Source organism: Sparus aurata, chromosome 8 (assembly GCF_900880675.1).
Source record: "Sparus aurata chromosome 8, fSpaAur1.1, whole genome shotgun sequence".
Lineage (NCBI taxonomy): Eukaryota > Metazoa > Chordata > Actinopteri > Spariformes > Sparidae > Sparus > Sparus aurata.
The window spans coordinates 31,317,466-31,554,154 of NC_044194.1; the positions used below are offsets into that span (position 1 = coordinate 31,317,466).

A 236,689-nucleotide genomic window follows, 5' to 3' on the forward strand; every position below is an offset into this window, starting at 1 on the left:
ATGGTGTGTGCACAGGGCCAAATATAAAATTAAACTGACACCAGAGCGCCCCCTACTGGCGGATCGGTAAACCCTTTATAGGCTGTCCTCAGGACAGCACTGACAATAAATGTACTAAGTTTCCCGTTAATCCGATGAACCGTTGTGGAGATATAAAATACTTCAATTTAAAGAGAGCCACCTTGTGGTCATCGCATAAAATTTTGCACAGGGCCTCAGGGGCTCGTAGGGAAGTAGTATGCTGAATTTCATGTCATTAGACCACACCAGTGTGCAAATATCCAACACTTCCTGTTTTAAACCAAATCTGCAGGAAGTTGTTATTTAATAACTTTAAAATGATTTGTCTTAATTAAAAAAAAAAAAAAAAATCTTTTGATAACTTTTTGTCAGGAGGGTCCACAGATGCTGTGTGCCAAGTTTTGTGCAAATCGGTGAAATCGCCTGGGAGGAGTTCTAAAAAGTAGGTTTTCAACATTTTGCGACGTAGCGAAAAAAAAAAAACGGTTGGCGGAAATGGGCGTGGCCTATACTACGAGATTCAGCACAATTCACTGAACACGTGGATATAAGGTTTTTGAATGTGCGACAAAGTATATGTAGTGCAGCAGATTAGTAAAAAAATCGTTCACTTTGGTATACAAGCATGAAATTTGGCACAGATTCTCTCTAAGGGCCACTATTTTGGAAAAAGCCGTTGGCCACTCAAAAATTCAATATGGCGGCCATTTTTCAAGATGGCCACCATTGCTATTCAATGCTTATTATTATTCAAACAGTGATCCAAGCATAAAATTTGATACAAATACCCTCATAAGGACATGTTAATGGAAAAAGGTGCTTGTCCCGCAAAAATTCAAGATGGCCGCCATTTTTAAAGATGGCCACCGTTCCTGTCGAATATTAATTATTTCAATTGTTCAAATGGTGATGCAAGCATAAAATTAGGCAGAAATACTCTTCAAGGAACATGTTGCTTGCTTATGTTTATTATATCAATTATTCAAACTGTGATCCAAGCATAAAATTTGATACAAATACTCTCTAAAGGACATGTTAATGGAAAATTATGCTTGTCCCTCAAAAATTCAGGATGGTGACCATTTTTAAGCTGGCCACCATTTCTGTCAAATAGTCATAATATCTGCTTTGTCTGCCTCCCCTCCTTTGACCTGTCCGGCTTAGTTAAACTTGCCAGGGATATAAAATCCCCGCCGGCATAGCTCTCAGGTTCATTGGAGTACACAAGCCTCTCCACCACGGCAAGGTGCAGTCCACAGAGAGGAAGGGTCACTGTTTCCAAATGGTGATACAGAAAATATGCCACAAATACTCTGCTAAGACCACTTTTTGGAAAAATTGGATGGCCAATAAAAAATTCAAGATGGAGACCTTTTCCAAGATGGCTGTCATTTCGGTAGTATGTACTGATGCACACATGCATGTTAGAAAAAATACTCTAACGGCCACACTTTTAGAAAAAGGTAATCGCAAAAATTCAAGATTAATTTTTCAAGGTGGGTGTTGCTTTAATAGTGTACTCTTTTGGGACTGAGTTAAAAGGAAGGATTGAAAAAAAAACAAAAAACATAAGTTCTTTTCACATATTTACCAGCTCAAACGCCTTGTGGTTGGAGTGTCCAACCTGAGAATGAGAGGCTGTGCCCTGCCGAGTCATAATAAAGACTGTTAAAAATGGTAGCCAATGCCTCCCTGCTTGACAGTCAACAAGTGTTGAATTGGGGGCAACATATCCAGGAAGGTGTACATATACATCACGGTCCAGAATCAGGAAATTGGCTCTCAGCCCACCGCAAGGCTACTTACTTTTTTATTCACATTTGCAATTGCAAGTGAAACCCAATCTAAAACATTTGCATCTTCCACGGCACTCTGATTTGCAACCACACGTGGCTGGTTGTTCACAACTTTGTGCAATTGGTGCATTTGTTGTCCAGAAGACCCCCCCATTGTTCACCAAGCTTCCATCCCCAGTCAGCAGGACTATCTGCTTCTGGTTGACACTGGGTTGCTTGACCCCATATGCAGCCTGCCTGATATGCAGCATGTTTAGTGCCCTCTGCTTTCAGGCAAACATGTCAAGTCTAGCCTCATCTACACTAACAGCTGTGCTTGATCGATCATATTGCAGGACCACAAACTTCTCAAGGATCTCCAGGTCACTATCAATCAGAACAGGAGGGTATTGACTTAGTTTGCTGAAGATGAGAGAGGCCTCAGGGAAAATGTCCCAGGTTTGCCAGGGACCTCAATCATAGACAGAGTACACATTCAGGTATGGGATACAACTAGGTTCGGATCACCTACACCTAGCGCGATCATTCATCCAGTATCATTTAAGTCCCACGTGATCTGTACACCTTCCAGGTAAGCATACATGAACAAGTCATGTATTGCCATGCTTACCCTTGGCTCGGCTCTCACGCGCTGGCACAACCTGTCAATTCAGGTGTGGCTATCTAACTACATCTATTACTAGCTAATTAATGAGGGGCTGGTAGACAGCATTTGGGACACTAAACTTAGCTATACTATTACTACTAGACAAGAACTACAGTGTCAGTAAAACTAGATCAGCTGACAACCCCATGCTGAGTTCCACAGCAGTGGATGTGTAATGACGTTCACTCTATTAAACAAAACCTTCCTTAACACACTAAACTGAGCTCTGACAGAAATGGTGGCCATCTTGAAAATGGTCTCCATCTTGAATTTTTGAGTGGCACACACCTTTTTCCCATGAGAATGTTCCTTGATGAATATTTGTACCAAATTTGATGATAGCATCACCATTTGAAAATTTGATGGAAGGATTCAATAAAAATGGCGGCCATCTTGAAAAATGGTTGCCATCATGAATTTTTGAGGGACAAGCACCGTTTTCCAAAAAAACATTCTTAAGAGAGTATTTTCACAAAATGTTATGCCTACATCACTGTTTGAACGATTGACATAATGAGCATTTGACAGAAATAGCGGCCACTTGAAAAAATGGCCGCCATGTTGAATTTTTGGGTGGCCAACACCTTTTTCCCAAAAAGTGACCCTTCGAGAGTATCTGTGCCAAATTTCATTCTTGTATACCAATTTGAGCGATTCTCTTGAAATATGCCATTAATCTGCTCCACTAATGGGAGTTATTAGCCAAAATGCACTTTCCTGAATAAGAGCGCCATCTAGTGGTGGAAATTCAGGACGACAATAGATTATAACATTTTTCGCCAGGTGTGACTTATATTCCAAGTTTGATGAGTTTTGGGGTATGTTCAGGCAGTGAAAAATGTAATCATTTGGGAAAAAGAAAATAATCATATGAAAAACAATAGGGTCCTTGCAGGTTCCCTGCTCGGGCCCTAATAATTGTTCCTCCTGGTTCAGTGTGGAATGGTTTAAGTAAAGTTTGAACAAGCTCTGCTTGTTCTCACAATTCCACTTTTATATTATCATAAACTATATATAATAATAGGCCTACCTCTGAAAGATGTGTACCATTCAATATTAACTGATTATATATAATCAGTCCAGTTAATAAATAAATATATATATATATATATATATATATATATATATATATATATATATATATATATATATATATATATATATATATATATATATATATATATATATATATATATATATATATATATATATATATATATATTATATATATATATATATATATATATATACATATGTATATATATATATATATACCTCCCTCCTGTATGTTTTATGTTATGTCACTATGCATTGTTTATTTTAGGATAATGTGTACTGGTTGTGTTGCAAGCCAAATTGTACTTCTGGGACAATAAAGATTCTCTCATCTATTCTAATCTAGTGTAGTCTAATCTATGGACACCACAAATGTAGGTAGAGTCAAGAAAGTTTGATAAAGGATGATAGAAACTAATTAAATTACCTCTCTGAAGAAAATCTACCAAGCTTCCCTTGCAGAACTGCTCAGTGGTCAGCAGTGGTTGTGGCTTTAGTCGTACTGGAAAGCTTTCAGGAGTGAAGATGTGTGATTGTTCGGATGTAAACAGTGCAGCAACAGAAGTGCTAGAGGCCTGGGTCAACTAACCAGTACATTTAAATTACTAATTCCCCTGTTGTGAATGTGAGAACATACTGCAGCCTTTTTTTCAGTGATATCTCTCAGGTGATGATGATAACATTAATGGCAACATAAAAAGGGCATTGTGCATTATGTGTCTTTTATTTATTGAGCATGTATTAATTACTAGTCTGTAACGGCTATATGTTAACCATACCCACCCCTCTTATAGACATTTAAGAGAAACTTAACATGAGGTTGAAAGGCTGTGTTTCACTGCCCTCTCTGGTTGAAAGTTTGAGATCTGTAGCAAGGAGTACACTTCTGCATCACTGCAGCAAGATGAGTTAAAACAGTGGAGATCTGCAGCAACAAGCTCACCTATTCTTTTCAGACACTTAAATGGGAGCCTGAAGCAGTGATACACCACCCATCCAATGTGTATTTCACATTTATGTGCAGGAATAAATGTGTTTTTTGTGTTTTATCAACCGGAGAACAGGCTACGTGCTTTATGACTGGAGGACAGCACAACTGAGCAAAGAGTTTCCTGTAGCTGGCCACATGAACATGTACGATATAATGATTTGATCCTTATCAACTGTGTGTATTTTATTTCAAATCGCCAGTTTCACAAGCAAGTGGGCTTTTTATTTCCTTGCATTTGTCAGGTGTCTTTGGAGTTCAAATACTGTTTGTATAGATACTGTTGCTCAAAACATTATATAAGTGGCATGTATGCATAATATCATACAGTATAACTAGATGCATGATTCTGGATGTTAGAAATCCACAAGCAAAACTAGAGCTAGAGCTACTGATGCCCTGCATCTACTCCACTATCCAACATGTATAAAATTAATGTTGGGTGTAATTTTCCAGCTCAACACTATACATATTATATTAAATGATCACTAGTGAATTGATAAGGGATCAATTAATCAATTGGATAAAAGCGTTCTTGCCCAATTCAGTTCACACTCTGGGAACAACAAATCACAAAATGTCAAGAGAACAAAGACTGTGCTTTCTATATTTCAAGTTTAAAATAGAAGATAAGAAAATATGGAGTTTACCAAGAACGGCTTTGTAAATAAAATGAATGGATCTAAGTCCCGTGATTCACTATCCAGCATGTTAAGACAGTGGGGAGAAACATTTATATACAACACATCTCCAATAATAAACAACAGGAAAAAAATTACCACCAATTTTCTTTCACAGAGAAAGAAGAGCAAGTCCTACAATCCCAGAGCGTCAGTTTTTAACGATTTGGGTATGAGAATTAAAAATCAACTTTCCTTACAAATAGGGCCTTTTAAACTAGATTCTAACTCAATTTGTTGACCATTCCTGGTAACAGTTTTCCCAGATCTCGCAGATCTTGTTTTTTTTGTTAAGAAGAGATTAAGAACATAAGCTTAGTTTTATCTGCAATAAGGACACGCTGAATTTATTGCTTGAACAAAGTTGTTCTTGTACTCTCTCAAATGCATGCTGAAGGTACACAAAAGCCTTAGCAGGAGTAGGGGCAAAGCAGCAAATGACCGTATCATCAGCATAACAATGAAATGTTTAGTTGGGAATGTTCTGTCCAAGGGAATTAGGGCCCAGGACTGAGCCTTGTGGAGTTGCAGTACCTCAGAGGCAGCACCATCTAACTAGCAGCGTGGGTTCTGTCTGAGGTAGTTTGCAAGCCACACAACTAGCAGTCGGGAGTATCAAAGGCTCTGGAAAAATCAATAAACATTGACAGACAGCACTGCTTATTATCGAGGGCTTTGGTTATATTATTTATGACCTATGTGGTAGTAGTATGGTTTTTGTTAAATCCTGACATTAGACATGAGCATGGTATTGGAAGCAAGATATTCTTTCCCGTGCACACTTACCAGAGATTCAATCACCTTCACCAAAATAGAGAGTTTAGATATTGGTCTATAATTATTTTCCAATGGTTGGATCGCCACCTTTCAATAGCAGAATAACAATGGCGGTTTTCCAGTCCTTGTTTTATTCGTTGACAGGGACAAGATTTAAAGTGTGATGCAATGGTTGAGAAATACATTCTGAAGCCAGCTGGTTTTCTGGCATTAAGTTCATTTAAAGCTCTAATCACCTTTTTTGGTAGAAGAATGTAAATTAAAAACCTGAGAATTACCATTAGCTTTGTTTATAAGTGGAGATACTAACATAAATAATTTAACATTTCAGTCTGATCAGTAAACCATCAATAAAAAATACTGGTGGGTAGTATCAAAAGATTTACTTCCAGCAGTAAGCTACTGCTGGAAGCTAAAGATTTGATGGACTTCTGGATGGTCTACTAGAAATTACAGTTATAGTGGGCATACGGACACCTTACCTGTGAATATGATAACGGCATTAATAGCTCTGTAAATTAATCTGTAAAACACATGCATCTATTGCAACAAGGTCCACTCCATGCTTTCTCTCATCACTTGTCTTAACAAGTGTTTTTAGCAGCTTTGATAATATACTGTACAAGGTCTAAAACTGAATTCTAAACACTAAAAGTCGTTAGGCTACTCAAAGTGTGTCATTAATTATATTATTACTGTAAGGAAATATTTTATCTTTGAATCAAAGGCCAGTTGTGAAAATGCTGCTCTAATCAGTAGATAAGATGACTTTGTTTACAGGGGTAATTTGTAAGATATGGCCAATTTTTAAAATATTATGATAAAAAAAATTATAATATTAACATAGTGAGAGGAAACAACAGTGTTTAGGTTATGTCAAAGACATCTATGGCTTGCATTGCAGACATGTCTACTGAACATAGCATGCTAACCAGCTAGCCATGGCCTGTCCTATCTTGTAATACAACTTTGTACACTAATATGCGATAGCCCGTGTAGTTTCAGCTGGGATGTGTGGTAAGTTGTCTATGTTTCACAAGCTCTCTTTGAATTTAGTATAATGAATGAATGAAACAAACAAACACACTACTTTTCTTAATAAACAGAAAAAATACAACTCACCCTCTGAGTTTCTCTTTTACTGAACTTAGCCAAGCTTAATTCTCTTGGTAACGCTCAACAGAAATGAAATAAAACTCACTAAAACAGCCATAGTTTGTCTTTCCACAAATACCTCTGGTTTGGCTGAAACAAATCAATCAATTCATTCAATTCATAGAGCAAGATATGAAGATATTTCAGCTCTAAATGCTGCTGATGCCAGACCCTTCATGCCTCTCCTCTCCCTGCCTGCAGTGCCACCTTGTCCCCAGAGTCATAGTCCAGATCAGAGCTGCTGTAAATCACCTCTGTACTGTTTTCCCAGTTCTCAAACTAGCATCTCAGAGCAGTGTTCAGTCCCAGAACAGTGGCCAGCTGTGTTTGCTGGAAAACGGCTGAGGCCTGTTGAGCTGGTTGACTACCTCTGTGATCTGAGGTCACAGTTCAGGCAAACGCCTGTCCCTCTTATAAGGCATTTGACCTTTGGTCATATTTTACAAATAACAACTATAATGTAAAGGTTTTGCTCACGGTGACAAACTGCAGTTTACATCAGCCCTACAAAGCTTTTTAGTCTCTTTTAGCTCACTGTTTTGGTTTTGCCAAACTACTCATTCCATTTTTATCATCCCCATTTGCAGCAGCAGCAGCAGCAGTAGCAGGCAGCTGTTTTTAGAATAAAAAGTCAGATAAACAGAGTGTACACTACATTCCCAGTACCAAACGGTACACAGACATTGTGAACATAGTGGAACATTCTGTAGAAAAGAGACAGATTTTTCAGATATTGTAACAAAATATTGGACCTAAATGCATCAAGCATGGACACAAACAAGTCTCAAAAAATCAATGCTTATGATGCTCCTTGTCGACCAGATGTTTCAATAAATAGCCAATACATGGCCATAACAACGTTATAAGCAGTTATAGGATATCAACACTCTGCTTTGTGGATTTTGCTGCCATCAAGTGGCCTAAAATGAGATAGAAAATACATTAATGCTGCTTTAAAAAGTTCTAATTGTGATAATTTAGCTGAAATTTAGGTTGAGATCATCATTCACATTTCTCAGTGGCTTGAACGTTGGAGCTCGCCTTTATACATTATATTTGGTGTAGAACCTTTGTGTCTTTGGAATTATATTTCACTTTCCTTTTGTGAAACCTATTCAATCTATTTTTTTCCTTGCTATGAGATTTTCTCCAATTATACAGCGACTTCCTTTTCTGTATATTTCATTCCATCTGCAAGTAAAGTGAAGCGTAATTTCAATTTTAAGTATGATGTTTACAATTATTTATGACCCACAATCCTTTGTGCATTGAAAAATACATACCCTGAGTCACGTGGTATTGTCACTGAGGCGGAAATGAAAGTTCACTAGCGACAGCAGCGGAGCACAGCTGAAAAAGGTACGGGAAAGACCACATTTAAGCCTAATATGTTAGTGTTTCAAGAGACATATCGTCTTCTGACATGAACCACGTAACTAACAGTCCTGCATGACTTGTTGTCAGGTTATCAGAGCAGATTATATCGGCATGTCCTTTTATAAAATCCCCCTACGAAGCTTGCTTGCTAACAGTTAGCTTCTCATAGGTCAAGTTAGCCAGAATTGGCCACAGCGAACCGGGCATGTCAAGATTTCCCCTTCAAAACAAATGTGAAAAAAAAAAAACCTGGCACAGTGGGGGAGGTATGGGGAGAACTACGTATTGTGAAATTCTACCAGTTCAGAATCGCCTCAGAATTAAGTATGTATTCTCCTATTAACGTCGCATTAGTCATAACAGGTTACAACACAGGTATATTTGGCAGTTGGGATGTGCTTTGGAGAAAAAAAAATGACCGGAAGTAATGTTTTCTTAGCGTCGCTTGACAGTGATGCATAGAAATGCCTTGATTATCTTCCGTGTTTGTGTTTTGTGCGCAGCAGCCAAGGGGATTTAAATACGGGGACAATGAAATTTGTTTAACGGGGACAGTTAGAACTTTAGCTACTATGCGCTGAGTAGCGGATTTAGCTAACTCTGCCCAGCCGGACAGCTCGTTTCACAAGGTTGACGGAAGATGATGTGCGTTTTTGTTGTGATTGCCATGATCAGTTTTTCAGCAGCCCGGAACCAGACTTCAGGTGGCCATTTGGTTAATTCGTGACTTGATAGTTTTTTTATTCAGGCTAGCTACCATATGGTCATGCATCACTGGTATTTGTCCAGTCACAGACTGAGATGCCAGCAGCAGTCACCTTGGTGCTGCAGCAAGTAACGCTACACTGACAACAGGATGAGGATCTACTTCAAAACAAACCAGTTACTGGGTTAGGATCTCTTCTTGATATACAAAGTATAGATAAAAAATAACACTAGCTCCAGACTCAAGTTCAGTTTTACTGCATTGTCCTTGCCTTCCCATTACATTCAGCCCAGCAGGCTACATCTCTGACTTTGCTCAAGGTGATGTTGATAGAGTCTTGGCACTCACTGATGTCCGATGGGGGGTAACAAGTCTGTGTCTTTCTTGAAATGTATATGGTCTGATGAATATATCTGTCATATGCTTATGGACGGGTTGTTTTTGTGTTGCGATGAACTGACATACTGTGTGTTTGCGTGGTTGTGTTTCAGAGCTGTGAGGTCATGGCAACTGCCAGTGTGAGCAGACCTGGTGGTGCCCAGACCACTGAAAAGTCTCAGTTGATCTTGAAAGGTAACACTCAATTTTTGTCAGGGACATTCTAATACTAATAATGGTATTGCATATTTTTCTGCTGCAGTGTTACACGGAAAAAAATGTGCATAGTTCAGCCCAGATATTTTCACAAAACAAGTAAAAGCAGCCTGGGTTTCTAGGTGCCTTTTTGTGTGTGTGTGTGTGTGTGGACGTGTGTGTGTGTGCGCGTGTGCATGTGTGTATGTTATGGCTGGGTGGTGGTTAGGTAGCACGATGATACCTCTTCTGTCCATCCATCATAACATGAATTATTCTCTCAGTATGATGCATCAATTTATGAAACGTCTTTCTCAATTTAACCTACTTCTCTTTTAAGAATAATGGGTCACGCTGACACCTCACTATTATTCTGGTCGGTGTTGCACTTGATGACCAAAAGGACATTTTTGGAACATCTTTCCATCTTTTTTGTACAGTTCACCTGCTGTTCAGACAGGATGTTTGCAGCAGTTACACAGCATTTATAAAATGCTAAAGGCTTTAGGACAAGTCAGATTATGTCAGATAAATAACTGTGTAGTTCTTCCTACCTTAAGATCAGTTTTTTTGATTTTGGTGGACTGTTTATTCTTTTGTGTTTTCATTAATGTGACCCGTCCAAATAAGTCACCATTTTGAGCTGACCTGCATGAGCAAATGAACACTGGCAGAGATGTAACACCCAGGATGCTCACATGGGTTCACAGTGACTTAAGATATCACATATGGTGGCAATGATAAAGCATCAGAGGTAGTTCACCGCTTGGTTTGTCAGATCAAATACATACAATGTAGCTCAGTTGTCATAATATCCTGGCATGGCCACTTTTGTCTTCCCACTCTGCACTTTGCTGGTTAACATAAAACCCATCACTACTGGTGCAAGTCCAACAAAGACATAACAAACCTTGCAATGGATTTTTGATCACATTTCACTGACACAAGTCCGATTAGGGCAAGAAAATTGTTTTTTGATTTCTCTTCTTCTTCTTTCTTCTTCCATCTGTTAATGCAGGTTTGAATAGGATATATGTGTTACCTTAAAACTTGGGTTGGTTGGAGAAACCGGAAACAGCAAGCTAAATTTCCAAAGTATCCAAACCAGCTTGGGGATGTGTTTTTGCAGTTTGCCATATTGCACAAGCTTTTTTTATCTTTTTAAGTCTAATAAATAGATACAAAAAAACAGCCCTGTTAAAAGCCAAAGTCACATAAACACAAACCAAATAGCTGTCAACAAACATACCCTTAGTTCCATAATGCTAATGTTAACCAGAGCAGCAGGAGCTCCTTAATGCTTTTGTGTGTGTGCTTTGTGCTAACGTTAGCTGCTGAGCAAGTTTGTTGCTGCTGTAGCAGCTCTGTTCTTTGGCTCAGGGGCTGTGTGCTTTGTGCTACTAATGGCTCAGAGGCTGTGAACTGTTAACGTTTTTCAAGCTTATTCAACTAGATCATGTCTCATTCAGATATTAACAAAACGCCTAACACTATCATTACAAATATAAACAATGGACATGGCTATTAATAGTACTCACGGCTGTCAAGCTCGTTTATAGTATTAGGACATTTTGTATACAGTTTCTCTGTTATTCTTGTGCGACTATCTCACTAATCTTTAGCAATATATCCACCTAGCTCTGTGGAAGATGCCCGTCATGGGCAATGAGTACAGAGGCAGGTACATAGGTAAACAGACAGGCAGCTGAATCAAAGACAGGATGGGCTTATTAGAGGCCTGCAACAGCTAAATATATTTACCGGTATCATATTTTTCAAATTATTTGATGTATTGATTGCTGTCGTGATGTTAAGACATTTTCTGGCAAAATAACAACATTTCTTTTAGAATAACTTACCAGCCAATCCTTTAAAACATATTGTTCTCATATTTGATTATAATTATCATAATTTATAATCTTAAACTATGGGCAGACTTGTTACACCATTTGCTTTTTTTATACATGTAGCAGTTTTGGATGAAACAACATTATAATTCATGCAGAGCTTTGCTGCATGTTTCTCCTGGTAAATATACAGTGGGGCAAAAAAGTATTTAGTCAGCCACCAATTGTGCAAGTTCTCCCACTTAAAAAGATGAGAGAGGCCTGGAATTGTCATCATAGGTACACTTCAACTATGAGAGACAGAATGGGGGGAAAGAATCCAGGGAATCACATTGTAGGATTTTTTTTTTTTTTTTTTGTAAATATGTTTTATTGATTTTCTGGAAATTTTTACCCCACGAAAATACAGTACATGTACATGTCGTTTCAATTTACAGTCATTTTCAAGACACAGGGTGCGTTGTTCTTCAGTTACATTGGTCCAATGAGTTCACCCTATCCTTCTTCTCCCACCCGATACACCCAACATCCCATTGCTCACCCATAGGGCTATAGGTTATAGAACACACTTAAGGAATTGCACTCAAATGAAAACTAAGAAAATAAGAAAAATAAATAAGTAAGATAATAAATAAATAATTAAATAAAATTTAAGAAAGAAAAAGTAAAAATAAATAAATAAGTGAAAGTAAATACATACAAACATGAAATAATGGGGGAGGGAAAATTCCACCAATGCAAAGAGTCATGTATGTGTTCGAGTCTACTCATTATCAAGGGGTTCTTGTAAGGAGTCATAGTAATCAAGAAAGGGCCTCCATACCTTGAGAAATGATTAGGAAGATCCTTTAAGTGTGAACTTGATTTTTTTAACTTTAAGAAGTACATAACGTCTTTGACCCAGTGAGAAAAGGATGGAGGTGCGTGTTGCTTCCATTTAAAAAGGATCAAGCGTCTCGCAAGGAGTGTAGCGAAAGCTATGACAACATAAGCTTTAGTCGGTAGGACAGTTCGAGATTCCTCGGATGTTAAACCAAAGAGGGCACATATTGGGCTGGGATCTAATCGGGTACTAAACATCTCACTGAAAGCTTTGAAAATACTTGTCCAAAAGGTAGAAAGGTTCGGACATAGCCAGAACATGTGTATTAAGTCTAACCTGTAAGTAACGGAAGAAATGGTTTTTAGGTAAACTGTAGGCTTGGGATAGTTGTGAGAAAGACGCTAATGTGTCTTCTGTGTATAAGTTACAGATTGATTTAATCCCTTTATCAAACCATTGAGTAAATGTAGGATCTGTACAGGAGAGAGTGAACATGTGATTCAGCTTAATAGGGGAAAGGATAGAAGGACCTTGAATTCCAAAATGTTTTCTAAATTGGGCCCAAATTCTTATAGAATGGTTAACTATTGTATTTGAAGTCAAATTATTACGGACAAGGGGCAAGGCTGCACAAATCACTGAACTTAGTGATATCGGCATGATGAAAGTTCCAATTGCACCCATTCTGCCCTTCTTGTGGTTGGTTTATCTTCAAGCCAGTGGATTAATTTTTGAAAGTTGCATGCCCAATAATAAAAGAGGAAATTTGGTAGGGCTAGCCCTCCTGAGTGTTTTGGTTTTTGGAGGTGGATCTTGCTGATACGACTGGGTATATTCCCCCATATGAAAGAGATAATAATTGTATCTAGTGTTTTAGAAAACGATTTTTTAATCAAAATTGGGATGTTTTGGAAGAGATATAGAAATTTAGGTAATACTATCATTTTGATGAGGTTAACCCGTCCAGCTACTGATAGTGGTAGAGAGGCCCACCTATTCATGTCCTGTTTACAACTGTTAAGGAGAGCAGTGAAATTCTTTGTAAAAGTAGTAGACAAAGTGCGGGTAATCTCAATCCCCAAGTATTTAAAACCAGTTTGAGACCTTTTAAAGGGGGGGGGGTTAGAAAGAGGCGCATCCGTTTCATCTTTTAAGGAAAACATTTCACTCTTTTGCAAATTCAACTTATACCCCGAAATTCTCCCGAATTGTTCCAGGGTGTCTAGAATGGAGGGAAGTGATGAGGCTGGTTCAGAGACATATAGAAGTAAGTCATCTGCATATAAAGAGACTTTAAGCTCTAGGCCGCCCCGCTGTATACCTTTGAAATTCTTGCAGAGTCGCAGTGCTATTGCTAAAGGTTCAATTGAAATTGCAAATAGGAGGGGGGACAGAGGACACCCCTGTCTTGTCCCCCTTCCAAGAGGGAAAAAAGCAGACTGTGTATTATTAGAAATTACTGATGCCAGAGGAGAGGAGTAAAGCAATTTAACCCAAACGATGAACTCTTCTTTAAAGCCAAATTTGCGAAGGGTGAAAAATAAGTGGTTCCACTCGACCCGGTCAAGAGCTTTTTCTGCGTCGAGTGAAATTACTACCTCCGGATATTTTGACCGAGCCGAGTGGATTACATTAAATAGCTTTCTCAAATTTGAATAAGAGTGACGGCCGTGGATAAATCCCGTTTGATCGGGCGAGACGATATCAGGGATGACACTCTCCAGGCATTTAGCTAAGACCTTAGATAAAATTTTAAAGTCGACATTTAGCAAAGAGATTGGTCGATATGATGAACATAAAAGCGGATCTTTATCTTTCTTCGCCAGTAGGGAGATTGAGGCTTGTCTCAGCGTCATAGGAAGAGTCCCCAGTGAGAGTGCTTCTTTAAACATAGCTTGGAATGTTGGTGCTAATTGCAGAGCAAACTTTTTATAAAATTCACACATAAACCCATCAGGGCCAGGTGATTTGTTGTTCTGCATAGATTTTATAGCCGTAACGATTTCAGAAATTGAAATGTCTGCGCTCAGTTTGGTATTTTGTTCCTCAGACACAGCAGGGAGAGTCAAATTTTCAAAGAAATTACAAGGGAGATCGGAGTCATTATTGCACCATGGTCTGTCAATATCTCACCCGTATGTGATCGAATCTTTGTAATTGAGCAAGAAGCAGCTGCTTGACGAGCTTGCATGGCTAGTAGTCTACTCGCCTTATCCCCAAACTCATAGGCGTTGTGTCTAGCCTTCATAATGAGACGTGTTGCCTCATCAGTGGTTAACAGGTCAAATTCAGTGTGTAGTCTTAAGCGGTCCTTATACAGACCTGAGGTGGGGCTTTGAGCATATTTTAAGTCAATATCTGATATTTGTTGAGAGATATCTTGTAATCTTGATTTTTTTTCTTTTATAAGTGTGGAGATGTAGGCTATGATATGTCCTCGAATGTATACTTTAAGTTTTGCAGTGTCATAAAAGTCTGTTTCCCATCATTCCTCAGGTGAAAGTTTACATTAGTAATGTGTCCGTGTAAAAGAAAGGGAGAAAAAGAAAGAAAAAATATAACCGGAGAAAAAATACAAATAAAAACGTAAGTGAAAATTTCGGGTGTGAAATGTAATAAAATAAAATAACCCTGGTGTCCTGAGTTGTATAGTCCCAGCAGACAGGCTAGCTAGCATTACTTGTGAGAAAAGGAGAAAGGAAAAGCAGCCGGGTCATTAACAGAGTGATCCCGGCAAGTCCGCCGTAAGCATAAACAACCCCCTGACCAAATTCAACACAGAAAACAGCAACAGTTAAGGATAAATTAAATATTTCACACCCCGCCGTGTGTATAGTGTCCAAAGCACATGGTATAAGTTCGTATATGCCAGATACTGTTTGTTTAAATGCGGGTAAAAAAAAAAGAGAGAAGTGGGGCAGCGTTTTCTTCAGGTACGAATAATTGTTCAGATTTCAGGTGCCGGACATTTTAGATAAATCCGTAGTTGAGTTCACTCACCAAACAATCCAACAAGATCAGGGTAGAAGAGAATAACGTCCCCGGTGTTTTCCCTCATCATCGTGGTTATGGAGGGGGCTCACCCAGCCGATTGTCGCTCCTCCAGAAACGCGGCGGCTTCAGCTGGGGTATTGAACTCATACCGGGATCCCCCGGCGATTACACGGAGCTTTGCGGGGAAGCGTAGGCTGAACTGGTATCCCGCTCTCCTCAGCTCGGCCTTGACTGGAGTGAAGGCGGCTCTCTTCCTGGACACCTCAGCGCTGTAATCTGCATAAATGTGAACCTCCCTGCCTCTGTAGGTCAGAGAGCCTTTCTCTCGGGCAAGCTGCATAATTCATTGCTTCACTTGAAAGTCGTGGATGCAGGCTATGAAGGGTCGGGGCGCGCCGTCTTGCCTCCTTTGGATGGCCAGCCTGTGCGCTCTATCAACGGCTGGAGGGCAAGGGAAGGCGTCGGCGCCAAGGATTTCTCCCAGGAGGGATTCAAGGAAGGAGGTTGGTTTGTTGCCTTCGGTCCCCTCTGGTATGCCTGTTATACGAATGTTGCACCTTCTTGACCTGTTTTCGAGGTCATCTACCTTTATTTGCAGTTGTTCGTTCACTTTAGCAAGTTTGCCTACTGTGGACTCCGTCGTGGCTAGCCTCCCCTGGAAGTCATCCATTGAGGTTTCAATAGCTTGGATGGTCTGGTCATGTCTGGCAATGGCGGCGTGGTTGGCTGAAATTTTTTACCGTCAAGCTTGCAATGATCCGCTCTTCCATGCCTGCGAGTAGTTTCTGTATGTCCCCGAGGGACGCTGCCGGTGGGTTGTCTTCATTTTCATCCTCTGCGGGCTCATTGCTAGCTAGCTGCTCGGAGGCTGAACCGCCATCTTGTCCGCTCTCGTTTTCAGCTTTTTTACCTTTTGTAACCATGACGAATTGAGTGTTAGAGATGACAACTGCCGAAAAAGTCTTTCGAAGTGGGTTCACCACGCTCTAAATGAGTAAATAATAGTGCAAATATCAAATAAATGTCGAATGGTGACAGAGCCCTTCCGACTTGCTGCCTACTCCATCGCTCACCAAACCGGAAGTCACATTGTAGGATTTTTAATGAATTAACTGGTAAATTCCTCGGTAAAATAAGTATTTGGTCACCTACAAACAAGCAAGATTTCTGGCTCTCACAGACCTGTAACTTCTTTAAGAGACTCCTCTGTCCTCCACTCGTTACCTGTATTAATGGCACCTGTTTGAACTCGTTATCAGTATAAAAGACACCTGTCCACAACCTCAAACAGTCACACTCCAAACTCCACTATGGCCAAGACCAAAGAGCTGTCAAAGGACACCAGAAACAAAATTGTAGACCTGCACCAGGCTGGGAAGACTGAATCTGCAATAGGTAAGCAGCTTGGTGTGAAGAAATCAACTGTGGGAGCAATTATTAGAAAATGGAAGACATACAAGACCACTGATAATCTCCTTCGATCTGGGGCTCCACACAAGATCTCACCCTGTGGGGTCAAAATGATCACAAGAACGGTGAGCAAAAATCCCTGAACCACACGGGGGGACCTAGTGAATGACCTGCAGAGAGCTTGGACCAAAGTAACAAAGGCTACCATCAGTAACACACTACGCCGCCAGGGACTCAAATCCTGCAGTGCCAGTTGGTCCCCCTGCTTAAGCCAGTACATGTCCAGGCCCGTCTGAAGTTTGCTAGAGAGCATTTGGATGATCCAGAAGAGGATTGGGAGAATGTCATATGGTCAGATGAAACCAAAATAGAACTTTTTGGTAAAAACTCAACTTGTCGTGTTTGGAGGAGAAAGAATGCTGAGTTGCATCCAAAGAACACCATACCTACTGTGAAGCATGGGGGTGGAAACATCATGCTTTGGGGCTGTTTTTCTGCAAAGGGACCAGGATGACTGATCCGTGTAAAGGAAAGAATGAATGGGGCCATGTATCGTGAGATTTTGAGTGAAAACCTCCTTCCATCAGCAAGGACATTGAAGATGAAACGTGGCTGGGTCTTTCAGCATGACAATAATCCCAAACACACCGCCCGGGCAACGAAGGAGTGGCTTCGTAAGAAGCATTTCAAGGTCCTGGAGTGGCCTAGCCAGTCTCCAGATCTCAACCCCACAGAAAATCTTTGGAGGGAGTTGAAAGTCCGTGTTGCCCAGCGACAGCCCCAAAACATCACTGCTCTAGAGGAGATCTGCATGGAGGAATGGGCCAAAATACCAGCAACAGTGTGTGAAAACCTTGTGAAGACTTACAGAAAACATTTGACCTCTGTCATTGCCAACAAAGGGTATATAACGAAGTATTGAGATGAACTTTTTATTGACCAAATACTTATTTACCACCATAATTTGCAAATAAATTCTTTAAAAATCAGACAATGTGATTTTCTGGATTTTTTTTTTTTCTCATTTTGATTTTTTTTTTTTTTCTCATTTTGTCTCTCATAGTTGAGGTATACCTATGATGAAAATTACAGACCTCTCTCATCTTTTTAAGTGGGAGAACTTGCACAATTGGTGGCTGACTAAATACTTTTTTGCCCCACTGTATCTCTGATATTCTGGTCTCCTCAGGGAGATATCTGTCTCTTTTAGCTGTTAAATGCTCCGCTGTGTTCCCCAGCTAGTCTCAGTGTCTGTCAGCTCTTTGCTGCTTAACAGGTAGTGTACAGTGGGTTGTAGAGCTCTTTTTCTTCTCTTGGGTTTTGTTGGTATTGGTTCTTTGGCTGCTCTCCATGCACGGCCTAAAAGGTAATATACTAAACCTCCGTGCACGCAGTACAAGTAGTAGGTATCCTATACTTTAATGCAGCACTTACTGTATTGTTATTATAACTAGTGCATTGCCCGAAGGAAGCATGTATTCCTATAGAAAAGTGGGAGGTTAAGTAGCTTTTTCATGGATGGCCAAATGAGGCTGTGTTTGAAGGTGGGATGTCAGGGATATAATTGGCTGTTTTTGACTACTTTTGATTATACCATTATATTTCACCTTAAAAACTATTTACCTTGCCTTACTTGGTGTAATTATTTTTAGCACAACCTCACATGTGTGACTGTACAGTTGTTTCTTCATTTTAAGGTACTATATTAACACTATGGACCTAAAATCACAAAATAACATAAAATCAGAGTAGAAAAAGTTAGTTTTTTTACTGTGAAAACAGCAAACATGTTTAATGAACCAACTGCATTAGTTATAATGCAAATATAAATTGTTGTTTACTAAATTGGTGCATAAGTTTTTGAAATTTACAAAGTTAAGTGTAACTATTTACATTTAAATGCAGGCAATGCCTCAGGCTCCTCAGCTCATTCCTGCCTGTTCCACATTCAGCCGTCTCGTCCTTGGTTTGCCTCACAACACGACTCCACTACTCACTAAACACACCACACCAAACACTACATAACACACTAACTATACACTCCAAACACGCTATATGTCACAAATCTCTCAACTCTCAAAACTCGCTATCTCTGTCGCCGTCTCCAACACACAACTGCTGCTGTCAATCATCCACCGATGTCCCTCCCACATCTTCCTGTTCCTCAACAACCAAACTTGCTGCTTGGACACTTTCGTGACAAAAGCACATTTTTACTGTTTCTTCTTGCACCAGACATAAAGCAAACGTAACGGCAATGTTCGCGAAAAAGCGCGTTGGACATTATTTACCCTAAATCCACTTTTGGACGTGCCAGTGCATCCGCTCCGTCAACTCGGGAGGTGGGCCGTGTGGGTCGGTTAGCGGCTAGCAGCTAGCTACACACGAACATCCACAGATTCCGATCCCACTTTGTTGACCGCGCGACTCCGGATCTCCTCAGACCCGAACAGACTCGGTCTGGACTTGTTTAATCTCATTAATCCACAACAGTCAGTTTAGATGCACAGAACAGGACCGAACCGCCGGCAAAATCCCGGTCCAGCTCGCGCCGCTGCAGGTATAAATCCGCTTGTTTTTTAAGGTATGTCGTGAGCTTGAGCTCTGCAGTGATTGGCTCTGGTGCGCACGTGGCCACGGTGTGCAGTGGTTGGCTCTGGTGCGCACGTGACTGTGGTGGCTCCGGTGGACAATGCTTGCAGAATTTGTAAAGCATTTATGAAATAATTTATTCACGGTATCATTGCAGTCCAAGCAAATGCTTAGTTGCACACCACTGAACCACGCAGCAGCCATGTTGAAAGTCTCAGGTCAGTCTGATCCTGATCCGCAGAGATATTTGAGGAACACACACACACACAGACAGACAGACAGAGATGTCTTGCTTTTATAGAGAGATGACTAGATTTTAGAGCCAAATCCAAGAAAAGACTAATTGTCCTGTCGCCTGTAATGATCATTCAAGAAGAGTTACGTGATGGCTGTTATGCGCCTCCTTCCCCTTTTTCCCCTCAGTATCATTCACTGTGCATTGTTTGAGCTCTGACTCACCTCCTCATTTACTTTTCCATTGATCTGTTCTCAACTGCTATCTACCAGTTTCTCACCCCTCCCACCCCCCTCATTATGTCAAAATGTACATCTGATTCTTCCATCTCTGGCCTTATTCCACTCCTCTATGTTAGGTCCTTGCGTGATGTGATGAGTCACATTTTTTTTTTATCAGATGTTTATGAGAGATGTTACAGAGATCGTCAACTTGTGTCAGCTGGCGCAGATCAGCTAATGTCTCGTCTGTGATAGGAATACAGACAGACGCCCTTTTCTCCGTCATCATTTATTAATCCAACCACCCATCCTGATCTGACGCACCCAGAGAAGTACTTCCAAGCTGTGTGATGTGTGTTTGCAATCCAAAAGTGTTGCAGGACGAACATATCGTCTCATATGACTGACAAATGCTGTAACAAGATTCTCAGCAGACCTTCAAGAATTCAAAGCCACTAAGCCTGTCTAAGCCCAGCTGCAGACTTTGACCATAGTCACCGAGCTTCCAATAATGCTAAGATTTAATGACATACCATGAAATGCATGGATGTATATTTAAGGAGTTTCACAGTTCTCTGTAAGAAGCCAGGGATGTCAGGAAGTTTAATTCTACAGTGTCACACAGTGGTTGTCATGCATTCATTTCATGAGGAGGTTACAGCACCGCTGGCCTGGAAACTGAATCACAGCATAAATAAACATAAAATAAAAGCATTTATAGGCTGCAAAAGCTCTCTGACTTAGCTATTGAAAGTCCTTGAAAAATCTTGAAACATTCCACCAGTGGTGCTGTATAAGCACTGCCCTCCAGAGTCCACACGCTGGTTTCTGGTGTTTTTCTAACATTGAAGATCTGTAGCAAACCTTTAAATGTTATACCTCTGTCTTATAAAAATGAATGAAATCAACAGAAGATGTTTGTCTTTGTCCCACTAGAGGGCGATGTTTATATTTGTTTGTTTGCTTGGTCCACCACCAATGCACAAGTTTGGTCCCAAATCCATATAAGATATGTGGGATGGCACACGGGATAAGTGACAAAATGAAGTAAACTGAAAACAAGTCAATATGCATACAAATAACCTCAAACAGAGTGCCACAGCTGGAGAAAATAAAGCTTATCATAAATGGTAGTGAAATGGCTTCGGAAACACAGCAGACAACAAATGCCTACACTTTTTGGAAAAATATTTGTTTTCTCTTTGTTATGTATTTTTTATGTGACAATTGAAGTATATAATTTTCTGTTGATTTCTTGTTCACAAACTGCAAAAGCAATTTCCTATAGTGATTCTGCCAGAACCAAAACTCGCTATCATCAATTTTTCAAAACATCAACCACAAAAAAAACTTTTGGGTGGCGTCCTCATGAACTGTAAAAAAGTTAAGGACTCAGTGAGACTGTTCAATATATTCCATCAGTACCATGTGAATTACAAGCCTGTTGTACGTTGTGCTACTGGCAACTAGTGTTACAATTCATTTTTGAAATAATTAAAACCAATTTTAAAATGTACAGTTAATATAACAATAAATGGGTTAACCCTTGACCTGAAAGTGCTTTCTGTTCTCAGTTTACGACTGGTATATGAGGCTGAGTCAGTTATAATGCAGCACAAAGCCTCCCTTTAGTACCTTACACTTTAGCTCGTCAAGCACTGAAACTGACATGTAATCAGAGGTTGACACAGACATGTCCAGCTTCAATAAATAACAAACGATTTATTTTATGCTTTAGAGATTTCAGCCAATTTTTTTCTCTCCTTAAGTGGGCCTTTGGTATTTTTGAAAATAGTGTGATTGAGGGGTACATAGGACATGATTAATTAAAAACATATGTAAAACCAAAAAAATGTCCTGTAAAACAGAAACAAATGACTTCCCTCCACAACAGAGTTTGTAAAACAAGGTTGCTGTATTAGTCTAGCCCTGTTTCATAAATGTATCAATGAAATGGCAAAACTGTAACATTTAGACATGATCAATTTGTTTATAAAGCACATATCAACAGGTTGACATAAAGGGTAACTCCATCAATTTTACACATTAAAGTGTGTTTATAGAGTACTACCGCATATGTGAATAAAGCCTTTTGTGGCTTGAGAGGAAGCTGCATCTAATCTGATAAATTGCCCCCATTGATGTCACTTGGTGCCTTAATTGCACAGTAGTTAATGTAGGCACCTGGTTTTGAAGATGAAGAAGAATGAGTGGAATCAAAAAATAAATATGGTCCTGGATCTGCTGCATCGATTTGAATATTTGTTTTTTAACTGTCCACAATGAAGAATAACATAGGAATGCAATAGTCGACCAGTGGACTGCTTCTCAAAACCTGACACCCACATTACCCGCTGTGGAATTTAACCACTGAACACACCACTGGAGGCTTTATTCTATTTTCTTTACATACGCAGTAGTACTCCCGAAGACACACAGACCTGTAAACACACTTAATTTAGAATTTTTGAAGTTGCTCTTTACTGTGCATGAAGTCAGCAAGCAGGTAGGACTGGGTGATATGGCCTTAAATCATGTTTTTTTCCGCCTATAATGAGATACACAATATGTATACATTATATATACAATATTTTGAAATCTCCTCAGAAACATTTCAGTAATGCTTGGAATGGGTGACAAAAATCAAGTATGACTGTATTTTGGACCAAATGCCTCTATGTATATTGCAACAATATTTTAGGTATCACAAGTGGTGCTTTTTAAGATATTGAAACAATGAGATTTTTTATTTAAAAAAAATGTCTAATGTGGATATAATGACTAAGTGGGTAAAGACAAGTATTAGAAGAAGTCAAACACTGTGGTGGTTGAGGAAATGACATCACTTTACTGTAATGCAGCCTTTAAAACCAGGAAAAGACCAAAATCTGAGATGATGCATAGTCTCATATCATGATAAAGATATAACATTGATAGATTGCTCAGTGCAATGAGCAGGTCCAAAGTGCTTCAATGATAACATGTACAATTTTAAAACTCAACTTGTATTTCACTGTGAGTAATTTAAGTACTGTAGTAATATGTTTGTCTGAGGATGCTGGCTAGGTTGTGCTTCTTCTGTTAGATACTCAAATTGCAGTGTCTGCTGACGACGTCATTTTAGGGGCCCCGTCTCACAGCTAGACTCGGAGGTGGACAACACATTATTTAAAAGAAATTGTGGATGAGGTGTTGTCAATATGAAAGCAACTTTTGACCTTGAACTTACACATGAATAAATAGTTTCCTTATTGTTGTTGGACTGTTGCCATAGTATCACATTGTGCTTCCCAGTCTGTTTCTGGCCTCTCCAGTAGATGCTGTGTATCAAAACAGACAAACAACTTTTCACTCCCTTCTACTTCTAATGTATTCCTTTTTGTTTTCTTCCATTTCTGTCTGTGTTTCAGTGGTTTCAGCGAAGCCTCAGTCTCCCAAGCTGCCAAACCGCCACTCTCGGCTCAACTCTTTCGTAGAGGTGACTGCCGATGGTCTGACCAGTGAAACCAAAAAAACAGGCAAACGCAGTGGACACCTGGAGCTGCAGTGGAATGAAGACCTCACCCTGTGAGAACACCATTACCCACATAAAGACAAGAACGCTGACTTTTATACATTACTATATTCTATTGTTTGTAACCTTGTTCAAATACTTGTATAGAGTATAAAAAATCAATTGAAAGCAACCCCCTCTGATGTTATGTGTGTGCTGATATACACAATGATGGAATGTTTCAAACATTACACTTTATTAGAAGTACTTTATGTTAACTTACATCATATGAATGTTGGAGACATTTTCTTTTCCTTTTGTTTATTCACACAGTATTTTTGCATTGTTACCTTATGTAACAATGAGCATGTGGATGCACATGTTGGACTTTTTTTAACATGGAGAAGAAAAGTTTTGGTTTGGAAAGAAACACTCAAATTGTGCACATAGAAGAGAAAACAAAAAACATCAGAATTACATAATTAAAAATACAGAGCCTCTGATTACACAAACATTCACTCAACCCATCCCAGCTCATTAAGAATAAAAGGTACAAATACAAATAACAGAATGTTACAAAGCAGCCCTTAGTCCAGCAAGACCTTCAAGTCTGTGAAATATGACTTGTGAAATAACTTATCAGTACATCGTCTTATTTTAGATTTGATTTTCTTAAGTACCAAAACATTGTATCTTAAAGTTACCACGAAAGTTAGCAAACTTTTAAAGTCCAACTTTTTCTGCTGCAACAATTAAGTACAATTTCTAGTGAAACTCAGTCATTCAAGTATTTCTTGAGGTCAAACAAAACACACACAAATACCTTGTTACAGTTGCAGTATGCACATAGGTAAGGATAATACGAATATCAATACAAAAATATATAATGAAAGCATTGTAAAATTGTTGTCAGTTTGTAGTTGGTGTTCTTTTCCGTGCTGGTAAGAATGTAAAACTGATTAGGTTAATGCAATGCTGTGCAGTATTTATTTATTTTTCATGATGTGTGTTAGTGTGGTAACAGGCCCCAGTTTATAAAGTATGTGTTTGTTCGTGTTTCACAGTAATGTGACGCCTCAGAGTCGTCTGGATCTGAAGCTGTGGAGCTGCCACACCCTGAGGAAGGAGCTACTGGGCAGCGCCACCATAGACCTGCTGGACACGCTGCGCACACACGATGGCAAGAGTAAGAGCATCACTGAAAAAATATTAGGATCTATTCCTCCACAGTGTTCAACTAAAATGAAATTTCAAATCCAACTTATAAGCAGTACATTAACAAACAAGAACAATATACTAAAAGAAGTGATTTTACAGATTTTTTGATGGAAGTGTAAAATATTTTCAAGTTAAAGCCAACCCAGTTTCTTTTAGAAAAGCAGCCCAATGTTGCGGTAGCTCAACCATACAGTTTTTGCTGAGCAGCTGGCACCAGTGATTTGCTGGAGATGATTGAGCAATATGATAAATATATAAAGTATATACAGTCTTCACTTGATTGCTCACCTGCTTCTGAAACCACAATGAAGTGAAGCTTGACTGCAGTAGTCATCAAGATAAAATGTTACTCAGCTCTCTTAGCTTGTTGTTGCTCATCTTCTGGCCCCACGTGTCTCAGCAGGGTGGCCCTCCACTGTGTGGAGATAATACACTGTGGGTTCACACTCTTTTCTCACTTTGGAGCAATAACAGAGGATGTCCGATTTCCTCTCTTCCATGCCTCCTCACCCTCACTCTTCCTTCCAACCACACCACATGTGCCCTCTACCCTCCCCCCCTCCACCCCTCCCGCTCCCTGTTGTTCCACCTTCCCCCTCTAGTGGAGAACGTCCAGCTGAGTCTAGTGCTGCAGACAGAGAACAAAGGCTCAGTTGTAGCGGGAGGCGAGCTCAACGTCTGTCTGGACGGCATGGTTGTTGATCTGGGCTCACTGCCCAATGGCAGCACGGCAGCAGACAGTGAGTATCGCTTTCGACACACACACACACACACACACACACACACACACAAACACTGACACATTGACAGAGAAGTGATGCTAATGACACCAAAATCCACAGAGAAGCACTTGCACTGAGGCCATACACATATATATTTGCCATGTGAAAGATTTCCAGCTCCGGTGTATTTATTTTCATGATTTAGGAGACAAATAAAACTCCCTACAAGAAGTAATAAAAGATCAAATTGACCTGATCTCAGTTGAAATTTAGGAAGAGATACAGCACAGAAAATATATAACAAAGTACTGCAAATGTGGGTGTCACATTTCATGTCAGGCGCAATTTTAACACAAAAAGCATGAGAGCCGAAAACAGCCCAGTAACATTCTAAAAGAAAAAGAATAAAAACAAGGACTTTAATTGTGAATGTATTGTATGAAAGTTTAGATAACTTCTGGGAGTAAATACACACTTTATTATAAATGTTATAAACCTCGTGGATAAACAAACAAATGCACTATGAAGCCAACACCAAGAGCAGTTTAAACTGTTTTCTTAACTTTTCTTTTGGAAAGACAAAGAAAAAGATGTGAACATGCGCACACTGTTTTCCAGCAGAACTCCAGACAGCTTATTAGTGCAGAATACACCACAATATTAAACCTTTCTCCTCCTCTCACTCTTTCCCTTCCTGTCTCTCTAAGATATTCCTTAATATTGCCAACAACCACATAAACACACACATGCACATGCGTTGTTTGTACAGTAGGGTTCTTGTGTGTCTCTCCACCCTGGTAATGAGTGTTTTCCCCACTTGGAAAAAAACAGAGGTTTTACATTGTGAAATTGGCCACTTTCCAAAGTCAGTTCTTCCCCACATGGCTCTGAATTAATATTGTGCTCAAATACATTTTGGTCTTTGGAGTCTTGTTTATGTGCTGACAGAATTGTACCATTGTATAGAAGTATATTTGTTTTATTGGATTACTTAAAGTTGATTTTATATTGTTTATAATTGTATATTGAAGTAAAACATTGAGACAGGATTTAATGAATGAATTAGGTTGATATACTTAATGCAAATACATTTGTGCTACAGAACTTTTTATATAAGTATCTTGAGGCTAAAAGTTTCTTGGTGTTTCTTGATATGCTGCAATCAAAAACATTAATGTCCAGTTAATTATATTGTAGAAGATGCATAGTAGGGGTAGGCGATAACACAAAATTTGGTCTCGATCCGATACCAAGTAATGCAAGGTCCAATATCCAATGATGCAATATCACCGATATCTATACCGATGCGTTTCATTATTAAAAAAACAGGACAGTTTTTTAAGGGCAAATAACAAAAGTGTTGATCTCATGGGGAATCACCTTGATGAAATACCAGAATTATTAGGTCTATAGCCTATGATAGACTACATGTAGCCATATAGGAATCCTGCACCTTTCATAGTTACATTAATAGTTAACATTTTCAACCATCTTAATGCTTCATTTTTCATTATTTTTGTCAGTGTCACTTTTGTCAAATAATTTATTTAGACAACAAGTTTTAATGGGCTGGACAAATTATTCCTCCTCCCTTCTTCTCTGCTGCAGCTCTGTCTTCTCTTTTCTTTGTCAGGTTTTTTTTATGTGTTTGAATAAGTTTGTAGTGTTGCCACAGTAGTGAACAGCTTTCCCACACACATCACATTTCGCAACATTTTCATTTACAGCTGTGAGTTAGCTCCAAACGACACTCCTCTTGTGTTCAGCCATCACTGCTGGATGTCAGATTAAACTTATGGTCAGGGTGCGCACTGGGGTGAGCTGCACATGCACAACGCACACGTTGTTCACATGACAGAACAAGAGCACAACATTGAAGAAGCAAACAGAAGGCTTACATGTGTTGATGACAACGGAATGTTTTTAGACAACTGTACTTGTTGAAGAAATGTAAATGTGAGCACAATGTAGAAAACTGAAACTGATCCAGTTGACGCTTGGATCGATCCTCAAAAGGAGTACGTGGTATCAGTAGTATTGATTTTTTCGATCGGCCCATCCCTAATGTGTAGTTGACCAAGTAAACCTAATGACAAGCTGGTCTTGATTTATTGACTTTAAGTATAAAATAGTAAAGAAGATATATAGTTAAAGATAATTTAATGATATCCATTAAATTCAAGCAGTTTGTCTTTAGTTGTTTAGTTGTTAGTTGCTTCTCTGCTGCAATGTGTCTAACCTGACAGCAATGAAAAACCTGTTGACTATATACACTACTACTTTCATTCTCATTCTTTAACACTGACGTTAGAGAGCTCTTAGTCTCTATGTGGATATGTTACAATTCCCCAACCAGAATAAAACCATTTCACAGCCTTAGAGGAAGGATTTCAAACCCTCCACAGACTTATTGACTCTCAGTGCACAGTATTTCCCCACTTCCAGGCACTACGCTAACATTTTACTTTCCTTTATGGCTTGGAAGCAAATACTAGGTGTCTTTTTAACAACACTAAGTTATAAAGCTGCTCTTAGCTAGGTCCATGCACCCATCTCCTCTCTGTGTAACACACACTTATACACACACACACAAGGCTTTTCATAGAGCGCCACACAGAGCGCACAGTGTATTCTGCTGAATGAACACAGGGCCAACAGTAGAGGCCAAGCCCTGCCACAGCACGAGTTGTATAAATGTGTCTCTGTGTGACTGTTAAGATGTGTGGAGAGAAGGTGTGTTATAGGTAGTTTTGTTTTTGGCCATGCTGTTGTACCACATGTCTTCATAAGGATGGTAGCATGAGAAAATGTATATTGAGGGCGCATTTCGCTACTCTTCCCTTATAGAGGAGAAGAGTATAGGGTTTAGATATAGATTGAGGTTTGGCCAAGATCCACCAAGATTGGACAGATCACCAAAATTACTGATGTGTCTATGGTTGATTTCTTTTCGCCCATTGCTTCATATTAGCACTACCAGAACATCAATTCATTTTCAGGAGAAATTACAGTGGAAACGCATGTATCACAAGCTTTTTGGTTGTGACTTTTTTTCTAATCTTTGCCCTCAAGCAAAATGCGAAAGCTGTGCTCCTGTTGATGAAGTTTGGCCCTAAATGTAATCATTTTTCATTGTATGTGAATGTTTAGCCCCAGTAGTTGCTTTTTTTCCTCTGGATTTTTTCCTGAACATCAAAGAAACCCTCACGATAATTTACAACGCATATTCATTTAAAAAGTTTGTTGCGGAATGTTTACTGAAATCAAATTAAAAACAATGAAAAATGATATCTAAATAGCACCTTTTTCATACTTTTAACTGGTTTTGATATTACGTTTAATATTTATTTCATAGGTATATATTTAGGGTATATTGGGTTCAGGAAATTTGCAAGTTACAGCTTGTAATGGTTTAGTTTGTTTGCATACCAGATGCTGTTGAGTACATCTATAGGATTTTGCAAGATCCATTTGATGTAATAGTAATAAAAGTATATACATACATTTTTTGGAAGAAAATCAATAATATCTGGAAAAGTTCAGATTTATGGCAGAGCTGGCATGGAGTGATACCTTTGAGTTTGGTAATAAGACCGATACCACTCTCTTATGCTCTAGCTAGCAGTCAGTTAGCCTACCATTGCAAACCTGTAGCGTTGTGGTATTACTGTGTACCTGTTATCACTGTGTTTGTTCCTAGAACATCATAGTTAACGTTGTTCTCGGACCACCACTGCAAGGACTATCCCTTTGGAACTGTTATCCTACTGTTCACTTGTAATTTTACACCAAGTTCACTTGTAATTTTTACACCAAGTTCACTTGTTCGTTTAACAACAAGTTCACATATTATTTTCAGTTTCTTTTAAGTTTTCTGTCATTGGTTGGTTTAGGCAACATAAATACTTGGCAATGTTTAGGACAATTATTTGGGTTAAAATGTACCCTTTAACTCTTTAAACATGTGTTTGAGAGGATAACTTCTCCAATGTATGTTTTTTTTCAGTACAGTCACTAAGCTATGACATTGCATAAAATGTCATTGGTCTGTTGCAATATTTGTCCTGGAGCAACATTAATTATGATGTTCCAGGAACAACACCCACACGGTGATATCAGACAATGTATGGTGTTACAGGGGTTAATGTTCCAGACTATTCCTGAGGAGCAGTGACTTCCTACCAGTAAAAACACTCAAGTTATACACGCCTGATCAAAATTTTAAGACCAGTTGAAAAATTGCAAGAATTTACATTTTACACTGTTGGATCTTAAAAAAGGTTCTAAGTAGAGTTTCAAAATGCAAAAAGAAGAAATGGGAGTGACACAAAAAAAAAATTGAGTAAGCAATTTATTGAAAACAACAATTAAACTGAAATAGGCTGTTCATCAGCTGATCAAGACCATAGCTCAAAAAAATCCAGAAACCCCCCTAAAATAGAAACAAAAGTTTCAAAAAAGGACTCAGTAATGAGTAGCTCCACCGTTCATGTTGATCACTTCAAAAATTTGTTTTGGCATGCTGGATGCGAGTGTTTCCAGGAGGCTAGTGGGAACGTTGCTCCAAGTGGTGAAGATGGCTTCACGGAGGGCATCCACTGTCTGGAACTGATGTCCATTTTTGTAAACTTCCCTTGCCATCCATCCCCAAATGTTCTCAATTGGATTTAGATCAGGGGAACACGCAGGATGGTCCAAATGAGTGACGTTATTCCTCTGGAAGAAGTCCTTTGTCAGGTGGGCATTGTGAGCTGCAGCGTTGTCCTGTTGAAAAACCCAGTCATTACCACACAGACAAGGGCCCTCAGTCATGAGGGATGCCCTCTGCAACATCTCCACATAGCCAGCTGCCGTTTGAAGCCCCTGCACAACCTGAAGCTCCATTGTTCCATTGAAGGATGGAAGCAAAAAGCACCCCAGATCATGATGGCGCCCCCTCCGCTGTGCCGCGTGGAAAACATCTCAAGTGGGATCTCCTTGTCATGCCAGTAACGTTGGAAGCCATCAGGACCATCAAGGTAAAATTTTTTCTCATCAGAGAATAAAACTTTCTTCCACCTTTCAGTGTCCTATATTTGGTGCTCTCTTGCAAAGTCCAATCGGGCAATTTTGTGGCGTTGAAGGAGACGAGGCCTTTGAAGCCGTTTTTTCTTCTTAAAGCCCTTCTCTCGCAGATGCCGTCGGATGGTTATTGGGCTGCAGTCGGCACCAGTAACAACCTTAATTTGGGACGAGGATCGTCCCGTGTCTTGAAGGACAGTCAATTGGATCCTCCGGCTCAGCGCCGGGGAACTTTTTTTGGGTCTACCACTTGACTTTTTTGTTCCATAACCCTCAGGATCTTTCAAGAAATTCAAAATGACTGTCTTACTGTGTCCAACCTTAGCAGCGATGGCATGTTGCGAGAGGCCTTGCTTATGCAGCTCAACAATCCGACCACGTTCAAAGAGAGAAAGCTTTTTGGCTTTTGCCATCAGGAGGTCATGACAGTGTGAATGCCTGACAGAAAATGACATTGAATCCACATTTTTGCGCAGATTTTGGTTTTTAAAGGCTGTGGTCTTAAACTTTTGATCAGCTGATGAACAGCCTATTTCAGTTTAATTGTTGTTTTCAATAAATTGCTTACTCAAATTTTTTTTTGTGTCACTCCCATTTCTTCTTTTTGCATTTTGAAACTCTACTTAGAACCTTTTTAAGATCCAACAGTGCAAAATGTAAATTCTTGCAATTTTTCAACTGGTCTTAAAATTTTGATCAGGAGTGTATAACCTGTTAGTGAGCCAATTAGAGATATTTAAAGGTGCTAGTTGGCCCAATTTGTTACCTTTTGTCAGAGCAAGACTAGCTGTTTACCCCTGTTTTAAAGCTTTATGCTAAGCCAAGCCAATTTGCTACTGGTTCTAGCTCTACATGTCCATCTTACTGATACAAAAAATGAAAATAATAAAGGGTAGGTCATCACAATGCAGTTAAACAAGCTTTGATATGTAATTTTGACATGTGGGAAGAGCAAAGGTTAACATAGAGGGAATAGAGCCGTGCAGCGCCACCCCCTAGTTTCTTTATGTAGCCTGGTGTTGTACACACACATACACACGCACACACACCACATACACACACACACACACACACACATATAATCACAGACATCAGGAGTGCTTTTGTCTAATTTGTTGCAGAGAATTGCGTAATTGAGCCTCATTGCTTGCAGCTCAATAGTACAATCGCCTCCTGTGATCCTGAAGCAGTGTGCATAGTAGCGGGGGGGTTTCCTCTCCTGGCTTGCCTGGACAGGGATGACAGAGGTCGGGTGTGTGTGTGTGTGTGTGTGTGTGTGTGTGTGTCTGAGTTTGAGTTTGAGTTTGAGGGGGAGGAAAGCTTAGTGAACAGACGGCTGAAGTATGCCCTCTAAAACCAGAGTTTTAGATTGAGGCACTTGTCTTTGTATGTGTGTGTTTTATGGTCTCGTGAGGGGGTGTGCAAGCGTGTGTTTTTGAGCTTGTGTGTGTATGTATTCATAGGTATGCATGTGCATATCGTTTACATTCTCTAGTGTGTGTTTGCTGGCATATGTGGGCTGGCCGAATGTATAAAGTGTATAAAGGTGGGAGTGTGTTGACTTCTGGTGGTGTTAAGGCGCTCTGTGTTCTTGCTCTGAACGCACCTCTGTTAGTTTGGAGGCTTTACTCATTTCCCCTGGCAGCTTTTCTAACAAATACACACACATGCGCACATACGCACGCACGCACACACACACACAGCAAGTTTCATAAGCAAGCCCTTGTATTTAAAGACGGGGAGAAACAGAACCCAGGGCAGAAAGATTTCGACTGTTGGCACACTTTGTAAAGGTTAGAGACTTACACACACACTCCAGGCACACACAACTTCCCACCCTACAGTGACAGAAGCCTCATATGCACCACAGCACAAACACACATTAAAGATGGGTATTTGATGTTATTTACATATTAGAGTACATTAAAATATTATTGAATACTCATGTACTAAAAAAAAATCAAACATAACACTAGATTTTGAAATGAAAACCCAAGCAAAAATGGGGGTTGGGGTCAAGGCGAGGGTTAGAAACACATGTTAAACACCACTGCCAGTAGTAATAGCCAGCATAGCTGGTGGTGGCGAAATGATTGCCAGCAGTACTTTACCCTTTAAACACACCAACATCTTTTACTAACATCTGTGTCTCTGTGCTGAAGAGAATGGACAGTGGCTACAGGGAGGGCTGCCTCTTCAAACAAACCCTGTTTGAATGACTTGGTTTTGGCAAGCCAGCATTTGCCACCAGGCTGGTCATTGAGGGACAGCCTGCCCTTTGGACATTCAGTCTGTTTGCTCTGTGAGACACTGCAACAGTGAAGTAAGGAGGGAGAAATAGCCGTGCAGAGATAATCAGTTGCCTTCCTGTCACTCAGCAGCTGGTGGATGAAGTCGGGCTCAAATCCCCTTTGGCTGGTCCTTGATAGGAACGCAGCTTGCTTATTGTATGCTCACAAGGTGGCAAATCTAACACTTCACTGAGTGGAGAGGCTCAAGAGGCCGTCCACACGAAAACATTTTTTTGCGTTTTCGTTTGAAATGTATTTCCTCGTTTTGGCCGACCGTCCACACGGATCCTGAAAACGCAGCACCTGAAAACGCCCTTTTTTGAAAACGGGTCTCAGCATGGAAAAATCCCAAAACACAGCCCTCCCGTTTTCGTGCAGACGGCGAATCCGCATACTTTCCAAAAAATGATGCCATCGCCCCACCCCTTGACCTCTAGCTTCTGACCTCTGAACCCCGCAGCGTCTCATACCAACAACAACAACAATGGCGGACTACATGCTTGTGTTTGTGCCACAGAAGATATTGAGCCTTTCTTGCAACTTACTTGTCTTGTAGTTGAGTGTGAGTCTCAGCAGCAGTTTTAGGCCTGGAATATGAACTTCAGCATTTGAGTCATTTTCAGTGGATCCGTGTGGACGCAAATATTCTTGAAACGATGCCGAGGAAGACGGAGGATAAAAAGATAATTTTCGTACGTGTGGATGAGCCCCAAATCAGCTTGTGATGAGCACAAAGAAAAGCAAGCTACAAAGAGCGTTTTGCAGTGTACAACTAGCAGCAAAATGGAATGGACTCAGCTGTCCACAACCTTGCAACCATTGTAGCTAAAAAGCATACAATACATGCTAATTTCTAGTATCTGCCTAGACACTAAATAAGCCTCACTTTTGACCACACTGTTGGTGGCTAGAGTGTGTCTGTTACCTCCTTAATGCAGCTTGCTTCTTCAGTGTGGATAAACAGTGTCCTGCAGCTAGCAGGCTGACCATGGCTGTTATTTTTCGCCGGGAGAACCATGAACCATGTGGTGAGCGTCCCAACAAATGTAAACTTACTATTACTATTAATATAGAACAAGATCAAGGCAGTTTGGTCATTTTGCCAACAAGGGGTGTGGCTTCCACTAATTCCCAATTAAATCGCTCAATGTCTCATGGTATAAAAAACAGTCTAATGCAGGTCACTCTTTGCGAGCTCGCTGATTACTATGCAATTATGCTAGAACAATAACTGGAATTATCGATTTGTCAATGGATAGAAAACTCTTCAACAACAATTATTCATGTATTTATCAAAATAATTTATTCTTTTAAAAGGTTAACTATTAATGCTTCTGTCTTCTCAAATATGAGGATTTTCTGCTTAATTATTGTACATTGAATATATTTGGGATTTGGACTGTTGGTCAGATAAAACAAATAATCTGAAGACATCACCTTGCACTGCTGGACATTTTTTCATTAAAGATTTGCCAACATTTAAAGACAAAATGATTAATTGGTTTATCAAAATGGTTATTAACAGATAAACTTTTATAAACTGATAGTAATCATTATTTGCAGTCCTAAGTGACAGTATAAATGTATTCATCAAATGTATTTACATGTCTCATTCATGCTACACAGTGAACTGGGATTACACAAGTAGCCAGAGGTTTCCTCCATAGTGGCTGCTGAACTAGAATAAGCCCACTGTTGTTTTTTGGTGTACTTTGGATGTTGAGATGTTTTTGTGTCCTAGGATGATCAATAACTGAAAATTCTATTCTACACACCTACATACACATTCACTCATGTAGGCCTTCACATGAACAGACACACCAGAACAGTAATTTGACCTGATCTGAGGGAGGGGGTGATGAACTCAGTGAGCAGGCTATGACACAATGGTTTCTCCTCAAGATCACTGTTTATTTTTCTGTATGTCCATCGGGTTCGCTCACAAGAACCCCTTTCATAGCCACAAAGCTGTGTGTGTGTGTGTGTGTGTGTGTGTGTGTGTGTGTGTGTGTGTGTGTGTGTGTGTGTGTGTGTGTGTGTGTGTGTCTTTGAGTGAGTGAGTGAGTATGTGAGTCAGAGATTACCTGTTTGTGTTACTCTAGATAGCAGGATATATATGTGTGTGTAAATATGGTTGCTTTTTGAAGCTGTCATGCTTCTGGCATGAGCATCTTCACATAGGAAGGTGCTGTGTTTGTGTGTGTGTTACAGAGAAGGTGAGTTAATGAAAAGCATGTTATAGACAAGTGGTTTTCAGTCATAGTTGGGACTGAACATATAGTAACACATTCCCTCACACCACCAAGACCGCATACCACTCTACACAGACACAGACACACACAGACACACACCCAGCAGCAAAGGCAACACAGTACATAGGATGAATGGTCTCTTTTAAACCACCAACTGTACTTTCCTTGCCACATGTTTCAAATCTATATGGATTTGATTATTTTCAAGGGTTTTTTTTTTAACCACAAAGTAGCCTAAGCCTCACTCTGAGAACTTTCTCATTTTCTGCACAGCTCTGGAGAGGACCAGTAACCTCTGCAATGTTTAAAGTGTGACAGTAATGTGGGGGTAAGGACTAATGGTGGTGCTGTTCCTAGGTGAGCTTTAGTACAGAGAGCATTTGGAAAAAAAAAAACATTTTGGACCACCTTCAGTAACCATCCATTGTGTGAGTGTTTCTGAGAATAAGTTTGCTAAATGTTTCTGTCAATAGTCTTGTTAAAACAACTTCACCGTCTCGTGGATGCAGTCTAAAGAGGAAGGTGATCTGCTGCTTCCTTTTGTTTAGTGTTTCCTGTGACTCAACACAAACAAAAAAAATCCAAAAGGAAAGTTTGTCTACCTGACCTCTGTATGTCTGCGTATGGTTGTAACTAATGATTACAGAAAATGGTGAAAATGTCAATTGGTGTTTCACAAAGCCCCAAATGTCATCAAATGTCTTTTTTTGATCACGAACCGAAGATATTCAGTTTACTGTCACAGACAAGGAAAAAAACGGAAAACTTTCACATTAGTCAAGTGAACGAATATTCTATATAATAATAATAATAATTATTGCAACAGAGGTCATATTAATATGACAGTCACTAATCACAATGATAATAATAATCAAACTAAAATAAAGGGGGAAATAAAATGAAATAAAGAACTCCTATGTCCCAGCTTACCTTGCCTAGCCCGCCCCGGCCCCTATCATCTGTTGGGAATATGAAGAGTAATGGCAGTTAACCAGGCTGGTGTGAATGCTGTACATGTGAATATGTTGGGGCAGAAATATACAATACATCAATTAATCAATTAATTCATAAATCTCCTTCATAAGGAAAAAGCATTTTTTGTCAGTTTCCTTCATCTGCCTAATAGGCCAGTATTTTGCTTATATTTTCATAATTTTATTAATGATCTGTCAGACTGCCTTTCCCTTGTTTCTCTCCAAAAATATGCAACACTTGCATGAAGACTGCTGTATTTTGTGATCCAGGAAAGCTCTGTCCGCTGACACATTTTTTGCATTACTTTCTGAGTAGTCAAGCATTCTCTCCTATCCATGTCACCACTGAATCTTTATTTTAACATTCAGTTGCATTTCTTTCTAGTCAAGCAGGAAAATGTGCAAAGTGTAGGTTGTTTAAATTGAAATGACACACCAGAGCCTTTTTCTTAATCCATCACTTTCTCTGTTTCCCCCCGATTGACTTACAATATTTGTTGTGATTGACAGCTGGTTATTAGCTGGTTATCTGTGTCCGTACAGTGATGATGTTGTGTGTCTTTGCAGAAATTCTGCAGTCAGACAGACCCAACCTGAGGAGGACACAGAGTGAGGAGACTCCTTGTACAGATGGATCTCACAGCAGGTCAGCACACACACACACACACTCACACACACTCACAGACCCTCTAAGCACTGTTTGATATTCACATGCAGTCATTTTAATGCTGCATGGATAAAACAGAGATTAGATGAAATAGAACATCTCAAAATCTGAACCAGCTGTTTGGAAAGGTTATTTATGGGGAGGAGTGGATGCATTAATGACATTTCAAACCAACTGAATAAAAAGGAAGCAGGCTTCTGACATAAAGGCACTTCATTTCAGGCCAGATTTGTGCAACGTGGTCAACATTTGTTTGTCTTTGAGTTGACATACATAGCATGCTTTTTATATCGGCTAATATCTAATCAGATAATTAACAAACCTTTTAGTATTGGTAGTATCCAGCAGTGACAATTCAGATTCAGTACCCATGCCTACAGTAGTTTTACCCAGGGTTAACATTTGTATTTGTGAATAAAATAAGATCTTTTTATCTGTTTTAGTAAGGCAGAGTTGATTATAGTTTAAGGTGGTCTAAGTAGCTAACTATAGAAAAATGACACATCACATAGATCATGTGAGCATGAAATAATGGCCACTTTGTGTCTCCTAAACAATCGAAGTAGATTGGACCTTTATTGGAACATTAAAAGCAACCATAATAAAGGTTTGTTGAGTCTTTGAAAAAACGTAGAGACAAATGCCTCCATTACTCCCAGTGAGATGGGGATGTGTTGGGAAAAACTCCTGAGGAGCCAAGGGGAGGAGACTAGAGGTTTAGGAAGCATTGGTTTAGAGCAAAAAAAGTTGTAATGCAATATCGGTAAGTGGGTTATCCTGGTAATGTGCAAACTCTGCAGTAGACAGAAAGTTTAGCAGGTTTTGGATTTAAATATTCTGCAAAGAAATGTCAGTTAAATCCACTGTCTTCTGCTTTGGATGTCACTTTTAGGTTTCTGTTGCCACTAGGGGTTGGAAATCGGACCATTTTTTAGACAGTGTTTGATCTTGAAGACGTCCACAATCTAATCCTTTCAGTTAAATCAAAGTTGGATCGCAGTATTTAATGTCCTCTTAAGTCTGTTTGTAAACTTCATAACCTCATTCATCAGGCAGCTCCACACTCCCCGAACAAACCAATTGAGTGATATAGACACCTCGATGGCTTGCTGATTTGACAAATTACTTCATGTGGCTCTTACTCGGTTGATGTGTTGTAAACAGTGTAACTTTATTGTTGTAGCTACCAAATGGCAGATGAGGAGCTTGTGCCAAAAAAGAACTACCTTCAATGCAATATTCTGTTTAAATGGTGCAAATGAAGTTATATATTTTTTTTTTTTATATTTCAAGTCCAAAGAGCATTTCAAATCTGAGAAAAATTACCACAATTAAGGAGATTGCGGATCATGATTGCAGTTAAACAGTGACATAATTTGTAATCAGGAAGTCCCATCGCAGTCTGTCACAAAAATGTATTTCATTTGTGCAAGTAAGTGTATGTTTTTTTTTTCAGAGCCGTACTTGTTTCTTGCCACCAATGCCGATACCAATTTTAGGAAGTAAACGATTCAGATATCAATGTGTTGGCCGATATACACACACATTTTTTGCAGTGTTCCTTCAAATCAGACAAGATGACAGAAGTCTTTTTCTTGATCCCTCACCAAGGAAACTCATGTGCAGCTTACACAGTGAGTGAACAATAAGAAATATAAGACAGAATAAAAGCAAAGCAAAAATACAGTACACAATAGAATTATATAAAATAAAGAAGTACTTTACACATACAATTATGACCAAGTGAACTAAAGGCAACAAATGGGAAATGTGGTTATTAAATCACCTTTTTCTGCATTTTCAAATCTTAAGAAAGGTATTTATATCAACATATATCAGATAACATATAGGCCTATACCAATATATCTGATGGTCAATATCAGCCAAAACTAAATCAACCAAATGATATATCAGTTGGGCTCTTGTGTTTTTTTCTGACAGTCACAAATACACACATACAAATACACACGCAAACAGAAAACCAGCTTTTAGGCATAATTTCAGCACGGTTTCAAATGTCTCCAAAAGTTGTGGTATAATAATAACAATAATAGCTTAATAACAAACTTGCGTAATCTTTTTCTTAAACACAGTTTGCAAAGCGCTTATATGAAAAAGATAAACTGGAGGCATAATTGTAATCAAAATAAATGGAAGAATAAAAAAAGGATAGATTAGAGGCAGCCTGTGCCAGTATGGTCAACTGAAGCACTTATGAAGAGGGCCAGCATGTTATTCCCCCCTGGATGTGGTCTCAAACGCTGCTATCACTGGCTAGAATGGTAGTGGGATAATAAATATTGGAGCAGACGGCATTTATTTCAAAGCTTTGCGGTGGGGGTGTGTGGGGTCAGATGGTATTTCCCTCCAAACATTGCAGGGGGGCATTAAATACAGCTTAGCGAAGAGCCCAAACCACTGCTGTCATGGAGAAGCAGTCAACATCTTCTTACAGTTGTGTAAGAACAGACATATAGAAGAGGAGAGCTTATTATTGTCTTACCATGACAAGGAGCTCAGTTCCCAAACACAAACATTCATATTCATACACAGTGTTAATGTCAAACTGTTTCTTCCTTCCCTCAATGATGCTAGTCAAATTGTGGCGGAGTGCAGCCCTGAATGGGCGGATGGCTGTCCAGGCTCTGCTTCAGCATTCCTCCGTCCTGGGGAGGGAAACATGTTTGTCTTTGTATAAAATGTCTCGTCAGAAAAGCAAAGTTATATTTAGTGATAGGACATTTTGAGGGTGCTCAGGGAGGAAAAGTTGCAGACACCGACACCTCTGTGTGTTTTTTGTGTGCTGGTTTTGCCCGTGTACATGCTCCTGTGCCAGGTCTATTCTCCCAAGTCAGGAAAAACAATAGGTCTAATTATAAGTTGTCAAAACAAAGCTGAACCACAAGAAGAGTGTCAAAGAACAACAGTCCTACACATGTATCACCTGCTATGAATTTTAAACAGATTTCTTTGTCGTCCCTCTCCTCTGTCCTATTGTACCTCCCTCCCACCCTCAATTCCTCCCGCCTTTACCCCTCATCTCCTTTTCTGTCACCTTCTCCCCTCATCTGCTCCACATTCTATTCTCTCTCTGTGTTTTTCTGTTTCTCAGGACTAACAGGCACTCAGTGGGAGGTTCACAGGGCAGCTCCCCAGGGTGCTCCAGAGGGAGCTCACTGACTAACGGTGAGCTGAATGAGGAGCAGATCCCCACATCAGGCCCGTCTGCTCGCCGTCGGTCCTCCAAGAGTCATGGCAGCCCTGGAAGCAGCGCAGGTATACGCATTCTGCTAACCTTAATTGTTGTCTGGCCTTAACAGGACTTCTACATATATAGTATGTATGTACACTGACTAGAATTTGACTGCTGATAGAAATACATCCAGATATTGTGTACCATTCAGGGAGCACTAACGGGGTGCTCTGATTTCCACACAGTAAAACATAAATATATCATTTCACATAAGAGTCTGCAGTTGTCATGAATACATGATTACTTGACAACAGTTTTTCAGTAGAGTCAAGTTAATCTATGCAGATGTTCGTCAGTAGAGCTCTAACAACACCATCTGGTTCTTCAGCTTAAGCTGAGGCATTTGTACCAATGTGTTGGTTTACTGTTTATCCTCAGGTATTATTTCTACAGCTCAATAGTCAAGGTAACAATATTTAGCAGCCAGCTTGGACGTCCTAGATGTCAGACCTCAGTATCACTCTGAATTCAATGGAGTAGTTGTACGTAAGAAAGAAAATTCTGAAATATTGAAAATCCTTGATCCATATCACCACCAAAGTAAAATCTTCTTAAAGTCCTGGTTTTGGTTTGTTACTTTTGAGCTTTTCTGGTAACACTATAAATCGTTCTTTTATCCCTGTGTCTTCTCTCAGACAAGGTAGAGTTGACATCTAATGGGCTGGAGAACAGTCGCTGGGGTGTGGCCCGTCACACACCTCCTCCATCCTCTCCGTCGAACCGATCCCCAGCTGCAAGCAGCAGCAGTGGTAGCCCCTCTCCGGGTCAGGATGCCCTGGGTCTGGCAGCACCATCGGAGCCCAGCCCCAACACCACCTCCACCCCCGAACAAACCAGCAACAGCACCACAGAGTCCACTACAGAAGTGCTTCCGGCAGGGTAAGAGTCATTCAGAGTGATGTATGCTAAATTATGGGTTTTCATGATTCTAACATCAGTCATAAACCCTCCAAACATTCATAACATTTTGTTGTACAGTACATGCTGCAGCTTTGGACCCTTGACAAGCATGCAGGCTGACGAAGACACAAACTGTTATCAATCAATCAATCTTTATTTGTATGGCGCTTTTCATACAGAAAAGTAGCGCAAAGTGCATTACAGAGATTAAAAACAACAACAGGGATTTAAAAGAAAACAGCAAAATAAAATCAAGAGAAGAAAATCCAATGAACCCAACCCTCCCACCCCCATAGACATGTACAGAGACATACACTAATACATCTCATTCATACACACACTCACATACGTGCGCAGACACACTGACCCACACAGTCACACCCACTCATACACTAGCTGTTACTAAAGAGACATGGCTGGGCAGCGAGACCTGAGGAGCGGAGGAAGCTACCTTTGGGGGGCCAACCACACTGAGTGTGATCTTGGTCCAAGGCGCAGGGAGCACTGCCACAGAGACCACCCCAACCTGGGCAGACAGGAGGCCCCGCACCAAGGTGCAGAGCCCTCTAGCCACTCGGGCCGAAACCGACTTTATAAGAAAGTTGGTCCACTGATTTGTTGTCGCTTTCCTCCTGGGTCCTCTCTGTCTTATTTTTTATAAGCTAAGATTAGCTTCATTGCGTAGCATTTTGAATTTTTGCTGAGAATAAGATCTGTTGCTAACACAAGTTTCCGATACTAACAAGTTTTTTTCAGTAAGATAATCTTCACAGATGAACACCACTTTTGTGATTTTCAAAGCATAAATTAATTTGTTAGAAGTGAAAACCTACTGTAAGGCTTTAAAAAGACTACATCACAGTCACATGACTTAAACGTCACCAGCACTAAACTAAACTACACAATTAATATACAAATTTTTTGTAAACTGATCAACCTACACATTGTAAAGACGGTCTTCATGTTCGGTGTAATGACGTTTAATGTCCGTGACAACTTCTGTAGTCTCATTCAGCCACTTGATAGCAACCACCATTTTGTGAGTTAGTTAAGCAAGTGCAATACCTGTCTCTTTCTCTCTCTGTGCAGCTGGGAGCAGAGGGTGTTGCCTCATGGCAGAGTGTACTATGTCGACCACAACACCAAAACCACAACTTGGGAGAGACCACTGCCACCAGGGTATGTCTGTTACTTTTTATGTGTTTTCGTGCTGATGTGTTGATTGTTTGATGCACATGGCAGAGCTAGGTGAACTAATATGTAAGGTTGACTTTGGGCTCAGATATCAGCCTGTCATGTCCTCCAGCTCTTATGTTATGGAAGGTACTGTGTGACCATGAGCACAGAAAACAATGTGATGTGATGTTTGGACCATGTAAATTAAATACACTTGAATGGACTTCAACTTTTATCCCTAGTGGAAGTCTGGCCGTTGAAGAAACACCAGGCAGTTAATACAATGCAAACCTCAACGAAAATGAATAGTAGTCTATTAAACACATAACTGAGAAATAAAAGCAGACATTTCCACACTATTTAAGTCAGTTGTATTCTCTAAACAATAACATGAATGACTAGACCTTTTCAACATTCAGTTTGTAGACATTCCCTTGAGAAACAACAGACTATGAATGTATCGATAACATCAACAAATGGTTCACCTATCTTATTAAAAAGAAAGAATGTACAATATGTTGAATAGAAACTCATTGCAACTAGAATATATTGAGAACTAATGCTGTTCAGGAAACAATAAGTAAAGAGAAACAGCTGCACATTCAGTATGTGCACTGTGAGGCTGGGTTCATTCACACATCTTTGGTTAACATTTTATATTCTTGGTGTGTCTTCTCACAGGGTGCCTTTACAAACACACTAGCGAGTAAGGAACTTAATAGGACTTAGGGTTGGGTGGGAAAAAAAGGTTTCTTAGATGTATCTTGTACGGAGCCCCAGACATGTAAATAAATATTAAATTGTGGCCTCAATATAGCTATAACGTGCACTATATATATATATATATATATATATATATGTATATATATATATGTATATGTATGTTTGTATGTATATATATGTATCCATCCATCCATCCAATCACGTAGGCTATTGTGGTATCTAGAGAAGGTGCGCTCGATTCCATCCATCCAATCACGTAGGCTATTGTGGTATCTAGAGAAGGTGTGCTCGATTTGCTTACCCAGTTGTCCCGGAATTATATTAATATCATTAATTAGTATTTCGTGCGCACATTATACCTACTTCGTGGCCACGAATTAGTATTTCGTGCACACGTTATCCTTATTTAGTGGCCACGAAATACTAAATTGTACCCACAATGTAGTATTTCATGGCCACTAAGTAGTATTTTGTGGCCACAATTAAGTATTATGTGGCTACAAAGTAGTATTTCATGCGCATGCTATAGCTATATTGTGGCCACAATTAAACATTTTTTTGACCATGTCATGTCTGGGGCTCCGTAATCTTGATTATCTCTTGAAAGATTATGTCTTAATGCAGAAAGTTCAATAATCAGAAATGTAAAGCCCAATTCTTCATTCTTCGGACCTCATTTATAAACCTTGTGTACTCACAAAAAGGGCTTGATTTATTTATTTATTTATTTATGTTGTTTGTTTCGGACATGTCAATTCATAAGCATCACATTTCATCATTGTTCAAATAATACAACACACATGGCCGAAAGGGAAAAGCGGGAGAAGCCAAAGCTTATCAAGTCCCGCCCCCATTACCCACAGTATAAAATCTTCATTCTGATCTTTTCTTGTCTTTTGCAAATTACTTTTTTCTTTTCTTCTCTTTTTTTCTTTTGTTATGACCTTTGACAAAACATATTACAGCAGTAGCATATAGAGCTGAATTCAAGCTCTAGACAGTACATACAGATTACATGTGTGTCTGCACATGTGTCCATATTAGTCCATCATGAGTGAACAACAGTCTCATCTTATGGCCTCATCTTATAGCCAGGCTTGCCACAAAGTCAGAATATCCAATTGAGAGAGAGCAAAAGTCCAGTGTATTTATTATTTGTTGAGATGGTGTTGGGATGGTGTAAGAGCCCTTTAATGCATTTTCCTGTTATTCATGTTATTGTTATTGATGTGTGCTTACACAACTTTCTAAGCGTAAATTCTAGTACTACTAATACTATTGTGTCATGTTTGATATTATCGGGGTGGCCATGATGAGTCTGTGAGCATTCAAGAGGCTTAAGACCAGAGCCCATATTCACAAAGAATCTTAAGGCTAAAAGTAGCTCCTAACAGGCGAATTTAGGAGCAACTCCTAAAAATAATGGGCGTGTCAGTCGTAACTTTATGACTCCTAATTTTTGAAAAAAGGGTTATTCACAAAACATTTTAAGCTTAAAAGTAGCACCTAAGTCTGGGAGACCTTAGAAGTAGTCCAGAGGACTCCTAACTCGCTAAGACCTGGTCACAGCCGAATGCTTTGAAGACGCTAAATAACAGGGAATTATTAAAACGATGTTGGATGGACCACGAAGGGATTGAAGTTGTGGTTGAGTTGGTGAGGGACGCAATAATGTCCCCAACCAAATGAAACAATCCAATAACGCCAGAGTTAAAATGTTTTGCAACACTCATTTGTCTACGGGGAAGATGCAGCTCTTCGCACGGGACTAGTATTACCTGGGGACCTCAAGTGATTTAGAAATTATCCCACCACGTCCGTGTTTCGTGCGGCGCATTCGCACAGGATAAGCAATGTCTGTGTTTTAACTCAAATTGACTGACATCCCCCGGGTTGATCACACCAGAGCCCTTCCTGGAGCAGCACAATGGTTAGATATGGATATTTTTAATATAATAACTGGTGAGCCTGTTGAAAGATGGAAAAATGTTCCTTACCGCATGCTGCCATGCATGTAATCCATTTTATCTTCTTTCGAGATTTCGCTCTTCTGATGAGCCTCCTGAATTTGCACCCAAAATGCTGTCAAAACTTTAATTTATAATTCCCAATGCAGCCTCCATAATTCTTGACCAGGAAAAAGGCAGAAAAAAGGTGGAAAACACAAAAAACATTAAGAAAAACAAAAAACGACCCCAAATCACAGAGATGCCGATTCGTTTGTCGAAATATGGTAGGTAATTCACGGTGGAATTTTTACTTTACAAATTACGAACGGGGCAGATTCGCACGGGATTAAGATCACAGACGACCTCCGCAATTATTACAAATTACTGGAGGTCCCCACGTTATACTAGTCCTGTGCTAATAGGGCTTTTGTCAATCGGAAAAAGTTGCATTCCATCAATACACAAATTGTCTTTGACACACGTTACAATATACTGGACATTGTTGCGAAAATGGCCCGGATCGACACACGATTCCCGAATTTTAATGGAGAGTGGTTTGACGCAGCTTTTCGAGCAAATGCCGCTTTTATTGACAATTCACGTTTTTCATCACAATCTTCTAATTTGTCATTTTTGTCCGAAGCGTTTTTCTTTGGGGGGGGGGGCACTTAATTCGCCTCATAAATACATTTCTTTATCCAATATCTTTTCATAGGCTTTGTCATGGGCTTGTAGGCAACTTCCTTATTTTCACTTCATGCATTGCGTAGCCTAAATCAGTGGTTCTCAACCTTTTTGGGTCACGACCCCCAATTTAACATGCACTGCTGTCCGCGACCCTCCCCCCCGCGCGCGCGCTGTCCGCAGTGCTGAAACAATGCCCGTCGCATTTACAAATCAGACAGTACTTATGATCACACTTCAGCTATAACTTTCTTTATCATCTTATTTTGAAACACTTTTGGATTTTTTGAAAAACATCAAACAGCATCAAGAGGCTAAGTTTTCACGTGAGTAACAGACCGACAGTGGTCGCTACATCCCATCATATTGCTGTTTGTTGAGCGGGTTAAAATGTAAACAAATAACGCAAACTTTATTTTTCGTTGTAATGAAATAAAACGATAACCAGCGCTTCCTAATTAGGAAGCCGTAACTAACAAAACATACTGGGGAGAAAAACAGCCTATGTTTCATTTTAAACATCTATGTTGCTGAGAACTTAAACATGAAAAAGAACATCATAACATTTTGTCATAACAACAACTTAAAACTGTCAATCTGCTCATTCGGCCCCTTTCCTTGTCAAAGCAGAGATATTTTGTTAACAAAAACTCCTAACTCTATAAACGTCTTCTTCTTTTTTTTCTTCACAAAGCCAACTAGCTGCAGCCACTATTTAATGTGATGGCTGGGCCTACTTGTTTGAACACAGCAGCTGCATTCTTGGCTTTATGTTAGACACGGCCACGCGAAGATCACTCTCAGCTCGGAGGAGTCGTGATCTGTATTTGTTTTTCATGTAGGTCAGCGCAGAAAAGGTCTTTTCACACAGATATGTGGATGCAAATGGAAACAGTACATCGGTTGCAGCTTTTGACAGTGCTGCATACTCTGTAGCTACTGACAACCAGAACTGACCGCACAACCAGAATGTGCGGTCAGAGGAGAGATCGAGCAAGGTGTCCTGCAGCTCTGATGACAGGTGATGCGCGGTGGAGATGTTGAAAGGCTGGCGTATCCAGTCGTACTTTTCCGGCGTGTCATCATTTGGGAAGTACTTATTGAAACTTTCAAGCAGGCTCCTGAGGTGAGAGGCAATAATTTGTTTCATAGTTCGAATGGTTATGTCGTAACTCTCTATAAAGTCATCAAGCTCAGGGAACATTTCAACACTTCCCCCTTCCACTCGCACAGCACACCACTCTAGCTTTCTCTTAAATGCTGTGACCTTATCAGAGAGAGTTAGGACATTTGTGTTTGGACCTTGAAAGGACAAGTTTAAGCTGTTTAGTTTGTCAAGAATGCTGGCTAAATATGTGAGGCTCGCGACCCACTTTGGGTCAGTCAGATAGTCAGCAAGGGGAGAACTACAGTCTGATAAAAATATGCGGACCTCCTCACGCAGTTCAAAGAGCCTCGTTAAAACTTTGCCATGAGAAAGCCACCTGACCTGTGTGAAAGAGAACTGCTTCGTGGTCTGATCCCATTTCATGACAGAGTGTGGCAAAGAGTCTGCTTTGCAGTGGCCGTGATTTAATGAAATTAACAATCTTAACTGATATTTGGAGAACATCACGAAGCTCTGGCTCCAGACACCTGCCAGCAAGTGCTTACCTGTGGATCATACAGTGCAGAAATTTCACATGGGGGGCTACCTCCAACACGCAGGCCCTCAAACCTTTTCTTGCCCCCTGCATAGCTTCAGCTCCATCTGTGCACACAGATACACAGCTCTCCCATCGCAGTCCCTCTTTTTGTATGTTACTGCTGAGCTTGTTGAAAATGTCCCGTCCAGTGCATGTTCCTTCCATTGATGAGCAAAACAACATATCCTTGTGCATTTTCCCTTCATAGCTGTACCTCACAAAGGCCAGCAGCTGCGCATCTCCTGACACATCTGTGCACTCATCAATTTGCAGGGAAAATCTTCCACTCTTCCTCACTCTGTCAATGAGTTGATCTTTAATGTCATTTGCCATGTCCTGAATACGGAGCCCCACGGTGTCATTTGACAGGGGGATGGATGAGACTCTCCGCGATCGTGTGAGGCTTTTTCGATTGAGCCACCAGATATGCGACCTCATATGAAGCTGCCAGGGCCTTAGCAGGGACTGTAGCATATTCACTCACCACTGTTTTTTGCCTTTTTAGTTCTTGCTCCCTGTGCTGAAAAAAATCAATTGGCTTATCAATTAAGCTGCTGTGTTTGGTCTCTAAATGTCTTTTAAGTTTGACTGGCTTCAAGCTCTCTTGTGCCAGCACCTCAGAGCAAATGACACGCTGTGGGTAGTCGATGCTGTTTTTTGTTGTGCAGGAAAAGCCATATTTTAAAAAGTCGGGCTGATATTTACGGAGCCTCGAACCTTTATCAGCCGCCGGTGTCGGCCCGAGTGCCATACGTTTCTCAGGTGGTGGTTCTGCTGGCTGATCTTGGGACCCCTGCTGCTGCTGCTGACTGTCGTGTGCTGGAACACTTTTTCTTTTAAGCCATCGATCCATTTTTCCTGCTAGCAAACTTGCTGCAGCTGTGGCTAAAACAACATCGCGCCTGTTTTTTTTTCTCTTTTTCTTTGTTTTTTTTCCCCCCCACTGTGCTTCACTGACCAGAATCTCACACGCACAGATCAGAATCATAGAAACGCCGCGTTGATACAATGAATTTCGGACAAACAATAAAGCAGAAAACAACTAAAACAACTCTCTGTTTGAAATTATGTGATTTAATATTAATGTGACGACCCTTCGGCTACTGTTATAATGTTTAAGCAGCCTAATGTTTTAAGTTCTGCGATTTCAGACTGTCTGTGAACGCATATGGCCTTATGTGGTGATGAGGTGAGGGGCGGGGTAGAGAGAGAGCTCTGTCTGCATGTGTGAATGAGAAGGGCAGACATGAGATAAGTAGACAGGTTCGTTGTTGTTTTGGTGTAGTTACGGCCGACAGTAACTGGTTTTGAGTAATAAAATGCCTGTTTGAGCCCAACCGCTCGTCATCCTTCTAACGTCCGGTCGGACGCTACATGAATTTTGATAAAAAATAAATGAAGAAATAAATAAATATATATTTTTCCAAAATGATTTGGCGACCCCCAGAAATCATCTCGCGACCCCAATTGGGGTCGGGACCCCAAGGTTGAGAATGGCTGGCCTAAATGACTTTTCAGTGGGCTGCTCAGTCACTCAACAACCAATCACCGTTGTCACCACTTCTAAGTGCGTCCTTATAAAATGACGTCATCCATAGAAACAGAGAGTTACTTCTAGTTTAGGAGTTCACTGTTTTCATAACTAAAAGTAGGTCTCAGCGGCTTTGTGAATTACTTTTAAGAAACGACTCCTACATAAAAACTTTCAGCCCGATTTAGGAGTACTCCTAATGTTAAGATAAAAGTCTTTGTGAATACGGGCCCTGATCTGTAAACCTCTGACATTATCAGATCATCTGTGCCGAGCAGAATGTTTTGAACGGGCACTGCACCAGTCGGACAAAATACAAGAAAGGTGTGCTGATTCATTTAACCTGTGCACAGGATTCTTCTGATCAATTCCAAAAAAAATTATGTGAATTGGTCTTAAAATGTAGCCAAGTCACCTAGTTCAGTTTTAGTGTTTGTATGCTACATCATCATAATGAGGACACAGTTTCCTCCCCCTCTTACGACAGCAGAGTACCCCTGCCAGAGTCCAGCCTCTTTATGACATTTTTACTTGCACCAATTATTTGTTGATTTTCAGAGTGTTTGACTGGGTGACAGAGAGAAAGAGAGGCTGCTTTTAGGAAATGTTCACCCCCCTTCTCCTCAAACCTACACCCCCACCCCACCCCCAACTCAGTTTTTCCATACAAGGAACGAGAGTGTGGGGGCCTGGAGAACAAAAGTCCTTTCTTAGTGCCACATGTACTTCCATCCACCACTGAGCTGGCTGCTGTCCGCCATGACCCTTCAGAGGATCAATTAACAAACTAATACCGGGCGAATGCTCCAGATGCACACACCAGGAACTGTTTAGAAGTTCGGGGTTGAGTTAAGCAATTGAGGTTTGGAGGCTGAAATAATGATAGCCATCCAAAGCCAGACTGAGGAGAGTTCTGAGTCATACAGCTCTTTATCAAATCTACTATAGAGTCTGTAGCTAGTGGTGCATCTTAAGTTCAACCACTCAGGTTAGTTGCAGGACATCATAACATAAATTTTTTTTTCTTTAAAAGGATAGTTCAACATTTTTGAAAATTGGCCCATTGCCATGATCCCTCTAGTCATAGCAGTAGGTTCGTTACCTTTAATTGTCGGTCCAAGCTGCTTTTAGATCGGCGGAGCCGAGTACCGAGCGGCGCAGCTATGCTACGGAGGCTAATGGAATTTCTTGGTTTCCCTCATCAAACTCAGCAAATACACAACCAAAAACCTCCAAAACGCTGTGGTGGACAAGTTGTGACCTGCACATTCACCACGCTATGAGATAATAACGGAACGTTACGAGATGGAGTTGTTTAGAGGTAAAGTCGCACTTCACACTCCAGACACGGCTGCTCGGCGGAGTGATTTCAAAAGCGCACGTTTACTGCAGATACTTCCGTCAACAACACTTGTGAAGAAGCGAAGTGTGATCATGGCAGACTTTGTGATGGACAATGAGGACGATTTGCTTCACGTCTCGTAACGTTCCGTTATTATCTCATAGCTATTAAGTTAAAATTGATGTGTGTTTACATGAAAGCCATGCTAAACAATAGAAACTAGACAGTTGCGCAACATTTATTTTAATATTCATATTTCCACAATCTCAGCATAGAATGGCAACAGCTATACCAAATCCAGTAACAAAACATTTTCCAGGTCTAAAGCAAAGATTCTAGAGTTTTTTTTCAGGAACCCATGGGAAACCTGATGAGTCTTATACAGATTTCTCAGATTTCTCAACAAATTTGAAGGACATAAGATGGAATGGGATGGAGACATAGGATGGGAGCTCATAGTAATTGACATTAGCCAACGTGATATTGAATAATAGCTGGACTGTTCAAAAGAAACTGTACTGTGTAATCTCAATTTGGACCATTAATGCTGTGAAACTGCATAATAAATATGCACAGTAGATAGTTAATGATATGTCTAATAAGCAGAGTAAAAGCTAGATAGCAGAACTAAGCAGATACTCTCAGACAGGCCAGTGAGGGCTCTGGGACTTTCCCTGGCTCCAGTAAATAACTAGCTAGTGCTAATATCAGAGAGGGAACTGTGTTTTTCCTGCCTTTTAAAGGGAGCTCGGAGGCAAAGTGGTCAGAGACTATCCCTCAACCAAATAAGTTCCTTTGTTTGCAGTCATCCACACTGCTGAAGTGTCCCTAAGCAAGATATTGTAACCTACCAGCTCCTGGGGTGTTGTTCAGAAGACAACAAAGTATCTTTTTATGTATATTTATACTTTAAGGATGATCAAATTCTTACATTAGCTAATCTGGTTACTTGTTGTATCTGAACTGAAACTTCAGGGTGATGATACAGACTCAGTTTTCACTGGAGACACCAGTGCTGAATGTGTCAGCACTATACTAAGAGGTTCTCAGCAAAGAACAGTTTTAGATCCCTTGAAATACCATTTACAGTGCATGTATATAAATACAGTTATCAAGAATATGTCCATGTCTATGCCTTATTAAGTGTTGCTCAACTTATTTTAGGGTCAGCAGAGCTGTTAGTTGGTTAGTTCTGAGACTTTTAAGCTCCCTGCTGAGTAAAATAACTTTCAGCTACCATCTAATTTTAGTACACGTATCAGAATGATATAAACATTAGTAGTATCAGATAAGTCACATAGCATTCGAAGGAGTTTTTAGAGATGTTAGAGTATGGTATTTTTCCTCTGTGAAGTTGAGCTCCATTGATGTCATTTAGCCACCCTGTTGCACTGGCTGATATGTTCCTTCATTTCAATGAACACATACATCATCCTACTGCAGGAAATACTCCCAACAAATACACTGTTTCTGTTCTGGTCATATTTTCTAAAAATCATAGGGTTCAGCTGCTGCAAGCACAACAGACTGTAAGACATACTTTATTCAGTTGTTTACTTTGATGGAGTTGTATATGTCTCACAATCAGCAGAAAGTGTTGGCCATCTGCAGCCATCATATAACTGCTGACTGAGGCTTTTCTGTCCTGCTATATTTAAAACTCAATCACTGACAAAAGGCACTAAAATTGTCGATATCTTGTCTTGTAGTTATTTTAGAGTATAATAGTACCCCTCTCCCTTATTTTATGTTAATGTCCCTTTGGTTTAGTTTGGTTCTGCTTGCACCTTTTGAAGTGCAAGGTTGTCATTATTTTACCATTGTTTAGCTGTTACAGTCAATTTTGTACTTTCTCTATTGTCCTTAAAGAGTCATGTTTTTGGTTGTAACTTGTATTCTTGTTTGAATAAAAACATTTGATCACAAAAATAGTACCCCTCTCCATCTATGGCAAAAAGTCTCTGTTCTCTCTACAAAAATCCAGAATGCAACTTCCAAGATTTTCTACTCGTACCCAAAAAACAAGAGCACATTACACCTATACTTGTATCTTCGCGCTGCCTGTTAGTTTAAGAGTGGATTTTGAAAATTTTCTTTGCAATTTCAAAGCTCAGAATGGTTTGGCACCAAGCTAAATGTGCATTCATGGGCCCTGCCAAAGCATTTGCCAACAGGCCCCCAGACTTTGGAGCAACATTACAGATGAGATAACTATGGCTGTGTCTATCTCCTCATTTACCCAAGTCTCTTCTTAGAATGCATTTTTATCATTTAGTCCCTTGGTGATCCTTCTATCTTACCTTCATACACCATTAATTTTAATTGTTACATTTTATTGTTAGGCTTTATTGCTTATTTTATGTATTTCTTTGATCTGATTCTTTTTATGATTTTCACTTTAATGATTTGTGTTTTTTGTTTTGTTCTCTACGGTATCTTTCAACCATGTACTGGAAAGTTGCTACATAAAAAAAGCTTCATTTATTATTACTGTTAATGCATTACCTGCAAGGACATTTAATTATATCTGGAGACAGCCATGGAGACAGAGCCCTTTTTATTCCTATGAAAGCTGCCCAGTGACACATGAGACTTCTGCTGACCGAACAGCTTAACTTCCGGTTTAGTGCCCGGCTAACTTGAATTGGGATAACATAATCATGCAGCTCTGCTAGACTTTCCAAATGTTATTGGACCTAATGGATCAAATTATAATGGACAAACCAGTCATTTTGGGGGGTTGTGAAATAAAAAAAATTAAAAAATCCACTGGTTGGGGAAAAGTCTTTTTGAACCCCAGTGCATCAGGTGACGATGTAATACACACTTTGTCCACTGCGAAATCTGGCTCAAAACCTTCAGTTCGTCCTGGAGGCCTGGTTACCTGTGACTGCTTCACAATAAAATGTACTCTGTGTATACCCTGTGTTCGCCAATTGGACCCTTTTTAATGGGAACTAGCAGCAGGAAATTTTTGGTCCGCATTAGCTGAAGAAGAGGTATCAGTAAACAGGGAGACTTGACACTTAGAGTTGGGCATATATTTTCCTTTGAATCACTTGTGTGTGAGGACTGCGCCAATAACACTTACATCCAACTGCAACATCGAGGGGCAGTTACTGGATGTAAATGCACTGAATTGTTATTGCTGGACAAATGGTGTCAGAAATGGGATGAGACGGCCTTGCGTCTTCAGGGTTAAACCCTCCACTTTGAACTGCAACGTGCCTGGTTGGAGACTAGCTGTGGATCTACATGTTGTTCCTCATCTTCTTTATTCCTGTGAACTCTCAACTGGCAACTTGATAACGAAGCATAACATTGCCCCTAGAATACTTTTAAAATGGGGTTTGAAAGTCAAGGGATCATAACTTCAAATAAATATGTATTCGTCCGTAGAAAGTTGACTGAGCATGTAAGCACTCGCTTGCTTCACATACTGTGTAAATCTTTCATGCAGCTTTCATCCTGCATTCTGAATACACTCTGTATAAACTCTCTCTGTGTGTGTGTGTGTGTGTGTGTGTGTGTGTGTGTGTGTGTGTGTGTGTGTGTGTGTGTGTCTGAGTTTGCATTAATAGCATCGGTTCAACAAAACTGAGTCTATTCAGAGGTCTTGGACCACAGGGAGGACCCAGGAAATGAAAAGTTGTTGGCTTTACAGTCATCTAGGATGACTATGATTTTGTGTGTTTGTATTTGCACTTTTTTTTTATCGTGTATAATTTTAAATATGTAAGATTTTGAGCAGAATTAATTTTACAGCTCTTCTGACACATTCATTGCAGTGGTTGGTGTTTTGTGTCATGTCTACAGTGGAAGCCACTGTAAGTCTGTAAAACACTGAACAAGGAGGTCACAGAGATATAGTACTGCCGTCAGTTATGAAAGGCTGAATAAACACCTAACTTCAGGGACAAAGTGGAAAGGCCGTCATGGTCCGAATGATTGTTTATTTTGTGTGTGTGTGTGTGTGTGTGTGTGCACATGTACATTTCTCAGGCAAGTTGCTAACTGCGTAGTGTGTTTTTGTTAGCATACGGAAGTCAACGCTGTTTTCTCTTCCAAATTCTGACACACTGAAGTCAGAGATATGAGAATAGCAGCAGAACAACAGTTGGTCCTGCTGAGCCCAGGGTACTGCTCTGTGTGTGTGTGTATCTGTGGTCTGTCTGTATCTTAGTCCATGTGCAGAACCCCCATCTTAAGAGGAGAACAGGATATACATAGATTCTGAGTAATACCACTGGAAGGCATTAACACACAAACACACAGCACAGCTCATGGTTACTATCACCCCGTGACCTGACATCTCCCATTGTTTTCCCTTCATCACCATAATTGAGCACTGGCGTTGTATTTAAAGTGAATAAGCTATCTGATGATGTCTGATGCTGAGCCAAACTACTCAAAACACTGCAAAAATACAAAGAGTATCCACTGACTTTATTCTGTCCTTGGAATGCTGCTTTACAGGAGACATGGAACACATTTACTGTGGGGTATTAATCATGTACAAGTGGTTAGAAGTCATATTTAAAGAGGAAAGAGTGTTAAAATACATTTGTACTTCAGACATCCACAACTTTATTGAAATACTGTATTTTCAATCAGGAATAGTTTAACCGTCATTTCCTTCCCTGTCTTTCATGCTTCATACATAGCTTCATCTATACTCTTCTTCCCTCCCCTCTCTTTCCCTCTTTTCCTCTTCCTCTTTCCCACTCCCACTCCTCTTAGACTGCTTTCTTTCCTTTGTTTCTTTTTCCATGTCCCAATAAATCAGTGATGTTACTATCAGACTCTCTCTTGACTTGCTTAATAAAGATGTTATTGAAAGCTATAGCTCCCTCTCAACCCCCCCTCCTCTTCTCTGTCCTCCCCTACAGCTGGGAGAAGCGAGTGGACCAGCGGGGCAGGTACTACTACGTGGACCACAACACCAGAACCACCACATGGCAGAGGCCCACAGCTGAGTCTGTGCGCAACTACCAGCAGTGGCAGAGCCAGCGCAGCCAGCTGCAGGGCGCCATGCACCAGTTCAGTCAGCGCTTCCTCTACCAGGTACTCCAAGCCTTCAGTGGCCCAGTTAACATACACACTATATGCTAGCAAACTAGAGGTAATGACACCTGGCTTTGGCAAAAGTAAAACAGGATTAGTTATTTGATACCCCAACAGACTGTGATGTATTACAGGAAGGAAAAAAATGTATTTCAGTGAATGGGTAATCAACAAAACCCCAATGCCTACATCAGAATGTTGTAGTTCTTCAGTTAACCATTGCTGCTTGGTCTTTTTCAATCCTGCTCCTGGGTTGCCAAAAGACAGAGATTTTCAGATTTTCTACGCATGGTTACTTGAAAGCTGCAATATTTTAATTATTTTTTTCTTAACATCATGACCAACTCCTGAGAAAAGTATCTGGTGACTTAGTTGCAAGATGCTCCCTCTCTCTCTCCTTTGGTACTGGACTGGCAGTGTATAGCATTACTGCTGTTTTGATGGGACGGTGCGACTGAACCAAAATAAGTTTCAGGCTGTAAAAACCACAACCAAAACAATGAGCTGAGTGGCGGTCCCAGGTTCGAGTTCTGGCCTGGGACCCTTTGCTGCGTGTCACTCCCCTACTCTCTAATCCTGTTCCCTGTCATCTCTTCAACTGTACTTACAATAAAGCCATATAAAGGCCAAAATATATACTTGCAAAAAAAATGAGCTGAAAGATCCCATAACCATCCATAGCACTGATGTGCACTTTAAAAATACAGCTTAACACACAAAACTGACGAGGATGTTTAAATTTCATGTCATTACCACAAATGTCCCAATGAGGCAGAACGCGCTCAATAGATGTTTTGAGTCGGATCTGCGCTGTACGCATCACAGTGTAGGTAACTTGTCTGCTAACAGTCAGAGGATATCGACTTCCATAGAGGGTATTAGAGATGTTGTTTGAAACTTGTTTATAGTATTTTTCCAGTGGAGTCAGTCGAGGTTTGTCCGTGTCTCTGACAGTCGTCCTCTCAGTGAAGCAGCCAAGGTCAGACTGCAGCCAGACAGTAAAGACTTATGGGACTAAAACAACAGAGCTTTCTCAATGGACCGTTATTAAAGCCAGCCTTAAAACTCTTATAGGCTTCTATAAAATCACCCCACCCTGCATTCTGTGTATGCTTGTTTCTGTGCTAGTGTTTCAAATTTGATGAAATGTGTGTGTGCATGTGTCTCAGTCTACCATACCGTTTGTCTTTGTGCATTTCTGTGTGTTTTCATGTGTGCATGTGTTTTCTACCTTTTGAAATAACCTGTTTTCAGCCACTTTGTCTGTCCTTTTATCCACACACCATCAGTCTTCTCCCCACTTTACTTGTTTTCCCACAGATTGACAATTCACACCCAATTATTCCTCATTTTACACTCTCATTCCCATCATTAAACAGTATCTGTGTCTGCCTGTGGCTGTTGTACTCTATGTTGAATTTTTGAAAGGTTTGAAAGTGTTTACTACTCAAATCAACCCATTTTCAAAACTAACATTTGTTTGTCTTATCATACAGTCACATGCTGTTGAAGTCAGAGTAATTGAACTTTGAACATAAACCCTCCACACCTGTGCAGTTAAACTGCAGAGATGCAGAACACCTTTGTGAAACGTTAAACACAAAATGTGAACAAGTGGTGTAGCCGCTGACTTTTGCTGATTTATCATCCACTGGCATTCTTTGATTAGATATTTTTTTATCAATTGTAGCGTTGTTAATTTCAATCTTATTTCAGCAGAGTTTTTGTGTGTTTGCGGATGTTAAGAAAAGATTAAACGCATTAAAGGCATCGTAGAAAATTGTGTTTATATAGTTATTGATAGATATTGGGCGTGAAGTGAATACAGCATTGTTCAGTATCATTTAGCCCAATAACACTGCATGAGCTTAACTTACTATTGTTGTCTGACTCATGGGGTCCGCTCTCTCTCGACCTTTTTTTTACTGTCAACTCTTTAGCTGTCCTATCTGTTATGGCACAGAATGCCCCCAAAATAATTGAAATAAGTAAACAGACAAAGGATGATGATGTGCACAGTGGGCATGATTAAAGCTTGGTGATATTGTGTAGTTGTTGCCACTTTTGCCTTTATAATGGGATATTTTCATTTTCTTTAAATACAGTTGTAATGTAAGAAAGAACCTTGCACCAGAGCTGCACACATTTCCTCAACTTAAGTTCATGAAGAGCCACTGTTGCATAAGAAAAAAAGCCACTAATAACATGTAAAATTACACCCAACCATATTCTTTCTTGCCTTAAAGGCCTCTAAGCCCATCTGGCTTTAGATTTTAAAATGTCCCATACAATACAAAGTGTACTTAAGTAATTACATATGATTTTCTTTCTTTCACATGTTAGTTATGGCCCATAGTAGAGTGATGTATTTCATTTAATAGACAGGTTAGCCTGTATGCAAAAGTTTCCATTGAAATCAGATTTGTTCATGTTGAAATGATTGATCACACTAAAATTCAGTCTAAACAGTATCAAGATTAATTGGTGTTCAAAGGTGACAGGTCAAGTGTGTGTGTGTGTGTGTGTGTGTGTGTGTGTGTGTGTGTGTGTGTGTGTGCGCGTGTGTGCGCGTGTGTGCACGCGTGAAAGAGACTCTGTGTGTGTATCTGTGTGTGTCTGTGAGACAGGTCTGCCCTCCATGTTGATAGTACACTGCTCTGTCTTGGAATGCCCACACTGCTGATAGCAGTGACTATTTATGGCCCCAGTGTGTGTGAAAAAGGAAACACGCACAAAAGAGCTCATAGTTTAAGTTTGAACACAGCCACATGTTCTACTACCCGACTCTCACTGTGTGTGGACCCCCCAAAAAAAATAATGACTTAAAAACTTTTCTGTTGTACCATTAAAAATCAGGACATGCTAGTTTAATTTACTATGACCTTGCAGGACTTTGTATCTGTGCACGCAGCTATATGGATGCTGATGTATGTTTAGGTCCCTTCTGTTAAATTGTGTGTGTGTGTGTGTGTGTAGATGTGTTCACAGGCCTGTAATGTTGAGGTCAGGTGCCACATTTCTTTTCTGTCGCACATGACAACCAAAGAGGGTCAGGGAGCCGGTCGTCCTCTTAAATGGACCATGGCGCTGTAACGGGGGCCTGCATGTACACATACACATTTATACACACAGGTTAAAGTTTAGTCTCTGCACCAATAACACTACTTGAACTTAATGTAACGTGCACAACCCTGGGGTTGTGCGGGCGGGGTGTAATTGCAGCTCGTTAGAAACCCCAGAGAGAGCAGCCTCAGTCATTAAATGCAGTTTCCGGCTCGCCCCTCTCTCTCTCCCCCCTTCTTTTCACTTCTACCAGTCCTCCACTCCTATACCTCTATCCTTTCCTTTAGCCCCACCCAACACACTTCCTCCTACCTCCTAATCTTTCTGTTGCCTAACCAAAAAAAACTCAATCTCAATTTCCCTCTAAAATTCCCCCTTTCCTGCATCACTCTGCAATATTTTAAATCTTTTTTATCTTGGCTAATTTCACATATGTTCTGCCTCTTTCTTTTTCCTGTCTTTTAGCTTTACCTCTCCTCATTCTCCTCAGCCCTCAATCAGTCTTTTTCTCCCCTCACCTTCCCTCAGTTGGCCTCCTTCTTCACCCTCCCTCTCTAACTTTCTGTCCATTCTCGCTGGAACAAGGACCCTTAACAGCAGCACCTGAATCAGCCCTGTGTTTTATCACTTGCACCACTGAACAGAAAACTCACACACATCCACAGGGCTGAATGTCATGTTAACTTATGTTTACATACAAGCCGTCAGTGCTCATGTTTCCATAAAGCACATTTGTAGGTGGTTTGTAGCCTGAACAGACAATGAACAGAAGTCATTCACACTGCACTGATGTTTTGTTAACATGTTGTGAATGAAGGTACGTCCCATGAATGTTATTTACTCAATGTTGCTCTTGTCTCTACAGTCACTCTACTGTCAAGGCAGATCATTTCCCATTTTACATTTTATTCTTGTGTTTTTAAAAACATTTATAATGAAATCTGCTGCTATCAGTTTAGATTTGATGGAGTTAGGGCTCTGTGAATGAGGACAAATTACAAATTACATTTTGGCAGAAGTATCATGAAAGAGCTGTGTGTCACTGCTGCTATTATCGTGATAAGCAGCCAAAAAGTACTCAATTCTGCTTAGTTGTTTTTGGGACACGAACATGCACCCCTCCCTTTTACCTATGCAGTAACTTTTCTTCGGGTCTCTCTTTTCCCATGGATATTCAGATAGATCGTCATTTACAATTTCATTGACACATTTGGATATTCAGGTTGTGTTGCTTTTATTCTCTTTTGTGATGGTGAGTAAATACATTTTGGTTGATTGGACATGATAAGTGATTTGGAGACATCACCTTGGGCCTTTGAGATTGTGATTGGTAAAAAATTCTACCTTTTTGGACATTTTATAAAGCAAACAATAAATCAGCTAATCAAGTATATAATCTGCAGATTAATTGATAATCTTCAGTTGCAGCTCATCCACATTCTACAGTGGCATTATCAGACCCAAGACCATGAATTGCAGTAAATAACTTACAAGTTGATCTATGAATTGAGAAAAATGTATCTTCAAACCAGCTGTGTCTCTAACAAACAATCACATTGTTTAGAATATTAGGAGAATTAGGAGAAAGGTGCAAATATTCACCACCATGCACTGTGATCACTTGGCGAGTGATCATCACTTAATATGAGATAAGAAACAAAATAATACTGTATGTAACATACATCAAACATCAAACATAAACTGTGGTTTAATCTGTGTGAAAATCACAGATGAGCTCCCATGCTTCCAAAGTATTTCACTGGCTGATGAACTCACTGACCTTGAGTTTACTGGAATATTAAACACTTTCTCTCCTGGTGTAAACACCTTTGCTCTCTGCAGATGTGGGAAACTATGTCTTTGCAACATAAATGTGACTATAGTTTTTATAGATTTGTAAATAAAAAGTTTTTACTAATAGTTCTAATGGGTTTGTCTCTTGAAGCCATATTGGTATTCTAACCTTTTAAAAGCAAACAGCTGAAATTGCCTTTTTCACCTGTGGTGCCTGGCCTTAAGACAGGCCTTTCTAGCGTATTCCTTCCAAATCCATAACACCTAGCCATTATTTCACACGTTTCTGTCAGCATGCTGCTTTTCCCTCTCTTCTTCTCCCTCCCTTGTTTTCTCAGCCTCTCTTTCTTCTCTTTATCCAGCCTTGCTCTGTCTGGAAGCTGCTGAGGAGCTGAATGGTCAGAGCCAGGATGAAGTCATCATGTCTTTATATCATTATATTCTCCTTTTACCTTTTTTAGTCACAGAAAACCCATAAGGGTGGGGCGCTTGGGCATAGATTGGCTGTCGATGGGAGCGACACACACACATGCACATACACACACACACACACACACACACACACACACACACACACACACACACACGCACCCTTTAACCCTATTATGTGCCCACTCTCGCTCCTCAAGCAGGCCCCGTCCTTTCCGTCCCAACTCCTTCAGAGTTTCCATGACAGAACTGTTTTAAATGGGCACAGTCACATTTCTTTTTGGGAAATGCTGCGAAAAGTGACGTTGAAGTTTGATGGATAATGCTCTACTTTATGGCTTGTTAGGAAATAATCATCACTTTTGTGGCGCAGCATGTCTGAGTGAAAAAACCCTTTGAAGGTCCACCAGCTTTAATTTGGAAAATGGTGGTTCTGGTCCTTTTCACCTCAGTGTAGCCAGTAAAGGACAAACAGCACTACCTGTACTGCCAAAACTAGCCAGGGAAGCCACCATAACTACATTTTCCCACATTTTTGACAATTTTTGTTAAGCATCTTAAAAGAAACAAATAGTGTACCCACTTTTTTATTTGTAGCACCAACACAAGTGTACAACTAGCATAACATGTTGTTAGCGGGCCCTGTACTCTGCTTGGTGGAACACTTAATGATTTTGAAGCAACACACCTAAACCGCCTGTTTGATAAACATCTTTTAGCATGAAAATCCAGCAGCAGCAGCTAGTTTCTAACAAGCATCTTTTCAGCTACTTTTCCACTCAAGCTAATGTATTCATGCGTGTGTGTGTGTGTGTGTGTTCGGTGTGTGTGTGTGCATGCATGTGTGCTTGTGTGCGTGTGTTCCAACATAAGAACATACACATTGACTGTTTGCCACGGACAAACTTTTCCACACTGTGGCACACACATATATACCCACACACACACACACTGAAAAAAGTGTGGGTGTGTGTATGAGTGCAGGCTGAGTAAACCCCACAGTGGTTTCCAGGCACAGAGTGAATAAAGGTGCCTTTTGTCAGGCCCGAGGTGGATTGGGGCGGCCGGAGAGGAGGCGGGGTGGGTGGGGCGGGGGTGTCCAGTCTGGAACAAGCATGAATGTTCCCTCAGTTCCCTCAGACATCGCACTTCCCTGCCTACTTTCACAGCATTGCTAGAAGAGAGCACGAGAAAAGAGGAGGAGGAGGAGGAGGAGGAGGACCTCGGGGTGGGGTAGGGAGGGGTGCCAGGGTGGAGGTGGAGGAAGAGGTGGGGTGTATTTGAGGAGGTGAGCGGGAAGTCGGGGGGGTGGGGCTTGCATCCAGCCAGTGAGCTCATTGGAACAGCGTTGTTGTTTTATCCTCCTACCGAGCATGTAGTTTTTGGAAGGCATACGAGCTACCAGCCGGCCAGCTCCCTCAGTCGCCCCTTACCGCTGCAGCAGAGAGGAGCCACCCCCACCCGTTTCAGCCCTCATTACTTACACACACCCATACACACACACTCGAGCCTCCAGCACTATCATCGCTGCTTTCCTGAGTTAGCGTGGTCAAGCTAAGACTTGACTGTCCACACTTGGGACAGCTTTACTGAGTGAGTTTTTTTTTTTTTTTTCCCTTTCTCTCATTGGTTTTCCCTCATTTCTGTATTTTTTGGGATGGTTTTTCCCAACCTTTTCCTCCTCCTCATCCTCATGCAGTGTTGAAAAACAGAGTGGATGGACTGAAGAACTTCACGTTGTACCATACGACAAGGACAAACACTGAGAGAGGACTGAACTGAGAGGAGAGAGACAGAAAGGTGTCCTAATCGGATTTGTTTTGTCTCTCTGTTTCTCCCTCAGCCGTCCGGAGCTCCTGTAGAAAATGATCCTCTGGGCCCTCTGCCTCCTGGATGGGGTAAGTTTGCCTAACACACTCCTTTTGCATACACTCCAGGCCAAGATACTCTCAGTGAGGGGTGCTGAACTGGTTTAGAGGTTTGGCTTCCGTCAGCAGACTACATTTTGGTCAAAATTTGTCATCCGTAACTCCAAGTGGTGTCTTGTGCTGAATCAAATCTGATCAGTCGAGACTGGATTCTAAAGTCTGAGCTGTTCTCAATCAAAACCTGAAACCCTCCCCAGTTTAACCAGTAGTGTAGTCAATAGTCGATCCACGCAATTGGTTGATATATAGACATTGGGTTCATGATTTAGTTGAATATGTGCTTCTCATGTCTGCATACTGCAGTGACGGAGCAAGGTTTAGGTGAAATGTTTCAAAGTGTTTGTCGCATGGAGTGTGGTGTCTTCACAGAACTTTGACAACACTTTTGATGATTTCAAACCTTTTTACAACATCAGAACCAACATTAATTCTGTGGCTGCTGAGTCATTTGCGTGTAGTCCCCATTGAAGAGATGAGATGTTCGTTGACCAAATTATGTCTCCGCTCCTGATATTATTATTCTATTGTAACAAATATAAATAAAAAAAATGTTCATTACACTGCTAGTGTTATACCAATTCGTCCAATGTATAACACTGCCCTTACTGTAAAGTCCACAAATTACAGAGGCCGCATTATTGATGGGACTCTTCATCTTCCAACATTTTCCCAAATGAGTAATGTAATCGGATCCACGCAGAATCATGTCACACACATTCATTCATTCATAAGCTGCTGGCAGCTCCTGTCCCACCGACATTCTCACAGACTTCATCACACGGCCATGTTCTCTCCAAAAACCCTCACTCCCTGCCCATGATGCCTTTTCAACATGTTGCGGTACCTCAAGACGAAAAACCTCAATTATATCACTGGCTCAGATTCGCTTCTCTGGCGTGCTCATTTTCATCTGCGGTCAGTTCCCTTGCTTTTTTTTTGCAAGGCTTGGATTCAAAAAGACAAAGATGGGAGAAAAGAGGGAAAGATGGAGGAGAAGAAAAAGAGACAGTGGTGAATTAAAGAAACTAGGAGGGGGGGGTTTTAAACTCGATAGTAAACTGGGGATGGAGTGAGTGTGAGTGAGAGTTGCAATGTGAGCACTACTGTTTCTGGGCCCTCCACACACTCCTGTTAATGAGAAAAAGATGTCAGAGCAAAGGAGGATGGGGCACTCTCATGAAACCAGTGGCCTGCTATACACACACAAACACAGGCAAAATTTAAATAGAACATTTTACGCTATTCCATAAGGTTGTATTCTGTGTTTAAGGTGCTTCCCATTTGGTCATTTATCTATGTTTCACCTTTTTTTTTTTCTTTTTTTTTTTATGAAATCTTGGCTCCATGTATTGTATTCCTAAAGACATGGTCACTTTGACTCTGACCTCAACCACAACATTAATTCCAAACACACTCACACACACAGACTAAGGTTTGCCCTGGTGAGGTATTCGGAACGAGCTACAGTGAAATACCACACAAACTTGCTGGTTTTCTATCATGAGGGTGAGATAGTTTTCTCTTTGGCCCAAAAGAGAGAATGAGCCCAGACACTCAGGTGATCCCTCTGATCCCTGATCATTTATTGTGGAGTTGATTCCAAGCCTTTTCCAAATCCTCCAACTTCAAACATCCCAAATCTCATAAAACTCTCACTTTTGTGTCCACAGAGAAGCGCCAGGACAATGGCAGAATATACTTTGTCAACCACAACACACGAACAACGCAATGGGATGATCCTCGGACCCAAGGGTGAGACTGAGACTATAGAAAAACTACTAACTTGGATGTGTGGTAGTGTGTGCATGTGTTTGCCTGCTTGTTAGACAGCACGTCGCTTTGGGTGTCTGCTCCTACTGAAAAAGATATATTTATCGTACACAGGTTAGTGTGACGACAGAGGGAGTCATCTGCTTTATGATGTGTACATGTTTCCCACTGATCAGGGAATTTAAAGAGGCATGTTCTGGAACATTTGACAGATTTGTTTAGGCCTGTGTATACAGGAACAGGGCAGAATTTATTTTACAAGTTGACTGTTCTTAACTGAAAAAAAGCAGTGGTAAAAAAAAGAAGAATTCTAGTACTTTATTTAATCTCACTGCTTCCCAAGCTCTTAACATCCAGAGATTAATTTGGAAACTATCCCATGATCTATCTCCTCTTTATTTTACCATTTTTCTAGCATCACCCTCTATTTCTTTGACATTTAAACTCTTCCTGAGCTATTTCTCTCACCTCATCATTTTAATCGAACTTCTTGTCAGCCAGTCGGTAAGATGAAGTAAATCTCATTCATCACAGACTTGGAGGGCATCTATATGCCATTATAAGGACTAGCGGGCGATGTGGTTACTTTTGCCTGTAATCTATTTAAAGGAAAAATTCACCTCAAAATTAAAATTCAGTCAATATCTTCTCAGTCCCATGTTGACAGAAAGTCAGTCGTCCACAAAACAATTCTGGAGCTTCACAGCAAAACGGTGTTGCAGCATTTCTCAACAAGTGAAGTAAATTGGGACTTGTTTTAACACATCATAAAAAACACCTGCAAAAGAAGCACAAAATGGCTCCATACAGCTACCAAGCCTCTGGAAGCCTCAATATCACAAACTGATTTGAAAAGATGTTATTTACATACTCGATGTGCAGTCGAGCTTGTGCATTCACTTCAGATCAGGTGCATGCTAACACTTTTAGCTTAGCAGCTACAGTGAAAATTACAGCTTAAAAATGGGTGTAAATGACATCGCATTCTGTACTTTAGGAGACTTGAACTTAGTGCGGATGAGCTATATGGAGCCATATATGTTGTTTGCAGTTATTTCATACATTTTAAAACAAATCCCTGTCTGCTCCAGTTGTGTCAAAGAATGTTGCAACACTGTTTTGCTGTGAAGCTCCAGAAATGTCTTTTAGGATTCTGAAAATACCATGAGAATGTTTTATTTTTCAGAAACACTGACACTCTGTGATCTCGACTGTTAGATAATACATGAGAAGCACAAACTGCAGTAAGAGTCGAGCAACAAATTCTTGGCCACATTCAAAATACTGTCCAGTCACCAATTTTAATGATAAAAAAAATGACATTTTAAAGTCTGGCTTTGGGATCCTCAAAGGAGATAAACTCCACCTGAGCATGGCCAATAATTTTGTACCATGGCAGGGTTTCTATTTAGTGTCCAGCGATTTAGATCCACAGGTTGGCAGGGGAGGTGTGTTAGTTTCATCCCCAGGACGGGGCCCCTACGGCTGGGACCGTGCTCACTGCCCCTCTCCCTGTTGCAGGATGATCAAGGAGCACCCCCTGCCCCCGGGCTGGGAGATGAAGTACACCGCCGAGGGAGTCCGATATTTTGTGGACCACAACTCGCGCACCACCACCTTTAAAGACCCCCGACCTGGGTTTGAGTCAGGGTAAATATTCTCTCAGCCCTTCCTCCCAAACCTGCTTTTATAGAAAATCACAGTATGTCACCGACTGAGGCAAAGACATTCTGAGGAAATGATCTTCACGCCATGGAAAATCCTAATTAATTGAACTAAATCAACTTATTTTTCAATTTTTAAATGATTTGCACAATGAATTTGCCTAAGTCTGACATAACTGCGTTGCAAATATTAATTTAAACAATCCCCTCGTTTTGTGAAAACCTTACAAGATCACGAGAAAGGTCAAAACTGTATTTTAGACTACATCATCTTTTTTTATTTTATTTGCATCTTTGAGGCCATGTTTTATCTGTTGCCTCTCATTTCTTTCCTGAGCATCAATACCAATATTTTAACAAAAAGTCATATCTTATCACAGAAACATGTTGATACTGGCACACACTCAGACACATACACCTCTTACCTCAGCCTGTGGATGTCTGCCTTGCCTTGAAGCAGTCTCAAATCTTACCACAAGTCAGGAGAATGTGCAGATGTGTGACAACAGATTCACAGCAGACTGCACTGGCGTGTGTGTGTGTGTGTGTGTGTGTGTGCGCGTGTGTGTGTGTGTGTGTGTGTGTCTGCACTGGTGTTTGTGCCTTTCTGTATTGGAACTCAACATTCAAGTGTGTATACGCTTATGTTGCATTTGTGTGTGCGCATCTACTAGCTGCTTTTCCTGCTGATATCAGAGCGTATTTTAAGCTGGTGGTCTCCTGAAAGAGTCTGGACTGTTTTTACACAGGATCCTGCAGGACTGTGTGTGTGTGTGTTGTGTGTGTGTGTGTGTGTGTGTGTGTGTGTGTGTGTGTGTGTGTGTGTGTGTGTGTGTGTGTGTGTGTGTGCGCGGCCAGCTCTCTGCCGCTGCGGTCTTAATTTCCTAACCCAAACCAAGATGTGCTTGGCAGCGTGGCGAGCACAAACCCGACACATTAGGGGCCTCCTTCTTCTTCTCTCCCTCCATTTCACCCTCTTTCCTCCCTTCCTCCCATTATCTGTCTAACTCTCTCTCTCTTTGTCTCTGTGTCTCAGCCTCTCCTGTGCTGACAAGGCACATATCCAGCATGTGTGTGCAGTGGGTTGGTGAAGCTTATACTAACACAGCTGCAGGCCCAGACTCACCTCTGTACCAGAGACCCAGACGCACCGAGTCGTTTTTAGAGCAGAATGGCTGCTGTGAATTGAATATTTACTTTGAGTGTCTGGCTTGGAACCTGGAACATCAGGGCTTCTTAAAGGAGACAAAAATGTGTCAGTTGATCAGCTTCACAGTTTAGACCCGAAAACATCAGACACCGAAGTATGCAGTCTAATTGTTTTAGATTATGAATTATCCAGTCGGGATGCCTCATGGATTTTGTTTAAATAGAGTAGATCAATTGATATTGTTTCCTCTTTTCTCTCTCTCTCTCTTGGTGTGTGTGTGTGTGTGTGTGTGTGTGTGTGTGTGTGTCTTTCTCTCTCTACAGGTCACGGCAGGGTGGTTCACCTGGTGCTTATGACCGCAGCTTCAGGTGGAAATACCACCAGTTCCGTTTCCTATGCCATGTAAGTGTTAACTGGAGTTTGAAGCCATAATAAAACTCTTTGTGTCCAGTCACTGTACCTTGTTTGAGTTTGGGTCTGTTTACCCAAATAGTAAAAAAAAAATAAAAGATAAATAAATAAATGTTATACTTCTATATGTAAAAATGCAGTTTTTCAAAACTCTAAATTCCATAAACTCACCTCCATTGTATTTGGGTGTAGGGAGCAAATACTATCTGCCTGGATGGATATCAATATATCAAGTGAGAAAATAAGTGTTTGAGTCAGTAACCTGCTATGTATGTAAACTAAATAAGCTTTTAAATACAGGGTCCTCCAATATCATTGGGAGTTGTTACGCAATGTCCAATATACGCAACGTGATTTTTTTTATGTCCTTATTCATGGTGCAAAAACTCAGAGAAATGTTCCGATTGCATAATTTTCCCGTTCGTTGTGAATTAGCCGTGGCAGAAAAAGTTCTAAAAAATGTATTGATGTGGAAATAAATTGCATTCGAAAAAAATCACCCCCAATGTGTAAAGGCCTTGAAGGTCAACTTGAGTCTCCAACTCATCAAAAGATGCTGGGTGGGTGGCAGATGTGACCTACAAACCTTAAAAGTGTCCGTATTTCATGTTCTTGGAAACCCAAAGTATCTTACAAGTTGGACCTTTTAAGGATCAAAACTGAATAAGGGTTGGAATTAGAGGTGAGAATTAAGAGACTTGTGGTGTCCAGCAGCTGCCAAGGCCCCACAAGGCTTTTCAGGATGTCATACTGACTCAAACTAATGTCTGTGTATACTGTACTCATACTGTACATTCTAACTTTTTTGTTTCTGTCTCTGTGCAGTCCAATGCCTTGCCCAGCCATGTAAAGATCTCTGTGTCCAGACAGACACTGTTTGAGGACTCCTTTCAGCAGGTTAGTGACATTTCTAATCAACACAAAAGCTAATCTTATTGGCTAACCCCAGTATCTAAACTTGATCTACAGTCATTACAATATTTGAATACCAGACTTATCTACAGATTTTATCTGGATACAATTTGTAGCATTTCCAATTATTTCTGTCAGTCTTTGTGATGTAAGTATCTGTAATCTGGGTTCAGATGAGTCCTTTCATACAGCAGAAAACAAATATGCCATACATCGTAGTACATACATAGCAAGAATCTGAAACATGGTGGATAGATATTATTGCCAAATAGTATGTAACAATCACTTGCCACTGAAAATGCATGGCTATTCCACAAATTTTACACATTAAAGTGTGTTTACAGGTCTTGGGGTGTGCTACATTAAATTTATGGAAAAGGGAGCATAAAGCCTTTTGTGGCTCAATGGGGAGCTGCTTGGCACGCAGGTAGTCGAGTGGTTAGAGCGCATGCCACGTACGCAGCGGACCCTGGTTCGAATCCCGGCCAGCGGACCTTTGCTGCATGTCACACCCCCTCTCTCTCCCCTTCCCAAAAAAATGTATCCACTGTCTGAATAACGGTGTCTATGCCTAAAAAAATCTTTAAAACAAAAAAGGAAGCTGCTTGTAATCTGATAAACTGCCTTCAGTGATGTCACTTAGTGGCAAAATTGCATTATGGGTAATGTAGACAACAAGTTTTAGAAAGGGTTAGGGTAGGAATGTGACATTATCCATACATTACCCATAATACAACATAACACACTAATCCTACAATAATACACTAATCTTTGAACGTGAAAACAAATGACCCATTCTCTTCGTGTGTTATTCTTGTATCATTGGTGATAATGTCGTATGTGTGCTGTCATCAGATCATGAATGTGAAGCCATACGACCTTCGCCGCCGACTCTACATCATCATGAGAGGCGAAGAGGGGCTGGACTATGGTGGCATTGCCAGGTGAGAGAAACAACAAAACATACCTTTCTTCTTCATCTCACATTCTATCATTTTGTGAGTGATATTTTTTTTCAGGGACTGTTTTTATGTTATATTAAACTTTGTTTTTAATGTTGGTGACGTTGATGGTGTGTGTCTCCTGTTACTGCCACTTCTCTGTTTCTCCACCAGCCTCCTCCTCCTGTTTACTGCAGTTCCAGGCAAAATGAAAAACTATTTCAAAAGATTGGTGTGTCAGCGAATTGTGTGTGCAGATGAAATTCTCACTGGTTGCCAGTAGAGGTCATACAGTAAATTGCTTAACAACCCTTTTTAATGTTGCTTCCTGAAAACATACAACACCTCCTACCCTCTTGCAACATGTCTGTCCTCCTTCCCTTAGTCCCCATCCCTCATCCACCCATCACATGTATTCATCCTGCCCCCTGCGTCTGCTGTGTTCCAGGTCTTCCTTCCTATATATGTTGTTAATTTTACGTTGGCGGTGTTCTCATTTTTTCTGTTTGATTTTGCATTGTGTCTCTGTCTCCGGTGTCACGTCAGTGGTTTTACCCTATGGTAGGTGACATCATGCTGTTCTACCACAGGGTAGAACCACGGACGGGATGTTGGGAGGTGTCTGCGTCCGTTCGTCCGTCCGTCAGTCCATACCCTCCCATAAACCCCAAGCAGAGAGGCAGGGGCCTTGGGAGCGCTTGGTTCTGGTGCTGCAATTGGTGGTGGTACTGCTGGTGGCCCTCATTCTCTCTAACACGCATCCTTACACAATCTGTTGTGTCTTTTTATTCTGCCCTTTGTATTTATCTTTCACTTTGTATGTCTGTCTTCATATTATTTTTATGTGTCAAGTTTGGTTGTAGGATGTGTATACATTTGTTGATGAACTATTATTCTAAATTATACAACCCCAGATTAGGTTGATACAATTCTTATTTTTTTAGAGCTGAACTACATAAGGCTGCCATAGAAAAATAGCCCAAATTAAGAGAAATTACTGTCTTGTTCTGATTAAATAAATCATTTTACATTCTAGAAAATATCTTTTACAACAGTAAATGTGAAGCTTGAGCCTGATAAGCCAAACATCTACACAGCTCCCCTTCCTCTGTACGACGACCGTAAAATAATGCCTACATACCTCTTTTGGCCTCTGACTTATATATATATATATATATATATATATATATATATATATATATATATATATATATATATATATATATATATATATATATATATATTCGAACAGCCAGTGTGTAGGATTTAGTGGCATCTAGCCATGTGGTTTCAGTTTGCAACCAGCACAATACCCCTCATCTCACCCTCTCATATAGTGGCCACTAAAAACGAAAAAGGCCCTCTGTATAGCCAGTGTTTAGTTTGTCTGTTCTGGGCAACTATATCAATCAATCAATCAATCTTTATTTGTATTGCACCAAATCACAACAAAAATGTATCTCATGACAATTTCCTCACGTCGACAAGACGACCACCTGGGACTCTAGGAAGTTTCTGGCTTGACATGAGAGCAATCTAAACAATTATTTCAAGATTATGATTACTCAGTCTATATGCAAATGTAATTCAGTAATTATTGAATACAGGATTTCAAAACTTTTATGAAATTAGACTTGAACTAATATTAATTTTTATGTAATTTGATAGTATTAAAGGAGTCATCACCCGGAAATCGCAATTTCTCTCGTTAAATCATGCGTATTGGTGTTGGACCTCTGTTGAAACTTGCCTGAAAAGCTGGAGTTTGAAAGTGGCTTATTTTTTTCGCTTTGGCTCTTTTTCTGAACAGGAATAGCGCACAGTAGTGCGCGTTCCTAAAGCACGAGATTTTGACTCTGCTCCTGTGGTGACGTTACCACAGGAGGCTACTTGCATATTAAGCATCGGCTCACAGCCGTCCTCAGCCAGACTTTCTGAGCGAGCACGCAGAATCTGCCTACTTCTCTTTCATTTTCACGCCATACATCGTCACTGCCAGCATTAAAACTCAGGTCTTACATGTAAAACACGAGTGTGAAAAGTAAGAAGGAAAAAAAAATAATTTACCATTCAGAGACGTCCTGCTTTAAACGTGTCTCTTCCACCGTCTCTGCCTCTTCACTCTCCCATTCGGTTTCCGACTCCGGCTCGTACATAAATGCCTGAATTCCGTAAGGTCCGTCATTTAGTGTGTGCGCCATGACAGCTGGCGTTTATGTTGTGGAGTCTGTGTGCATGCAGGCTCGCCCCCCATTCCGTTTCTGTCCTTCCTGCGGCCAATCAACGCGCGCCTCATTACATATTAATACAATGCACATCCGGACCGGTCAAAACCTCGCGCATAATCTCGCGTGAGAAAGTCGCGGTATGAAAAAGGGTCAGAACAAGCTCTATGTTTGATTTTTTTTTTTTTTTTTTTTTTCTAATAAGTTTTAAGAATTGATCCAAAGCAATCCAAGAGGGACTGGATATGTGAAAAACCAGGTGATGACTCCTTTAAACAAATAAAATTAGATTTTGGAGACTTTCCCATCACATGTAGGACATGGATATTTCAAAATACTATAATTAGATACAGAGAAGAAAGAAAACTGACCACCTCTCACATTAAGTGCCAAGTGACACCAAATCATCTTCAGCAGTGTGAAACTTTTTTTTTTTTTAAAGGCATAAACACCTTTATCCTCTGGCTGGATTCGAACCGGGGTCCACTGCATTTATGGCATGAGCTCTAACCACTTGACTACTTGCGGGCCCCAGTGGTGTGAAACTTGCAGGAAATTCAGAAAATTGACAAACTCCAAGCTCACTATACTTAAAGATAGACTTGCCTGAAACTGAGGGACATTGTACAGTCCAGAGTTATGCTGGGAAGAGACAAACTGAGAAGCAGCATCTCCTCACATGTGTCACTCCTCTTAAGCAGAAGAATAACTGTGTTTTATTGTTACTTTTGTTGATTTGTTTTGTATTATTTGCAATTATATGTGTTTGTGGATCATGTTCTGTCTGTGCATAAAATGTACTGCAATAATTGTTTTGTCTGTATTTGTGACAAGGTGTCTTTTTTTTTCTCCATCATTGATTTGTCACCTACCAACCAAACCATGATTAATTGATTTTCTGCTCCTCCACTTCCTCTACTGAACCGGTCTTTAACTAATAAATTATTGTTTCAACATTATGCACAACATTTTTTAAATGGATTTATGATCAAGCATGTGCGCTGACATGATTACCATACTTCATCATATGTTCCTCTGCTGTAATGATGTTTCTGTCCTGTCGCTCTGCAGGGAGTGGTTCTTCCTTCTTTCCCACGAGGTTCTCAACCCCATGTACTGTCTGTTCGAATATGCCGGCAAGAACAACTACTGTCTGCAGATCAACCCAGCTTCCTCCATTAATCCCGACCACCTCACATATTTCCGCTTCATCGGACGCTTCATCGCCATGGTGAGCTTCACTTTGGAGTAGTTTGTGATAAACAGACTTGAAATTTTATTTGTCGTGGACACTGTACTGCAAAAGGCAACGCATGTCTTTGGCTGTTTGATTGTTATTCCTTTGTGGTTGTGCAACAGAAAATTCCGCCTCAAACACATTTAGTGACATTGAAAACAGCCCTCTAACTTACTTTAACACGTGTGATGGGTAAAAACCCAAACAAATATTTTTTTTCCATCTTCAACTTGTTTCATTTTCTTCCTTGGTCATTGTCTGAGCTGTCCACAAACTGCAAAAACTCTCCCACTGTCCCAAACTGCCTGCACAGATTCCTGCTGGTGGTGGAGCCTTTTAATATATCTGAAAGCTGCAGAGTCTCACATTGGGCAGCAGTAGATGATGATTTTCATTAATTATTAATCTGCTAATTATTTGCACTATTTATTAATTATTTAGTCTATAAAATAAAAAAAACAAACAACTGTCATCACAATTTCCCAGAGCCTCTTCAGATTGTATTCACTGTTTCAACAAATAGTCCGTAATGAACCTGCTCTTCATTTACTTTGAAGAAAAGCAGATTTAAGAAGGTGGAACCAGCAAATTCTACTTTTTTTAATAAAATGACTGAAATGATTAAATAACTGTAAACAAAAATAAATAAAAATAGTTGATGATAATTTTTTTTAGAGCAACAAATCAATTTATTGACTAATCGTTGCAACTCTTGTCGACGAGCTGTTGTGTGGCGTATCCAGTTCAATCCCTTTTTGAATTTGTATTCATTAGTTTTAATTAATTTTGATTTCCATCTGTTTAAGAAGAAGTGTTACAGCCATGAAACGAGTTTTCTTTCAACTTTTATTTATATGAGCAGAATTTTTTTTAAGTACAGTTGTACAACAGCTGTATACAGAGATTTTTCCCGTGAATGATCAGCACAGACAGAGCCATTGTGTCCACATGTGTGTGCTGACATATTTAAGAGTTGTTTTTAAATATATATTTTGTGGAGCTTAACTCCTGATGAGTCGCTCCAATGGCATAGTTCTGTCTTTTATGGATATGTTTGGGCATTTTGCAGTAATTTGATAGTGACAGTGGAGATACAGACACTAACCCTAAGCACTACATTGTTTTAAAGATGTGTACAGTTCAACAGTTTGTAACCTTTAATAACATGACTTACTGTATGTACTATAATGTCTACCTCCTTCTGGGATCAACTCCAGAAAGCTGTAAGCCCTAAAATCCGACACCCTCCACCCCTCCTTCTGTCTGCCACCCCACCCCTCACCCACACCATGACCTCACTGCCGCACCCAGCCCACACCCGCCAGCAGCTGGTTATATTTAGTCCTAAAATGCACTATGCTGACTTGCCTTATAAAGATGCTTGTCTCTACCAACCACTCTTAGTGCCTCCTTTTCTTCCTCTCTTCTCTTTTCTTTACCTTTTCTGCTTTCCCTCTTTACAGTTTACTTTCCATCAACACCCTCCCCTATGTCTATAAATCTTCCTGTCTGTCTGTATGTGTGTCTCACTGGGTGTGAGACAGACACATGGTCAGGATACAGCAGGACAGAACAGACTGTCACTGAGTTAGTCAGCGGGTGCCTATGTTGTTCTTGGCTCTTGCAGCTCGGAGCCCACAGTGGTTTTCATAACATTAAACAGCTCTGTCTGGCCGAGTCTACTCACTCTACCTCTCTGGGAACACACACTCAATGAGGGCAGATGATGACTTGATTCACAGCTGTGTGAATGTGTTCAGTTAGTGTAGTGTTTTGTCTCTGAATCATGATCTAATCTCAGTGACTCCTTGTGGTTATCACCATGAAAATATGGAAAGAAGGTACAGAATAAGTCACCAGAATGTAATTTTAAAGTCAGACATACTCGTCTGCAGGTACAATCGAATCAAATACATACAGTATGTCACCTTTTGCTGCTGCAGCTGTAGAAATACTTGGATAGTGGCATAGATATTACATGAATTATGAGTTTTGGTTTGGGCCCAATAATCAATCCTCATTTGTAGCAGGTGTGAAGTTTTCACTTGTGAATGATTGAGGAAAATAATTCTAACAAGCTGCCATGATTACAAAATAAAAGGCCCATTCATGTTTCTTGTAAAGGTGACTGGCTGTTAAAGCATTTCTAACACTTGAATTGGCATGAAACAATCCCTGGAGAATCATCAGCACAAACAATGAGCTATGGAGAAGAACATATGTGTTGTTTGTCAGGAACAAATTTGAACCATATGTCATCAATGGCCATACAATAGCACTATAAGATCACCAAATATCAGCAGAGGAGAAAAAGCTCCCCTCTCCTGTCTACTGTGTTTGATCCAGTGACTCAAACCTGCCATATCACCAGGTTTAGTAAATACCAACTGACATTCCTTATTGTGGTTTCTAATGTAACAAATCCTCCCTGCAGGCTTTGTACCACGGAAAGTTCATCGACACAGGATTCACGCTGCCCTTCTACAAGCGCATGCTGGACAAAAAACCCACGCTCAAAGACCTGGAGTCCATAGACCCTGAGTTTTATAACTCCATCATGTGGGTCAAGTAAGTGCCACAGGACAGGTCATCTCTGAATGTGTGTGTTGTTCTCATTGTATGCTCTCAAGCTAAAAGTACCCAAATGTCTTGAGTGAAAGTGAAGATATCATGTTATAATGTCACTTAAAAATATCAGTAAAAGTGAAAGTCACCCATATCAGTAAGTCCTAAACGGTCTTATATTAAATGTACTGTAGTATCAAAATTCAATTTCACTCAATAAACGAACATGCATATCAAAATAAGTACAGGTAAATTCTACTTATTTACCTAAATAGTATGCATATAATGTATTCTGTGGATCAACTGGTTAGGCTGGACGATTATAGTAATTATTCTCAACCTCTATGATTTGCAACATGCCAGAAAAAAACCCTACCTCTCCCCAGCACTGAGACATTTAACTCACAGTCCTGAAAGTGCCAAAATGAAAAAGAGGTATTTTTTCAGAACTCACACACACTTTGACCCTAGCAATAACACTCAATAACATCTATTTTGAGCCACTGGTACAGGAAATGTGATGTTAAAACTATTCTCAGTCTAGAATATGTATTTATTTTTTCACGTCAGAATTAAAGTCAGAAGAAATTCCTTGGTCTGTCCTTCTATGCAGATCTGCGCCAAAAGTGGATAGGGTCTATTTTGGACTGAGACCCATCCTCTATCCAAGTTTTGTGTAATCCTGCTGACTAACCAGCTAAATAACCAACCAACAATTAAACAAACAAAACACCAGCAAAAACATAACCTCCTTGGTGGAAATAAAAAAATAATGCGCTACTTTGGTTCTGATGCCACATGAAATTCTCTCTATTCCTTTTTTAACTTAAAGAAGGGGACATGTTGTGATTTTCTACTTAATAATCACACGCATAAAAGCACACATGCACTGAAGTGATGAGGTTTAGGTCTATGTTGGAGCCAGATTTTCTCAAAGAAGAGGGGTTAACAGATCTCTAACGCAGTGCCTAAAAATCTGAGTAGCAGGAAATGTGTAACATCAAATAATTATCTTTCTTGCAAGAAATGTAGCAAAGGCTGTTGCCTTAAATAAAGGTGTGTTTCTGTTTGCATGTCCAGAGAGAACAACCTGGAGGAGTGTGGCGTGGAGCTGTATTTTGCACAGGACATGGAGATCCTTGGCAAGGTCTCCACTCATCAGCTGAAAGATGATGGAGAGAACGAGCTGGTCACCGAGGAAAACAAGGAGGAGTACATCAGGTACGTTTACGTAAGCAGTGATAACCACAGAGAAGAATGGTGAAATGTAATTACAAAAGAGAGATGTTGTCAGAGATGCAGACCAAACCATAAAAACCAGCTACTCCTTCTTCCCACAGCCTGCTGACAGACTGGAGGTTCACCCGCGGGGTGGAGGAGCAGACCAAAGCCTTCCTGGACGGCTTCAATGAGGTGGTTCCTCTGGAGTGGCTTCGCTACTTTGACGAAAAGGAGCTGGAGGTGAGGAGGAGTGCGAGGGCCAGGAACACTTTTTAAAGTCAGAAGAAATGTGATAAATTTAGTGCTGTAGAAATTTCAAATTCAAATTTCCTGGCTTCTTAAACCAAGTTTCCACTCATATTTAATAATCAGTATGACGTGCTTCACATAAAGACAGATTCATATATATTAAAAATAAATTAATAAATGCGACAAATAAGTGAGAGATTTTGAAATAAAAGGAAAAGTAAATATGAGCTAGAGAAGGTAAAATGAGCTTGAAGTTTTCAGAGCTTGTTGGCAAGGTACACAGATCTACATGAAAGCTGGGGCTATCACTTCATACTACCTCAATTACTGTCTGTTCCTGTCTGTTTCTGTCGCTTAGGAAACAAAAAAAGGTTCTCTAAGATTTCAATGCTAAGAGGATGAATTGAGATGCAGCTGGAGTGGGTCCTGACTGTGGTTTAGTGTGGAAATAGCTCCAGATCCTGACTGATGAGTAGTTTCTCCTTGACTCCTGCTGCAGCTGAGCTTTCACCTAAATGAGTCCGTATCCCAGCAGACACCCAACAGTCTAACAGAGACAGTGTATTAAATTAGTCTGGAGTCCAGATGGACACTCTCCGACTCACTGTGTTCACGCTGTCTTGTCCCATTTTGTCCTCTGCCTGCTGATGAGTCAATAAAGGACACACAGCTCCACTGACTGGCCTTTAAAATGTTTGTGTGTGTGTTGCAGTTGATGCTGTGTGGGATGCAGGAGATCGATTTGACTGACTGGCAGAAGAACACCATCTACAGACATTACACCAAGAACAGCAAGCAGATCCACTGGTTCTGGCAGGTACGGACACTCTGGTTCATTGAGCATAAAGCTTGTCCTAAAAACACATCTGCAATGATGAAGTACATGTGTTGTGGTGTGTATGAGTGATCATGTGTTTGTGTGTGTTCCTGCAGGTGGTGAAAGAGATGGACAATGAAAAGAGAATCCGTCTGCTTCAGTTTGTAACAGGAACCTGTCGGCTGCCTGTGGGAGGATTCACTGAGCTCATAGGTAAATAACACTAGCCCTTTTCACACAGAGACGCCGCATTATCACCGCAGCGGCGGTTCGCTAAAAACTTCCGCCGACGGTTGTTCACACAGAGCGAAGCATTTCCGCTTTGAAGACGAACTGCTGTGTAATTTACATAGAAAGCTGGCACTGCAGCTCCTAAAGAGTTTCCTCCTGTTAATCTAAACATGTACCCGCTGACGGTTTTTTATCATATGGATGCTGTTATGCTGTGTTGTGATTGAGATCCTTACCCACCATACACCCTGGAAAGTGACAAAGTTTTTTTTTATTTGACATCAGCAATGATGTCTATCATTTTGTTTTGTATATTTGTTGAGATTCATTTTTTCTGAGAATGCTTGAAACTAATTAAATCATCAAAACAAGTGGAGCAGAAAGCAAAGAATGTCATACTGCCTAAACAACCATATAAATCATGTTGGATAATAATTAATTAATTAGTTGATTAATTATTACTGCTGGAATCGGTGCTGTGGAAATGTACATTATAGTGGAGAATTTAATTTGTTGTGTAGGGGTGTCATGACTTCACTTTTAAATCAGTCTAAATGAGCTCTCAAGTTTGATCATCAAAATCAAAAGCAGGATCAGCTTCCCAGTATTTTCTTTCTTTCCAGCCTGCCAACCAAAGAAAAGAAAACAACAGCTAGCTTACTGGTAGCCTGCAGCTGCACTTCAGACACACTGTACAGTATGCCCAAAGACAATCACTGTTACCGGCTGTATTTGTGACAGCATCACAGATATTGGGTATATTTTCTTTTTTAGAAACCTTGATTTGTGGGAGGGGGGTTTACTCGGGACAGATTGGAGAAACCAAACTTTGGCAATACGTGTCAGGGCTGAAAAACAAAATAAATGTAAATCTAAAATTTAATTTAATTTAATCATGACGCGCCTAATGTTACAGTTTGCTGAAATGAAAATTGACCTCTTTTGTTTTTTTCCTTTATTTGTTTTTTTTTACTATTATTTGAAAAACAAATAATAAATAATGAATGGTTACAATTAATTCATGGTCAAAATGATTAAAACACATCTTTAGGTATATACTTAGACAGTTATGATGAAAAACATTTAAACTGATATTTGATTAAATACTGTAACTTCTTGTTTTGTCTTTCGACTCCACAGGAAGTAACGGTCCCCAGAAGTTCTGTATAGACAAGGTGGGGAAGGAGACTTGGCTTCCGAGAAGCCACACATGGTAAGCTGCTGCCTCATCTGTTCATGTGGTCAACATTGACTGAGTGATGTCCTTAGAACAGGGTGTCTCTCCTTTCATATGACGTGTTTGTCACTAAGTTACCGCAACAGTGCATAGAGTGCAGATTCAGGTTACTTAAATGTAAATGATCTGTAAATACAGATAAGATCCCTTGTATTTAAACACAGTATGCATGATTTTAGTAGTTCGTATACCTATAGAAAAGAAAACCATTGGCGCGCAGATAGTCAAGGGGTTAAAGAGCGCATGCCACATGCGCAGCGGACCCTGGATGGAGTCTTGGCCAGAGGACCTTTGCTGCATGTCACACCCCCCTCTTTTTCCAATTTCCTGTCTATCCATTGTCAAATAAAGGTGTCTATGCCTGAAAAAAAAAATATTCAAAAAAAAGAGAAAGAAAACCATTTGATATATTAGAATAAATAATTCTTTGGGATAATTTGGGATGCTGAGATTGTGATTAAAATACTGTGATTGTTGCCATACATTATTGTCAATTTCTTTATTTTTCTATTTCTTATTAACTAACTAAGGTTATTTGAATGTTATAAGTAGGCCCTACATGTGGACAACCCTGTACAGTTGTTTGTCTACAGATTGTACTCAGCTGCGCACACAGTTATTATTACTGTTTTTATCTGTATTTTCACATCTCTACGGTACCTGCTATTCAATAGGAATGATTTAAGCAAAAAAAAAACACCAAATTTGAAGTGTTCTTCAAATTTCAAGGCTCTCCCTCTCGTGCTTTTACATGATGCCGAGCAATAAGGGCACTGAAATCTTGAAACAGTTTACATCATAAGAAATGCTCTATTTAACCGGAGCATTTCCAGAGGGAGGAGAGAAATGTGTTCACTATAGACTGGACTGGATTGTTCACATGTGCCACCTGGTGGTTGCTGGTGCACACTGCAGCTAGTGCTAAATCAGAAGGATAGAATTGAAGTCTTGTCTCCTTTTCTGCCGTGTCGCAGCACCTTTAACACTGCGATAATCGCGTCATCTGAAGGGAGAGTCATCTATAAATTTAAGTGACAATCCACAAATCTACAGGTTAACAACTAAAGCTACTCCAGTAAATGGAGAAACTATTGCAGGATTAACAGGCTCATGTAGAAAATCTTGCTACCATGAATAGTATCAAAAACTAGTGTAAAGAATAGTCTAAATCTTGAGGATTAGAATTTGAAACCCAAGGGGATTCAAAGCGCAAAGATTCATGAATACATTGTTGTGTACAGTCTGATCACAAAGAGGAAGGACCAATATTGATCTGTGTCTCTTCCTCACAGCTTCAATCGTCTGGACTTGCCGCCCTACAGAAGCCTAGAGCAGCTCAGAGAGAAGCTCCTGTTCGCCATCGAGGAGACGGAGGGATTCGGACAGGAGTGATGCAGGAAATGGACACAAGATGAATCAAGGAGAAGACTTAATTCAATGGGATTATTTTTGTTCTTAATATTATTATTTTGCATTTGTTAATCACAGGGCTGAGGAATCACCTTGTCATCTATAGCCCCTCACCTAGGGGAGGATCATGTTTGTGAACTGAATCATGGGATGAATTTGGAGAGTGAGACACAAGAACGTAGAAGGAGAGTGTGTACGCTTATCTGTGTGTACATGTGTGTGGTTGCTCAGATTAATGCCATTGTGTATATGCCTATAGATGGTGTGTATGTCTATGCGGGTCTGACAGAAGGGCACATACAGAGAATTATATTTGACTAGAGTCTCACCCCCCACACAAACACCTCAACTCACTGCTTAGAAACGCACCAAAACCCGACAACAGGATCGTTTTAATGTCAGAAACGACTCACAGCAACAGCACAGCAAAAATGCAGTATAACATATCTACCAGAGAGAAATACATTTTTTAACATTTTAAAGTGGCGAGAGTGAAAGAGAGACGGAGAGTGTGGAACAAAGACAGGCAGTGTATGAGTGCGTGAGTGTGTCTATACGACAGACAGAGAGCTGTTATTCAGAACTAGTGCACCTCTGTTACAGAGGCTAGAGAGATGAGATGTGATTTTATTTTTTATTTTTCTGTTACTTGTGAAATTCAGCATTTTTCTCCTGTACATAACTAAAATAAATGAGATTTCAATCTTGAGCTGTGTTGGTGCTTTTTTGTGAGAAATAAGGGGTTAAACTACAACAGGGCATGTTATAGGGACATGATAGTAAGGATAGTTTTGTTTTGTTTGTCCACCAAAATAGCTGACAACTGTGGGAGCAATTATTAGAAAATGGAAGACATACAAGACCACTGATAATCTCCCTCGATCTGGGGCTCCACACAAGATCTCACCCTGTGGGGTCAAAATGATCACAAGAACGGTGAGCAAAAATCCCTGAACCACACGGGGGGACCTAGTGAATGACCTGCAGAGAGCTTGGACCAAAGTAACAAAGGCTACCATCAGTAACACACTACGCCGCCAGGGACTCAAATCCTGCAGTGCCAGACGTGTCCCCCTGCTTAAGCCAGTACATGTCCAGGCCCGTCTGAAGTTTGCTAGAGAGCGTTTGGATGATCCAGAAGAGGATTGGGAGAATGTCATATGGTCAGATGAAACCAAAATAGAACTTTTTGGTAAAAACTCAACTTGTCGTGTTTGGAGGAGAAAGAATGCTGAGTTGCATCAAAATAACACCATACCTACTGTGAAGCATGGGGGTGGAAACATCATGCTTTGGGGCTGTTTTTCTGCAAAGGGACCAGGATGACTGATCCGTGCAAAGGAAAGAATGAATGGGGCCATGTATCGTGAGATTTTGAGTGAAAACCTCCTTCCATCAGAAAAGGCATTGAAGATGAAATGTGGCTGGGTCTTTCAGCATGACAATGATCCCAAACACACCGCCCGGGCAACGAAGGAGTGGCTTCGTAAGAAGCATTTCAAGGTCCTGGAGTAGCCTAGCCAGTCTCCAGATCTCAACCCCACAGAAAATCTTTGGAGGGAGTTGAAAGTCCGTGTTGCCCAGCGACAGCCCCAAAACATCACTGCTCTAGAGGAGATCTGCATGGAGGAATGGGCCAAAATACCAGCAACAGTGTGTGAAAACCTTGTGAAGACTTACAGAAAACATTTTACCTCTGTCATTGCCAACAAAGGGTATATAACAAAGTATTGAGATGAACATTTGTTATTGACCAAATACTTATTTTCCTCCATAATTTGTAAATAAATTCTTTAAAAATCAGACAATGTGATTTTCTGGATTTTTTTTTTTTTTTTCTCATTTTGTCTCTCATAGTTGAGGTATACCTATGATGAAAATTACAGGCCTCTCATCTTTTTAAGTGGGAGAACTTGCACAATTGGTGGCTGACTAAATACTTTTTTGCCCCACTGTAAGTGATGGAATGTAACTAAGTACATTCACTCAAATATCCCACTTAAGTACATTTTTGGGATATTTGTACTTAACTCATATATTCCCATTTTCTGCTACTTTATACTTCTGCTCCACAACATTTTGGAGGTAAAATTGTACTTTTTACTCTGCTCCTTGTATTTGATAACTTCAGTTAATGGTTATTTTGCATACTGAATGTTGCACCAGAGCCAAAGTAGTGCATCCTAGATTTACATAATTCAAAATTGAACAAAAAAACTGCTTCAGATTATTTGAAAAAAATCCAGAACAGATAATCTGATAATCAGACAGGCTGATTATAAATCGACCCATAGTATACAATGTATCAATACATGTTAGTATATGCATAATTTAGTTTAATTGTACTTTGATACTTTAATATATTAATATCAGATACTTGATAAGTATGATACTTTTTCACACTGGCTGAAAGAATAATTTCCTAATAAACCATTTGCTCAGTTACTTTAGTGTTGATGAAGTGTTATTTCATGTTGTTAACCTCATCACAACTCAACAGATTGGAGCTGTTGTTCTAGTGCTGTGAGGCCTCATTCATTCTCATCATATATTGGAGAGAAGGATGACGAATTAAAAAAGGATCAATCATTCCCCTCAGATGTATCAAAACTAGGGCCTGTTTTGAAAATGTAAGAAGGAGAAAGTACAGATACTTGTGTTAAAATTTAGGGAGGAGAAGTAAAAAGATGTAAAATAAAACAACAATCAAGTAAATTACACATACCGGAAAATCTGCTTAAAGCGAAACTCTCGCCAAAAATCGAGCAGCTAACGTGAGTAGTTCAAAAACCTTCTTTTTCAAAATTAATGTGCCCAAAACCGAAACTACGGTAAATCTTAAAAGTGCCTCTTTAGTCGAAATTATGCTTTCACACGAAGGTTTGACTCATATTCAATCCCAAATAAAGCCTCGGTTGCTTTTTGGCGAGAGGTTCGCTTTAACTATGTAACAGAGTAATTGAACTTCATAACTTCCCAGCTGGACAGAGAATGCAAAAAGTAGTATACTTGAAGTTCATTTTATTAAGTATGCTTGAGTATAAGTATAAGTATAGCAAGTATACTATGGACCATGTACTTGTAGCATACTAGAAAGTATACTAATTTAATACTTCTTCGGACTAAATTGGAACTTTTAAAGTTTATAAAAGTATACTTTAAGTATACTTTATAAGGACATTTTAAGTTTACAGAAGTACACTTTCAAGTATACATAAGTACACTCCTCTATATACTACTAGTGTACTAAGTATATACTTCTAGTCCACATTTTAGTTTATTAACATGTAAGTTCAGGGGTAATACCTCAAAGCAAATGTGTGTAGTGAAAAACTAAAATAATTTTTTTTTTATTCTGCTAAATTAAATATAAGCACAACTCAATGACTCAACCTTTTTCTGTACTTACATCAAGATATTGTAAGTATTAGCACTTGTAATGTATCTTTCGAACAAGAGATTCACCATTTATTATCATACATATGCCCACTGTCTAACGGACGGGAGGTCTCTCCCAGAAAACACCCCTTCACTCACGGTGCCAACATTTTTATCATCTTTGTTAATTCAATACAATTTAACCACAGAACAAGGATGTGAATTAACCCGCAACCATCTTACACATCATCTTATTCACAAACACATTCAGGAACCATAATTACACTAACAATTACAGAATACCCAAGAGTCTTTGCGCCACAGTCCACACTATACTAAAGTATAAGTATAAGCTTTAGTATTAAAGTATAAGTCTAAGTATTAATGTACTTAGTCTTAGACTATTCTTTATACTTTTCAGTATAAGCCAAGTATACTTCACTATACTTTTCTTAAGTATATAAAATGTAGAATATAAAAAGTACACTTCAAGTATACTGCCTCAGTTTTAGTATAAAATAAGTATACTTGTAGTACACTTGAATAAACTACTTTTTGCTAAGGGTGAAGATATGTGGATTGAAGTTTTTGCAGTTTCAAAACAAGTCCCCATCTCCTTCACTTGTTCAGGAGAAAGCTGTTTTGCTGTGAAGCTCCAGAAATATTTTGTGGACTATGGAACTTCACACAACTTGAGGTGAGTGGATAATGACTGAATCTTCATTTGTGGGTGGACTGATCCTTTAAAAGAATGACTTTAATCACTTTAATATTTGTAGAGGTTAATATAACTCAATCAGTGAGTGTCCTTTACGCATATTATACAGATTAAAGGTCATATGTATGAAGAAATATTCTCCTCCACCCTTTGATATGTGCACTTGTGTACAAACAAATGGGCCTCTGCATTTTGGGAAAATAATGAAAAAGCTCATACATGATGAATTCTGCATCTGTTTGGACAATAACCAAACAATTAAATGCGTCTATATTTACCTGATCACAGGGTTAAAAAGAACAACCTTTGAACGAGAGAACCTGTCCTCAGTATGTCTTGAGAGCAGCTCAGAAAAACAGCATATTGTTAAAAGTATAGAAACTGACAGTGGATCCAATACACATTTAGATTTAACAGGTGATAGAGTCTGTGGCTGCTGCTACAGATACTGCTACAACTCAAATGTTAATAACACTCATAACTACTCCACAACACATGTTACTATTGATACACATTGTGTGGAATATAGCATAGTATATTTAAGTATCATACAATAGCAAGAACGAATTACTTTTTACTTTTTACTCCTCACTGCATTCATTAAAGAGTGAAGGTGATGATTTAAAGGTTTAAATAAAACTAATAATAATAATAATAATAATAATAATAATAATAGATTTAGTTTATATAGCGCCTTTCAGGGTACCCAAGGGTACCAACCGCCGTTAACACCGCCACCAGCACCGCAGGGAACAGCACCCGGCCTCCGTCCAGAAGCGAACTTGCGTCTGGAGGTCCCATGCACACAGCGGGGGCGACACAGGAGACCCAGAGATCCAGTCCCAGTAAAAATAAATGACTTTATAAGTTTTCTTGAATGTGTGATTTGCATTTCATGATTGGAAGCACTCATACAGTAAGCGTGTATGTTCTTTGTTTAATGCTTTAATGAAGTGGCAGAAGGGCCAATGACAACTTAACATCTCGATGATATTTAAAAGACCTTTATTGTGAAAGTACAGCCTTCCTTGGTTCGGCCCGGAAGTAACTGCCTCGTCTTCTCGAGGGTCCTCCAAGCAGCTCATCCGGCCGAAGCTTGACAACACAGTGCTTAGAATTAGTTGAGCTAACAGTGTAACTATTTAAAATATATTTACCGTTAACTGAAGTTACATTTGTAATGCCCGTCAGCCTCCACTCACACTCACACGGCCCCGTCCGGTGTAATATGGTCAACGCGGATGAAGTCGCCAGGTTGTGCTACGAGCGTTTCAACCAGCTTCCCCGGAGAGGGAAGCCTGAGCCGGGCAGAGAGTGGACCCTGCTGGCCGCTGTGGTCAAAGTCACCCGGTGTGCTAACTCTGACACAGGTTGGACAGCGGAACGAGCTATAGCTGCAACATCCTTTACTGATTTTGCGATGATGTAATGAAAGGAACACATACTACTTTGTCACTAAAAAAACATTCATGAAGTTTGTATCTGTAATGAAATTATGATAGGTCTTCTTAAATTATGACCACATCTGCTGGATCAAAAACATACAAACAGTAATTCTGATATTAGGTAAAAGGTCAGGACTTCGGGAAGACCATTCCAGCGTGATGTAGCCGTTCCTTTACCACTTCTGATGTGTGTTTGGGATCATTGTCCTGTTGGAGCACCCAGCTGCACCCAAGAGCCAATTTTCTGACTGATTATTTTTGGTTTTCCTGAAGATTTTGGAGATAATCCTCCTTGTTCATGATTCCATTTAATATCTTTATCCAGATGCTTTTAATTCATTGCAGACTTTGTTGTTGGTGTTTTTTGGTTGACTCTGGGCCGCCCTGACCAATTGTTTTTCAGCAGCAGGTGATAGTTTGTGTTTTCTTTCTGATCATGGCAGTGACACATCCACTACTGTAGACACATAACTGAGAATTCAAAGCCCATGAAATATGATATGAAAATGTGTTGAATATGAAGATGTTATCCAATGATAAGAAAATGACATTCTAATGAAATGGGTTTTTTTCCTTTTACAGATAAAATGGAGGTTGTCTCTCTGGGAACTGGGACCAAATGTATTGGACGCACTACAATGAGTCCCAAAGGTGTGTGGTCTTGATCGTGGTCCTCAATTTAGCTGCTGAAGAATCATCTTCCATACAAAGAGTATTTATTGGCTGCCCAACCACATAGATTTTCCATCCAGAAAGTATATTTTTTGTATTTTTGATTTCCATATGGGCACAGTTCAATGTGCTGATCACACATGGATTTAAAAAAATGCTGACAATTGAATGTGTCATAATGGACAAGTATCTTCCCTAGAAAGAACTTATTGGGTATCTTTCAGGACCTCAAATCATAACAAAACACTTCTCAACTTGTGGAGAGCACTGATTATAAAAGTCCATTGTCAAAACCATCATTTAAAATATTGTCTTAATTTCTGAAAACAAACATATCAATGTTTTTATTGTTTTTTTTTTATTATTCTCTCATCCATTTAGGTGACGTGCTGAATGATAGTCACGCAGAAGTCATTGCCAGAAGGGGGTGTATCAGGTGTGTAATGGTATTGGACTTTTGAGTGTCCTTAGTAGCTGCCACTGTAACTCCATACTGTCAGTTGAACGTACAATATGAGCTTAAACTCTAAGCGGCTTGTGTGTGAAACTGCAGGTACCTGATCCAGGAGCTGCACAGAGCTGTGAGTTGCAGGGACAGCTCTGTGTTTTGTCCGGCAGATCAGCAGGGCAAGTGGAAGCTTCAGGCGGGAGTTTCCTTCCTCTTCTTCACCAGTCACACTCCCTGTGAGTCCAGTATGCTCCCAGTGTACCTGACTGGCTGTCTGTGTCACAATATTTGTTTAATGGGGCCACCAGTTATTTAAATCAAGCTCTGTATTTTGTCATGTACAACTGTGTTGCACTTTAGATATGTTTATTTTTTCTGTGGAGTATTGAAAGATTTATCCGTGAACGCTGAGTTTTTTTTGTCTTCTTTTTAATCTTTGTTGCAACCGGGCACATATGACCAGGATCTTTACATCTTTGTTCGCAGTTTCTGTTTATTGCAATTACTAAAAAGAAGAGACTTTAAGTCTGCCATGTTGATGTAGGTTCTGTACCAGGGACTTTTAATTTTAATTAAAAGACAATCTTAGTACCAAAATATCAGTAGAGCTGCAACGATTAGTACGATTAAGATATTAGCCAGTTGGAAGAAAATGACTCGCCAACTGTTTTGATTGTCAGTTGATCCCTTCAGGCATTTCCAAGCATAATTGCCAAACATTTTCTGATCCCAGACTTTTCTTTGTAATTTATGATAGTAGTGAGGAGTCTTTGGGTTTTGAACAGTTGTTTTATGACATTTTATCGATTAAACAACTAATCGATTAATTTTTAAAATAATCTGAAGAATACTCAATATTGAAAATAATCGTCTGTTGCATCCCTAAATATCCATATCTCATCCTTCACAAAGGTATTGCTCAACTCTGTTGCCATGTCAGTCGTTTGACAAGGAATCCAAAATCAGTCTAAAAAGTCCTGTGTGTTACCAGGTGGTGACGCCTCCATCATCCCTATGACTGACAGTCAGTCTCAACCCTGCCCTCCCGTCACATCTGTAAAGGAACATGGAGAAACCGATGGAGGAGGAGACCTGAAGAGGAAAGCAGAGGAACCAGGTGAAGGGAAGAACACTAAACTGCCACGTATTGAGGAACAGGAGATGGAGGGAGAGGACAGAGGAGACCCAAATCAATACTTCTGTTCAAATTCATCCAGAACCAACGCTCTATCACAGAGTCCTGCTGCAGAATCGCCTGCAACTGTCTTACAAGATGCAGCACGTCTTGATATAAGAAGTAGAGGCCCCTCCGACAGTGCTGGACTGCACCCACAGGTCCCAGACATTCACAGAACGGGTGCCAAGTGTGTTCCGGGTGGCCCAGCGGACCCTCTACACCCTGGCGTAGGGTACCACAGTGCAGGGGTGCTCAGGGTGAAGCCTGGTCGGGGAGAGCCAACTTTGTCCCTCTCCTGCAGTGACAAGATGGCCAGCTGGGGGGTGCTGGGCTTCCAGGGCGCACTGCTGTCCCACTACCTACAGGAGGCGCTCTATTTCAGCACTGTGGTGGTTGGCAAGTGTCCATACAGCCAAGAAGTGATGCACAGAGCTTTGGTCACAAGGTGAAGAGAAATGAGCCAACTAATGAATATAATTTTAAATGCGATATCTTTGAGTTTGATAGTGCCGATCAGTGGGCTTTGGGAAATTACTGTTATTGATTATTAGACTCTGTTTGACTCCGGATTAGAAACTTGTGAAAGTTTTCACAAGGCCGGAAAAAGAGCCATATAAGATCGTCGTGATAGTTCTGTGAATACTTTCTCAGGACTCAATTTTTAAAACTGCTGTAATTCGTTTTTGACCACTATGGGGCAGCAGAACAGGCTGTCCACAACATGTTGACCATACAGGGCTGGTGTGGTGAATGTGTTGGCAAACAGCTGCAGATCCAGCAGACACAGGGCAACACTAGTATTCATTTATCTAGTAAGTAAGGGAAAGTCTTTGTGCACTGCCAGGAACAAGCAACTTTGTACTGCAGGAGTCACATGTATAAAATCATGTGTGAGTGTTTTTCAAGGATATATGGTCCACAGAGCAACACAGACCAGCAACACAGACCAGCAACACAGACCAGCAACATAGACCAGCAACATAGACCAGCAACATAGACCAGCAGATGATATGACGGGAAATGTTAGAACTACAAACCAAATAACTATGTATGGATGGTGTAAATACAGTAGAAAAGCTAAATATTTGATATTAGGCCTTGAATACTGGATGACCATAGTACATCATTATGCCAATACACTGGTTTTCTGATGATAATGGCTTTTTGTCATAAATTGGATATTAGAGTTTTCCATCATGTGAAGGAAGATCCAAATGTAGCAGTTAAGAATTTGAGTTTATTTTTATAAAAATGTTCAGATGCCAGTTATCATCACTTTCACCAGCTTCATAAGCCTCAATATGAGTCCTGTGTGAGAAATCCACAATACATCATCAGTCACTGTTACTTTGAATAAAATCCTCTTGTACTTCCCAGGTGCACCCATGTGTCCGGCCTCCCGGCTGGTTTCTCTGTGTTTCCACCTGTGTTGCTCCAGTCCAGCCTGGAGTTCTCCTTCAGCCAGGGCCAGACTGAGCTTCGACATAAGGACGGACAGGGTCGGATCTCCCCCTGTGGGGCAGGTAGGATTGTCTTTCAACATCCATGTTGTAATTATGATAGGAACCTGAAAGATACAACAGATTTTGTGCCTGAATACCAAACAAATTCAGCCCAGTCACATCAGACGAAGTCCTAGCTCAAGGTTATTGAAGTCATTGCAAGGAACTCGTTTTTTGTTGATTCTGGCCCCTGTGGACAAAAGTGGTAGTGTTTCTCACCTTGTTCCTAAAGATCTCAATCTGCTAGCACGTGAATTTGTTTTGAAAGTGAATGAAAGAAAGACGCAGCATATATTCAATACTTGTTCAGTTTTTAAACATAGCTGTTTGAAGAATGCATACCAGTGAGGTTTCTAGTTGTGCCTATGTAAGACTGTAGTGTTCCTGCACTATTAAACATTTATTTAATTTTATGATTTATATACTCGGATAAGTTGGAATCTGACCTGCTGAAGAATAACTATGGTAACCCTACAGAAAAAGCCAATCTTCACTCTTTTGTGTTTATGTAAGTCTTATAGAGGCATCAGTTTTAAATTTAAACTGTATCACACCAGGCTAAAGGCTCCTTTTAGTGTGTTTAAGATGTGATATTATGTTACATAGTCATTGTCAATCTCAAAACTGTGATTTAACCCGTATGACTTTCACTCTGAACTGATTCAACCGTCTGAGGACGTGAACACTCACAAGTAAACCACAGAATCTTGTCCACTGATCCCATGTGGATGGTGGAGATAATCAAAACCAGCATGGCGTGTTTCACAACATGTTTTACAGATGTCAGTTTGCAGAGTTAGCTTTTGAATACTCTCCTCTTTTCTCCTGAAGACCTGGCACTGATATTGTGAGAGCTTATAACTGTTAGTGAACTGAAGTGTATTTTTAAGGATCTGGGAGAATAGAGCTCTTTGTCTGCTTTGGTTTAATTGTTTTTACTGTTGTGAGTTTCTGAAATATTTTTTCTTTTGCACAGTGTGACCGTTGCCTTGTCTCTTAATGCTGTTTGTATTTGTTATTACATAACAATGTCATAATGCTGCCCCCTTGGTGAGGGGCTGGTTCTTCTAAGCAAGTCCAACCAAGTCTGATGCTCTTTGGGTCGCCTGTCTTCACTGACCCAAACATTGGTCATTGTGGATGACTGGTAGCTGGTTATCAACCGACTGTAATGGTATTCAGTAGCTTCATGTATTAACACTGTCAAGAATTAAAGAGTCCCACCACGTATGATGTACGTGATGTGTGAACTTAGTATTTATCACCCACACGGGATCCTCTAGGAATGACGACTGTGTGTCTCCAGTGATCTGATTGGTCGTTAGTTGGTCAGGTATAAGATTTACCGTAATTTCGTTTTCAGGCAAGCTCATTTTCAGTGGTGTGCAGGGGCACTCTGACACTAGCATCAAAATCGCTATTTTTAAAACACTAAGAAGACTCGACACAACATGAAACTTTGCTCGTAGTATCACCAGGGTCTCTACACATGAACACGAGCATTGATAACATTGTTTGTGTACACAGTTTACTAAAAACAAGGTTTTTGGACAACTCACATTAGCAGTAGCACCTCCGGCGCGCCGCCGTCATGGCAGACAAAAAATGTCGTTCCCCGAGTGCGACCTAAAGGCCCCCACGCACCGCCCAGACGTCCAACTGCCTTATCCGACCACTCTCCGACCACTACGTTGCCTCTTGTCTGACCCGTTCGGCAGAAAAGTTGCATTGAACACACCGCTTCCACGTGCTGCCTACGCCACAGTAGCGTGTACGTTCTTAGGTAGGAGGTCCACCGTTACTCTCCTGCCTGTTAGGTCGCACTCGGGGATCGACACTTTTTGTCTGCTATGACAGCGGCGCGCTGGAGATCCAGCTCCATCGGTGAGTAGTTCACAAACCTTCTTTTTAGTAAACTCTGCGTCCACAAACAATGTTCTCATTGCTCGTGTTCATGTGTAGGGACCCTGGTGACAAAGTTTCATGTTGTGTCGAGCCTTCTTAGTGTTTTGAAAATAGCAATTTTGATGCTAGCATCAGAGTGCCCCTGCATCCCAATGAAAATTAGCTTGCCCGAAAACTAAACTACGGTAAATCTTAAAAGTGGCTCTTTCGTCGTAATTATGCTTTTACACGAAGGTTTGACTCGTATTCAATCACAAATAAAGCCTCGGTTGCTTTTTGGCGAGAGTTTCACTTTAAGCCTTTCATTTCCAGGTAAATGTCACGGTATTTCACAGCATACCAGACTTTGTCTATCTGGAGTCTGTGTTGACTTTCCTGTACTGATGCACCAGTAGGGATGCGTTTTAAGTCATCCGGCAGTGATTGGTTGAGTATGGTGGAGGCTTCCATGTCATGAGCATTTGACAGTGTTTGTGTGATGACTTTTACTGCTGAAACGGCGAAATAAGTTCTGCACAGCGTGTTCAAGCTGACAGATACACAGCTAACTGGCAAGGCTCACTTCATGGTACAGGCCCCAGGTCTCTTACCTGGTTTGATGAACAGCTATTTACCTGTATGGGTTGATTGGTGAGGTCACTGGAAAGATGATCCCACCTTATAAAAGTACCCACATAGAGGACATGTATATCAGACACATTGCTGCTATTTCACTTTGAATTAGAAGAAAGTCCCAAAAAGAAAGCTACAGCTGCACTGTTGGCCACATTTGTTTGTTTGGTATCCTGTTCGGTAGCTGAAATTTGTTTCTCACACATATATCTATTTTTTCTTCTCTCTTCTGGGGTTTGCAATTCTAGATTATTCAAGTCCTTCTTAATTGCAGCATACCTCATTTTAGGGGAGACGCATGCATCATAAAGTTGGCTCTATGTAGAAAAACCAAGATCATTAACTGTTGTTCACTTTGTTACTGAGTTCCCAGAAGTCTCCCAGCAGAGTCATCAGGGCTTCTAATTTCTTACATTATGAGTTACGAATTCATAATAAAAAGTAGTGAAGTATTTATATTGTGATTTTTTTTTGGGGGGGGGGGGGTATTTGAGTGTCTTTAGTAAATACAATCCACATGTGTTACAGCTATCAGCTGGTGTAATGTGACTGAGCAGCCAATAGATGTCACTGCCAATGGCTACAAACATGGAGTCACCAAGAAGGCTCTAGGCACAGCTAAAGCCAGGTAGAGCCAACAAACACTCATCATAAATGACAATATAAATGATGCTGTGTGTCATCACTATATATTAATCATGTATTCCAAATGTAAGTGACAGATATGCATGTTTGTTTGTCTTCAGGTCTCTTCTGTGTAAACTGGAGCTTTTCCACGTCTTTCTGTCTCTGGTATCGGCCACTGACCCTTCAGCACTTCCCAGCTCTCTCAGGTAACAGACAATAGGCTCTTTGACGATCTCTCTGTGGTTTTAAACATCTGATCAACATAAAACGCTCACGAAGATCCCCAAACCATGCCTGGCTTTCATCAGTTGTCCTTTTTGGTAACTCTTATCTCATCTGCTCCTGAAGCATTCCGAATTGACGGCAGTGAGGCAAATAATATATCACAGTCACAACATTAGAAAGACTAAGTGTAACTGGTATTAGCATGCATAGGTTTATGTTTTAAGGGTCTGGTGTTTTTCTTCTAGGAGAACTCATTTAAAGGAACTATTCACACACAAAGTAGAAATTCAGTCATAATCTACTCACCTGACAGAAAGTCAGGTGAAGGTTCGTAGTCCATAAAAGGTTTAATGGGCTTAAAACAGAATTGCAGCATTCTCCTAAACAACTGAAGCAGCTGGAGGCTTGTTTTGAAACGTTAAAAGTAACAACCATGAGCAAAAAATGTTTTTTGATTTTTTTGCTATGAAGCTCCAGAAATGTTTCATGGACTACGAATTTTCCATTGGCATTGGGGAGTAGATAATGACTGAATTTTGTATTTTTTGGATGACCTGTTCCTTTAATGAATGCGTTGAAAGCTTCAATCAAGTCACAGAAATATCTGAATAATTGAAAAAACTCAAGAGAACACAGAGTAATGAAGAACTCATGAGTTATGTCTGTTTTTTTTGTACTTGACCACACCATTTCCAAGTTAGTCCTTTCCTAAGAGTATAGGGTGTCACATAGCTTGCTGAGATTACACCAAAAATTGTGTGTGTGTGTGTATACGCGCGCTGTGGTGTTCACTGTGTGTCTTTGTATGTGACATTAGTGCTCACATTTCAATGTTCGTGCGTGTGTGTGTGTGTGCGCACGCGCACGCGCGCGTGTGTGGCTGAGAAACGGAAAACAGTGGTCCCTTTGTTTTATCAGCATTTTAGCAGATAACCTGATCCCAGCCCAGTCCATCCCAGCCAACACACAGGTCCACTGAACACCGAACACACACACACACACACACACACACAGAGTTATTCACCCAACTACACCATTACAACATTATCTGCAATGACAATGGTATGTCTGGTGACAAGAGATAACTGTGGGATCAGGGAGAGGCCACTTGTCTGAGTTCTGTTTCTGACAGGACATCAATCTTTAAGTTGAATCAGTCGGCTACTCGACATCCAAACTGCACCACATAATCTGCATGAGAGTTACTCACTTACTAAACCCACTTACTTGTGGGGATCTTAGATTTATTATTATATTATTTGTTAATGCATTGCAATATATTTTGACTGTAACTATTCTCATAAGCACTTCATAAATGCTAGGACTGGCCAATAAAATGACCAAATACCTTGATATCAACTTTGTATGAGTGACTGTTACATGATACTGATATATTGATATTGACACAGTGAGATTTTTTATTAAAAAACATCAGTAATGTGAATTACAGTGACTTAGCTGGTAAAGAACAGTGTTAGACAAGTCTGGTAAGTTTAGAAAATGAAAACACTTGACTGCAGCCTTTCAAACCAGGAACAGACAACACTTTTGCCATATCACCATATAATGAAATCCAAAATCTAAGAACATACTTAGTCTAATATCAGGACAACAATATACACATCAGTCACAACATTAAAACAACCAAGTTAGTGTTGTGCATGCTCTCCTTGTGCTGCCAGAACAGCTCTGAATTGTCAAGGAATTGTCGTAAGACCTCGGGGGGTGTCCTGTGGTATCTGGGCCTGGGACTTTTGTGGTGGATCCTTTGGGTCCTGTGTGTTGGGGGATGGGGCCTCCATGGATCAGATTTGTTTCAGCGCATCCCACAGAGGCTCATTCAGATTAGGATCTGGGGGCCAATTCGGAGGCCCGGTCAACACAAATTGGTGCAAATGTGGATAAAGGGACGGGTCTGGGAATTTTTTGCTCCCTTTCTTTAACATTGTGAGATAATGTGTTTTGCCTGTTGTGATGGCTGCCTCTCTCTCTTCTCTGCCGCTTCATGCCTCTTCTGTCTCCTCTTGTCTCAGAGTCAAAGTCAGACCTGCTGTAAATCACCTCTGTACTGTATCCACGGTCTTCAAACTGGCTTCCGTCAGTCTTTTAGGCATTGGGCAGTCGCAGCTGTGTTTACTCTCAGGCTGCTAAACCTGGTTGAGCTGAGCCATGTTGCCCATGGTGACTCCCCTGTGATCTGAAGCAAACACTCCAGCCACCGGCTGCATGGCTAAATAACCTTACAAGCTACAGCCAAGGATAGCTAGCAAAGGGTAGCTGATACTCCGGTGATACGCTGCCCCCCATGTTTTTAGAGCTATCTCCAAATTCTATACCTTGCGAGGCAGCTGGATTTGCAGGTATGTAACTTCAGCAATCTGTTTTGCCAGGCTTTAAGCTGTAGACTTGTGGTTGGTCAAAGGTTGATCAGGCCAATAAGCGTCCTTTGAAGAATTGGAGGCAGCAGATGCAGGCAGACTTTAGATGTGATTACAGCGAGAAGTAACTGCTAGCTTGTAAACGATGGCAGCCCCAAGGTTAGCGTGGATGCTGCCATAGTGGCAGGTTTATCAGAACTGGACAACATTTCCTCATTCGAGGAAGAACAGCACTGAAGGCTTTTCTTGATGGAAATTATGTTTTCCAAATGGCTTCAGTTAGAGTTTGACTGAGCAACTGGCACAGCTGTTAGACCTCTTGTATTGTTGATCTGGTTGGTTAAAGTTAGCCTGTGACAGACAGACAGGTTCATGCAGTTACCTTCGAAGTATTTTTTAATGTGCCTGCCCTTTTCCAAACAGTTCCTTGCAGCTCCTTTCCAGATGGATTTGTGAAACTAACCATCTGCCATGTCAGGTTTCCAAGTTCTGGCCATGTCTTACAAATTACACATTTTAAATAATCGTGTAAACATTATGTATACACGTGTAATCATTAACTGGGTTCCCACTCATACTTTTCTGTGTTTATCTCTTCAGGAGAACAGAATTGCAGACCTACTGGGACTACAAGCAGGCATCTGAGTCATACCAGCAGGCCTGGCAGCAGTTCCACAGCCAGGCGTTCCCTCTGTGGCCCCGGAGTGACAGAGCTCTCCTTCTCTTCCACTGAAAGCACACTCTCTCCAGCTGAAATATCATTATCAAGGTTGATGAAGAAGTGGTTTTGTTGAAGCAAGAACCATGAGGTCACAGGTCAAATGAAATGCTGGTCTGTATTGTATTGTTTTTCCTACAGCCTGTGAAACACACATTTCAAACTAAAGATGGCAGTAACATACTGGTGAATAAGAAACACTCTGAGTCATTTTCATGATGTCACATTTTTAATAAAAGGACAAACACTTGACTAAGTTCGAGAGTCTTCATTTCCTAACCTCTGTTGGGTCAGCTGGTCAATCTGGGTAAATATTATTTGACTATATTTGACTCTCCATAGTCCAGGATGTGACTGCTTGCAACAGCAGGACACCCAGCTCTGTCATGCTGTTCAGAGGTCGATGACCCCTCCTCAGTGTCCTCAGATGATGCTTTTATTTTCACAATGTGTGTAACATGCTGTGTTAGATTCCCTGTCCTTGTTTGAACACTCTCCCATAGTGTATTCCTCCCACTAGCATTCTGCACAGTTATGATTGTACATGTACTGATCAGCCAAAACATTAAAACCACTGACAGGTGAACTGAATGTCATTGACCGTATGTCTTTATAGTGCAGTGTTCTGCTGGGAATCCCTGGGTCCTAGTACTGTGGGTGTTCTTTTAACACCTAACAACCATCTTAATTCTGGCTGAGTCCTGTGGGTTTTAAGGGGGAACCTCCATAGATTGGACTTAGGGGTGTGCTTGTTTTGCAGTGGAGTCTAGATGGGTGTAATGTGTCAAACAACATCCCCCTAAATACCTGGACCCAAGGTTTCCCAGCAGAACATCATATTATCATATTAAGTTCTAGTGTCAGTGGTTTTAATGCTTTGGCTGATTGGTGTATGTCTCTATTCACCCTGTGATGACCAGTAAACTTGAGCAGGGTGTTCTTAGTGTGTGTGAGAACAGATTTCAGTCCTCTTGGAAACCTAACTCACTCATACAACAGACAAAGAATACATTGAACCTGCACATTTCTGCACAACAGTCAGGTGGTTTATTGAAGTCCAGACACTGAATCAGTGCAGGGAGTGAGGATCATTGGCATTACTGCTTTAGGTCAGCAGATTGCAGGAACAAGTAACAACCCAATTGCTGCTAATACTGAACAGCATGTTGCTGGTTATGACCATGAAGTCTTACATTGTGTATTTAATACCATTGTCAGTCAAATGCTGTAGAGATTTTTCAAAGTTGGGGGGGGGTCTTGGTTTTAGCTGTGACCAACGCCTCTAAAGATTGCTCTTTTTTTCGATCGCTCCACAAAAAATGCCAACTGGAAAAAGGGGATCTGAAGTGTCCTATAACAAAAAGGCATGTGACTTACAAAACAGAATCACGTTACAGCAGCTCTATATCTCATTCTGTTCGTCCATCAGTTCAGTGGTAAACAAAATTGTCCCAACCTTCAAGTGATTTTCTGTCCATGAGACTAAATAAATTCGATGGTGGTCAAGTATTAGAAAACTAACAATTTTGACTTGATAAGGACACTAGATGAAAAGCTAGTGGATCAACAAAGTGAATACAGTTCATCTTTCAGTTTATATGAAACAAGTTTGATCAAATATTGGTTGAGATGTTGTACTCTGGACCAAAGAAGTGAACCGAGTACAAGTGACAGTTGTGTGCTCGCATGTGTCAAAACTTTTAAGATGTTGCTCAACAGCACTTCCAATGCAGCACACAGTACCTTTAATTTGATGAAGTTAAAGAATATTGACATATAAAAGCTGCTGTGAGAGTTACGTTATTGAAATAAGTGTTAAATAACTCTATATTCCAACAGTAATCCCTATTGTAGAGTGTTTGGTCAGTAACCCATGTCTCTCCTTTTTGCTCGTTCAGTAAAAGAGGACAGACATTTTCTAGTATCCCTGCCCACTTAAACCACTCAGGAAAGAGAACTCCATAAATAGGCTGTCTGCTCATGAACACACAGAGAGCAGGATCCTCCTGTTCTAGTTCCTACACCAGCATTGGCAGAACAGGGAAAGCTACAAATTGTAGTGCTCCTGGCAACGTCTTATACTACCAAACAGGCCAAGTGTTGAAAAACACTTGGGGAAAAAAGGGCAAAGAGAGCTGCCTCGAGAGAAAGAAAGAAAGAAAGAAAGAAAGAAAGAAAGAAAGAAAGAAAGAAAGGGAGTCCTTCCAGTGAGGATACATGGAGAGAAGGGAGGTGATTGCTAACTGCAAAACTGACACAAAGTTAAACTAAAACAAATGCTTACAGTAGCTTTAATTATATTGTGTTTTTTCTAAAACAAAAAAACTCCTACGATTCATTTGACATTCATTTTTATTGGTCAGGTCTTCAAGGTACCTCACCGTTCAAATATCTAAAATTCCTTTATGTCTAATAGATAAAGCTGGACAATCATACAACACTGATGACATAAAACAATGCTGAATATCTTAGCATTCCATCAATGTATTACACATCTACATAAAATGTCTGAACGCCTGAATGAGCTTCATGGTGCACAAATATGGATACTTTAGGTAAGTAAAGGGAGGATATATCTTACTCTGAATCAGCACCAAAGACTACAGCTGAAACCAAAATGTCAGCTTCAGAGTTGTCTGAGTGAATAGAAGAAAGATAACAAGTGGTTCTCATTTTGAAACCTCTGTAGCCAGAGACGTGAGCAACTCTTTACTTGAAGTATCTGAGATGTGAATTACAATTTGGTATATTTGGACCTTGGCCTATGTAAAAACAAGGTTCATTATACGCATGTTAAATATGTGAATGTAATAGGAATAGTAATAACAATGACTTGTAGTTTTATAATGACTTTCAAAGTACCCAAGGTTGCTTAATTATTAACATGTGAAAGCACTCTGCACACTAAAGGTAAACTTTCAGTGATTTTATTAACCAGCATTTCCACTGAGAGCCTTTTGTATGTACATTACTAAAACATGAACAAGATATAATGGTCAGGGACAGGGTCAAACACTTTGTGTCTCTCTAGCATTCTCATTACACACTTATTCCAAGAACATTGTGTGTGTGTGTGTGTGTGTGTGTGTGTGTGTGTGTGTGTGTGTGTGTGTGGCCTGCTTCCTGTTATTGCCGCAGGATGTGATTTCTTGCATTTTCTGGAGTGCTCACAGGATTTTTGCTTATCAGGGTTCTGTTTTGGTCTCCACCTGCTACTCAGAAAAATGTCTCTCATTAGCTGCTAATTTCACCAGCTATTGGCTAACTTTTATTTGTTGAATGTTGCTAAGCAAGTAGTGTAAAGTTGGTTTAGCAGACCTTTTTTACTGAAAATGGCTGCCTGCCACGTCTGGGTTGATAAGATTCAGGATTGTGGACCAGCAAACCAAAACAATGAATTGAAAAAGAGCACCAAGAGCAGTCTGTGTTACATGAAGAGGTAAAACAGCAGTGCTAGGTAAATGTAGCAGCTGTGGACTGACGATGATGGTAAATTAAAGGAAACAATTCACATGGGCAGAGCAGAAGGAGCTGTTTGTGTTGGCTAACTGCTAGCCTGCATTTCTAACTTGCATATGAAGCGCTGCATTTTGAATTGTAGCGCACATAAAAAGGAATGTTTCATCCATTGTCTGACACTTGTTTTTTAATTCAAACAGAAACACATGCTCTATTAGTCTCAGCAGTCATGCTCTTATTTTGTTGTAGAGAATTAGATTGCATTTTTGAATGCACTCGTTGTCATGTAATCAATTACTAAGACAAAAATCTTAGTTCTACGTAAGATTTTCGGTTCATTGTTCCCTTTAATCTGTATTGTAGAACATGGTTGCTAGGTGTCGCAATCTTTAAAAATTAGCTCCAATACAATTGAGCCTGACGTTAGAATTTTCATGTCTAAAACATTGTCAGCCAGGACAGAAAATCTGCCACAGTAGCTTTTATTAACTTTTTTCACAGTACATACTTTGACCTGTCATAGCAGGAAAGCGCATATTAAATAAATAACACAAACAACGACTCCATTCCTTTTAGTAACCAAAAACAAAAGGGAAATATGGTCTTTATTAACATTATTTTTTTGTTTGATTGAAATGTCAATAAATGTTTAACTAATGGCATTCTGGGAAGTGTAAACCACTCACTGGTCTAGAGGGTAGACAGAGCAGGTTAAGGGAGAATGGGTAGTGCAACACTATATCACTGAGTACCTCTTAGACACAATGTCACAGATTGATCATGTACCGGTAAAAAGAAGAAACTGGGTGAGTTTGCTGTAATTTCTGTCTGTTGCCCTGTGATGACAACGTAAAAATATCACAACATTTGACTCAATAAACTTCAAGTGTTGGATATCTTTAGCAGTTCAAAGAGGGTCATGGCTTGTTGTTGGCATCATGTGTCTGAATCGTGGATGATGCTGACATTTGTTCAGACAACGTAATGTGCAAATACATAATATCCAGACTGGCAAGCACTCAGTAACATCCCATGAACTGGTGCAGGTCCCTGGCCCTGAGCACCATCATGCACCATCTAAGTAGCATGATCTGCCTTCTTTCATACGCTTATTTCCGCTCTCATGGCCTCTCATGGTGCTGAGGGGAAATTAAAGTTAAATACTCAAGTTTTTTATACATGATATGAGTCATACAAATACATCCATAATGTGGTTAATGATTCTATTCACATGGTTATAGGGTTTCTCTCTCACTTCATTATAACACAAATATCAGTGACAACAAATCTGGACTGAAAGAAAATGTAGCTTGATTGGGCAATGTGTGATGATTGGCATGTGTTTTTATCAGGAATATTAATTATATCTGATTATAATGTATGGTGATGTTTGTATGTTTGTTTTATGGCAGTGTTAAAGATATTTCTCTCCACAACTGACCTTTAAAGCAGTAAAAAGACCAACCATTAAGTCAAGTATTTCTTGACACTTATAGTCATCTGAGACTGTCAAAAAGAAATTAGAGGTTCTTTACTGTTTGATTGTGGTGTAGTTAATTTTCCACCCTAAATAAATGTCTGTGCCAAGTGTGTAGGTGCATTACTTGTGTAACATTGTACACCAGGAAATGTAAGGCCCTACTGTGTGTGTGTGTGTGTGTGTGTGTGTGTGTGTGTGTGTGTGTGTGTGTGTCACTAGTATTAAGTGAACCATTAACCCCGTGCTGTATAAAAGGCCTTGTAACCAAAGGTGTTCTCTCCGCTGTAAGCCACGTAGAGAAAGCCATCCTCGTCCTTCTCCTTGTCGTACAGCTGGCCCATAGTCAGACTGCAACACACAGCAGAAACCAGATTCTGATTAGATCAAACACAATGTCAATTAGAATTGATTATATTTACATATGGGTTTGTGAAGATGCAAGCCTCCAATAGTGGTTATTTTTTGCTGATCAATGGAATTTCTCAGTGTTCTGTTCTTAAACCTGCAATGGATCCTCAGAACAAAACACATGCAACAGCGAAAACATAAATATTTAGGAAAATGCTATCCAATTCGAGAAATGCTGGTGGTACAAAGATGTTTACATTTTCCTTGTTATTGAAGGACATAACACGTACATACACATATATATTTAGTTAAGAATTCATAGATCATGTTATTTCTATTTCCAAAGTCTCTCAAGGAATCATCCAAACTGCTAACTGAGCTGAACTCAACCAATTACTAAGCATGGCAGATATTATTGGAGGGTTTTATATTATCTAAGTTATACAGTACAGTCAGTAAATGACTGCTCCTGTTGCTCACCTTCTGCTGGCCAACAATGTAAATGTCAGCAGATAAGTTCTAGCAATTACCATGAGTATATGTATTGGATCAGAAATGCCAAATAATATACAGTATGTTTGATCTAATTTTGAAACAGTGTTTCCATTACATAGGCTGTCTAACAGAGAGCAAACATTGTTATTTCTGTTGTCAATTTCAGCTGTAGCTATAACATTTAAAGGTGTAAATTGTAGGGATTGGCCAGAATTCAAAGGTAGCTCCAAAACTATAGGGCGAAGCATAACCAGATACAGCTACTAACTATACTTAACTTGCTACTCTTTGCTCTAGCTATCTTTGGCTGTAAGAACTTCCTGCCATCAGCAACTAGCTCTGTTAGCAGTGGAGTTTTCGCTTTTAGCTGACAGAAAGTCTGTCTGCACAGCAACCTCAGATGACAGAGGGAATGACCAGGGTCACCCAGGCTCAGTCAACCGGCCTCCCAGTGAAGGTGGCTGGATGGCAAACTGGGACTGAACACAGCCTCTGAGTCTGACAGATGTCAGTCTGAAGACAAAACATACATTACAGAGGTGATATACAGTGAGTCTAATCAGGACTGTTGACCCAAAGAAGAGAAGACACAGCAGGCGGGAGATGGATAGAGACAAAGAGAAAGCAAGAGAGTCAGTCATCAGCAGTGGGCCAAAAGCATTGTATATAGCCAGAATGATTTCACATCTTAGTCTGCAAATATTTTAACCAAACTAGAGCTGACTGTGGAAAGACAAGTTTTATTTTGTTGCTGTGGTATGTGTTTTATGGTGATTTAATAAAGCAATTAAGTTTGTCTTAGCTCAGTGAAAAAGAGAAAGTTGCAAGTGTTCTTTTTGTTACGGAAAATAGCTGTAAAAATATTTCCTTCTATTTTGTGAGTTTATTTTGCTTACTTAGACTAGACTAAGGCCACTTTTACATCTACCAGCTGAAGCTTCAGAGGCTATCCGACTATCACCTCTTGAGGTTCAAAGTGGTATTAGGAGGCAGGACAGGTCTCTCTGCTGTAATCACTGAACTAATGTGTTAAAAGGTTAATACTCTTCAAAATTATCAACAGAGCATATTGGACATCCTCTCGATTGTACAAGGCTAAGCATAAAAGTGAGTTACAAAGTGGTATTATGATACAGAACAGGCCAGGGCTAGCTGATTAGCATGCTATATCTTCACCACACAATACATATTGTAGATGTCTTTGAAATAATGTCAACACTATTGTTTCTTCACACTCTGTTGACAATGTAGTTCATTTTTGTGAATGTTTTAAACAAAAACTCTGACCATGTCTTACAAATGACCCTTTTAAAGATATATGGTTAAACATGGTGGTCTGATGTTTGTGCTGTGCTTCTTTTAGTTACTGTATTTGATAAAGCAATCTACCAAACAGTGACATTTCACCACCAGTCAAACTAACCGCTAGTTTAAAGTAAACTTATACTGTCATTTCCTTTGACCCCAACGGTAAATTCAGCCAACATAAGTGGAAGTGTTGTTATCAAAGCATCAAACATGCATGTTTAATGAGAGGTAAAATAAGAACATGAAATTGTATGTAAGCTACCTGACACAGGGGGTTTTCTATTTTAAACTCCTATATACCAGCATTGGCCTCAAAAATCCAGTATCAGTATCAGTATCAGCAAATACTATCAAGTTTGCTAAAACCCTCCTTCAAACAGTCATAGTTAAATCACAGAGCTATCTGAGCCAAAAACTGGTCCTCATTCTTAAAGTTATTGTAGCATTACAGATTAAACATACTATTTGAAAATATGACTAATGAAGTATAAATCTTAATACCCTGGGGCTAGTGAGAAGGACACATGGGCACCAAGTAGGGAAAAGCAACAACTGAGAAGAAGGTTTGAGAAAATAAAAGATATAATCTATGAATTTTTGGAAAAACTGACAGAAAGAAAAAGATGTACTGCAGTTTTTTAAAAGATCTGTATGATTTTGTCACGGCATTGTTTAGTAAGGAGAACTGAAATACAAAACACACCTCTTTCACCGATAACATTTTGACTTTCTAAATAAGAAAAAGTAATGGCTGAATTCTCCATCCTTGTCTCTACTGGGACACATGAATGGAGCAAAGCCATAGTTAATGTTATTAGTGACACCTGAGCCTTTTCTAATAGTCAAGATGTCTGCTGTGGAAAAGGGCTATTCCCAAGTCTTCTTTTATATTAGTCTATGTCCCAGATTTAAGGATGTCTTATATTATATATATATATATATATATATATATATTATATTATGTTAGGTTTTAAGGTTGCTCCCTGAACTTGCTTTTTGGATCTTCATACTGCAGGGGATTTAGATGAGCTGTTTAAAGCCATTTGTTAGTTGTTGTTTTTTTTTATGTTTTGTTTTTTAAGTCCCCATCTACTTCAGTTGTCTCGGCAAATGCTGCAACGCTCTCTTGCTGTGAAGCTCCAGAAATGTTTTGTAGACCGCAAAACTTTACCCGACTTTTCATTGTCATGGAGGTGAGTAGATAATGACTGAATTTTATATTTTTGGGCAAACTTATCCTTTAACATTTGTGCTTTCAGTCAGAGGGGGGATCACATTCAATAGATCCATTCACATGTTCAAATAGGGCACAGTATTTGGGAATTTCTTTCCAGAGTCCCATAAAACTTGGAAAATAGTGTGAGACATGTTACCAGGTAAGGAGATAAAGCATTAGAATAAGGAAGTGGTGACGGTAGTATTGTTAGGCCAAACAAAGTCTTTGTTTTAATAAAGAAGCCTGTCAAACATTGTTGCAACTGTTATGTGATTTAATGCAGTGGATGATTTTACAGTCATTTGCACATTTCTTTTTATTCTTTTTACAATCTTTATGATTTATAGGAAATTACCGTTGCACAATCTGTTTTGATGAGAACAGTGTTTGATTTCGTTTCAAAATGCAACAATGATTAAAATCTAATGTTAAATATGTACCATGTTAAGATGCTTTGTGTGTGCTGGTAAATCATTTTGTGTTTGAAAGTACATTTCTTAAATAAAAAATATTTAAAAAATCATTATTAAGTCATATACAATAAGACTGTGTTGGACAACCTATACGCATTGTTTCCTGTGATTCCCTCATGATTAGATAGGGACATGAATGGAAGATTCTGCCATTACCAATAAAAAATGACTATCTACATACTACTATTTAGGTACATGCAAAAGTGCTGATGAAAAATAGAGAAAGTAAAGAGTATAACTTTTAGGGGATACTAATATTTCAAGGACTCCAGGCTAGGTTTTGGAATGAAGAAATACAAAGCTGCAGTGTTTTCTATAGGTTAAAAGGTCGAAGTTCGACATATCGTCACATCACACATCCCAGCTGGATGTGGTCAGGTTTCGTTCATTAGCGTGGTACCATAGTACCATGCTAGGAATATATGTACGCCAGTTTTACATTTTAAATACTATCAACACAATCGCTGTGAGAAGCAGGTCAGATTCCTCAGATATACTACATGTTTTTGGAACACATCAGCATTTCAATAGATGTGAGTGTGACATGAATCAGATTAGTGTAAATTGAGAGCACAGGTGTGGCTTCATGATCCTCAGAGGGAGATTGATTACTCACACATGAAGAGGTCACATGTTCCTGCTTTTCAGTAACACAGATGGACAGATAAACACAAACACTACACACAAATAGGAAGGTCAGACTTGAGCTTTAACTGCATATTCATTTAAGGAGGCCAGGCCCTTAAAGTACAAGATTCATAAAAAACAAGTAAATGTGGCTTAGAGCCAGTTGATAGATATTTGAGGACCATATAGATATCAATATTTTGGAGGTGAAAAAATGTTGATGACATGACATGATACTATTATAAGCAGCTTGTCATTGCTCTGTTGTAGACAAACTATGAGATGGTGACATGGTTTTCTAAATTATCTTAAACCTATTCAGTCAAGCAGTAAATCTTTCCTTCATGGAGGTTAATATGATAATATATTTAATTTAGAGATGGTTATTAACTGTACTATGATTTCAGAGGACGTAGCAGGTGGTGCTGTTGAATTACTGTGTTACAGATGTGTTTCTAATATTTTGTCTATCATCATTGATTTAAATGGGTTGGACAAAATTTTATAAATTTTGGGCTTCTCCAACTGGGGTGATGGCAAGTAGTCATCAGTAGTCATAAGGAGAGATGTGCTCAATTTATGTAGCTTCATATAATTTGATGAGAGCATTTTCATTACTCAGAAGCTGAATGCAGAAGTACAGCAGTGACTTGCTACCATCCAATAAAAGAAAAACAGATCACTATCAGTGTTATCCTGTGAAGAGGTTAACTTTCTAGACTTTTATTTTTTTTATGTTATGACAATTTTCACATTATTGCTACATACAAACTTGTCACATTATAAAAAACGTTTTTTTAATATACTATTTATCTTCTTATAACGTGAAACACTTGATGTTATAATGTGATAACATATTGTGATAACATAAAACTGGTCATTTTATGATGTTAAAATATAATGTGAATCTTGTAATAACGTGAAACCTTTCTTGTTGTAACAAGATAAAAAGCATTTTGTTCTAACAAAACAAATTGATAATATTATGTTGCCATCCATTTTTCTTTTCCTGGCAGCAATATGCTTCCACAGACCGATGTTTACACCATTCTCATTGATACTTGTTAAGTATCAATACAAAGAAAGATGTCACTAGTACTATCTCAAACTATCATTAAATGATTTCAACATTAACTCTGAGAACTGACCTGATTTACCATAAAGAAATGAGCAGAAAGCTCCACAGTCTCCAGTGGCCTCTACACTGCGAACCACAGGCACTTAAGGGGAGAAATTTGCTTCAGTGCTACGTACCACTAATGATGTAGTTTGATGATTGAAACCACGAAACAATTTTGATTTTAGATTAAAGATTTCCCTCCCTCACTGCACCTTACTTCAGAATCAGAATTCCTTTATTTGTCCTGCAAACGGGGGCATTTCTGTGTCACAGCAGCAAAAGGACAGTTATATTACAATAAACAATAATAATAGTAAAAATAAACAATATACTAAGAAGGTAAGAAATAAAATAGACTTGTATATACATAATATTGTACAAAATGACAGTGTAATTGTTAACAGTGTGGCAGTGTATTGTTACTGACAAATAATGAATATGGGCATGAAAATGAGAAATGGGGTTATGTGTAGAGTTTTTATTGCACAGTGCACATGAGGTCTGCTGGGAGCAGTGCTGGTTGTAGAGTCGGACAGCAGCAGTCCACTATCTGACAGAGTCTTCCACTATCACAGCTGAATGAAGTGTTGCTCTCACCTGGATTGGGGAACAGTTTTGTCAACGAAGAGGAAGATGGCTTTCTCTGAAGGCAGTTGGATACGTTTCCTGATGATCCACATAAACTGGGCCACTGTGATGTCAGAGGGCACCAGGTACTTCCTCTTATCAATGTCCACTATCTGAGAGCCAGACACCTTCTCCACAATCACCTGGAGAAAACACATCAACAGAAAATTAGGCTTTTAACACTATATGATATGACATTGGATTAAGTTCTCAGTACGCTAATATCCACAGCTGTTAATGTTAGTTGCTCTTTGCAGTTCACTCCTGTAAAATAACTTTTATGGCTGTTATTCAACAAAAATATCAGTTTGTCTGATCCTGACGAAGTACAGCCAGACCTTGTTGGACTTGGTCCTTCTGGAACCTGTCTGATATTGGCTGCTCTAGCCGACAACATTTTGCGAGAGAAATGTAATCGGCTAGAGCAGCCAATATCAGTGTTATTGCTGAGTCTGACAAGCTGGGTCTTGCACGTCCTATAATAGCCACTTCAGGAACCTTGTTGAAGTTCAGTCTTCATGTACTCTCATATTTAATATAATACCAAATGCCGTAATACCAAACATGCCAGGATGTCCTACTGCATCTGGTAACCTTTTGTAGTAATCAAGCCAGAATGCTTTACTGGCTATTCTGACCTCGTCAGTGTGGAGAATACATGACACTGACTGAGCCACTGAGAAACAGAGACTGATGACAGCTCATTGGCTGCATTCCAGATTGCATACTTCTTCTTTTAACTTTTTTTGCTACAGGCTGCAAGGGATGTATGAGCCAGAGGGTTAGTCTGAGTCCAAGGCACAGTGTTATAATAAAGTAGTAAGTCTCAATTGTACACACACTGCATGCAACAGTACATACTTTGTAAGGGTAGCTACAGTACGTAATAAAACTCCAAATAATAAGAGTGGCACTTGGAGAGTTTTTGCCCACCACCAAATACAAAAGTTGATTCTTTTTGTTCTACAATGTGCAACCACTATACATCTCTGGATACAGAGTATCTCCAAAACTGTTAGCATTATGACAAAATGTGGTTGTGCCTCGCTGAAGTTCAATTTAGTTTTAGGTAAGATAGTGATTGGTTGCATGTTATGTGTATATTCCTGCTTCCACAGCCACACCTTAGTTTGAGAAAAACAATTGTGGCAATGCCAGCCATTATTGGTCATTTGGAGTCATCTCTCTGGCCACTGAACACATGTAAGTGCATTCACTCTCCTTTTAGGTCTGTTTTTTTTCCATTTCGAACAAGACCTGGGGGAAATATTATCAGCATAATGCTCCATTATATTCACCAGCTAGATACTAACTCCATCTATCTGCCATTTGGTGCTGGGCAGGTAGTCTATCGATGGGTTTTCCAGAGCATTTTTTTTACTGAAATCAGATGTCTGCTGTGTCAGAAACATGGATATGATGAAAGCACTGGGACTAAATAAACATGGTAAAGTTGCCGTAAATTCAAAACATTGAGATGAAACAAGCTACAACACTTCACTAAAGTGAAGGAAACAGCAGGGTGATAATTTTCAGTGGATTAATCCCAAGTGACCCCTTTCACGCGACACATTTATTTGATCCATTGTTGTCTGATTCTGTGTTCTTCCTGTTCCTCCCAGCAGTTATTTAACAGGTGCAGAATGGAAGAACTAGTTAAAGAGATTAAGTTTAACAGGCATTATCATCCACACAAAAGGTTCTTCGTATAGATTTCCTCAGATCAGCTAGTTTAACACCTTGTGTTGTCCAAAACATCACTTTGTATGCAACAATGATCTGAGGTGTCAGTCTTCAGCACTGCTATATCCCCTTACTGCCAGTGTTGCAGAAGTTACCTCAATGTCTTTTTCAGAGGTGTTCAGAGCCTGGGTGAGAAAAATATCAAAAAAACAGGGTCGGACAAGGTTTAGAACCACAAATCAATTCTTACAAATTCAATAAAAAATGTTTGATATAATCAAACAGATCACATGAAAGGAGCAGATATTAGGTTTTCTTGTTAGAAGGTAGTGACTGACTGGAAGTTAGCATTGCCCTGGTTACCTCTACAAGAAGCCTATGGGATTTTTAAAAGCATTTTGGATTATTGCAGAAAATAAGAACTTTTTTTTGCTCTAAGCAAACACAAGTTTGTGATATTTACCAGCAAGGTAATCATCACAAATTAACTGCTTTTAACCACTTTAATGATTGTTGAATTGTAGATGGAATCGCCAAAAGTAAAAAGCTAACATTAGGCTATAAAGACACCTTTGGTGTGGCTGTTCTTGAGTTGTTTGTACTTTTTGTACTGGCTGGAGCAGCCTCCTCTCTCACACCTTGGTTCTCCTCAGCCTCTCCAGTGTTGGTTTACCTCCAAGACGTAGCTCCATAAGCCACCCCGCCACCCAGCCTTCTATGCCTCATTCCACCAGCTTGTGCTCTCAAGCTTACGTTGTGGTGAGTCCAGCAACCACTTCAGCTGACACACAGCCTGAGCCTACACCTGTTCCCCTGTCTTCCACCTGCGTTACACCTGTGTCTCCTGCTCCTGTGTCCCCACTGAGCCGCTGCCAACTCCCCTGTCAGCCCCACAACTCCACCTGCTACCACAACCTGAACCAGCAACTAATACCTCTGCACTTCACTTCAGTTCGCTCAATAAATTCCTATATACCTATCCTAGTCTGGTTGCCCGGCCCAATTAAAGGGAATGAAGGGAATTGTGAGCCGTAGTTTCCCCACCAGTAAACACAGTGCCTGGCTGTCTCTTGAAGCGAAAGCCTTGCTGGAGAATGAGTAAAGAGGTCGGTTGTTTCTGTGTGTTTGAGTCAATCATTGAGAACGAAGCCAACAAAGTCACGCGATCAGAGGCAGTAGAAGGGCAGGTCTTTTGAGAGGTTTTCAAATGGAACAATACAATGATGAAAGATAGTATAATGCATCTGTACTGATTTCCCTTGTTAGATCCACAAGCTCTACAAGGAAAATAACCACATGATAGGTTGGCAGATATCATCACAGTCCCGGAACGGTACTTCCGCATTTTATTATCAGGATACTTGAAGTGACATTGTAAAAACAACACTGTTTAAGTGGTAAGAAAAGGTTTACAATTAGTCCAATATATCAGTAAAAAGAAGGGGAGCAGATCTAAAGTGACCACTACCTGCTGAGTCCTAACGCAGTGGCGTTGCTAACACGGGGTGGTTCAAAGTCATAGAATATCATGTTCAATTTACTAATAGGTTACTTTTCAGGACATAAAAAGTTATCCTTTGGCATGCTCCACTGACAAAGCAGACATGGGCAACTCACTAAGTCATGAAGGCACTTATGGAAAGTCATAGAAAAGTTGGATTTTACACAGAGGTCAAAGTTAAAACTCAGATTCTCTGAGTTGTATCTAAATCCTAATCCATCTATCAAGTCATTACTACTCTCTCATTCTCTTCTTTCCAATCCAAAACTGCCATTCACTCTCCCAGCCACTACTCCTTATCTCTTGAATTTCTGACACTCGCTCCATGTGTAGCCTTAACCCCCATCCCACTGCTGAAAAACAACACCTCCCCCTCACTCACCGGTACTCTGTCAGGATATTTGTTGCGTATTTTGGCTGACTCCACACATCGGTGCTCTGAAGGAGAGACAGGAAACAAACAGGAAGTCAGAGATTAAAGGGATGAGTAAGGCCTCTTGGGAATCCCCTCTCGTGCCTTACTGCAAAATACGGCCAAGCCTAGTCACATGTAGTGATCCATATGCAAGACCAAGGACAGCATAAACACTGGCAGTAGCCTGAACAGAGAGAGGAGTGGATGTACAGGATGCAGTGTGATTATCATGGATCACACCAGGCCTTTATTAAGTTATACTAAACATGTTAGTACTTATCATTATCAAAGAGCAAGCGATAGTGCATCTATTTCTACTGCACTTTGTGGGCAGGACCAGATGTAGCAGGCAGACATTAACCAGAGACATGGGTGATGAGATGCGGTGGATCCACTTAGGCTCAACACGCTGCACGCCTTCATTAGCCCAGATAGGAGGCCTACTTTTGGAAACATCTCTATCAATCTGGCAGCAGTGCCCAGAGGAAAATTTTACTGCTCAAAGCTTGCTCCTTTATGGCTATGGAGCCGTAAAGGAGCTCAATGAGAGTTCTCATTTCAGTCTCGTTGTAGACTTTTTTGGTCTCAAACTTTTCTCATTTGTTTCTCCTAAAATTCCTTAGGAGCAATAGGTGAGGCTTGAGACTTTACCGCTTAGACCTTGCTCCTTTCCAGCACTGGGGAGACATTCTGAAACTTCACTGAGAGCTTGATGAGATCTCCTTTGAAACTTACAGGGAGCCCAAGTTGAGATTTTCTGCACCTGTTTCTCAGGAGAAACAATTGAGAAACAGAAGAAATCAGCCACAGCCTCACTTTGGTCTCACATAGATCTCATAGTTGTCTAGGAGAAATGAATGAGACACTACTGAGATCTCTTTTCCAATTTTCGTTTCCTCTGGGTGTTTCTTTAAAAAGGAGACTTGTGGGACAATATCTACTCAGAAGGTCAAAGACGCTGAGGAGGTTAACAACAGCAAAATTATTTACCCCGACAACCTGAGTACAGAGAGAACTTTGCACCAAACTCAATTTATAATCTGGAAATTGAATGTTTCCCTAAGAATCTCAAAATATTCATACCAGTGTCACATGTTTAAAGCCCTGGACCAAATACCAAGTAAACACTGTTTAATTTGGCATTCATCTAACACACTACTTATTTCAATAAGAAATAGTGCATTCTATACATTTTTTTTTTTCACTTGAAATGTTTGCTGTCTTTTGCCAGCAAACTACACACTGGTAGATGGTAAACACTGAGCAGTCTGAAGAAGTGCATAAAGTTCATGTGCTTCTTGGTGGAGTAGGCTATTTTAACCACCACACTTGAACAACGCGTTACCAAGGGTTTTACTGTACGCAAGGATTTTACTGTACGCAAGGCAACATTACATTGTTAGAGTCTCAAATGGAATTTGGTGATGAACATGTCTCCATGCAAAATACAGACGCGTTTCAAGGATAATATGAATCAATAATGTGAGGTGAACCCGATTTTGACAGCGGTCATCTTGCAGGGAGAACATGTTAGCATGCGCTGCAAGTCACGCAACGTTCATTCATTATGGATTAACATCAGTCTCTTGCAGGCTGCTGTGACGAGCATGCACCTCTGAGCCTATGTGGAATGATATGGCAAAATCGACGCTGAGAGAGCAAAACTGAAAGGAGGGTGCATGACATGACAAGATCATCTCTTGTTTCATAACAACCCAAACCCCTTTTACCGAGGGAATGGTCCTCTTTAAACATCCATTTCATCTTTGCTGGATCCCCGCACTGAGGCGTGATGGTAGAGTCGAAAGGCGGGCTTCTAAATGTACCGATAATGTCGGCGTGATGTCCAAAAATCCAGACAAAAGCGGTCAAAACAAAACGTCAACAATGTCTCTCTGCCCGAAGCCTCCAACTGTCCGTCTAGCTGGAAGGTGACGTCACCGTCTGCCAGAGGGGTGGTGGTAACGATGCTGCCTTCAAGTGCTCTGGGAAAGAATCAGTCTAACCAGGAGTTTATCCATCACGCTCAGTGCAGAGCGGCCCACATGCAGGGTACTGTCGAGTAACTTAATTTTCTTGCCAAGACAAGAGTTGTGGATGCAGAAATAAACCATTTATAAAATGATTAAGTACAATGAGCTTGTAAAGACATTAAATACACCAATTATCTAGACATGTTACATTATTCTCATGATATCCGCTTTTTTAGGAGAATTGTTTGATCTGAGTTGAAGAATTTTAGACATATCAGCTGGAGAAATTCATCTCCCTTGAACTATTTAGTTTCCATATCACTGAATGAAAGAAAGAAGCTCACATTGGCTACTTGTGGAGAATAGGCCAGCAAACTAAGCTAGCTAGCTTTTAGCAGCTCAGTCAATAAGAATCGTGGACCTGTAACTAAAAAAGAAGAATGTTTCAATGTTTACATCCTGTGTTGTCCATTGGTGGATGCACACTTCCCTCTGTGCGGTGACACAGTTTGCTGGTGTCGTCCGGTAGAAAGGAAACAGTTATATAGTAACCGTGTCATGATTTCTCAAAAGAGAAATTGCTGTTGAGTTTTTTTCAAATGTATTTTACAGGAGCTCCAGGCACCACAAGCTGCCATCTTGTCTTATTGGAGAGATGGCAGACATCACTACATCGGTTGTCAGATGTCTGATGTAGTTCACACACAGTAAGCAGATGGTGTAAACTGCGTATGAAGAGCGGGAGTTGTGAAAGTTGGGGAGCTTGTGACTTGTTACTTGACAGTGTGATTACTGAAGGAAGCATATTTCTTCCTTTATCATAAAGAAGAGTTAACATACTTTAGCGCATATATGCAGACAATTCTTTGATCACATTTCATATTCAATAAATATTTCCAAGCAAAGAGTAGCATTATGTGAAAACTGGCAATCTATGCAATTTGGCACCCATCACAGCCCATCAAGTGCAACACCACTTTTGTACATACAAATCCCAGGTCTGTAACAAATTGTCACATCACAATAGTGTTGTTACTTGAAAACTTCTGTCTTGAAGTAAACATGTATGTAACACTGTCATCCGACACTCTCACATAAGTTACAAAGTGCAGAAACAAATGATAGGGGGCAGAGTGGCTGAGACAGAGACACCATTTTCCCTATTACAAGACGCTGTGCCATCAAAATACTTTAATTCAGTCAATTTCATTTCAAGATTTTGATTAATGTGATTCTGAATAGCACATATTGTTGAACATTAAGACAAATCTATTCCTGTATTACAGGTAAACAATTAGGCACTGTTGCTTAAATAACATCAGAATTACATCTCTCAGGTGCCCTTCCTGCTCTGAATGGTAGTTTAGTAGTAGTTTAATATTATATATATAATATGCTTATAGGTGAAGTAGCATTGCATTCAGTTCGACGAGCAGCCACATAAAGTGGATCAGCTCCAGGTCTATCATCACCGTCTTTTCATGTTGCTGAAGATGTCAGTGATTAAGCTCAAGAAGTGGATAGGCTACTAAATGTTACTTCAAACAGACATTTGCAGCCGTTTGCACTGAAAGGATATATATGCAACACTGACATCTATTTAATTGTATAAGAATTACTTGATAAAAACAATTTTAAGATAGTAGTGTTTCTGAAGTAGTAATTGTTTTAATATGTTCACTTCACTACAGCATTTGGATCAGTTTCAAAATGAATAAACATGATTGATGCAAATAACTCTTCACCAGCATTTCTGCAGTAGAAACATTTCTGTCACTTCTAGCTAGCAAATAAAATTATTCCAGTCATGTTTTATTTGGCGCAGTCTCTAATGATAAGCCAGTAGTAATGTTGTAGTGAACTTAGGCAGGACAGTGGATGTATATAGGGGAGGGGGCCCAGCTGAGGCTTCATATATAGGTTAGGGGCCCAGATTGTTGGTGCCACAACACTGCTTCCACTTGGTGAAAAAAAGTGTTTAAGTGTCAACAAATGTTAACAAAATGGCTTCAAAGCGACCAGTGCTGTGTGTTATGATAATAACATCTACAATAACACTCATATTCGATTTAGCTCATTAAAAGCGTTTAATGAGCTATGCTTAGTTTGTTTGTGTCTGCTGTTTATTTGTTCATGAATCACTCCAAACATTTAACACCGCAGAATGCAGTCAGGTGAATTACAAAGAAGTGGGCCAGCAGTGGGGACAGCGTTACTGCCGACATCACAGCGGGCTTTCCTGTCGTTGTCGGTGCTCTGTCCTCGGATTGCACCGGTCTGTTGTTCTGAATGGAGCGTGAACGCGGTCCCTGGCAGCCATGGCAACCGTGAGACGCTAAGCTTTAGCCCCGACATGGCGCGGTGCATGCTACTAGACTAGCTTGGGGCTAATGTAAATAGCACGTTAATACGCTACGTTTCGCAACAACAACAACAAAAAACAGCTCTGTAAAATGCGATATCGTGTCGGATGCTGTTAGATGGATATTACTTAACCTGGGTTAATCCATGTTTGCTGAGCTTTTCGTTAGCTGTGAGCGCTGGTCCAAGTAGCAGTGTGATCTACTTATTTAGCATTTATGCTAGATTGAACATTAGCTAGCCGGTTGACTTGATACACAACACTGGCGGTGACGAGCGCAGTTTATATCTCTCCCTATGGCTTTCTATGAGGTGTACTCTCATCCGGCTTTGATTCGGTACAAAACGAGTGTTTGCACGAAAGCCACGTTGTTTCTGGCCATTGTTCTGTGCCTTACCTACATCCCACCTCTGCTGGTTGCTTACAGGAGCCAAGGTAACTTACACTACAGTCATGTAACTCTTGTGGTTGCTGCTTCTGTCGTTATTGCTACATGATGACTTTACATAGGAGTTATACTATGAAGTTTAAATACGCCCCAATGTAAATGGTTTTATTAAACAAGTAGCTAGTCTTGCTCGCTGGTAAAAGTCATGTCATTTTAGGTTTCTGGATAAAAAGAAGCACTTATGAGGAACAGCCGGTTGTGAGGTTCCAGTACCAGACTTTGCTGGTGGCAGCGACTAGCACTCGGGGAGACTACGTCGCTTGGAGTACCTTTCCTCATCTGAACAACATGCTTGGGAACAATCTGCGGATCCCTGCTGTCTCTGTAAGACATTCACCACTGTCCCCTCACATGAACACCACTTATGCCTCTGTGGGTTTGCCTGTATTTACATGATTTTGACCTTAGATATTGCTAATTTTGACTGTGTTAAAACACAGTCAAAATTACAATCCCCGTTTGTAGTGGTGATTTGTCATTTTGATGAATGGTACCGTGGATTTGAAAACCACTCCACAGGTGAGAGAAGAGGACCAGAACCAGGACGGGAAGTTGGACCTCCTGCTCTTTAACCTACAGCTACCTCTCAAACCTGAGGAGCAAGTGTACAGTATCCAGCTGCTGATCACCTTCAGCTACCAGCTCTTCGTATGTATTCCACTGCATTACCTATCATCCACCCACACTGTATACATGTGGATGATGTGAATGTCAGTCTTAACTCACCCCAAGTTAAAACTCATCATGCCATAACTTATATTCTTTGTTAATATTCATTAAATGTAAATGAATATGTTTTTTCATTCTTTTTTTATGTTCTGCCAGCGGATGTCCACAGTGGTGATGCAGAGTCTAGCCTTCGTGCAGCACTCTTCTTCTGTCCCTGGAGCTAGGCTTTTCATCAGTGGAGACCTGAGGCTGCAGCAGAGGACACCCCTGCCTCACCGGGGACTGTACAACATTTACAATGTGAGAGTTCTTTGACTTTATCCATTTCTCTCTGTACTCCTGCTCTGTTTCTCCCTTTGCACAAACACAAAGAACAGTAGAATGGTGCAGCTGGGGTGGTGGTGGCCAGTTAACAATACATTTTGCTTATGTAGGTCATACAGAGGCATCAGGATTAAATTAAGATTTTTTCACAGGCAGTTAAAAGTTCCTTATATTTAGTTTAAACTTTAACATATCTGGCCTTCATTACATGCATATCATTTTCACGTGTTTGTTTACTAAGTTGTATGTACCATGTATATAGTCTGTGTATTTAAAATACCGGCCGATATTGTTATATACACAGGTACTTCCCAACATCAGCATGAAAATTCGATTGTTGTTCAGGCTTGAATTTTTGTTAGTTTTAGTCTCTCCACTGTAGAGCATAGGAATCATGGAGAACCTTCACTTCATTCACTTGCCTATTCAATAAAACGGAGATGGAACATTTCTGAATGCAAAACACTTCCTATTAGAGGTAGTGAATAAATTAGCTTCTCAAGAAGATATATGTCAAGATACTGTAGCTTGGCTACAGTTAGTGATTCTGCAGGTGTCTGCGGGTTATTGATTAAGACTTTGAATTTGTAGTGCATAATAGTATTGATAATAATTCAATAGAAAATATTATTTATCTTACATGTACTAATACACTCATAATAATTATGTAAGCTATGTCTCTTCTCAGTGCCATGGTTAGGGCATGTACCTTCATGTTAGTTACAGATGCCATAAAAAAAAAAATCACTGTACAAATATTTGACTGCAGTAGACTACTACATGCTGACTAATGTGCTGACACTAGCAGAAGATCTTCATTTGTTAAGGTATTGTTCTGTTTGTCTTTTTTCTCTATTAATACCAAGGTGTCGGTGATCGATGGCTCCAGCCCCTTTGCGAGTGCGTATGACCTTGACAGCATAATTAGGAGCTACCAGGAGAGAAACTGTAAGTTCACAAAGGCTGTGTAATATACTTTGTAACCAATGCCAGAACCAGCTCGAGCTGAACCAAAAACCCTTCCTCCCACAGTGACCACAGTATTGTCCTGTCCCATGCCAGTCTGGACTGTGGGACGAGCTGCTGGGTCTCCCTTTCAGCTCAACGCTGAGATCCGCTATCCGATGGAAATCATTAGATATCCTTTAATAAATGCAGGAAACTCTGTGTGTGTGTGTGTGTGTGTGTGTGTGTGTGTGTGTGTGTGTGTGTGTGTGTGTGTGTGTGGTTCTACTTGAACCCCAAATTTACTTTTTAAATGTAGAAATGTATAAGCATTTATAAGCACTATATGAACATTTGATGAATTTCTTCTAACACACTTTAATGTAGTTGTATAAGTTATGGAAACATTTAGAGTGTTTATTAATGTGCAGCCTTTCTCATTAACTATGAAGTGTGCATGAAATGAGTGTGGGTTATTGTCATCAGTGAGACGGCAAGTTTAACTAGAAAAGACTTTATATATCGTGTGCATGCTTCTGCTGTAAATTGACAGCGAATTGAAATCAAGCATTAAAAGTAATTGAAACACTTTTTCATTGCAATAGTGTTTGAAAATAAATAAACCTGATAGCGTTTTGAATTCTTGCCTTACTGAACATGAGCTTGTTACATGTGTTGATGATTAACATCATATTTAAATCTCTGAGTCTGGTCGTTTTGATATTATGCAGCACCTAGCTTCCTATCTTCAGACATTTGTTAATTTATGAAAAAAATGCAGATGCAGTGTAGAGTGGTCAAGATTTTCTAAATATATACAATTTGTTTTCCAGATAATATAGAGTATCCATATTTTTTACACTGTCCTCAGTATATTTTTAATTTGATATTTTAACAAATTTGACTACATCCAAATACAGTTGTGAAAAAAAAAAAAGTTGTATGTTTTTATTAAGTTTTTGTCATAATTTCTACCTTAACCATCTCCATCCACCTATCGTCCTGGCTTCTGGGAAACAATCAAATTTGCCTGGATTCAATATGTCAGTGTCCTCCTCATCTTCCTCTGGGTCTTTGAGCGCATACAGAGATTTGTTTTCCAGAACCAGGTTCTAACCACCGTACCCATACCAGTGGGAAAACCTCACCTCTCATGATACGATGGTAGTGCTTTGACCTTCAGGTATGCAAGACCCTCCAGGTTTCCTTCTTTCAGAGACAATATTTTACCTCTCATAATGACTCACCAACACTGATAGTCTTGACTGAAATCTAATTAAAGCAGCATTGTATAGAAATTGGCATGTTGTGCGATTTGGCACCCCCCACAGTCTTTGAGTGCGGCACCAGCCATACGTAATGTAGGTGCTAACTACAAACAAAACTCATTACATTACAACAACATGATGTCTTGTAAGGTTGTATCTTGAAGTAAACATGTATGTAATGCTGTGAGAGGGTAGGATCACTGAGTTTACACAGTCAGAAACAAGTGATAAAGAGCAGAGTGGCTGTGACAGAGACACCATTCACCCTGTCAGAAGACACTACCATCAAAAGGATTTTGAATGTTATCTTGAAATAAAAAAGTAACATAATGTTGGTTTAAAATGTAATCAAACGAACAGATCTGTGGCAGCTTTAAGACTAAATGTAGAGTAACTAAGTGGTTATGGCTGTTTTATGCTTCTATTATAAATACGAAGACGTAGCAGTGACTTGTTACACTGTTTCCATCTGAAGCGAATGTCATTAGTGAAGTTATCAAGCCCCATTAATGGTTTTGGCTGTGGTATTTCATTTTGATAACTGACTGTTATTGCTTGAATATTGTCTGGTTTTTCGTCATCAATTAATAGCAAATTGACCGATGAGCCTCCCATAACTTGCTGTATTCCATGAACAATTTGCCTTTAATTTATACAAACATGCTGAGACACACACTAATTTGTTAAAAATTGTAGTGCTTTCCTGGACAACTTTCCATGCAGACCCTCCTCTACAGCAGCGACGTTCTCTCTTGCCCTGGGAAATACATTCCTTCTCCTACTGCAGTTTAAAGCAACTGAAATGTATAGAAATTACAAATAGGTTTCTATATTTTTACTGTGTATTTTTATGACGGTTTATAACAGAAATTAAAGAAATGTGTTGATGTGCTTGTACATTTTTGTTTTGTACAACTTTAGATGATGATAATAAAAAATTCGTGCATTTTGTCATCTTTGACCATAATGCTTTCATTTCCTTTAAAAGACTTTTTTAAATAACAGCAGTGAAACTTATCTGACTACTCTTATGTAATAATTCTGCTATTATAACATGTCAGCTGCAAGACGGTTGGGAGGACAGACCTTGAAATTGACTGACGTCAATTACATTTCACTGTTCTCAGTCATTTCTTAAAATATATATATATATATGTATATATATGTATATATATATACTACATATTAAAGACATTAAACAAGTAACATGAATTAATGAATAATTCAAGACAAGATGATTCTGATTTCATGATCAATATACCTGCCTACAACTGCTGTGTCTGCCAGCATTTGAGTCATGCGCATAAAATAGACACCTTGTGTGCTTAGACAAAGCAAGGATGGATTTTGGATGGAGTTCCTCTGATGAACCTGAATGACCCAAGAGGTGAAGGGGCCCTGAAGCCCAAATCGTGGCATGATGTCACTACCTCAACAAGTCAAAAAGCAAAAGGCTATGAATCTGAATGAATCTCCAGCTGGCCATCCCAAAAAGGCACCAGAATACAGGAAATCACAACTACCAACTTCAACATTCAACATTAAATGTCAAGCACAGGTGACTCCGCGGTGGTGGGAGTGGGGCCCCAAATCAAATTCTACTTAGGGCCCCCAAAAGGCTTGGGCCGGCACTGCTTTCAGTGTATGCCATTACTACACAAACAGGTTTAGTGATGGCACATGCTTTGCCTCCTAGCGTCTGCTTAACGAGCTAAGACATAAGTACCAACACACCTGATTTTTGGCTGAGTGACACCACTTTGACACTTACTCTTATATCCAGCATATTGAAACTAATTTTCTTGTCTTCATAATTTGGGATAGTTAAAAGCCCTGCACATACAGGTGATACTGATTCTGATTCTGAGGGTAACGCGTTAGCATACAGTGTCACAAAACAATGCTGTAATTAAGTCATCCCCTAAGTCCTTCCTCCATGTATTAACCTAGGCTGCTCCTCTGTCTCACCTGTTGGAAAAGGGGGGAGGAGTCACGTGAGTGTGAAATTCAGCACCATATGGCACCTTCAGCACACACACACGCACACACACACGCACACACACTACAATTCCATAAGTAAAAAGGTCTCCCTTATATACAGCTATGTTGCTGTTCTCTGTAGAAGGGTGTGCAGTCTTTTAGAGGCGAGAGTCATGATTTTAATTTCTCCTCTGACTCAGTGTCCCAGGAGGTGTTAGTAAATGTGCATGTCCACACCAGTTTGTCTGTGTGTGTGTGTGGATCTTGACTGCATTAGATCATTTAAACCACTCAGTCTGGCAGTTTGTGTTGTTCCAGACAGTTTACTGAGAGTCACACCCTGTTCGCTCAATAAGGCTACAGTACCAAAAAATATGCCCTTAAAATGTTGCATTTTAGCCGTTGTGTAGCAGTCCACATTTTGATTACTACAGTGCCGCCACAACTTGAGGCTATATTATTGAGTGTTGAAAATAAGGACAAGCAAAATGAAAATAAGGAAACAAGTTTTTGTTTGTTGTTATATATGGCATTTCCACTGATGCTTTGTAATAACAGAACATATGAAAGTGCTTTCTATGTTGCACAAAGGCTGTATTCATTTTCTCATTTATAGCTTTAACTTCTGTTATACAGTATATGTCAACATTATTGTGTTCTTAAAACTGGGGTTAAATTGTTTTAGAGGCATTTTTTTTTTAGATAGCCATAAACGTTTAAGCTACCTGACTGTCTGTGGGATCATCCCTGTGTTCCCCGGGTCCTATGTTCCCCGGGTCCTATGTTCCCCGCTTTGTATGGAACCGGGGAACATAGGCCCCGGGGAACATTTTTTAAAAAAGGGTCCTATGTTCCCCGCTGTTCACCCAAAGGGTCCTATGTTCCCTGCTTTGTATGTGGCCGGGGAACATAGGACCCTTTTTTAGAAAAAGGGTCCTATGTTCCCCGCTGTTCACCCAAAGGGTTAGGGTTAGGGTTAGGGTTTATTAGTCTTAAAACATGAAAAATGCGATCGGGGAACATAGGACCCGGGGAACATAGGTACGCTCGCATTTGCGGCGTATGACTGGAGTCTTTCACAGGGCTAGTTGAATGTATTGCTAAAACTTCTAGCTAACTACTGACACCAGAATGGCAGAGAATGTACAGCCAAAATTTCCCGATACTAACACATTAGCTCGACATCAGTGAGTACTAACAGGAGCCATGTTCGTTGTTTCCGTTCATTATGATAAAGTTTGGGCTTTTCTTACATGTGAGTGAGACATGAGGTAGGCTAGCGATTACAACAATGTGCTGCGCTCACAGTACACACCTGCAGAACCTGCTGTCCACCAACTTACTACCTCAGTAGCACAAAGCACAGAGCTTCTGAGCCAAACAAGTGATAGGCTGTTGTTCAGCCACTAACTAAACAAAACTAGTTTAACAAAATTAAACTAAACTTGTTTATGCGACTGTGTGTCTGATGTAGTAGTCTGCAGCACGGGAGCTCCACAGGGTACAGTGCTCTCTCCTTTTCATCTTCACACTCTACACATCAGACTTCAGCTACAACACGGGCAGCTGCCACCTCCAGAAGTTCTCCGACGACACAGCCATTGTTGCACGTGTGACAGAGGGGAACGATCTGGAGTACAGGAAGGTCATCACCAACTTCGTCGCCTGGTGTGAACTGAACCACATGCTCATCAACGCCAACAAGACAAAGGAGGTGGTGATCGATTTCAGGAGGAAGGCTCCTCAAACTGCACCATCGAACATCCAGGGTTTGGACATTGAGATCGTGGAGGAGTACAAATATCTGGGTGTTCACATAAACAACAAACTGGACTGGACACACAACACAGATGTCCTGTACAAGAAGGGCCAAAGTCGTCTCCATCTGCTGAGGAGACTGAGGTCCTTTGGAGTGTGCAGGACACTGTTAAAAACTTTTTATGACTTTGTGGTTGCATCAGCGATCCTCTATGCTGTGGTCTGCTGGGGATGTGGAAGCTCAGAGAGGGACAGGAAGAGACTGAACAAGCTGGTGAAAAGGGCTGGCTCAGTCTTGGACTGTCCTCTAGACTCCATCGAGGAGGTGGGTGAGAGGAGGATGTTAGCCAAGCTGGCATCTATCATGGACAACCCCTCTCAACCCCTACATGAGACTGTGGGGGCTTTAAGCAGCTCCTTCAGTAACAGACTGCTTCACCCACGGTGAAAAAGGAACGCTACCGCAGGTCGTTCATTCCAACTGGTGTCAGACTGTTTAACACCAGTAACTCTTAATGTAGCACAATAAGCACCTGCTTCTCTTGCACTATTTTACATTTCTACCTCTGCCATCTTGTGCAATTATCCTGTGCAATAATACTATAATAATAATCTGTTTTTTGTATATATTCATATTTATACAAATACACTGAGTCTGTTTATACTGTATTTAATTTTGACATTTTATCTATATGTATATAATGCATATTTCACTTCCTGTATATACAATGCACATAAGGTATTGTCCGTTCTATATTTTATTTCTATTTTAATTTATTTACTTTATTTTTTCTCTCTTATTCACATCTTTTTTAATATTTCTTTAGTATTGTACTTATTGTATGTCTGTCCACCTTGCTATTGTGACAAGTACATTTCCCCGATGTGGGATAAAATAAAAGTCTAAAGTCTAACTAGGTAGCATAAAGCACACATGCAGCAGTAAGGACTAACTGTTGTGCCTTGGGCATTTGTTAAGTCATGCACTTGTTAGACTAAGTCTTGTGCTTGCCATGTTGCGACTATACTAAACCACAGCCGTGCTTTGAACTAAATGTTATCATCAGCGAACTAACATCCTCACAGTGACAATGCTAACATGCTAAACCTGAGCCGGCACAGTGCTTGTCATGTTCAGCTTAGTTAAGTAATGTTAAGGCTAGCTAGTGAATCTAGATTGGTTCTGCCAGATTGTTTCTAACTCTGAACCATCTTGAGCCACGTTCCAGACAACTAGAAACTTTGAACATCTGACCTCAAAGAGGTCCAGGTGCACGACAGCTCTCAGGTGAGCGTGCACAGAATTGAACCCTTAGGAGTTCAGTCTCCTTGCACGATAAGCAAATAAGAAATAAAATAAAATATGGCACATAAGGTACCCGTCGCCATTATAAATGGGATATTAAGGCACTTTTGTAGGCTAGTTGGAAATTAATATTTCATTCATTAACCTAGAACAAATGCTGATGGGGTGCTGCCATCATTGGATTATGTCATACAACTGCTCCATCGTGAACTCAGAGAAGTTCGATTTGCCCCGATTTTACAAGTAGGAGTTTTGACTTTAAGTGGTGTTCCTTGTACATTTTCTAGTAGGAAGTCAGTTATCTGGAATGCAGCATTAGAAACTGTCTTGAAAAGGGCCAGCCCTATCAGAAAGTACTTTGTTAAGGACTCAGTCTCTCTGTCTCCAAATCATATCAATGAACCATATGAGGAAGTATGAGAGCACTATAAGTGGAGCCAGTTGGTAAATGAAGCTCTTGCTGCAGCAAGCAGGGGGAAGAGCAAAAACACATTTTCCATTGAGAAAGCCTTCAGTGCCATTCTCTGCTCTTCTTTCAGTAAAATATACTCTCCACTGTTACGCTAACCACTTGAGGATTCGCCATCGCTGTCTTCAAACTGATAGTCCCTTCTCTCACTGGTTGCCCAAAAAAATACATGCCACACATTTAGCTGCCAGCGGTTCCTCACGTGACACTGATTGGTCAAACTACTCTGGTTGTCCCAAAGGAGCATAGCTTGAGGCCTGTCAAGATGGACTTGTGAAATGACATGATCACAAGATCTTGAAAATCCAGCTGCTTCAAGAGACTGGAGTCCGAGTGTGGAAGAGGACAGACTAGAAACAAGAGCAGAGCTGAGTCTTTGTAGTAGGCTTGATTACAGGGTTGGATGCAACTGGTCGGCCTCTGCTCTACTCAGCACACCTGTCTCCACTTACACAGTCACACTCACACACAGACAGCCAGGGAGAGTGTGGGCTCCCTCACCATACATTTTATGCCTGTTCATCTCCTATCTACTCCATCCCCCTGCCTGTGAACCCAAAGCTGATCTCAGAGCACCGGGCTTGATGGAAGAGGTATGACTCACAGTTGGATTCACAGTTGTGTCCTGGGCCGAAACCTTGAGTTCTGAGATACAATCGAAATATGCACCAATTAACTACAACATTAAAGCAGGTTAAGTGATTTACAACGATCATCTTGTTACATTGCAGTGTTCTGCTGGGAAACCTTGACTCCAGTTGTCATACACCACCCAACCATCCACCCCTCCAGACTAAGTACACCACATCATGGCAATGGCACTCCTGGACGGCAGTACCCTCTTCTCTGCCACACTGCAAAAACGGTTACGGAATGGCATGGTGAACATGAAAAAAAGCTCATGGACCACCAACTTCTCGAGATCCCAATGGAGGCCATGAATTGGACTTGCCATGAGGGGTTGTAAACTCCTTTTGGTTTTTGCTCCCATTTTTTCCACAAGATTTAAGACTTTTTACACACAGAGAAGAATTATTTATCTCAGATTTTGAGCACAAATTTGTTAAAACGTGAAAAGTGACCTTTTCTCCCTATGTAAGATAATCCATCCACATGACAGGTGTGGCATATCAGGATGCTGATTAAAAAGCATGATTATTGCACAGTCTGCATTGGACTGATCACAATAAGAGGCCACGTTAAGATGTGGGTTTTATATTGAAAACATTTATTTATTCTGCATTAGTTATTGACTTCACATGACTAGGGTTACAGATATGCATTTTATTGCCATTGCTACTCTTTGTGTAGTACTTATCAAACAAGCTTGGAGTGCTTCCCACCACAATATGTATGGTTCTAATAAAGTAGATGTCCTCCATGTTACTCTCCCTCTTCGAGGTAGCTCTCAGTCTGAAAAAGGTCTGGATTGACCAGTGTTGCCATTAACATGATTGATATCCATACTGGCGGTAATGTCTCATAGATTTGTTTGTTAGCAATGCAAATTACTACATAAGAAACAACCTTTAACCAGTTTGTTAGAATCTAACAAGCCTTTTTTTCACACCTTACAGCAGCTGTTCAAAACTGATTCCAAATCAGTGCCGGGGCAAAGTCACTCTCTAACTCTTACATTCTTCTCTCCTCATCCAACAAGCATTCTCTGGTGACAAGAGAGCTTTGACATTGGCTGGAGAGAGAAGGATGGCAGGATATGAGTCTGGCTCATACAGGAACCAGGTGCATCCTTTCATTTTTGTGTTGTGTTTTTTTTTTTCTTTGGATCAATCTCTGAACAAAAAACTTAACCAAAGCCAGTAGTAAATGATTCTGTGTATTCTTCATACCAGTAAGTGATACTTTACTCCAGTAAGACTGTCCCTTACCCCATAATTTGCACCTTTGCCATGGCAGCTTTGACAGGGTTCAAGAAGGAAATGCTCCTGATTGAAGCTGCATGTGTGAAAAATGAAAAACACAAGCGGTGTCTGAAAGGTTACCCCATGTGTGAGAGAGACCTGACATCTATTGAATTCAGAGTGATCACTCACTACGAGTTGCAGACATAAAGAATAAGCACCGACAGTTGTAACATGGGTTTCAGGTGTATGAATGCCGTTGTTTATAACAGTCCCATCATCAGCATGGGTAGTCTGGCTTGACACCCACTATAACCAAATGTCCCTCCTCTTATCCTCTACCTGGAGTTAATAGTGGAGGTGGCAGATTGCTTTTATTTTTATAGATCGTATTATTACCAATTTTTTCATATTTAGGTAGCATTTAACATTGTAGTTTAAGGTTCTGTTTGTCATTATACGATGCAGTATTGTGCAATAAATACAGCTATAGCCCCCACATGCTACAAAGGTAATAACATAGAACAAACTTTGTGCAGAATTAAAATTAAACTGTATTTACAAGTAGTAAATGCTCATTAAAATAATGAAATATACTAATAATAATCATATTACATGGTAAATTCACTACTTATTAATGATGATCTTTAAGTGTTACCCTTTTTTGTAATCCAACAGACTATATTCTAAATAACAAATGCAATATTAAAACTGCAAGCAGTGATGAACGGGCTCTCGCAGTCCGCGCGTGTCGGGCTGCGGCGTTGTCCAACTGCGCGCTCACCTGTTGTCAGCATGTCATGACGGGAAGAAAACAAGCAGTGAATGTCATGTCAATCGGATGATGTTTGTCTGACTTCCTGTGTCCAGTGGGTGGCGCTATGGATATGACACAGTATTGATGCACAGATCTATTCATGGCGACTCCCTCTACATTCCTGAGAGATTTGGCCGAGATAGGAAATTGTATGAAGAAGTTATTAGGACTTGATGCTTCATGACGAAGGATTTTTATGGCGGGCACCACCACGGCCAGCAGGTATGACGTATGATAAAGATTTCCATAACTTTTCATCTTCAAGGTCAGAGGATGATACTGAGTGACTGTGAAGTCGGTGGTGTTGCATCTGTAGGAGAAGATAATTTAAGTACGACGATTGGCAATTTTTCAAAATGGCGGCCAAAAGCAAAATGGCCGACTTAGTATTGATGCTGAGATTTATTCGGGGAGACAACCCCCTACACTTATGAGCAGTTTGGTGTGGATAGGAAATTGTATGTTAAAGTTATAAAGCATTGATGTTTGACCGTGAGGGGAAAAAATGGTTTCCACCGCCCCGCCCACTAAAGTATGTCGCAGCTGAATGATTTCCATAATTTTGTTCTTCAAGGCATGAAGATGATAATTGAGTTAATGTGAAGACTGTGGTGTTTAAGCTCTAGGACAAGATCATTTTCAAAGAAGGCATGATTTGGACAAAAATGCCGCCACACATCAAAATGGCTGACTTCCTGTTGGAGTGACGGTATCGGTCCAAGAGGGTTTTTGGGGTGTCTGGTCATGAGGAATCTGCGTATTGAATTTCTTTCTTCTACGCACTTGTGGGAGGCGGGGCTGACCAATAGGGTGCGCTACAGAGCCCGCAGGTCACGGCCACGCCCCATGACAACACAGATCTGTTCCGGGCAACTCCCTCTGCATTCCTGAGAGATTTGGCCGAGATAGGAAATTGTATGAAGAATTTACGAGGACATGATGCTTTACGGCGAAGGATTTGAATTGACCGCTCCACTGCGGCCAGCAGGTATGACGTAGGATAAAGATTTCCATAACTTTTTATCTTCAAGGTCAGAGGATGATACTGAGTGACTGTGAAGTGGGTGGTGTTACATCTGTAGGAGGAGATAATTTAAGTACGAAGATGGGCAATATTTCAAAATGGCGGCCAAAAGCAAAATGGCCGACTTAGTATTGATGCTGAGATTTATTCGGGGAGACAGCCTCTACACTTATGAGCAGTTTGGTGTGGATAGGAAATTGTATGTTGAAGTTATAAAGCCTTGATGCTTGACAGCGTGAGGAAAAAAGGGTTTCCACCGCCCCGCCCACTAATGTTTGACGCAGCTGAATGATTTCCATAACTTTTGTTCTTCAAGGCATGAAGAAGATAATTGAGTTCATTTGAAGACTGTGGTGTTTAAGCTCTAGGACAAGATAGTTTTCAAAGTAGGCATGAATTTGGGAAAAATGCCGCCACACATCAAAATGGCTGACTTCCTGTTGGAGTAACAGTATGGGCCCCCCAGACTTTTTTGTGCTTCTGGTCATGATGAATCTGTGTACCGAAATTTCGTTCGTCTACACGCATGTGGAAGGCAGGGAAGAACATTAGGGGGCACTACAGAGCCCGCAGGTCATGACAACGCCCAGTGACAATGCAGGATCGTAATTTTCGCCGGATGTGACGTATTTTCCAAATTTGGTGAGTTTTTGGGTATGTTCAGGCATCCAAACTGCAGTCAAACTTGGAGAAGAAAATTTCTTTCCTTCCAATTACAATAGGGACCTCGCAGGTCTACCTGCTCAGGCCCTAAAAAGTATACAACTATAGTACAGAGACCCTGAGCTCACATCATGCAGTATCATTGTAACATTTTTGGTAAATTAGAAACAGAGACCTGGACTTGGCTCATTGTGACTTGGACTGAAGTTGACTCAAGTCATCGTTTTGATCACAACTTGACAGAAAATAAATGACTTGAGACTCAACTTAAAGTTGGAAGTTAAAGACCTATGAGAAATAAAGTTTTTGTAGAGATACAGTGTTTTTGTTTTTGTTTTATTTCTCAGAATCTCAAGGAACAAATCCAGTTCTTTGTTTTACCTTTTGAAAAAGGTTTGATACTGGTTGATACTGACTGGAAGCCTACTAACACTTCTCTTTTTAGAGGTATTAGATATTGCAGGTAGGACTGAGCTTTCTTGGGCAGGAAAGGGAAAGAAAATATGATTTGGGGCTAATTTGAGACTTGCATCACATGTCTAAATATCCATGTGGCCTAACTTTACTAATCGAATTGACACAGTGATTTTAGAAGAGCAGCCCACTATGTCTATGGCAATATGCTAAATCTTTAGTGGTCCAGACCTGTTGAGGCGTTGTAAACTTAGCCATGCCTCAGCAATAGGGCCGTCAGGGCTTCTCTTGCAGCATGCCGCTTCTCTGCCCCTGCTTGCAGGCACACTGAATGAGTTGGCTACGGTCCCTCCTGCTGCACCACACCCACCCACCCACCACCCTGCTGTATCTCGGACCACCAGCCCCCTACCCCCCTTCCCAGCCCACTGCCAGTCAGCTCGGCACAGCCTCTGGCCACGTCTCAAAACGCCGCTTTGTACACAACCGGACAGTGGAGGTAGTCGAGCAGCTGCTGGCCGGGGTCTGGGGACAGAGGGGAGGGGACGACAGGACCGCAGGGTGCTGGGACTCGGCGCACCGGCTCTGTCGACAGGCAGCACGGCCGAAAACTAAGCTTTAAGGTAAGGTATTTCTGCTAACAGCAGGGAAAATACGATAATAAACGTACTCCTCTTCAGCCAGGACCGTTTTTTCTGTTCAACTTGGTGAGTCGTTTAGCTAGTTTCCGTCGGACCGATGGGAAGAGGCTTGCGGAGGCACTTTTGGGACAACGCATGAATAATTTGGTCTTTCTCGTCCTCGGCATTCAGGCTCATAAAGACACTAGCGGTTTGGTGGTACAAGCAGAGACAAAATTCTTAGATAAACCTATCCAAACTTGAACTAAACTCGGAGTTTATTAAATAGCATGGCTTTGCATCACGGCTAATCCCCATAAAGACACAGGGAGCTCCATGACACTCCATTAAGTTGAGTCATTTTACACGGCAATAGTATTGCCCTTTGTGTGTGTGTGTGTGTGTGTGTGTGTGTGTGAAAAGAAGACCTGGGATAATTTCAGGAATAAAAATGAAAATCCATACGGGGACATTAATAAGTCACCCTCAAGTGGGGTGTCCCACTTTGAGGCTTAACTTATAATAGACCCAGCAGAAAGGGGGGCAGGGTCACGGAGGTAAAGTGAGTACACTCTGTATTTGTATAGTTTTGATTATTTTTCTGATATTGATTTGACAATGTTATAATGCAACATCAGACAAAACAAAATTATACTGTAACTATACTAAAACAAAAAAAGCAAAGTTGATGATAATACATTTTAGTTAAGTTGCTTACATCTGTCACCATACTTTCTTTAAATGCATTCCTTGGCAGGTATACATGTATGTGATACCAACATTTCATTTGATTGGCCAAAAAAGCTTTTTTCTGTATATTCACCAATGGTCTGGAGTGGACAAAGTGAGCAGCTGTGTGAGATTGTCCAGGAAGACTTGCACGACTGAGTAGTTTATTTATCTTTTGCTCACAGGGCTCTTTCCATGAATACTGATGATGCTTTGTATGTGGTTTCAAAGCTCTTGAAAGTCATATTCACAACACTTAAAGGGATTCAGTCAATGGCAGTTACAATTATAGTTCCCTTGCTCCTTCAAATAATGCTCACATAGTTGTTGTTGTTTTTTTTTAAAGAAAATCAGTAGCCATGACAAATGAAAATCTAACACATAAGCTAAAATAGTGCAGACATTAAAATATAGTCAGATATAGTTAACATCTAACGGACGTGTAAGAACAAGATGTTCACTTAACTATGTACACTGTGATGTTCAAACATAAAAACATGTTTATACAGAGAACAGACTAAACAGGTGGTCACAGTGTTAAGAGAAAGTAGTATAAAGATAAGGTGACATCCGTGTATTAGATTGATGCCAGTAAGGTGACGTAGTGATGAGCTCAAGGGTTCAACACACTTTTGACCTGCTGGATGAAGCAGTCCATCAACGTGGTGGTGACCAGGGAAGCTAGGGATGAGCAAGTAGTCATGTGTCGTGTGTGTACAGAAGGCTGAGCATGGAGCCCTGAGGGGCCCCACTTTTATCAGTGCTGATAGGGCCGCACATACTGTAGATGTAGATGTATAATCACACCTACTGTATGAGAGTGATGTGCTTGTTAAGACAATAAAAGCAATTTGGCAGCAGATTATTAGCTCTGTTTAGAGGTTATAGATCCTCGTTGGCCAATAGTCAATCATATGAATTTCCTATGATCAGTCTGATACTTTATCAGCCTTTATTATTATATTCACATTATATTGTGCATCCGTAGTTCCTCCCATACTGTCTTTTGTGTGTGAATAAAAATTAAAATGCAGACATCTGTTGGCTGCATCATGGTCATACATTTTAGGCTGTGATAAGCAAATTGCAGATTTTTAAGCTTGCACATCCAAAATTGATCCTCTCAGTGGGCAAATGACAAAATGTACATTATGCAGATCTTCATGGCAATGAAAATGACAAAAAGTAGGCTTTATACAACTGCTAGTGTATTATTTAGAGGGTTTATAAGCATCAAGTACACAATCACTCTCAAACTTCCCTCTTAACTCTGACAGTACAGCTACATTTAGGAGGGGATTGAATCTGGGTCTTTGCAATGAAAACAAATTGCAGTTTTCATGTCACTGACTCAGTCACACACATGTTTAGGCATACAAATGTGCTTGATATTTTATAAGAATAGACAACGTAGGCACAAAGGCAGAAAAGGCTTGCTGTTTTGTTATTTAACAGCATCTCCATTTGTGAGGATGGTAAGCTCTCTCTTGTCGAGTTACCTTTGGAGCACCTTCAACAGTGTGGCTCTGCGGTGCTGTATCGTGCAACATTAATCCCGGGTTGACAAACTGTTGAACAATTCAACGTGGTCTAGATTTCAAGGATATAAAAAATTGGTTGAAACTGCTGATTAACTGCATCCAGTCCCCATGAATCACATCAGCAACCACTTAGAGGAATTACATTATGAGACAACTCAGGAGGAAGTGTCCTGCTTCCGGGCCAGAGATTCAGCCAGAAGTTTCATACTTCTGATTGGGTTTTTGTGAGTTGTTTGGGAATGCAGCAACATAAGTGAATCAAAAATCAAGATGTGTTTTTATTTGTTTTGACCTGATTGTTAATTTGTTTAAGGCCTAATTCTTATCTGGACATAATGTGAGATTCTGTAAAGTTAACTACTGTAATTAGATTAAATAGACCACTCAGTTGGGCAAATAAAGGATAGAAGAAAATCTGGCCAGAGAATAGAAGGGTCTTATGATTTACTGAATTGTCAAAAAATCACCAATGAAGATATATGACAAAATACAAAATATTTATACACTGCCTGGCCAAAAAAAGTCACCACCTGGATTTAACTGAGTAAATAGGTAAGTAGCTTCCATTGGATAATTACTGCATTGCTAAAATGGGTTGCCACTGGCAACAGGTTAATTAACCCTAACTGATGCATTGAGTAGCTTGATTTCTTAACCAACCATGTGGTCCTGGAAAAGATGTTACTCTGTATCATAAGGGTCAAATAATTGGCCTGCATCAAGCAAAGAAAATATCTAAGGAGATTATTAAAACCTGGAATGATAGTGGTGAACCATCATCTTTCATGAAGAAATGTGGTCAGAAAAAATTCTTGAATGATCATGTTTGGAGATCACTTAAACATTTGACGAAATCAGATCATAAAGAACCTGATAAAGTGATGCAACTACCATGCCTAGTGCCTACTGTACAGGCCTCTGGGTTGATTCAGTTGGTCATGTCTAGTAGGGGTGTGCCATAATATCGATACTACGATACATTGCGATATTTCGTCTTGAGGTACGTTATCGATACACTGGTGCCAAATATCGATATTTAAAAATGTAAAAAAAAAAAAAAAAAAAAAACATTTTTTTTTTTGGCCCACCACCACCACCCCTCTTCGGAGGACAGCTTTATCTTTATTCAAACATAGGTATACAACCAAATAAAATTTAAAAAAATGGTTTAATTAGCTCTGAAACCCACACATATAGATATTTAATGATAGTTGTAGTCAGTGTGTGTGTTAAGAAGAGACACTGTGCAATATACTCTTTGTTTACTTGGCTGTCATTCATGTGAAATTGATTGACAATGTTTTGTAATTCCTGTGAAATGGATTCAGTGCAGTCAATAAATTCTGAATTTCTTCAGTGACACAGATATCGTGATGTATCGTGGATGAAATTCCTTGCAATATATCAATTATCGCAGAATCGCGTATCGCGAGGTTCCTGGTGATACCAAGCCCTAATGTCTAGGTTCAGTGATGTTATGTGCCAAACAAATCAGGTCAGCTGACTACCTGAATATATTGAATGACCAGCTTTTTACATCAATTGATTTTCTTTCCCCTGATGGCACGGGCACATTCCAAGAAGACAATGCCAGGATTCATCGGGCTCAAACTGTGAAAGAGTGGTTCAGGGAGCATGTGATATCCTTTTCACACAGAGTCCAGACCTCAGTCCCATTGCGAATCTTTGGGATATGATGGAGAAGACTTTATGCAGCAGCCTGACTCTCCCATCATCAATAAAATGTACATACAATACAATGTATGCAGCTCTGGACAGAAATAAATAACGTCAGATTGCATATGCTTACCAGAATGATACCGCCGGGAATGCAAGCCTTAATCAAAGCTAAAGGTTGTCTAACGAAATATGAGTGTGTGACTTTTTTTTTCAGCCAGACAGTGTATCAAACGGTAGACGGGATAAGTGGAAATGTCTAGAAATGTCCAGACATTTGTTATATATTTTGTTGACTTGTGTACCTCCGTTATCCTGAATTTTTCCAGCAACGTTCAAACTCAGAGAAATCGACAAGTTTATTCAAGGTAACATTGTGTTTCATTTGGTTGCCTGTCACCGTAACTTCTGGGAGAGGGTCAGAGAGTGAAGAGGCAAGTCAGCAAATGAAAAAATGTAACGTGAATATAACTTTATGATTACCTTGTCTCAGAACATTTGTGCCTGAGTCACATCAGATACATTTTCATCAGCAATGGTTGTTGTTTAATGGTAACCACCTAGTTGCGCTAGTTTGCAGGATAGTCTATGTTTATTAATGTTAACCGCGCAAGTGTTATTTTTCAGACAGAGTACTGTGCAGTATCCATCAAATAGTAAGCAACAGCACACACTGAGTGTGTGAATGTCTGTCTGTTTAAATTCATGTCAACCTCTCACATAACTCAGCATTCATCAGCAACCCCGGTTTTGTCTCCTCTTTTTTCCCTCTCTTCTCTTCATAGTTACAATCATGGAGTAAAGAACATTTCCTGTACAGCTTTAGTCAACAGTCAAAATTATATTACATGAACACCGATAATAGCGGTCACCCCTATAGATTGCTGCTGCAGTCAGGTTCATCAACGGGAGTGAAGATAAATACAATTTGTAATTCTCTGCTCTTTACCCATCAGTAAACCGCTTCAGATCAGGGCAGAATCCGATTGTTTATTTCTTCAGAAAGTCTGGCTCTGCACCGGACTCTCTCCCTCAGGGTTGGCTGGCTCTGATTATCTGAGCAACTGAGCAGCAGCTATGCTACCCTGCTCCTTCTGACTCTCTCCACACAACTCAGCACGTCTCTTGTTTTAAAAGAGAGACCTCTCAAGGCAGACTTAAGATATAGTGCTTTAAAAGATATTTGGTAAAAATATAGCAAGTAGCCTCAATGGGATTTTAATTAAATGACAATACTAGTTCATGCTGATGGGTGTTTTACCTCATTGACTGCATCGTCTTGATTATCAATCATCCCATGTTTTGAGAACCTGGGAAAATAGAAGATGAAGGATCTGTCATGATCTCGGATGTTTACCTTTGTATCCTGAGGGTCTGAAGGTGAGGAGCTCATGTCAGGGCTTGTTCAGTAAGCACAACAGATTATGGTACGCTTGCATGGATCACCTCAGTCAGCGGTGACTTGCACTGGAAACTTTGAAGGACAGTCCACAACACTGTCTGTTTCTCCTTTTTCTCTCTTAACTGTTTCAGGAATACATTTATTTAGTGGCTGTATAGACCACCAAGTAGGTGTGGTGGGTGTTGCTGTTTCTAACTCACTCTAAAAGAATGATCCTCCCATGATGGCTGCAATGCTCCTAAGGAGGCATTCCACTATGAAATGTTTTAGAGAAACACTAGCATTGTTCGCTTATCACTGCATATTGAATATGGCTCAACATCAAGGCATTAGAGCATCAATATCCAATTATTCTGGACCGTGAATGTCCCTCCTTACAAACACACACACACACACACACATACACACACACACGCGCTTCTAGTTCCACATGCGGCACATGTGGAGCTTCAGTACTTTATGTTCCCTTAAGTCTTCTGGTTCTTTTTCTCAGGCCCACATACACTTGTTTTTTACTAGGTGATCAAGCTGAAGTCATTCACATTAAACTGCAGGGGTGATGAACATGTGTCAGCTCGTTAGGTTTTATTTCCTGTACAGCAGCATATATAGCAATAGAGTACATTTTACAGTAGTTGTTTCTACTTTATTAACAAGTTCATGTGACATAAAGGATAATTTTGATAATACAAAAGTATACAAAGAGATTTGTCATGTTAATTCAAGTATTTAATCAAAAAACCCAAACTGCTAGGGTGCCGTTTAGCTCAGTTGGTAGAGCGCGCATCCCTTGTGCCGAGGCTCTGCAGCGGACCTGGGTTCAACTCCCGGCCCGGGTCCCTTTGCTGCGTGTCATTCCCCCTCTCTCTCTCCCTGTTTCCTGTCATATCTTCAGCTGACCTATCAATAAAGCCAGAAAAGGCCCCCCCCCCAAAAAAAACCCCAAACTGCTGTGTATTTACTTAACCCATTAAAGGGGTAAGAAAATCAAATACATTTTTATTTATATAGCCCGAAATCACAATCACGTTGTCTCAGTGGGCTTTACAATCTGTACAGTGAACCACATCCTCTGTTAGACCCTCGATTTTCAGGGGGTCTAAATCGAAAGGGTTATACTTCATGCAGTATACTATTGGAGAACAGAGCATCAAGAAGCCATTTTGGAATTAGTAAGGTTATTTTCTGAAAATAATAAATAAATAAATAAATATGAAACTAATCATTTAGTTATTTCAAAATCCACTTGGTGGTTTTTTCTGTCTCTCTGCCCAGACTACATAAATAGGAGAGTCATCTTGCAGGATTCGTAGTCACCTCAGTCATCACCCTTACATCTCTCTTCCTGCTATTATCGTACCAGTGCCCTCCTGAAAATTGAGCTCTTAATACATTTCACGTTAGAGGTGTAATTTTGATGTGTTCCTTAACTGAACTACTTCCCTAAGCAATGTTTGGTGCCAGGTGTTAAGCATGATGTGCATAGATAGACCAAGCTTTAATTTAGGTATTCTGACAGAAAATTCTTAGGATGAAGTGGCTACATTTTTTAAATTTGTGTATGGTTGAAATATGTATTGTCTGGTCAACATATCAATTTATTTCTCTTTCCCTCTTCGCTCCTTCTCTCTCTCTCTCTCTACTTCCTTCAAACTTTCTCATTTACCCTCAGCGCTGTCTTAGGCAGAGGCAAAACACAGCTCCAAAAAGGACGAGAAAGAGAAAGATCCACATCAAGCTCCTGAGATTAACAGTGATCTGCAGCCATCATGCTTCGCTGCAGAGTGAACCTCAGCACCATGATTTTCCTGGTGATCCTACAAGGGGCAGCAGTGGTGCTGTTTTGTGGCTGGTATGTCCAGCTCAGTCCCTGTGGCTCTGCCCCCTCCAATGGCAAAGTACACGTTCTGCTGCTTTCATCCTGGAGATCAGGCTCATCCTTCCTGGGTCAGGTGTTTAGTCAGCATCCATCAGTCTTCTACCTCATGGAGCCCGCTTGGCATGTGTGGACCAAAATGCAGAAACCCAGTGCAAGGGTGCTCCGAATGGCGGTTAGGGATCTTTTGCGGAGTGTTTACCAGTGTGACTTTTCTGCGATGGAGCCCTACCTTCCAGAGCAACACAATGTGTCTTCATTGTTTATGTGGAGTCACAGCCGGGCACTTTGCTCACCGCCGGCCTGTCCTCTCACGCCTCGCAGTCAGTTCAGCAACCAGACTCTGTGTTACCAGACATGTGATGCAACAGGCCTGCATAGGGTGGAGGAGGCCTGTGGCACTTACAGTCACGTGGTGTTAAAAGAAGTGCGATTTTTTGAGCTTGAATCCCTATACCCACTCTTGCAGGATCCAAACCTAGATCTCCGCATCATCCACCTGGTTCGAGACCCTCGGGCTGTTGTGCGATCTAGAGAGCAGTCAGCCAAAGCCTTCATGAATGATAATGCCATCGTCTTGGAGCAAAAAAGCATTCCAGCAGCCGAGGTGCAGTATCAAGTTATGCAAGAGATCTGCCGTAGTCATGTGCGTATCAATGAGAGGGCCATCCTGAAACCCCCTCCATTTCTCAAAGGCCGCTACAAAATGGTCCGCTATGAGGACGTGGCGCGTAACCCACTTGGGGAGATAAATGGGATGTATGAGTTTGTAGGTCTGGATATGACCACACAGTTGGCAGAATGGATCTACAGGGTGACCCATGGAAAAGGCAAAGGCACCAGGAAAGAGGCCTTTAAAATCACTTCTCGAAATGCTGCTGATGTCTCACAGGCTTGGCGTAGCACACTTCCCCATAACAAGGTCAAACGTATCCAGGAAGTGTGTAAAGGGGCCATGTCATTGCTCGGGTACAGGACTGTTAACAGTGAAAAAGAACAGAAGAGACTTGACATAGATCTACTAGTACCACAGGAACCATATCAGTTTAGCTGGTTGCCAGCTAAAACCAACCAACCAAGTAATGAGTGATAAAGACATTAATACCAAGAGACCACATTGGACTTGGTCAGGGCCTATATTCTTGATAGGCTCTAATAGTTGATTAAGTCTTTTTTTTTTCATTTTATAATTATCTTTAGTTAATTTCATGCTTTCCAGCATGAGGTTTTGCTTTCAATCTCTTACAAACAACATAAGTAATAATAACTTGGTGTATAAGATACTATATACTATCCTAGGATGGTGTGAGGCGAACTTGAACCATGAATACATGAACATACAGAAGTCATTAGTCACAAGATACAGACACACACATGTATTTCACATTTATATCACATACACCTACATCCCAACCCCGACATAACGCACACATCCTAATTTTCATCACTTGTTGGGACAAACAAAGACTTCAGTTAAATTCCTGAAGCCTTACCCTAGCCATAACCACTACTTGTCTAACACAACCACACAAATTCAGAAAAACAAGACCACATACATACACACATTTATTATATGTCTTGTGTTGTCCATTGGAGGCCTCACTTTCCTTCCAAGGTAGTTAGTTTTTGATAATGCTTCCATACCTTATAGAAATGCTTCTTTGTAGTGTTATCTTAAGAGCATGTCTTTTCTCAATCTTTCTAAATCTGTTAAGTGTTTTAAAAATGAAAAATGAACAGCTGTGAATTCAATTTTTGTTTCAAATGATATCTATTCTTAGATTTCATTCTAGAATGTTTACTTTGGTACAAAAAGAAAAAAATATTGTCATGAGAGTCACACTTTACACACAGATAATAGGTGTCTGGATACTTAGGAATGTTATTGTTGTCATCAATTTGTATTAACTGTAGATCTTAATTTGTGGCAATTGATATTTGTGAGATAAGTATTTCTTTTTGAGTTAGCTTTAAAATGGAGACATTGGTTCCATGTATCATACAACTTTTGAAATTAGCAATGTTCCAGTTGTTCCTTTAGCATGTTATATGCTTTGTCAGTTAATGTATTCTTCTGTTTCTTTTTGAAAAGAAAAACCTCATAGGGTCCTGGCTACAAATCATAGTGTAAATTACATTTCAATTTTATATCAAAAATGTTTGATTCCCCTTGTACAATAAGTGCCTTCTATGAGCTACACAGTTGAGGTTTTACTGATCGATTATTCAAAACCTGTGATTCCTTAGGGATACTAAATTGCACTCCTAATATTTTTTTACATGTTATTATGTGATTTAAATGTGCTATTTATAACAAAGTTAGTTACTTTTATATTTTGTTTTGTAATCAGAGGTGTAAATAGGTTGGGAGGGTTTCAATTCTTGCTTTCAATATTTATCCACAGCTCATTAGCTGTGTTATGTATTATATGATCTATATGAAACATCAGTGGGCCATAATAATACAGCTCTAAATTTAGAAATCAGAGATCTACGTCTCTTCTTGCATTTTGCAGAAAAGTTCCGCTAAACTGTGCCTTAATTAGACAAGAGAAGTGACTAAAGCATTATGTTGCATACTGAATGACTTTGGAGGGACTAAAGTTAGAGATTTGTATATAATAAGAAATGTACATATCCTAAACGTATCCTTCCAATTACATTTATGGGCAATTTTGACCATTTGTGTAATTTTAGGTTCACTCACTTACTCAAGAAAGTTATCCTTGTATAATTGCGTCCTTTCAGAGCTAATATCACAACCTAGGTACTTTTAATTTTTTTCAACTGAAAACGTTTAGTCTTCCTTCATTCGTCCTTTATTAAGTTGCATCAATTCACTTTTTGAGAAATCCTTTACAGCCTCTATGGCCTTTGGAAAAGATGTTTTAGTATTAGTAAGCTATAACATCAAATCATCAGCAAATAAACTCAGTTTTTATTTTCTTAATCACATTTATGCTGCTTACTTCCTCTGTCCAATTTTCTGAGCCAAAGGATGGATTGCATACACACATGAGGGAGTTAACTGGCAACTATCTCAGATGAGGGTCCATAAACCAGTACTGTTGGAGACTTATCTATTGTCTGTTTTATGGTCGTTATTTCTTCCAGAATTTCAAACAATTTTAAAGATTCTCTGGTTTTGCTTCATTTGCTTAGCATTAGTATTATTGAGATATTAACAGCTTGTAACATTTGTTTTGAGACTTCTATTTTGTAAAATGTCCGTTTGATGGTAGCAAAATTAATCTGGGAGTATCTTGACTATTCTGTTATTGAGGACTTTGGTAATAGCTTTATTGTCATTACTAATTAAACAGGTCCATACTCTGCTGTCCTGGTTTTCGTATCACACTGATTATTGCCTGGTGCATTGTTTGTGGGAGAATATGGTGCCTATATGCAATATTGATTACTTTTAAAAGTAATTAAATAGTCTGTGTCCTACATATAGAATAAAATTCTTGGTAATCCATCACTGCACAGCGCGTTTTGTTTTTTGAAGAAAGCTATCAATAAGGCTTTTAGAAAGGCCATTGAGTCAAAATTCTGTGTTATTATGTGAAATGTATATACATTTTTATGTGGCAAACCTCTGATAAAATCTACATTATCTGTTATTTGCATGTTGGAAACCTAGTTCCAGTGCTATGGTGTACCTTTCTGCTACTCTTTGCTCTTATTAGTTATTAGTAATTTACCTGTTTTCTGATTGATAAGATTCTTGATTTGAATAATGCCCTTTTTAAGGAGCAGATTTTCATGCGCAAATTAAATTTTTTTACAATCTTTCATCCTGGGTATTAGTAATAACTTTTCTACTCTGTCAATCTCTTTATCTAGGTCGTTCTTCTTTTATCTAAAAATGATATCATAATAGGATACTAAAAGACAAAATCCACCCAGACACAGTGTGTTCACCCTGCTGCCATGGGGCAAAAGATGCAGAAGTATCCACTTCAGTACCACAGGACTACAGAGCAGCTTTTTTATTCAGGCTGTGAGACTCCTGAATTTATTCTCAACACTCCATCATAAAAAATGCTTGTAGAAGTAGAAACTCTGTGCAGATCGGAGAATATGTCTAACATATTATAGAAGTTCTATTTATTTCTTAATTCTCCAGATTTTTTAAGAAATTGTATTTATTAAAAGTGTCATTATACAAATTACTGAAGTGTGATCTGATATGAAATGGTAGTCTATCCAGCAATACATGTTTTGCATGTGAATAATATGTCTAGTTCAGTATTGTGGGGTGAATTACCCTTCATATATATCCTGTTGTTGTAAATGATTGTCAAGATAGTAAAATGCTTAGTCCTTCACTGTAGAAAAGCCCTTTGTATGATTACAAGACAAGATGACATCTACTATATGGGCATCTTTGTTAAAGTTAGACATTCTTTTCATTGCAGACATTGTAATGATGACACAACTTATGAAGTGGTAATAACTCTTCTTTAAACATAATCAAAGTATCTGAAGTGAGGCGTAGCTCAGATGTGTGAAGTACTGACTCGGCTTGTTGCTGCTTGCATCTTTAATTTTTGGTCATATGTTCTTTATGCTTCAGTTCCTTTTAAAGGTCCAAATCACCGCTTTAAGCTATATTTTGGTATGCATTCTTACAGCTTTCTGTATAGTTAATGTTTCACTATGAACTCATTATACATTTGGATCTCAGCTGCAAGTTCTATGGAACTGGGACACAGGCCTGCTTTAGGTTTACGCGTCAGTGCACAGGATGCATGTGGATTAGTGGTGCAGAAAATTCAAAACAGGTACTATCAGGGAACATTGGCTGTTGTTTGGCATCAATGGAAACATTGTGGTACAGGCAATTCTGCACCAGCACTTAAAGTTGCTCAGTGAGTAAGGGTGAAGATGAGGGTCTGACTGTGCTCCACGTGTCTGCCTGAGACATGGAGCATACGGAACAGAGAGTTCCCAGAGTACACAGTGTTCTCTCATTGTGTGTGTGTGTGTGTGAGGGAGGGTGGGTGTGCAGAATTGCTTATGGATTTTCCGGTCAGTGTTATACTGTTAAACATTTTAGGTCCAAAGATTCAAAGGCTCATTTAATCATGATTTTACAACACCGGGTTGCACAAAGAGATGCAAGTTTTTGTCCCTTTATACTATAAAAAAGAATTATGAGGAAGTGTTGATGATAATGATTTCTGAAGCCTCACAAGTCTGAGGAATGCAGCTGCTCTGTAGTCTGGTGGTGTGGCAGTGGATACTTCTGTGTTGTTGGATGGTTAACCCTAACCCCTAACCCTAACCAGAGGGGGTACGGTTTCATGATATTGAGGGTGACAAATCTGACTTCTTCTTTCATATCCTACTATGCCAGTGTCATTTAGAGGTGACCAGCACTCCAACAGTGATAACTTTGTGTTGGCCATGGTGAAATAAAAACACACTGAATTGATTGATTGATTGATTGATTGATTAATTGATTTTGATACCGATTAAACAGTAGTGCAATCAAGGAATGTTTTGGTGAGTGATAAGTGGTGAGGATATATACAGTCTATGAATAGTAGTAAAGTGTTCTTAAGCAGTTGTTCCCTACCAAGTGTTTGGGATAGCAGGATAAATTTGATGATTAATGTGAATAAATATGACTCTCAATATAAATAAACCAATTTAATACAAATGATATGATAAAAATCAACATTCCATTAAATGCAACAGTATTGTAAAAAAATAAATGTAGGGTTACATACATTTATGAAAGAGATAGAAACAGGTGACAGACATTGGACTCTTTCTGAGCCATCGAAACTGATATGTGTGTAAACTCATAATATTTGAATATCCTGTAAGTCTAGAGAACTAAAGAAGGTCAAGACAATTTGTTTTTCATTCTGGAAATCATTTAATGTTTTGGAGAAAGTTGCCACTGATAAGTTAACATGTGTCTCCATGCGAAGTTAAACATAAACACATCACTGTTCATCTTTCCTGTGTTTCTATTATGTTTGTAAAAAGAGTCAGTTGATAATGTTAGTGCCTTACGGTTTTAGCTGCCAGTTTCTTGTATTTATCTGAAGCAGAAACTATTTGGTATTAATGACAGCAATAAATATTTGCTTGTAACCTTTGACTATTTTATGGATCCATGATGTTTTCTCAGTGGGACATCATTTATGTTTGGGCGCCATCTGTTGGCTATTCATTGAGGATGGATCCTGTAAGAAAAGGATTTATATAGTAACTGCTGAATAACATTTTTGAAATGTTGTTATATATCAGAATAATCGCTCATTATTTAAATTACCCACTTTACAGCAAACACCTTTTCATACATAGTTTCAGCAGAATTACATATTTATGACCATAATCCTATTGACATATGTTATACTGCCTGTTATTAGTCAATGTATGGTTTCCCATATATTTCTATCAATTTGTACATATACATTTCAACAAGACTCGCCCTACATGTCTTTGATATGTATTTGAGCCTAATATAATCTCAATGAAATACAAAAATCACACATTTTGTATGAGAAAATACACATAATATGCACAAAATAGACACACAGACGTGGTCGTGGAATATAACTAAGTAGGCTTACACTTCCTCAAGTACTGGGGTAACTCCAACAATTCTACACATTAAAGTGAGTTAACAGGTCTTAGGCATCATGACTGCATACGTGAAAAAGTAGAATAAAGCCTTTTGTGGCTCCAGAGGAAGCTGCATGTAAACTGACAAATTGCATCCAGTGATGTCACTCACTGGTAAGTTGCATTGTGTGTAAAACTAGGTGGCAGGTTTTAAAATGAGGAAGATTGTTTGTTCCTAAACTGTCAGTAAGAGTCTAAAAGTGTTATAGAAGTGCAATGCTAGACATGTGGTAACAAACAGGTAAAAGTAGGAAATTAGGCATTTTTGTCTTCAAAATAAAGGCTTGACAGGTCAATGAAGGATAAACATATTAATGAAAATATATACGAATCAAAATGTGAAAAGTTAAGTATTTTAACTAAGTTGCAGGTGAAAAAGCACTAAATTAACTGTAGATACATAGTTTAAGTTGGTACAAAAGAAAAAGGACGTGCAGTTTGTAAAGCCGATATATGTAACAGTACACACAGCAAGAGAATAGCACAGTGTTCTCAGAATCACGATGCACACAAGAAGAAATTGAATAAGCGATTGAGAGCTTAACATATATTAGATTTGAAATGTAAAGAGCATACTGGAGTCTTAAGATGTTCTGGAGCAGCATTTACCACAGTGGCTCAATTTCCAAGCTGTGATTGTTGCAGCCTGGATCATATGTTGTTTTTACAAAGTTATGTCTTCTGTTGATCTACGTTGATCTGTTATGTACTTTTCACAGCCATAAGCAAAAGGTAGCTCAAATCACCCAACTCTCTCTCACTAAATTGACACTACCAAAACAGTGATATGCCAGTTGGCATCAAATTGATGGAAGAGATTTGGAATTCAGGTAATGAGTTAATACAATGCTTCAGAAATATCCTTATAGCAGACCAAATATAGTTATATTTGTGTCACCCCATATTTCCTATAAAGAACATCATGCACTAGACATTACAATCTTTATATTATAACCAACCACTTCTCAAAGCATACACCATACTCTTCCAGAAACTGCTGCAATTCATTTTGGAATGCAGTGGAAAATCAACTTGCAGAGACTTAAAAACTTGCTTGAGATGAGTGACACAGTTTGTCCAGATGTTTTGGTAGGGAGCACTTTCCTGAATGGTGCTATCCCAGATACACGATTGGACATGTTACTGCTGAAAAACATTTAATGGTTTAATTACCTAAGCAAGGCACTGTCTATTAGTAGTCCTCTGAAATGTTTTAAGCAGTTTGATAGGCTCTGTAATTTGTTTCTTTGAAACACCCTATGATAAATTTGTGCAGGTTGCAGAGTCCGGTGGACCAAGGTGGGCTAGCAATTCCAAGCCTCCTTTATACCAGCTTTTGGACTAAGGCCTCTGGCCCATTGGACTCTCCCCCCTGAGCGTTCTCCACCCTGGTTCTCTATTGAAAACTCCCTCTATGAAGATATCCCCTCTATTCATTGTCTTTGTGTATTTTGCTTAATCCTGAACTTAACATCAATCAGAAACCATTTCTTTGGAGGGTCTGGGTGGAGAGGAGCATCCCTGTTAAGAGGGACATCTTTCAGGGGGACAATATGAAATCATTCAAAGCTCTAAAACAATAGGTTGTACTACCCCAATACCAGTTTTGGAGGTATCTTCAAATAAAGCCTCTTTTAGCTCATACATTTGGCTCAACTTCTTTAAAACCCCTGGACTCAAACACTCCCTATTCTAGCCTTAGTATATTTGGAATAGGATATGAGGCTTCAAAGTACTGCTCCATCCAAGTCAGTGAAACTTAATTCAAGGTTGGAGACGGATCTAAATAGGCCTATGTCATTTTCTGAGAATGCATGGAAGACAATTTTGAAGAATTTAAAGATTTAAAGAAAAATTTCCAGAGAGATTAGAACAAGATCCGTCCAGTTTAAGATTCTAAATAAAATGTACTGGACTCCTTAAAAAATTGTTAAGAGCTAAGCTGAGAGGGAGTGCAGAGTGCTGGAAATGTATCAATTATGATGGTACTCTTGTGCATCCTCTGTGGTCCTGCTCAAAAGCGTAAGATACATGTAGATTTGAGGTGTTTGCTACCTCTGTATGATCTCCCCATGCAGACTGGATACAAGTGGCTTATGTTGGGTAAGAAAACACCCAGTGAATGTGAGGTTTGGTCACCTGACGACTGTAACAGCATATGAGAAGCTGTCTTTAAGTCTCATGACCAGATGGAGAATTATGCTTATAAATGGGGAAAATACCTAGACTTTATGAATGTTAACCTGTGATTACCTTATTATGGGATTATTGGATGTTTGTCTGCTGCCAGTGTTAGGTTATGTATGTCTTTTTTATGTAGATGCTGATTAGAAATTCATATTATTTGAATTATCATTTTTTTAAGTGAAGCTATAAATGTAAAAATATTGCATTGGTAAAAGTAAAAGTGAAAACTCTTAAAGGATCTGATTATAATTAACCTAAGTATCAAAACTAATGTTCTGGTGATAAGCGTATGCAAAGAATGAAAAGTCAAAGGAAAAGGAAATTGTAGATCAGAATTTGGCTGCCAATAAAATTAATTTAATTTTAAAAAAGTAAATTCAGCAAGGTAACAAAAACATACCAAATACATTTAGTGGGGTAAAAAAAAATACAGTGGTCTATTTGCCTCCAGGATGTAATGGAGTGGAAGTAAATAAAAAAAAAAAAACTTAAGTAAAGTACAAGTACCTCAGTTTCAAGCATTTAATAATTGAAATTGTGCAGCATGGTGGTTCAGGAATAACGACTTTATTTTGAAATGTGCTCGGAAGTTCTACGGTATTCTTGTAACTGTATATGGAGAGAAATAAAGCTGCGAGAACAGATGAAGACACCTGCAGTCACATGATCATCTCATACTTCCCTTATACTTAACATATCATACAAAGCTACCACTGTTTCATTTCAAACAGCTCCCCCTCTCCCCCCGGCAAGCAAGCAGCAGGTGGATAATGCGACAGCAGCAGAGGGAGGATGGGTCTGCCTCTCCGGGCTTTGATTGACATTTGAACGCGGATCCAGTCGCCTCTCCCATTTGCTGATGGAGCAACAAGCTGAGTAAAGTCCGCCAGGATTAGTCACAACATTAGAAAAAGACTGGTAACTTTATTTTCAAAATAAAAGCACATATTGTTAACTGAACTATGTCATACAGTATGCATCTTTATGCATGTGTAAATAATAAGAATATGAATATGAATATGAATATGAATAGTGCTACTATTTGGAAATATTAAACCCACATTTTTACATGTGTCTGAAATACATGACACAGATAGTACAGAATTATACAGCATTTTTCAAATTACAGCAAAAACACAGATATACAGAATATTCTATGATCAGCTTATATAAATAGTGTTTCCTAAAACTCAAGATGTCTCAGGTGTCTTGTTTTGCCCACAGTTAAGTGTCATAGTAGAGGGAAGAAACCGGAGAGAAGCCTTTTTATATTTAAGACGCTGGAAGCAGGGATATTTGGAGAGCATTTAAAAAAAAAAAAAAAAACATAATTATCAAAATAGTCCACAGATAATGTCATAGTTGACAACTAATCAATTCATTGCTGCAGCTCTAGTATTTACTTTGATAGTTAGATTGCTCAACAGTGGCGTGCGCAGACTTTTTGAAGGGCAGGGGCGAAAAAAAGGGCACTTTAGCGCGCGTTTTGGCTCCCAAGAGGACATTTAGCATGCGTTTTGGCTCTCCAGAAGGCACTTTAGCGCGTGTTTTGGCTCCCAAGAGGGCAGTTTATCATGTTTTAACCAGCCAAGGGGGCAGTTTAGTGTGTTTTGCCAACCAAGAGGGCACTTTGGCACGCGACTGCCCCCCCCTTGTGCACATCACTGTTGCTCCATAAAGTTGCAAGGTGTTGATGACAGTAGCTTTATTTTTTAAAGCTTAGACCGGAAGTGATACGTTCAGTGTGACGGTGCTGTGATAACGAGGTGCAGCTGCGCTAGTTGGGAGGTGGACGTTACGGAGAGGAAAGGACACAGAGCCGAGCAGGAGACAGCGGACAGCATCCATGGCCTCGGTGCCTGACGAGTGAAGAATGGGCTCCACGGTTTCAGAGCCATGGCCAGATCCACCAACAGAACCGCCGTGGAAGGAGACTCAAGGGTAACCGCCCCTACAGACCGCGCAGATGGACGGGACCTGGCCGAGCCCCGGGAACTGTCTCTGGAGGAAGTGCTGAAGTCCTACGAGCAGCCCATCAACGAGGAGCAGGCATGGGCGGTGTGTTATCAGTGCTGCAGCGCGCTGAGGGTGCCCCGCCCGACTGCTTGGAGTGTCTGCCTTGTGAAGGACCCGTCCTCCATCCTCCTGCACAGGGACGGGACTGTGTCACTACGGCCGGGGCCCCTACGCAACGGTAGGATAACTGTCCGTTGATGCCCAGAACTTCCCTTTGCCCTGTGAAGTACGCTTGTTTGTAATAATGTGACACAAACTGCAGTGTTAAAAAGGAAGACTCTAACAATGTGTCCATGCTGTGCAATTTAAGTAAGCGCTTACAATTTGACAACACATTGTGTTTTTAATATGGAGCCACTTTTAAATTCGGCGCAAAGTTCTGTACAGGAATCCACACTCTGCTTCAATAATCTCGACTTTTCCACCTGGTCCGCCTCATTCCCGCAGTTTTCCTTCAGTCAACTACTCTGCGATAGTAGGCAACTAAACACAGCGAGACCATGTTAGCCTAAAGAAATGTGCTAAATCCTGCTTGGCTGACCTTATCAACGCGGGCTTTAGGAATGTCGAACAGTGTTTCACGAAATAAATTGAGTCATGTTCTATTTGGCAGGAATCTTACAATGCCGCAAGAAATTCTATGAATTCCATACGGAGTTGGTACACAGGAACATTCGACTCACAGGCGATAGCCGGGCGCATCTGTTCTATCCTGTCACGTTTTCAGACAACTTATTGTTTTCTTAATCAACCTCTGGCTCGATTTTTCGATAGTTTTGTCGAACCGCGAGCTGCCTTCACACAAATGGACCCTGTGTTCGGACAGCTAAGTCTAAATCTTTGTCGCATGCCAACGAGGATGACTTGTGATATGCCGGTAAATGATTAATAATTCACAGAGCACAGCTTCACCCTAGCCGCCCCTCTTAAAAAGACTGTTTTGGTGACTTAACAGGGTGACTGGAACCCCAGACGCTGTTCATGCAGTCCTGTAGTTGCCCCGCCTCTACCTGCATGATATCCTACTGGGTGTCCAGTATTTGTGTCCTCAGTGTGGGCTGGGCCCAATCAATCTGCTCCAGAAGTCTGACTTGCACAGAGACAACTTCAGGCTAAAGTTGATTTTAAAAGGTTTTATTTGGACTGTACATTTCCAAGCTCATGGTGAACTTGAGACCTTTAAGAGCCACTTTACATTAAATCCATTAAACCACACAGTACTTGTTTATATAAAGTTTTCACCTCTTATTCCCAAAGTATTGAGCAATAACAATATTTATGTCAATATTTCCAGTACTGCTTAGCCTACTGCGCTGAATTTGCCGAAAGTCTTATTCTGTACTACTTCTGGTGTACCTTCACTCTAAAGCAACATACAACCAATTTAAACAATTTCCCCCCGGGGATTAATAAAGTATTCTGAATCTGAATCTGAATCTGAACCAGAATATTCAAACACCCCTACACTTACTTATGTCAAGAGGCCACATAAGTCCTTATAAATATGGAGAGAAATGGAGAGAAAAGCAGGGAAGTGAGTTATCAAATCTCAGCAAATGGAAAAAGATAGTCGCTTGTTGACCGTGTCAGAAGTAGTCAGAACTGAATCAGCACACACTCTTGTGCTGTTGTTTTGCCTAGCAACAGCTGTGTGGCACCTGGCAGAGTCTAACGGGAAAAACAGGGAAAGTTTACAGGTGATGCTTGATACATACTTGGCAACAGGATGGCATCTATCCTAGACCATTGTTCAGTAATACTAAAGATTAAGATTTAAACATTAGTGTTACTCCCAGGGACCCACTGTACATCCCACAAGAGTCTGGTTGATTTTAATACTCCTTCATACTCTGTTGACATGGTGAGATGGTAACAGTGGTGAGATTCTAATAATAATTCCCTTTTATCCTCAGCTCAATCAGACTATAGTGACTTTGGAGTGTTCCTCATTTAGCTGGAGGCCTATTGAATCCCCCTCATGGACCACAGGAGGACCCTGGAACTGCTTAAGATCCTGACTAAGTTTCCATTTTACAGTTCCTGTGATCAGTAGTTCTCAGCACTTACTGAAGAGATAATTGTTTATCCTTGTTGAGCCTGTGTGGATTTACGCTCTGCTGATCCATAGTTTAACACAATCATTATATAAATGGTGGTGCAAATCCCTTAACCAGCATGAAGTGAGTCTATTATAGTGAGTCTGTTTACATTATTAATGCAGCTAGACAGCTAGAGAACCATTTGCATTCAAGTGGCAGAATTCATGCCAAAATATCATGGCAGTTTTAGACAACTTGGCTTTGGAGGTCACAGTTAATATTGAAGAGTAATCTGGGATCCAAGCTTCACCATAAATGACTATTTTGACTGTCCACTTTAACTGACATTTTGTTGTGTACATAATAACTGTAGGGGGAGAAATTGTCCACACAAAAGGCCTGTCTAGGGATATCCAAGAATGTGCTCAGTCTAGACAAACAGACACACTCCAAGGAGCCCTATCTGAAATCAACATAGTCAGTAAAAGGACTTCCGCTCTTTACAAATTTACAATTAGTTTCAGAGGTACAGTGGCATTGAGGGTCAAAACACATAACATTTCCAAACACGCCAAGTCATGTGATTTAAGAAGACACAACAGCATCTTAATAAAGCACAACAACACTTTGAAAATCACATTTCAGAAAACACACTCGTTTGTAGTTTTCAGAAAACTACAAGTGAAATGTTGTAGTGTTTTCTGAAAAAAACGTGTGTTCAATGAGTCACTTCTTAAAACAAGAAGGGGGAAGTGTATTTCATATTAAAAGCTGCTAGGCTTTTTTTTTTTTTTTTTGATGTACTATTATAATCCCAAATTGGGAAATTCTTTTTTCCACTCACATTACACACAGGTGCGCACACACAGACACACACATGCAGTGTAGAGGAGATGAGCGAAGGGGCAGCCACACATGCTACCTTAATAAGGTACTTAGAGTATATAAACGTATACGGTCAGACTTTTCACTGGCTGTAGTATTCATTGGTTTTATTTCATCAGTAGAGATTTTTACTGTGTTGACTGGAGGTTTTCTATCAGTGTAATACCTATTGAATCTGTTTTTCACTGGGATCTGAAAATTTTCAAATTACAAGTTAAAATGGCTTTGTTTGTCACATATAAGTAATGTCAAAATATTTATCTTACTTCCTTAGTTCAATACAGATATACTTTTTTACAAGGTTAAACTCTCTTTTTTCAAATTTCAAAAACCAAAATAGTTATTTAAAAGCAGCTAAAAATCTCTGTAGAGCTGAAAACTGCTGATCCAGATAATAACTTTTTGTTCATTGCTATAAGTGATTGTTTTTTTACATTACTTCTTTTTCTTTTCTTTTTTTAAAAAAAAGTAAATAATAATACATTAAACAATAAATAATAATAGGATGAAAAACACAAAAAAGACTATTCTTCCTTTGAAAGGTTGGCGACAAGGTAATGATTTAACAACATATTGGTAATAGTAAATAGGCCTGGGTCCTGCATGAACATTTTGTATTTTTCCTGAAGTTTCAGTATGTTTATTGACAAACCAAAAGTTTTCAAATATGAATTTCTATCAAATTGCTAACTGCTTTAAAAAAATGCAGCCTAAAAGAACTTACATTTGATGTTACATCAAAGAATAAGTAAAAAGAGGGTTGGAACTTGATGTTGCATGTGCAGCTTTGGCCTGATGTAAGCCAGGATATCTATAATGGCACTGTACCTTCAGCCTCATTCATAGATTAATGACTAAGTTGGTTTAATCGAAATCATATTGTCCATCGTAAAAACCTGTAATGTCCCACAGTTTGAGTCTGTGTTTCTACTGAATGAGATCCTGAAAGCTCCTGATTTGACATCTGTTAAACTTTGGATATCTTCCTCCTGCATCCTGATCCGAATTCAATAAACAAACGGAGTCACAAAGGAGATTTAGAAGTAATTAATAAGTAGTAATTAAAAGATTAAGATAGAAGAAATGTGATATTCAAACTGTTGTTGTGTTTTATTTGAATTTAGACTGAGCACATTTGAAATGAAGCACCTTTTGGTTTCTGCTTGAAGGTCCCTGAACCACACTGCTTGACAAGACTAAAAGGTGGGGCTCAGTTATTTACTGAGTGCACCTCAGGCCAACAGGAAGTCAAAGTCCAGATACATATCACTCCTGTCAGATAAAAAGCTTGCAACACTCAAATGTCAACTGCTTTTATCAAGATGAGAGAGAAAAGCAAGTTTTTTTTCTGACTGACTGGACATTGTTCCAGCAGGTTGTTCACATGCTGTGTCACTCTAGATCTGAAATACTTTCCTGATTTATTTATGTATTTATTTTACCTCCCCAAACATCATAGAGATTATTACTATATGGATTACTTTTCCCCTTGATTATGACTCTCCTGCAGTAAATGCACTCATAAGGATATGAAAAATGTGCAACGGTCAACTTTGACTTGACATGTAGCTGATGGTGCTCCACTCTCCCTTAGATGATATTAGCCACACGTCACCATGTGTCCAGAACTACCACACCCCCTTTTGTGTGAAAACAAACACTGTGAAAGTGCTGCCACAAGATTTAAAACTGCTAGTAATGACATGTCTAAAAGCCACTGTTTTGCCATTTTCACGTCAAAGGTCATGATTTTATTTCCTTCCACAAAGAATGAAGGGCACTTAAGGAAGAGATCTGTGGCTTCAGGTCGTCCACAAAGACAATGACATCGGTGTCAAAAACTTTATCATAGGTTAGTTAATGATGTTACTGAGTAACTGATGTCCTGATTGTGTATGTAGCTCAAAGTGAATCAAAAAAGCACCATTGTAAAGTTGTAACACAGTTTTTACTGCGAGAAAAGAAGGCCCGACGTTAAAACATCTGATTTTAGAATAGAGTTTGGTTCACTGGGCTGTCCACTTGACAGACCACCAGGAGCAGAGGGTGTTTTTAATGTTAATGATATACATAAGCTGAGCTGCCCTGCCTTCTAATAATGAACATTGTAAACAGCATAAAGTAACGTTGGATGTGGATCTTTACCGACCTGTTTTCCCCTCCTCTCAGTCGAGTTGTTAAACACAAACGGCTGTCAGAACAGAGGAAGCAGTTCTGCTACACCACAGAGATGTGATTAGTTAACAATAAAGTCATATTGAACAGATTATAAAACAGCAACATGAAGAGTCTTAACGACAGAAAAGATGAAAGATGACAGAGAAAGGACCAGGACATTTAATAAGGTAGTTGTGTGTGTCAGGTTTGTGTTACGCTTTGTAATAGGTTTAGTTGTTGGACCCAAAAATGGACACCAAGACGGGGGAAAAATGTAAAGGTATTTACTGAAATGCTGCTGGAGGTTTGTAGTGGAGGAAGGCTGAGGTTCAAATTTGTGGATTGGCAAAAACATTAGAAAAAATGGACGCTTTACTAAAAAGTGTGCTTACTGGTCAGCCAGTTACCACATGTAGCTGAGCTGCTTTTCTTTGTTATCTTTTTTTGTTTTGCCACTCTTTTTGTCTTTCCTATTAATGTTTAACTAGCTTGGCTCTTCTCAGCCCAGTTCTATGTCACTTTGTGGTTTTCTTTGATTTTGGTTTGTCAGACCTTATTACCATGGCAACAGATGGCAAAGTCCTGCTTATCTCTGACGCATTAAAATCCAAAAAGATTAATACTTGATATTGATGCATCCATTTTTTCCCCTTATAGTGCTACAACTTATCCATGTTGAAATAAGTAGAAAAGAAAATTGCTGTGAAAAAAGAAAAAAGGAGAAGAGAAATTAAAAAAACTCCACTGGTCACCAACTCTTGCACACTGTGTGCATAGTTTCTGTTATCAGATTCAGAATTCCTTTCTTGTCCCGCAAGTGGGGACATTTCTTTGCCGAAATTAGCCAAATTACAGTAATATTACAAAAACAATAATAATAGTAAAAAACATACAATATAATAAAAAGGTAAGAAATAGAATAGACAACTCTGCACCACCTCTGTAATCATTAAATGCAAAATAAACTGATGGGATACGGTCAAAAACAATCAACTCTGAATGATTCTGGATTTACTCATGCTCATGAAACCACAGACAGTGTTTCTCCTAGGATGGAGTTGTAGCAGCAGACATGTGATGCCCTCAAATTTAGTTTTTGTAAGTTTGCAAAGTGTGCTCTTAAGTACATATTAAGGTGTGACGAGCCAGTCTAAAAGTCCTTCTTTTTCCTGCAAGTGCACCTTGCTAACTGCCTAGTGTTGGGAGAGTAGCGGAGTGTTTTTCGCTCTACTGCTGCATCCCTAGCCTTAAAGCTGCTGGGTTATTTGGATCTGTAGCTATAATATGGATCCACAGTAGAGTGTGTTAGCTTTGCTGAAAGGAATGTAGTAATCAACTTGGTATATTCGTATAATTGGATTAATAATAATTGTCAAGTCATCAGCACCAAATGATGATGATGGCGAGTAGTAGTAGTAATAATAGTAGTAATAATAATAATAATAATAATAATAATAATAATAGTAGTAATAATAATAATAATAATAATGATAATAATAAAACAGTTTAAATGTAAGTATGATTGGTTGTTAGGAACATCCCGAGCCTAGACATAATTTCTCTGTCCATACAGCTAACTGGGTGAATGTGTTTTCCAACATCCAAGCTTGAAGGCTCTTGAACATGTTTTCATTGCCGATTCCTCTCCTCTTTTGTGTTTACTGACCCATAACCACGGGAAACCGGCAGAGGCATCAGGGTTACATTATGTGACCCCAGCCATTATTATTTAAACCTGTCTGACAGGTTTGCAGCAGCTCATGTTGTCTCACTCCTGTGGGGAGGCCATTATTATAGAGTTTCTTTGCTCTCCTGTTGCTGTGTCTGTTGCTGCCTTTTGTTGCAACTTGAAGCAGCATCTGTGTTCACACGGGGAACAGTGATACTCTGTTGTCTGAGGTTCACTTCCTGCTCTCAGCACTTTATAGTTGACAGAGGAGGATGCTGTGGCAGGCTGACGTGATGATGGGGGCACATCCACACCTACACTCCCCGTTTCTCATCTTATTTCTGCTGATCTTTCTCTCTCTCTCTCTCTCTCTCTCTCTCTCTTCTCTTCTCTTCTCTTCTCTTCTCTCTCTCTCTCTCTCTCTCTCTCTCTCTCTCTCTCTCTTGCTTGCTTTATCTCTCACTCCTTTCATCTCTGTCTCATCCCTGATGGTAACAAGGGTTCTCTCTCACTGTCTCTGTTCCCTGCTCCTCTTGTCCGTCCACTCTCCTGTTTCTCTGCAGTGCGAGCTGCTGATCAAGGAGTTTCCGACCTCTCGGGTGTCATTACTGACATCTGAGCTGGGAGAAGAGCCTTTTTACTCTCTCTGTCTCTGTCTCTGTCTCTCTCTCCCTCTATCTCTCTCTCACCTACGCACGCACACACACACACACACACACACACACACACACACACACACACACACACACCACTCCAAGTGACATGAGGAGTAACACATTTGTTTTAACGATTTGAAGATTTGAAACAGGCTGACTTTGTTTTTATTATTGTTAGAAGGTTCACAGTATGATATTGCCAACTGCAGAAAGTGACAAATCAAATTTGATATAAAGTATTAATCTCTCTTTAACATTACAGCAGAGAGTTTCAGCTTTAGCTTATTTTGAAAAGATACCTACTTTTTCACAGCTCATCTCATTGTGGTTTTCCAAAATGCACTAGTTTAAAAAAAACTGAATTAAACTAAATGGAAAACTCCTTAATATTTCTTCGGGAGCAGATTAAAGTGTTAGGTTCAAAGTATTCAAATCAAATCTTTTCATTGAGAATAGGGATTTAAGTTTGAAAAGTGCCATTGAACAGCAGATTCTGAGCCTAAATTATCACAGAGGAAAAATACAACACAATCCCCAAAAGAAAACATGGATTATGAGTTCTGTGAAAAAAATTATCCAAACCTTGAACACTCAGTTAAATTAGGATAATATCCTCTGACTAGAAAAAATAAACTACTGTATAGAACAATCATAAGACATGCACTATTATTCTGCATTCCTGGGATAAACAAAATGAAGTTCTAGTGATAAACAGATGGAAGCTATTAGATAAGACCTACTAATAGCCCAAAACAAAATCTTTACACAAAAACATGTAAACTAGTTTAGCTTTTTTTCAGCTAGCCCCATATATAATTAAAAACCCTGTACTAAAATATAAAGAAAGACTTTGTGGTAACGATGAATCATTTAAATGAGGACAGAAAATCTTGGTTAACAAAGACTAAATCTGTGCCCAGTTTAACAGAAGTTATAATAAAATCATGCAGCAGAACAGTGAAAAGAATATAGTGCTGCTTGAAATGAAACCAGGGTAATTGTAACGGTTGCAGTAAGGAACAGGTGGACCCAAAAGTGACAGCAAACAGGTAGTGACTTTAAAGGTGAATTTATTGATCACAAAGATGATTTGCTGGTAGGATGAGACTGTGAGCTCGAGCGCAGGCAGGTGGCTCCCAGGGTGAAGCCGGTGGAGACTCGTGGTTTTTGGCTCTGGCAGTAGAGGTTCTTAGAGGTGGTAGAGGTGTGGGTGGCTGGGTGGCGAGTGGTTGAGGAGCTGGTTCACAGGTATGGTCCGGTCACACTGGAAGAGGAAGAAGGCAGGGTTAAAGCACCGGTGAGTGAACACAATAAAGCTTTCTAAATACATAAACACTAAAGATACTAAGAGTGATCAAGAACCACAGGAGCTTGCCACAATAATCTGGCACAGTGCAGAGGGAAGATCTGGGAATAAGAGCAGATGCTGATTATTACAAAGTCCAGTCATTACAACTGTAGGGCATCTTTTTATTGTACTGTAATACATAAACTTTGCCTTCATACTTTTCATATTTCTAAGTATTTTATATTTAACTTTGGTAACTTTTTTTCATTCTCTGTATATCAGTACTTTTTTAAAGTTCACTGTCAGGGAGAGCTGTTCCGTAGAGGGCGATGGGGCGCCACCCTCCTTGTGCCTCATAAAAATGATTAATTTATTGTCATCATCATGTTTTTATTCGGAAATTGTTAAACTATACAAAGGTTCAATAAAGAGTGTCCCTGTCAAAGTTGTCAAAAAAACTTTGCATGATTCATCATCACGCATCATCACACAACCTGGTGCAGTTTTGTCTAAAATGTAAGGGTTATCCAATAGTCTATGTTCTATTATAAACATAGAAAATGTATGTTTTTTGCTGTCAACCCTGTCAATAAAATTTGTTAGAATTAAAATTGGTAGCGGCCAAAATTGACTTTTAAAAAATTGTAATTGGTCAAGGAAATTGCAGTCAGCACTTCCCACATTCATTGTATATATAATGGTGACTTATCACTGTATATGCACATGCATCAGCTACAACAGTAAAAGAAACCAACAGGTGAAGTAAATAATTTTGACGCACTGTTCTGCTGGGAAACCTTGCATACTGGCATTCAGGTGGAAGTTCTTTGAAATGTACCAACCATCGAGACACCACTGCAGACCGAGAACAACCCCTCGTGCTATGGCATTACCTGATAGCAGTGGCCCCTCCAGCCGGACCATGCACCCTGACACACCACAAAAACTTCTCAGGAATGGCCTGAGGAACATGACAAGAAAACTCTAGACCTGCTATCCAAATTCATCAGCTCCCAATTCAGTCAAACATCCATGCGATGCACTGTAACAAGTAAGAACTGTGGAGGCCCCACCTCACAGCTAGACGTTGACAGATTAATCAATTTGGCCGATTAATCGGCATCGGTACCTTTTAACAAACTATTGTTATTGGCTGAACTTGGCTCCGATAGTTGCTGATGACTGCACAGCCTCCACTGACCATGCCTGGGAGTATGTTACCATTTTGCATGGAGGACACACTAAGACAATTATCATTTGAGGGCCACTTCTGCTTAGAATATATAAATCCTTTTAATCTCCCTCTCCATCTTAAGCTAAAGTTAACAAATTGACACAGAAAGGTAACTGCTGTGCGTTCATTTTAGACATGCAGCATGTTTAATTAATGTCACGTTTTTCAGTGTAGAGTAAAAAAGACTGATGTTACATCAGAGATATTTTTTCAGAAAGTTGTTCTCCACTCCAAGTACTTTCGACGCATTACTTTGCCATCAACATAACGTTAAACATTTGAACAGCTGATTTTACTGGAGGCTGACAAATGGCATTCAAGTCTTGCATAGCCAGACTCTCTCATCTGACCCGTCTTAAGTTTATCTAAACAGTTACATTTCTGTTACATTACTTAATACTGTACCAATGTGGCATTGTCTCTTCCAAATAACCCAGCCACGAAACTATCCATCCATTCATGAAATGAAATCACACTCTTTAGGAATATGCACAAACATGCTTTTGTAAGAGCGGCATTTAACAATATAATGAGACAAACAACAGAAGTCATCCTGGCCAGTTCAGCTACAGAACAGCTTACCGTCCATTGTAAATGGAACAGATTCCAACAATGTAGTCCACCAAAGCACACGTTTCCAGATCTTGTGTCTTGATATCAAACCGTCAGCTACTGCTAGCTTTACAACTCAAATTAGAGAGGACATGTCCTGCACATCTTTAACTAACATTACAAAGCCTGAGTTTCACTGTAACGTATCACTGAGAGAGTGGGATAGAGAAAGGGCCTTAATGTTCAGTTCAACAGCTCTAATAAGTTAATAGCAAAGAAAGTGTTACATTTAAAAATAAATAAACAATTTAAAATATGAATAGTGATGACTATGTTATACCTGCCCAGCTGCCCACACGCAGCAAAGGGACCCAGGCCGGGAGTCGAACCCGGGTCCGCTGCAGCAAGGACAAAGCCTCTGCACATGGCTCTACCAACTGAGCTAAACGGCGCCCCTATAGATATTTTTAATATCTGCCAGTTAATCGGCCATCTGCTTTTTCCTTTTCCCTGACTATTGTTAATGTATCGGCCTTTAACAATCCACTAGTGGTCGACCTCGAACTCAAATCCGCCATCATCAAACTTAAAAATGTTGTTATGGCTGCTCCGTCAGTAGCTTTTTGTGGGTGGCTACTGTGGGTTGAGAGTTCGAGCCTCCATATATCTGACTGGTTTTGGCATGTCCCATGGATGTTCCATCAGATTGGGATCGTTAAGGAGTGGCAAGGCACATTGTATTGCTGGGGTAGTCATAGTAATGCCATAGCACTAAGGGGTGTATTGGTCCTCTGCAGTGATGAGGTGGGTAATTTTAGTCAAAGAACATCCTAATGAATGCCAGGGCCCAAGGTTTCCCTGCAGAACGTTGCATTGTAAAGAGTGGATCGATGTTACTGAGTTCATCTTACCGTAGTTTTATTGTTTTGGCAGATCAGTGTATGTGCTCTGGCAGCTTGTTATTGGTATTAAACAAAAAATTTAATTCCATCGATACTTTCAGAAGTTTATGACTTTTGTGTAAGAATTTGCAGATTTGAAAATGGACAAAAGTAAATTAACCCCAAAATTGTAGCAGGAAAACTGCCCCAAATCGTACGTTTTAGTACAGGTCTGTGTGTCTCGGGTCCTAAATGGTTCTTTCCTTTTTTCTTTGTCTCTTTAGATGACACTGATGAGCCTCCTACCTCACCTACAACAGAGCGTCAGGTGAGACACGAATCACTTCATTGTTTAAATAATGATGGTAAAAATGCATTTTTTTGTAGAATTTACCATAGATATTAGCTTTTTAAGTTGACATAAATTAAACATTATGAAGTTAACTCATGTTTCAATATGGACCAGTGTTTTAGAATAAAATCTCCTCCTTGACCTTTCTAAAGACATTTCTGCCATCACCTTCTTCTTGGAATATTGTAAATTTCATGTTATGTTTACTTAGAAGCTTTTGCCTTGGCTACATTTCTCTCATGTAATACTTACAGTTATAGTAAGAGGTGACGGCTTAGAACGCAAATTATTGGGGTGCCGTTTGGCTTGGTTGGTGGAGAGGGCGTCCCATGTGCTGAGGCTCTGCAGCAGACCCGGGTTCGACTCCCGGCATGGGTCCCTTTGCTGCGTGTCACTCCCCCTCTCTCTCACCCTGTTTTCTGTCACCCTCTTCAGCTGTACTGTCAATAAAGCCCAAAAAATATTGACCAAACATGGAAAGTGGAACTTTATGTGAAACTTGGTATGAGAATTGTTATTGGTAAACAACAACCTATTAGCTGTTGCCTCTTCATCTGACCCTCCAGCTGGTCCAGTCGCTGGGTGTGGCCATCTACCGCGCTCTGGACTGGGGACTGGACGAGAGTGAGGAGCGGGAGCTTAGCCCGCAGCTGGAGCGCCTCATCGAACGCATGGCTGGGGGGGAACAAGGTGGAGAGAACCACAGCGCCACTGGGAACGGTACAACAGACGAGGGGTACAGTGGCCAAGAGGAGGAGGAGGAAGAAGAGGAGCAGGAAGGAGTAATCAAGCCAGTGTGTACCTTCTGCCAGGTGATGGCTCTGTGTGCGTCACGGCTGGCAAACCCAAGCTTGGCTCCAGAGCACTACCAGGCCGTCTGCAGGGCTCTGTTTGTTGAGACTCTTGAGCTGCAGACCTTCCTCATCAAGATCAGAGATGCTAAGCAGGTATGTAAGGTTATCATGTCAGGATTAAGGTTATCGTTTAAATGGACACTTGTTTACTTTTATTGCAATTTAGTTGAGAACATAATAAATACGGGGAAATCGATGCATGACCTGCTTTTCATTTACTTCAGCTGAAGTGAATGAATACACTTTCATTGCCCCCAGTTGCCTGCACCGCACTGTGTGCGCTCTCTGAATAACACCCTGCACCATTAATATTCCTGTTTATATGCCACAGAACAGAGACTGATGAATGACTGAAGAAACCGTCTCCACAGTTTCCTCCTGGTGCTCATCCTCAAAACATGACTTCTGTAGTGTCACTGTGAAGGTTTATCCTTATTGAAGTTTTTTTTTTACTTTTAGTGTTTCAATAGATTAGATTTATAAGTAGAACTAGGTACCAAATGCAAAGATCCCACCATTTTACTCCAATGAGAACAGAATGGCATAGGGATGACGTATGTTTGTATGCTAACCAGTTGCTATTCCTGTTTCTCTCGACAAGGGAATTGAATTTAATTTTGGATTATTGCCCAAAGTAAGCTCTGCGGCAAACACAAGCTTATGATACTTACATGTAATGTTCAGCAAAATAATTTTCACAGATGAACACCACTTTTGTGATTTTCGTAAATTAAATCTCTAGAGGTAAAAAGCTACTCTTAGGCTGTAAATAAACTATGTTGTGGTTGAAGCATCCTACTACACAATTACTATACATGTTTTTTGTGAACTGATCAGTCTACAAGCTGTGAAGTTAGAGTTTGGATAGTTTGTAACTAAAGTCTGCAAAGACAGGCAAGTGAGTAGATGAGGCTCATGTTCAGTATGATGAGGTTTAATGTCCGTGACAACTTCTGTAGTCTCATTTAGCCACTTGATAGTGGCTGCTCTTTTTAAGGACACGTTAGAGCTTTATAATATTGTATTGTATGTCATAGGACAAAACGTCTGAATATCTTAAGCCTGTGGTAACCACAGACCTGATATCACGCATTTAATCCAAAACGAATTAAAAAAGACCCATCGACTATTGGACAAGGGTACCTGATGTGCATAAATGCTAGCCTATTTTAGGGTTTTAGTACTCACTACTACTACTGATTTTTTAAAAATGATTTTGCATTTTGTGTGTGGCAGGCAAACCGGTGTTTGACATCTTACCATTCTTTCTTTTAAAGCTCGCAATTATTTAAAAAAACAAAAAGCTAAATTAGTTTTTTCCTATTTGTTGTACAGATGCTGAAGAAGATCACAACAGAGGAAGCTCTGGAAGACAGGTCTACAGCTGAGCTCGATGCACTGAAACACAGAGACTGGGTGAGATAACAGGGAGGACAATACAGCAGTGTGTTTGACTGAAGAAGGCAGTGTTGTCGTGTTGCCGCATGCAGATGTGTGTCTTGTTTCCATCCCAGGCACGTCTGTGGGTGCAACTGATGAAGGAGCTCAGGCAGGGAGTGAAGCTAAAGAAGGTGCAGGAGCAGCCTTTCAACCCGCTGCCCACAGAATTCAGCCTCACACCCTTTGAGATGCTGATGCAGGACATACGAGCTCGCAAGTTCCAACTACGCAAAGTCATGGTGAGAGACTAGACTTAGTCTAAAATGGTGATGAAAATATGTAAGCAGTGGAAAGATCAATATCTATGCCATGAAAGGAGTTGAATTGTAAGTTGATTAGTAAGCAATGAGAGCAATTTAAAATTCAGACAACAAAGATACAGGAAGTATGCACACTGTAAATCATTGCAGAGTCAGTTGACTTGTAAATGCTGAAAGCAATTGACGTCTCAGTTGAAAAGTAAGCCCTTATAGCTGATGAAATGTTAGTCTGGGACATGAGGACTTTGATGGCAGAAAGGAGTAAGCTTGTAACTGTGACCTTGAAGCCACTATCCTCTTTCAGCCAGTCCACTGTAAAACCTGAAGGATGTATCAGTTGGCCAATATTGGCCTAATATAGATCAGCTTTTAGTTCCTAATATTTCTAATATTAGTTCCTAATTTGTTACAGGAAGAAAATAGTAGCAGGCATACATGTGAAAATCACCTTGAGGCCTTATCCATGGGCAGATGCATAATTCAGCCCAGAACACAAATATTAATGAAGTCCTCTTGGCCTTCTCTTGTTCTGGCAGCAGTTGCACAGAAAATAATCCCCCAACTGTGCAGCTCCCCTCAGCTCTGTGGAGCGTTTCGGGTCTTTGTTTTGGTTTCACATCCTTAAACTAACTGTTTCAGTCTCATAGCTCTTATCAAACCTGTGTACATCCACAGCAGGTAGCTGTTTTCAGTGAAAGACTTGAACAGACAAAAGGAACAGTAAATATGGGTCTTAAGTTTTTAAGGTGAACCCTAATGCGACTCTTTGTGCATGCTAATGTTGCTGCAGGATGTGTCATAGGTAAATAGGCTAACATGTTTGCAAGTTTTGGCTTAAAGGTTGCAATGTGTGCCTCAGGTTGTCTGTCTGTCCCGTTCTTGTGAACGTGATATCGCAAGTATGCCATGAGGGAATTTCTTCAAATATGACACAGATGTTCAGTTCTCTCAAACATGAAGTGATTAGATAGAGAATTGATCAAAGGTCACAGTCATTTTGACGCCCTATTCTCATGAACATGATATCTCACAAATATCTTGAGGGAATTTCTACAGATTTGTTACAACTATGATTCAAGGATTAACTGATTAGAATCAATTGATTAGGTCAAGGTCACTGTGGCCTCACAAAACACATTTTTGGCCATAACTCAAGAATACATACAATAATTCCGCCAAAATTTGACATATAAATGTCTGATAGAATACAATAATGATGTTATGACATTTGATATCCAAAAGGTCAGAGTTTAATGCATTGTGACATCATACCATTCTTCAATTCTAGTGTCAACTTATTGTCCCTAATTGACCAAAATGTAACTCATTAATGCAGCTTTTACAGACCATCTGACCATTTTGAATCCATGATTTACTTGTTTCTCTAAAACATTTAAAGAGACAAAAAGTGGCTGCATACTGTATGATATACAGACCTAGTGCTACAATGTTTGATGTTTCTTGTCTTACCCAGGTGGGAGGGGACATTCCTACTAGAGTGAAGAGAAATGCTCATGAGCTGATACTGGATTTCATCAGATCAAGACCTCCACTTAAACCAGTGAGTGTGTTTATCCTTGTAGAAGTGTAAAGATGGGTACATGCAAAAGTGCTGTTGTTCTTGCCATTTACAGTTTACCCTGCAAACTATTGAGTGTGTATCTTACACAAGCGGAAGAGAATGTTGTATATGGGTACAACCAGGCTTATAAACAAATGCCCCATTCACACTGCCCTTTCAGTGTGGGAATCATGCACCATTACTCCGCCTTTGTGTGAAAGTTACAGATGCAGAGAGGGGGGACAGTTTTGTTGCGACTCTGATCCACCTCCAGAGGAAGTATCAGAGCCGCAGCAGATAAGAGATGGCATCTGTGTGAATGGAGAAGCTGGAGGCATGGAACAGGGGTGTATCGGTCTGATGGTGTCCACTGTCCGACAACTAAACAGATCCTTCATTAATCATCAACTAAACAACAGTAATGTGGTAACTGGTATTGTCTTTGGCAACTTAAAAGAGGGAAATAATACAGCATCCATGGAAAAGTGTCTGTCGTCCTGTCTGTCATACCAACTTCTTGTCACATTTATGCCAGAAAGACATGACTGTCCCGGCAGCACAGCCAGGAATCTCCATCAGTGGAGTAGCGATGATTATGTGACGCAATTCAGAGCAAAAAAACTCTGAAAAACTCTAACTCACCATGTCTTTGTCACTCCATTGTCTCTAAAATCTCAGTAGTAGAGTACAAAGTACAGTAGTGCTACTACTATAGCTACTGTGCACATTACTCTGGGTTTCATTGGGGACAATTATTGTCCAGTGATCGTTTTAAAGCAACGGCTATTAAATCCAGTCAAGAAACACTGGAGATTTTTTGGAATGGGAGGTACGATATGTACCTGTGTATGATAGGGTTGAGCAATATATCGTTATCATTATATGGTGATACACCACAAGTGTTGTCTTTTCACTGTTTTAAAGTCTGCATTACAGTCGTTTGATGTCATTTTCCTAACATACCAGATTGTTCGACTTGTTCTTTACCCACTTAGTCATCATATCCACATTACTGATAGAGCCTGGATATACTCCTTCATCAATACAGGGCTATAACAGACATGTATCACTGACAGAATTGACATTGGTCTATATGTTTTCTGATGCCAATATGAAAACTCTTTTTTACAGGACATAATGCTAAGATTCTTTGGGCATTTATGATAATTGATTTTGTCCGCCAGTCGTCACATTTAAGTAGTGCTTTTGAGGACATTTAAAAAAATCAAGCTTTATTTATATATATATATATATATATATATATATATATATATATATATATATATATATATATATATATATATATATATATATATATATATATATATATATATATATATATATATATATATATATATATATATATATATATATATATATAAAATCCCCCAACTGTGCAAGTAAGTACGTATTTTGTTGTATCTCTGACACTTTTTTCAGAAGTATGGATGTGCTCTATTTGTTTTCATTAGGTTTCAGAGCGCAGCCTCCCCCCTCCTCCCCCACAGCAGCCGTGCCTCCATGACCAGGTTCTGGCTGAGATCAAGCAGGAGAGGAAGCTCAGGCCTGTGGTTCTGCCCAGCTCTAGACGTAAGGGGACAATCATTTACTGCTGTTTTTTGTTTTGTTTTTTACCCCACCATCACTAATATAAAGCTTTGGTGGCTTTCACCACCAGGTCAAACTTAAGTAGTAAATGTAAAACATTAGAGGTATGCCTTTTATTTGACACAAAATTGTAACTGAAGGTAATTTTTCCAAAATTACCTAGTGCAGAATCAAAAGCTGTTTCCAACAGGCAGACAGTTGGATGGTGTCCAGGGGAACGCATTGTGATGTAAATGAAAAGATGAGGTCTGGCAGCTGCTATTGACCTCATACATTGTGTCTGTTTGTCTCTAAACTGCCTATTTAAGGTCTTTGTGTGACTCTCAGTGTGACTCATGTTGTGCTTTTGCTGAAAGTAAATGTTGTACTGAAGGTGAATGGACCACCCACACTGCTAAATAATGAGTTCAGCGCTGATGCTGTAGCCTGTACACTGTGTGCTGAAGCCTGTGAGGGTCACATGCAGTTCTTTACTGCATCCAAGTTTATAAGCTGTGGAGTGTCACAAGAGCATTTTTCACTTGAGAGCGCATATATGGAGCACATATGAAGGTGGCATTAGATTTCCTAAATATTGACCACATTCAGTATGTGTGCTATCAATGAATAAGCCTCAGCAGATGAAATGTCCATGAGGACTTCACTGAATATTTAAAACTGTCAGTTCCATGGCAACATTTGGCTTACTGAAATAGATGGGGACTTGTATAAAGTTCTTTCCCCACCAGTTTTTACTTACCTGTCAATTACTGCTTGACATGGTTATTTAAGATGGATTTATTGACGTGGAAATGTAAGTTGTCATATTCAGGTTTTTAGTTTTTCTGCTGAGTGGGCTGCAGTTCCAGAGCTCCGATCTGCTATACTGATTGACTTTAGTTGACTCAAAGCTCCTAGCTAGCTTTTCACAGTCTGGAAAGAACTCTGCTGTAAAGAGTAAAAGAATATAGCTGCAGCAGTGCAACATCAACAGTTTTTATTTATTCTATGTGGCACCAGTTTTCCCTCTCCCCGCCCCTCACAGCAAGTCGACACCACTGCGGTCATCTCATTTACTCTGGTTTAATAGCTCAAGGCAGGCAGTGGTGGAGTGCCAACCCAAGCACCAGACAACTTGCAGTACAGTACATCATCCATCAGAGGGAGTGTTTATTTGTGCGGTGCAGTGCATTCTGGTTTTTGTATGTTCTCTACCTTTTTTTTTTTTTCATACTGATAGTCGGCTAACCGGTTACAATTTTCTTTTGAGCAGTGTTCCCATCCCCCCACCCTTAAAGGGATAGACTTACAAACACACAAACATGAAAGTACAAATATGAGTATAAATGAGTATAAATGAATAAATGAATAGGAAAGAGAAAAAAATAAATAAAATAAAATAAAAAATAAATGTTCTCTACCTTTTGAGCAAAAGCTAACACCACAGCCCTTTTTCCGTTTTCTTTGGTTATGTGGCACCAATTTCAAAAATATTTGCGTCTTTCTGCTAATATTGGAAAATGTACAGTAATGTCTTCTTAGTTTAGAGGAAATGTATATCAAGATAATTATTGTATATTTATATATATATGTATATATTTACTGCAAAACCTAAAAAATATCGAGACAATAATCATAAGCCATATCACCCTGCCCTAGGCTGAACCAAAACAGTCACTTTGAAAGATGCGCAAAAAAAGTGGAGCTGAGTGCTCTGAATGTTGCACAGTCGTTTGTCCCATTATTAATATTAAAATATGGATTGGTGCGTTAAAGGGCGTCTATGGAACTTCTGTCTTATGCTGGAAGCCAGCCGTTTATATTACGGTACTCCATTTCTAACTTAACATTAGCTGCTCTCTGTTGTCATTTATACGAGGCACTCGAAAATAAAGTCACATCCTTTGGATTGTCGCTGAATATGCGATCCAAGTTCTTCACAAACAAATCCACAGTCCAACAGCATGAAACAAATTAAACAAGTCTTCCACAGGCTCGAAAAGGCAACTGACGGGGACAGGGAAGGTCTCATTTTTGATGTTGCATTACAATCTCCTCACATATAACCGATGTATGTGTAGCATGTAAATTGCTAGAAATTGTTGTGTAGGGCCCCTTTGAGTTGACACTGGAAGAAGAGCACTCTCTTTTTTTACTCTGTGCTACAATGCAAAACAGCAACTTTGCTCCAAATGGAACTCATTGACTTACAATAACATTAAATGCAGTGGTTGTGAGGGAACTGCAGTTCCTCTTAAGCTTGAAAATGCAGTCTAGCATGGTTGTTTCACAGGATTTATACTCATCTCTAATTATGAGCGCAGTGATGATGATGGATGCTAAATGCTACACACCATGCATATGAGGGTATTGTCAGAATCTGACTTATTTTTTTCTTGACTGTTGTTGCTTTCTCTTCCCTCAGCATTTGGCTCCCTGCCCTGCCTGGCTCAGACTTGTCCTTGTAATGTCAAATCCACTTCGTGCATTGACCTATCCATGTCAGAGCCTGGGCCAAGAACATCATCTCGTCCTCGAATCCTGCTCAAGGCTCCGACTCTGGCTGAAATGGAGGAGATGAACATATTTGAGGTGAGGCCAAGCAGGAGCACAAACACTGAGATATTGGAATTGGAGGAAGGATTCATTGGAATCACTGTTGCTGTCTCTTAGGGCTGACTGGTGTTTTTCACAGCAGCACATGCTTTGCGTAAGTGGGTTAAGATGCCGCTGTGCATATGCAGGGTAGCGGAAAGTGATATAAAGATTGGGATGAATCCTGTTTTTTTTTTTTCACAAAGACTCAACAACTTGGGAAATCATGTCTTTTTCTCTTTTTTTTTAACAACCATCAGAACTTGACGATTTGTTTCTGTCGTAACACTTCAGCTTTTGGAAAATGTCCCCAGTGGTCCAAAGGAGATCTAGTCTCAGGTCAAAACTCACTTCCATTTCATCTAAGGGGAAAGACATGTTTACTGTTTGAGTTGCACCTCCTGTTTTCTTTTTCCCCTCAGTTTCACATTTGCATTCTTTTTTTCACTTTTGTGCACTGTATGAAACCAAATTTATTTTAGAAAATGTATTGTGTACAGCTTGTCTTCACTCCACTTCTCTGCTACTTGTTATTACATTAAATAAGGACTACATTTTGCTAAGATGACACACGCACACACACACACAGACAAACACATACAGACACACAAGGTGAAGACAATATCTCTTTATCTCACATACTCTTTACTTTATCCTTCATCTTTTCTTAATTGTCCTCCTTCATCCGCCCAGGAGGAGGATTCCCCAGACGGGGAGCTGAGGAGGACTGAGAGCTCTCCCACACCTCTGAAAAGAGATCGCTCCTTCTCAGAGCACGACCTGGCCATGCTCCGTGGCGAGATGCTTCCTTCGCTCTCTGAGACAACCCAGCTTGGCGGGGCTGTCAGGCTGAGGGGGGAGAGGCCTCGGTCTAGGACGCTGACCGGTGCCAGGCCACCTCCTATTTACAGAGGTCAGTAAGTAAATATAAAGAGTTTTTTGACATGACCAGGGCAACCCCTGAAACAGTGCTATTCAGGTGTAAGATGTATTCAGAAAGCGAAACATGCTAAGAAGAAGATGGAGAAATATTCGACAGGGAAGAAAATAAAAACTGGTTATGCACATCAAGCAAACATGTCAGTCATATCAAATCCAAGTTATGAAGAAGCACAACTTGCAGCTGGAGTCACTGTCAATGACTGACATTATTTAGTGTGCCAGAAAAAGATTTAGTATGTCCCAATACAATGTACTTGAAATGCAGTGTTCCAAAAATGCCAGGTTGAATTTTGCAATATAGCATGCTTTTCTGGTTATTCTTACCCACAATCCTCTGCGCCATTGAAGATATGTCACATATGTCATGTTGTATTGCATGAATATAAACAAAGCTGGAAATGCATAAACATCACTGTTTATAGTTCACTGACAGGTGATGGCTCATTTGACAGAATGACAAAACACAGATAACAACGCATTCAGGTCTAAGTACTACAAATGATTTGCGATTCATGTGTCCAGTTATATATTGATATAATATTGCTGCACAAAGCTTAGCAGATAAATGAGTGCAAATGTCAACCTATATTTGAACTAAGTTTTCCTTAGAATGGCTTCGATGGATGTAGGAGCAAGGGTCAAAGTTCAAGGCATATTGTCTAAAATCAGAATCAGAAATAATAATAATCCCAGGGGGAAATTATTTGTGTTACAAACTCCAGATATACAAACAACATAAATTATACAAGCAACATCTATTAAGAACAAAATATGAAAAATATATATATAACTATATATATAAAGAAATTGTATTCATACTGCATGCAACAGTATGTACTTTGTAAAAACAGCTGCAGTACTTACTTAAAGCAAAAAGAAAAGTATTCAGTGGGGAACACACAGTGTTTGTCCGTTCAGGCTCCTGTAGAAACATGGCAGTGCAATATTGGACTCAGTGGAAGAGGACCCGCACGCTTTGTCGATAAAAGCAGCTCATTGTTTGTTTGATTTGTGTTTTCAGGTACTAAAGAAAACATGACTATGAATATTATATTTCCTGTCTGCCAATAGCCCCCCTAAATCCTGCACACTGGACCTTTTTAAATGAAATTCTTGGCAATAAGTATGGGACGCATACTTTTGTTACTAGTTGGGACACAATGTAAAACATAAATAGAACAGACTGTGAGGATTTGTTAGTCCCTTTTGACATAAGCTACAAAGACAAACCTGTTTGGAACACAGGCTAATTGGTAAAAGGTGATAGTATCATGGTTGGTTATGAAGGGGGCATCGTAAGGCTCACTGGTTCACTAGCAAGAGCGGGCGAGGTTTACCATTTTATGAAACACATGATTGTGTAAAGAATATTAGTGCATAGGTTCAGGACTAAAACATTGTCAGCAAACAGTTTGTTTGAAAATGATAGTTTTCTGTTTATTTACATTGACACAGTGTTCCAATTTGTTTTGAATTAGGCTTGTAGTTTCACTGGTAGTGTTGAGTTTGATAAAAAAAAAAATTTAAAAAATTAAAAAATCACCTTATTTGTATGGAGGTTTTATGTTTTTCAGCTTCCAAATTATTTTACTTTAAGTAAATTGTGATCACATGATGGTGCTACTGGCATCAAAACATATTAGTTGATCCAGTTTGCTCATGGCTTAACTTTATATCAAATATTATTGAAATCAGGCTGGCTCACTGTCAGACTGTCATGGTTTAATGTGGGACACTTCAACAAAGCCAATAATAAGAAATCAGAATCAGCCGTGCTTTTATCACTATGATAAGTCAGAATGTCTACTGCAGAAAAAAGTGTGTTTGCTGCAAGCAATGATTTTTGAGGACTGGGGTTACATCTTGGATTACAGAATGTTTTCTTTTATATTTCGTGTGCTGAACATTAAATATAGCTACACCTCTGCAGCTCTATTTCTTTTACAGTTATTGTCAACCAATAGTCTACCGTTAACCTTCAAAGATATAGAAAGCCACTGGCAGCTATGAATAGTTGTTGTTCTAAAATGTTTAAAAACTTTTCAATCACTAATCCTAGAAATAGGATTTAATAACATGTGTACAGCGGAGTTTCTCATCTTTTTATTGGGCTTTTCTTGTTCTGGCATTAGGGGCTCTGTAGTGAACATGATTACACCATCAAATTCTAAGAGAGTCAGAGAAAACTAAAAATTATTTGGAAGTCTAAACATCCAAGAACAACCCTCTAAATAAAATTAAAAAAACGTCCTGAGGTTTGCGGCAAAAAAAGAAAGAAAAAAGAAATGAATTCATTAAAATATATGTAAAATTCTGGTAAATTCTCAGTCAAAGCAAATGTAAACTCAGGACTTTAAATAAGTCAGACTGAAACCTCAGGTTCTCCTGAATCAAATCATTGATGGTATTTGATGCTGACTGCTAAAAAACAAAATAAATAGTGTCGGGCACCCCAAAAATTGTTCTTGGTGTTTGAGTGATAATGAATCGTAACTGAAAACTGCTTCAGCCCCCGTCAAGGATTACATTCTTATTTGGCTGAAAGAAAGATAGTTAATAGGATTAGTCGTTTTAGTGTTTGCTTGCAATGAAAATGTGCAGACCATTGGCCATCTGTGTCTGATGAGTCACACAAACTGCAGTTTGAATTCTTCTCCCACAGAGGGAGCCACAGTGTGAGTTATACTGCAGTATGTGTTTTGTATCCTGATAAATGGCGTAGTGAGGAGGAGATTCTGGTATTTTGTGCATACAATTTATCCTCAAGCTGACATCAAAACCAAGCCTCTCATACAGTAAAAGTGAGTCACAAACACCCTTTTTTTTTCTCTCTCTCTCTTTTTAAAAATTATTTCCTGCTCTCTGCCCTGAGGCCTGGAAGGAAAGTCATGACAAAACACACAACACAAGCTCTTCCTTTTTTAATTAAAAGTTTAATGTTTTTAAGGATTTTCTTTCAACCTTCAAGGCAATAAAATGCTTGTTGTGGAAACTAATGGAGAATAATCTGTCAGTGCATCCTGCATAAGTCCTTACAGAGAGTTGACAGGATCAACATGATGCTATGAAGCTGTTGGGAGTTTTGTGATGAGGTTTCATAATTTATAGAGATGTGCTGATAAAGTCTAACTGAGTCAAGGAAGGCAGAAGCTAATGGGTTTGAATTGTGTGCCGCATGGAAGCCATGGGGAGGATGGATCCGGTCTTGATTCATGCATTAGCAGGCTGGCTGTCCTCTCCCTGAGGTAATTGTTTGAAAAACAATCCCGACTTCAATCTATTCTAGATGGCTGCAAGTCGATCCATGCAGCTGCATGCCACAAGCCTTAGACAAGACCCAATTATAGCTCGATGGAGATTTATCGTAGTACACCACTTTGCCAACAGAGGATTCTGCAGTGAGGATGTAAGCCTGTAAGCCCAGGCGGTCATCTGTATCTGATCCAAATTGTATGTACTGATGATTTTAACAGGCCCGTTCCAGCCTTCCTCTCAGCCCAATTAACACCTTCCATTTGCGGGATCGAAGACTCAGCCAGTGTGCGGTCTGCTTTAACCCCCTCTCGCCATTAGTTAACTGAGTCTCTTCTGAGCTGCTCTTTTAGAGGCAGCCACTGAGCCGACCTCTCACTGAGATCTAAGTTACAGATGTAGCAGCATGGGCTGCATCACTCCACTGAAATCAGATGAATAATACATGACAGTGTTAGAGGCAATCGAAAAGCACTCTGAAGGACTGAGATGTGAGACGGAGCTGAATAAAAAGAGTCTGATGTGTAATTCATGGAGTTGTTCGACTGGGATTTGTGGTTTTCTGTCATTCACTTTCTAAAGCTGTCCACATTTGATTCAGTCATATTCAGTTCCAATGATAAACACTTTATTCCCTCTGTCTCTTTCACTTTTCATCGATTTCCCCACCCAAGCTTCTTTCCCAGTTCACAGCTGGGTGCCACCCTCTCCAGCCCGCCTGTCTCTGAGTTCAGTCGACGAGACCACGGAGGGATCAGAAACAACGTCTGGCTCCAGAGCTGGAGACGAGCACCAGTGGATGGTGAGTTTGAGTCACTGTCCGCATCAGAATTGGTGCTTTGTTTCGTGCCTCAGTGGTCCCACCAGGAATGAAAATGTACTGCAAAAATATTCATCCCATCACGTAATCTTTGTCTATTATTGAAAAGTTCTCCTAAAACAAGTGAAAAACTGTCAGTGTAACAAGACTATTTTCAATCTGTCTCTGATATCAGTTAACCTGTTTCTAATATTCTCATAAAATGAGCATCAGTATCTTTTCATATAACAGAATATAATGCACTAGAAAATTAATAATGATAAACTAGAAAGTTGAGGATGAGTTCAGAAGTCTCACAGCCTAGGGAAGGAATCTATACCATAGTGTGGTGGTATGTCAGTGAATATATCTGTATCTTTTGTGACTGGAGCCATCTCACCTCACTGATGTCATTGATGCTCTATAGATGTGTGCTTATCATGTTCTAGCTTGTTTTAATCACCTGCTGCTGAGCCCTCCTGACCTGCATGAACCATGCCAGTTTGTGATGTTTGTGATGTTTCCAGGAGGAGTTCAGCCACCCTGTGGAGAGTCTTGCGTTAACAGTGGATGAAGTCATAAATGTGCGCCGCGTGCTGGTCAAAGCAGAGATGGAGAAGTTTCTTCAGAGTAAAGAGCTGTACAATAACCTGAAGAAAGGCAAGGTAACTGAAGGACTTTCCTCACTGCTGTTCATGTGTTTCTGTGCTGTGTTTATAGTAAATGGACTCAGTAACTCTGTACTCTGTACTCTGTGTGTGTATATGTGTGTGTGTGTGGGTGTGTGTGTGTGTGTGTGTGTGTGTGTGTGTGTGTGTGTGTGTGTGTGTGTGTGTGTGTGTGTGTGTGTCTGTCTCAGGTTTGCTGCTGCTGCAGAGTAAAGTTCCCTCTCTTCTCATGGCCATCTACCTGCTTACTGTGTAAAAGGTATCTAATACTTTCTGAAATGTTTAAGCCACACGACACATTGATCTTTAAATGCATCATAGAAGGAGAAGATAAGAAGATATTTATATCAGCAGCACCACCACTAGCATTTATGTTTTATTCATTTGGTTAACTGTTGATTAATATATTTTTTTTCACAACATGGAGTTGTGAATGTTTTTTTCAGACCCTCTGTGCTGCCAAAAAGTACAGTATGTACTTGTTGCTGTAAAACATTCTAAAATTGAGATATTTATTTTACGTCTATTGAAATATAAGTATATGAATATGGTTATTTTTTATTTGTAGGATCTAATCAAAAGGTTGCTAGATTCTAATTAGTTAAAATTCACAGAAAAGCGAACAGATCACTCCTGCAAGCTGTCTGCACATGCTTCTCAATGCTTCACAGTGCTTCACAGTGGAGTACATGCACATGCTGTCAATCATGCTATATACATAGTCAGAAACAAGTTTTGTAAATAGTACAGACATTTTGTCATACTTTCAGTTGTTCAGTGTTAAACAGAGCTTAATGTAATAAACAGGTTTCATCTTGCTGTCCCTTATAATTGATGTTAATGAATCCAGCTGTATTGATCCCTGTGTATTTCTCTTACAGATCTGTCTGCAGCTCCTGCAGTGCAAAGGTAAGTTTAGGAACTTATTGTGTTTGTTTTTAGTGATGTTAATTCATCATATGCTTTTTGCTTTATTTTAAAAGTATGCTTATGTGCTTATGGTAACATAAAGCTTAATAAAACAATTTAAGTTGTTGATTTAAATGAGAAAATGTTGTTGCACTTGTTAACATGTTATTCATTTTGTCAAATACATGGTGTAGTAAAGTGGCTGCTACTTGTGTTGATGTCAGTTCTTCTGTTTTTTGTTGGTTTTGAATTGTTGCCTCAGTCCCAGACCGTGTTGGATGTGTGGTTCTGTGCACTATAGGTTTGAGATTAAGCTGTTTGGATTGTGTCTGTTGTATGTGTTTCTAAATGATTGGTGTAGTGCTGTTGTTGGGGTGCTGTGACTCATTTGTATTGCGCAACATTAATGTGGTTTCTCTTTATTGAGAGCTGTGTGTTTAGGTTCTGTGTTCATTTGTGAATGTGTGATTTGTGTGTCAGTTTGTGTTCATGATTATTTTTTGTGAGTGTGGAGTCTGTGTCTGTGCATTTGAATCTGTTGTTGTACATGAGACTTTTTTTGCCATTAAGTCCGCTATGTCCCCTCACAATACAGTTCTCTTCCTCTTCTCTTGTCTCTGCCTCATTGTTCTCTTCTTATTATGCCTCCCCATGTGCTGCAGATGAAGATTCCCTCGAAGAAAATGGCCCATATTCCTGTGTACACTGTAGGCTTCCACAGCACTCCAAAGAGCCATGGACAGAAAAGCCAAGTCTATAAGTGAGTCTGCATTTGTCCTATAGAGCCACTAGAGAGACTAACAGCTGACCTCAAATGAGAGATCTGAACATAAATGCCTGCTTAGCCTAAAAAGTTCCTATGGTATTGTAAAGATTAGGATTTTGAAAGATTTTTGCCTAGCTAGGAATTTGACTTAGAGATATACAGGGCATGAAGACCTCCGGCACGGTGCCGGAAATCCGGCGTAGCAATATTTTGGTCAAGTGTTTTTTTGTTTTTTTTTTTAATTATGTTGCCACAGCAACATGATTTAAAAAAAAAAAAAAAACTGTAACCAGTCGTTTAAAGTGATAGTTCCAACTACCAATGGTACTCAAGGTAAGCAAGGAGTTCTAGCCAATCAGATCAGAGTAGGGCGGGCCTTAAGTTTTCAGGCACCTTGGACAACGTAGCCAGAGCGATTGATGTAACATTAGCCAAGAGGCAGACCTGCACACTTTTCATTCAGACAAACTAATGCGACTGCAACAGTTGTTCGATTTCATCAATGAGACCAACATGATTCTCCTAAAAAGAATTTAACCAGCCAGCGGTAAACCTCTAAAAGCTTGCAGATAAGTTACTTGGCTCGTTTTCTCCCCCGGGATGACGATGGAGGTTGGCCCCGGGCGATCAGATCAGTAGACGGGCGCTGCTGCCGCTGTGACAGCCGTTGCCCTGGTCCCCGGTCGCGGCTCCCACAGACTCTGCACTGGATTAAACTGTGACTTTCTCGCATGAAAAAATATTAAAACTGTGACGTGTTAACATCGCTAAAGCCAGAATTAAAACAGCTTTTAGCAGCTTTACTGCTATCGCTGTCGATTGCCACGAACTGGCGATAGCTATGCTAATTTTTGTTAGACCGTCAATGAGGTTTTACATTATACGTTAGCATTAAGCTAGCGGACTTTATGCTTAATGATACTGGCTGTGTGTGTTTTGAACGTTGTTTCAAACTATAATCTGGGTTTAATTGAACATCTTTGATGCTTAAATTTATATTGCCGCTTAATATAGGCCTATTGCTTTACTCTTTATTTTATGTATGCCATGTTTACAGTAGGGCAAGCTAATCTACAATTTGGAGTGACAAATAAAACCTTGAAGCAAAAAAATTTCCTTTTGTTGGAGAGTTTACATTGATGTACATACAGTAATTCAGTAACAGTTGTAAATATACCTTTGTACGGTTTATTTTTAATATTTTACCGTTCAAAAGCAAGCTCACTACTGTCCGTCCCATAGAAGAACATGACAGCGGCAGCCTCTATACCAGCGATCCTCAATAGGCGGCCCCCGGGCCGCATCCGGCCCGCCGGCCTCCTGTTTGTGGCCCCCAAACTTTTATTCCTTCACCATGGGTTTTGGTTGGGTCAGCACGTGTGCACCGGGACTTGTCTCCATGCCAACGATACAGAGACAGCTGGGTCACTCACCACTGCGAGCGCAACTTTTAACTTTCACTTTCGTTTTCGGAGCAGTTCGCGTATTCACATTTTGCCGGTTGTAAAAGATTGAAAATGACGTGTTTCCAAGTAAACTGCTATCACAAAGTGAACAGTGAAAATCTGCGACTCAGAGAAATAGGGATTTAAAATTTGCATTCATTCTCCGTCTGACCAGGACAAACCCCACGTATCTGACACTGCAGCGATAACAAAGGCCAGACGCAGTTTAACTAGTTCTACCCCGTCTCATCATGTATTTTCAAACACTCAAATATTGTAATGGACGGGGAGTTTCTCCCGGCAAACACCCTTTCACTCACGGTGCCAAAATGTTTATCATCCTTGTTAAAACTCAACACCATTTAATCAAAGAACAAATGACGTGAATTAACCCACAACCATCTTACATATCATCTTATTCACAAACACATTCACGAACCATAATTACACCAACACCAACAGAATACCCAAGAGTCATTGCGCCACAGTCCACAAGGGGCGTTACAATATGCCAGGAGAAGCTGTGATAAAGATTTCCAATTTGAAACGGCATTATGAGACGAAGCATAGGAATTTTGAAGAGACATTTCCTCAAAATTCAGCGATAAGCACAACACCAATAAATGCACTGAAATCGTCATATCAAGCTGCAAGCAGGATGCTTGTCACATCTATGTCACAATGAAATAAAATAATGCATGACTGAAGTGATGGACACAATGTTTGAAGGCAAACAAAAAGAGGAAATATTCAACTATGTATTTTAATTTATGTTAAAATGGAAATTACATTTTATTTTAGTTCGTATTTTGTTGTTTAGAATGAAAAGGACATTTTGTTTTGAATATTACAGTATTATTGCATGTGGCCTGACCGACCTCAATACATGGACCTTTGAGTTATTGAAAAAAATCTTTGTGGCCCTTTAAGATTTGTATTTGAGTACCCCTGCTCTATACTATAGTATAGAGATTATGGCTATAGAGATTATGGCAATGGGCGAATTTGCCAAAATGTTTAACTATCCTTTTAACAAGAGATCAGATCAGCTCCCGATAGTTCCAAACTAGGCTCAGTGTTTCCCATTAATTACTTAGACTGTGGCGGCCCTCCATGGTCTAATTTGTCCCGCCACAGTCTCAACAAATTCTTACACTTCTCATAATAACATAAAGGATCTGTAACTTCTGTTTCGCGCTGCACCTTCAGCAAAGCATCTCTCAGTCGGCCTTAAGGCTGCAACTAATGATGAATTGATGATGTACCCTCCGAATCCATTTAATTTTTTATTACAATTTAGCTTAAAGTTAATTATTTATTAAAAAATAAACTAAAAAATAAACTAATTCAACACAGGTAACCACTTTTGCTTTATTTCTTTGATGGCTCAGATGTATGCTCTAGTTGAATTTGTGTTTTCACCATTCGTATCTATACAACCAATGTGTTTGTGATTAAATTGTGTACAAGAGCACACAGTTCTTCATAGATCTAGCCTCTTAATTTTGCTTTCTAAGTGCACCAGATTGATGCATTTAACTTTAAAATGTTAAAAAAAATCTTGTGGGGGAGCATGCCCCCGGACCCCCCTAGAGGGTCCGACATCCACCCACCACAGTCTCACAAAATCCTGTGGGTGACACTGATAGGGATTATTGCAAAGGGCGAATTTGCCAAAATGTCAATGCAAGAATGTTAGTTTTTCAGATGCTCATATTTCATTATTAAAAACTTTGAAATTGTTATTCCAACTTCTTGATGTGATACGTGATTGATGCTCTCAAAGTGCTCCAGATTAATTCATTAAGATTGCAAATGTTCAGAATTTTCTTCCCCCGGAGCCCAGACACCCAGGCATTTTTTTCAATCTGCTGATATTTTAATATCCAGTGATTACTAAAAAAATTGAGGGAATAATTTTTAGTTTAAACCTAAGTGAGGATACAATAAAAGCAATAAAAACAATGATATCCTTCAACACGGGGGGTTGGGTGCACACTCCCCAATGCATAAAACATTCTCAGGCACGGAATTTTTTCCTGCTTTAAGCCCTGGATATAATACGTATTAATTTTCTCTTAAAAAAATGTTTTCAACAATGTTCAAATCCTTTGTTACTCAAAGGTAACAGTGCATAGGTTGTGTGTTGCTGTCACTTCCAGGAGAGAGTCAGAGAGAGGAAGGAAGCTGGCCAATGAAACAAAACATAACATAAAACTTTAAAACATTGTCTCATCAATGAACTTTGGTGTCTGAGTCACGGCAGAATAATTCTAATCAGCAATGGCGTTTGTTTAATGGTGTGTTCACTGCCAAAGAAGCAAGGTTTCAAGAGGGAGTGTTTATTCTCCCTAAACGGCAAGATTACTTTACTGTACCGTAGCCATTAGCCTCACTAGAGACTCTGAATTTCCCTCTGCTCAGATTCAGACAAACTTTATATAGTACTCACCCCTGACCTCATGAATGCACCAGATGATGAAAAGTCAGTGCTGACATTATGCCAAAGACATCTATATATTGTGTTGCAGAGATATCTACTGAAGTTAGATGGCTAACTAGCGAGACTTGGCCTATCCTGTAATATCATTTTGTACCCCAAGATGTTACAGTACGATAGCCCCCATAGTTTGCAACTTAGTCTAACTTGTTATCAAAATAAACTCACAAAATGTCAATAAAGGAGATATTTTTATACCTGTTTTCCTTACGAAACAGAAAAACACAACCGTATATTATCAGATTTCAAGTTTGTCAGTTTTAACAAATAGGGCCTCTTAGCTCCATGGCTTACTGAGCTACTTGCAAACATCAGCTTTTCGTTACAGCCAGAGAAAGCTTCAGCAAAGAGTTCAGTGAGCAGCACTAAGCGGTTTTGCTGCCCCCACTTGTTTTGTTGCTACACTGTATTACAGCTATTTCATACAAATCACACCATTAATATTTTAACATGTAAGGTTTAATGAACATTGCCGCCTCCATGGTCCACTAACAGGGCTCCATCTCTGTATTCTTGTTCTTCAATATGTTACTATTAACTTATTTGCTGAGGATGCTTTATATAAGCTTCTACCCATCTTTGAACAATGCGAATAATTTGCCTTGGTGTGTTGGTTTAAAGTTCATTCCAGGTAAAGCTGACCTGACACTTGGATGGACTCCCAGCTTGTGACATGACACTCAGGCCCAGTTTCTCCACAGTTCTTTGAGCCAGTCGTGATGCTTGCTTAGTCCAAGGACAAAAGCACACCTCAGGTTAAGAACACAGGTTAAATCTATTTAGGTCTGCCCCTTCCTCACACCACTGACTGCTAACCTTCTCCAGCCTAAGCAGATACAGCCTCTGTGCTTACCTCAACCAATCGCAGATTGCCTACTCAATCCAATCACCAGTGTCTAAACCCCACCCCCCGCCCAATTCCTTTTGTTATATAATCAGTGCACTGCCTCTTCCAGGGCCTCTAAGCAGCCATTATGTAATTATTACCCAGCTGTCATTAATATCCTCACTCATTGTGCCCGTGTGAATACAGACATGGAAGTGAGAGTAAGAGCTGGACAGAAAAAGGAATGGGGAGAGAGAGAGCTAGACAGTTAGTTGGAGAGAGAATCTAGGCGCGATGTTGATCTGCTGTCTAACACTTGTCATCACTGTCAGAGCGAAGACAGAAATAGCAGGTTTTAAAAATGTTAGTGTTATTTTAACCAGAAATATTAACATAATCTTCTCAGTAGTGGCTGCGATGGGCCCACAAATTTGTTGCGCTGTTTATCATGTGTTTATATTAAATAAGCTTAGAAAAGCAAACAAGATCGGTTTACTGTGAGTAATGACATGCAGTACGTGTCTGTTTTGTCTTTTGAACAGTCAATGTTAATCAGTGTTCCATTTTAAAATGCTGCCAAGACAAATTGGCTCAATGAATTCAGTAAATAAGAGAACAGAAAAACAACACAGGAAGAAGAAATTACATAGTGGCTATTTTTACATTATATTATTCATGCTGCTGTTTCTTGTTACCCAGCAGTGTGACTTTATATAACAAGAATAAAGAAAAGAGATTAAACTAGGCTAGCGTCTAAATAATCCACAAGACCTCTCACAGGAAAACATTTTTGCACATAACTTGGAGTACTTTTTCAGCAATGATAATGTGTTGATTTCTACTACTGATATTTTCTATAAAACTACTCCAACTTTATAATATTTGCACTTTAGACATTCCTTTAAGTTTGGAGATTAAGGAGACAGTCAAGGCAGCAAAAAGCAAGATACTTAGACTTTTAGTCCTTAGTATGACCCAAATTTAACAAATGCAACTGAGTTACATTATGGAAACTGTAATACACAGCATCTTTTTATTAAAGCTTAGTCTTACTAGAAGGTATCACTGCAGAGTTTATCTATGAATAAACGTTTGCAGAATATCTGGATTTATTTAACTTTTAGACAGCATGTTAACAAAGCTAATGCAAGAGATGTGCTCACACTGACTCTTGTCTCATGAATGTCTGTTAACAATGCGAATTTTGTGAAGTAGTTTATAATCCAACAGAGACGCATTAAAAACCAAAAATGGCTGGTGTTAGGCTGCTCTACTTTGTACTGTCTGGGATTTGGTTCCATCTAAAGTCAGCACTGTTTTTTGTCAGTATTGCAACCTAACATGTCAACTTTTACCAAAGTTAAACTTGAAAGATTTGCAAAGAATGTGAATATCAAGAGTGTTGCTGGAATGTCAAAGATGTCTATGTATTGTTTTGTAGAGATATCTACTTAAGTTAGCATTCTAACCAGCTGATAGCCCCTGTAGATTAAGCTGGGGGATATATATGCCAAGTGCACAGAATAACCTCACCAAATGTTAAGAAAGGAAATAGTCTTGCATCAGTTTTCCTTACTAAACAGAAAAATACAACCCCTACACTTTGATGAGTTCAAGTTTCTCTCACTTTACTTAACTAAGACAAGTTTAATTCCCTCATTAACTCATCGTAAAACACACTTTGTTCAAACTTGACATAAACAAAATAAAACTCGCCAAAACACTCTTAGTTTTTCTCCCACAATCACCGCTAGTTTAGTCGAAAGAAATCCTCAATTCACAAAGTAAGATCTGAAAATATTCCAGCTCTACACACTATTTTCACCTGTCCTGACACTCTCTCCTCTTCCACTTCATGCCTCTCCTATCCTAAATTCTGTGCCTTGTCTTTCCTGGAGCCATAGGCCCTGTTTACATTTGGCACCATCCATTCTGAGTAATCCCATTACAAGTGGACAGCTCTGGTTTCAGGTGTGAACACAGTAGTAGTATGAACAAATAATAGACTTCCTTACAGATTTCATGATTTTAAATGTTGTTGAGGAGAATCTTAAACTTTTTTGAAATGGCAACAGAAAATGTGATATCATTAAGCCTTCTTGTCAATTCAGCATTAAATGTAATACATTGAGATGTTCCTTTACCTGTAAACTTTGTTGCGGCATCACTGCAGCCGTTTGAACACACTCTTTTGACTAATTCCACCATTTACACCAAATTTCTTAAAGAATATATCATATTGACCATATACTTGTCCAAATTTACAGTAACTAATATAGGCTACTTCTTTGTTGTTTGTGGAGAAAGTCCCCCGACACCTTGCTCAGTATTGAGAGTTGTTGTGTTAGAAGAAACATTGTGAAATGCTGTCTACAACACATTCTTAATTATTTGACTTAACTTGTTAATTTGGCAAACCTTATAAATGAAGATATTTCTTTTGTTGCGTAGCTTGTTTCAGTGATGTGGATGTATTTTGCATATAGAGCGTGAAAGTGAGATTTGATTCAAAGTAGTCCCTCTAGACTCTATATTAAGATGCATTTAATGCCAGGTGTGAACTGATGGGCTTGAAGCTGTCCACTAGCAATCGGATCACTCTGGAAAAATGGTAAAACCAAATGTGAACAGCCTCATAGTCCTGTTCAGATGCTGTAAATCACCTCCTTACTGCATTCCCTGTCTTCAACGTGGCATATGTCTGTCTGCTGTGTGGCCCTTGGTGGAGGCTCTTGCAATCCAAGGTCACTGTCCAGGCAAATTCTAGCTAATTAGCTAACAGTAGCCAGCTACAGCTAAGGATAGCAAGGAGCAGTTTTGTCAGTTACTCTGGTTATATGTCACCTACTATAATTTTGGAGCTATTTCTCAATAGTGGCCTTACTTAACAAATAACACTTTTTGAAACAAAAGCTGCAAATTAGATTTTTTTACATCACTGTTTTCAGAAATGATAGTAAAACTCTATTCCATGAACCTTTTTATTAATATAAACATTAAAACCTTTTCAATCCTCCCTGTCCTTCTGCAGGTCGTTGCGCAGCTTATCCCGCCGCTCAGTGGAGGAGGAGTTCCCCCACCTGTATGCTCATGGCTGCACGCTGCGTGACATCTGCGCTGAATGCACCAAATTCATTGCAGATGTCATTTCCTCCAGTCGCCGGAGCCTGGACATCCTTAACAACACTCCCAAGAGGGAGGCCAAAGCTGCTTCTGCTGCTGCTCAGAGACCACAGCTGCAACGTCAATCCCACCTTGAGACTGGTCCTCAACCAGACCCTGAGTGTCACCCTCACCCCCAGCTCCCTCTCCAGTCCCATCATCAACAGCAGTGGCTTCATGCGTCATCCTCGTCTCCTTCTCCGCGGCTCCCCACCAAGTCCATCAACAATGTGAACCAATGAGTAGACTGACTGACACTTTATCCCTTTTTGCTGACACACACACTCCCTAATAAGCTGTTCTCCTGCACTACACTGTGCACACACACAGGCACAGGAAAAAAGTGGGGTTCTTTAAGGGGTTCTAGTGGTCACATGCAAATCAGTAATGACTCAAAGAGCCATCTGATTGGTTCAAATGAATATAAATAAAAAAAATGATCAGACGTAATCCAGTGAGGATCCTTCTTTTGATACTGCAGGGTTGGAGTATTAAATGCGTTATTATTGATGGTTATGCTATGATATGTAAACCTACAGAAACATTGCCAGGAACTGTGTAGAACCCTTTTAATGAGAATCTAGCAACTCTAAGCCATCAGCACCTCACCCATCATCCAGTTCCTAACAACATTATCTTCCATATCTCACCATCTCTCACAGCAGATGTGCTCACACACACAAGCACAGACCCCCTCATCACTCTAGGTTTGAGGAAAAAGCAATTCTGTCTATCTGCCTTATCTACAGCATACACCATGACTTCTCTCCTCGGTGCTCACAGCTGCTGGAAGGAAAGTATATGGGAGGTGAGGGCAGAGAGGACAGTGCGGGTGATTGGGGTTATTATACACTGTGAGAGAGAGGAGGTGGAGGTGAGGTAGGGTGAGGGTTGTTTGAGGAGGGTAAAGGCTATGCAGCATAGAGTCAACATGTAACCCTAGCATTTTAGCTCTCTGTGGTTGCCTTGTTTTTATCATGAATGTAACTTAGAGACACAGAAATAGAATTGTAAAATTATAAGCTCGTACACAGCATAATAACATTTATTTTTAATCATCCAAAAAGGGATTTGTAACAAGTGGCTGCTGCATAACGAAGCCTCTTTTCTATGTACAGCTTGTAAATTCCCAGGTATGGCTGGATAAGGTATGATAGCGGCGACACAGTGAATGTAAAGGGGTGAAGCTGCAGACTGCACGTTTAGCCGACGCAGCATGATGATGCTGATGTGAAGCAAGCAGATCAAACTCCCGCCTCTCTCACTCCCCATGGATGCTTGCAATCTGCTCTGGTTTTGTAAACACTAAGTAAACCTCAACTGCAATAAAATCTAATGACAAACACGACCAGTGCTGCGTCTGTGAGTTTTACTGATCACTTCTGCATGCTGTGTTCAGCTGATTTTCTCTGCCACATAATGGCTTCAGTGGTCACAGACTGGAATGTATTAAATAATTGGAAACAATGTTGTAGATCACAGGTTTTTTTCTACTGTGCATATTCAGTTACTTATATAACTTTCTTGGCAGATGCACCAAGAGAGCAATTGTCAGTGGACTGAAAAGACTCAATGTTTTTCAGTCAGTAGTTGTATTATTGAATCTATGGGGGAAACAACAGTTAGTGATTGCAACTTTAGACCTATTTGAATAACTCAGTCACAAGATGTGGTTTGTGTACCTGGCTCATGGGATTAAGATTTAAACCTGCAACATTTCATTAACTTGTCTCATGAACAAACAGGTTAGGTTTGCCATTACTTGACTCCTCAAGTTTGTTAACACAACACAGGGCTCTCTTTTTATTTTTGTCCTGCAACAGAGGAATGGGTAATGCTATGCTAAATACACAAGTTATCACTTTATTAGGTTCACCTATCTCAAACAAATGCAGTGTACTATAACAATAAAACTACAGTAAATCCTATCAGATGTTCTGTTTTAGAGGAACTGTTTCAGAGAGATGTTAATTCAAGTGTTTGGGCACTTTGAGAGCTGTAGTTTGTGGTGCTTTTGAATTGTATAAATTTATACTGACAGATGTTTCAAATATTTTGTTTACCCACACTGGCTGAAAATGTCATGAAAGTGCCTCCTCTCTTTATATGTAGGGAAAGCAACTCAAACATGTTGCTTCCAGCAGCTAAGCTCTTGTCATAGAAAATGAATGGAGGTGAATTGACCACTTGGTAAAATGCTCACAGATGTGACTCTCCCACAACTCTGCTGGGGGTGAAGACCAAAGGCTCATGAAGTGAGAACTCCACTGGAGGCCAGAACTATGCGAGTGTTTTCCTGTGTTGCAGCTCTGTGGTATGGTAAAAAAAAATTAAAAATTTGGAAGATATGTAGTTTTACTCAGTGTATCCAAACTCTTACACCAAGGGTCCATTCCAGATAGAGAAATTGAATAAAGTGCAAGTGCACTTTACCAATAATGTATAGACTGGTAAAATGTCATATAACCTGGCCAACTGTCATTTAAACAAGGTTCAAGGTTCAAGAATCTTTATCATCCCCTAGGGGCAATTTAGCAAACATACAACAACCACATCCAAAAAGAAAAGAACATTCAACATATGTCATTTAAAAGCCTGATCACTGCAGGGACAAATGAATCTCTCCATCTATTAGTGTTACATCTCGGAAGCACGTATCCGCGTCTGGAGGGAAGCAACCTGAACTCTCTGTGCGAGGGGTGATCTGGGTATGCCAGGATCAGTCTGGCTTTGGTCACACTCACTGACCTCTCTTTGTGCAGCTTGGAGAGGTCATTTAGGGTTGTGCCCGCAATTTTTCTGCACACCCTGACAATTCCCTAAATTGTATTCTTGTTTTTACATGTTAAAAGACCAAACCAACAGATGAAGTTAAAGGTTAATAAAGACTTGATAAAACAAGCATAAAACATTCTCATAAAAGTAGTATCCACATTAAAATCACAGAGCTTTTGATAAAAGTACATCTGCTGATGAGCCTTCTTACAGAGTGTGTCAAAATGGGCTTCAAAGGTCAGCCTATCATCAAGTATGGTTCCCAAATATTTGTACTGGCTCACAACCTCCACCTTTTCCCCAAAGATCACTGCAGGTGTGGTAACCGTACAGTTTTTTCTTAAATCGATGGACATTTCCTTTGTCTTTGAGACATTTATACTTAAAAAGGAGGACTCACACCAATCAGTGAAGTCCCTGACCACTGGCCCGTGATCAGGGTCATCACTGCTGAGAAGAGACAGGATGACTGAGTCGTCAGCAAACTTTAAAATATGACGCTGTGGATACTGGCTGCGACAGTCATTGGTGTATAAAATAAATAAAAGGGGTGAAAGAACACAGCCCTGAGGAGAGCCAATAGAGGAGAAGAGGACATCAGAAAAAACCCTGTTGACCCTTACCCGCTGAGACCTTTCAGTTAAAAAGTCCATCAACCATCCTATGAAGCCAGAGTCAATGCCATAAAAACGATGCAATCTCTCAGCTAAAATATGGGGTTGAATACAGTTAAAAGCCGATGAGAAGTCGATAAAAAGTAATTTTGCAAATGTTTTCTTTCCCTCAAGGTGCTTTAAGATCATGTTTAAAAGAGTTCCTGTTGCATCCTCCACTCCCCGACCTGACCTATAGGCAAATTGAAGTGGGTCCAGATGATCCTTAACTCTAGATAAGAGGACCTCCTTAACAATTTTTTTCAAATGACTTCATTGCTAGTGAGGTCAGGGCAACAGGCCTGAAGTCGTTCAGTGACTGAGCAGCCTTGTTTTTGGGGACAGGAACAATGACAGATTTTTTCCAAAGCTGAGGGACCCTGTGAGTCTGGAGAGACATATTAAAAAGAAAACAAAAAATGTCTGCCAACTGTAGGGCGCAATATGTCAAAATGCGACCTCCTATGCCATCAGGGCCAGGACTTTTCCTCTCTTTGGTTTTACGAAAAAGATTAAAAACAGTTCCACTGTCAATGTGCACTGTTACATCTGAGGACACATTTTTATAACCAGAGAGCTCCTCCGTAAAATCATGGGTATTAAAATGATTAAAAAAATGGTAAAGGTCTTCAGACAGTTCATAATCAGACAAGGAATTAAAAGCAATTTGAGTCTTTTTGGTCGGCATCCCCATCATGGGACCTAACCCCCTCCCAAGCCGGCCGACAGTTATTGGACCTGAACATGTTCTCCACCTTCTCCTTATAATTCACCCTGAAGTCCCTTGTCAGTGAACTATGGCAGCGTATCGTTACCACACTATACACAGAGTCTAATATTTGAATGTGAAAAATGGATTGTTATAACAACATGTTGGTCACAGTGCATCAAGATATTTTCACATTATTACGTCATAGAATATTAGCACATTATAGTAAGAAACTTTGTTATGACAATATACTATTTATTTTGTTATAGGACAAAGCGTTTCCCTTTATTACATGATAACATATTGTTCAAAAATGAAATGCATAGTGTATTGTTGTTGTAACAAAAAAAGTTTCTTGTTAAAATTTAATTACTTTGTATTACGGAAATATCTTGTGATAACCTGAAAAGATGTTGTTCTGTCAATAATCATTTCCCATAGATCATTTAGATCTAGACCATACTCTTCGATTAATTTGTTTACAGAGACCCACCATTTCCCCCATGATCAAGCACTTAGGGATAGTGGTGAGAAATAACGTAAACTAATGTTTTGTAGAACTTTTTGTTAATTAACCCTGACAATACAGTGACTATACATTTAAGAACAATATTCAGTATGAACGTGACACCTTAGCTGAAAGCAAATGCAAAGACCTTTTATTTTTTGTTGATTCTGGCCATTGTGGACAAATGTGTTTCAGCCCCCTTCAGTCGAGACATGTGTGAGGCTGTGTGCATGTGTGTGTGTGTGTGTGTGTGTGTGTGTGTGTCTTGCTGAAATATTCCATTCACTGAATGTACTACAACAAACATTATAGTAGTAGTTCACCTGTTTCACCAAACTCACTTCTCTGATATCATCTGTTGAGTTGCACCATTCCCGTCACAGCAGGTGCGATACCATGGCAAGGTGGCCTCCAGTTTTACCTAAATTCATTTCTATCTCAATGAAATACTCCATGACTGCATCTTGCAGGATTGTGACGTTATCGTTCAATAGATGTGATGCATAATACATAATTCAGTTATGGTGGAAAGTAAAATGGCCACCATGAGGTGCTTTTGCAATGGCTCCATATCTGAAAAAAGTTCAGGGAATGTACAATTTGAAAGAGTGAATTATTCACCTCGAATATGTAGTCAATCACCTAGACTACATAAAAAAAAAGTGATACTAATCTTTTTCTGGCATGACAGCATCACTCTCCCTGCAGAAGAAATAGGTCAATATTTTTTATTTTTATTTTGTTTCATTGTGAACACAAACAAATGATTAGCTCTATGAGCTCAAGAAAAAACATGAGATCACATCATTGATATTCTGTGAAAATAATCTTGTTGCATATTATCCATCATTATATATCATATATTAAAGTAAAATAAAACATTTGAAGTGATAACACATGGGACCCAAAGCAAGAGCTCTGTGAGTAACCTTCAGTCTAATATTGATGACATGCTTCTCATTAGCTGTAAAGTTCTGTTGTGGGAATATTTACATCCCAACATCGCAGCCTTATTTTTCCCGTGATCTTCGATTTTTTTTTTTCTGTCACAAAGTTAATTAGTTTTGACCGCTTATGAATGGAAATTAAATGTGTCCAACTTGATTAAGATTAGAGGTAATGCAGCATATACATTAGCTAATGCATGTTATAGACTTAGAGAAAATAACAACCATACAGTTGTTAGTGGCTTCAAGGAACATGGACATATTGAACTGCCAAGAGCTCTCCTTCGTGTGAGCCAAACTCCCCAACAGAACACCTCTATTGATTCATTACTGATGAGAGCTGTATTAAAACCAGAATATGAAAACAACAGGTTGTAATAGGCAGCAGTATCCATTAATAGAGCCAACACAGCCAGTGAACTTAAGAAGGCTTTGTCAGTGGATCTATAATGCGTCTGTGGACGCCCCGCCTCCATCATCATGAATAAATAATCTACAGGTCTACATGTCTATTGGCTCTTTCTGGCTGTCATCCGGCTCTGAGTTCACTCTACACACTGACAAGTTGCGCGAATATTGAATGAATACCATAGACTGAAACAGGAACCTGGTGGATTATACTTTCAAAATAAATGCATTGATCTGTGTCAATTTCATAACTGCTCCAACGTGACCTGATCCTGCCATGACTTCAATAAGGATTTCAGAGGTGCACAGATAACTATTCCACCATTTGGAGGCATGTAGAGGTCAACCAAACTCGGTAACTGTAGCGTCATGTAGTGGCCCCTGTTAACGCAGTTTGTTTGGGGCCATTATTATTATCGCCCTGAGAACTTGATATGAAGAGGGCTAACTAGAGTACAGGCGGCTTGTGATAAGTGAAGTTCAAGGACGATTCAGGTACACCTACAAGTAAAAGTCCTGGAACTGCATACTGATGAGTGCCGGGCCATACTGCCATACATCACAACAGAGGGAGGTGGAGCAGGCCACATTTACCTGATAGAAGAAGTCTCTCATTTCTCCCAGGGACAAAGCCATGCCAGTTTTCTTGCAGTTCTTTTAATATTCAACACATTTTTTTTTTAAATGACCTACTTCATTCGTAAATTCACTCATGGCCCCGTGGAGGAATTGTTTCTGAACATTGCAGGGATAGCGCGCATGTATGAACAGGCCTTTAATGAGCCCGCCCATGGCCTAATGCAGGTAAAGACTGCAAATTAATTTGACATTTTCCATTAGTGTCTGCATCCCTTCTGGGGGACACAGTGGCTGCAGATATTTTCATTTTGGTCTCATTTTAGACGCAACAATTCGATCCAAAACAGATTTCGCGGCCATTATTTTATTTTGAAAGATGTCGCCGGATATATCCTTGTTTCGGTCTTGCTAACTCTCCGGTGAAGTCGGACAGCTTTGGAGCCTGAACTCAACAACAAGCCCTCCTCGGCTGGCCCATCACAGCCAGTTGTTCTTTTCGTTCTGCTCTCCGTGTGTTCTGGGAGTCCCTGTGAGCTTCCTCGCCCTCCGCCTGCAGTCACAGAGTGAGTGGGTGTGTCGATGCGGGCCAGTGTAGCCTAGTCGCTGCTTGTGCGCACTCTGAAAAAGAGGAAAAAGTTGATGATGAGTTTAGTGTGAAAGCGGCCCGCCTCAGAGCAGGCTAACCGTCCAAGAATGGCAGTTTGGACCCGAGCAGACAAAAACGGTCAACTGGACCTTCTGCTCCGGGACCGCTGGATCCGAGTGGCAGCCGAACTCACCCGAGAAACTCTGACTTTGACGGCCGAGGCGGAGGCAACCGGACAGGGGGGCAACCACTGGGACTACAGCAATTCTTCGGCGGGCCTGCGAAATGGCATGTCGAACGGAAACGACCCTGGAACGAGTCCGGGGAACCCTGGCCGCGGTCCGTCCTCGGGTCAGGACCAACTCCAGAACCAGAACCACGGGGGGCGGGGGCGCAGTGGCAGCCCGGGGCGCGGGGGCGCCAGTCGGGGTCAATACGACGGCAGCTACGGCATAAACAGCCCCGGGAAGTACCCAAATAACGGCACAAACTCAGACTTTGGGAGCCCAGGCTCCAGCTACGGCAGTCCCGGGTCCAGCTTCGGCTCGAGACAAGGCGACTTTCCCGTCAGTCTGGACGGATCCTCGGAAGCTGTGCGGAAAGTCCGAGTTGTCAAACAGGAGTCTGGCGGGCTGGGGATCAGTATCAAGGGGGGGCGCGAGAACCGGATGCCCATCCTCATCTCCAAGATCTTCCCGGGGCTCGCCGCCGACCAGAGCCGGGCTCTCCGGGTGGGCGACGCGATCCTGTCGGTGAACGGGAACGACCTCCGGGAGGCAACACACGACCTAGCGGTCCAGGCGCTAAAGAAGGCAGGAAAAGAAGTGACGCTGGAGGGTAAGTTGGCTAACGCGAGAACGGGGACTTGCATAGGCCGAGATTAGACTCCTGTGGTCAGGCTGTACACCTCAGTGCACTGCTGCTCCTCACTCATTCAGACGTAAACGGCTGTCAGTTGGGTTTTTAACTTTTTACACACGTACACACATATCCATGTAAGTCGAAACTGGAGTCATTATCACACTAAAATATTTTTTCAAGCATTCTGAAAAGATGGAGCATGTAAATAGTACAAGAGATTACCAGTAGTCACCAGTTGCTTTGCCCCAGAAGTGTGAGTGGAGAAGTAGCCTACATTACATACAAGAAAAGGGGTGTGATTCTGAGTGAGCTGATGCTCCTGCAATACTAACTAGGCTTTATAATTCATTCATCAGCACCTCACCTCCAGCCCCATTCAAGGAAGAGCAATAAGATGCACACTGCCACTAAAGCTTGATGACCTGACTCCACACATGCCCTGTGGGTTTGAACTTTCACCATAAATAAGCATTTCGAAAACTCATTATTATACAAAACAGCAGTCATACTGACAACCAGGCTCACAGCCACCTTGTGCTGTGTCCAGGAGGAGGAGGAGGAGGGCTTAAATGATATCATTGGAACAGAAAGGCCCTGATTAGTGTAAACAGCAAAGTAACCTCAGTTGTGGTCACAGTCACACTTAGATGCATTGTATTTGTATATGTGAATGGCTGTGGTTTGCTGAAGGTTAGAGATTTGTGTCTGTGTAACTACATTCCAGGAGAGAGAGAGCGAGAGAGACACGCAAATGATCTTTGGGGAAATCAGCATGTTCAGCCTCCACAAATAACACATTAACCAATTATATCTCATCATGAGAGAGTTTAAAGCAGAAGCGAGTCAAAGTGGAGACGTTGACGTGTCCAAAGCCTGCGCAAGTGGACACACTGACCAGTGTTATGAATATGTGTCAATTATTGTAAGAATTAAAAGGTGAAGGTACATAGGATCATAAAATGTGTATTCCTTGCACTTGGAGGATGAAATGTACATATGAGACTAGTATGTACCAGTATATAAACATTTAATTAATTTAGGCAAGTATCAATGTAGTAAAGTAATGTCTGCAGCCCAGTATAATATGAATGCTGATGTCGGGTAGAGTGTGGAATCTGAAAAACTGAGGTCATAGAGTGAAACCAGTGTTGGGTTAGACTGTGATTTTTGGTATGAAAGACCGGCTCTAGCGTTGCCCTATTTAAGCTAATTGTTTTGGTGTGGCACATCAACTGTGTGCATCAATAGCAGACAGGAAATGTTAGCAGCTAGCAGGTAAAGAATGTCAAACATCCAGCAGCTTAAGAGCCAGATTTTTTTCTCAGGAGACCAAAACAGAGATGACATTTGTAATGTCACAGAAAACACACCCTTGAATGATATGTCAGCAGCATGTGAGATGAACCAAATGCTTGCTAACCCATTAATATGGTATGGTGGTTGTGTGTGTTTTAATTTATTTCTGCCTTCTAATGACCATTTTTAGGCTCATCCCAATTTTATTTGGGTTATTTATAGAATAGGTTTGCATGCTTTAATGCTCAAATAAGAGATTGGTATCCCCATACTGATCACTTCTGCAGCACTGTATTCCCCCTCTGACTGAACTTTAAGGGCCCTCCTAAATACCCAGTGTTCTCTGACGCTAACAAGAATAAACAAAAAAACACTAAGCTTAAATAATGCAAATGCATGGTAGTGTGATGTCAGGAAGTCCCCAAATTAAAGGCAAGACTACTGATGAGGCGTTTTGGGAGCAGAGTTTTCTGTGGGAGAATAAAGCTTCTGTTGGTGCAGACTTTGACATCTTTAACTTTCAAGCTCTTTTACATAGGTCTCCTTTTAATACACTTAAACAACACTGTGGTATCATTTGATATGGAGGAAGATTGTTTGATTGTCAAGGTTTTTGTCTATGAAACATCACAATTGCAAAGTATTCACTTGAGCAGCTCAGCAGGAGGTCCTACAAGGTCTCCTCAATGTAAGCTGCAAAGAGATGTGATCAACAAAACTGTCCATATATCAAAAAGCCTATTAAACTTCAGATGGAAGACCATAATACACACAAACATAATAAAACACACACAGTAGATGGAAGTGACATGCTGTAGAGAAATGTGTTCATTAGGAAATAGGTGCTGGCTCATTATGAGAATTAAAAGTCCTCCATGGAGATGAGTTCAGATCCCAAACAGTGCCGATTTCGAACTGTTCAATCCATAGAAAAGTGGAAAACGAGTGAATTGGAGTGAGAGACGCCACAGAGCCCCCGCGGTCCGGAAACTTCAGGCCAGGAACAGCTAAATGCAGTGTTTAATGGTTTGGAATGAATGCTGGATGAATGCTGACGAGCACCAATTGTGGTAACTAATCAATGTGACACATTTCCACTCAAGTCCAAATTAGCCCTGTTTTGTACCTCAGGAAAAACCCCCTAGGTAAAATGTCCTGGACTCTTTAAGCCATCCAAGGGGCTGATTATATAAGACCGATGCATATAAATGGTTCAACATTGGATTCCCCTGATCAGATATGATCCAAAATACTGTGTTACATTCCGTTTTTGTTTTTTCAGCTGGTTGATGTAGATCTCTAGATAGGCACGTCCAAACCCAGTAGAAATGCTTTCGTCAAACAGGATAATTTCCAGTCTGCTGGTGGAATTTGCAACTGATATATAAAAAACATTTCCGGCACAGACAGGAGGATGTGCTGCCTCCTGCCACAGCCTCGGCCCAGACGTGGGCCTCTGTTTTGAAGAATGTGTCAGCTGCCTGTCACTGTTTGTCAGTTTGATAGGCAGTGAGCTACGTTGTTTGTGGACTGGCACTTCCTCCCAGTCCACCTCTTTTCCTGGCGGGCTCCCACTGCTCTGAGAAAGAAGCAGTAGTCAGATAGAACAAGGCTTCACTTTCCAGGCCACTGTGCCGTGTAAACAATACATAAACCCCCAGATATTCTCACAATTAGCTTAGGTGGCCCACATTCCTGACCGCTGCTTGCATGTGTGTATTTAGGGCAAAGGTCAGTGCTCCGGCTCCGATGAGTCTTGCTGCTCCACACTTGCAGCACACTTCCACTGACTTTTATGGCTGGTGCTACATGAGGTAAGAGACAGTAGAGGAACACATCTGAGAAGGAGATGGATGTCATAGAGGGCAGTGTCCTGTCTTGTAACAAGGGCCTTCACTAAGCCATTTAATGATAAGTAGCATGATGCCTAAATATGTTGTCCATTTCATTTTGGCCCAAATATTTAATGCACTGCCTTTAACATTCAGCACAGCCTGTGGCCTGAGATCAGTGTCTTTTACATTGGTTCAGCATGTAAGAACTGGCAACCTGGTGAATTCATACTCCAAACAAATAGGGGACAGCATATCACTAAAGTAACCCCTGAACTGCTGCTAACAGTAGCCACTGACCAACAGTTCAAAACCCAAACACTAATCATTTCCTGAAATAATTAACTAGAGCCAGACCGAAGCTGGATTTCTGGGGCCGATGCCACATTTGAGAAGCTGGAACCTACAAATGTTTGACATTTCTTCTTAAAAAATGACTGAAAGGATTAATCAATTATCAAAATAGTCGGCTGCTATTGGCTCTCAATTGATCAATTGATCAGCTTATCGATGCAGCTTTAGTAAATCCCATATAGTCTTTATCTGTGATAGAATGATTCAATCTTTTTTTCATCCAGGAGAGATCCTCCTATCAAGCACCTTTGCACTGTTAAACAAGTTTCAAGATATCCCATACTAACAAGTTGGTTGCTTTGTTGTCACACTGTCAGAAGCATCTATCAAGAGAATGATATCAATGTCTTTGGTTATTATTATTATTTTTTAACTATCTTTTAGATTTTTATTTTGAGACAGCAAAACAGATCCTCTTCAGTGGAACAACATATGACCACAGCTTTCTGCTGTCACAAAATGATAACATATATTACAAGATCATACACACAATCAAAAAATCACAAAACAACTCAGAACAAACAAGCAAAAAGAACACTTAATATAAAGGGGGGGGGGGGGGGGGGATTCATTATATCAGCGAATGTGTATGCTTAGTGTTAATTTACTCCAATACTTATTACTGCTGGCCAGTCACTACCAAAATAAATACCAAGGGGGGACCAGTCTTTAACAAAATCTTCTAGGGTTGCTTGCAGTGCATGAGATAACCGCATGAGTGATCATATTTACTACATACTTCAGGAGTCACATGCAGTTTATTAATTATCTTAAATTGTTTTACATGTGATTTGTGTGATCTAGTAATTCTCTTGGCGTTATACAAAACTTTGCGCCTGGTCCGGTCATCTACATGAATACCCAAGTCTCTTTCCCAGCTATTTGTAATTTTCCTTTTTCGTCTTATTATTCATAAGCAACTGGTCATATATATAAGTCATCACTTTCTTATTAATAGTTGCTGCTTTTGTGATAAGACTATCAAGAGTATTACGCTTTCTGCAACTTTTGTAATATGGAGTAGAGTTTAACTAACTCCTAATTTGTAAGTAACGATAAAAGTGTACTGGAGAGAGATTGAACTTTTCCTGTAGTTGCTGTAAAGACTTTAGTGCATCACCCAGATACATATAATGATTTTTTTTGTGATATCATACCAGCAGCCTTCCAATCTCTAAACACCACAACTACACAAGTATATTCAAAGTCAGGGTTATTAGCAATGCTATTCAAAGACTTGCATATATTTGTAGCTTTAAAATTATCCTCCATCTTGATTTGTAACTTCCTGGAACATACAAAAGGAAGGTCTGACATTGATACAGTATCTAGACTTATACTTTCCAGATCAGTAAAGGAAAACTCACTATCTTTTACGCAGTCTGCAACAAATCTCAGCTGTGAGGCCCAGTGATAACAGATAAGATTAGGTAAGGCTAACCCACCCTTTCTTATGGGAGATTGGAGCTTTTGTAATTTCGTCCTGGGGCACTTATATTTCCAGACATATCTACAAAATGCACTGTGTATTCATTTAAACAACTTTAATGGACTACAGGTAGGTAGCATTTGAATTGGATACAATAAGTGTGGCAAAACATTAATTTTTATAAATGCTTGGTAAATTCATCCCTCTTTGAAGGTCAGAGTTGATTTTTTGTGTGTGCTTATTTTAGGAATTAGACCAATTTTGAAGATGCAGTATTAATAAATGTTGTACTAACAGTGGATTAAATGACTGCAGTGCTTTTTCAGCCTTGGTTTAACTAATAACTAAAACTACAAAGGGAGCAAGTGAGATCTTCTCTCCCATAGTTGCTATAGTATGCAAACACTTATTAAAGTGAAACTCTCGCCAAAAAGCAACCAAGGCTTTATTTGTGATTGAATATGAGTCAAACCTTCATGTAAAAGATCCCTGAGTGCAACCTAACAGGCAGGAGAGTAATAGTGGACCGCTACTCAAGCAGTCCACCATTAGGTCGCACTTTTTGTCTTTTTGACACTTTTTGCCTTCCATGACGGCGGCGCGCCGGAGATACAGCTACTAACATGAGTTGTCCAAAATTCTTCTTTTTAGTAAACTCTGTGTTCACAAACAATGTTCTCATTGCTCATGTTCATGTGTAGAGACCCTGGTGATACTACGAGCAAAGTTTCATGTTGTGTCTTCTTAGTGTTTTAAAAATAGCGATTTTGATGCTAGCGTACGAGTGCCCATAGCTTGCCCTAAAACGAAACTACGGTAAATCTTAAAAAGTGCCTCTTTCGTCGTAATTATGCTTTTACACGAAGGTTTGACTCATATTCAATCACAAATAAAGCCTTGGTAGCTTTTTTGCGAGAGTTTCATTTAATATGTATATTAATATATATATTAAATAGTAATTTAGTCAAATACTTAGGCCAAGTTAAAGTCCTGTTTCCTCAAACCAAGTGAAAACATCTGCCAAACTGTTTTTGATGTGATTTTTTTCTTGATCAAGTGTCACATTCTTGATTGAACTGCAGTCATGTGGCTCATTCTGTTTTGTTCTTAAGACATTGATACTAGAAAATTGCTCAAACATAGGACACACTTAAAACAAATGGAATGCAACAAAATCGCTAGTTATGCCATTTCTTTTGCATCGTTATGCCCCTTGTCAGAGTTAACTCAGTTGATTTAGTGGAGTTGCAATGGTTAGACAATTAATCGATTAGTCGATCAAAAGAAAATTATTAATGTCATTAATCATGTCAGTCCTTTTTCAAGCAAAAATGTAAAACATTTCCTGGTTCCAGCATCTTAAATGTGAACACTTGCTGCCTTTCTTTGTCTTTAATGATATAAAGAGCCTTTGGGCTTTGGACAGTTGCCTTGACAACCAAAAGTGTTAAACTGGGCTCTTGACGTTTTCATGAGCATTTTTCAATGCTGAGTTCTCTCTTTTTTTTTCTTTTTTCTTTTTTTTTACATTTTATTGACAAAACAATTGATTGATTAATCTGCTGATGATTTTCACATTTAATCAATCATGAAAATTATTGTTAGTTGCGCCTATTTATGTTGGTGCGTTCATTCTCCAAGGACACTGAAATGAATGAATGACTGACTGGTGTTTTTTGTCCCGTTAACACATGACATACATATCCCAGACATGACATACTGCTGGTTAATCCCCCTCCTCTCACCAGCTGACTGGTACACATAATATCCCACATGTCCAAATGATTAGTTGAAGCTTGCTGCAGCCCCTTGTGTCTTATTGGGTTAGCCTTAGCTGGTCTGTGGAGGGAGACGCAGGATGAGCCCTTTGTGTGAGTAATTGGAGGGATAAAAACGGCACATACCAGACACAGAGGCTATTGATGAAACGGGGACAGCCCTGACGAGGAACAGTTCCTTTTCTTTTGTTCAGAGGCCAAAACTAGCCAAGCGTCCATTCACTGTGTCGTTCGCTGTCCTCACGGGGACAGATCTGCCACGGAGCATGAGTTTGCAGAGTCTGAAATAGGCCAAGCCAGTTTGTCAGCTCTGTCTCAGTGCGAGCTCCACTGCCTTTGATACCAATGTGCAGATGTGTCTCTGGTATCCAGCTGTCAGGGGGAATTTAAAGGACCTTCTGGATTGTGACAGAAACTGAAATATGAATTACATGTGATTGCATTAGAGGGGATGATGCAGATATAGTTAGTACAAAATACATTCATATAAATAAAAGAGACTGATATAAGTTGTCATTGCTCCCCAAATAATAGCAATTTTAATTCTGTCTTAAGAATGAAACATAATTCCTCCATGAAGTTTGTTTTATCAGAGGAAAAAAATGTCATTGAAAAACATCTTACTTAAAGGTTCAGTTCACATAACTTAACATAGAGACATACAGTATTTCTCTTCCAAGCCATAGTGCTATCTTACCATGTAGAACTTTTTTTTAAAGACACCATTACTTGTAGTATCAGTAAAAAAACAGATTTTTCTCACCAATAATAACAGCCACATTTTAAACAGCAGGCAGTTTCCAGTAAATAAACGCCACGATAAACCGACTGTATGCCACCTGACCAGCAACAACCAACAGACAGACGTTTGTGACTAGCTGGTGTCCATGTCCAACGATAATGCTCAGAAAGTGGTAAAAACCTAGATAAAAGGTAGTAGGATAGTGAACATTGGACTTACAATAATCAGAATGATCTCATTGTCCTCATTTCCAGATATAGCAGCAAGCTGTTTAAGTGAAAAAAGTCTGAGAAAGTCCCTGCACACACTGTTTCCCTGCACCAAATGGTTGGAGTTAGCAGCTAACAGCTAGCATTTGAGACAAAGTTAAAGGTCCTGTAGCTGAGGAGCTACAGGTGATTTATTTGAGCTCTAAAAGGAGAGTGAACATTGGATTTAGATTTCTGTTTTTCTTGAAACACAATGTTAATGCTAATGTTACACTGTATCTGCTTTAGCCTGTGTGCATTGTGTGCTAACATCTTCTGAATACAATGTGTTCATCAAGTGTGTAATTCTGAGCTTGTTGTGTAGTTATACTTGCAAGTATGCAAAAAGGATCAACGCTGCCTGAAAACTGTTTGTTAGTATTTATGTGTTACTGATGTGTTGTCACGTCATCATGCTCTGTGAGCTGCTTCAACAGACTGTCCTGTCATTATCAAAGTCACACTAAAGTCCCGTATCAGCCAACTGGAAACTGTGGAGACTGGCTGTCTCCCTCATATTTGACTTGGGATGTTGAACCTAAATGCTCCAACCATTTAGGTTAATTAATGTAGTAACCAATTGCGCCTAAGAGCTGATAAACACTGGTAAGGTTCGCTTTAACAATTTTACACATTAAATTGTGTTAACAGGCCTTTGGCAGTGATACTGCATGTGAAAAAGTAGTATGAAGTCTTTTGTAGCTCCAGAAGAAGCTGCATGGAATCTGATAAATGGTCTTCAGTGAAGTCACTCAGTGGCTAGGTGGCATTGTGAGTAATGTAGGCACCTCGTGTTGAAAAGCAGTCCACTGGTCTAGCACATTCTTCCTACTGTTGTGGAACTGTTAGATCTGTAAAAACAATCATCTAAATCAGTACAGCAGAAGCAGAGATATCACCTTTTTTTTATTCCACACATTCTTCTTCCTTTTTAAAACCTGCCGCCAACAATACCCACAGTTCAACTTCCACTGAGTGACATCACTGGAGGCTATTTATCAGATCACATTTATCTTCCTCTGGAGCCATAAAAGGCTCTTACTACTTCTTTCACACATACAGTAATCCTCCCTGAGACCTATTAACACACTTTAATGTGTAAAATTAGTTAAAGTTAATGTTTAAGTACAGTGGCTTAACTACTGCTACTTAGCTACTTAGGTAGAGATTAAGTTTTTGGCAACTCAACAAACAAAGCTAGGAACGTTTGACTACTTCAGTGAGTGATACAGTATGAGGCATTATAATAGTTGCATAGTTTATATTAGCGTTGACACCTGCCTTTGTAACGAGTAATTTAAATGCATTCTAAAATAGTGGAGTATTTATAAATGTATTTGCCTAGTGACAAGATTACATATTTTTTTATTAACTATTCTAATAATCAACTAATTAATCAATGATCCAAATAACTTTAATTTCAGCCCGAATTTTGACAACAGCTCCACCACGGCTGAAAACATCAGGTCTTTTCCTGCCTGCTGGGACTGACTGTGGATAAACCAGCATGAATCTGTGCCCTCCAGCCAACATGATGGGAAGACATTTGTAATCTTTAGCAGCACAAAATGATGAATTTGATTATTTCTGTCTATAATCTGCTTTATCCTTTGTAGAAAGTTGGCACACATACTCAAATACACGTTCAGACCATAGACTGACCTTTAGAAAACTGACTTATGTAATTTCATAAATGTAACAGTGCGATGTTTCAGATAAACATACTCATGTGTTAACACTTGAGCAGCATGATTTCCCAAAAGTTTTTTCTCTTAGCAAAATTAGAGCATGACAAAGCGGAAGGTGCAGGTGTGACTCTGTCTGAGTGTGAGTGTTTGAGAGATTGAGTTTAATATACTGCCAGGCTGTCTTGTATCTGTAGGCATTTATATTTGCAAAATGTATCGCTGGAAATTTAGGAGATTTTTGCCTTAAAGGAACAGTTCACCCAAAAAAGAAAAATTCCATCATTATCTACTTATACCTATGTTAATGGAAAGTCGGGTGAAGTTAGTCCACAAAACATTTCCAAGCTTCACAGCAAAACAGTGTTGCAGGATTCTCTTTAACAACTGAAGTAGATGGGGACTTATTTTAAAATGCAAAAGACAACTGAAAGAAATCCTAAAATATCTCCATCCGATTTAAGTTTTTCAGATCCCAGATTGATTTGAAAAGACGTTATATACCGCTTCTTGAAGTCAACATCTTGACTATAGCTACTAAACTAACAGTGTTAGCCAAATCCCATATGAAGTGGGTGCACAAGCTCTGCCGCAGGTTTAGGGTATAAATAACATCTTTTCAAATCAATTTTGGATCTCGGGGCTTCCAGAGATTTGGATTAAATGTGGATACTGAGAGGAATATGAGTAAAGAGGGATAACTCTATGAAATGGCCGAACCAAACCGATACATTGCAATTAAAGGGTACACATTTTAACCACAAGGTCACTAGTAAGACAGTATGAGTAGTTTCTCATGGAAAATAAATTGAAAAGGCATTTATAGGTAGAATAACCAAATGGGATGTCTGTTTTTGGCTAATCCAGTGTATTAAATGCCCAACAAAGCAAGTGAGTTCATCTCATTGATATAAAAATCCAATATTACCATAAAACACACACATGCAACATTGCCTGCCACAGCCTAATGCAACCAGAGTCATTAGATAGAAATGGTTAACCCAAAACTCTAAAGGTACTGCCCAAACCATAGTATCCTGTGACATTTTCTGACAAGAAGGAATTGACAGGATTCTGACAGCCTCCCTTCTTCTCCAGCATGAATATTGAAGCTCAAAATGCAATTTTTAGCAGTGGCAAGGTAACCACTGAATGTTGATGGAAGATCCTAAATTGTTTAAATAAGGCAAGTCCTGAGTTTATGTCAATTTCACTTGAGACATGTTTTCACCCAGAACAAACTAGCTATAATAATTGTGTGCACTGATTTTTTGGGCCAGTCACCGAACTTGTATAGTTGAAATGTACACTCCAATTCTACTTTTACCTACTAACTGTACTCAGCTTAAGTTCTTCAGTGTATTAACTAACTTATTGTGTAATAACTTGTTGTGTTGTCACATTAAACTGCAGTTCACAGTTGAACACTCACTGTTCTAAACGGTTCTGCTGTTTGCAGCACCACTGTAAGCTTTTAGCTTCATCAAAGCAAAAAATGCAGATTTCTATATAATGTTGCTTTAAAGTGCAATAGTGCAATTAATGAATGATAGCTGAATTCTGTTCAGCTGCTTCAGTGTCACAACTCAAAGGTATGCTTGGTCACATCAAAAGTGTGTGTATTAGTTTCAAGCGGCCACACTAAAAGGCAGAGTAAATAGCTGACCGTTATAGAAAGAGGGGGGCGATACAAAACCATTTCGGAAGCCCCGTTCACACTGCCGCTCGAATGCGGGGATCTTGCGCCGATTCTCCACCTCCTCCTCTGTGTGAAAGTCTCAAAGGCGGCAAGGGATGAAATTTCACTCCGGTGCTGATCCGCCTCTGGAGGTAGTATCAGAGGCGCAGCATTGGCGAGCTGAACCAGTGTGAATGGATTATCCTGGCGTCGCGTATCGAGGGCGTGCCGGTCTGACAATTACACAGGTCCCTCACTCTTAATAAAGACAAATGTCCCACAAAGCAATGTTACTTGACCAAACTAAAGTAGTAATATAGTAACTGTAACTGTCTTTGGCAACTTATATGACGAAAACAATCTGCAGCTGTAAGCGGAGAGCTGTCTGTCCTCCAGCCTGTCCTACCAACTCCTCGTCACATTTCTGCCCGAAAAACAGCGTCTGTCACAGGCAAAAAACTTTAACTCACCAACTGTTTGTGTTGACAAAAAATAACACCGACGGTCAGCCCTCCTGACAGAGACTTCAGTGAACTTCCCCCTAGAACCAACACAGAACCCCCAGTCTGACATCAAGAGGTGTGAAGGAACAGGTTTCCAATCCATCTTGAAAGAACTTTTGAAGGACCCAGGCCCTTCATGTTCCTTGTAATGTTTATGCTGGCTCACTCTTACACTGCCATGACTTACTGGGGTACTTGAGTGGAGCAAAGCCAGTGTTAATGCCAGCATTTAATCAATCGTCAAAATAGTTGCAGAGTTAACAGCTAACAGTTTAAGTGCTGTTACTAAGGAGGTAGTAAGTTATTAGTATTAAGCTGTTAAAACCAGAAAAGTGAAGAGCAAAATCCCTGTTGAATGAGACTGCATTTTATAACGCAGGTTAAATCACAGTATCAGCCATCGAATGACAGTGATATATAAAAACTGTACTATATGGCTCCACTATAAGTGACCTTTCTTTAGAAATGGATGAATGTATTATCTGCATGTGTGCTAGAGGAGGGACCCAATAAGGACATCTACACAACACACACACACACACACACACATGCTCTCTCTGTTGGGGCTGCTTTCTAACACATTGTTCTCATTAGTTTTTTGGCAGAAACGGGCTTTGAGGGAAGGGGGAGGAAGAGAGGGAGCAGACAAGATTAACACTGAAAAGACAGAGGTAGAGAGGAAAGTAGAGAGGTGTGGGAACAGAAAAGAGAAGAGTGAAGAAGGGGATGGGGCAAGAGAGAGGTGAGAGATGGAGGGATGTAGATAGAGAAGGAGGGACGGAAGAGAAGAGTGAGAAGGAGGATTAGGAGAGAAAGAGAGGAATGAGGTAGAAAAGCCTGAGGAGTGAGGAGAGAGTTGTAGGCCAAACCACAGGGGAATTTCTGGCCAGTTTTGGGGGGAAAAATACAGAGGCTGGGGTCTGACCGCCTGACTTGCTGCTCTGCAAGCTATTATTTCGGCCATCCCATAAGATGATTACTTTTGTGTGTGTGTGTGTGTGTGTTTGTGTGTGCGTGCGTGCGTGTATGTGTGTGTGTGTGCGTGCGTGTGTGCGTGTGGTGAGAAAGAAGAGAGTAAAGCGGTCTGAAGGCAGATAGTTTTATGAGTAGCTTTTCACCACAACTAGCGCCACAATCAAATATGTGTTGAGTCAGACTGTTCTTCCTCCTGCGTGTAGAAGAGGAGCTACATGCTGTCTTGTTATTTCTTCTCTCCAGCATGGAATGAAGGGAAGCAGATGAACTGGCCTCATGAGATGCTTTTTGGCATCTCTCTGGAAGCTCTCTCCCTGGGGCCAATTCACAATGTTTCTTTTTTCTTTTGAAATGTCATCGTTTTGCGTATTCAAGAACCAGAAATGGCTATACTGTCAGTATCAAACGTGTGGCCTTAACACTATAAACGACTTTCAAAGTTGTCAGATCGCTATCCCTTTCAAAACTCCCAACTAAAAGGCAAAAAGTTGTGTAGAACTCTTTGCCTTGTGTTCGGAGTCTTGCAGTCATTGTGGTTTTCACACTCCACAATACAAGATCCATGACACGGTAATGATACAAACAGTCCAGGCACTTTATGCCTTCATGTACAGCAGGAAAAAAAGGAAATAACACGGGTGAGAGAGTGGATTAGGATGCATGGACGGCCAGGATTATTTTTGCACTGAAAACATGATACTGCCAATTAATTTTGTGGTTCAGCAAGGATGTCTGGTAACAAATACTAAACACTTGTGTGTATGTATTCTGACGTTAACTGTTGGCTATTATTGCGCCCATTCCAATTGCACAGATGCCTGGTTAGACAGTGTTCAGAGAGCTGTTGCAAATGACAGCAGAGGAAGGAGGGAGGGAGGGAGAGAGGAGAGCAAGGTCTGCTATAATTGGCTGTGCTTCATACCTGGCTGCCTGTAGACTGAGCGACTCAGTCAGGTATTTAGCCTCGGCAAGCTGTTCCCAAGCTTGGGAATGGGGTCTTTGAACAGTTCACACATGCCAAGCGTGTGCCAATCTGCCCCTGATTTTGGGCTTTTTGCTGGTGAGCCCCAAAAATCTAAGGGCTAAAATCTTGTAGTTGAATAATCACTTCCATGTGTTTGTGTTTGTTGATATCAGCTAGCTAGCTCTTGTTGCTACCCAACAGTAGCAACTATCATATGCTTCCACCCCATCATCCCACCCATAGGGACTTTTTTGCACATTATACTTCTTCTCCTGACTCTCTCTTTTGGTGCTGTAATAACTACTATAGCCAAAAGAGTCTGCCACCTAACAATAAATGTCAATATATGTTGTGCTACGCTGTTTTCATGGACGACATTTTCTGATGAGAAAAGACTGGAAGCAGCTCAACTGTTGGATCGATTACCATGAAATGTTCTACAAATATTTATGGTGCACAGATCAGGCCAGCTGACAGTCTTGCCTGGGCCCGGGACGAGATAATCTTAGATGGGCCCCCGCGCCCAGATCTCTGCTTTTCTCTTGCTCTTCCTCTCCTCTGCTCTGACTGAAATTGAATGTGTGATCAGTCTCTGATCCATTTAAACTAAATTTAAAACCTACATGAAGTATGAAAAGGTACAGAAAAATGCTGTCCCAGAATTACTTTAAAAAATAACTACATTTATTGCCATTCACAGAGCAAACAATGAAGAATGGAGTGAGTGTGTGTTTGTGTGTGTGTGTGTGTCAGGGTTATTATAGTTTGAACATTTTCATTAGTTTTTATTTTAATTTAGTTTTTCTGTTTAGTTATAATTAGTTTACAAGTGATTTAAGTAGTTTTAGTTTAGTTTTTATCTAGGAATTTAATTTTAGTTTACTATAATAACCCTCGCGCGCGCGCACACACACACACACACGCACGCACGCACGCACACACACACACAGCGTTCAAAATCAGGTCGAGCAGAACTGGATGTACTTGGACCAGGAACTGGTGACAAAGGCGTACATAAGTGTGTGATTACGTGACTTCGCTGGAGACATTTAGAAGCTAACTGGTGTTTGAATGTGTGTTGAATTGAATTTGAACATTTTTTTTTTTTTTCGGCCCTTTTTGGACCAAAACTAACAAACCAAAACATATCAGCACCAGCAAAATGTAAAACAATACCCAACCCTATCATTATGTATCTTAAAGGGATAGTTCAACATTTTTGAAAATTGGCCCATTGCCATGAATCCTCTAGTCATAGCAGTAGGTTCGTTACATTTAATTGTCGGTCCAAGCTGCTTTTGGATCGGTGGAGCCGAGTACAGAGCGGCGCAGCTACGCTACGGAGGCTAATGGAATTTCTTGGTTTCCCTTATCAAACTAAACTTTCAATTTTCAAAAATGTTGAACTATCCCTTTAAGATATAATGCTGTTCATGTGTATCCTAGCAGAGTACATACAGGAAGATACATTGTTGTCAATAGTGCTAATGAGGTTAAAGTGTAGCAGGTAGAAACAACACAATAGATAAAGTTGGTTGTTCTGTTTGCAGCTGCATCTGTTAAAAGAGGCTACATTGCATGACGTTGGATTTGAGATCTTTAGCTACATCAAAGACTGTATCTGCTCCCAGCCCTGTCATCTAGACCCAACAAAAAAAGAGAATGAATAGCAGCAGATATACAATGGTACACAGTGCCAACAACATTACACAACAGAGCATTCATAAGCCTTGCTGCAGCACACAACTTAGATTCAAGAAATTGTGGTTGTGAAGTTATCTGATAACACAAAATGAAAGATGTGATGAGAACCTATTTATACAACTTAAAAAATAAATCATAGCCAGAAAAAGAAATGGAATTTGTCATCCCCAGATTCAACAAATTTTCAGGATACCACTCCACTCCAGTGTCATCCATTCCTCTCTCAGTCTTTACTATGGATGCCTTTTAGCCATTGGCTATTTTGTTATGGTGTCTTCAGTTACAGAACACAAATGATCTAATTGGGTTTTTGTTTACTGTCTCAAGGGCAGTGCTGCCAGTAAGACAGCATTCCATTTTTTTTAATATATAAAAAAATAATTACACTGAAAACAATGTATCATCTTGAAATCCAGCCAACTTCTATTGGGGAGCAGGCTTGTCTGCTTGCCATTAACCAGTCAGTCACAAGAAATGCAGTTAAGTAACCTGTATCAGCCCAAAATAGTTCTAATGTCAGACAATAAAATGATTCTGTGCACAATCAATAGTGTTGGATGCTAGTAGGATAGGCTCTTGATCATTGCAGGGCTGTACACAGCATAAAGTAAACGTTTATAGGTTTTAAATATGGTTCAGCCAGTTTACATTGCCATTGTATAATCACTCCTACTCCTTTCCCATTCCTGGGAGATGTTTGTCTAAAGAATTGATTAGCATCATTTTATCAGTTTTAAATGGTGCTAACAGCTTCCTTGATTGTTGTTGATACTGGGGGTCAGCTGGACGTCAAGGATAACTAACCAACAGAATCTTCAAATCCAGTGACAAGGTTAATATTTAGGAACTCTATAAACATAAATCAGAGCTTGCACTCTTTTCCAGAGAACAGGCATCACTTTACACTTGATTCTTGCTGGATCAACACTTTCCACAACTTCTTCCTTACTATGTAGATGACGCCGATCTTGATGTCTTTATCAACTTTTACACTCAAGTTCATTCAGGTATGCCTGAGTGTCGTCTTGACATCTTAAGTTGGATTTGTGCTCACTACTGAAAGGCCTGCTTAAACACTGATAAACACAGTACAGTAATACCCAGTGAGCTGTTCATCTAATATTTGACGATATAAACATGTACAACGACAGAGAGCTTTGGGTCTGCTTATGGAAAATATCTCAGCTGCACATCTCTACACCAATGATTATCAGGCTGTAAGGTCAGTCCTTTCAGCAGAGAGGTTCTCTTCCATATGACCCTCAGACATAAACATGGGCATTCAGGAATGCTTTCACACTCACTTGCTCCAAACCACTTGCGTTTGCAGAAAAGATCCCAGACCTTGTTGTTATGGGTGCTGTGGTTAGGAGGGCCGGTGAAATGAGGCTCCATTTTTTGGCGAGTTGCCTCAGCATTACTACCATCCCCGCCCTTCACTCTGAGTCATACTGTACATATTACAGTATACACACAAGCATGCACAGACTCATGCACGTAGCAAGTCTCTTTGCATCTATAACTCAGTTATAAACTCTGTGTAGCTCTTGCTGAGCCATACACATTAGAGCCAGACCCAAGAAACATTGCTGTAGACATGATTTTATATTTCTCTTGCTTTCATGCACACACACTCACAAGCCTGACATCTCAGGCTATACTCAAGAATGACCTCACCTCTTAAGAGTCTTGTTTCAGGTTTCATACAGAGCAGACCAACCCAGTTGTCTAACACACACTTACATACACATACCAGGACACTCTTTAATCTCTCGTATTCACACTCACACAGATTGTGTACACAAATAGAATAAGAGATCATGCATTGGAGGAAACACATGAGATAAAATGAGCATGTACGGTGGATGATAAAAGAGTGCAGGAGCAAATGAGAGCCCGGCGGGAGGGTTACAAGGCTGCTAGTCCAAATTTGGAAAGTGAATTCATCACATCGAAGCAAAAGCCATTCTATTACAAACATCCAACCTGCCAAGCTCACAGCTGTATGGCTGACTGAACTTGTTTTTCTAAGATAATTTCACACAGGGGGACTAATATGTCCTTTTAAGACAAGCTTGAAGATGGCAGGAACTGATGACGTTCCAAGCTCTTGACGGAAATACGACCATTGTCCTTTTGTCCATGTGATTAAACTTCAGGTTGGACAAACACATGAAAAAAGTCTCTTTTCCATTCCACATGAATTAGCAAGCTGATTGTTGAGAGAATCAAACCACAGCTTTCTCCAACAATGTCTGACCCTAACTGGGCCCAAAAGTATATTAAAAGCAGAATAAATGCTGACTTTTTTCAGAGAACAGAGTGTTTCCTTACGACCTGGTTTATGGTTGGCTGCTCCATATATTCTCAGTGACTGGATGTTATTGAGTGGAATCCCACAGATGGTCAAACTATCAACACACTATTTTCTCAAGATCTGGAGATATTCAGCAGCTGTCTTACTTTGGTTTGGGCTACAGTTTGCTTTGCTCTAAACTGCAGAAAACTGCTGTGTTTATTCTATGATGATAAGGAGGAGTAGTTATGGAGTTCACATATTTGTGAAAGATTTGACTTAATTTGGTTAGTTAAGAGGAGGATTATTGGAAAGGGAATGATTCTTGTTTCTCTTTACACATGTCCAAATATAGATCACAGAGCTTTCATTCAGGTGTTACTACCACTCAGTCTTTTGCAGGTTTATAAAATTTCAAATGAAAGTTTATTTGGTTGAACATTTGGCTGGATCAATTTTGGAGTTTCCAGATTTTTTCATTAGCAATCATTTTTCTTTATAAAATGGTCTAAGAAGATGGTCTATAAAAAGTGAAAAATGCCCATCATAATTTCCCAGTTTTAGAGGCCCTCTCTAAATTGATTATGTTGTTCAAGCATTCAATATATATTCAATTTACAATGATGTAAAAGATGATAAGAAACAAAAGCAACTTATGTCAGCATTTGAAAATTGAGCCTGTTTTACTTACAAAAATGTCTGTGATTGCTTTCAAAAATTGTTGTGAATTAAGTTTATTTCCGTTGATTAATCCACTCATCGATTTAGGCCACTGCCGTGATACTGCCATGAGCAACACAAATTCTTCTAGAAATATTACACTACAGAAGTAGGAATTAGCACATGGGATTTGGATAGCAAGATTTTTTATAGTTTTACAGTCTTTCAGGTCACTCTTTTGGTTTACGGCCCCTAACTGTTTTCAGCAACAAAGTTGAAAAGGGTATGCAGATGGGCATCTAGGCTTGAGCACTGTAAAGTTGGACGAATAACTTCATGTGGCTCTTCGTTGGTTGACATATTGTCAACAATGCCAAAAACAACTATCTTTGATCTTTACATCTTATATGCACTACTGTGTTTTAATGGTAAATGAAAATAAAGTGATCCAAAGGCTATTTCAACTTTAGCTGTATTATACAGGGAAAAAGAGATCACAATTTAGGAGTGGATTGTGATTGTGTTGAAATAAATTGTGATGTTCATTTTTTGGCCAGATCACCCACCTCTAACTGAGTGCCACTCAAGCCACATTGCAATGGCGATACACATCAATATATATATATGATAAATATCCTATATCTTTTATGTTCCTCCATAGTGAAGTACATCCGTGAGGTTTCCCCGCTCTTCAAGAAACCATCCCTGGTGGCTGACCTGCCATGGGACAGCATTCGCCCACAGTCACCCAGTTACAGCGGTAGTGAAGATTCCGGGTCACCCAAACACAGCAGCTCGTCCTCCTCCAAAGACAGAAAGGTCATAAGCCTAAAGATGTGCTTCATCAGCAGGAACCTCACCATGCCAGATCTGGAGAACAGGTATGATACGAGGCTGCTCAATGTTTGTGTGGATTCTGGAGAGAAATAGCTGAGCATGTGGGAGTTTAGATATGGGTGGATGTGTTTTTGTTTCACTGCTGGGTGTGTAAGAGTTTTTTTTGTCCTGTGTTCAACTTCTGTTCATTAGTTGGGAATGTTTGTTCTGTAAGAGACAATGAGCACACACAAATGCTCTTTGTGCTTGTAGGTACTAAATACATCATCAAAAAAGATCAAGGAAAAAATGTGAGAACTAGTCCGTGAAATACATGAGTGATAGGCCAACGTATGAATGTAATTATCACTGCAACCACTGCTACAATTGACTACTGTTGTAATTACGTAGTAGCATTATCAGGCCACGTTATTGTGCGGTTGTCATACCCTAGTTTCAACTTCCTCTTTGTAAGTACAGTTAGCTTAATGGGTTGTCTCAGGCTACTTTGACACTTTTTACTTATATTTCAATGAAAACAATGTATCTGTTGACAACTGAAACATATTAACACTATTCTCCTTTAAAAAAAACAGTTATTTGCTGCATTTCCAAAGTAATCTAGTGATAGTTGTAACAAGATTTCAGACAGGGAATGATAGTACTTAATGCTGCGTGATGGCTTTAAATTGCACAGATTCACAAAAATGTCAACATACAGGGCTTAGAAAAACACATGGGGTATGCCAACATTGGAAACTATCCCCACAGAAAAACTCACTCACTTAGTTGACATGTGAAAATCAACATCCTTTCATAGACACATAGTCACAGACAAACAGTGGATTAACCTCAAATTCTATATTTGATAGCATGTTTCGAGAACATTTAAAAGAATAAAATGTATTTTAAATGGTAATTACATTTATATCCCAAACACGACTTTGCAACTCGTGTCACATTCATTCACCCATTCTCACACAGATTTATACACTGATGGCACAGGCTGCCAAAGAGCGATAACGCCCTTTTTATCCAAAGTGTCCCATTCACACACACTTACACATTGATGTAACAGCCATCAGGACTATTTTGGAGTTCAAGCACACTTACAAATATCACACATATCAGACACTCTCACAAATAACAAACAACTTGCTTATTGGGCAACCCCAAAGCTTAAAAGTGTTAGCCTTAATAGTCCACCTTTGTGACTGTGATTTTTTTCCCCCACAATTTTGTTTGTTTAGTCTCTGTATGGATCTGTTGGTAAAGACCTTAAGTTTTTCCCCTTTCAGACTGTTGGAGCTTCACTCCCCAGACGGCCAGCACACGGTGGTGCTGCGCTGTAAGGACGCACCCACTGCCAACTCCTGGTTCACCGCCATCCACACCAACATTGCCGCCCTGCTGCCACAGACCCTGGCTCACATCAACGCCTACCTGGGGGCCTCATCCCCAGCCTCCACACACCCCCATCTCAAACACATCGGCTGGTTGGCTGAACAGGTATTTTCAGCTTTGTTGAGTTCAACAGCTGCATGCTATCTTATATAAGTAACAGTCCTTTTCCATTGTTAATGGGTAATTGCTAATTGCTGTTGCTAATCTTTAAATATTAGATTCTGTGCAGCATCACAGAACAGGAGGACGACAAGAATAAAACAAACTGAATTTTAAAACACTCCAACACATGAATGGTAATACAGCAAATAACAACATACAATATACAGTAAACTAGCAATGTCACTAATTATTTTTGTAGTTTTTTTAAGGTAATATCATACATCCTGGGTCATCTGGCAAAGGAAATGACACTGTAGAGTTTTCTGTTATCATCGTTAGGGATTAAAGTGCATTTTAAGTGTAGATATATGTATAGTTTAAACACAAGTTGCTCTCCAAAGGAAATGGTATCAGTGGTTTTCAGCTTAGTTTGCTGTTGCATTACTTCTCCGTCACTGCACATACCCAGACCTCAAACATTGACGCTGGCATTTCTGCTGTAAAATAACTGCAGCACACAGGAAGAGTGTGTTTTCTTGAATTAGCTTTGGTCCTACATTTAAACATGCCCATTGATAGTCACAGGGAATCAGACTCTCACTCTGAATTATAGCTTTTCACTTTGATGAAGTGTTCATTCAAGGTCAGGTTGAATGTATGGATGTCTGCCTTTGTTTATTTGGGTGACGCTCAAATAGGAAACACCAATGGAAGTTTCCGTTGCAATGTTATTTCCTGTAGAGCCCACCTACTCACCAGAGTTGCACTCACAAGCATGCTGTCTGTTTTAATGTTGCTGCTTTTCACTATAATTTCACCAACACCCAGTCACTCAGCCATGACTCAGACAAACACACACCGCCCTATTTTTACCTCAGTGCCACCGAAATCAGGTCAGACTGTCAGGATGAGCTACTTAACCCTTCTGCAGCTGCATTCACTACATAACTACACCTGCACACCGTCAAACTACATAACTACACCTGCATACTGTCAAACTACATCTCTACACCTGTATACTGTCAAACTACATAACTACACCTGCATACTGTCAAACTACATATCTACACCTGCATACTGTCAAACTACATAACGACACCTGCATACTGTCAAACTACATATCTACACCTGCATACTGTCAAACTACATAACTACACCTGCATACTGTCAAACTACATAACTACACCTGCATACTGTCAAACTACATAACTACACCTGCATACTGTCAAACTACATAACTACACATGCATACTGTCAAACTACATAACTACACCTGCATACTGTCAAACTACATAACTGCACCTGCATACTGTCAAACTACATAACTGCACCTGCATACTGTCAAACCCCATCTCTACAACTGTATACTGTCAAACTACATAACTACACCTGCATACTGTCAAACTACATCACTGCGCTTGCACACTGTCAAACTACATCACTACACCTGTACACTGTCAAACTACATCACTACACCTGCACACTGTCAAACTACATCACTACGCCTATACACTGTCAAACTACATCACTACACCTGTACACTGTCAAACTACATCTCTACACCTGTACACTGTCAAACTACATCACTACGCCTGTACACTGTCAAACTACATCACTACGCCTGTACACTGTCAAACTACATCACTACACCTGTACACTGTCAAACTACATCTCTACACCTGTATACTGTCAAACTACATAACTACACATGCATACTGTCAAACTACATAACTACACCTGCATACTGTCAAACTACATCTCTACACCTGTATACTGTCAAACTACATAACTACACCTGCATACTGTCAAACTACATATCTACACCTGCATACTGTCAAACTACATAACTACACCTGCATACTGTCAAACTACATATCTACACCTGCATACTGTCAAACTACATAACTACACCTGCATACTGTCAAACTACATAACTACACCTGCATACTGTCAAACTACATAACTACACCTGCATACTGTCAAACTACATAACTACACATGCATACTGTCAAACTACATAACTACACCTGCATACTGTCAAACTACATAACTGCCCCTGCATACTGTCAAACTACATAACTACACCTGCATACTGTCAAACTACATCTCTACAACTGTATACTGTCAAACTACATAACTACACCTGCATACTGTCAAACTATATCACTACACCTGTATACTGGAAAACTACATCACTATGCTTGTACACTGGAAAACTACATCACTACACCTGTATGATGTCATACTACATCACTACACCAATAAGATTTAAAACTCCATCAGCATAACCTACCCATTCATAAAGTGAGTACATAGGACTATACGATGGTGGAATGGAATACATCAAATAGATATAGGTTTAGAGTTAAGCTCTTTGGTAGAGTGCCCGACCCCTGTAGCCACTCTGAGTTCTTATTGTAGTGGCACAGGTTTGATTCCAGCCTGGGCCCCATTGCTATTTTACTGTTAGTGAGTGCATAATAAAGGGTTTATTAACCTCAATAAGGCATTGTATTGCATTAACCTAATAAATCAACAAAAAATTAAAGGGGGACATTAAAGGGGAAATACTAAATTTCAAACTCATTAAATGTGTTTGTAATGCTATTATGAATAATTATGAGAAAATCAGGGCTTTTACTAACATTTTTTAGCATAACTGTTAACTTGTTTCTAATAAATGCTTATAAATGTCTATAATCTGACAATAATTAATTACGGAGCACCACAAGAGTCACAGAAACAGTAATAAACATTTATAGATACCTAATTGTATAGTAAAAAATTACATATATTAATTTCATTTGCAAATGTATTAGTCTGAAGACTAAATTACAAAATAAGTGTTTCATATTTTACTGGGAAATTAAGAAGAAGAAACAATATAAGAAATTGTAATAACAATTTAAAAATTTAATATTATTCCATCAAATTAAAAATTGGATAGATTAATACATTTTTATTAATGGCCATTTTTCTTGTACAGTTAGTTTTCGATTGATTCAACTGTTATTGCCTGCATACTTATTACCTGTTAACTTGATGCAAAGTGACACGTGCTCTGGGATATAAATTACAGTATTGCTGCCTTTGAGTAGTAGATTTACAGTAAACCCAATGATAGAAATAATTGCAGAATGTTACATTTGTAAACAAAACATGACATACAAAATGTCATTTTGAGATTTTACATTGTTTTGATCAGTTTAACCTATTAGCACTGTAATTTTGTCCTCCTTCAGGTCCAGCTGGAAGGTGGACGGCAGCAGTACAAGCCAGTTGTGATAGCTCTCACGGAAAAGGACATCCTGCTGTTTGAGTCGGTGCCATGGAATAGAGAGTCCTGGTCCATACCTCTGCTCACACACCCATTGCTGGCCACAAGGTAAAGACAACAGACAGCAGCGTGACCCTACTAAGGTCACAGTCAGCCAGAATGATCAAATCATACCTAACTGGTTCATTTAAATGAATTTGCATGGGACATTTAACCAGGTCAGCTGTTGATTCTGTGCAAGGTTTTAAGTTAATATATACTGTCAACATATATTCAACAAACCTTAATTTATGGTAAGTACCTGGAAGTTTACAATTTTGCTCTCGTGAAAATGAAAGTGAAACATATTGCTAGGTTATCACACAGTGGTAACCTGTTCAGTGTGCGAGGAGATGGGTTTCACATGACGCAAATGTGAGTTACGTGATTTTTCTTTCTGGGGAACTTCAGTTGGGAACCCCCGCAACTGAAAAGAAGAACAACACAGTGTTAACAGTATGTCAACACCCACAACATCCTATTGAGGAAATTCCACTTTAGAGACCAGGAGCCAACTTCAGTACACTGGTTAGGAGAAGTGAGCAATTACTTTAGAGCGATTTAGGTCAATTATGACTCCTTCTAGCATGGACTTCTGATCCATGGAAGGTTTATATTCTCCATAGATGAGAGTGAGGTGAGGGGTGTTCAGTTGGTGTCATCCACACAGCTAGATGCCACCAAATCCCACACCGTACTCTTGCAGATGCAGGTTATCTATCCGAGTTGTCTCCGAGAATGTTAAATGTGTCATTAATGTGTTTCCCTCCAGACTGGTTCATTCTGGCAACGCCCGAGGTTCTCCAGCCCAGGGTTCAGAGCTGGTATTCGCCACTCGGACAGGCACAGGGCGGGGAATCGAGTCCCACATCTTCCGAGTGGAGACCCACTGGGATCTGTCTTCATGGACACGAGCCCTCGTTCAGGGGGCGCACGCTGCCGCTGAGCTCATCAAGGAGGTCTCCATTGGTGAGTGTAGATGTGTCTGCAATTGATGGTTAGTCTGTAGTAAGAGCAAGTCATCACCAGAATGTCCTGTACATCATGTACACAAGGTTAAAGGTTCATTTATTCATCATTTTACAACACCAGGGTTGTAGGACAAAACTACTTTTAGCCCCTTTATACAACATAAGAAAACAAAAAATAAAAAAACATTTAAAAAAATGATATTGTGTGGAGGATCAGTATATACAGTATATATACACTACTCACAATAAGTTAGGGATATTGTTATTTACATGAGTGCTTTTCTTATTTGGTCTGAATTTTAATGAAATAAGTAAAAGTTCCCTTTGAGATTACTAATAATTAATGAGAAGAAACACCATTTTCATTAGTTTAATATTTATTACCCCAAAAATTTAGACAATAAAAGGATAGCCCCAAATAACAAAAATTGACAATGTCAGTAGCGGGTGTTTCCACCATTTGCTGCAATGACAGCTTGACAGCGACGTCTCATGCTCCTCACTAGCCTCATGATGTTGTTCTGAGGCAATGCGTTCCACTCCTCCACAAGTGCTACACGCAGTTCTGCCAGGTCACGTGGGGGTGGGGTACGATCATCCAGTCTCTGCTTCAGCTGGTCCCAGACATGCTCTATGGGGTTCAGATCAGGGGACATTGCTGGCCATACCATATGAGGCACTCCGACTTCCTGAAGTCGAGCTGTGACAATTCTGGCACGATGTGGTGGAGCATTATTATCCATGAACAGAAAGTTGGGGGTGTGCCGGCGGAATTGGGGGATGATGATGGGTTCTATGATGTCTCTGAGGTAAGAACGTGCAGTGACTGAGCCATCTACAATAACCAAATCTGTTTTGCGCTGACTGGTGATGCCTGCCCAGACTGTTGCACCTCCTCCACCAAAGGGAACCCTGGGGACCATGTTGACCTCGGCGTATCGCTCACCTCGCCTTCTCCAGCAACGCTGACGACCATCATTTCTGTGCAAGGTGACCCGACACTCATCAGTGAACAGGACGGTAGACCACTGCTGCATTGTCCAGGTCACATGGTCTTGTGCCCACTGCAAACGTTCACGGCTGTGTCTTGGTGTCAGTGGAGTCACCTGCAACGGTCGTCTGGCATTCAAGCCAAAGCGGTGGAGTCGGTTTCGAATGGTTTGTCTGGAAACCCTAGTACCCCTCACATCTCGTAACTGGGCCTGCAGCTGTGTGGCAGTTGCATAACGATGTCTGAGTGCATAGGTCCTGAGGTACTGGTCATCGTTGCGGTCTGTCACTCGTGGGGCTCCACTCCTGGGTCTGTCACGAACTCTGCCAGTAGTTCTGTGTCTTGATGCAAGTCTGCTGATGACACTTTGAGACACACCAAGTTCACGAGCAACATCTGACTGCCTGCCACCGACCCGAAGGCGCGCTATGGTCAGGTGGGGCTGCTCGTCCGTTAAGTGACGTTGTGTGTTCATGGCTGTTTGAATGATGAACTTGGAATGACTTACTGACAATACCAGCTTTTTATACCCACAGAATGTTGGAATTGATGCCACATTGAAAAGGGTTGTCTTTTAGTTTTTTGGTATTGACCCCAATATGTAAGGCACACTGTACACAGTGAGACCATTACCTGGAAAACACAAAATGAGGTGTGTCTATCACCCCAATACAATTGCCTCCCTATCCCAAAACTCTCCCGGAATGAAACAAACACCGTATGTATGAAATCACTGAGTCTCTCACAATATCCCTAACTTATTGTGAGTAGTGTACTATATATAGTATTTTCACAACCTGAGGTTAAGTGTTCCCCCTTACATATCCTATTAGTATCCTATATCAGCTGCAATCAGTATTTATATATTGTATGAAAAGTTTTATCTCATTTCTATATGTAATCCCTCAATGGCTCTCTGAGATGAACCCACAGAGAATTGTTACCAACTCTGCAGGACCCCCAAGTGCTACTGGGCATTTTAGCATCTCTCGGCTGATAGTTTTGGTTTTCACAGTTTAACTGTTTTGGTTCACTTGCTCTGCTCTTGCAGGCAGCTGTTTTCAATAGAAAAAAAAACCTGCACAGGACCACAAATACTGCAGTGATACTAGCTGGTGAACATAGTGGAATAGCCAGGGCGGCTGTGGCTCAGGGGGTAGAGCAAGCTTCTTGTTATCAGAAGGTTCAATTCCCCTGGTCTGCATGTCAAAGTGTCCTTGGGCAAGAAACTGAACCCCAAAACTGCTCCTGATGTTCTGGTCAGCACCTTGCATGGCAGCCACCAGCATCAGTGTATGAATGTATGAATTACTGTAAGTCGCTTAGGACAAAAGCATCTGCTAAATGCTGTAAAAGAAATGAAATGAAATATTTAGCAGCCATGAACCAGGTATTGCCCTTAAGAGTTAATGGACCGAAACAGAGCTAAAAGAAGAGTGAATATTGGAGAGAAACATAACATCCTGGCACTGTTTCTATCTGCTTTTGTGTCTTAGTTATAGACAAAATGAATGAATAAAGTTACGTTTTGTTATGTGTTACTGGTAGCTGCTACTTTGAGGTAAACTGAAAGGATCCAGTTGTCTTTGAAACAGCAACGGCAACAATAATACCACTTTCTATTTCCACTTTAAAATAACATTATGTAACCTTTTTAACTTAAGATATTAGCAACATTCGATGGTACAGTGTATTGTAATAGAGTGAATGGTGTCTCTGTCTCAGTGACTCCGCCCCCCATCACTTGCTTCTGCAATATGTAACTTTAGTGAGAGGGTGGGATCACAGTGTTACATACATGTTCGTTTCAAGACCTAACATAGTTATGATGTAATTTTGTTTGTCGTTAGCACTGTCATTGCATCTGAGAAACTGTTACAGACCTGGGATTTGTATTCACGTCAGTGGTGTTGCACAGACACTATGGGGGTGCAAATGCCAATTTCAACTAAATGTTGCTTCAAGTAAGGAACTTCCTCCACCAATCTTCCAACAACTCAGAATGATCACTGATTACAGTGTCATTCAGCAGGAAAAATGTATAAGACGTGCCAAAATGATAAAGGATATACGTTCATGTTAAATCTGGTCATTCTTGTTCGAGTGTTGATGTTTTTTCGTCACAGGAAACACCTCATTATATAGTGCAACATAGTACAACACCACAGACTACAGCCTCAGATATACCACAGAGTTGATTGAGAGCCTCAGGCGTGTTTGTCTCATGTACACCTGTTTAGATGAATGCGTGTGTGCTTGTTTTATACACCATGTGTGTTTTTTTTCCGTACACACAGATTAGTAGCAGTGTGGTGGAGTTTGGAAGAAGACCTTTGAACAGAGGATGTGGGTTCACCTTTGTGCATGAAATCATCCAACAAGTGCATGTTGAGTGGAAATGAGTTTTTAAGATAAAACTTCACAAACTAAATTTTGTATGACACTTGAGTGTTTTATTTTGAAGATAAGCACAGATCAAATATTTCCATGTGTGTAGGCCTACATACTTGGTCTGGGACAGGAAGCTCCCGACAGCAACTGGCCCGCTAGAAGTGTGCAGCTGCTCAGAAACAGCAGCTCCGAGTAGGAAAAGCAGAAGAAGGAGCCAGCACAGGGGAATGTGCTCACTCTGTGCAGAACAATAGTTGGCCGCCGGAACAGCATTGGAAAGACTTTTTTTTTCTTCTTCTTTGGTCTCCTGCTGCTACACAAACGCAGAGGCACAATTAAGGCAGTCAAGTTATAGTAACACATGGAAATGCTTGAGGATCAAATGACAGTGGAAGCGGCACCAGGCAGGATTTTTCTTTTTTTCAGCAGACCATCCAGTTCCATTCAGATGCTGTACAACCTTTTTGAGAATGATATTATTTAGGAGACATATAGTGTATGTTAACAAGGAAGCTATCAAAAATACAGAGCCCACATTGAAGTCTACAAATTGCTTCTTCAGTCCAAAACCCAAATTCTCACATTTAAGAACTTGGAATAAGTAAATCTGTGATATTTTTGCTTGAAAATGACTGAAACATTTAATTGATTATCAAAAAATCTGCAATGAATTTCCTTAAGGTTGACTTATCTATATTAACCATTTCAGCTCTACTCGCACTCGCTGAGTGGAACATTTCTCACCATGCTCACTCATACACCTGCTATTCTCCATCTCTTATCTGTCTCACCTTCTCTTTCAGGTTGCACATTGAACAGACAGGATGTTCGCCTGACACTGCACTATGAGAAGGGCTTCACTGTGACAAGGGAGCCAGCAGATCCAGCTGGAGGTGCCGTGCTTTATAGATACCCCTACGAGAAGCTCAAAATGTCTGCCGACGATGGAATACGGAACTTGTACCTTGACTTTGGGGGTCCAGAAGGAGAGATGGTAAATAAAGTCAATAATTCCAGTAATTTCTTTAATGCATTGCTTTGCCATCAAATAGCAAGTTAAGTTCTTTGAGCCTCAGATGATGTCATCAGGTTACTTGCAAAACGCCAAGCCGCAAATCAACATAATGAAGGAACTGGAACCAGAAATGTTCTGGTAATTTATCTTTATCAGTGGCCTAGATTATTAACTAAATAACACAATTGTACTTACTTTATATTAATTGATTAACAAATAGTTTGACGATTATAAGTTATTCTGGCAAAGCGTAAGTGAGAAACTGTCAGAGTGACTATGCCACAGCTTATCTCAGTTTTTAAGATACACATGATGTCGTAATCTCAGCTCAATCACAGAAGTGCAACTACAAACACTAAAGAACCTTTTGTTAAAACATAAAGCTGACATCAGCAGAGCATTCAGAACCAATGTTCACCCTAACCTCGTACTTTGAGATCATTTATTACAATGCCCCCACACTAACACTGTTTCATTGGATTGTCCTTGAAATTATGGAGATTTTCTAGCAAAATATTTTTACTAATTATTATTTTTCATAGACAAAATCATTTTTAGATTGATCAACAATCAGCAGAATAATTACTTTCTGTAAATGATAATTAATAGGGTAAGGGGTTGCAGACAATCGATGAATGGATTGTAGTTTTTTTTTTATGTCACCCTTGATAGTTCCACTAGGGGGCACCAAAGTCACCAGTTTCGAATGTTAAAGGTGAACTCCACTGATTTTACCTGTTAAAGTGTGCTAACTGTTCTTGGGGAGTTAAACTGCATATGCGGAAAAAAAAGCCTTATACAAAACATTTCATGGCTTCAGAGGAAGCTTTGGGTCTCTGAGACTTACATCTGCAATGCGTGTGTGCCTGACAGGAACTTCATGCTGCATTCAGGTGCACCTCAGAAAACTATACATCAATGGCCATGATGGTTGTTAAAAATAGGAAAGTTTCATATTTTTTAAAACTTTTTTATTTTTAGTAATCAGAAGTTAAAATCTTAAAATATGTCATTAATGTCTTCACATGTATATTGTAACCAGACATTTCTGAATTGGATCAAACTAGATCAAACAGAGTCAGACAGTGAATCAAATCAGGAACTTGGGAATTGGAATTGTATGATTTGGGAAATCAGAGGCGATACCTAGTTCTAGTAATTAATGAACATATGCAAATATGCTTTCTCTGAAAATTTACACTGTCTCTGGCAGTCTGGTAGAATAACACAAAACTCATGACACCACCCAAAGTTGCTGTCCATTGTTAATGTCGCTATATTTTGAGGATGTGTGGCATGCAAGGTGAGGCCACAGTTATTATATTTTTGTCTGGAAGACAGAATTACCAAATGTATCTGTAAAACAACAAATAACTCTTGCTGCAATAATAATGACAGGCTGGAATCAGAACAACTGATCGTATAATATGGTGTCTATACATATAACTTCATAAATTTAAAGATTGGATTTAGTGTTAAGTTACTATAAATTAGGAAGCTTACAGATGAAGGGAAGGTTACAACAGAAAATTTACTGTAATGTACTCACTTCCCTTTACTGTTGTTTTTCTCCTCCTTTCCTACCTCACTTCCTCCCTCCCTCCATCCTCCAGGTATTTGACCTCCACTCGGGTCCAAAGCCGGTAGTGTTTGTTCTCCACTCCTTCTTGTCAGCCAAGCTCACTCGCATGGGCCTTCTGACGTGAAACAACCAACAACAGCAGTGTGGATGAGAGGATGGGCCCAGTCACAGCAGGGAGGGTGAAGATGCTCCCAAAATGCTGGCAAAATACTGGCAATTATTTTTTTGTTTTGTTTTGTTGTTTTTTTTAATGTCGTTTGGTTTTCTTCAACTTCTCCATTCACTGCTGAAGTTAGGTCCTGAAGTGGCACTGCAGGGGAGATTTAACCCAGGAGCCATGTTGTTGATTGTCTCAAAAATGTGCCTTCTCTTCCAGCTTCTCCTAAATCTCTTGCAGTCATAGAGTGCTGCAGGGATGATGTATTTTCGTAGGCTAACACAGAAGTAAGCATCGCCTTGGTTCCCTCAACAGAAACCCATAGGATTGTTCACCTGGATCTCGGATTATTGCAAAAAAACAAGGTCTGTGATAAACACACGTTTATGATACGTAAACATTCTGTTCAGCAAGATAATCTCCACAAATGGACGCCACTTTTAAGATTTTTAAGTGCAAATGCAATCGCCAGAAGTAAAAAGCTAATGTTACGCTATAAACAAACTACATCATGGTCAAATGACTTGAATGTCAGGACCACTGAGCTTCCTACTACACTGTACTATACACACTTTACTATAAATTGATCAATGTAGAAGCTGTAAAGTTAGAGTGTGTCTGTACAGATGGAGTAGTGAGTAGATGAGTCTCCATGTTCAGCAGAATGATGTTTAACTTCTGTGGTCTTATTTAGCCATTTGTTGGCAACCACCTTTTTTAGACGCTCTAAATTCACATGTGGGGTATTTACTTACAGTGTTTTATGTTAAAGAATAAAACAAGAAAATCTCTTAAGCTTGTGTTAACCAAAGACCTTTTTCTAATGCATTTAACTGAGTTCAAATTGAAAAAAAGCCCACTGACTTAGAGACGAGGGAACTGGAAGTAAGACATGCTAACTTATTTCCTGGTTTTTAGGACTCATCCCTGCAGCACTTTGCTGCAATGCCAGGTAAAAGGAAGCAACACATTGCTTGAAGTCATGAATCAAACATTTCCATGTGGTAATGTGTCACATTTCATCATGATTATCTAATATGATGTAAAATCCAAAAAACAAGAAAAAGGAGAAGCTAAAACAAGCAGGGATGCTGCGATGTGTGTATGAGATTCCATTTGTGGACTTCAAGCAGAGTGTTAGTGAAATATATTCAGGAAAGGGAGGATTCTTTAAGACAATTAATACACAGCTGAGCACAGATTGGTGATCACTCCCTGTTTTTACTCTCTGCCTATCATTCCATGACAGCCTTCCAACTGATGTTTATAATGTATTTGTTTATGTCTACATGAGTCAGAATGCAGTTAGAGATTGTGCGAATGAATCTGTGTGTGTGTGTGTGTGTGTGTGTGTGTGTGTGTGTGTGTGCGCGTGTGCGTGTGTGTGAGAGAGTGTGTCTGTCTGTCTATACTACACGCTTCTGTTGGCTTGATAGTGTGCCTGCTGTCTGACAGACTAACCTTTTAGCACATTCTCCTAAGCTGCCGTTGTAATCAGGATTGCCAACTGTGCCTTTATTCCATGTAGACGACGACACTCTTTGAAATGTTTCCTTTTTTTTTTTTATTTCACACAATAAGAGAGTGTTAAGCTTTCGACATGCGTGAGCAATAGTATTACTCTTATAGTGTACACTATGTTATTTTGTCCTTTGTTTTTAAAAGTGTATATCTCATGATTGCATGACTTCCTCACATTGAACTGCGTATCTGATGATGACGGTGTGTTACCTCCCGTCTTTGGCCTACACTACCACATCTCCGTCTATCACTGCATTCCAATTTGCTTGAGATGACTTGTCCCTTGTTTCCTTCCCTAAGGTAGCATCTCTCTGACTTAGGACTTAAACGAGCTTGTTTTGAAGTGAGCCATCACATGACAGAGATACAAATGTATTTTAAAAATCCCAAATGGTAACAGTCAAAGACATTGTACCTATACAAAGCCCTGCAGTAAAAAAAAAATGATGCCACTGTTTGTCATTTAGCTTATTACAGTCTTTTGCTTCCAATTTAGTTGTAAAAAGCTTTTTTTAAGTTTGAGAAGATAATCTTTAACTCAGTCTCCACCTACTGGCTTTCTTTTGAGCTCTCAGGCTCATCTCTTGGTCTTTGCTCAGTTGTCATGGAGATGGAAGTATGGAAATTTAACGTGCGTGATAATAGATGTTCATATTTTCAGGAAATTGTGTCCCTGTCTCTGTTGGAAGATGTTTTCGGCTGGCCTCTTTGTTCTTCCCACAACTGACCTCTGACCCCTTCCCATTCGACGTCGTGACTGGGTTTGGACCAAATTTAAAGGAAAAAAAATTCTTAGAATTGGAATGAAATAAATGTCAACCATGTTCTTGCCCTTTACCGCCTAAGAATAAAAGAAAAGTTCAAATCAAATGCAAAAGTTGGCTAAAAGTACCCTAATCTCAATAAAACATGTTGCATATTTTTTTATCATGACCAGTTGTTTAACCTGTTTCAAACTGTGTCTCAGCTGGTGTTTGTTCAGCTCTGTTTCTGAGCTGCAGCTGTCTGGGATGCACTTTAACAGACTGTACTACCTCTGATGCTCTCTTAGATTTAAGAGCATCTTTAAGTTTGCAAGTAGGAGTGAAAGTGAAGGACATTTACGTTTATCCCATATCCTGAGTGCAGAATTTCACTTTTAACAGAGTGCCCCCCCCCTGTGTTGACAGACAGTCCTTGCTGTTTTAATGACGCAGTGTAAGTGAGGCCACGGTGTGAGAACTGAGCAAACTAAATTCACAAATGGATACTGTGAGTTACAGTGCAAAGCTCTCGAAACGGCTCGTAAATGGTTATTTGTCAAACTACAATTCCCAAGTTTAAGAATAAACTTTCAAGCTCCAAAGAAAGTTTATTAGAGCTAAAATCCCACAGCAGATCTTGTGATTTCTGTCGATAGTAAATGCCATCAAAATTAGTTATCTAAATCCTCTCCTCTTCAGCTTGTCTGTTCAGTCCAGTGCCTGTTTTGAAGCTTGACTCTTTAATGAATTCAACATGACTGTAATTTTCAGAACCTTCAGTTGGTTTATAGTACATGTTGCTAAAGTGATCCTTCAGTAGAGCCTGTGTTCTTTTGGGCCTCTAATACTGAAGCATTGTGTCCACTGACTGTGCAACACAGGAAAACAAGATAACCCTTCTGTCCTCGGATAAGGAACACAATCATCAGTCTGAATGACCTTTGTTCTATTTTGGACTCTGATGTCCTTGTGATGGTTTGAACAACCCTATTTGGCTCTTTTATAAAAGTGAAAATATGTTATCATATAGTTCCTATAGCTATTTAGCTCTTTTTCAAGCTGTAGTTGATTAGTGGCTGTGGTAAAAAAAAAAAAAAAAAAAGAAAGCAGCAGAAAACATCATGTGTTAAGTTCTCCTGCAACATTTGTGAAACAATAGTGAAGTGTTGCTCTCTATCATCCTCTCTGCAGAAGTCCTAAACAGCCCGTGGACACCATATTATTTCCTAAATCTTCCTGTGACGAGTTATGTCTGTCTTTATCACAAGAGGGCAGAGGTTGTTTTCCAGGGATAACGAGATAATTTTGTCGAGATCCCCATGCAATGAACTTGTTTGTGCTTATCATCCCAATGCAACATTTTTGTTTTGAGGAAACAAGCAATATATATTACCCATGGCTGTTAAGGGCTACCGTAACCTCTGATTTACCATGCTGATTACTTTTCTCTGATCAACCTTCAACAAGCGACAAGGCCGTCCCTGTTTGAGCTCGATGCACTAACCAATCAAACCCCTTTAAATCTGTGAATGTACACCTCCTTTCCTCTTCCAGATGATTATTGTTAACTTCCTTTCTCTTTTTGTCCTGAAATAATTGCTATCCTGTCTATGTAAAGTGATGCTTCAAAGACAGGGTTATGAACCAAAGGTAATATCTGTGGCAGCTTGCGTCCAACACAATCATTGAACTGAAAGGTCACAAAAGGATAAAGTGCTGCTGCAATAACCTGTCATATGCAAAGTATTTTAGACTTCCTTCCAAGACATAGTAGACAATGTATGATAGCAATGTAATAATCTCAAATGTAAATACATACCAATAAAACTGTTACAAATGACATAAGTTGTTTTGTGGTTTGTTGTAAAGATTTAGATGAATAAAGACAAGATAATCTTATTTGCTGTGTTTGATTGTTGGGGTGCACACATGTTTATTTCCTGGCTTATTATGAGCCTGCCTTATTTTTTGGCGGAGCATTGCTATAGCACTGATTTAACCGCTAGGTGGCAGCAGCTGCGATCTATTTAGATATCTGCCACTGTCAAGTTGCTCATTTTAGCCATACGACCGAAAAATATCAATAAGAATAAATGTAAAATTATGTACAGAGAAAATCATAGCCTTAACATATTCTCTATTGAGCGGGTGAATATGTTTATTCTGTCATTTTAACAGCGAATGTCATATGTGTAATGTAGAATAGAAATCTAAATGATATATATATATATATATATATACTGTATGTGTCTGGCACATGTTTGTCTTTCGCTGTTCTATTCTGAAATCTCTAACCGGAAGTTGTGTTTGTATCAGCTAGCTTGTCGGTTTACGCAGTGTTCGTTGCTGTGGTTTTGTTAGGTCGGACAGAGCTGTCATATTTGCAAGCTAACGTACTAGCAATTGTCTTGTCATGTCAAGAGCAATCTGTCCCTTCACAACGTAGGGCTGTGAACGAGTTCATTTCTTCACATATCTACCTTTGGGTAAGGTTAGAGGATATAAGTCTGGGCAGAGAGCAGAAGAGTGAGATGAAATGACAACGTCAACTTTACAGGTAGGCTAATATGAGCAAGCTAACGTTAGCCTGCTACAACTGTAACTAACGCTAAATAACTTGGCTTTACCCAGAGCAGCTCGAATGGAAGCTAACTTGATAGCAAAACAGCTGATGATAAAGCCTGCTAACGTTGTTAGCAAGACAGTTAAGTTAACTGAGCCAGCGAACAGTGTTACCATTGCGTTGTCTTGAAATTAACTGATTCTGACGTTACTGTTGTAGCTATCCAAATAATTGAACTGAATTAAAAACATATTAACGAATTCATGTTTAGCTGTTGATATGTGGATTGTTAACTAACGTGAACCCAAATGTTTATAATAGCACCAGCCGCTATCTCAGCGTTAGCTGGGCTGTGGCTCCTGCTCGCAAACAGTTGGCATATAAAAAACAAGAAATATTTCAGTCTGTTTTGATGATTTTATTGTAGAATCGGATAAACTAATAGGATCCAATTACATCATGTTAGCTGTATAACTGTGCTTTGTTTTGGTTGAAGCTCCATTGTTGACATGTGCAGACTGATATGAGGATGGTTAACATGCATGCATCCCCAGCCTCTGTTTAGTCTCCACCTCCAATCCATCTCACATCTACCTCTGTCTGTATTCTGACTGTATTCCCTGCATCTGTTGCAGAAAGCGATTGATCTTGTGACCAAAGCCACAGAGGAAGACAAGGCAAAGAATTATGAGGAGGCCTTGCGTCTTTACCAGCATGCTGTGGAATATTTCCTACATGCCATCAAATGTGAGTACTGCAGCCTGATAGGTAGTTGATGTAGCCTAACACCCCTCTGTTGGTGAGAACACATTGGGGGGTTTCATTAACATTGCTGTTTCCTTTCTTTAGATGAGGCCCACAGTGACAAGGCAAAGGAGAGTATACGAGCAAAGTGTATGCAGTACCTGGACCGAGCGGAGAAACTCAAGGACTATCTGAAAAATAAAGACAAACAGGGCAAAAAGCCTGTTAAAGAGGCACAAAGCAATGACAAGTATGTCGTGCCCCCCCCCCAAAAAAAAAATAAATAAATAAATAAATAAACAAACAAACAAACATGTTCAGTTCTGCTTTACTGTATTTGTGTCCGGTCTAGGAGTGATAGTGACAGCGAGGGTGAAAACCCAGAGAAGAAGAAACTGCAGGAGCAACTTATGGGTAAGCAGATATGAATTTAGATCAGTTGATATGTTGTTTGTGATATTAATTCAGCGTGGTCCTCTGTCACAATAAATGTACAATTTGACTTATTTTGTGTAGGTGAATAAATCTGCACTGCTTTTACATGTAGGGATCTTCACAGAAAGTGACTGTAATGATACATTTTGATCAAATGTAACTTTGATGTATTTATGTTAAATAAAAGTAATTATTTATATATTTTTTATTTTGTTGTAGTAGTAGTAGTACTAGGCTCGGTGGTGTCTTTTTTGTGCCAGGGCTGTAGATAGACCTTCAAAGTGTTTCTTCTGATTGCATTTCAAAGATGGACCTGTGTTCTCAATTATGCTCTGCCCTCTGTGTGACCAGGGGCTATTGTAATGGAGAAGCCAAATGTCAGGTGGAACGATGTGGCTGGACTGGAGGGAGCTAAGGAAGCTCTGAAGGAAGCTGTAATCCTGCCCATCAAATTCCCTCACCTCTTCACAGGTCCTGTGGTATTTTAGAAATTACAGATGTGTACTGTGAATATGTATGTCCAATGTAGATAGTATAGTACTGTGAAAATAATGGGTAAATATAGAGCCAAAAAATAAGTAGATTTGATCCACTAATTATTGTTTGGTAACAAATTGATATTCAGTGACTCAGTCATTAGGTAAAGACACCAGCTGGGTCTAGCCTCTCAAATGTGAGGTTTTGCTACTCTTTGTTTTTACCTCATTTTGATAATTTCGTGTTTTGTCAGTGCAAGTTGAATCTCTCGGATTTTCGATGTTGAATCTGACAAAACACAACTCAAAATACACAATATACTGTAAACCTCAATATACCCAATATTTTTTCTACCAAATACATGATATCAATATTGCAACAATATAATCAGAATGTTTTTTTGATAAATGATCATCAGTAATGAGATATATATATATTGAGTAAGTAGATAAAAACATGGATCAAAACAAGTAGAAGTGGTAGCTGGTAATTTCACAAAATGACATCACAGTATTGCACCCTTAAAAAAACAGGAAATGACAACACTTATGTCATATGATCATATAATGATGTCCCATATCAAAGACGATATATAGTCTTTTATCAAGACATCAATATAATATCACTATATTACACAGCCTTAATTTGATGTATATTGATTTCTGTTTACTTTCGCTTTAGAGATAAAAAAAAAAAAAAAGACGAACTGACAGATAAATCAGCTGCAGTCTTTATTCAGTTTCACTGCTTATTAGTTCACTTAAGGAGTTTTGAAATAACTGTCTGATATCTTCTTCACATTATCCTCTGTAATGGGTGTTGTACTTCTGTTCTTTTAGCATAAGGTTCCCATCCTTTTTGTCTGACTATAAGTTGGTACAGCAATTGAAGTTCATGTTAACCTCCATGACTGTTTTAGTGACTGGTTATGCTGGAAAGCTAGACCAGGCTGTTGAACAGCACCCCAGTAGGACAACATGTTACCAAACTGACTTGTGGTCTCTGTGTTGACAGGCAAGCGGACTCCTTGGAGAGGCATCCTTCTGTTTGGTCCTCCAGGGACGGGGAAGTCCTACCTGGCGAAGGCTGTGGCCACTGAGGCCAATAACTCCACCTTCTTCTCTGTGTCCTCCTCAGACCTCATGTCCAAGTGGCTAGGAGAGAGTGAGAAGTACGTCTCTTCCTCAGGAAGTTGTACTTTAGATAGGCAACAGCTGCCGTACAGAAATATATAAGAACTTGTATAAAACTGAGATATTAATTTTTGTAGCTGTTTTCAGAATCAGAATCCCATTATTACTCCCACAAACAGAGAAACTTGTTTGTCACAGCAGCCAATGGACAGTTCAATGTAACAATGAATAATAATGATAGTAAAAAATAAACAATATAATAAAAAGAGGTAAGAAGAACAGCTGGAGCAGAAATAGAAATATAATCGTGTATACATAATATGTAGAAATATAAACAGTGTGGGCAGTGTATTGTTATTAATGAATAATTAATATGAGCATGAAAATTGCCCAGTTAGTGCAAACCAAAATGAGAAATTAGTTATATATACAGTTTTTGCTGCAGTTAAGTGCACAGTGAGGTCTACTGGGAGCAGTGCTGGTTGTACAGTCTGACCGCAGCAGGAGGGAAGGACCTGTGATACCTCTCCTTCACACACTTGCAGTCTATCAGTCAATTACTGAAGGAGCTGCTCAGTGCTGTGATAGTGACCTGAGGGGGTTGGACTCCTTCACCAGCAAAGATTGTCCCGTCTCAATGTCCGTCCCTGGATGTTCAACTGTGTGCAGGGTAGCTAGAGTGGTCGTGTCTCCGTCTATCTCATATTTTCCATCTGTCCCTGTTTCTCTCAGACTGGTGAAGAACTTATTTGACCTGGCTCGCCAGCACAAACCTTCAATCATCTTCATCGATGAGGTGGACTCGCTGTGCGGCTCAAGGAATGAGAATGAGAGCGAGGCTGCCCGCCGCATCAAGACAGAGTTCTTGGTCCAGATGCAAGGTGGGCCAAATGAGAATGACAAGAGTGACCTGAAGTGTAGAATATGCACTATCTAATCAAATCTACAGTATAAGTAACAAAAGAAAACTAGAAAGTTATTGTAAAATATGCAAAAAACGCTTTCCTGACACTGAAGCAGAGTTGACCAAAGCTCTCTGGTTTTGCAGGTGTGGGAAACAACAACGATGGAATCTTAGTGCTGGGAGCCACCAACATCCCCTGGGTGCTGGACGCTGCCATCCGTAGAAGGTCAGTTGGTTTTATAAATGGAGTCATTCATAATAACCTAATTTCTAACTAAGGAGAGGCAAATTCATCTTGGAAATACATTTTAATGTAGCTATATAAAAATATGATGCCCCATTCTAACAGGTAGGTGTAAGATTGAAGTTTTAAGTTATGCCTGAGATTAATCTGTATCAGATAAAACACTTAAAATGTTAGTAAAGCATAAATTCTGTCCTCAAATTTAAATCAAGTTCAAACTAGGCTTAGTTTGAATGTACGCGTAGCTAGTACTGCCCAATGCTGATTCCAAAATTTGGGACACTGTATAAAACATAATTGAATCAGTAGTTGATAATTTACTAATTCCTGTTTCACATGTACTCAATTAAGAACAGTACAGAGACAATATATTCAATGTTTTACTTCTTCGCCTTCATTGATTTTTGTAAATATATGCTTATTCTGAATTTTATATTAGCAACATGTTTCTGACAAGTTTTAGAATGCTCCAAAACTACTGGCTAATGTTTTAGTAATTCAAAAGATAATATGTTTGTTTAGTGGTTTCTGACATTTTTTATGCAAAAATGTAAAATATATGCTAATGCTAGGTTCTTCAATGTGAGGATTTGCTGCTTTCCTCTGTCATTTACGATGGTAAATGAAAAGTGTCTGGGTTTTGGAATGTTGGTTTGACAAAAGAAAACGTCACTTTATATGCCATCTCCTTAGCCCAGCTTCACTTGATTTGACTCGGCACAGCAGCCCAGGGATTTGCATTTCTACCATAACTGGGCTACCTGATGGAAGTGTGTCTTAAGACAATGACATGCTTGTCTCAATCCCCACAGTGCTATCAAAAAATCAGTGCCAGCAGAGTGGCTCCTCTGATTCAGTTACAAACATGTTTTATTTCCTATAAATTATTCACAATAAAAGCCCAACATTATACAGGTGTCTGCAGGTCCTCATATATGACAAAGTGGTTTAAATCGACTTAAAATTACTCATATGTATTCAAAAAGTAATACTAATAGTAGTGGATAGAAATGTTTCATTTGATTGAGGGTTAAGTGCACAAAATAATCTGAATGGGATTTAATTGTGTACCTTTTTCGACTCCCGGCCTGGGTCGCTTTGCTGCATGTCACTCCCCCTCTCTCTCCCTGTTTCCTGTCACCCTATTCAGCTTTACTATCAATAAAGCCATAAAAAGGCCAAAGGAAAAAAAATAAAAATTGGCTACCTTTTACCATAACAATTGTTAATTGGACCTATACCCTTGAAGGAAAATAAACACGACTGGGCTCTCTTTGGTCTAACATTTAGCCCAACACAGCATATACAAGCTCTGAGGTACACCTGAAACAAACACATTGTTCATGTAATCTATGCTGTTAGACTGAATAACCTCTGTTGTGTGTCAGATTTGAGAAGCGTATCTACATCCCTCTCCCAGAGGAGCCAGCTCGGGCTCAGATGTTTCGTCTCCATCTGGGCAACACACCACACAGCCTGAGCGAGGCTGACCTGCGGCAGCTTGCCCGCAAAACAGATGGCTACTCCGGCGCCGACATCAGCATCATCGTGCGGGACGCGCTCATGCAGCCCGTTAGGAAGGTCCAGTCTGCTACGCACTTCAAAAAGGTGACCTCATTAGAAACCCGAGGAAAAAATTAGGTCAAATCTTCAGAAGCCTATGTCAGTCCAATCCCTGTTTTGGTTCATAGTTTGTTGTTGTTTTCTTGTTCATGCTCCTGCAGGTTCGCGGTCCATCCCGAAGCAACAACCAGGTGATGGTGGATGACCTCTTGACTCCATGTTCCCCTGGTGACCCTGCAGCTGTAGAGATGACCTGGATGGACGTGCCTAGTGATAAGCTACTGGAGCCCATAGTCTGCATGGTGAGAAACATACAAAGATGATCTTTCTAAAAATACTGCAGCTCTTCATTCCAGATCTCAGTTTAATGGTCCCTCCAGTGGCACATTGCTTCTATAGATAACTAATTTCTCATTTTGCTTTGCACGAACTGGGCGATTTTCATACTCATATTTATTATTCATTAATAACAAAACACTGCCCAAACTGTTTATAATTACACTGTTTAGATTTGTACATATTATGTATAGAAGAGTCTATTTCTATTTCTTACATTTTTATTATATTGTTTATTTTTTACTAGTATTAAGCGTTATATTGAACTGTCCCTTTGGCTGCTGTGATGCACAAATGTCCCTGTTTGAGGGATTAATGAAGGAATTCTGATTCTGAACAAGATAGGAACGTTCACTAAAACTGGACTTTTATTTAAAAATATTAGATTACACACAACTAAATACAAAAAATAATAGCCTATAAATATGCGTTATTATACACAATTAGAGCTATGTAGGGTGCACAAGTGTGGGAAACAGATCGATTTCTCTACATTTGTCTAGTTAAAGATATTTAAGCGTTATGTGTGAAACTCCCTTCACAGCAATCAATAAATCATGTATAGTTTAGTTGTAGTAAGTAAAATTTGAATCTGTTTTAGTTCTGCTACATCTTTTTTAGACATTTGAGTCTTGATGATGCAATGAGGAGTCTGGGAAAAGAAGTTCAATGAAGAATCTGAAAAATTCAGTATTGGTGGCTGCTGCAGGGCTTTAAAAAGCCCATACAAACGCCTCCTTAAGCCCGTATGAAAAGTCTTGACAGGCTACCTGTCTGTCTACGTGTGATGCTGCCTGCCTGCTGTCACTCTGCCCATGTACTCATTGACTGGAGTGTTCCGCAGGGCTGGGCAGATTGAATGCTAAAGCTATTAGCCAGCTAGTGGCACAAGAATGACAGAGATGATGTTCAGAAGCTAACTCGGTAGAACACAGTCCCTGAGTCAAAGAATACAGCAGCAACAGCCTTATTCACTGGCTCACCCAGTTGGCACAAAGCACACACCTACAGCAGTGAACAGTTACTGTTTTTGCCTGGTAGCCTTTTCTGACTGAGGTATGTTCATTATCGCTATTTTGCTTGGGATTATATGATTGTGACATTTAACAGAGTTGTTGATTTATGGATTTATTAGATAAAAAAGTGCTAAGAGGCCTTGTGTAATCTATCTAACTTGAAGCTAACACATATATTTATTTATTTATTTATTTATTTATGTTGTTTGTTTCGGACATGTCAATTCATAAGCATCACATTTCATCATTGTTCAAATAATACAACACACATGGCCGAAAGGGAAAAGCGGGAGAAGCCAAAGCTTATCAAGTCCCGTAGATATGTATCTACCTGCTGGCCAGTATGGGGTACAGGACAGTCAATTCAGCAGCTTATGGCTCTGAAGGAAGCCTAGAAGGGCTGTATGAGTGGGATTTATTTGGGTGAATACTTGGTTTCTCCAGCCTTACCAACCTCAGCTTCAGCAGCATAAACATCTTTGCTGTGAAAGTGTACATGAACATCAGTCAGGTGGTAAACTGGATGAAGAAACATTTTAATATAAAAAACAATGACAAAACTGACTTGAATCTCTTTTTCCTTTGCAGTCAGACATGCTGCGCTCTCTGTCCACCACGCGTCCCACAGTCAACACTGAAGATCTGCTGAAGGTCAAGAAGTTCACAGAGGACTTTGGGATGGAGGGCTGAGAGACAGAGCTCCATCTTAACCTGTCCCACCTCTCCCCTGTCTACCAGAAGGGTCAAACTGTCCCCATCAACACTCACCCCACCCAGTAACTGCTGTACCATCCTATAGGCTTCCATCTCTCAGCTGAGCGCTTGGTTCACTGCCTCTTATGGATTTCAAAATAAATCACTGGTCTGTTGGAACAACGAAAGAAATCCGGGCCAGTATTTTTGAATTCTCGGATAAAGTTGACCAAATGCTACAATAGAACATTTTGGTGTGATTTAGTAGTTGGACAATAGAGCCCTCGTCTTTCCCCCATTTCTGTTCCAAAGCAGCCGCTACAGCATATTCACTACAAGAACTTCTCATCTAACCTGCATCGTTGTGAGGAAAGCTGAATTTGAATCTGAACTGACTGAAGTTTGTCCCTCTCTGAGCCGATTCTATCTGACTGAATGACTGTATATTTGTTGCCGTCGTGCACTTGGAACGCAATGAAGGACAGTGATGTTTGAAGAAGACACAAAATAAGAAGATAGTTCTCCTGCCAGGCATGTGAGTGTGTGGATGCATCTAAGTGTTTTTATTAAAACGTGTGTGTTAATATATTTGTCTATATGTTGAGGGCCCTGTTATTTTGTTATCTGATGAAGAGTTAAATTAATTGATGATCGCTGCTGCCTCCATGTCCCACTGCAGCTCTCTATGTGTCTGCGTCAGGCCCGTACCTCAGTGCCAGCAGCAGTCTGAGCAAAGCTTCCATATTCAATATTTATAATATAAGAGATGTGCTTGATCGAGAGCCGAACATTTAATCAGTCAAAAAAATTTTAAAAAGAAAACCTCCTTGTTAACCCTCTTGTTGCTCTTGAGTGATGAGTCTCACTATGAGGCAATTTTTGTAACTATTCTGGAGCTTCTGGTCATACTACATGATCTTCCTCAGCAGATGGAGTTTGCGTCCTGTTCAAATTTCCAATTTTGGGGGACTTTTGTTGATGTAGGCTTAAAAGCTGAGGTTTGAAGTTTACATCTGACCTTGAAAACAACAGGTGGTCCATTAAGAAACAGTTCTGGAGGTTTCAGTTGTATAACGTGATGTGTGTGACCACAGTTCATAAGTCAGCTCAGGGGTAGAGCTGGTGTCTTGTTATCATAAGGTTGCTGGTTCAATTCCCCTGGTCTGCATGTCAATGTGTCCTTGTGCAAGATACTGAACCCCAAACACTTGTACTGTGATTTCTTTCTTTTTGGATTTGCTTTTATTGAAGTTCGTGTTTAGCAGTCCGTTCAGCTTTGATTGTGTCGGTACTGAACATACCGAGTTAAAGAGAATCCATCCAGCACATCTCTTTATAACTTTGATTTTGTTGTTTGCCCTGGCATTCATTGTTCAACAAATCTACAGAACACTTTATACAACATGTTTGATCTCACCTGACATGTAACTTGACTTAGTAGAGATACAGTATGTTTACACTTGAAGTATTATAACTTTTGTTGATGTTTCATTAAGGAGCTCCAATGAATGTCCTGTGGTTTTTTTTTTCCCTTTTGAAGGCAAATATACACACCAGGTTTTACTCTGAAGCAGACACTTCCATGTTGTTTCATGGCTTGCTCTTCTTTTCAAGCTCATATGGTGTTTATCCTGTTGTCAGCTAACATAGGGAATAGGGAACGCTCGCCATGCTAGCTAATAAGAAGCAGGATCACACAGTTAGCCATTCTGAATGGCTCTCTGGGGTTGTCGGGCTAACTCAGTGATGGGACTTCTTGTGTTTAGCTCAGTGCTGTGTGTCTGTGGAGGTACATACTTGTGTGGTGGGAGATCAGTTATTGACGTCCTTGTAAGGGAAATTAACCTGCCACTGGCAATGTAACCATTACTACTAATTTGTCCTGCATTAATAAAAACTGACATTTCAGATGAAAAGAGACAAAGTTTTTGTTTTGACATGTTTATTATTTTGAATAGCTGCAAGTTTTAGACAAATGTACAGGCTCTACAGTAACATTTTCAGTATCTATCAGTCATGTTCTCTACCTCTTTATTGACAGCTAGATCATTAATCAGATAGCAGTGTACAGAAGTGTCCAAAAGTCTCACATCACTCATCTTTTTAACATAATTATTTGTAAAGAAAAATGTTATCACATTTGAAACAAATGCAAGCTACAACTATTTTTGACTTGTGGTCTCAGACTTCTTGACACTCCTGTTTAATTGTCCCAATATGTGCAGATATGGAAACCTGTTTTAGAGATAATACTGCAGAAAAAGGTGCTTGAGGTTATTAAGAATGATTGAGTTCCCAGTGAATTTGACTGTTTCTATGCACAGATGTCATTTTATATACATTTCATTTTTGAACAGTAAAATGTATAATCACATACACTTGTCACAAGTGTTTGCTAACCACATTTGAAGGATATACATATATATATATATATATCATATATATATATATATAT

At 39.9% G+C, this 236,689-nt stretch overlaps 8 protein-coding genes and 1 long non-coding RNA gene across 15 annotated transcripts; 7 read left to right on the forward strand and 2 right to left on the reverse strand.

Moving 5' to 3' along the window:
* Positions 1-8,412: 8,412 nt before the first annotated feature.
* wwp2 (WW domain containing E3 ubiquitin protein ligase 2) lies at positions 8,413-80,845 on the forward strand. 4 transcript variants are annotated; one of them, XM_030425639.1, is made up of 24 exons: positions 8,413-8,478; positions 9,694-9,775; positions 23,308-23,464; positions 24,455-24,576; positions 25,211-25,348; positions 36,476-36,554; positions 39,688-39,851; positions 40,464-40,707; positions 41,818-41,907; positions 54,708-54,882; positions 62,012-62,066; positions 63,767-63,848; positions 65,388-65,516; positions 67,004-67,082; positions 67,917-67,988; positions 68,859-68,947; positions 72,241-72,400; positions 74,841-74,974; positions 76,052-76,192; positions 76,312-76,432; positions 77,154-77,258; positions 77,375-77,471; positions 78,630-78,702; positions 80,019-80,845. In XM_030425639.1, the coding sequence occupies exons 2-24, from the start codon at positions 9,706-9,708 to the stop codon at positions 80,116-80,118; spliced, it is 2,676 nt and encodes an 891-aa protein (XP_030281499.1). In that variant the 5' UTR covers positions 8,413-8,478; positions 9,694-9,705; the 3' UTR covers positions 80,119-80,845. The 4 variants fall into 4 exon arrangements, with proteins under 4 accessions (XP_030281499.1, XP_030281501.1, XP_030281500.1 ...); XM_030425640.1 differs by lacking the exon at positions 8,413-8,478 and adding an exon at positions 8,933-9,200; XM_030425641.1 differs by lacking the exon at positions 65,388-65,516.
* A 4,430-nt stretch (positions 80,846-85,275) lies between these two features.
* Positions 85,276-96,197, forward strand: adat1 (adenosine deaminase tRNA specific 1). Of its 2 annotated transcripts, none has more exons than XM_030425755.1 (9): positions 85,276-85,602; positions 86,260-86,328; positions 86,731-86,785; positions 86,903-87,033; positions 87,789-88,419; positions 89,352-89,497; positions 92,522-92,621; positions 92,740-92,826; positions 95,824-96,197. In XM_030425755.1, exons 1-9 carry the CDS (start codon positions 85,413-85,415, stop codon positions 95,954-95,956), a joined length of 1,542 nt encoding a protein of 513 aa, XP_030281615.1. In that variant the 5' UTR covers positions 85,276-85,412; the 3' UTR covers positions 95,957-96,197. The 2 variants fall into 2 exon arrangements, with proteins under 2 accessions (XP_030281615.1, XP_030281616.1); XM_030425756.1 differs by lacking the exon at positions 85,276-85,602 and adding an exon at positions 85,772-86,086.
* A 4,764-nt stretch (positions 96,198-100,961) lies between these two features.
* Positions 100,962-112,658, reverse strand: gabarapl2 (GABA(A) receptor-associated protein like 2). Its single transcript, XM_030425757.1, has 4 exons — positions 112,424-112,658; positions 110,661-110,716; positions 107,065-107,237; positions 100,962-101,228 (listed from the first exon to the last, which is right to left on the reverse strand). The coding sequence occupies exons 1-4, from the start codon at positions 112,455-112,457 to the stop codon at positions 101,114-101,116; spliced, it is 378 nt and encodes a 125-aa protein (XP_030281617.1). The 5' UTR covers positions 112,458-112,658; the 3' UTR covers positions 100,962-101,113.
* A 2,305-nt stretch (positions 112,659-114,963) lies between these two features.
* tmem231 (transmembrane protein 231) lies at positions 114,964-119,641 on the forward strand. Of its 2 annotated transcripts, XM_030424680.1 has the most exons (8): positions 114,964-115,463; positions 115,634-115,800; positions 115,996-116,124; positions 116,302-116,445; positions 117,336-117,417; positions 117,502-117,607; positions 118,409-118,597; positions 119,379-119,636. In XM_030424680.1, exons 1-7 carry the CDS (start codon positions 115,325-115,327, stop codon positions 118,569-118,571), a joined length of 930 nt encoding a protein of 309 aa, XP_030280540.1. In that variant the 5' UTR covers positions 114,964-115,324; the 3' UTR covers positions 118,572-118,597; positions 119,379-119,636. The 2 variants fall into 2 exon arrangements, with proteins under 2 accessions (XP_030280540.1, XP_030280539.1); XM_030424679.1 differs by having other exon boundaries at positions 114,965-115,463; positions 118,409-119,641.
* A 9,696-nt stretch (positions 119,642-129,337) lies between these two features.
* On the forward strand, positions 129,338-142,790 carry chst6 (carbohydrate sulfotransferase 6). Of its 2 annotated transcripts, none has more exons than XM_030427139.1 (2): positions 129,338-129,598; positions 136,628-142,790. In XM_030427139.1, exon 2 carries the CDS (start codon positions 136,714-136,716, stop codon positions 137,908-137,910), a length of 1,197 nt encoding a protein of 398 aa, XP_030282999.1. In that variant the 5' UTR covers positions 129,338-129,598; positions 136,628-136,713; the 3' UTR covers positions 137,911-142,790. The 2 variants fall into 2 exon arrangements, with proteins under 2 accessions (XP_030282999.1, XP_030282998.1); XM_030427138.1 differs by having other exon boundaries at positions 129,339-129,598; positions 136,617-142,790.
* A 4,589-nt stretch (positions 142,791-147,379) lies between these two features.
* Positions 147,380-184,295, forward strand: spire2 (spire-type actin nucleation factor 2). Its single transcript, XM_030426743.1, has 15 exons — positions 147,380-147,846; positions 159,314-159,357; positions 159,948-160,328; positions 161,571-161,651; positions 161,750-161,914; positions 163,410-163,496; positions 164,969-165,086; positions 167,509-167,675; positions 168,372-168,591; positions 172,547-172,674; positions 173,199-173,336; positions 173,531-173,598; positions 174,221-174,248; positions 174,911-175,008; positions 182,817-184,295. Exons 1-15 carry the CDS (start codon positions 147,549-147,551, stop codon positions 183,187-183,189), a joined length of 2,394 nt encoding a protein of 797 aa, XP_030282603.1. The 5' UTR covers positions 147,380-147,548; the 3' UTR covers positions 183,190-184,295.
* A 4,008-nt stretch (positions 184,296-188,303) lies between these two features.
* On the reverse strand, positions 188,304-190,443 carry LOC115586714 (uncharacterized). The gene is made up of 2 exons (XR_003984904.1): positions 190,306-190,443; positions 188,304-190,144 (listed from the first exon to the last, which is right to left on the reverse strand). It is a non-coding gene; the product is annotated as an uncharacterized LOC115586714 (long non-coding RNA).
* On the forward strand, positions 190,142-225,966 carry sntb2 (syntrophin, beta 2). The gene is made up of 7 exons (XM_030425996.1): positions 190,142-190,949; positions 209,779-209,998; positions 211,232-211,442; positions 214,682-214,824; positions 215,528-215,724; positions 219,912-220,102; positions 221,737-225,966. Exons 1-7 carry the CDS (start codon positions 190,220-190,222, stop codon positions 221,827-221,829), a joined length of 1,785 nt encoding a protein of 594 aa, XP_030281856.1. The 5' UTR covers positions 190,142-190,219; the 3' UTR covers positions 221,830-225,966.
* Positions 225,967-226,423: 457 nt separating this feature from the next.
* On the forward strand, positions 226,424-236,154 carry vps4a (vacuolar protein sorting 4 homolog A). The gene is made up of 11 exons (XM_030426286.1): positions 226,424-226,683; positions 227,325-227,436; positions 227,539-227,683; positions 227,786-227,847; positions 228,220-228,339; positions 229,360-229,516; positions 230,211-230,359; positions 230,527-230,608; positions 232,015-232,234; positions 232,351-232,491; positions 234,130-236,154. The coding sequence occupies exons 1-11, from the start codon at positions 226,663-226,665 to the stop codon at positions 234,229-234,231; spliced, it is 1,311 nt and encodes a 436-aa protein (XP_030282146.1). The 5' UTR covers positions 226,424-226,662; the 3' UTR covers positions 234,232-236,154.
* The last annotated feature ends 535 nt before the right edge of the window (positions 236,155-236,689 follow it).

Bases quoted from the DNA above. Each gene is read 5' to 3' on its own strand.
- chst6 (XM_030427139.1), top strand. From the start codon at position 136,714: ATGCTTCGCTGCAGAGTGAACCTCAGCACCATGATTTTCCTGGTGATC.
- spire2 (XM_030426743.1), top strand. From the start codon at position 147,549: ATGGCCAGATCCACCAACAGAACCGCCGTGGAAGGAGACTCAAGGGTA. The intron at 161,915-163,409 runs GTGAGAGACTAG...TGTCTTACCCAG, and splicing joins TCCAACTACGCAAAGTCATG to GTGGGAGGGGACATTCCTAC. The intron at 175,009-182,816 runs GTGAGTCTGCAT...GTCCTTCTGCAG, and splicing joins CAGAAAAGCCAAGTCTATAA to GTCGTTGCGCAGCTTATCCC.
- sntb2 (XM_030425996.1), top strand. From the start codon at position 190,220: ATGGCAGTTTGGACCCGAGCAGACAAAAACGGTCAACTGGACCTTCTG. The intron at 190,950-209,778 runs GTAAGTTGGCTA...GTTCCTCCATAG, and splicing joins AAAAGAAGTGACGCTGGAGG to TGAAGTACATCCGTGAGGTT. The intron at 214,825-215,527 runs GTAAAGACAACA...GTTTCCCTCCAG, and splicing joins CACCCATTGCTGGCCACAAG to ACTGGTTCATTCTGGCAACG.
- vps4a (XM_030426286.1), top strand. From the start codon at position 226,663: ATGACAACGTCAACTTTACAG. The intron at 227,848-228,219 runs GTAAGCAGATAT...CTGTGTGACCAG, and splicing joins ACTGCAGGAGCAACTTATGG to GGGCTATTGTAATGGAGAAG. The intron at 228,340-229,359 runs GTCCTGTGGTAT...CTGTGTTGACAG, and splicing joins ATTCCCTCACCTCTTCACAG to GCAAGCGGACTCCTTGGAGA.
- tmem231 (XM_030424680.1), top strand. From the start codon at position 115,325: ATGGCTTTCTATGAGGTGTACTCTCATCCGGCTTTGATTCGGTACAAA. The intron at 116,125-116,301 runs GTATGTATTCCA...ATGTTCTGCCAG, and splicing joins CCTTCAGCTACCAGCTCTTC to CGGATGTCCACAGTGGTGAT. The intron at 116,446-117,335 runs GTGAGAGTTCTT...ATTAATACCAAG, and splicing joins GACTGTACAACATTTACAAT to GTGTCGGTGATCGATGGCTC.
- wwp2 (XM_030425639.1), top strand. From the start codon at position 9,706: ATGGCAACTGCCAGTGTGAGCAGACCTGGTGGTGCCCAGACCACTGAA. The intron at 54,883-62,011 runs GTACTCCAAGCC...TTTCTCCCTCAG, and splicing joins GTCAGCGCTTCCTCTACCAG to CCGTCCGGAGCTCCTGTAGA. The intron at 65,517-67,003 runs GTAAATATTCTC...CTCTCTCTACAG, and splicing joins CGACCTGGGTTTGAGTCAGG to GTCACGGCAGGGTGGTTCAC.
- gabarapl2 (XM_030425757.1), bottom strand. From the start codon at position 112,457: ATGAAATGGATGTTTAAAGAGGACCATTCCCTCG. The intron at 110,717-112,423 runs GTAAAAGGGGTT...TCTCTCCTTCAG, and splicing joins TAAAGAGGACCATTCCCTCG to AGCACCGATGTGTGGAGTCA. The intron at 107,238-110,660 runs GTGAGTGAGGGG...TGTTTTCTCCAG, and splicing joins AATATCCTGACAGAGTACCG to GTGATTGTGGAGAAGGTGTC.
- adat1 (XM_030425755.1), top strand. From the start codon at position 85,413: ATGCCCGTCAGCCTCCACTCACACTCACACGGCCCCGTCCGGTGTAAT. The intron at 88,420-89,351 runs GTGAAGAGAAAT...TGTACTTCCCAG, and splicing joins CACAGAGCTTTGGTCACAAG to GTGCACCCATGTGTCCGGCC. The intron at 92,622-92,739 runs GTAGAGCCAACA...GTTTGTCTTCAG, and splicing joins CTAGGCACAGCTAAAGCCAG to GTCTCTTCTGTGTAAACTGG.